This window comes from Hemiscyllium ocellatum, chromosome 1 (genome assembly GCF_020745735.1).
Source record: "Hemiscyllium ocellatum isolate sHemOce1 chromosome 1, sHemOce1.pat.X.cur, whole genome shotgun sequence".
Lineage (NCBI taxonomy): Eukaryota > Metazoa > Chordata > Chondrichthyes > Orectolobiformes > Hemiscylliidae > Hemiscyllium > Hemiscyllium ocellatum.
In genome coordinates this window covers 166,735,844-167,024,201 of record NC_083401.1, presented here as the reverse complement: position 1 = coordinate 167,024,201, position 288,358 = coordinate 166,735,844, and the positions used below count along the sequence as shown (strand labels likewise).

The following is a 288,358-nucleotide window of genomic DNA, read 5'->3' as shown; positions in this document are numbered from 1 at the left end:
GTAATACTGTCACCTCTGATTCTATCTTCTCCCTCTCAAATTGCAGAGTAAATTCAATCATAATATGATCACTGCCTCCTATGGGTACCTTCACCTTAAGCTCCTTTATCAAGTCTGCCTCATTGCACAACACTAAATCCAGGATTACCTGTCCCTGGTAGGCTCCATCACAAGCTGCTCCAAAAAGCCATGTTGTAGACATTCCACAAATTCCTTTTCTGTAATCCACCACCAACCTAATTTTCCCAGTCCACCTTCTTATTGAAATCCCCATTTACCTTTCCTACACATCTTTTCTATCTCCTGGTGTATCTTGCGCCCAATTCCTGACTATTATATGGGAGCCTGCACATAACTCCAACTTTGTTTTTTTAACCTTTGTGGTTCCTCAATTCTACCCACACAGAGACTACACCATCTGATCCTATTTTGTTTCCTACTATTGATTTAATTTAATTTCTTTCTAATAAGGCATCCCACCCCCTCTGCCCACATGTCTATGTTTTCAATTGAATGTATATAGAGTCATAGAGATGTACAGCACGGAAACAGACCCTTTGGTCCAACTCGTCCATGCCAACCAGATATCCCAACCCAATCTAGTCCCACCTGCCAACACCCGGCCTATATCCCTCCAAATCTTTCCTATTATTCTTGAATATTTAGCTCCTAAACAATCCTGATCCCCTTGCAGCCATATCTCCGTGAGACCCACTACGTTATACCTAGCAATTTTGATCTGTGCCGCAAGTTCATTTATCTTATTCCTTATACTGCACGCATTCAGATATAACACCTTCTGTCCTGTACTAACCATCTCTCTTCTCATTGTCATTTGTTTGTTCAGTGTGTTTGAAGTTTGATTTCTAACCCTTTCCAAACACTCTGTCCTATTTGTGTATATGCTGGAGATTTTAATAATCTCCCTTCACCTCCTTTAATTTGGATTTTCTAATTTCCCATATAACTGAGTCTTTTCTGTTAGTGTTAGTTTCTGTTCCTGTTAGTGTGCACAGCAAGGCTGATAGAAGTCGAGACACTGGATGACTAGAGACACATAGGGTCTGATCAAGGAAAAGGAGGCATATATCAGATAGGTCAAGTACATCCCTAGAGGACTAAATGAGATGTGAGAGTACACTAAACAGGGAATTCAGGTGTACAAAAGGAGGACATGAGATTGCTTTGGCAAATAAAGTTAAGGAGAATCTAAAGACAATCTCCAAATGCACTAAGGGCTGGAGATCTAAAAATGCAAAAATTAATATATATCCCTGAGACCTGATCAGGTGTATCCCCAGGATACTGTGGGAAGCTAGGTATGAAAAATTATTGGGGCCCTAATTGTGGTATTTGTATCATCAGCATCCACGGTTGAGGTGCTCAAAGGCTAGATGGTGGCTCATGTTCTGCCATTATTTTAGAAAGGCTGCAAGGAAAAGCCAGGGAAATACAGACAAGTGAGCCTGACATTATTTGATAGGTAAGTTGTTGGTGGGGATTTTGAGAGGTGGGATCTATATGAACTTGAAGAGGCAAGGCCTGATTAGGGATAATCAGCATGACTTTGTGCATGGAGAATCGTGTCTTACAAAATCCACTAATTTTTTGAAGAGTTGTGTGAAGGCAGAGCAGTACACGTTTTACTAGATTACTTACAGTGTGGAAACAGGCCCTTCGGCCCAACAAGTCCACACCGACCCGCCGAAGCGCAACCCACCCATACCCCTACATTTACCCCTTACCTAACACTACGGACAATTTAGCATGGTCAATTCACCTTACCCGCACATCTTTGGACTGTGGGAGGAAACCGGAGCACCTGGAGGAAACCCACGCAGACACAGGAAGAATGTGCAAACTCCACACAGTCAGTCGCCTGAGGCGGGAATTGAACCCGGGTCTCTGGCGCTGTGAGGCAGCAGTGCTAACCACTGTTTTCTAAATGGACTTTAGGAATGTCTTTGACAAGGTATCTCATGGTAGATTGATTGGTAAGGTCAGGTCATACAGGTTTCAAAATTGGCTTGACAGCAGGAGACAGAGTGTGGTGGTTTGCTGTTTTAATTGGTGACCTGTAACAAGCAGTGCTTTGCATGGGTAAGTGTTGGGTCCACTGTTATTCATCATTTAACATAAATTTCATTTATATAACTATTTAAGAATTTAGGAAGCATGGTTAGTGAGTTTGCAGATGACACCAAAATTGACGAGGTAAGTGAAGAAGGGTAACTGATAGTACAATGAAATCTTGATCAACTGGGCCAGTAGGCCAAGTAATGGCAGCTCGAGTTTGAGTTGGATAAATGCGAGATGTTGCATTTTGGTAAGAAAAACTAGGCCAGGACTTGTATAGTTAATGGTAAGGCCAGGCAGAAGGTTGTCAAGCAGCAAGACCTAGGAGTGCAGGTAGATAGTTTCTTGAAAATACCATCACAAGGAGACAGGGTGATGAAGAAGACATTTGGCACCTTTGCCTTCACTGGTCAGAGCATTAATGATGGGTATTGGGATGGCATGTTACAACTGTACAAGACATTGGCAAGGCTACATTTGGAGTACAGCATACAATTCTGGTTGCCCTGCCAAATGAAGAATGTTATTAAACTGGAAAGGCTGTAAATATTCATACCAATTTAATTTTCCAGTCCGTGACCTTCCCCGTGTTCAAGGATGCTGCTAAAATATCTATTAAGGCCCCAGCTGTTTCCTCTCTTGCTTCCCTCAGTAACCTGCGATAGATCCCATCCAGACCTGGGGACTTGTCCACCTTAATGCCTTTTAGAATACCAAACACTTCGTCTCTCCTTATGCTGATTTGACCTAGGGTAATTAAAGATCTATCCTTAACCTCAACATCCGCCATGTCCCTCTCCTCGGTGAATGCCAATGCAAAGTACTCATTAAGAATCTCATCCATTTTATCCGAATCCATGCATAGCTGCCCTCCTTTGTCCTTGAGTGGGCCAAACCTTTCTCCTGTTACCTTCTTGCTCTTTATAAAAAAATGAAAGGCTTTGGGATTTTCCTTAACCCTGTTTGCTAAAGGTATTTCATGACCCCTTTTAGCACTCTTAATTCCTCGATTGGTCCTACTTTCCCAATATCCTTCCAAAGCTTCATCTGTTTTCAGTCACCTAGACCTTATGTATGCTTTATTTTTTTCCTCTTAGCTAGGCTCACAATTTCACCTGTCATCCATGGTTCCCTAATCCTGTCATTTCTATCCCTCCCTTTCACAGGGACATGTCAGTCCTGCACTGTAATCAATCTCTCTGTAAAAGTCTACCACATATCAGATGTGGATTACCCCTCAAACTGCTGCTCCCAATCTACATTCCCCATCTCCTGCTGAATTTTGCTACAGTTGGCCTTCCCCTAATTTAGTGCACTCCCTTTAGGACCATTCTCATCTTTGTCTATGAGTATTCTAAAATTTACAGAGATGTGATCACTATTCCCAAACAAATTCCCTATTGAAAGTCCAACCACTTGCCCGGGCTCATTCCCCAACACCAGGTCCAGTATGGCCCCTTCCCAAGTTGGACTATTTCTATACTGCCCTAGAAAACACTCCTGGATGCTTCTTACAACTTCTGCCCCATCTAAACCTCTAACACTAAGTGAATCCCAGTCAATGTTGGGAAAATTAAAATCTCCTATCACCACCAATCTGTTGCTCCTACATCTTTGTATAATCTCTCTACATATTTGTACCTCTATCCCACGCTCACTATTGGGAGACCTGTAATACAGACCCAACATTGTTACCACACTCTTCCTATTTCTGAGCTCTGCCCATATTGCCTCACTGCTCGAGTCCTCCATAGTGCTCTCCTTCAGTGCAGTTGTGATATATTCTCTGACCAGTAATGCAACTCCAAAACTAGGACAGGAAAATATATAACTCTTGTGTCGCCTGCATTTTGAGCAGAAACAACTTTGTTCAATTATTGCTGAATGTCTTGTTTTCATTTCTTCAAGCTACCTTCTATATCTTATTTCTCAGTGTGTCAATGTTAATGACTATCCATTCAGTATCAAAGTAAAGTGCTTTCAAAATGTTGAATCAAATTATCTGTCAGGATTCCAGCATCAATTATTAATAAATTAGCATTACAGTAATTACACAATACTTTTACTTATTCTTTGTAACAAATGAATTTTTTTTTCACTTCATCCATTATTTCTTGGAGCCAATGCTACAATATAAATATCCAGTTTTTTCAGGCCAGCACACACACAAAAGGACCAAAAAACTCCCTTCCAAACCTCATTGTAAATATGTGATTTTTACTCATTTGAAAGATCATAGTAATCTCAGCCTTATAAATTCTGAGAAAATTACTCTTCATTTCTACACATTGATTAGTCCAACAGATATCTCATTATTCTTAATTTCACCAAACTATTTTAAAACTCTATTTTTTGCTAATATCTAATAACTGTTCAATCCAGTAAGATATATAAAGTATCCAATAACAGTAAGGGATATAAAATGCAATAACTGATGCAAAAACATTGTTGTTCAATTTATCAATCATTGTGAAAATTGATATTTATTTTAACTGTGGAAACATTATTGAATTGATTTGATATTTTACTTCAAAGCTAAATTTTATTGTATTTTTAATCACAATAAGATATAAAGTTATTTCATCTGACAAATTATTTAAATGCAAGACATTTTTTAAAAAATATGCCAATAAAGAATTTATATCTCCGTTGTTTCATTAAAGCAAGATGATAAATTTTGAATTCTTGGAAATCGTATGTTTTCAGAAAGACTCAAAGTTATCTTCAGTTGAATAGTCACATTGAATGACTACTTCATTATCTTTATCCAGTTCACGTGTTGCAAAAGCTTTTTAATTTTCATTTCATCAAACAGAAACTGCTTTGAACATATGGAATTATTTCATTGCTTATTATTTATCAGTACACAATATTAATATATATATATATCAAATTGTCTTTCCATAAATTATCACAAATTTCATATGTAATTAAGACATTTATTGATCCATTCCACAATTATGGTAAATTACTGATTCATTTTTCAGTCCATTCCACACAGAAGTTATCTAATTAATTCCCAATACAATTACCACAACAAACATCTGATTAGTTTTCACTTCAGTAACCACTGTAGGCATTTGCTTGTTGTCCTGTCCTTCCCGGGTGGGTAAAGTACAGAGGAATCTTGTGGGGCTGTGATAGTGTCTCTACTACTAGATCAAGCAGTGTGTTTTCAATTCCCATCTTTAGCAGAGGTGTATCAGAGCAAGTCTGAATGTTGACTAGAAAATATGTAAGAATCGATTGAATTGGTTTTCAATTCAATATGTGATATCCTTCTATCTGTTGTTCATTCCAATAATCACAATATGCACTACATATTTTCTTCATGTCTCAAACATATTTATCTAATTCTGCTCATTCTAAATTGCTTGGAAAGTATTTGAGAATGTTGCTGAGTTAAAGATGAAAGAGTCGAAGTAATAATTTTTTTTGTTCTAAAGAGCTTAGATCAAACAATTCAAAACCTTATTCTACAATGCTATAAATCTGAAAAAAAATCAATTTCTTCTTCAGTAAAATAAACAAATGCCACTTCCTATTATTCATCAAATAGCTGATATCCTACATTTGTAACTAAATTTTGTAATTTGTCTAATATGTTAAACCCTTTGATCAAAGTGAATATTTAATTATTGTTCAGTTTATGAATTGCCTGAAATTTGTTTTGACTTTTCCACTCACCTATTGACATTGAATATAAGATTGAAATGCTTTCAAAATATCGGAGTGTGCTCATTTGAAAACTGTCTTTGGATATCTCTCACTTATTGCATGATGGTTTCAGTGCATTTCACACAGAAATCCAGGTAAATATCAAAAATTGTTTGATTTTAAATAAGATCTTTCACAACCATTTGTAAATATGCTCCTAATTCACATAAAAAAAATGTTATTGAAATCAATGCTCACAAAATACTGAACATAAAGCGACACAAAGGTCTTCATGACCATCTAATTACTGTTCAGTAGAAAAATCTGAGTCACTATTTTGTTGTTCCTGAGAGCAATCACTACAGTAAGCACCTGGATATCATTCCCTCCAATAAATATAACGGCTTATCTCTTATATTTCAGTTCAGTAATTACACATGAAACTGGTTGCTCAAAGCAATATTTATTCTTTATTATGAAAGGCCAATGTTTTCATTTCAAATATGCAAAAAAGTGTCAAGTTCTGAAGTCACTATGTGGCTTCCCTTTGTCTGTAACTTTGTCCAGTCTCTTCAATCTTCTGTATCTCTGTGATATTCTCTGGTCACTACAATGCTCACTATTTCTAACCTCCTGAAGTCATTCCTAGCCTTCCTAACTCTGTAACCTCCTGAAGCCACTAAAACCATCCATCTATCTGTACCATCCTTTTGATTGTTGTAACCACTTTGAATTCCTAAAACTGTCTTTGTCTATAACCTCTGCCAATCCGAAGAACCCATGCTAACTCTGTAACTTTTGTATTACTCTCAGTATTACCAACATCATGCAGTCTCAACAAACATCCCTACCTCTGCCATTGCCTTGACAGCCAAAACGTGTGTCTGACAGTAAACTAGGAACGTGCTGGAAGGTATTATAAAGAGTATGACAATAAACAATAATTGGACCCTTTGAACCAATGGAAGATACAAGGTTTTATAAAAAGATAAATATTTTTGATGAACATGTTTTTTTTCTGTGGAGATAAATGGCAGAATAGATAGGGGTTGAGGAAGAGAGTGGTGGTATGGAGATATGATTCATTTGAATTTTCAGAGACCTTTGGACAACATTCAACAAAGGCTAAAGAGTAATTTGGAAGTGAATAGAACCCCTTAAAGATCAATGAGACTGTTTATGTGTAGAGGAGAAAGTGAGGACTGCAGATGCTGGAGATCAGAGCTGAAAATGTGTTGCTGGAAAAGCACAGCAGGTCAGGCAGCATCCAAGGAACAGGAGAATCGACATTTCGGGCATAAGCCCTTCGAACCAAAGGAAATTGATGCAATCCCAATCAAATATTTCACGTCAGAATTTGTTGTGGAGAAAGACATGGGAGCTCGGGAATTTGAGGAAATGAATAGTGATGCCTTGAAAAGAGTCCACAATGGAGAGCAGGAGGTGCTGAATGTTTTGAAATGCATAAAGGTAGATAAATACTCAGACTCTGATCAGTTGTATCCCAGGACACTATGGGAAATTAGGGAAGAAATTGCAGACTCCCTAGCAATCATTGATAGTCATAGTGAAGTTCCAGATGACTGGAGGGTATCCAGTGTTGTTCCACCACTTAAAGCCTGCAAGAAAACACCAGGAAACAACAGACCAGTGAGCCTGACATAAGTCGTGGGCATGTTCTTGGAGCAAATTCTGACAGACAGGATTTTCATGCATTTGGAAAGATAAGGGCTGATTAGGGATAGTCTGCATGGTTTTGTGCATGGGAAATCATGTCTCACAAACCTGATTTAGCTTCTGATGAGATGGCTAAGAGATAGATGAAGGTAGAATGATAGACGTTGTCTACGTGTGCTTTGGAAAGACCTTCCAAATGGTTCCATATGGTTAAATGATTAATGATGTCAGATCACATGGCATCCAGGGAGAGTGAGCCAACTGGATATAAAATTGGCTTCACAGTAGGAAACTGAGGGTGGTGGTAGAGGTTAGGTCCAGTTTTGTTAGTCGTTTATATAAATGATTTGTATGAGAAAACAGTAATGTGTGTGTGAGATGCTAAAATTTGTGGCATAATAGATGGTGAAGAAGATTATTTAAAAGTACAACAGGATCTTGATCAATTTGGCCAGTAGGTTGATGAATATCAGATGGAGTTCAGAATGTGGTGCTGGAAAAGCACAGCAGGTCAGGCAGCATCCGAGGAGCAGGAAAATTGACATTTTGGGCCAGACCCCTTCATGATGAAGGGCCCAAAATGTCAATTTTCCTGCTCCTTGGATGCTGCCTGACCTGCTGTGCTTTTCCAGCAACGGACTCTCAACTCTGATCCCCAGCATCTGCAGACCTCACTGTCTCCTGGTTGAATATCAGATGGAGTTTATTTGAGATAAATGCAAGGTGTTTCATTTTGGTAAGACAAACCAGGGCAGAATTTATACAGTTAAAGAGCGAGCCCTGGATAGTGTTGTAAGACACATAGACCTTGGGGTGCAGTACATAGATTGTTGACAGTGGTGTCCCAGGTAGACAGGGTGGTGATAAAAGCATTTGACATGTTTGTGTTCATTGCTCAGAGCATTGACAATAGGAGTTAGGATGTCATGTGGCTGTACAGGATTTCAGGAAGTATGTCTGACATTCTTATCTGGTCTGGCCTACATGTGACTCCCAACCCACAGCAGTATGGCTGTCTCTGAGCTCCCTCCAGCAATTAGCAGTGGGCAATGTATAGTGGTCTGTCTTTTGGTACTCTCATCCTAAGAATGAATAAATGAAAGTATTCCCTCTCTATCTCTACAAGCACTTCCAGCTGCTGAGGTGGATTTGTAACATTGTTCAGGCCCTTGCCACTCTAACCACCTCCAGAATCTTGAACTCTCCCTGTTCATATCATCTCATTAAACCTCGATTACATTTCCTCTTTCTTCGGCACATCTCCTGCCAGGTGTCCCTTTTCATACCTACTTCCATATTCCGGTAGCCCTCTGTTCATAAAACAGACTCTTTCTTCAGAATTGTTCCATGTTTTTGGTGGTCTAAGCCTCTTCAAATACAATCAAATCCTTTCCATCCTGAGTGAGACACCAATGGAGTTTTGACTGTTTCAGTGGCATGTCCTTTTATTGAATGTTGTACACAGTTCCTGCAAATAATTCCCACAGGTCATTTCCAGCTGATATTTCAGTCTGTTTACCCTGTTAACCTTGGTCAGTTATCCTCTCAAACGCATCTAATTGCCTATTTTTATTTCCAATTGCAGCTTGTCCTTTCTGTGGTCACTTTAAAATTTGATAATTCCTTCAAATTTCACTTTAACACAATTTCCCAGTGGATCTTTTGATGTGGCATTACTTATTCATTCAGCTTCATCACACAATGTTCGAACTGAGATAGTTAAACCCTATTCAGTTACAGAAAGGAATAATTTGATTAGGGATAGTCAACACGGTTTTGTGAAGGGTAGATAGTGCCTCACAAACCATATTGAGTTAGTTGAGAAGGTGACCAAACCGGTTGATGAGGGTAAAGTGGTTGATGTGTATATGGATTTCAGTTAGGCATTTGATAAGGTTCCCCAATGGTAGGCTATTGCACAAAATACAGAGGCATGGGATTGAGGGTGATATAGCAGGTTGGCTCAGAAATTGGCTAGCTGAAAGAAGAGAGAGAGTGGTGGTTGATGGGAAATGTTCATTTTGGGGTTCAATTACTAGTGGTGTACCGTAAGTATCTGTTTGAGCCACTGCTGTTTGTCGTTTTATAAATAAGGGCATAGAAGGATGGGTCAGTAAATTTGTGGATGACACTAAGGTTAGTAGAGTTGTGGATAGTGCGGAAGGATGTTGCAAGTCACAGAGAGACATGGATAAGCTGCAGAGCTGGGCTGAGAGGTAGCAAATGGAGTCTAACGTGGAAAAGTGTGAGGTGATTCACTTTGAAAGGAGTACAGGAATGCAGAGTACTGGGCTAATGGTAAGATTCTTGGCAGTATAGATGAACAGAGAGATCTCAGTGTCCAAGTACATGGATCCCTGAAAGTTGCCACCCAGGTTAATAGGGTTGTTAAGAAGACATAGGGTGTGTTAGCTTTTATTTGTAGAGAGATTGAGTTTCGGAGCCATGAGGTCATGCTGCAGCTGTACAAAACTCTGATGCGACTGCACTTGGAATATTGTTGACAGTTCAGGTCATCGCATTATAGGAAGGATGTGGAAGCTTTGGAAAAAGGATTCAGAGGGCATTTACTAGGATGTTGCCTGGCACGGAGGGAAGGTTTTATGAGGAAAGGCTGAGGGACTTGAGGCTATTTTCATGAGAGAAAAGAAGGTTGAGAAACGACTTAACTGAGATATATAAGATAATCAGCAGATTAAATAGGTTGGACAGTGAGAGCCTTTTTTCTCGGATGGCAATGGCTAGCACGAGGGGACATAACTTTAAATTGAGGGGTGATAGATATAGGACAAATGTCAGAAGTAGTTTCTTTACTCAGAGAGTAGTAGGGGTGTGGAATGCACTGCCTGCAACAAAGAGTAGACTCGCCAACTTTAAGGGCATTTAAATGATCATTGGATAGATATATGGATGAGAATGGAATCGTGCAGGTTAGAAGGGCTTCAGATTGGTTTCACAAATCAGCGCAACATCGAGGGCCGAAGGGCCTGTACTGCGCTGTAATGTCGCTGTTTTATGTAAGACCAAACAGTTTGTTGCAGGACATAAAATAATTATGGCCATTACACCTTGTCAAACACTTTGCTTCTGGGGAAACTACCAAGTCCGGAATCAACTTCTGTTGGCACACCTGGACCAGGTTCAGCACTCTTCTCATATTGGCCCTGAATAAAACCTGTCTGGTCCTCCTTTACAATAGAGGGCAATACCTTGCCCAACTTTAGGGCTAATTTTTTCGACTGAATTTAAAAACTCACGTTTAGCAGCGAGGTGGGCCTGAATGAAGCTCAGTCCCCTGGGGCTGTCCCTCTCTTGAGAATAATGGAGGTATTAGCTTTTCTCAGAGAGCACGGGAGGCAATCCTGACTGTGTGAATAATTGTACATATCCAACAATGGTCCGGCCTACATATGGATAAACTCCTTATAAAACTCCACTCAGAAATCCATCTGGGCTGGGTGTATTACCGCTCTGGAGCTCTCACTGCCTTCTGTATTTCTTGGATTGTCAGAGGGGTATTCAAAAGGGACACCTGCTCTGAAGTTACATCCTAAAGGTTCAAGCTCTTTAAAAAGGACTCTATCTTTGCCAAACAGTTCTCCAAATCGATACAAGTAAAATTTCCTAAACACTGCATTCATCTTTTTGGAAAGACAAGGGAGAGTAGCAGTATCCTCTCTAATGGATGTGATAGATTGGGAGGTGCTCTTCTTCCTGGCCAGATATGCCAGGTAGTAGTAGTGCTGAAAATGTGTTGCTGGTTAAAGCACAGCAGGTCAGGCAGCATCCAAGGAACAGGAAATTCGACATTTCGGGTCAGAGCCCTTCATCAGGAATGAATCTGAGGGAGTCACGAAGGGAGTGGTCTTTGCGGAACGCTGATAGGGGAGGGGAGGGAAATATATCCCTGGTGGTGGGGTCCGTTTGGAGGTTGCGGAAATGACAGCGGATGATATGTTGTATACGGAGGTTGGTGGGGTGGTAGGTGAGAACCAGTGGGGTTCTGTCCTGGTGGCGATTGGAGGGGCGGGGCTCAAGGGTGGAGGAGCGGGAAGTGGAGGAGATGCAGTGGAGGGCATCGTCATCACGTCTGGGGGGAATCTGCGGTCCTTGAAGAAGGAGGCCATCTGGGCTGTATGGTATTGGAACTGGTCCTCCTGGGAGCAGATGCGGCGGAGACGAAGGAATTGGGAATATGGGATGGCGTTTTTACAGGGGGCAGGGTGGGAGGAGGTGTAGTCCAGGTAGCTGTGGGAGTCAGTCGGTTTATAGTAGATGTCTGTGTTGATTCGGTCGCCCGAGATAGAAATGGAAAGGTCTAAGAAGGGGAGGGAGGAGTCTGAGATGGTCCAGATGAATTTGAGGTCGGGATGGAAGGTGTTGGTAAAGTTGATGAACTGTTCAACCACCCCGTGGGAGCACGAGGCAGCGCCGATACAGTCATCAATGTAGCGGAGGAAAAGGTGGGGGGTGGTGCCAGTGTAGTTGCGGAAGATGGACTATTCCACATATGCTACGAAGAGACAGGCATAGCTTGGGCCCATGCGGGTGCCCATGGCAACTCCTTTAGTTTGGAGGAGGTGGGAGGATTGGAAAGAGAAGTTATTCAGGGTGAGGACCAGTTCAGTCAGTCGAAGGAGGGTGTCAGTGGAAGGGTACTGGTTGGTGCGGCGGGAAAGGAAGAAGCGGAGGGCTTTGAGTCCTTTGTGATGGGGGATGGAGGTGTACAGGGACTGGATGTCCATTGTGAAGATAAGGCGTTGGGGACCGGGGAAGCGAAAATCATGGAGGAGGTGGAGGGCGTAGGTGGTGTCCCGAACGTAGGTGGGGAGTTCTTGGACTAAAAGGGGACAGAACCGTGTCGAGGTACGCGGAATTGAGTTCGGTGGGGCAGGAGCAGGCTGAGACAATGGGTTGGCCGGGGCAGTCAGGTTTGTGAATTTTGGGCAGGAGGTAGAAACGGGCAGTGCAGGGTTGTGGGACTATGAGGTTGGAGGCGGTGGATGGGAGATCCCCTGAGGTGATGAGGTTATGGATGGTATCTACCTGGCTTATCACCATACTTGAATACCCTTTGTTTCGTGAGGAGATCTTTCTCTTTACTGTCTGGGTGAGCATGGAGTTCAGAGCAGCCCAGACAGCTGTAATCCACTGCAACTTGGTCACAGATAGTCAGTCAAAAAAGTGCAGTCTTGGCTGACTTCAACTGAGCCTCAAGCATCCACTGTCGCTCTCCCCTCTGTCACTTCCAGGTCACTGAGTAGGCCTTAGCAGTCTTTCAGAGCACCGATGGGTTACTGGCCGTACCTGAATTAATACCCCACAAAATTTTTAAACTCCTGTGAAAAGTACCCAATAAACTTGCTGTCTTTCAGGAGAAAAAGGATCCATGCACCAATGCCTCAAGCCTGTCCCATTACCCCTGGCCTTAACCTCCAAATATACTGCCACATGATCAAAAATGGCTCTGTACCCAATTCTACAGGACAGTACCAAATCCAAAGAGGCCGGAGGAGCAAAAAACATATCAATCCTTGTGTGGCACTGTGGTGGGTTAGACAAAAAGGTAGACTCCCAATCCTCAGGTTGAAGACATCTCCACACATCCACCAACCCCCACTCCCCACATCAGTCCAGCTGTTGTTTGAATTGAAGGGAGGTGCCTGGGAGACCTCTGGGCCCATAAGGCGATTGAAGTCTCCCCCTATAATCATGTGGCGCACTCCAAGGGCCATCAACCTGGGAAGTGCATCCGTTAAAACTTTAAGGGGGTGTGCCTGGGGGCAATATTCAAAATCCCATACTCCTCCTCATCTATTCGAGCTTTGAGGATCACAAACTGCCCATATTTGTCCTTAATTTGGTCTAACCAATGGGAGAATCTTCTGAATCACGATAGCTATTCCCGCGCTTTTAGAATTAAAAGATGAGAAGAAACCCGGCTGAACCCTCCATGCTGGGACTTTAAATGCTCCTTATAGTCTAGATGTGTTTCTTGCAACAGAGCAACGCCGATTCTCTCTTTTCTAAGACTCAAAAGTATTTTTTTCCTCTTAAATCGGTGAATGACTCCCGTTAATATTCCAGGTGCATGATTTAAACAAGCAACTATCCATCGCTGTCTGAAACAGCCCGTGACTCCTGCCGAGAGAAAACAAAAAGCCCTAGTCATAATGCTCTGAGTGGAAACAGTGACAGGTTCATAAAGTCTAGGAAATACAACTTTTAGAACTCCTCTTGCGGTGAACCAACACACACAAAAAAACAGATAATGGGAGACTCCCCGCCCCTTGTCCACAGGGGGCACTCAGAATACCCACTGACACCTCCATGGCTCCTTCGAGCTGAAGCACTCCCCAAACCCAGGCATTACGAAAGTAAAGAATACATGTACCTTACAACAAGAAAATTAGCAGTGGGCATTCAACCCATCCCACCCATACATTGACCCCAGTTATTACTGATAAAAAACTCACCCCAACCCAAGAAAAAGCAAACAAAAGGAAATGATTAAAAAATGAAAGGGAGAAAGAGAAAATGGATGAGCCCACCCACACCGCCCCCCCCCACCTCAAATTAAAGGAGCAGAACCAAGCAGACAATGTAAACAACAGAGAAAACACAGGAAACACTATTTTCCCTATTACTTGAACCAGCCATTCTATTTTAAAGTGTCCAGGAAGTCCTTTGCATTTTCTGATGAATTGAAAATATGCACAGACCCTCCATGGCTGAGATGCAACATTGCCAGTTACCTTACAGAGTAACATTCCAGTCTCTCAGCCTCTTCTTTATTTCATTAAAGATCTCTCTCTTGTGGATCACAGCTGCAGAAAGGTTCCTGGCAGCCCAATAAGGCAGATTTCTTCCTCAGACCTCAATTTTCGAGGTCGCTGACCTGCTCCACTAAGGCCCATACCTGTTTTTCCAGGGCCTGGATCCCACCCACTGAAGATTCGGCCACAGTCTCCGATGCTGCGGTCTGCTACTCGACCTCCTCCACACGCTGCCTGAGACGTTGGATCTCCTGTTCATGCTTTTGCAGCATGGCTGTGATTGGTTCCAGCCTAGTCTGGGTCTCCTCCATCACTGATTCAATCTTCTGTTGGAGCTCAGCAAACTTCGAAACCAGGCTCTGCTGTGCAGGTCAGTTCAAATGAGCTTCGGTGGAGGTCGGCGCTGTTGCTGTGGGCACATCCATTACTGTAGGGGAATGCCCTGCTTGTTGTGATCCACGCGACCCTTTTCCTTTAGTCATCTTTCCTGATCATTATATATTATGTACAAAGAGTCTGGGGACTTTCCAAAACTGACTAGGAAAGGGAGAGTAAAAGCATCACCTTGCCAAGGTTGTGATGCAGAGCTCAGCAAGGCAGACCTATTGGATCACCGCCATATTGAATCCCCACAAAATATTCATTTAATATCTCTCCCATCTGCTGTGTTTCAGTACAATGATGACCTCCTTGATCTTTAAGGTGCCCAACTCACTCTCTAGTTGCTCTCTTGCTCGATATGTATTTGTAGAATCTCTTTGGATTCTCCTTAGCCTGGGCAGGTAAGGTTATCTCATATCCCCTCTTTGTCTTCCTGCTCTCTCCCTCTGAAGAAAGCTCCTACACTCTTTTTACTGTTAAGGAAATTCACTTCAAACCAACTGTCTATATATAATGTACAATTCTTTTTCAGTCTTCACTAGTGCCTCAACATCTTTATTCATCCATTGTTCTCTGATCATACCAACCTTACCTTTCACTCTAACAGGAACATAATGATTCTGAATTCTTGTTATCACACTTTTGAAAACCTCCCACTTATCAGACATCTCTTGACTTGTGAACAGTCTATTCCAATTTAAAAGTATTTGTCCCATACCATTAAAATCTGCCTGTCTTCAAATAAAAACTTTAACTTTTAAAAAGGGCTTATCCTTTTCTGCAACTGTTTTGAAGTTGATAGAGTTATGATAACCAGACCCAAGGTGTTCCCACGTTATCACTTCAGTCACTTCCTCTGCCTTATGACCCAAGAGGTCAAATGTTGCTCCTTCTCCAGTAGGACCATTTACATGGAGTCATACAGCATACAAACACATCCTTCAGTCTAACCAGTCCATGCAAAACCTAATCCCAAACTAAACTAGTCCCACCTGCCTGCTCCTAATCCATATCCCTCCAAACCTTTCCTGTACACATACTTCTCCAAATTACTTTTAAATGTTGTAATTGTGCTTCCATTCACTACTTCCTCGGGAACTTAATTCCACATGCCAACCACCCTTTGTGTAAACAATTCAACCCTTGTGTTTTTTCAAATCTTTCTCCTCTGGCCTTAAAAATGTGCCCCCCTACTCTTGAAATTCTCCACCCTGGGGAAAGGACAGTTAACATTAAGTCTATCTATACCTCTCATTTTTTTAATAAGGTCACCTCTCCAACTGTTATATTTGAGTGAAAACAGTGCCAGCTGATCTAGCTTTTGGTTATAACTCAAACTTTTCATATTTGGCAACATCCTAGTAAATCTTTTCTGACCCCTGCCCAACTTAATAATACCCTTCCTATACCTGGGAGACCAGAACTCCAGAAGAGGCCTCACCAATGTCCTGTACAACCTGATCATGACTTCCCAACTCCTATACTTGAAGGACTGAGCAATGAAGGCAAGCATGTCAAATGCCTTTTTAACCACCTTATCAATATGTGACGCAAACGTCAAAGAATTATGTACTTGCGACTCTAGGTCCATCTATTCTACAAAACTATCTAAAGCTCTCCCATTAATTGGATTAGTGATATCTTCGTTTGTTTGTTTTACCCAAAATGAAGTACCTCGCATTTATCCCGATTAAGCTCAACCCACCATTTTTCAGCCCATTGACCAATTTCATCAAGATCCTTTTGTAATGGTAGATAACCCTCTTCACTGGGGTGGTTTGTGTGTGGAATTAACTTCCTGAGGAAATGGTGGATGGAGGAACAATCACCACCTTCTTCACAGTCTGTGCCACCAATTTTGGTGTTTTCCACAAATGTACTAACCATGCCTTCTATATTCTCACCCAGATCTTTTATATAAACAACAAATGAAAGCGGACTCAGAATCGATTACGATGGAACACCCAGGCCTCCAGTCTTAAAAAAATATGCTTGAACATCTTTAACGAATTATTTACCACCCAAACCTTTACCATGATGGTAGCCCCAGGCAATGTTTAAAATGTTAAAGTCGCCCACTATTACAGCCTTATTATTCTCATACATATTTCGGAGATCTCTCTACATATTTGTTCCTCAGTTTCCCTCTGACTATTGGGTGGCCTACAGGGCAATCCCATCAAAGTGATTATTCCTTTCTTATTTCACATTTCAACTCATATGTTTTGAATGGATAATTTTTAAAAAATATTTCCTACAGTTACAGCAGTAAGGTTTTCATCACAAGCATGACTCCTCCTCCTTTTGCTTCACTTTCTATCCTTCCTCTATCCCCCTCATACTTTTAAATTCCATCGAATACAGAACCAGAGTCCTCAACTGCTATTTTTATGCCAAATGTTTTTTCCTGGGATCATTCTTATAAACCTAAACTCTCCAATGCCAGCACATCCTTCCTTAGACACAGGGCTCAAAACTGCTCTCAGTATTCCAAATGTGGTCTGACCTGAGCTGATACAGCCTCAGCAGTACATCTCTGATCTTGTATTCTAGACCCCTTTAAAATAAATATTAAAATGGCATTTGTTTTCCCATCTGCCAACCGAACCTGCATGTTAACCTTCACAGAATTCCTGAACTAGGACTCTCAAAGTTCCTGTGCCCTTTAGATTTCTGAAGCCTTTCTCCATTTAGATTATGGTCTACACCTTTATTCTTCTGAACAAAATGCATAGTCTCACACTTTTCCACAGTGTGTTCCATCTGCCACTTCTCTGCCCACTCTCCCAGCCTGTCCAAATCCTTCTGCAACTTCCCCACTTCCTCAGCACTACCTGCCACTACACCTACCTTTGCAATATCTGCAAACATGGCAATAGTTTTTTTTGTCCAGATTGTTAATGCATAACGTGAATCCTGTAAGAGACCATTCTGTCAAAGACCCCTTTAGCCTGACTCTTTGCCTTCTGCCAGGCTGCCAAACCTTCACCTTGCCACTAACACTATGGTCACATCTTATCGAGCAGCCTGCTGTGTGGTTACTTCTGGAGATCCAAATTAATCATATCCGCTGGCTATCCTTTGTCTAACTTGCTTTTTACTTCCTCAAAAGAAATCTAACAGATTTGTCAAGCATGACCTTCCCTTGATGAAACCATGCTGACTCTGCCCTATTTTACTATGTGCTTCCAAGTACTCTGTTGTCTCATTCTTAATAAGGGACTCAAAGCTTCCCAACAACTGAGGTCAGAATACCCTGCCTGTAGTTTCCTGCTTCTGCCTCCCTCCTCCTCAAACAGGGGTGTTGCATCTGGGACCTTTCCTGACTCCAGTGATTTCTGAAAATTCACCACCAATGACTGTATAATCTCCTCAGCTATCTCCTTCAGAACTCTGGGGTATAGAACCTCCAGTCTGGGTGGTTTATCCATCTTCAGACCTTTCAGCTTCCTCAGCAGCTTCTGCTTAGTGATGGCTACTCCTTTTACCCCTGCCTGACGTCTCTCCTGACGTTCTGGTGTGCTACTGATGTCTTCCAATGTGAAAACTGACGCAAAGTACATATTCAGATCCTCCGCCATTTCTTTGTTCCTCATTACTACTTCTGCAGCCGCATTTTCCAGCAGTCCAATCTCCACACCTGCTTCTCTGTAACCTAGTAGAGATCTAAAAAGGTTCTTGCATTGTTCTATTCTAATACTAGCTAGCATACTCTAACATTTCATCTTATCCCCTCTTATTGTTTTCTTCATTTTTTAAAGGCTTCCCAGTCCTCTGGCTTCCATTAATCTTCACCACCCTGTAAGCTTTTTGTTTTGCTTTTATATTCTCCCAGACTTCTCCTGGAAGCCATTGTTGCCTCAAACTCCCCTTGTATGTTTCTTCTTTCTTGCGATGAATTTCTGCAGTATCTCCTGAATTACTCCAGAAACTTACCCCGCCATTGTTTCTTCACTGTCCTCCGTGCTCAGCTCCCCCTTCAGATCAACTCTGGCCAGCTCCTCCCTCATGTCTTTGTTGTTAACATTTACTCAACTGTAATACTGTCCAATCTGATTCAATCTTCTCCCTCTCAAACTGCAATGTGAACACTTATATGGTGATCGCTGTCCCCTGGAGGTTCCTTCACCTTAAGCTCCCAAATCAAAACTACCTCCTTACATACCACTTAGGAATTGACTGAGATTTAGACAGTACATTTGGATTGGCTCAGGCTTGTAAGGCCGAAGGGCCTGTTCCTGGGCTGTAAATTTTCTTTGTTTATTTTTGTTCTAGATCCAGAATTGCCTGGTTCGGAGTGAGTTATATCCCAGTCTGCTCCAAACAAATCTCGGAGACATTCCGTAATTTCCTTTTCTTTCCTGGTAGATGGATTCTATAGATGGGAGGTTGACCTTGATTGTCAGGCAGAGTTCACCACTCTCTGATCTTAAATGGTACAGTTACCACACCAGGTAACGATACATCTAGACAGAATGCTTTCAATGGTGCACCTCTAAAAGTTGACAAGGGTATTTGCCATCATGCCAAATTTCCTCAGCTGCCTGAGGAAGAAGAGATGTTGTTGGGCCTTTGTAACCAGTGCGTCCACAAGAAGAGTCCAAGAAAGCTTGTTATGGATGACCTTTCCCAGGAGCTTGACACTCTCCACTCGTTCCACCTCGGTGCTGTTAATGTGTAGGGGAGCATAAGTAACATCCCACCGAAAGTCAATAATGAGTTCCTTGGTTTTGCTAACATTGAAAGTTAGGTTGTTCTCAGTGCACCATTTTTCCAGGTCATCCACCTCCCGTCTGTAGCCTGTTTGTAATAGGGACTGAAGCCAGTAGCTCTCACTGAATAAAGGATCACAAGTAGCCATTCAGCTCCATGAGCCTGTTCCACCCGTGAATTAAATCATGGCTGGTCTGTGACCTAACTCCATATAGCTATCTTTGCCCCTTATCCCTGAAAATCTTTGCTGAATAAAAGTTTGTCTATTTCAGATTTAAAGCTAACAAAGGATTAATTGAGCAACAAATGCTGTTTTTGGAAGAAGTTTCTAAATCTCTACCACACTTTGTGTGTAACATTGTTTCCTGATATCTATCCTGAACAGTCTAGCCCTAATTCACAGACTATGCTCCTGAGTTCTAGATTAAATTGGAGGAAATTTCTGTGCATTGTTACGACACAGGGTAAACCCTTCAGCTACTTAAACCAAAAAAAATGCTCACTTCACCTCATAATCTGTTTAAGTATGAATGACAAAGGGTGACCCAAATTCCACTGTTTACAGAAAAAGAACATTTTTTTCTTTAATTCCAAAAGGGAACATTAAACAACAATTATCTACAATTGTATACCCCCTTTCTCTTAAATTGGTTATCTACTTCCCACTCATTAACAATATACTGGTCCAATAAAGCTCCTATTAAGTTTACAGCAATTCGAGTTTCAAAACCAGTCAGCAGTGTCAATCCTCCTCTATGAGCATACAGGGTGGCAGATTCCCTCACTAAAGGACCAGTTGGGTTTCACAACCAACTCTGATATTGGAAGATGTTAGAATATTATTAAAAAGTTGGACTGACAAAGCATTTAGAAATAAATAATATAATCAAGCAGAGTCCGCATATTTTTGTGAAGGGGAAATCATAGCTGACAAGTTTATTGAAATGTTTTGAGGTAACAAGCAATATAGATAAGTGGGAAAACCAGCAGAATTAGTACATTTGTATTTCCAGAAAACATTCAATACTGTATTGTGTATCTGATTACGTCCTAAGATAAGATCCCATGAACCTAGTCTGAATTGATTGACACTTGTCTAATGAACTTGAGGCAGTGAGTTGAGCTAAAGAGGGCATTTTCATCATTGGAAATAGTTACTTATAGAGTCCCACAGGGCCACAAGTAGTTACAATATATACAAATAACTTTGATGACAGAAGTGAGTGTACTGTCGCCAAGTCTGCAGATGGTACAGAACAGATGGGGAGGCAAGTAGTGAGGATGGCATCATGACACTACAGTGATAGAAACAGCTTAAACAAGTGGAGAAAACCCCAGCAGTTGGAATACCATGTGGGAAAAATTGAGGTGTATGCATTCTGGCAAGAAGACTGAGAGAGTTGAATATTATTAACCTGGGGAAAATGCTGCAGAAAGCTACTGCGGAGAGAGAGAATTGTGGGTCGTTGTGCTTGAAAAATGAAAAGCCATCATCAACGTTCAGCTGGTAATCAGGAAGGGAAATGGTCTGTTGACATTTATTTAAAGGGAATGGCATATAAAAATAGGGATGTCTTGCTAAGACTGTAGATCACAGCTGAATACTGTGAACCGTTTTGTTGATTGATTGATATGATTTTTTTGTCACGTGTACCTAAGTACAGTGAAAAGCTTTGTTTGCAAGCAGTAAGGCAGATCATGGGTTGAGAAAAAAAACATAGGCAGTGTAAAGCATTCAGAGTGTACCACACAGGACGTGTACTAGGTAGGATCAACAGGAACAAGATCAGCATTACTTGAAATCAGAGAGTCCATTCATCAGTCTAATAATTGCAGGGAAGAAGCTATTCCTGAACCTGCTGATGCACGTGTTCATGTTTCTGTATCTTCTGCCTGAGAGAAGAGGTTGTAGGAGAGCATTAGCGGGATGGGAGGGATCTCTGTTGGCAGCCTTTATGCGGCAGCGAGCTGTGTAAATGGAGTCCGTGGATGGAAGTTTGGCTTCTGTGATTGAATGTGCTGTACACATCACCTTCTGTAGTTTCTTACGAGCCTGAGCAGAGCAGTTGCTGTACTGGGCCATTATGCACTGGGACAGTACGCTGTCAGTGATGCGTCTATAGACGTTGGTGAGAATCCTTATGGACATGCTGAACTTCCTGAGCCGTGCTATTGTACATTGTTGACCATCGCATCTACTTATTTTAGGAAAGGCAGTCCAGAGAATGTTCAGGAGATTGATCTCCAGCATGGGAGGATTTTCTCAGGAGATGAAAGAGACAAGATTCTCAGAGGCTTGACAGGATTGATTCAGAGGGATTGCTTTTCCGTATTTGCAAGTCTAGGACCAGAGGACATAATCCCAGAGTGAGGAGTCACCTTGGTCAGACTGATGTAAGGAGGCATTCCTTCTCTCAGTTGGTGTTAAATCTGGGGAATTCTTTACTGCAGAGGGCTGTAGAGGCGGCTGTTCAGTGTATCCAGGGCTGAGATAAACAGATTTTTAATGAGTAAGGAAATCAAGGGTTAGGGGTTAAGCCTGGAAAAGGAAACTAAGGATTTTCATAACAGACTTGATGGATTGAATTGCCTACTCCTGCTCCTGTGCCTTATGATCTTTTCCTTTTGTCGTTTCTGGTTTGTGTCTCAGTTCCTTTTTTTTCTGTTTTCAACTAATTTCACAGGGTATTAGGAGAGGAAGATTTGCAATGAGGAGACTTGAAACCAAGCATCACTTCAAGATCTGACAGAGTTGCTCAGTTTATTATTGCCTGAATATCATTGGATTTTGATCATGGAAGGATAAAGCACCATTCACAGTGGGGAGAAACCGTACACATGTTGTACATGTGGACAAGGCTTCAGGAGACCCGTCACAACATAAAAACAGTCACACAGGGGAGAGACCATTCAGCTGTTCTGAGTGTGGGAAAAGATTCACTCCATCATTCACCCTGCAGAAACACCAGCAATTTGGCACAGAGGATTGTTTACATGTCCACATTGTGGGAAGTGATATGAAATGTGACAAACTTGAAAGAGTGTCTGGTCACTTTAAAACAGAAAGTGTTTTGTTTTAAATTTAAAGTACAGCAACAGCTGTCAGTGTACAGAACAGCGAAGAGACAAGCTGTTAGATACATGTGACAATTGGGAGTTAAATGGATACCTGAGTGTTGATTGCTGATAATCAATTAATTTAAACTACGCCCATGATACCAAAACCAAATTGTTTAAATTTGTTTTGGACTAATGAGAGGGTACACTCTTGGGGGTCCAAAGGACGAGGGCATTTTGAAAATTGGGCTAACTGCCCATTGAACTGGAGAGCAAATGCTGTCCAGAGAAATAGACATCTTGCTCACAAAGAAATCTCCTAAGGCACTATCTATCAAAAGGTACCTTTTCCTGTAAAAGCAGTAAAAATTAAGAAGATGACCCAGGGAGAAGACAGCAGAATAGAAAGGACAGCACAAGAGTCTGTGTGGACTTTGAGAGAATAAGCAGATTTAATGTTTAATAAGTGTGTTATTGGAATAGCATTTGAATAGAGTTGGGGTTGGACAATAATTAGTTCAGAAAAAGGGGGCTCGGATTTGTTAATAGCGTTTGTTTAGAATTCATTGTTACAGATAAACAAATACATTGTTATTTTCTTCCTTAAACAATGGGAATCAGGGGTTTCCTTCACACACTCAAACTTTGAACACATTAGAAGATAAGCGAGCATTACTGCATGTTTTGGTTTTAATGAGCAGAGAGGTTCAAACTCTATGATGTAACAGAAAGATCTGGGAGCCTGTTGTCCCATGAATGTGTTCAGTGATGAGGGACAGTTCAGGTCCTCTCACTCTAGGTCTGGTTCAAGTGCTCATTCTAACTCACTGTAAGCCATCGATCTCACACTGGGGAGAAACTGTACACTTGCACTGATTCTGAGGAGGGACTCACTGTGAAATCCAGCCTGGTGAAACACTAGTGAACTCACATTGGGCAGAGACTGTACACCTGCACTGAATGTGGGGAGGGATTCACTGTGAAATCCAGCCTGCTGAAACACCAGTGAGTTCAGAGCAATAACAGTGACTTTTTTTTTATTGTGAACATATCCCTGCTTCAGTGTCTCTCCCTCTCTGCCAGATGGTCTGGACCACAATGAGATAAATCCACTTTGTGTTAAACATGCTGCAATAAGTCTTCTTAAAATCTTTAACCTATAGTAGTGCTCCTTGAAATTATCTATTTCTGCCTGCTGGAGTAAGATTGGAGAAAGGGCACAACTGTGTTTATTGGGATCTTCTTGTGGCGATCTTAATAAATTCCAGATGTTAGGAAAAAATGCATTTAGATCAAGTTTTGTGGTAATCACAGCTTGCTGAGGCTCTGGATCTCCCAGGAGGACAGGGTCGGTCACTGGGTGTAGTGAACCAGGCAGGAGGCCTCAGCAGCCAGTCACTCAGAGATATCACACACAAACACATGGTGATACTCATGGCCTTGGGGGAGATGCCTGTTTACAGATAATGTTAACAGTTCTTGCTTTCATTAACTCCAATTTCCCACTGTTACTAATTTATCAGACTCTGTCTTCCACATTTCTGTATGTGTTGAAATTTCTTCCTTAAGTATTGTACCCATCCCTCTGCAGGACAGTTGGGGTGAAGCACACTATTCACAAACTGGTCTCGTGTTTGACCACACACTGAGCTCCTGACCACATGGACACATCATCCCAAATCCCGGATTATTCAAACTCTAGCAGAGTGTCTTCGCTTTGATGTCCATTGGCTCCATTTCTTGCAAGAGTTCCGTGATGTTTTAGCCAGTTCCAAGCTGCCATGATGTCAAGAGCAGTCAGTCTCAGTGTCTCTTGAGTTCAGTGTTTTGTTTGTGTCAGACTAATGTTGTTATGAGGTTAAGAGCTGAGTAGCCCTGGTGGAACACAAAGTGTCAGTGAACTAGTTATTGCTGAGCGAATATGGCCTGATAGCTTCCATCACTTTGCTGATAATTGATTGATGGGATGATAATTGGTATGGATAGATTTGTCCTGTGTTTTTCTGGGCAGACAGGGCTAGGCAATTATTTATTTAATTAGCTGCATGAATGTAAGTTTTGTATTTGCACTGGAACAAAAGCAGGAACAGGAGACTGAAGAGGACGATCACTCCTCGGTATACTGAATAGCAGATCAGACTGGAAGGGCCAAATGGCCTTTTTCTGTTCCTATGCAAGGGATCTCAGGAAGCAACTAATGCAGAGTCACTGAGACCTACAGCACAGAAAAAGAACCTTTGATCTAAGGTGTCTGCAGCTGGCTCATCCCGGTCAGTAATTCTGGCTGAAGATTCTAAGAAACATTCTGAGATGAGTTCCTCCTTTCCAATCTGTTTGGTTCTGAATCATTCAAAAAAACTGCAGGTGCTGAAATCCAAGGTAGACAGGCAGGAGACTGGAAGAACACAGCAAGCCAGGCAGTATCAGGAGGTGGAGAAGTCAGCATTTCGGGTGTAACCCTTCTTCAGGACTGGGGGTGGGTGTGGGGGGAGCTGCAGATAAAGGGCATGGCGAGGGCAGGGTGGTGAAGACGCAGAGGGTATGACCTGGTTGGTCAATGGGAGGAATGAATCCGGTTGGTGGCAGGGAGCAGTGGAAGGGAGGGGGAGGAGCTGGGAAGGGAGTTCGGGATGGGGAGGGAGGTTATTTGAAACTGGAGAACTCAATGTTATGTCGTCCGGGCTGTAGGCTGCCCAGACGGAAGATGAGGTGTTGTTCCTCCAATTTGCACTGTAGTTCGTTGTGGCAATGCAGTAGGCCAAGGATGGTCATGTCAGAAAGGAAGTGGGAAGGGGAATTGAAATGGTCAGTGACTGGGAGGTCCAGTTGGCCCCTGTGGGCCCCCATGTGATGCTCAGTGAATCATTCCCTAAGTTTACATTTGGTCTTCCTAATGTAGAGAAGACCACATCGGGAGCACGTGATGCAGGTTGGAGGAGAGGCAGGTGAATGTCTGTCTCACCTGGAAGGACTGTTTGGGGCCCTGGATGGAGGTGAGGGGGGTTGGTGTACCATCAGGTTTTCCGTCTTTTCTGGTTGCAGAGAAAGGTACCTGGGGTTCAATGGCGGTGGTGGCGTGAACCAAATACTGTCAGAGAGAACAGTCCTTGCAGAAAGCAGAGAGCGGTGGGGAGGGGAAGATGTTCTTGGTGGTGGGGTGTAGTTGGAGTTGGCGAAGTGTTTAAGGATGATATGTTGGATGTGGAGACTGGTGGGGTGGAGGTGAGGACAAGGGGGACTCTGACTTTATTGCATTGGGAGGGGTGTTTAGAGTGGTGGAGTGGGGAATGGAGGTGGTGTGGGGAAGAATTGTCTGGATGACAGAGTGTAGAAAAGTATGTTGGTTGAAATAGGTTTTCATCTGGGATACTCGTGAGTGGAAAGTTTCCTTGTCCGAGCAGATGCGGCAGAGGCAGAGGAATTGGGAGAATGGGATGCAGTTCTTGCAGAATACAGAGTGGGAGAAGGTGCAGTCCAGGTAGTTATGGGAGTCTGTAGGTTTGTAGTAAACATCCATCTGGAGACTGTCGCCAGAGATGGAAATGGTGAGGTCAAGTTGAAGATCTCAACACCCCAAGAGGAGTCTCTCAGTTCTGCGATCAGTCAAATAATCAACAGGAATGCGGTCTGTTTCAGCAAGTTTAGCAGTTTATTCTCAACACCAGGTAAAGGTTTGTCCAGCAACACAGAGGTTAACAGCTCCTGTGTTCCTTGGAGAAACTGCACAAATTCACTTATAAAAAATTGCCTTGTTCTATATTTCTTAAGAAATAATAGTCTTAATTACAGAATAAATCCAATAAAATTAAATAAATGACATAATGGACAGCAGAGTCTAGATTAGAGTGGTGCTGAAAAAGCACAGCAGGTCAGGCAGCATCCTTGCTTACTTTTACAATCAGGACTTCTGCCCACCTTTTGAGGACCCCTTCACCCGCCTCCAACACACTCCATCCACCTGGACACCCCGTGCTGGCCTATTACCCGCCCTCGATCTCTTCATTTCAAACTGCCGCCGAGACATTAACTACCTCAACCTGTCTAACCCCTCCCCACTCCAACCTCTCACCGTCACAACGTGCAGCCCTCCATTCCCTCTGCTCCAATCCTAATCTCACCATCAAGCCAGCAGATAAAGGGGGTACAGTGGTAGTTTGGCGCATTGACCTTTACACCACTGAAGCTAGACGCCAACTCGAAGACACCACCTCCTACTGCCCCCTCGACCATGACCCCACCCCCCCATCACCAAACCATCATCTCTCAGACCATACAGAACCTCATCACGTCAGGAGATCTCTCACCCACAGCTTCCAACCTCATAGTCCGGGAACCCCACACCGCCCGGTTCCACTTCCTTCCCAAGATCTACAAGTCTGACCACCCTGACCGACCCATTGTCTCAGCATGCTCCTGCCCCACCGAACTCATCTCCACCTACCTCAACACTATCCTATCCCCCCTAGTCCAGGAACTCCCCACATACATTCGAGACACTACCCATGCCCTCCACCTCCTCCAAGACTTGTGTTTCCCCAGCCACCAATGCCTCATCTTCACCATGGATATCCAATCCCTCTACACCTCCATTCACCATTATCAGGGCCTCCAAGCCCTCCGTTTCTTCCTCTCCCGACGTCCCCAACAGTACCCTTCCACCAACACTCTCATTCGTTTGGCTGAACTGGTCCTCACCCTTAACAATTTCTCCTTCAAATCCTCCCATTTCCTCCAGACAAAGGGGTAGGCCATGGGCACCCATATGGACCTCAGCTATGCCTGTCTCTTCGTTGGCTATGTAGAACAGTCCATCTTCTATAGTTACACCAGCACCACTCCAACCCTCTTCCTCTGCTACATTGGTGCCACCTTGTGCTCCCGCGAGGAGGTTGAGCAATTCATCAACTTCAACAACGCATTCCACCCTGACCTTAAATTCACCTGGTCCATCTCTGACATCTCCCTCGCCTTCCTGGACCTCTCCATCTCCATTAATGACAACCGACTTGACACTGACATTTTTTACAAACCCACCGACTCCCACAGCTACCTGGATTACACCTCTTCCCACCCTATCTCCTGAAAACATGCCATCCCGTATTCCCAATTCCTCCGCCTCTGCTGTATCTGTTCCCAGGAGGACTAGTTCCACCACAGAACACACCAGATGGCCTCCTTCTTTAGAGACCGCAATTTCCCTTCCCACGTGGTCAAAGATGCCCTCCATCGCATCTCATCCACATCCCACCCCTCCAACCGTAACAAAGACAGAACCCCCCTGGTGCTCACCTTCCACCCTACCAACCTTCGCATAAACCGCTTCATCCGCTGACATTTCCGCCACCTCCAAATGGACCCCACCACCAGGGATATATTTCCCTCCCCACCTATTTCCGCCTTCCGCAAAGACCATTCCCTCCGTGACTACCTGGTCAGGTCCATGCCCCCCCCCAACAACCCACCCTCCCCTCCTGGCAGCCTCCCCTGCCACCGCAGGAATTGCAAAACCTGTGCCCACACCTCCTCCCTCACCTCCATCCAAGGCCCTAAAGGAGCCTTCCACATCCATCAAAGTTTTACCTACACATCCACCAATGTCATTTATTGTATCCGTTGCTCCCGATGCAGTCTCCTGTACACTGGGGAGACTGGACGCCTCCTAGCAGAGCGCTTTAGGGAACATCTCCGGGACACCCGCACCAATCAACCACACCGCCCGTGGTCCAACGTTTCAACTCCCCCTCCCACTCTGCCGAGGACATGCAGGTCGTGGGCCTCCTTCACCACTGCTCCCTCACCACCCAATGCCTGGAGGAAGAACACCTCATCTTCCGCCTCGGAACACTTCAACCCCATGACATCAATGTGGATTTCACCAATTTCCTCATTTCCCCACCTCACCCCAGCTCCAACCTTCCAGCTCAGCACCGCCTCATGACCTGTCCTACCTGCCTATCTTCCTTTCCACATATCCACTCCACTCTCCTCTCTGACTTATCGCCTTCATCCCCACCCCCATTCACCCATTGTATTCTTTGCTACCTTCCCCTACCGTCCTCTCTGACCTGTCACCTCCATCCCCACCCCCATTCACCTATTGTACTCTATGCTACTTTCTCCCCACTCCCATCCCCCTCTCATTTATCTCTCCACTCTGCAGGCCCCCTGCCTCTATTCCTGATGAAGGGCTTTTGCCCGAAACATCGATTTTCCTGCTCCTCGGATGCTGCCTGACCTGCTGTGCTTTTCCAGCACCACTCTGATCTGGACTCTGGCTTCCAGCATCTGCAGTCTTTGTTTTTACCTACATAATGGACTGCAGGTTAACGCAATGATATTTTCTGGAAAACAAAGTTGTTTACTGCACATTTATCTCTTCCCACCTACATTTCAAGGTTAACTAAAATAGTTAGCAACGTCTTATCTAGCTAGCTTAGTTAATTCCATGCTTGAAGGGTCCATTGTTCTGACTTATCTTTAATTCAGTTAGCTTAGCAATGCAGGAATGCAGCCTGAAGCCATTTTAAACACACTGTTAATTTGCAAGCTGAAGCTATTTTGTTATGTTACTTTGTATTAAGAAGCCATTTTGTGGTTAATAAAAGCATGCATAAAAAATGATTACTCCTGACAACAGTCTAATTCCAGATTTTAGATCCTGACTGTATTACAGAGTATTACAGAAAAGAGCAGTCCATTTCTTTGTTACAGGGACCAGTTTCCCAATCATTCTTAAAGTGAACAGGCATCTCTGTGTTCTTCAAAGAAAACAGAATTCACTGTACATATTGTAGGGAACAGTTTTCAGTGTCCTTATTATCAAAACAGCAGTCTCTGAATTTATTGTAGAGAACAGCAGTCCCTGCCATTGCTGTCGACAACAGCAATGCTTGGTTATATTGTAGAGAATAGCTGTCTCTGGCTTTATTGCACAGAACAATTGTCCATGTGTTTATTACAGTGACCAGCAGTCCCTGTTGTTATGATAGAAAACAGCTATCCCTGCCTTTATTATGGAGAACAGCATTATCTGTATATATTAACAAGGATACCTCAGAATAAAATGGGATTTTGATCAGATAGCCCAATGGGCCAAGGACTGGCAGATGGAGTTTAATGGAGATAAATATGAGGTGCTGCATTTTGAAAAGGCAAATCAGGGCAGGCTTATACATGTAATGATATTTGATATATTTTCCTTTATTGGTCAGAACATTGGGTATAGGACCATTCGGAGGTCATGTTGCGGCTGTACAGGACATTGGTTAGGGCACTTTTGGAATATTGTGTGCAATTCTGGTCTCCTTCCTATCAGAAGGATGTTGTGAAACTTGAAAGGGTTCAGAAGAGGTTGGCCAGGAATTGAGGGTTTGAGCTATAGGGAGAGGCTGAATAGGCTGGGCCTGTTTTCCCTGGAGCATCAGAGGCTGAGGGGTGATCTTATAGAGGTTTATAAAATCATGAGGGGCATGGGTAGGATAAATAGAGAAAGTCTTTTCTCTGGGGTGAGGGTGTCCAGAGCTGGAGGACATAGGTTTAGGGTGAGAGGGGAAAAATTTTAAAGGTACCTAAAGGGCAACTTTTTCTCACAGAGGGTAGTGTGTGTATGGAATGAGCTGCCAGAGGAAGTGGGGGAGGCTAGTACAATTACAACATTTCAAAAGCATCTGAATAGGAATATAAATAGAGGAATATGAACTAAGTGCTGGAAAATAGAATTAGATTAGTTTAGGATTTCTGGTAAACATGGACAAGTTGGACCGAAAGGTCTGTTTCTGTGCTGTACATCTTCATAACTGTATGACTCTATAGCAGTCCCTGCATATATTACAGTAAACAGCAGCCTCTGCCTTTATTTTAGAGAACACCAGTTCTTGTCTTTATTATACAGAATAGCAGTAACCGTCTTTATTATAGAAAACAGCAGTCCCTACGTATAATAGAGTGAACAACAGTCCCTGTGTATGTTAGAGTGAATAGCAGTCTCTGTCTTTATTACAGAGAACAGCAGTACCTGTGGTTCTTGTATGTAACAGCAATCCTTAATTTTTCTATAGAAAATAGCAGTCCCTGTCGTTGCTTTCGAGAACAGCAAATCCTATCCCTGTCATAGAGAGCTACAGTCCCTGACTTTATTATAGAGAACTGCAGTGTCTGTGTATATCACAGTTCCTGAATTTATTACAGAGAAAACAGTACCAGTGTTTCCTGTAGAGAACGGCAGTCTGAGTACATTACAGTGAACAGCAGGCCCTGCTGTTATTACAAACAGCAATCCTTATTTTCATTTTTGACAACAGCAGTCCTTGGCTTTATTATAGACAACAACCGCTGTGTTTATTGCAGGGAGCAGCAATCTATTGTTATGTGTTTATTACAGTGACCACAGTCCCTGTCATTATTATCGAGAGTGGCAGTTACTGCCTTTGCTACAGAGAACAGGGTGGCATAGTGGCTCAGTGGCTAGCGCTGCTACCTCACAGTACCAGGGACCCCTGCTCAATTCCACCCTCAAATTACTGTCTGTGTGCAGATTCCGCATTCTTCCAGTGTCTGCTTGAGTTTCTGCCTGGCAGACTTCTTCCCTCCCATATCCAATATCTTTGTCTTCATTGTAGAGAACAGCAATTTCTGACTTCCTTGAAGAGACCAGCTGTCCCTGTGTTTATTAGTGTGGCCAGACGTAAGACCTTGCTGTTGTGATAGAAAACTGCTATCCGTGTCTTTATTATAGTGAACAGCAGTTTTTGTCTTTCTTACAGAGAGTAGAAATCCCTTTCATTATTATAGAGAACAGCGGTCCGTGTCGTAAAGTCATAGTCATAGTCATGTACAGCACAGAAAAAGACCCTTCGGTCCAACTCGTCCATGCCGACCAGATATCCTAACCTAATCTAATTCTATTTGCCAGCACTTGGCCCATATCTCTTTAAACTCCTCCCATTCATATACCCATCTGGATGCCTTTTAAATGCTGCAATTATACCAGTCTCTACACTTCCTCTGTCAGCTCATTCCATACATGCACAATCCTCTGCGTGAAAATGTTGCCCCTCAAATCCCTTTAAAGGATTCTGGGTAATCCAAGATGTAACAGCTGCTCCTTTTTTAGGTACTGGAGGTGATTTCCTCAAATTCCATGAGCAGCAATTACTGTTTTATATACTGTTGCATTGTTTTGGAACTTTGAAAAAAAAAGTCAAAACAACAGCAGTTTTAAAAGGGAGAAGAACAGACAAAGGAAGCACATGGTGAGGTCAGTGCAGGGGAGAGAGAGAGAGAAAACCTGCACAGTTACTGCCTTTGCCATTTTAATTCATGTATTGTTGGACATCGAGTGCGTCTGGGAAAATTAACAACAGTGAAATTCACAACTGATCTTGGAGCAACTGTTGGGTGAAGTTCACAGCACAGAATCAGATAAGTTAATCGTTGTTTTAAATGTGGCCTACAGGAAATCTGCAGTAGTGAGTAGAGTGGGTTCTTTCTTGATTATATGTTTTTGGAGATATGTCTCTTGATTAAACTTAAAATATAAGCCATAACTATTAAGTTAACCGGGAGCAGTGTTTGTAGAGCAATAAGATGGTGTTAATTTCTGGGCCTGTAGATTGTGAAGGAGCAAAAATGGCCTTTAGTACAGTGATATGTACTGCTTGTCAGATGTGGGAGTTTAAACAGAGTTTAAGGGTTACTGCGGATTATCACTGTCATAAATGCTGTTGGCTGCGAACTTTATCAGATCAAATGGATCGGTTGGAAAGACAGTTCGAAACAATGAGGAATTTGCAACAGCAACAGTATGTGATGGATAGCAGTTATAGGAAGGGGGGAAAGTCTCAGATACAGTCACATAGATGGGTTAACTCCAGGAAATGTAAGAGAGGTAGGTAGCTGGTGCAGGAGTCGTTTGTGGATCTACCCATTTCAAACAGGTATGCTGTTTTGGAAAATGTAGGGGTGATGGATTCTCAGGGGAACATAGCACAAACAGCCAAGTTTCTGGAATTGAGACTGGCTCTAATGCAATGAGGGGTACCTCGGGTTCCAAGAGATCAATTGTGTTAGGGGATTCTCTAGTTCGAGGTACAGACGGACGTTGCTGTGGCCAGCAGCAAAAAAGCAGAGTGGTGTGTTGCTTCCCTGGTGCCAGGATCAAGGATGTCTCAGAGAGGGTGCAGAATGTTCTCACGGGGGAGGGGGCCAGCAAGAGATCATTGTCCACTTTGGAACCAATGACATAGGAAGGGAAAAGGCTGAGATTCTGAAGGGAGATTACAAAGAGTTAGGCAGGAATTTAAAAAGGAGGTCCTCGAGAGTAATAATATCTAGATTACTCTCGGTGCTATGAACTAGTGAGGACAGGAATAGGAGGATAGAGCAGATGAATGCATGGCTGAGGACTGGTGTATGGGAGAAGGATTCACATTTTTGGTTCATTGGAATCTCTTTTGGGATAGAAGTGACCTGTACATGAAGGATGGATTGCACCTAAATTGGAAGGGGACTAATATACTGGCAGGGAAATTTGCTAGAGCTGCTTGGGAGGATTTAAACTAGTAAGGTGGGGGTGGGACCCAGGGAGATAGTGAGGAAAGAGATCAATCTGAGACTGGTACAGCTGAGAACAGAAGTGAGTCAAACAGTCAGGGCAGGCAGGGACAAGGTAGGACTAATAAATTAAACTGCATTTATTTCAATGCAAGGGGCCGAACAGGGAAGGCAGATGAACTCAGGGCATGGTTAGGAACACGGGACTGGGATATCATAGCAATTACAGAAACATGGCTCAGGGATGGGCAGGACTGGTAGCTAAATGTTCCAGGATTCAAATGCTACAGGAAGGATAGAAAGGGAGGCAAGAGAGGGGGTGAGGGGGAGGTAGCATTTTTGATAAAGGGTAGCATTACAGCTGTGCTGAGGGAGGATATTCCCAGAAAAACATCCAGGGAAGTTATTTGGGTGGAATTGAGAAATAAGAAAGGAATGATAACCTTACTGGGATTGTATTATAGACCCCCTAATAGTCAGAGGGAAACTGAGAAACAAACTTGTAAGAAGATCTCAGCTATCTGGTTTTGGTAGGGGATTTTAACTTTCCAAACATTGACTGGGACTGCCATACTGTTAAGGGTTTAGATGGAGAGGCATTTGTTAAGTGTGTTCAACAAACATTTCTGATTCAGTATGTGGATGTACCTACTAGAGAATGTGCAAATCTTGACCTACTCTTGGGAAATAAGGCAGGGCAAGTGACTGAGGTGTCAGTGGGGAACACTTTGGGGCCAGTGACCATAATTCTATTCGTTTTAAAATAATGATGGAAAATGATAGACCAGATTAAAAGTTGAAGTTCTAAATTGGAGAAAGGTCAATTTTGACGGTATTAGGCAAGAACTTTCGAAAGCTGGTTGAGGATAGATGTTCACAGATAAAGAGACTGCTGGAAAATGGGAAGCCTTCAGAAATGAGATAACGAGAATCCAGAGAAAGTATATTCCTGTCAGGGTGAAAGGAAAGGCTGGTAAGTATAGGGAATGCTGGATGACTAAAGAAATTGAGGGTTTGGTTCAGAAAAAGAAGGGAGCATATGTAAGGTATAGACAGAATAGATTGAGTGAATCCTTAGAAGAGTATAAGGGCAGTAGGAGTATACTTAAGAGTGAAATCAGGAGGGCAAAAAGGGGACATGAGATAGCTTTGGCAAATAGAATTAAGGAGAATCCAAAGAGTTTTTACAAATACATTAATGACAAAAGGGTAACTAGGGAGAGAATAGGGCCCCTCAAAGATCAGCCTTTGTGTGGAGCCGCAGAAAATGGGGGGGGGGAAATACTAAATGAGAATTTTGCATCAGCATTTACTGTGGAAAATGATATGGAAGATATAGACTGTAGGGAAATAGATGGTGACATCTTGCAAAGTGTCCAGATTACAGAGGAGGAAGTGCTGGATGTCTTGAAATGCATAAAGGTAGATAAATCACCAGGACCTGATCAAGTGTACCCTAGAACTCTGTGGGAAGCTAGAGAGGTGATTGCTGGGCCTCTTGCTGAAATATTTGTATCATCGATAGTCACAGGTGAGGTGCTGGAAGACTGGAGGTTGGCTAATGTGGTGCCATTGTTTAAGAAGGGAGGTAAGGTCAAGCCAGAGAACTACAAACCAGTGAGCTTGACTTCGGTGGTAGGCAAGTTGTAGGAGGGAAGTCTGAGGAACAGGGTATACATGTATTTGGAATGGCAAGGACTGATTAGGGATATTCAACGTGGCTTTGTGCATGGGAAATCATGTCTCACAAACTTGATTGAGTTTTTTGTGGAAGTAACAAAGAGGATTGATGAGGGCAGAGCTGTAGATGTGATCTATATGGATTTCAATAAGGCATTCGACAAGGTTCCCCATGGGAGACTGATTAGCAAGGTTAGGTCACGCCGAATACTGGGAGAACTAGCCATTTGGATACCGAACTGGCTCAAAGGTAGAAGACAGAAGGTGGTGGTGGAGGGTTGTTTTTCAGACTGGAGACCTGTGACCAGTGGAGTTTGCATTCTCCTAGAGGGCTGGGTGATCATGTCTCTGAAACTCTACCAATAAAAGCTAACATACCATATGCCTTCTTAGCAACCCTATCAACCTAGGTGGCAACTTTCAGCGATCTGTGTACAAGGGCACCAAGATCTCTCTGCTCATCGACACTACCAAGAATCTTACCATTCACCCAGTATTCTGAATTCCTGTTATTTCTTCCAAAGTGAATCACCTCCCACTTTTCTGCAATAAACTCCATTTACCACCTCTCAGCCTAGCTCTACAGCTTATTTATGTCTCTCTGTAACCTGCAACATCCTTTGACACTGTCCATAACTCCATCAACCTTAGTGTCACCTGCAAATTTACTAATCCATACTCTACGCCCTCATGCAGGTCATTCATAAAAATGACAAACAGCAGTGGCCCCAAAAAAAGATGCTTGCAGTATACCACTGGTAACAACTCCAGGATGAACATTTCCCATCAATCACCACCTTTGTCTTCTTTCAGCTAGCCAATTCCTGATCGAATCTGCTAAATCACCCTCAATTCCATACCTGCATATTTTCTGCAATAGCCTATTGTGGGGAACCTTATCAAATGCCTTACTGAAATTCATATACTCAATATGAACTGTTTTACCCTCATCCACTTGTTTGGTCACCTTCTCAAAGAACTCAAAAAGGTTTGTGAGGCAAAACCTACCCTTCACAAAACCGTGTTGAATATCCCTAATCAAATTATTGCCTTCTAGATGATTATAAATCCTATCTCTTATAATCTTTTCCACAACCAAAGTAAGGTTCACTAGTCTATAATTACAAGGGTTGTCTCTACTCCCCTTCTTGAACAAGGGAACAACATTTGCTATCCTTCAGATTTCTGGTACTATTCCTGTGGACAACTATGACATAAAGATCAAAGCCAAACATTCTGCAATCTCCTCCCTGGCTTCCCAGAGAATCCGAGAATAAACCCCATCCAGCCCAGGGGACTGAACTATTTTCACACTTTCCAGAATTGCTAACACCTCCTACTTATGAACCTCAATCCTATCTAGATTAATAGCCTGTATCTCAGCATTTTCCTCGACAATATTGTCTTTTTCCAGTGTGAATACTGACAAAAAATATTCATTTAGTGTCTCTCCTATTTCCTTTGACTCCACGCACAATTTCCCACTACTGTCCTTAATCTTACTCTAGTCATTCTTTTATTCCTGAGATACCTGTAGAAAACTTTTTGGCTTTCCTTGATCCTACCTGCCAATGACTTTTCATGTCCCCTCTGGCCCTTAACTCTCTCTTTAGGTCTTTCCTTGCTAACTTGTAAGTCTTAAGCACCCTAACTGAGCTTTCAAATCTCAACTTTATATAAGCCTGCTTCTTTCTCTTGACAAGAGATTCAACTTTTTTAGTAAACCATGCTCCCTTACTCGACCACTTCCACATGCCTGACAGGGACATACTTATCAAGGACACGAATAGCTGTTCCTTGAACAAGCTCCACATTTCAATTGTGCCCATCCCCTGCAATTTCCTTCTCTATCCTATACATTCTGAATCATGTCTAATTGCTTCATAATTGCGTTTCCCCCAGTTATAACTCTTGCTTTTCGGTCTCTACCTATATCTTCTTATTGCTAAAGTAAACGTAACCGCATTGTGATCACTATCATCAAAGTGCTCACCTACGTCCAAAACTAACAGGTTCATTACCCAGTATCAAATCCAATGTGGCCTCACCTCTTGTTGGGCCCATCGACATACCGTGTCAGAAAACCCTCTTGCACAGGTTGGACAAAAACTGACCCATCTAAAGCACTCTAACTACAATGTTTCCAGTCAATATTTGGAAAGTTAAAGTCCCCCATAATAACTACCTTGTCACTTTCACTCCTATCCAGAAACATCTTTGCAATTCTTTCCTCCACATCTCTGGAACTTTTTGAAGGCCTATAGAAAACTCCCAACAGGGTGACCTCTCCTTTCCTGTTTCTAACCTCAGCCCATACTAACTCAGTAGATGAGTCCTCATCAAGCGTCCTTTCTGCCACCATAATACTGGTCTTTGACTAACAATGCCACCCCCCCCCCCCTTTACCACCTTTTCTGTTCTTATAGGAACATCTAAATCCCAGAACCTACAACAACCATTTCTTACCCTTCTCTCTCCATGTCTCCAAAATGACCAAACATCGGAGTCCCAGGTACCAACCTACACTGTAAGTTCACCCACCTTATTCTGGGTGCACCTGGCATTGAAGTAGACACACTTTGACCACCTTCCTGCCTGCCAGTACACTCTTGCAACTTTGAAACCTTATTTATGACCTTACTACTCCCAACCTCCTGTTACCTGGAGCGACAATTCAGTTTCCCATCCCCCTGCTGACTCTCTTCATGCTGATAAATTAACTACAATTAAATACAGAGATGAATTAAGCCATTATTTCCAGTCCTTGCTCCAACCTTCATTCCTGACCTACTGCCTCCATCCCTCTCCCTTTTTACTCTTCTAGATTTGGTCAGGCTGTTCACAATTTTGTTGTTGCTTTTGATTCTGAGGGGAGCTGCTGATGTCATATCTGTGTCATAACTAAGACTGGCAGTATCCACCTCTGTCATCTCATTCTCTGTCCCTATCTCAGTGTAGTTGCTGCTGAAACCTACATCATCCTTACCTCCCAGGCTCAAACACTTCACTGCTGTGCTCAGTGATCTTTCTCATTCTACCCTTTGTAAACTTGAAGCCATCTAATACTTTGCTGTTGGTACTTTGCAATAAGTTTCATTCCTCTGTTAATTCTATGCTCACTGACCTACACTGGTGCCCATTCAAGCAGCATCCAGACTTTAATATTCTCATCCTTGTCATCAGATTACTCCCATGGTTTCCCCCATCTTTATCTCTGTAATTTCCCTATCCTAGATATGTAGGCTGTTTCAATTCCAGTTTACTACACATTCCCAATGCTCTATCATTGGTGGCTGCACCTTCAGCTGCCTCAGCCCCAAGATCTGGAATTCCCTTCCTGTATCTCCATTTGCTTCTTTAAACTTACTTCATTTCCAAACTGAGTTGAAAAATGTGGTGCTGGAAAAACACTGCAGGCCAGGCAGCATCCCTGCTGTGTTTTTCCAGCACCACATTTTTCAACTCTGGTACTCCAGCATCTGCAGTCCTCACCTTCTCCTCCTTCATTTCCAAACTGTTTGGATATCTGTCCCTCGACCACCTCATGTGGGCTCCGTACAAGACCTTGGTTTCCTGTGAAGTGCATTGGGATTTGTTTTCCATAGCAGTTGTTGCTGACTGCCTCCTGCTGGGTTTGCCCACACTCTGCCCAGTATTCATTGTTCCTGTGGGTTTTGGGAATGGCCGCGCATGCGCTTTACAGCGCTGTGCCCTCACCAACATGGCGGGCCCGGGCCCGAGCCCGAACAGCCATTAACTCGGGGCCTGTTTTCTGAATAAAACCTGGAACTGATCCCGCTCGGGGTAACAGCCGAACCGCAACAATCAGATCTGGAGCCTGAAGTCCACACTGAGTGTTTCTAAAGCGTCCCGTTGAAGCAGGCCACCTGCTCCAGCCAGCCGAGCCGGCAGTTGGTTTCTCCGCCACTTCTCGCTTCAAGACCGCACTGCGCATGCTCAGATCGCGTGTCGGTCAATACAGTCTGTGGCCGCACAGAGACAGTGGCGCTGTCGCGGGCGGGTAGACAATCCCGCAAGCGGGCCTCTCTTCCAATTCCGTCCGTCCCCCGGCTGGGTGGCCAAGCGAGCGCCGCTGTGTGTGATCGGGGAGGAAGGCCGCTCACGCGGGGAGGCGGCGGTTTCTGCTGGAATCCGGAGGCCCGCTTTTGAAAAGCGGCTCGTGCTGCGGCCATGGTGGAGGTGCGGCTGCTCGGGTTGTGTTCCGGACCAGGGAGAAGGGAGTTCGGTGCCGGTCTCCGAGCTGCTCCTGGCAGGGAAGGACTGAGCCTTCCCGCCTGGGGGTTACCCTGCCCAGTGATGGGGAGGCGGGAAGACCCTCAGTGGTCAGCACTGCTGCCTCACAGCACCAGGGTCCCAGGTTCGATTCCAGCCTCGGGTGACTGTCTGTGAGGAGTTTGCACATACTCCCCGTGTCTGTGTGAGTTTACTCCCACACTCCCACAGACATGTGCCGGTCAAGTGAATGGGCCAAAGAGAGAGCACCCTGCACAGTGAAGTGGGGGGATGGTGGGGGGTCCCTCTCAATCAAGTTGCTGAGGAAAATGCACAAGGGTAATTTTAGGGAAGCTGTACAAAAAAGAGGGAGGTTGAAATGCTCTACAGAGTCCCAATATTAAAAAGGGGAAATGTATGATGATCAAATGCAGTATAATATCGTCCCTCCATATCTGGCAATTATCCATTCAAATACCTTTAAAAATGCGCTTCAATGAAGTGATCTCTTACCCAGCATAGCTACTTGAATAATTCATATTTTGGTTTTGATCAGCTGTGTAATTACAGATTTTGTTTTAGATTACTCACAGTGTGGAAACAGGCCCTTCAGCCCAATAAGTCCACACCGACCCGCCAAAGTGCAACACACTCACACCTCTTCCCCTACATTTACCCCTTCACCTAACACTATGGGCAATTTAGCATGGTCAATTCACCTAACCTGCACATTTTTGAATTGTGGGAGGAAACCGGAGCGTCCGGAGGAAACCCATGCAGACACGGGGAGAATGTGCAAACTCCACACAGTCGCCTGAGGCGGGAATTGAACCCGGGCCTCTGCCTCTGTGAGACAGCAGTGTCCTGCCTGCTGCTACCGTGCTGCCCACAGAATATTGTTGCATTCCCCACTCGCCCTTCTGTCTTTCATTGTAAATTAAGTTCTGTTCGAATGAGTCTTGTTTCAGGTGTCCATGTATATGTGAAAGAACTTGACCATTCGTACTTGCTTTTGTTAAAATAGAGGAAACCATAGGCTGTTATTGAGTTGTTTAAAGCTTAAAAGGATGAAACAGAGCTGATGGAAACTTTGCATATTTGAGGTGTATAGAATGATGGAGAGTAGATGAAGTGACTTATGGGAGGCTTATACGATTATGCAATGCAATATTCAATAAAGGACACCGCATGAATGTTAATTAAGAATGGGCACTTGTGAGAGTGAGAAAGTAATGCAGGAAAATACATTGTGTGGTGCTGGAAAAGCACAAGTGGTCAGGCAGCATCCAAGGAACAGGAGAGTCGATGTTTCGAGCATTCCTGATGAAGAGCTTACGTTCGAAATGTCGATTCTCCTGCTCCTCTGATGCTGCTTGATTGGCTATGCTTTTCCACCCCCACAATTTTTGACTCTGATCTCCAGTATCTGCAGTCTTCACTTTCTTTTAGGAAAATACATCGGAATAGTAGCAGGGGTGCAGGATCAGAACTGCTCATTTTGTGGAAGATCATTTATATCAGACAAATTTCCTGCTCCTGTGTTATTTATAATTTCCTAATTCTATGACTCTTCAAATGTATGATCTTGAGAATATGCTGTCAGAATTCTGGAGTATATATGCTACTAGGCAAATTTCTCAATATGAGGGAGACATTCCATTGTACCATAACTTCTCTGATCTTGCTGCAGAACTTTGAATTTTAGCTTGTGAGTTCTGTTAATTAGTTAATTGGTGTTTTATTATTGAACAACTCTAGTGTATCCCATGCTTTAATTAGAGACACCTTAACCTTTGCATGAAGGGGTCACAGAAGACTTGTAACCATAAACTATGTGCTTAATAAGAAATGAGTAGACATGAGCACAAAGCATGAGGTGGTAACATGAAGTGAGCATTTAATTTTAGTTTCCTTCACAAAAGATACATATGTTAAAGTTTAAGGCTTGGAAGTTTTTTAAGCAAAATTACAATTTTTTTGGCAAAATATGTATTAGACTATAGTATTAGGTTCTCAGTTAACCAGCACTGTACACTATTACTCATTTGCAGTGTACTGTCATGAGAGAACTTGAAAGTGCTGAATGTTTAAAATAAAATAACACTTATATAAAATTGAGATGAGGTTACTTCTGTAGGGATTTAGATTAGATTAGATTACTTACAGTGTGGAAACAGGCCCTTCGGCCCAACAAGTCCACACTGACCCACTGAAGCGCAACCCACCCATACCCCTACTTTTATCCCTTATCTAACACTACAGGCAATTTAGCATGGCCAATTCACCTGACCCACACATCTTTGTGACTGTGGGAGGAAACCAGAGCACCCAGAGGAAACTCCACACAGTCAGTCGCCTGAGGCGGGAATTGAACCCAGGTCTCTGGCGCTGTGAGGCAGCAGTGCTAATCACTGTGCCACCGTGCCGCCCACACGGCTTTGTGAATCTTTTAAATAATCTTCCTGCGAACACTCTGGATTCAATGTCGTTGACTGTATTTAAGGTGGGGATGGAGTCTGGAACTAATATGGTGGGAATTGCAGGGTCAAGAATTGTTGGAATGAGATGAGACCAAGATGGGAGTAGCCATGATCTTATTGAATAGTGTAGCAGGCTCGAGGAGCCATATGGCCTACTCTTCCTAGTTCTTGTATTCTTACAAGCTGGAGAGTGTTTTGTTTCCATGCTTTAATTATATATGGTGCTTGTTAAAATTTGGAAAGTAAGTGTTGAGGAATGAATTCCAATTGCACAGAACTCTACACTGGTAGTATTGAGCATTTTCAGTTAGCAAAATGATGATCAGAGGAAGAATAAAGCTATTTCTGACTACCCCAGCAATGCTTTAACTGTACACAGAATCCGAGAAAGTGAGAATGTAATGGTTTGGAGGTGTTTGGTATCCAGAATTACTGCTACTTTCACCTTTTTCCAAACATTTTTCAATGACTTGGGAGTGTTTTGTGATTTGGACCTACTGTCGCTAGAAACTGCCCAGCGCATGTCATGTAGCAGTTCATGAGATGTGAAATAACTTCTCAGGCGGTGTTTCATTCTGTTCCAAAAGTAAATACCACTGTGCTGATAAATATTTCATGTGAACCTTTGATAATATTTCTTGAAGTGTCAGCAGGATATTTTTTAAGGTTACATGGCATGTTGAAATATGTTAAGTATACAGAATATTTTGTTCAGTGGTTCCACCTGCTTTCTTATTGTTTAGTTCAATTTGATTATTTGTTTGATTAGTTGTTTCAGAATGAGAATTTCATACATATTTTAAAATTGTTTTTTTCTTTTCGATAGGAGGTGCAGAAACACTCTGTGCATACACTGGTGTTCAGATCCTTGAAAAGAACCCATGACATGTTTGTTAGTGATCATGCTAAACCTATTGCAGCAGATGAGAAAAGGTGAGTGCTTCTGGTGATCTTGAATTATGATATTTGGTAACAGAATGAGTATCTCATTAGATACAATGAGAGGCGCCCAACTTCATTTCAACCGATGTCAAATCTCAAAGTGTTTTATGTCCAGCACATAAGATGGGTCGATCTATATTTTACCAAATACTTTAACCTGTGTTATTTCCCATTACTATGCTTTCATTTTGTCTGCTTCGACCACTTATTTGTAATAAAACGCTTGTTCATATTATAACCCTACGCAGTCTTCACTCTGTCCAAATCCACAAAACTGTCCCTGGTCAGCCATATCATCTGGAGGCGTGGCATCCATATGTTATGGCACGTCTCTGTATTCCACAGCCAGTTTTTGTATTGTCAATTTCAGTCAATGGATTAGTTTGTAAGTGTTTCCACCTTTGAGTCAATAGCTAGTGTGTTTATGACCAACTCCTGAGAACTGAGTGCAAAGAAGATAGCTAGCTGTTCAGTGAAGAAGCTTTTCAGATGCAAGCCTTTAATTTCAACATTGCTCCAAGGTCCATTCATTCTTCAAGAAGAACATAAAAATTTCCAAATCTGTATTTCAAGCAGGTGTAGGAGAGTTAATTCTTTAATTATTCTTGTTAGTATTTATTCTTCATTTAGCATCAGTAAAACAAATTATGTTCAATAGCAGAGAGTTATCTGTGAGTATTTGCTGTATACAAATTGGCTGCTGTGTTTTACATTACAACAGTGACACTTCTAAGTTAAATGACTACAAATTGTTTTTGAAAATTGTGGTGGGCCATCAGTGCAGGTGTTGTTAAGACTTCTGGAGCAAGGGTCCAGCCCAACAGAGAAAATGTATGGCACAGAAGGGGCCAGTCAGCCTATTGAATTGCACACAAAACCCTAGCTTTCACTTCAAAAGTGCTTATTGTAGTTGGACCACAACCTACTGCTCACTAGAGAAATTAAGGTTTGATCAAGAAAAAGAAGGAAACATATGTCAGATATAGACAGCAGAGATTGAGCGAATCCTTAGAAGAGTATAAAGGCAATAGGAGTATACTTAAGAGGGAAATCTAGAGGGCAAAAAGGGGACATGAGATGGCTTTGGCAAGTAGGGTTAAGGAGAATCCAAAGGGATTATATAAATACATTAAAAACAAGAAGGTAATCAGGGAGAGAACAGGGCCTCTCACAGATCAGCAGGCAGGCTATGTATTGAGCGGTAGGAGATGGAGGGATACTAAACGAATATTTTGCATCAGTGTTTACTGTGAGAAGGACATGGACAACGGAGAATGTGGGAAAATAAATGGTGACATGTTGAGAAATGTCCATATTACAAAGGTGGATAAATCCCCAGGACCTGATCAGGTGTACCCTCAAATTCTGTGGGAAGCTAGGGAAGTGATTGCTGGGCCCCTTGCTGAAATATTTGTATCATTAATAGCTGCAGTGAGATGCAGGAAGACTAGGAGTTGGCTAATGTGGTGCTACTATTTAAGAAAGGTGGTAAGGAAAAGCCAGGTAACTACAGAGTTGTTGGAGGGAATCCCGAGGGATAGGATTTACATGTATTTGGAAAGGCAAGCACTGAATAGGGATAGTCAGCATGGTTTTGTGTCTCCTGTCAGCTGTCATATAATTCTCATTTCTATTTGCGCTATCAATTCATTCATCTTGTGCAAGTTGTACATATGTTCAGATAAACAACATTTAATTTAATCTTTTCACACTTTTCTATGAGTTCTATACTATTCGTCTTATGTGTTGGTTTGCTCTTATCTTTCGAAGTTCTGTCCTTTCCTCTCAAACTCTTATCACTACCCATGTCATATTACTTTGTTCTTACCTTTTAATTTGACATGCCTCTTCTCTTGTGAATACTGTAGCTTAAAGTTTCCCCTATAGTTCTCATTATGAGATTTGTCAAGACAGTGATTCCATTGAGATTCAGGTGAAGACCATCCCAACACTACATCTTCCTTCTCCATTGTTAGTTCCAATGAATTGGAACCCATTACTCTCACATAAATCTTTGAAAAGTAAAAGTCACCATTGTCACAAAGGGTCATGTCTCATTATAGGGAGAAATAGCTGGTGGTGAGTTTAACCTGAGGGTCACCATTCCTCAGGTGAGGGGTTATTGTTGAGGTGGTAAGACTTTCAGAGTGACCTTGGTTAATGGTGAACTTGTGCTGTGTAATGTCACTCTACAACCATCAAGCCTACTGAACTAACAGATTCCCAGAATATCAGTCTTTGAGGTATACATTCAAATTTTTGACCTTTCCTCCCTGTACCAATTTGCTTGTGGTTCAGGTTGTAATCCAAAGATCAATACTTTTACAGTTCTGCTTTAGCTCTCAGCTACTCATTCCCTTAGCCCCTTAGCAACACCTCTTCCAGAGTCTGATCTATGTTACTGGTACTGTTCTGAACCTTGTGAACTAGATTCATCTGTCCCACTCCAAGTTTCTCTCCATTCAGAATAAGGTGCCTTGAAGCCATATACAGCTTAGCCTTTGGGATTTGAGCCCTCAATTGCAAAAACTGAAGTGCATGCTAAATATACTAGTCCCCTATTACAGCACTCCTGCGTTGTTTGTTATTCTCCTCACTTCAGCAGCCATGGTGTTGTGGTCAATTTGTTCATTCTCCTTACTTAAGGAGGGAGAGCTATATGGACATTATGATCCAGGAGATAATCATTCCATACCTTAAAACTTTCCTCTACACAAGTTGCAAGCTCAAAAAGCAAATGCAAGATTTGAGTTTGTTTTCAGTACTGCCTCCTGGATACTTGCATCATTTGCAATCACATCCCCCTATCTCTGAATAAGCATCAAATCTGAAGTATCTACTTTAAGAGTTGTGATAGCGTCCTGATAGCGTCCAGTAACTTTCCCCTCACAGATGCATTATACTGCCCAAAACTTAGACTTCTGCTTATAAACCTGTGCCAAAATTCTTCAAATCACAGCTACTTACTTCAGAAGTCCTTGCCACGAACCAAACAAATAAACACCAACTCTGTTGTGCCATAGCTTTCGGACAAACTCTGGATCTGTTATTTTTGTTGTACTTTATTTGGTTTCAAGTTTAGAAGTGGTTTACCATGATTATTTGTGGTTATAATAGAATTTAACAAATTCAGTACTTGTGTGCTCCCATTACAAGTTTAAATTATTGCCGCCATTTACAGAGAGAAATATCTGACTGTCAAGAATCAGTTACATACACGCTTACCTAACAATGTTTTTGGGCTTATCTTTTGGCCTCATTGACTGTAGATTCATCTCTCTAATCACTCCCTGTTGTTTGAAAGACCAGATCCATGTACAGTGCTTTGTCTGAGGCCCACTGAAGATGTTACCTAGTAGGGTGACAAAACGTCTGGAAATGAACCTTCCAGCTCAGCAAGCAAACTTACATCCAGAGACCAGATACACACCAACTCCCTAACTATGAATTATCTTAGAAAATACCCCAGCTGAAGCACTCTGTTTTGCATTACTCAATCATACTGGAATTTGTACTACTTCACTTTGACTGTACTGTCCATCATTGCCTTCATCGATATTCAGAAATGAAAAATGGTTAGGAGTTAATGGGAGTTCTGTTTGTTCTGCTTTCAATCCCTAACAATCACTCATTTTGTTTTTCTATTTGCACAGTTTTAAGGTATGGAATGATTATCTCCTGGATCATAATGTCCATGTAGCTCTCCCTCCTCCATGCTGTATTGCTGTGATGCCAGATGTTATTCAGATTCTCACACTGGAAATAGAGTTCCAGCAGATAACACTCCTGGTACAGGTAGTTGTTTAGTACATGAGAAGTGTCTGCAAGGCATAAATTTATTTGATGCAACTAAATTACCCTGCCCTACTCTACTCAAGCTAAATACCCTAGTGCCACTACTGTGATGTAAAGAGAAAGAAATAGTAATACACAGGAAACAATCACTGTCCTATGATACCATTCCTTGCTTTTGTTTATTTTGGAAGTACTTTGAACTGTAATGTGAAAAAATATTTATGCTGTAGAACGGTTTCAGATAGTTTTCTATTGATTCATTGACCTTGTGTTTTTCTTGTTTGATCAGTTACAAACTCAAGATGAATGTGAAGCTACAGACAGAGTATAGTCCTGTGCTCCATATGCCTATACTTAAGGAAATCAGAGAGAAGAGTTCACAGTCTGATTCCTACAGTCATGGACCTTATGACGTAAATCGTGGTATGCAGTCAACTCACAATAGAGGAAATATTTTCAGTTTTATGGAAGTGAATTTAGTTATGTTTATTTTATTCTGTCATTTATGACCTATGTACACTACTGCAGGTGTACATATTTTGTTATCTTGAGTATAGAGTACTTATTTGTATGAGAGCATGTTGCCAGTTTCAAAACTGATCTCTGTGACTGTGAAAATAAAAGAAAACTCTTGAATTTAAATATTTTTCATTTAGGAACTGAGTTTTCACTGAGGCCTGTAGCTTTTTTGGGAAAAAAACTTTAAAAGCATCAAATGAATTTCTAAAATAAAACAATTTTGTTTTTGTAAGTTTAAAAAAATGAAGAATTTATTGCTCTGGTAACTGTAGTGATCAGCCCCAGAAATTAGTAAAACAAATTCTTCTGTGTTGAAATTTAGAGATTTGGAGGTTATATGGATTTCCTCTGCTTTCACTGTTAGTTACAATCTGTCTTGAAATGATTATCTCTCACTATCAGCAATATAGATCATGTATCACAACAATTAAACTAATGTGCATTTCTATTTATTGTTTTTTGCCACTTGAATGTAAATCACTTTAGCTTAAAGAAATCTTAGCTTATGGAATCCTTAACTTAATTAGTGAACTAATTTTGAAGAAATTCCGGTCAGTATCATAGACCAGAAAGACAATTTGCTTGATGAAGATGAGTAGACAGGTTTCTTAACAAGCATAACTTGTATTTCAAACAAAAATTACTCCAGCAAAGATTATTAACAGAAGGATTAGACTTTGAAAAGATGTGAAATTACTTTTCTCAGAAACTAACACACATACAGCCTGTTGTTCTGAGATAGATACAAAATTCCGCAAAGCGTTATCTGAAATGTCCTTTGGCCAAATGGCAGGTAAACTCCAGAGAAAAAGAGTGTTCACAAATTGACCCAAATGTTGATCTGCAACCAGAATCACATTGGAAACACAAGCTGTTCATGCTGGGGTGTCTTCCTGGATCAGTTGTGGCTGGCTGATATTTCTTTTTTGGAGACTGTAATATAGATTCTAAAACCATCTTTAGAAACCCTCCATGGGTTCAGCTCTTGTGCTATAAAACTGATCTTCCAGTTATCCTTGAACTAACCTATTGCAAAGTTCATAAGACCTGACCCTATTACAAGGCAGAACCAAATGTAGAGACCAGCAGTGGCACACACTATTTCCGAAGTGTTTCAGTATTCTCAAATAAATACATAAAAGAACAATGGATTTATTCACATGTTATGGTGGTAGGTGTCCATAGTTATGATTTGAAGAATGTACTTGGTACATGTGTAATTTTGCATCATCAGTGCTGATTTTTACATGTGCCACCATTTTAAATTCTTATTTGGATGATTGCAATCTTGCTTTAAACTGTTCTGAAAGAATATGGAAGTCCAAATGTATCACTTATGTCTATTATGTTTTAGGTGAGGAATCCGAATACATTATAACTGGCACACATCCATACCCGTCAGGTCCAGGTCAGTAGCATTTTTGTTAAAATTTCTTTTTGAAGTTTATAATCTGTCATGAGTTATAACACTGATTGTTTGACTGTCAGACTGCCAGACTCACTTATTGAGTTGATCAATGGGACAAAATAAAGCAACTCCAAAGAATAAATAAGTATGCTATGCTTAATCTTTTAATAAGGACTTACTTGAACTTTATAAATGGTAACCTTAGTGATATTCGGGTAGTATTATAGATTTCCACCGAGCTAAATTTGAGACTTTAAGCATAGTTTTTACAAACAGAAATTTGTTATAAATAAGGGCATATTAATCAGAAACATTGTAGCATATTTGAAGTAACATGCAACTCTGGTATCTTAGGTTCTGAAATCAAGACATTTATTTGCAAAACTTAATTTTGAAAGTAAGTCTATAGTTGCCATTCTTAAATATCCAGCATTTATTCAATCTCTGTGAATTGTAGGAGTTGCTCTGACAGCTGATACACAAGTGCAGAAAATGCCCAGTGAGGCAAGTGCTCAAGCCTTGGCTTTGGCGCTTCCTTCTTCACAAGCCAGGTAAGCTTTATGCTTTTAAAAGTTATTGGAACATAATAATGGCTATATTTTCTTGAAAACAAGGAAGGAATTTATTTGATTATAACACTGTGTTCATACGTTGGTATTTGAGAGGAACACATAGTTGCAAATGGTTTTGACAGCTTTATACTGTATTCATATTAGAAGTTTGGTAAAGTTATGGTGGACACTTATTCATTGTTAGTCAACTCCTCAAATTTTGCTGAACAGGCAACCTTTTGTTGTTTCTATTGAGATGGTCTCCGAAATCTCAATCACTCAATTTGAGTGACAATTCCTGATGGATTGAATGGCCTCCTCCTGAGCAGTAATGACTTCATTATCAGCTTGTGGAAAGAATTTTTAATTTCTTTATTATTTCCATAAAGTCAAATGAATATTAAGAAATAGCAGAATATTGCAAAATGTTATTGTTTAAATCAGTATAAAAATATAGCTTCCATACTGAGTCAGCGATTATATTACTGGAGGAAGGATTCACATATCCAGAATTTTAATGAAGTTTATTAAAGATTGTCCAAGAATTATTGACCTAAGCCAATAGAAGATGGAAGGTGAGCTAAGAATATGTAGCTCACAAGTACATGTACTCAAGTCTAGAGATAGCAAGGACACAGTTGCAAGTGTCAGCGAGGGCAATGTTGAACAATATTACAGAGATGGAAATAAACGTCAAAGGCGTGAAGGAACAAGGCAATTAACTATATCTATTCTTAGTCAATCTGTTAGAAGAATTTTATAATAAACAAAGGAACAACTGAAAAGCAAGTCCAAATTGGGGTAAATTCAATGTAACATCAGGTAGAAATAAAATATTGAAAAAAGAAACAAAGGAAAGGAAGGCATTAAACAGAATTAGAGATGCATGCAATAACAGTACAATTTGGTATTGTCTAATGAGAAAAGATGAGCAACCTTGTGTGGATCCACTACAGAAGAGTGACCATAAAATTATACAATTGCTCATTAAGATAGGCCTTTGATAAGGTCGCACGGAAAAGGCTAGTGGTAAAATGTAAGACGTGAGGTTGTGGATAATACAATAGCATGGATTGAAAATTGCTTGACAGACTGGAAACATAATGTGGGAATAAATGGGTCTTATTCCAGGTGGCAAGCAGTGACTAGTGGTGTACCACTGGGATCGGTGCTTGGGTCCTAGTTATTCATGACATGTATAAATGACTTGTATGAGGAAACCGAATGCAGTATTTCCAAGTTTGCTGACACCACAAAACCAGATGGGATTGAGAGTTCTGAGGTGTCAGAGTGACCTAGACAAGTTGATTAAGAAGTATAATACATGGCAGGTTCAGCATAACTTGGATAAATATGAATTTGTACTCCTTCAGAGTGAAAAATAAAGACAATATTTTTAAAATAGTGATATGGGGGAAATGTGCATGAGCAAAGGGATCTGGGCATCCTTGTACACCAATCAAAGCAAATATACAAGCAAGTCTAGCTAGCAGTTAGAAAGGCAAATTGTTGATTGGTCTTCATTGCAAGAGGATTTGAGTTCAGAAGTAGAGATGTCTTGTTGCAGTTAAACAGAGCCTTGATAAGACTCACCTGGAATATCGTGTGCAATTTGGTCTGCTTACCTAAGAGAGGATATACCTGCCCTGAAGGAAGTGAAGAAAAGGTTCAGGGATGACGACTGGTGTGAGAGGAGAGATTGGTTCAACACTTGGCTTGTGTTCACTAGGGTTTAGAAGAATGAGAGTGGATCTGATTGAAACATATAAAGTTCGAACAGGGCCAAACAGGTTAGATGCAGGGAGGAAATTTTTCCTGGTTGGGGAATTACAGTCTCAGTAGGGGTGACAGTGTCAGGATAGGCCTTTTAGGACTGAGATGAGGCAAAATTTCTTCACTCGAGGGTCGTCTACAGGCTACAAAAAAAACAGAGGATAACAAAGAGAGTAATAAGAAAGGAGAGGATCAAATATGAAGGTAGGCTAGCCAGTAATATTAGAAATGATAGTAAAAGTTTCTTTCAATACATAAGAAACAAACGACAGGCAAAAGTAGACATTGGGCCACTACAAACTGATGCAGGAAGCCTAGTGATGGGAGATAAGGAAATAGCAGGAGAACTTAACAAGTACTTTGCGTCAGTTTTCACAGTGGAAGACATGAGTAATATCCCAACAATTAAAGGGAGTCAGGGGGCTGAGTTGAGTATGGTTGCCATTGCAAAAGAGATAGTGCTAGAAAAGCTAAAAAGTCTTAAAATTGATAAATCTCCTGGCCCCGATGGGATACATCCTAGAGTTCTGAGAGAGGTGGCTGAGGAAATAGCGGAGGCATTGGTTGAGATCTTTCAAGAGTCACTGGAGTCAGGGAAAGTCCCGGATGATTGGAAGATCGCTGTAGTAGCCCCCTTGTTCAAGAAAGGATCAAGACAAAAGATGGAAAATTATAGGCCAATTAGCCTAACCTCGGTTGTTGGTAAAATTCTAGAATCCATCATTAAGGATGAGGTTTCTAAATTCTTAGAAGAGCAGAGTCTGATTAGAACAAGTCAACATGGATTTAGTAAGGGGAGGTCATGCCTGACAAACCTGTTGGAATTCTTTGAAGAGGTGACAAGTAGGTTAGACCAGGGAAACCCAGTGGATGTGGTCTATCTAGACTTCCAAAAGGCCTTTGATAAGGTGCCACACGGGAGGCTGCTGAGCAAGGTGAGGGCCCATGGTGTTCGAGGTGAGCTACTGGTATGGATTGAGGATTGGCTGTCTGACAGAAGGCAGAGAGTTGGGATAAAAGGTTCTTTTTCAGAATGGCAGCCGGTGACGAGCAGTGTCCAGCAGGGATCAGTGTTGGGGCCATAGCTGCTCGCATTATATATTAATGATCTGGGTGAAGGGACTGGGGGCATTCTAGCAAAGTTTGCAGATGATATGAAGTTAGGTGGACAGCCAGGTAGTACTGAGGAAGTGGGGAGGCTACAGAAGGATCTAGACAGTTTGGGAGAGTGGTCCAGGAAATGGCTGATGGAATTCAATGTGAGCAAACACGAGGTCTTGCACTTTGGTAAAAAAAAGAAAAGCATGGACTACTTTCTAAACGGTGAGAAAATTCGTAAAGCCAAAGTACAAAGGGATCTCGGAGTGCTAGTCGAGGATTCTCTAAAGGTAAAGATGCAGGTTGAGTCCGTGATTAAGAAAGCGAATGCAATGTTGTCACTTATCTCAAGAGGGTTGGAATATAAAAGCAGAGATGTGCTACTGAGACTTTATAAAGCTCTGGTTAGGCCCCATTTGGAGTACTGTGTCCAGTTTTGGTCCCCACACCCCAGGAAGGACATACTGGCACTGGAACGTGTCCAGCGGAGATTCATGTGGATAATCCCTGGAATGGTTGGTCTAACATACGAGGAACGGCTGAGGATCCTGGGATTGTATTCATTGGAGTTTAGAAAATTGAGGGGAGACTTAATAGAGACATACAAGATAATACATGGTTTGGAAAGGGTGGTCACTAGGAAATTGTTTCCGTTAGGCGAGGAGACTAGGATCTGTGTACTCGATGGGCCGAATGGCCTTACTTCCACTCCTATGTCTTACGGTCTACTTGTGGACATCATTACCACAGAAGACTGTGGCACCCGGGTGACTGAATATATTCAACAAATAGATTGGTAAGTTTTTATATATTAAAGGCATCAGAGGTTAAGAGAAAGAGGGAAATGGCATTAAGATAGAGGATTATCTAAGATTGGTTGGAATGGCAAAGCAGGCTCGAAGAACCAAAAGGCCTACTTGTTTCTATTTTCTATAAAAAGTATGGTGCTACAAACAAACTAGTGGGTTTTGTGAAGATTTGTAGCTTAGGTTGATGTTTTGGATATAGGTTGGCTTGCTGAGCTGGAAGGTTCATTTTCAGAAGTTTCGTCACCATACTGGGTAACATTTTCAGTGAGCCTCCGGGTGAAGCACTGTTGATGATCCCTGCTTTCTATTTATATGTTTGGATTTCTTTGGGTTGGTGATGTCATTTCCTGTGGTGATGTGATTTCCTGTTTTTTTTGTCGGGGTGGTAAATGGGGTCCAAGTCAATGTGATTATTGATAGAGTTCTGGAACTCTATCAACAAACACATTGACTTGGACCCCATTTACCACCCCCTCAGAAAAGGAACAGGAAATTACATCACCATAGGAAATGACATCACCACAGAAAATATCACCAACCAAAGAAAACTAAGCATATAAATAGAAAGCAGGAATCATCAGCAGTGCTTCTATCAACCATGGTGGTAGAGATTCCTCACTAGAGGAAGGAGGTCTGCTTATCGAAGCTTGCATTATCAGAAGAGATGTGATAGAGATGGAGGCACTGGAAGCATGAAATAGAGTCTTTACAGGAAGTAGGGTGTAAGGATTTAAAATTAAAATAAATGGGAGTCAGTTGGTTTGTAGTGGATATCAGTGGGTAAAAAACGAGGTCTGCAGATGCTGGCGATCACAGTTGAAAATGTGTTGCTGGTTAAAGCACAGCAGGTCAGGCAGCATCCAAGGAACAGGAATTTCTTGTTCCTTGGATGCTGCCTGACCTGCTGTGCTTTAACCAGCAACACATTTTCAACAGTGGATATCAGTGGTCAGCCTATCCCCAGAAATGAAAACAAAGATGTTGAGGAAGGGAAGGGGGGAGTCAGAGATGGACCAGGTGAAGGTGAGAGGAGGATGGAAATTGGAAGTGAAATAGATAAACATTTCCAAATGTGAGCAAGAGAGGTAAGCAGCATGGATGTCCTGGATAAAAGGTTTTGGGTTATGAGACTATGCACCCCAAAAGGGATTTGCATAAATGGGGCCCATGCAAGCCCATGGCCACCCTATTGACCTGAAGAGTGTGAGGTGTTAAAGGAGAAATTGTTCAAAGTGGAAGGTACACTCAGCCAGAGTGGGAGGGTGATGGATGTGGACAATTTGGCCTTTTTTTCCAGGAAGAAGCAGAGAGCCTTGACCATCCTGATGGGGAATGGGCATGTAAAGGTTTTGTATTTCCATGTGAAGAGGTGGTGGCTGGAGACCATGAACCGGAAATTCTGAAACTAACGTAAAACATCAGGGGCATTGTAGACGTAAGTGGGAAGGTACTGGACAAGGGGGCACAAAGTCAAGTCGAGGATAGAAATAGATGAGATCTGTGAGACAGGAGCAGACAGGAACAATGGGTTCACCTGGGCAGTCCTGTTTGTAGATTTTGTGAAGGAGGTAGAAGTGGTCAATGTTGAGGGGCTATGGGTTTGGAGGCAGCGATGGGGAGATCACCAGATGAAATGAGATTAGTGACCAATGTGGACAATGGTGGGGTCATGGTCCTGGGAGATAGGGGGAGGTGTCCAAGAGCTGGTGCTGTGCCTCTGCAATGTAGATGTCAGCATGTTTAGACCACAACAGCACCACCCCCACCTTGTCGACAGGCTTCATTACAAAGCCAGGGTTGAATCTGAAAGCACAGACTACAGTTTGAATTAGTACGTGGGGACAGAGGAATCAACATCAATGGTGACAATTCTCAATGAACAAGTCGAGTACAGGTTAAAAAGCCAGAGGGAGGGCTTAGGTGGAGGGAGAGTACTAGAGGCAGGTGATAGGGAAGAGGACTCTTGTCCATAGAAATGGGCACGATGGCAAAGAAAGAAGAGGCATGTTGTGCCTGAAATTCACTGATGTGGTGGATGCAGGGGTACAAAATTAAGCCCTTTGCTGAGTACAGAATGTTCAGCATCAGAGTGTGGAAGAGCAGATGGGATAGTAAGTACACAACAGGAGGTAGGGTTAGAAGAAGGGATGGAGTCAGAGAGAAAGGGAGGGGAGAAACATTCTGGAGGGGCATGGGTGTCACTACGTTGTTGCATCTTGCGTTTTTTAATGCCTGAAAGGAAAAGAAAAGTTTTTGTTGGCATGTCAAATAAGCCAGAGTATAAAGTGGAATTGTAGGGGGGCAGGATAGCTCTGCAGTGGTGCTGATTTGAGAGAGAGAGAAAGAGACCGACCGAGTGTGTGCATATGGCGACACATGGCACTGAGTGTGGATCTCCGAATGCTGTGAGAACAGCTGTCTGAGGAGCATTGTACATCGGTTAAAAATGCCTTTTTTTTTTGCAACTGCACAGTAGCTCTGTGGTCAAATTCCAGTATAATCTGTTCTGGTATAATGTGATAGTTCCATTCCTGTGCGGTCCCACGTTATAAGAAAATTGCATAATAGCAACACCATTTAAACCAATGGGACTGGAATCACGTTATATCCAATACAGGTAAGGAGAGTTCGGGTTCTACCAATAATGGCTTAAATTCTTCAATCACATTTTAGCCAATTCACAGTGAAGTAACAGGAGTTATAGCAGAACTAACTGTACCACATTTGTCTCTTTTTTTATCTCTCTGTAAAGATTGTACAGAACAAATGTGAGAACTCTAATGTACCGTACTTATAGGCACACTTCTTTGAATAAAGTATATTTTTGCAATCAAGAAATGATCATTTAATCTTGTTATTTTATCAGCAATATTCAGCCTACTAATTTCAAAGTAACCCCTAGACTTGTGCAATATGTACCTTTTTGAATTCTGATGTTGATGCACCATCAGTTTGTGATTTTTCTTCCATTACACTCTAAAAGTTGTAGGGAATCAGCTCCAAGCATACATGTTAATTGGTTACACACCTCTGGAGTAGGTGGGACTTGAACCCAGGCCTCCCTGTCCCGGAGTAGAGGCCCTACTGTGTCACAGGAGGGCTCTAATGAACAGGTTTTAGGTAGTGAGCTTATTTGAGTGTATGATCTTCTCGTAAAAGTGAATTGTCCAACTCTGAACCCCTGCTTCATGATAATGAGCAATTGGATGAGAAAACTGCTTTCTACAGAATGTTGTGAAAGCTAATGCAAATGTAATTCAAATGTTGTTTAACTTCAAATTAACTCCTGAATCGGATGATTTAAAAACTCGATCATCATAAATTGAGTTTAACCTGGAAATAAGTAATTTCTACATAATGTAGTAAGAGTTTTTAGTTCACTATTTTGAATAATTTGCCTACTGCTGATTTGAAGTATTTTTATTAAAAGCAGCAATGTAAGGTAACTGGCCCATGCATTTGAAGTTTGAGAACACCTTGGGCTGATGAATAATGTATTTTTATATTTGCTATTAAGCATAATTGATTAAGTGCATCAGTAATAGCTGTGTAGCTTTTCCAATTTTCTGTTTTAAATTGGATAGTGGTATGGATTTTTATTTTCAATATTTTAGTTAATAAATGAAATATGTTTTATTTCACTTTCAGACATGATGCAAATCGTACTGCAGCCAGTGTTGCTGATATCCACAGACATGCGGGCATTGCTGAACGTTCACAGCCTCCAGGATCTTCCATGGTAAGATCTTTCAGAAATTATAAATACACATTACTTCTGGTGATGGGACAGACTAAAATACACAAATCGTGATCTTTATATTTGTGCTTGAATATGTTACAGGCTGTAATGGATGCTGGAGGTTCAAAGAATTCTTCACTAATGTCAAGAAAACTTCCTACAATGCCAAAACCACAATGGCACCCACCTTGGAAGCTGTACAGAGTAAGCAAATTATTATGTGAACCTCTTGCATAAATAACCTATTCATAGATATTCATCACAGCTAAAAAGTTTCATTCTGCAGCAAGAAAATGTAAGTTAAAATGCTTTCTTTTTGCCTAACTACATAAAAAAATGCTTCCAAGTCAAACATGACTATACAAAAAGCATAATTTGGACTCAGGGCAGGAGAATAACCAGAACCTGATTGAGGTGTATGATCACACTTTCAGAACATATCTTTCCAAACAGTAATAATATACTATGAACCTTCAATACTCCTCCCTGTGGAAAAGAATTAGATCTTGATCTTTATTTTGAAATACAATGAAGCAAAGTCAGTATAGTTACAGCAAACTACACAGTCATTTTCTGTGCTGTTATCTTTCAAAGTTTGTGTGTGATAGTGCAACATTATGCCTGAGTGCTATGAATTGAAATATCATATTCACCATCTTCAGATGCGCTCTAAACCAATGAGATTCCTTTCTAATGTCTTACTAAAAGGAAACCTCGATTATCCAAACGAGATGGGTGTGCACTATTTCGTTTGGATAATCGAGTATTTGGTTAATCGATTAAATACCTTTCCTCTGGGGCTCAGAGTTTTTTAAGTCCACTCCTTGTCCAGGAGACGAGGCAGCAGCACACAGCGCACAAGCACCCCCCGCCCCCCCCCAACCCCGTGCAATACCACCCCGTGCCCCCATCCAACACCCCCTGCCCGCACATCCAACACCGCCCTATGCCCCCATCCAGCACTACCCACCCCACATCACCCCACATCCCTGTCCAACAGTGCCCCCTCTGGGAAGGCTAATCTGGACATCAGCAACAAGACTGCTGCTGTCTTTTGGAGGGTGAGTCTCCAAATAGTGCACAGCCGTGTGCACACAGACAACTTTTTACTGTAACTTTTTGACTGGTTTCACCTTTGCCCTGTACAGGACAATGTTGACCAGATTATCTGATAAAGGGGGCTTTAGGGTACACTCCTCTGCAGCACTCTAGTGAAAGTATGGGGGGAGAGAGAGAGGGCGAGCAGTCAGTCGTTTGGAGATGGTGCCTGTTTAATCACTGTAAACAAAAGACTCGATCAGTGTTGAAAACACGTCTTTGTTGTAATGTTACCATCGGGACCTCGAGACCTCCTTCAAATCATCCAATATTCAGATAATCAATATTCAGATATACGGATTATGATGCGCAATATAATGTGTCTGGAACTCTGTCCTTTTGGCATATGAAAATAATGTGCTTGATTGGGAAGGCAGTGTTACTCCTTGTTAATTGTGTGTAAAGTAACTTTAGATAAAAAGTTGCTGTGAGCTTAACTGCCAATATCCAAACTTGTCCATCTAAGTCATGCTGCATCATTCTGCCATTAGATTTAGCAAAAGATAATTCTGTTGTATTTCTCAAGATTGGCGTGTAGAGACGTAATGTCTTTGAATTAAACTCACTCGTATTTGCCGCAGCAAATAAAATTTAACTACCATTCTATAATGCGATAATTGTTCACTGTTGCCAGTCACCCTCTGGCACTGCAATCATGTGTGGAAATTCATTCATGCAGTCCTCATAGTTAGAGAATTTAAAAATGTGAAATTAACTGGGGAGTTTAAATGTAAAATTTAATTTGGGAGGCAGTGGCCCAATGGTATTATCGTTGTGCTCTTAATCCAGAGACCCAAATAATGTTCTGGAGACTTGGGTTCAAATCCTGCCATGGCTGATAGTGGAATATGAATTCAGTTTTAAAAAATGGAATTATAGGTCTGAATAAAGAATCTAATTTGATCTAATCTAATTCATCTTGAATCCATTGATGATTGCTGGAAATATCCATCTGGTTCACTAATGTAATTTAGGGAAAGAAACTGTCAGCCTTACCTACACATAACTCCACACAAACAGCAATGTAGTTGACTCTTAACTACCCTCTGGGCAGTTAGTGATGGGCAATACATGCTGGTCTAACCAGTGCCACCCACATCCTGTGAATGAACTGAAAAAGTAACTAAATTAACTTTTGACTTTGTCTTTCTGTCACTTAATTTTTCCTACTCCCTTTCTTTCTCTACCTGACTTAACAATATATACAATGACATTAATTTACATTTTTACTCTTTATTGCAACAGTCTGGTTAAGGATCTTTGGAATTGCTTATCCTGTTCGTTCTGGTTACAAGTACCCTGAATCTCTTGCCACGCTGTTATCAGCACTTTCAGAAACTTGTAATATAAAAAGTGTTATAGAGTCGTAGAGATGTACAGCACGGAAACAAACCTTTCGGTCCAATTTATCCATGCTGACCAGAAATCTCAACCCGATCTAGTCCCACCTGCCAGCACCTGGCCCATATCCCTCTTAAACCTTCCTATTCATATATCCATCCAGATGCCTCTTAAATGTTGCAATTATACCAGTCTCCACCACTTTCTCTGGCAGCTCATTCCATACACACACCACCCACTGCGTGAAAATGTTGTCCCATAGGTCTCTTTTATGTCTTTCCCTCCTCACCCAAAACCTATGACGTCTAGCAGTGGCTAACTGTGGGATCATTAGGAGACAATGAGGACTGCAGATGTGGGAGATCGGAGTTGAGTGTGTGTTACTGGAATGGCACAGCAGGCCAAAAAGCATCCAAGGAGCAGTCTGATGATGCATGCCATTTAGAATCATAGAATTTTACAGTACAGAAGGAGGCCATTTGGCCTATCATGTCTATATCAGTCCTCAACTAGTCCCATTCTCCAACCCCATCTCTGTAGCCCTTTAAAATACCGCTTTTAGATGCCCTGCCACACCAAAATATTGACTATTTCTCATTTCTTGGAAGTCGGATATGACTAACATTTTTTCAACAAGAAATTATTTTTGCAAAGTGATAGGTGACTCAAAAAATCAATACCATTCAGTTAAAACTCACAGAGCTTTGTTTTCCGTAGTAGGAAAGGATTAGCAAAAGTTTTTGTAATTTTATCTTTTGCTCATCCTTTGTACAGTTACATGGTCAAAAAGATATGCTCCTATGTTGCTAATATTGACTAACACATTTGCCTTTAGGTAATCAGTGGCCATTTGGGTTGGGTTAGATGCCTTGCAGTTGAACCTGGAAATCAGTGGTTTGTTACTGGCTCAGCTGATAGAACTATTAAGGTAAGAATGATTGTTGGAAGTCTGACTTTTAAAAATAACTCTTTTGGATTGTTCAGGTGGTACTTTATTTTTGGCTTATATTTGAGCAATTCCCAGTGTCCGTCAGTCTAGTACCACAGTGTCAGCTATTACGAAGGGGCATAGCTTTAAATTAAGGGGAGGTAGATATAGGACAGATGTTAGGGGTAGATTCTTTACTCAGCGGGTCGTGAGTTCATCGAATGCCCTGCCAGTAGCAGTGGTGGACTCTCCCTCTTTATGGGCATTTAAACGGGCATTGAATAGGCATATGAAGGATAGTGGGCTAGTGTAGGTTAGGTGGGCTTGGGTCGGCGCAATATCGAGGGCCAAAGGGCCTGTACTGCGCTGTATTTTTCTATGTTCTATGTTCTAACTCTCTACGAGACATTACAGACATTTAGCTTCGCATTAGTTCTCCTATTACACCAAAAGTAGGAATACAGTGCCTATTTAATCATACTAGCAAATTAATTTGTAATCGGTAAGTGTCATTTTTCTGTTTGAGAAACATTTAAAAGGAGACTGTAGAGAGTATTGGGAAGTAGGCGAACCAGAATTGTTCAAGTCCAGGAAATAAAACTATAGATAGAACTAATTCAACACCAGAATGTTACAACTGGAAATTCAGACCACTTGAAATTTGTTCAATATGATTTAGTAAATACTATTCTTATAATTTGTTGTTTTTATTGTATCATTTTAAGAATGTAGTTTACTAAGTAAAAATGAACAACTCCATAAGATTGAAGTGAAAACTAAATGCTTAATCTTGGAAATTTGGAGCAAAAATTGAAGATGCTAGAAAAATTACAGTGCAGTCATTATCTAATGGGTTTGATATTTTTCATTCAAACCTGAATCTGAAGGATGTTTCTCTGAAATATCAATTTTGTTGCCCTTTTCAACCAGCTTGTATGTTGCTTGCATTTTGTAGGGAAAATTAAATGCTGTTTTGCAATTCAATTTTCACAGTTGACTGTATTTTCATAGTTGTATTAAAAAAGTTTAGTTATTATTGTATAGAAAGTTAATTGGTAATTATAGAACAACTGAGCTACTGTTTAAAAAAAAACTTGAAATTATTGCTTTTAAAATGTGTTTGTAATGTAAGAGCCCATGTAGATTAATTTTATGCCATTGATGCATCACTTTAAAGCTGACTTGTTTTGGAGTGAGACACAGGTTCTTTAAAAAAATATTTTGTTGCATAGATCTGGGATCTGGCCAGTGGTAAGTTGAAGCTCTCTCTGACTGGGCATATCAGTACTGTACGAGGAGTGGCAGTCAGTTCGCGCAGTCCATACCTTTTCTCCTGTGGTGAGGATAAGCAAGTGAAATGCTGGGATCTGGAATACAATAAGGTATACATTTTCACAACTTGGGCGTTACTAAAATGAAGTTAATTGTTTACAATTGAGGTCAGTTTGCTCAATTGTCTGGATGGCTGATTTTCAATGCATAGTATCAATGTGGGTTCAGTGCCTACAGCTGAGGTCATTGTGAAGATCCTATCTTCTCCACCTTGTCCCTTATCTGAGGCGTGTTGATTCTCAGGTTAAATGACCACCATATATCCCTCTGTGCCTCTCTCTGTCTCACTATCTCGCTCTCTGTCTCACCTTCTCTCTGTGTCTGTCTCTCTCTCTCTCTCTCTGACTAGGTAAAAACAATGACTGCAGATGCTGGAAACCAGATTCTGGATTAGTGGTGCTGGAAAAGCACAGCAGTTCAGGCAGCATCCAAGGAGCAGTCAAATTGACGTTTCGGGCAAAAGCCCTTTATCAGGAATACAGGCAGAGTGCCTGAAGGGTGGAGAGATAAATGAGAGGAGGGTGGGGAGAAAGTAGCATAGGGTAAAATAGGTGAGTTGGGGAGGTGTTGAAGGTGTCTGTCTCCCTCTCTCCCTTCCCCAGCCACCCCACCCCGAGAAAGCAGGACTATGATGACTTCACTGGAAAAGCTCAGCAGGTCTGCCAGCGTTTGTGGAGAGAAATCAGTCTTAACATTTTGTCTCTCCACAGATGCTGCCAGACCTGCTGTGTTTTTCAGTATTTACAGTATCTGCACTTTTCTCAGTCCTTATTTTCTGCAGTGACTTCTGCCTTATTTTTGATGTTTTGCAGTACTTTACCTTGGCTTTTCAATGGTGGCACTGATTTTGCATAATGTGTAAATTTATGAGCTACAGTTTATTTCTATGCTTCCTGTTTAAATAGGTTATCCGACATTACCATGGTCATTTAAGTGCAGTGTATGGACTTGATTTACACCCAACCATTGATGTCTTGATAACATGTGGCAGAGATTCAACTGCAAGGGTAAACAGTTCTTTTAAAATTATTGTCTCTATAAGTGTAATACATCGTTACATCGGCCATTATGTAATCATACCCTAACATCTTTTGGGTTTTGATAAAGTGATGCATAAAACCTATTTCTCAGTTTTATCAGATTTACTTAAGTTTGGTTTAATATTGCATTTACAGGAACTCTTGAAAAAATGTCATTTTTTTTGACATAGGTTTGGGACATACGAACAAAAGCAAATGTACACACTTTAATAGGACATACAAATACAGTGGCGACTGTAAAATGCCAAGCTGGTGAACCACAGATTATTACAGGTAAATAATTATATGTTTATTTTAAACAGCTGATTAAATATAGAGATTAGCATCTTTCGCATCCCTTAATACTTAAAGATTATGTGTGTTTGAGGAATCAGGGTATTTTCACCTCCGTCTACATTGTAGTTTTCTTGATAACATATTGATAATCGAAAACCTTCCTGAAGGGAAAGCAGGGAGTAGAAGTGGGATAAGTAAACAAACACAACACTTCTCTGGAGGGGATATGAATGATAAAATAATGAAGAGTTGCTATCTGAAATATACTGCATTGACAGAAATACATATAAATCAGTCTTTCACTTGGCAGTAAGGTTTGCCGGTTTGAATGATGATGAGTGTGGAGGTAAAATGGAAAGTGTTGCAACTCCAGTATTTAATGATGATTGGAGGTGATTGAGCAGGCCAAGATGTTATGGGAGTAGGGATCCCTTCTGAATGCTGGAAGGGGAGAACAGGGAAAGATGTGTTTAGTGGTGGCATCGTGCTGGAAGTGATGGAAATAGTGAAGGATAGTCAACTGAATTTGGACAATGGTGTTGGAGGGTAAAGCGAAGTTTGTTATTGGTCTGTGAGGAATAAAAGGTGTACCTGGGTTTTAGGAGCCTTGTAGGTGGTTCAGAGAATCCCTACAGTACAGAGAGTGGCCATTTAGCCCATTGAGTCTACACTTACCCTCTGAAGCATATCCCACCCAGACCCAATCCTCTACCGCAACCCTGTAAAATGGGGTTTTTACCATGACTGACCCACATAATCTTGGCATCCCTGGACACCATGGGGCAATGCACATCTTTGGACTGTGGGAGGAAACAGGAACACCTGGAAGAAACCTGCTCAGACAATGAGAGAACATGGCAACTCCATCTAGATAGTTGTCCAAGGTTGGAATGGAACCCAGATCCCTGACACTGTGAGGCACCAGTGCTAACTGCTGTGCCATTATGCTGCTCCTTGTGAGGGAGCCCTCAGTTGAGCAAGAAGGCAACTCTGATGTGAAAGGTCGCAACATAATAACGATAGAGAAACTGAGGCGCAAATTTATACATAAAGGAATCCAGGCTTTTAAATTCATTTACAGGATGAAGGTGGTGCAGTCTAAGCCAGAATTTATTGCCCATCCCTAACTGCCCAGAGGGTCACCCACATTACTGTGGGTCTGGAACCACACGTGGACCAAACTAGATAAGGATAGCAGTTTCCTTGTGTTAAGGATATTAGTGAACCAGATGGGGTTTTCTGACAGTTGACATTAGTTTCATAGTCATCATTTGACTCATAATTCCATATTTTTTATTGGATTCAAACTCCCCGATCTGCCATGGTGGAATTTGAATACAAGTCCCCAGAATACTACCTGGCTTTCAGAATTAACAGTCCAGCAATAATACCACTAAGCTGTCACTTTTCCATAAAGTAGTTGAACTAGTTGGGGGAATGAGTGGATTAATAGTGATTATTCATTGATGGAAATGGAGACAGAAAAAGTCAAGGAAGAGAAGAGTTTAAGGTAGACCATGTGAAAGTGACAGGAGGTTATAGATCGGACACAGAAGTTTCTTCAAATTTCCTCTTCAGAATGAGAGCAGGAAATGAATCCAAAGCAATTAATAACATTTTTAAAAAAAGAGTTGAGGAGGCAGGCCTGGGTAGAACTGGAGAAAGGTATTTCCACATATTTTGCGAAAAGATCGGCAGAGCTAGGGCCCTTACAGATGCTCATAGCAACACCTTGTATTGGTGGAAATGAGTGCACTTGAGGAAGTTGTTCAAAGTGGAGGAGGATTTGGTGGATGTAGATTGTTTGAACCTCTTCCATTCAAGCAGAAATAGAAAATCCTGAGACTATCCAAGTGGGGCATGAAATTTTTGTTGACTTGAACATCCATGCTAAAAAGGCATCTGGCAGGACCAGGAAATTTAAAGCTGTAACAGCGACAAGGACTCCAAGAAAATGGCCAAAATAAAAATCGGTACAGTGGGGCAGGAATGGACCATCACAAAAAGGCGATCCTGTTGTTCATTTTGGGATAAGTAGAAGTCAGCTGCTGCGTGACTAAAGCTGAGGGCCATGAAGAGAAGATCACTGGAAGAGCTGAGGCCAGTGACAGACCTGATGTCTGTCGGTGGTGGTTTGGTTCAGCACAAGGTAGGAGGAAATATGGGAGAATTAGCATTCTGCGTCTGTAGAGAGGAAGTTGATTTGCTGGACAACAGCACCGGCAGGCTTGATGACTGCATTTGAGTTGAACTTGAGAGAACAAAGTTCAGCAAGCTCACAGGGAGACAATAGTATGACTGAGGAAGAGCAGATAAATTGAGATGGCTAGTATCACACTGACAGCTCTCAATGAAAAGGTTGTGTGTGTGAGGGATCCAGGTAGATGGAGAAAACTGGACAGGGATAAAAGGACTTTCTGTCTGCCAGGATGACAGAAGTAGAAATGGAAGCGCAAACAATGGAAGAAATAGTCAGCATCATGCAGTGTACCATTGATTTAGGTTGGAATATAAGTGGATGAATCTGAGGCGTTTGCTAAGGATACATCTTTCATCGTTAGAATCTGGAAAGTTGGAGCAGAATGTGCATATATGGCAAGGGGAAAAATCAAAGAAAAAGGGCAGAGAGAAGTGAAGGTTAAGAGATTTGGTGGGGTGTAGCTACTGTTGAAGTAAATTTAGACTGAGTTAAATAGAGATTTCTATAGTAAAAGGAAAGAGCAGCCTTCAGTTCACGAACCTTATGCCCTCGGAACCTTATGTATCCTAGAGGTTAATATCAGTACAAATCTGTAAGCAAACGTGTACAAAGAGAGACGGGGGGATGACCGGCATTGGTGGGGAATAGGAAAACAGTGGAGGTTACTCCAATTATGAGTTGCTCAAACTTCTCCACTCCTGAAATGCTGAGATACTATTTGATCTTCTTAGTTTTGCCAGCATTTCTGTTTTTATTTCATAATTTCTAGCAACCACAATATTTTTGTTTTGTATTATCTTGCCTTGCTCCCAGCTACCATTAATTAATTCTCTTGTGATTTAATTTTGCATGTGCAGTAGTCAGTTATGTTAGTAACGTTTTGAGAGGGAAATAGCTAATCTGATTATTGAACCTACTGATGAATCCTTGAAGAAGGAAGCACCTGGGGAAATAACTCTGCTCACTTCACAAGGAAACGGCTAAGAGGATTGAAGGACATTGATGTTCATTCAGTTGAATTTGGGAATAGAGCTTAGCTTAGTTGGAATGACTTTGCTTAACTTGAGGTCGTTGACAGGGTGTGACTAGTGGTGTCCTACAGAATCTGTGTTAGGGCCTCAATTATTCACATTATTATGAACGACATTGATAATGACCTTGTCTATCATATGTCCAAATTTCTGATGAGACAAAGTTAGGTGACATTGTTGAGGGTTCAGATGATGGCATGAAGTTATCAAAGGATATTGATAGATTCAATAAATGGGCAAAATTGTGGCAGGTGGAGTTCAGCGTAAACAAGTGTGAAGTTATCATTTCAGACCAACAAAGGATCGATCAGGGTACTTTCTAGATCGTATGAAATTAAATGCAATGAATTTCCAAAGAGACTAGGGGGTTCTGGTGCATCAGTTTTTAAAATGACATAAACAGGTGCAGAAAATAGTCAAGAAGGCTAATGGTTTCTGGCCTTGATATCTAGAAGATTGGAATATAAGGGTGCAGATGTTATGCGGCAGTCATATAAAACCGTGGTTGAACCCCACTTGAAGTACTGAGAGCACATCTTGGGAAGGATATATTGCCTTGGAAGAAGTATAGCCTAGGTTTACAAGATTGATGCCTGGACTTCAGGAGTCAAGTTATGAATAAAGATTATACAACCAAATTCTGTAGAATTTAGAAGGTTAAGGCTGATCTGATATTAGGATACAGATATTACCAGGAAAAGGCATAGTAGATTATGATTAACTATTTCCACATGTTAGAGGTTCTAGATCTAGGGGACTCAGTGTGAGATTTAGGGCCAGACCATTCAGGAGAGATGTTGCAAAGCTCATAAAGGGTAATAAAGGTTTGGAACAGAAACAGCAATTGATGCTAGTTCAATTTTAGATTTAAATCTGAGATTGATAAGTTTTTTTGTTAAGCAAAGCTATTGAAGGAAATGGGCCAAAGGATCAGCCATGATTTCATTAAATGGTGGAACAGGCTTGATAAGCTAAACAGCCCACTCCCGTTCCTATTTAACTAAGCTCTGACCTGGCTAGGAGTAGTTGAGGAAAATTCAGATTACTACTAAAAAAAAGTATGCAATATGGTGTATTTTGATTATATTATATTACTTACAGTGTAGAAACAGGCCCTTTGGCCCAACAAGTTCACACCGACCTGCAACCCACGCAGACTCATTCCCCTACACCTAACACTACGGGCAATTTCGCACGGCGAATTCACCTAACCTGCACATTTTTGGACTGTGGGAGGAAACCGGAGCACCCGAAGGAAACCCACGCAGACACTGTGTGCAAACTCCACACACACATTCGCCTGAGGAGGGAATTGAACCCAGGTCTCTGGCGCTGTGAGGCAGCAGTGCTAACCACTGTGCCACTGTGTCGCTCTCCTAAGGAGAGGGTTAAAGCTGAACAAATTTTGATATTATCCGCTATGCACATTAATTTGTGTGTACAATCAACTTATTAGTTTCTTACATTAAAACAAAATGTTAGAGAAACTCAGCAGGTCTGGCAGCATCTGTAAAGAATGAAATATAGTAAAAGTGCTGAGTTCAGTATGATACTTTGAGCTGCAGTATTTTGAGTTTACTGATTGGACAACTGACACCAATTAGCAAAGTGTATTTAGTCCACATTTTGGAAAATTTGGAGAAGTGTAGGTGGGGACATATATGTTGGGCAGAATGTCCAGTATAGATGTTGAAGGGTGCTACGGTTGCATTCCAGATTATGCTGTTGGACAATATGAGCCCAGCATCCTCTTGACCACTGAGAGAATAAATACCACTGGAATTTAATGGAGTATCTGAGACTGACCCGATTAATATCATTGACTCCTGTTAAGCAAAAGTATAGGATAACAGCTGTATGTTAATTTATGTGTCGTGCGTTGATTGTGTACTTTCTGTCCACAAACTAATTCACTGTCAATTTGAAAGTACTGCTTTTACATGCATGTCTGGTATGGGCAGTGTCTGGAAATGCCAACATGCTGCTATTGTTTTTTATTATTAAACCAATAAAATTTCAAAATGACCTCTAAAACAAACTTAAGCTAGTGCATTTTTGGCATACTTTAAATTTTTAATTCCCAATCATGGCATAAGTTACAATTTTGATAATGTGATTTAATTTATCTATAGATTTAGTAAAATAAATCAGTTTACTTTTAAAAATTTATATTTGACTGGGCTTTTAAAAATTTTATGTACTTAACCATTGGAAATATTATATTTATTGTGCACTTTGCTGAATTTCCTAATCTGTCTTTAGTGTATTATAGTCATTCTAGAAAATTGTTCTCCTTACCCTCTAAAGGTTGGAGAGTATCTTTGCTTTTTCCAAAGGATTTTGAAACTAAATTGAATTCTCCAAGGTCTATTTTATGAAAGTTTGTTTCAGTTAACAAACGGTTTATAATAAACCAGACAGACAAGTGTCCCTTATGACATACACCACCAACCCATCTTGTTCTTTTTGATTATGGAAAGCTATATTTATTAAAAACTATACAAGTCAGATATTCAATGAGCATATCTAATGAGCAAACTTTTATGCTGCGGTAAGATAAATTACATCTTAGTTTATTTTGACTATTTTAAGCTCCTTGAATACCCTTGTATTTTTGTAACTGTTCGAATGCTACAATAAGTTCTTTTTTATTTCTTTTAGGAAGTCATGACACAACCATACGACTCTGGGACTTGGTAGCAGGGAAAACTAGAGTTACATTAACCAATCACAAGAAGTCTGTTCGTTCTCTCATTCTGCATCCAAGACAGTATGTCTAAAGATAATGCGTTCCTTCAATATACTGTTAGAAGTCATAGAGTCAGAGAGGTACAGCACGGAAACAGACCCTTCATTCCAACTCATTCATGCCAACTGGATATCCTAACCTAATCTAGTCCCATTTGCCAGCACATGGCCCATATCCCTCTAAACGCTTCCTATTCATGTACCTATCCATGCTGAAATTGTACCAGCCTCCACCACTTGGCAGCTTATTCCATACACGTACCACCCTTTGCATGAAAAGGTTGCCCCTTAGATCCCATTTAAAATTTTCCCCCTCACCCTAACCCTTTAGTTCTGGACTCTCCCATCCAAGGGAAAAGACCTTGCCTATTTACCCTAACTATGCCCCTCATGATTTTATAAACCTCTATAAGGTCACCCCTCAGTCTCCAACATGCTAGGGAAAATGGTCCCAGCCTATTCAGCCTCTCCCTATAGCTCAAACCCTCCAATCCGGGCAACATCCTTGTAAATCTTTCCTGAACCCTTTCAAGTTTCACAACATTCTTCCGATAGTAGGAAGGCTAGAATTACACACACTATTCCAAAAGTGGCCTAACCAATGTCCTGTACAGCTACAACATGACCTCCCAACTCGATACTCTGATCAATAAAGGAAAGCACACCAAATGTTGTCTTCACTATCCTATCAACCCGAGACTCCACTTTTAAGGAACTCTGAACCTGAACTCCCAAGGACCTTACCATTTAGTGCATAAGTCCTGCCCTGATATGCCTTTCCAAAACGCAGCACGTCACAATTATCTATATTAAACTCCATCTGCCCATGGCACTTCTCAGCTCATTGGCCCATCTGATCAAGATCCCATTATTGTCTGAGCTAACCTCCTTCGCTGTCCACTACACCTCCAATTTTGGGATCATTTGCAAATTTACTAACTATACCTCCTGTGTTCACATCCAAATCATTTATATAAATGATGAAAAGCAGTGGACCCAGCACTGATTCTTGTGGCACTCCACTGGTCAGAGGCCTCCAGTCTGAAAAGGAACCCTCTTCCACCACCCTCTGTCTTCTATGTTTGAGCCAGTTCTGTATCTAAGTAATTAGTTCTCCCTGTATTTCATGTGACCTAACCTTGCTACCCAGTCTACCATGAGGAACCTTGTCGAACACCTTGCTGAAGTCCATGCAGATCACGTCCACCACTCTGCCCTCATCAATGCTTTTTGTAACTTCTTAAAAAAACTTGATCAAGTTTGTGAGACATGATTTCCCACATACAAACCATGTTGACTTTCCCTAATCAGTCCTTGCCTTTCCAAATACATGTAACTCCTGTCCCTCAAGACTTCCTCCAACAACTGATGTAGGGCTCACCAATCTATAGTTCCCTGGCTTTTCGTTACCACCTTTTTAAATAGTGGCACTACGTTAGCCAACTTTCAGTCTTCTGGCAGCTAACCTGTGACTATTAATGATACAAGTATCTCAGCAAGGGGCCCAGCAATCATTTCCCTAGCTTTCCAGGGTTTCCTAGAGTTCTAGAGTGCATCTTATCAGGTCCTGGAGATTTATCCACCTTTATGCATTTTAAGACATCCAGCACACGCCTCTGTAATCTGGTCATTATTCAAGATGTCGCCATCTATTTACCCACATTCTGTGACTTCTATGTCCTTCTCCACAGTAAACACTGATCAAATACTAGTTTAGCATCTCCCCCATTTCCACACACAGGCTGCCATGCTGATCTTTGAGGGGCCCTATTCTCTCCCTGGTTACCCTTTTGTCCTTAATGCATTTATAGAATCCCTTTGGATTCTTCTTAACTCTATTTGCCAAAGCTATCTCATGTCCCCTTTTTACCCTCCTTTAGTATACTCCTACTGCCTTATAATCTTCTAAGGATTCACTTGATCTCTGCTGTCTGTACCTGCTGTGTGCTTCCATCTTTTTCTTTACCAAAACCTCAATTTCTCTCATCATCCAGCATTCCTTACACCTACCAGCCTTGCCTTTCACCCTAACAGGAATATATTATCGCTGGAATCCCATTATCTCATTTCTGAAGGTTTTCCATTTTCTAGCCATCCCTTTTGCCTGTGAGCATCCGCCCCCAAACAGCGTTTGAACGTTCTTGCCTAATACCTTCAAATTTGGCCTTCCTCCAGTTTGGAACTTCAACTTTTAGAACTGGTTTATCCTTTTCCACTACTATTTTAAAACTAATAGAATTAGTTGCTGTTAGTTTTAAAATAGTGATCTCTTTAAAATATGGACGATTTTTAAAAACATAATTGGAAGATGTGCATACATTGAAGTTCTTTGTCTTCATTCTTATTATTTTAATTATTTGTTGCATGCCAAATATTAAAGTACTCTTTTATGTCATAGATATACTTTTGCTTCTGGTTCTCCGGATAATATAAAACAGTGGAAATGTCCAGATGGTGTTTTTATTCAGAACCTTCCAGGACATAATGCAATCATCAATACGCTTGCTGTCAACTCGGATGGTGTGCTCATATCAGGAGGTAAACAATCAGGAAATAATACAGTGATAAATTGAGCTGAGCAGGATAAATATTTCATTTCTAGGTAATTTTTGTTATTTTAGATACAAGTGAGAAGTCATTTGGCTTTATATTTTTCCTTACATAATCTACCTTGTTAGCAATGTAAATGCAACTAAAATTTCAGTTTTACTTAAAATTGCAGCCTAATAAATTGCAGTACTTTATGAAATGTGTAGTTAGATGAATTGTAGAAAAGTTATTGAACTTCATTAGTTTTAATTGCAGTGAACAAAAGTAGATCTGTCCCATTGTACTGTGAATTTGCTATGTTTCTTTGAAACAATGCTCAATTGCTCGACAAGCAATTTAAAGGGATAGCTTTTGATTTGTCAAAGAAGAATATTGTCCTTCCAAAATTTATTATAAAACACCTGTATAAAAACATATCACACTTCAGGCAAAAGATATAATATCAGAACCTTGGATTTTTTTGCATTTAGCTGTTTTATGTCAGGTCAATTTTTATGTGAAATTTATATTAACAGCTGATAATGGTACCATGCACCTGTGGGACTGGAGAACTGGGTACAACTTCCAACGAATACATGCTGCTGTGCAGCCAGGCTCCTTGGACAGTGAATCTGGAATTTTTGCATGTACCTTTGACCAGTCAGAAAGCAGATTACTTACAGCAGAGGCTGATAAAACAATCAAAGTCTACAAAGAAGATGACACTGCGGTATGTATTGATCTTAATAATTTATTTATTCAACAAAGAGGATTTTACAAAAAAAGATAATAAACCATAGTTCTGTGTTTGTTTCTCTGGTTTATTATAACTGGGAACTGTTGGGAATACAGGTTACAATTTTGTCTACAATTTTTTGTCTCAAAAAAAAACTTTACCTAGTAGTGAAATTTGTAATGGCGTCTTATTCAATTTGCTTTGAAAATTGCCATGGCACTAATTTATATCTAGCTTGGTATTATATCTGTAATACTACATCTGTAAATTGTTTTTGGGAAAGACATAAAAAGCTTGGCTTTGTACATTTTTGTGTAAGAGTGTTTTCCACTCAAACGAGAGTAAAATAGAAAGGTAATGTTGCGAATGTTGATATATACAAAATTCATTCCATGTAATTCCAGAACTACAATCTGGATTATATTTTAATATGTCAAATTTCTACAATTTACTTTGAAAATCAAAAGATGAATTCTGAGGTGGAGTCTTTTCTTTGACACAATTTTTACTTCTTCCTTCTTGTAAGGCTGTCTTGTGCCAATTTCCTCTTTTCCAAATGAACTTGTTTCTGAGCTGTGCCTGATACTCTTGAATTAACATTGCACACACAACAATGATTCCATGTAAGTGGTGAATTGGGTAGTTAGATTGTTGTAGGATTCTCTTCTATTGGTGTGGAAGAGCAGTCGTTTCAAGAGATTCCCTGGCTATAGCTCTGCAGTCTTAACACTAAGTGACGACTCCTTCTCATTAATGAATCAGAAAATAACTGAAGATAAGAGGAAATTGTGATCAAAAATGTGATGAGCCTTAAGTTAAAATGTTAATAAATTTGAGGAACCCAGTTATGAAAAAAAAATTGCCTAACTAATTCAGTAATATGGAATAATGTGCACTTGAAAGAAATTATAATTATTGAGATGTATTTTTAATAGTTCTGCCAGTTTTATCCTATTGCATGGTAAACCAATCCAGTCAAATTCATCACAGAACTAGAACCTTAGCTGAGAGAGATGTCAAATCAATAAAAGAATGTAGGCTGCACTAATGTTTGACTAGGTCCTGCAAAGTAATGTTTATCAGAGTAACTGAAGGTAATTATAGCAAGATGAGGTTAATTTTTAAAATTAAATGCAATTTTTAAATACACCTTAAGAAACAATTCAATATTCAAACAAATACATAGGACAAAATTATATTCTTAATCTGGTATAATTTCTAAATAATATGGAGTGCCTTTATCTTAACCTTTAAAGGGGATATGTGATTTTGAACTTGAGCATTTTTTATTCCCCATGAAGTGACTGAAATATCGCTTGTGTATTCATATGTTTTTTTTAAATACTTTGGGTTTCTGCAGCTGGAAGAAAACAGGCTGCTATTGTGCTTTGTTAAAATCTGGTAGGCACAAAGAGTGTTTGAGGATCATAATAACCTCTTCTTGCTGGAAGTCTCATTTAAAGTAAACAAACTCACAGGTGCCAGATTAGGAAGGGTACTAGGGCCATCTTACACATCCCCATTAGCAGCACTATCTGAGAACCTAGCAATGGAAGATGTTTTAAATTCTCATACTGCTTAAATACACTTAACACTTTAATTGCTTGATTTACTTTCTGATTTTCTTTGCAGTATCATTATTTACATTGACGTGGCAGATTTTGTGCTGCTTACTCTGTCAGTAATGGGTTGGACAAATCTTGACATGCTGTATTTTAGTCTTAGCGTCTAGAAGATCATCTCAAAATACTTCATAGGTTGTGAATAACCTCATTCAGTCTCAGATAGTTGCCAAGGATCAGGATTCAGTAATTATGAAAAGGCACTTACACTGGCAGGTGAAGAAATTGGCTTTGTCCTTTCCAATACTTAGTTGATGGAAATTTCTGCTGATATACTCATGTTGTGCAAGTAGTCAGATAATTTAGAGACAATGGAGGGCTCGAGAGACGGGCAATGTGATTGAGATAGGTGTCTTGAGCAATGTTTAGCATTGTATTTTCACAACACTGACAAGTAATGGCAGCCAGATGAGAAAAACGAGAGACCAAGAATTGATTCTTGGTGGAATGCAAAGATAGTCTACAAAATTTTAACTAAAGATTATTTATCTGCAGTAAAGTTAGCAAAGAAATAATGTTTTCTCTTTTTTTTTAAACCTAGACGGAAGAAACTCATCCAGTCAACTGGAAACCAGAGATCATCAAGCGGAAGAGATTCTAAGTGACTTTCATTTAAAATTCTTATTGGACTTAGTGCTGAATTTTAAAATTCTTAAGTAATCTTCCCTCATCCTTAGATTGTCACCTGCACTCTGTTCCAAATTCGAAATCATTCACTGGCTGAAAAGCAGACTTCTCTTGGGACCACTGATCAACGTTGCTTTATCAACTTTGCCAGGAGAATAATTGGTAGATGTTTTTTGATGAGAAAAAAATTACACAGGTGTTTGCCTTTTTGCAGCATTTCACCAATATGAAGCAAAGATTGTGACAGGTACAAACTAGTTTGTTGTCAGTCCATAATACAATGAGTATATTATTGCAGTGTCCTTCTGCAAACTTATATTACAAGATGTAATTTATTGGAATTTTGCTTCTGACTGAAAGATGGCTAACATTCTGGAGAATGTTTCAAACTTGTAATTCAGTTGTACAGTGTTTCATTATGATAAACTGTACAAACCTTTGTCAGTGATGAAAGGTTAAACTATCCTGTTCCAAGATTGGTTGATATTCCAAGAACTGCTTGAATCTGCAGTGTCAGAAAGTTTTTAAAAATACTGTTAAAGCAGGCACAGTTTCTACAATGGAAACAAATTCTGCAAAGATATTTACAAAATAACCTTTAAACTTTTCTTTTGAGGAGACATGGGCTGTCAAGAAATATGTACAAATATGACTTTTTTCAACCTCACTATTAAATTTGCTTTTACATTCTTAAAGCTTAAAAGAATTTTGATGTGTTTTATCACTTTCTGAACTTGGAAGAGGTTTCGTGAAGACTGGATCATTCCAGCAACAATTAAAAAGGTGTTCGTGTTGCGCTGAACGGGACATTGGTTAGGCCAGTTTTGGAATATTGCATGCAATTCTGGTCTCCTTCCTATCGGAAAGATGTTGTGAAACTTGACAGGATTCAGAAAAGATTTACAAGGGTGTTGCCAGGGTTGGAGGGTTTGAGCTACAGGGAGAGGCTGAATAAGCTGGAGCTGTTTTCCCTGTAGCATTGAAGGCTGAGGATTGACCTTATAGAGATTTATAGAATCATGAGGGCTATGGATAGGATAAATAGACAAGGTCTTTTCCCTAGGGTGAGAGAGCCCAGAACTGGAGGACATAGGTTTAGGGTGAGAGATCAAAGATATAAAAGGATCTAAGGGGCAACATTTTCACACACAGGGTGACGAGTGTGTGGAATCAGCTGCCAGAGGAATTGGAGGAGGCTGGTACAAGTACAGCATTTAAAAAGCATCTGAATGGTTATATGTATAGGAAGGGTTTAGAGTGATATGGACCAAATGCTGGCAAATGGGACTAGATTAGGTTAGGATATCTGATTGGCATGCACGAGTTGGACTGAAGGGTCTGTTCCCTTGCTGTACATCTCTCTGACTCTGATTATTCCAAGCATATTATTGAAACAGACTTTAATACCAGCACTCAGAAGGCCACTCATTTAGGATTTGTTAGATTGGTTATGACACTGTATACACAACACAGAATTTGATAAAAGGGGTAATTGTGGTCCAGACAGGTAGAAACTATTTATGAGGGAGATGGTAAGCAGGGATTATTGAGGGACACTATAGTTAAATTATCACATTTAGAGCTGCTGAAAGATTAACCTGTTGTTAATCAATTCCAAAAGATTTATAGGCAATATTTGCGTGAGGGTAAATTTTTTCCCTTCTGGCTACCTAGTTAAGTTTATGGGGTTATGTAATGAAGACACTAGCAAAGAATAGTTTTCAATAAATGTTTCTGCGAGATTCTTTACAAAGTAAGAGTCTTCCGTTCGGAGGTCATTTTCCTTGGTTCATTACAATTGAATATATATGGAATTGTTCATAGAAATCCGTTGTAAATTGACTGGCACACTTTTACTTGTAGGCCTTAGCTTTGAATCTAGCACACATCTTTTGAGTAATGGTTGCATTTTTCTGGGTAGCAAGTATATGAACTGAAATGAGTTGTTCTATCATTGTTAATTGAATATTTTATAGTAGGGATTTGCTGACTATTTTCTGCAGTCCCGGATGCAGTTAGTGTGATGGGGTGTGTGCCATTTACACACTTGAAGAAATTGTAATTTTTAATTATTCAATTTCAGCTGGTGTGATCATTTTTCAGATCTGGGTGACTTTATTTTGAGCCCTGTGTTGGTGCAGTGTAACGTACACTAAATTAAAATCCCTTTCAGTAATAATAAAAGTTTAAGAATTATTCTTGTTAGAAAGGCAACATCAATTTATTTAATTACATTTAAGTGAGTTTCAGAACGGTTATTAACATATTCCCTTTGTCTTAACATATTCTGATTGCCTTGAAAAGGTGAAAAGAATCAATTTCTTTGATTCTCTTAAAATATTTTGGTACAGAATGTTGAATATTTGTACTCTACCCCACGTTCCCATTTTACCTGTCACTACCTCCTTTCCTACTCTTTCTCTCATACTACTTCTCTACCACTGTATCTCATTCTCTCAATTCTTTCCCATTCTGTTGTTCCTCCCTTCCCAAACTCTCACTGCTTAATCCTCAATCTTGCCTCATTCTGATCCTCTCGCGTAAACATTCTCTCGCCACTTTTTCCAGCCTCTATCTCTCTTAATTTCTCTCTTACTAACTTATCTCTCTGTCTTTCTAACCCCTTTCTCATATCTCTGACATCTGCATCACCTTTTCCTCTTCCTTCTCTTAACATTTTCCTCTCACCACCCCGTCTTATCGTATTCCTCTGTTGTCCCTTGCCCCTGATCTCTCTTAAGATTGATTGGTTACTGAGATGCACATACGGGACCTTGTTTCTGGGTGGTCACTGTGCTGAGAAAATTCATGCACATAATTTTCTGTGTCTCATCTTTTCTTGCTGCACTGGTAATGTCCTTATGGGCTGTAGCTTTATACTCCTTTCCTTGTCCCTTGATATAGACAGTAATATTTCAAATTCAGTTATCTAATGTGTGGTTGTGGTGTCTTTTTTAATTGTACTAGCACTGTGCAAGTTCAACTTGATGTGTTCATTTCCTGCTCTTGGTGACTGTGTCCAGGATGTTATGAAGTCAGGCTGATATTTAATTTGTCATTGAAGGCTTCAGTTTGATGTATTGTATGGAAGATTGATATGTTTTGAGTTTTTTGAGAATCTGGACTGATTTGGGGGCCAGTGATTGGGAAATAGGTGACTGAAACTCCTTAGGACATTAAAACATTTTTAGAGAAAGTTTCTTGGAAATCATGACCTTTGTGATTGCTTTTTGCATTAGAGTCCTTTGTTGGGGCAGGTTGAATAATGCTTTGAACTTGGAAGGTCTGATTATTTGAAATTAGTTTGAACAAAGCCAGCTATCTGAAATGGATTGGCAGAGTGAGCCAGGTGAAACTTAATTGCTCTTCTGGAAGAGTGACTGAAAGCACCTCTCAATATTTTGTTTCCAAGCTGAGTCTGCCAAGACCCCCAGAGACAACCGTACATGGTTAGTGAATTGACTGCATGTGAAAGAACTCCAGAATGACGGTCTTTGGAACATTCTACACCAATTGCATTTTCCTTCTGGAACAGCCATCTTTTGCCAGAGTGATTTTATTTATAAGTGAAATTCTGTTGGGGATAAAAAAAATTTCCTTTTATCGACTGTGTGTGTGTGTGTGTGTGTGTGTGTGTATTGGATTATAGAGAGTGATCAATGTTTATATTTTAATATTACAAACTATTAACTGACTCTGAATCTTCATTGGCTGGTTTATTTATAATTAATTGATAAAACCATTTATTAAAGATACCTGGTTACTGGATCTTGTCAAAGTCTAATTTAAAGAAAGCATGTGATTGAACGTATTGGGAGTTGGTAAAATATTGTATGCTCTGACCTATGGAATAATAGTACTAGAATAACAGTGCACTCCTCATTCTGGTCATAACATGGTGCACCCATTTCAATGTGTCCTAGCTGTATCTTGGTAAAACAGGAAGAAAGCCCATTCTCATATAGACTATTGTTCAGACGAGTATTTTGAACAGCATACTTTGGGTGCGCCACTGTCCTGATATGTGTTCCTGTTCGATTATAAATGTCTTTATCTTTCAAATATGAGCCTCAGCCTTAATGTCTGTGATTAGAATTCTTCTCCCTTCAGCCATACGTTCTCCACATCGCACTTTCCTATCACCTGGAATTGAGCTGTACATGCTGGTCTAGACCATTAGTGGTTACATCTGATTTATAAACAGTTATGTGAGAAATATCATAATGCCTTGCAGCATTCGCTCACCTTATTCCATCTGTCAGTAACGTTTTCACCACAGTTCTGCTCTTCCACAGTTCTGTGGACAACATCAGTCATACAACAGATATGCAACAATAAGCTCGACCTTAATCTAAATTGCTAGCTCACTTTTATTGGTGCTGCTTTCATACACTTATGATTGGTCTTATTAAATTTGAAAATAGCAGACTTGGACCAACATTTCTTTCCCACAAATTGTATGTAAAATTGAATTATTTTGCTCCTACCCAGGGGTGCTTTCACAGTTAGGTTTAATTACTAACCTGTCTAATTGGTCAAAACCAGGTCTAGTCTTGCTTTTTCTCTGGTCGGTGCTATAGCATGCTGAACTAAGAAATAGTGTCCCAAAAAACATTAAACTCCTCATTTAGATTTCTTTTAAGTTAGCTCAGTTTGCTGGACAGCTAGTTTGTAACAGAGTGCTGCCAACAGGGTGAGTTCAATTCCCATTCTGGCTGAAGTCACCACAAAGGACTCTTCTCAACTTCTCCCCTCACATGAAGGGTTGTGACCCTCGGGTAAAACTCTCCACCAGTTGTCTCGTCTAATAAGAGAGCAATCTTCTGCGACGATGGAAATTTTGAAGGCTGTTTTTATAAGATGTAGACTGCCATATTTCTCATTGGGATGGATTTTCCTTTCTTTTGGGTATTTTTTAAAAGAGAGAGCTTCTGCCCTCACCAGGGAGAGTCTATCAGATTATGTGCTCAATAGCAGGCTGCTTAAACTATAGAGTCGAGAATTAGTGCTGGAAAAGCACAGCAGGCAGCAGCCGAGGAGCAGAAGAATCGATGTTTCAGGCGTAAGCCCTTCCTCAGGAATGAGGCTTGTGGGTCGGAGCTGAGAGATAGATGGGAGGGGGTGGGGTTGGGAGGAGGTAGCTGGGAAAGTGATAGATGGATGAAGGTGAGGGAAAAGGTGATAGGTCTGAAGGAGCAGTGATGGATGGGTCCGGAGGGCGGTGCCAAGTTGGAGGCTTGGGACTGGGATAATGTGTGGGGAGGGGAGATGAAGAAGCTGTTGAAATCCATATATGTCCCGTGTGGTTGCAGGGTACCAAAGCGGAATATGAGGCATTCCTCCTCCAGGTGTCGGGTGGCAACGGTTTGGAGGTGGGATTGATGGCTTGGGTTCCTAGTGATGTTCTCTGAAACGATGTGCAAGAATGCATCCTGTCTCCCTGTTGTAGAGCAGACCACACTGGGTGCAATAGATGCATTAGATGACATTGGTAAAGGTACAGGTAAATTTTTGACTGATGTGGAAGGATCTCTTGGGACCTTAGCCAGAGGGGAGGGAAATGGTGTGGGTGCAGGTTTTGCACATCCTGCGGTGGCAGGGAAAGGTGCCAGGAGTGGGGCGTGGATCTGATGAGGGAGTCATGGAGGGAATAGTCTCTCTGGAATGCTGATAGGGATAGGGAGGGAAATATATCTCTGGTGATGGGTCCATTTGGAGGTGGGGGAGGATGATGCATTGTATGCAGAGGTTGGTGTGGAAGGAGAGGACTCTGGGGGTGGGGGGGGGGCATTCTGTTCTTGTTGCATTGGGAGGGGTGGGGTTCAAGGGTGGTTGTGCGTGAAGTGGAGGAGATGCACTGGAGGCATTGTCAACCACATAGGAAGGGAAGTTGTGATCACAGCCATATCTCCTTCCTCAGGACCTGCCTATAGAACCACCTGATACCACGTGGACTCTGGACCACATTTAAACCAACCCAGTTTGGACCTGAACAGGATACCCAGTACACATTACAAATCCAAAATCTACAACAACGATTCTCTTTCCGGATCCTCCAGTCCACGCTAGCAGCCATGCACTGCCATCTACTCTTATCTGCAGTCAGTCCTACCCCAGCTCGGAGCCTCACTTTCCCCAGACCTGCAGCAGACCCCTGCATTTCTACATCCTCTGAATGATCCATGCACTCAACAAACTACTGCATCGGACATAAAAGACTAACGACAGGCGGAGTGATCGATGATGTCATTGCTGCCCCCGACACCCACAGCCACTGCCAAACACACCCCCTCCGAGATCGCTGTCCACCCAACCACCTCTGTGACTGCCGAGGCTACCGCTGCAGGATCCACAGGCGCCACAAGCTTCATCAGCAGAGACGTGATACCTACCTTAAATGTCACGTCCGTCCCAGTAGTTGCGACCACGGCAATCACTTCTGCCCCGCTGGAAGGCTCTATCATCGATGTCACTTGTGCTGCCAGTGACATCACCAGCCGAGTACCTAACCGAAACATTGCCCTCGCCACTCGTGACGCCACGTCCTCCCCATTAACACAGCCTTAAGCACCACTTCAGCCCCTTTTGTGAGCATCACTTCCGTTGTTGATGTCACTACTGACCCTATAATGACACCCACTCAAGCAACTGCCTCAGCCCCACCCCTAACTCCAGCCCCACTCCAGGTCCTAGCTCCCAGCCCTGCTGTGTGTTCACCATTCCCCCAGACCTCCCCCTCAGAGGGCGAATGTTTAGTCCTCAGTAAAGGCCTCACCTTTATCCCTCTATGGTCCCAGATTAATGAGTTTGACACACTTGACCTTGAACATTTCTACATTGCCATTGCCTCCATGCCCATTTTTTTAACCACAATACCTAGCCACCCACCGAGGACCCCTTCTCCTGCCTCTAACACACCCATTCACCTGGATACCCTGTGTTGACCTGTTACCCACCATTGACCTCTGCATTTCTAACCTCTGCCATGACATTGACTGCCTCACCCACTCCAAACTCTTGCCCTTACAATGCGTAGCCCTCCGATCTAACTCCAACTTCACCATCAAACCTGCAGACAAGGGGGAATACAGCAGTAATATGGCACACTGAACTCTACACCACTGAAGCCAGGCACCAACTTGCAGACACCTTCTCCTACTACCCCTTGATCACGACCTCACCTCCCATCACCAGACCATCAACAAACTCATCACCTCTGGGGATTTCCCACCTACGGCCTCCAACCTCATTGTGAACCCAATTCTATCTCCTATCGAAGATTCACAAACCTGACTTCCCTGGCCGACCCATTGTCTCAACCTGTGTCTGTCCCACTGAACTCATTTCTTCCTACCTCACCACTGTCCTATCCCCCTTAGTCCAGGAACTGCCCACTTATGTTCATACCAAAGCCTTTCACCTCCTTCAAGATTTTCATTTCGCTGGCCCCCAACGCCTCCGCTTCACCATGGACATCCAGTCCCTGTATGCATCGATCCACCATGACGAAGGTCTCCACGTCCTCTGTTTCTTCCTCTTGTGCCCTCCCAACCAGTACCCTTCCATTGACACTCATCTGCCTGGCTAAACTGGTTCTCACCCTCAACAACCTCTCCTTCCAATCCTCCCACTTCTCCAAACCAAAGGGTAGCTGTGGGCACTCCCATGGGATCCAGCTATGTCTGCCTGTTTGTTAAATATGTGGAACAGTCCAACTTCCGCAGTTACATTGCCCTCCTAGAACTTGTCCTCCTAGCCACTGTCCCTGCACTATTTGTTTTTGGATTCGGCAGGGTGTGAAATCCACCCAATTGAATCAAATCGCAAGAATTTCAGTTTCATTATAAACGTACAAATAGCAACACTAGTAAAATGTAGTGTTTAATTTTGTTGCACATTCCTGGAAAGGAAGTGTGATGATGTAATTTTCTGTACACAGTAATACAATGTAAACTGGCTGAAGACTGGAATGTTTGATTTGCCATCTCTGACTGAAGAAGATTTCAAATGTTTCAGACTAGTCTTTTGGACTGACATACTATTGAAAGTGGGCATGTTTATGTAGCTTCTTCCTCTGTTTAAACGACAATCACCATTTACAACTGGATTGGCAAAATAGAACTTAGATCTGATCCATTAGTTGTGGGATTGCTTTATATCCCTATATATCCCTATATATCTATATATCCCTTGCTTCTTTTCACTGCTTAGCTTAAGTCTTACATTGCAACTTCACTAGATTTTAATAGAGCAAAAGATTACATTTGTTGTTTATTCACTGTTCCCCACTTCCCTCCATAACTATTAACAAATCCCTTTTAAACAATAGCTGAAAGTATGTTGTCCCAAACCCTGTTTGTGAAGTCCAATTGTAAATGATCCACAACAAATTCTTCAGGATTAAAAGGTATTAAAGTTTATTAATACATTCAAAACCTAGGGGGATAGATCAGAACACATATACGTCAAAGAAGGGAAATGAGAAAGGTTACAAAGTACTTAAAAATTAAAGATTTTACCTCTGTAATGGCTCTACAAGATGTTCAGGTAGCAGGAATATGTCACATTTAAATGGACATATTATCTGTCTTTTCATACTATCCTTTAAAGTTGTTTTTCCATGAGCAACTATATTACTAACAATAACATAATAGTAATAGCTGCACATCCATTCTAAGACATCCCATTGGAAATAGATCAGACCAGATCTGTACATCAGTGCTCCTGATATATGGTTGTGACATATTATTCCACCTTTGTGTGTAAACAACTGGGAAGCTTGTTCTTGATGAGATGAAGGTAGGAGTCATCATCTGAAGTGTCCCCTATGGAAGCATCACCCATGATAGCCATTCAGACCTGTATTTGCGAGCAGCTTAATTGCATACTTATACATGAGTCCAGTCTCCTGATGAAGAGCTTTAGCCCAAAGCTTCAATATTCCTGCTCCTCGGATGCTGCCTGACCTGCTACGCTTTCCACCGCCACTAATCTTGACTCTGATCTCCAGCATCTGCAGTCCTCACTTTTGACAAGTCTAGGTTTGTCCACTGTGAAGTAATGTCCCCTGGCAGAGTGATTCTAGCATACTTTCAGATTGTACCTGATCTTCCAGCTGGAAAAGCACAGCTGGTCAGGCAGCATCCAAGGAACAGAAAAATCAATATTTTGGGCAAACGCCCTTCATCAGGACTCAAGTTCATATTGCTGATTGTGAGATCTAGGAAATGCAACATTTGTCACAATCCAGCAGTAAGTTGTGTAACCCTGTGCCTCTGGAAGGTTGGGCTCTGTGACCCTATGCCTCTGGAAGGTTGGGCACCAATCTACTGCATGCACTGGTGATCTCACCTGGCACCTTCTGCCCAGTTCAAGATGTCAATAACCCAGAGCATTTTTTGTGAAGCTATGGTTAATGTTTTCCATGAAACGTAAAAACTAGAGGTTATGTGTAATGTGCCTTTGGTCTTCTCACCCCAATAGCTTAAAGCAGCTTGAATTGCCCATGCTATGAAGTGACTGTTACCATGAAGTCACTCTACCATCTGCATTTGCTCCCATTCAGAGAATGCTTCCTGAACCAAGGTCCTCGAAATCGACAATACAGTGAGCTCCCTTATAGGGAATAGCTTCCACTTAATGAAATTGCCCTTAATATGTGGTAGATGCAGGAGTGGGGAATGAAATCAATCTGAAATTGCTGCAAGGGTTCCTTTTTGTGCCTAGTGTGATCTAATTTGTGAACACAACAATGGTGAAAGTCAGGACTGTTGGCTACACACACTGTACAGGCTTTACAGCTGGATGCCAGATGAGCAAACTACAATATGTCTGTCTGCATATTCCCCTCTCACAGAATTGGATTTTGAATAAGCCTTAAAGTTGTGGATGTAATTCTCCTCGCCACCCCTTTCCCAACCATTTGGAGAATAGTCTGTTGCAAAGATGCACTGGCTAGAGCCAAACAAGCCCACAGTTCCAAAATGCCTAACATTCAGTCACAGCATTCCGAGCAAACCTTGAGTCAAAGGGGTAGAAAATTCCTACCAGTCATCAACCTCACAAGTTACAACAGCCAGTTCAGCCTGCTGGGCTCAGAGTGGGAATAAGTAATTTTACAGTCATCTAGATGCTTTGGCGTGTATCATAGATCTGACAAACCATCTTTCATTCTGTAGACCTTGTCCTGATAAACAACTCGGCCTTGATGAATTCCTTCACAGAAACTCACTCACATTCAGTAACCCAGAATGTGCAGTACTGGGAATCCCATGAATAGCTGAGATTAGACAGGTTCCATTAGTATCTTGATCTTTAGGGTACTGCTTTGAAACAAAAAGGGCCACTCAGCCAATAGAGCCAGCCACTGGAGTAATGATCGGTTCGTGGTATGATGAGTATTTCATGAGTGCCTGTACACACATATATATTTCACCGCTCAGAAGGTAGTCAGCAGATCGTGGTCACACCCTGAATATTGTTTTTTCAGTGAGAACCCTACACGTGTGCTACTGGAAGACCTTGTGCTTTCACCACATGTCTGCAACGTGGGGAACTGCCTCCTTGAATCCTGTAGTGTTTGGGGTGTAAAACACCCACAACGCTGTTTGGAAGGGGATTCCAGCATCAATGAAGGAATAGCAATATACATCCACATCAAAATGGTGTGAGGCTTGGAGGAGACCTTGTGTGTAATGGTATTCCTCATGCATTTGCTGTCCTGTTCTTCTAGATGGTAGCAATAATAATTTTGAGGTACTGTGGGAGGAGCCTCTGTGAGTGGCTGTAGTTCATGTTATAGATGGTAGACACTGCTATGTGTTTGCTTCAGTGATCAAAGGTGTGAATATTGGATGTGAGACATGGGGTGCCACAAATGAGACTCCAGAATGATATGGTGCATCTTTGGTACCAGGGACAAAAATATTTCAGAGCAGCTGCAGGACAAGCATACAAAGTCAATGTTGTGTATATGTATCAGTGACATAGATTTTTTTTAAAAAGTGTCCTGCAAGCAGAGTAAAGAAAGTTCACACATAAAAGTAAAAAGTAGAACCTCAAAGATAGTAATCACAGGATAAGTACAAGTTCTATTTTATGTACATACAAGAAATAACAGGATATAGTTATATTCATGCTTGAAGAAATGGTGTAGGAAAAAGGGAGTACGAGCAGGACAGATAGGCTGCATCCAGGCAGGGCTAGAACCAATGTCTGGGTTAGGGGTGTATGTGCTACCTGAGTTGGGAGATGGAGGATGAAGGATAGAAGCAAAGAGACGGAACAAATGCAAAAGCGGAAGGCAGAAAAAAAGAACAACAAATGGGGCCCTGGTGCAACATAAAGCTAAGACAACTGTAAAGGCTGAGTATTAGCAATACAGTGGATGAATTAGCAGTACAGACACACAGTTATGATATAGTTGTAATTATAGAATCATGACTGCAGGGTGACCAAGGATGGGATCTTACTATCCAAGGCTATTCATTATTTAGGAAGGACAGACAGAAAGGGAAAGCAATAAAAACAGCTGATGCTGAAACCAAAACAGAAATTGTTGGAGATGTCTAGCAACATCTGTAGGAAGATACAGAGTTGGTGTTGAGTCTAATGACCATTTTCTTAGAATTGGCTGAGGAGGTATCACTAGATTCGAAATGTTAACTGCTTTCTCTCCATATAAAGGGAAAGGAAGTGGTATATGGTTGCTAGTAAAAGTTAGTAATTAATGCAATAGTGAGGAAAGCTATTGGCTTGGAAAATCATGATGTGAAATCTGTATGGGTGGAGAATGAGAATACAAAAAGGCAGAAAATATTGGGATGTAGATAGAACCCCAAAAGTTGAGGAGATTTAAGGGAAAGTATTAATACATGCAATAAGGATACAACTGTAATCATTGGTGATTTTAATGTACGTAGGTTGGACAAGCCAAACTAGCAATGATATTGCAGAAGAAAATACGATGGTTTTACAACCAATACATCAAGGAATTTTGGAGATAAGTCTTTTGATTAAACTTAAAATATAAGCCATAGCTATTAATTTAACCTGGGGCAGTGTTTGTAGAGGAATAAGACGGTGTTATTTTCTGGGTCTGTAGATTGTGAAGGAGCAAAAATGGCCTTTGCAATGATATGTATTTCTTCTCAGATGTGAGAGTTTAAAGAGAGTTTAAGGGTTACTGCGGATTATATCTGCCATAAATGCTGTTGGATGCTAACCTTATCAGATCGAGTGTATCGGTTAGAGAGACAGATAGGAGCGATGAGGAATTTGCAACAGTATGTGATGGATGGCAGTTATAGGAAGGGGGGGAAAGTCTCAGATACAGTCATATAGATGGGTTAACTCCAGGAAGGGTGAGAGAGGTCAGCACCTAGGGCAGGAGTCTTTTGTGGATATACCCAATTCAAACAGATATGCTGTTTTGGAAAATGTAGGGGGTGATGGATTCTCAGGGGAACGTAGCACGAAAAGCCAAGTTTCTGGTATTGAGACTGGCTCTAATGCAACAAAGGGTATGTCAGCTTCCAAGAGATCAATTGTGTTAGGGGATTCTGTAGTCAGAGGTACAGACAGACGTTTCTGTGGCCAGCAGAGAAAAAGCACAATGGTGTGTTGTTTCCCTAGTGCCAGGATCAAGGATGTCTCAGAGAGGGTGCTGAATGTTCTCATGGGGGTTGTATTCATTGGAGTTTAGAAGATGGGATTGTATTCATTGGAGTTTAGAAGATTAAGGGGAGGTTTAATAGAAACTTACAAGATAATATATAGGTTAGAAAGGGTGGACGCTAGGAAATTGTTTCCGTTAGGTGAGGAGACTGGGACCCGTGGACACAGCCTTAGAATTAGAGGGGATCAATTCAGAACAGAAATGCGGAGACATTTCTTCAGCCAGAGAGTGGTGGGCTGTGGAATTCATTGCTGCAGAGTGCAGTGGAGGCCGGCACGCTAAATGTCTTCAAGGCAGAGATTGATAAATTCTTGATGTCACAAGGAATTAAGGACTACGGGGAGAATGCTGCTAAGTGGAGTTGAAATGCCCTTCAGCCATGATTGAATGGCGGAGTGGACTCAATGGGCTGAATGGCCTTACTTCCACTCCTATGTCTTATGTCTTATGGGGGTGAGGGGCCAGCAGGTCATTGTCCATATTGGAACCAACAATATAGGAAGGGAAAATGTTGAGATTCTGAAGGGAGATTACAGAGAGTTAGGCAGAAATTTAAAAAGGAGGTCCTCAAGGGTAGTAATATCTGGATTACTCCCAGTGCTATGAGCTAGTGAGGGCAGGAATAGGAGGATGGAGCAGATTAATGCATGGCTGAGGAGCTGGTGTATGGGAGAAGGATTCACATTTTTGGATCATTGGAATCTCTTTTGGAGTAGAAGTGACCTGTACATGAAGGATGGATTGCACCTAAATTGGAAGGGGACTAATATACTGGCAGGGAAATTTGCTAGAAACTGCTCGGGAAGATTTAAACTATAAGGCGGGGAGGGGTGCAACTCAGGAAGATAGTGAGGAAAGAGATTGATCTGAAGCGGGAACAGCCGAGAACAGAAGTAAGTCAAACAGTCAGGGCAGGCAGGGACAAGGTAGGACTAATAAATTAAACTGCATTTATTTCAATGCAAGGGGCCTAACAGGGAAGGCAGATGAACTCAGGGCATGGTTAGGAACATGGGATTGGGATATCATAGCAATGACCGAAACATGGCACAGGGATGGGCAGGACTGGTAGCTTAATGTTCCAGGATATAAATGCTACAGGAAGGATAGAAAGGGAGGCAAGAGAGGAGGGGGAGTGGCATTTTTGATAAGGGATGGTATTACAGTTGTGCTGAGAGAGGATATTCCTGGAAATACATGCAAGAAAGTTATTTGGGTGGAACTGAGAAATAAGAAAGGGATGATCACCGTTTTGGGATTGTATTATAGACCTCCCAATAGTCAGAGGGAAATTGAGAAACAAACTTGTAAGGAGATCTCAGCTACCTGTAAGAATAATAGGGTAGTTATGGTAGGGGATTTTAACTTTCCAAACATCGATTGGGACTGCCATAGTGTTAAGGGTTTAGATGGAGAGGAATTTCTTAAGTGTGTACAAGACAATTTTCTGATTCAGTATGTGGATGTACCTACTAGAGAGGGTGCAAAACTTGACCTACTCTTGGGAAATAAGGCAGGGCAGGTGACTGAGGTGTCAGTGGGGGAGCACTCTGGGGCCAGCGACCATAATTCTATTCGTTCTAAAATAGAGATGGAAAGGGATAGACCAGATCCAAAAGTTGAAGTCCTAAATTGGAGAAAGGCCAATTTTGTTGGTATTAGGTAAGAACTTATGAAAGCTGATTGGAGGCAGATATTCGCAGGTAAAGGGACGGCTGGAAAATGGGAAGCCTTCAGAAATGAGATAACAAGAATCCAGAGAAAGTATATTCCTGTCAGGGTGAAAGGCTGGTAGGTGTAGGGAATGCTGGATGACTAAAGAAATTGAGGGTTTGGTTAAGAAGAAGAAGAAAAAGAAGGAAGCATATGTCAGGTATAGACAGGATAGATCGAGTGAATCCTTAAAAGAATATAAAGAAAGTAGGAGTATACTTAAGAGGGAAATCAGGAGGGCAAAACAGGGACATGAGATAGCTTTGACAAATAGAATTAAGGAGAATCCAAAGGGTTTTTATAAATATATTAAGGACAAAAGGGGAACTAGCGAGAAAATAGGGCCCCTCAAAGATCAGCAAGACGGCCTTTGTGTGGAGCCACAGAAAATGGGGGAGATACTAAATGAATATTTTGCATCAGTATTTACTGTGGAAAAGGATATGGAAGCTATAGACTGTAGGGAAATAGATGGTGACATCTTGGAAAATGTCCAGTTTACAGAGGAGGAAGTGCTGGATGTCTTGAAACAATTAAAAGTGGCTAAATCCCCAGGACCTGATCAGGTGTACCCAAGAACTCTGTGGGAAGCTAGAGAAGTGATTGCTGGGCCTCTTGTTGAGATATTTGTATCATCAATAGTCACAGGTGAGGTGCTGGAAGATTGGAGGTTTGCAAACGTGGTGCCACTGTTTAAGAAGGGCGGTAAAGACAAGCCAGAGAACTATAGACCGGTGGGCCTGACCTCAGTGGTGGGCAAGTTGTTGGAGGGAATCCTGAGGGACAGGATGTACATGTATTTGGAAAGGCAAGGACTGATTAGGGATGGTCAACATGGCTTTGTGCGTGGGAAATCATGTCTCACAAACTTGATTGAATTTTTTGAAGAAGTAACAAAGAAGATTGATGAGGGCACAGCAGTAGATGTGATCTATATGGACTTCAGTAAGGCGTTCAACAAGATTTCCCATGGGAGACTGATTAGCAAGGTTAGATCGCATGGAATACAGGGAGGACTGGCCATTTGGATACAGAATTGGCTCAAAGGTAGAAGACAGAGGGTGGTGATGGAGGATTGTTTTTCAGACTGGAGGCCTGTGACCAATGGAATACCACAAGGATCAGTGCCTGGCCCTCTACTTTTTGTTATTTACATAAATGATTTGGATGCATGCATAAGAGATACAGTTAGTAAGTTTGCAGATGACACCAAAATTGGAGCTGTATTGTTCTAACATTAAATGTGTCAAATAAACAATAATATTGTGTATCATTATTAAGAATCAACTTTCAGTTCTTTTGCTGAATATAATGGCACCTCAGATGGGACCTCAATTAGAAGTGACTTAGTTGTACCGAGATAGAATCCCTATGAATCTGATATTCCTTGAGATTTCGCCTGAGGCAGTCCCGTGCAAAGGCCAGAAGTTCAATTACATCGATTGGAATAGAAAAGGTTAAAACCGAATTGTTCTTTAAATAATAAAGCTAAAAGGTGTTTACTCCTAACCCAGCAAACGACTGTTTCCCTTTTGTATTTGGAATAGGTCAGATAAATACTGAAAATCAGTGGAGACCAAGTGGGATTAGCACTGGAAAATACCGAAAACCATGCCCTCAGTCTAATCCACCCCCCGCCCCCCCTCTCCCCGCCCAATATCCTGTAGGGTATTTTTGGTAATGGCAGAGAAAAGTACTAGGGTAGAGAATTGGACCGTATGGGAAAAAAAAACTCAGACAATATATCAATGAGAAAAAATGGTCCATATGGACGGAATTTTGTTGCAATGATAAAACGGGATCAGGATCCCGAGAGCAGAAGTATTGGGATGATCTTAGGAAAACTGAAGGGAAGCGGGCTTCCACACTTAAGAAGGTTACAGTGATAATGTAATATTTAGGGAAGTTATTAGGGGAAGAGCAGGAGTTAAAAACCGTCGAGAACGAACTATTGGACGTGAAAAGGGAGATCACAGAATTAAAGCTGAAAAATGCCGCTCAGGACCAGAGGAATCAGCCAAAGCTGTTCCACATGGGGCAAATCCAGTCCCAATGTGAACGAACATATCAGGATACTCAGCGCGCAGTGTTAGAGAGAGGCCGCTGAGAAAGAAATAAAATAATTGAGAAATAAATGTGCAGATTTGCAAGCAGACCAGACAGAAAAAAAGACAGGCAGCCGTAGATCACACCACGTGCCTGCAGAAGATCAATAAATTAAAAGCGTGTGGAATACTATGGAAATAGAATAATATTCGCATGCGGAGAGGTTAGGGAGAAGATGAACAAGGGATAGACTGGGATGAGCTCAGGGAAGACGCGCAGAAATCCGCCAGCAGTACAGAGGATTGGGGACCCACCTGTACATTTCCCAAAGGAGTCAACTCCTTCTGCGCCCCTGCGAACATCCTGCCCCCCCACCCCCGGTCACAATGAACCTGATTATAAGTGAAAGGTGGTTTGGGAACGCAAAGCCCTGGCAATCACATACACCACCCCATTTATGGTGGTACAGTTAGCAGAGATCGCAAAAACAATTCCTGAATTTGACCATCAGCTGTTTGTGTTCTTTAAGACGGTCAGGTAGCAGAATGTTTTATGTGGGCTGGACAAGAGAGGAGGTGTAACTCACTGTAATGTGTTCAAAACAGTCAGTGCACTCTACAATCCCAGCACCACAAAATGTGGGAGATGGAACCCTCACTGGCATGAAAACAGTGACCCTAACTGCAATGGGCTATTAAAAGGGAGATCCCGTAGACTAGTTAAACAAGTGTGGGCTAAATAGGGGGAATTCCCAACAGCCTTTGCCAGTTGCTTATGGGTGCACTTTACAGGAGTCTGCGGTGACTTAGACAGCAGTCAGTTATCCAAGGCTGACTTAGCTAAATGGGACTCTAGTTTTCCATGTCACCAAGGAGAGCAGGAAGGCCTGTGTGAATTTTGACCCCACAGAGCCAGGCCACAATAAGGCATAGTTGCTGAGGAGAATGTTCCAGGTTTGGGAGGAAGAAGCCCATGAATTGAATAAAAACAAGATGGATAAAGGAGGAAAAATGCTTCCTTTCCAAACCTCCAACCAGGGTCCGGGGTGGAGGAGTGAAGGAAAAGGGGGGGGGGGGGGGGGGAGGTTGGGGGTAGTTGGAGGTGAGGGGGACTCTTACCCAAGGAACCCAATTCCACCATAAACAGCCCCAGGGAGAGATAGGTGGAACACTTGGCAGCCAGCACAGTACTGCCACAGCTGACACACAAGGGACTATGCGTGAGAAAGTCGAGCCCATGCTTGACTGCACCCACAGCCACAGGGACCACGGACCGTAACAGGACTAAGAGATGATAGATGGATTTACCAACTCATGTTGAAGGTCCAATTTGGCAGGCCTGTGGACACTAATCAACCCATGTACCCCCCACTACCAGCCTATGAGGTATCCGCATGACAGTGTCACTCCTCTGCTTCCCCAGTGTGGGTATGCAACATGATGTGCGATAGTGTAGGTAGACCACTAGTCAATCGTGAGCTAAGAGGCCACCCTACAGAATTTCTTCACGATACCAGAAGTTCCCACACAACCCTGAATACCTTGAGATTTAATGATCAACACAGCCACTCTCACCGCTTTAATATGTTTGGTGGGTGACACTGTTCTAGACCAAATTACAAGACCAAGGGCACCCATGATATATCCTGCTGAACACCTCGTCATAGCCCTTCTTCATCGTCACTTGTCTTAAATCATTGGTTGTCATGACCACCTCATTTCAGTCTTCCCTGACCACTTCATGGTTGGGTCATTTCAACCACCCTAACCCCTACCACTAGAAACCGAGGTTGCAACCCACCAGACCTCTAAATTCGACTCAACATTCCACATAGGATTCCCTTCCTATGCTTTTGTTTGTCATTTGTTTCTGAAAAAAAAAGTGGGCGAGGGTTAGGGCATATACATCATAGACATTACATTAGTTCAAAACTATTCAGATATTGGACCAAGATAACAACGGAAACAATGTTGATCTCTGTTCAGGACAACCATGACTGCACAAGACACAATCAAGATATACCTCATCGGGATCATAATCATTATTGGGAAATACATGCGTGAACTATCAAACAAACTAAATCTGGAGGCTTCACTCAACTTAGTCTCCCCGAACTTATTGGAACTTGTAAATGTTTGACCAGACTTAGTGAATCTTAATTGCCATTGTGCATAAAATGTTCAGTAATAAGTTTTCTCTTTTTGCAATTTTATAACATTGACTTTTCCATTTTATTCTTTATTATGATTTTTTTTTATTCAGTCACTTCGCCAATATATACAGAGGATATTCACTGGATTTACAATGTTTGAGTCTTCGTTATGAAAATCTTTTTCCAAGTTTTTCTCATGGTTTGACAACGTTTCTTTCGATATAAATTTTTAGTATTTATTAATATTTTATTTTTGTGTGGTTTTATTATGATTTTGATCTGTATTTGCCCATTTCTCCTTTTTTTAGTTTACTATGTTTGCTCGATTCTTATATGTCATCTGTAACAGTGTCATGGTTTGAGTATATATTATGCTTTGCTTGAGCTTGGATGATTGTGTACTTGCCACACAAGAGTTTGGTCTTTTATTATATGATCCATCATGCTTCGCGTTCAGGATCAAGAGGAGGGACTCTGGCTCAACAGATCTCTCAAAATGATAAATTTATGACAAATTTGATAAAGTGGACAAGGACTAAAATATGCTGGGAAATGAAGCCAGCCTTGGTTAAAGTTACTGTGTCAATCCACACGCTGCAGCTACCTCCAGACAGTTTGCAAACAAACCTGGTAGCTGCAGACCCTACAATAAATACCTGAAAATGGATTTGAATGGGATGTTGCCCTCAACACAATCGGAAACATTGAGGTGTGTACCAGACACAGAGGTGCCTCCGCACCCTTATTTGGAGGAGGCTACGTGTACTCAGCACCTCCAGTAATGCTATCAGCATGCTAACACCCGGTTGGATCCAAATGATCATGATGATTAAATCTAATTGATCCATTGGAGAATACTCAAGACCCTCCCAAAAGGGCACAAAGACTTTGGAATATAAGAGTCATTGCCACAGGAGTGGTAACTCGAGTGCTAACTGGAGAGTGGTAATTCAAGAATAACCACTGAAAGAGAAGACATCTCTGACACCTTTGGGAGCAGACCACATGCCATCATCACATAGAGCCCAGCCAAGTTCTAGTGTGGTGGTATACAATTATGCAAAGTTAAGGTAAAGAATATGATGGTTTGTAGTGTTTATCGTTTGCTTATAGTATACTTTATTGTTCTAATATTAATTGTGTCAAATAAACAAGTATTATTGTGCATCAATATTATGAGTCGACTAAATAAAAGAATTTAAACACACTGTATGGCAGGTGCAACTCAGAACAATCTAGACTGTGTACACCACAATGAAAAAGGATTTATTAACAAATAATGAGATTACTGAACAAGGAAGTGATAACGCTAATCAAACACAGTTCTATCAAGCTTTAGATGATACCTCGGATGAAACAGTTCTTTCTTACAGATAGGCATTATTTTCCAGATTGAGTAATGAACTGCAGTCTTGTGGTATTTGCAAATGGTTTTGTAAGGTGAAAAAACTTCTACTGGTGGGGGTTCTTAATTCAATGATTAAAGATCATCGTCAACAGGATAAATTGGGATTTTTAGAATATAGAACTGTATAACACAGTACAGGCCCTTTGGTCCTCGATGCTGCTCCGACCTTTTATCCTACTCAAAGATCAAACTAACCAACATACCCTACATTTTACTATAAACTGTGCCTGTCCAAGAGTTGCTTAAATGTCCCTCATTGTATCTGACTCTACTGCCACTGCTGGCAGTCCATTCCACACACACACACCACTCACTGTGTAAAGAACCTACCTCTGACATCTCCCCTAATCCTTCCTCCAATCACCTCAAAATTATGCCCCCTCATGATAGATATTTCCACCCTGGAAAAAAGTCTCTGCTAGCCACTCTATCTATGCCTCTCAAAATTCTTTACACCTCTATCAAGTCACCTCTCGCCCTTCTTCCCTTTAATGAGAAAAGCCCGAGCTTCCTCAACCTTTCTTCATGACATGCACTCCAGTCCAGGCAGCATCCTGGTAAATTTCCTCTGTACCCTCTCTAAAGCTTTCATATCCTTTCTATAATGAGGCAACCAGAAGAGAACACAATATTACAATATTCCAAGTGTGGTCTAACTGGGGCTTTGTAGAGCTGCAACATAACCTCGCGATTCTTAAACTCAATCCCCCTGCTAATGAAAGTCAAACACCTTACGCCTTATTACACAACCCTGTCAACTTGAGTGGCAACTTTGAGGAATAACCTGCCCCTCTCAAAGCTGTGCTGACTATCTCTAATCAAGCTATGCTTTTCCAAATAATCATACACCCTATCAGTCAGAATCCTCTCCTCTGATGTAAGACTGACTGAAAGGAAAATATTGTAGAAGAGAAGACTGAGATACAGACTATTAGACTTGAAAGGATTGAGGCTAGTAAGGAGGAGGTGTTATCAATTCTAGAAGGTGTGAGAGTAGGTAAGTCCCTTGGGCCAGGTGAGATTTATCCGAAGATTCTCTGGGAAGCAAGGGCAGAGATGGCGGAGACTTTGGCCATGATCTTTGAGTCCTCATTGTCTACAGGTTTAGTACCAGCGGACTGGAGGATTGTAAGTGTTGTGCCCTTGTTCAAGAAGGGCAGTAGAGATGACCCAAGTAATTACAGACCAGTGAGCCTTATGTTTGTTGTAGGGAGAGTTTTGGGAAGGATTATATGAGAAAAGATTTATAATCATCTAGCAAGCAACAATTTGATTGTAGATGGTCAGCATGATTTTGTCAAGGGCAGGTCATGTCTCACAAAACTGAGTTTTTTGAGAAGGTGACCAAGCATGTAGATGACGGTAGGGCAATTGACATGGTGTACATGGACTTCAGTTCCACATGGTAGGATTTTGGAGAAAATGTGGAAACATGTGATTCAGGATGATTTAGCTGTTTGGATTGGAAACTGGCTTTCTGTAAGAAGGCAGCAAGTGGTGGTTGATGGAAAATATTCAGCCTGATGTCCAGTTATTAGTGGTGGGCCGCAAGGATCTGTTTTGGGACTACTGCTTTTTGTTATTTTTATAAATGACTTGGACGCAGGCATAGGTTGGTGGGTAAGTTTGCAGATGACACTAAAGTCAGTGGAGTGGTGGACAGTGTGGAAAAATGTTGCAGGTTGCGAGGGCATTGTATAAATTGCAGAATTGGACTGAGAGGTGGCAAATGGGAGTTCAATGCAGATAAATGTGAGGTGATTCACTTTGGGAAGAATAACAGGAAGGCAGAATACTGGGTCAATGGAAAGATTCTTGGTAGTCTGGATGTGCAGAGGGATCTTGTGTCTGTGCACATAGATCCCTGAAGTTGCCACCCAGGTTGATAATGCTGTTAAGAAGGCATACTTAGGTTTTATTGGTAAAGGGATTGAGTTCCGGAGCTGTGATGTCGTAAACTGTACAAAACGCTAGTGCAGTCTCACTTAGAATATTGTGTACAATTCTGGTTGCCCCATTACAGGAAGCATATGGAAGCATTGGAAAAGGTGCAGAAGAAATTTACCAGGATGTTGCCTGGTCTGGAGTAAAAGTCATATGAGGAAAGGCTGAGGGACTTGGGTTTGTTCTCACTGAAGAGAAGGCGGCTAAGAGGGGATTTAATAGAGACATTCAAGACAGGGCGGACAGTGAGAGTCTTTTTCCTAAGGTGATGATGTCAGCTTGTACAATTTAAGACTGTTGTCAGAGACAGGTTCTTTATTCAGAGAGTGGCAAGGGTGTGGAATGTCCTGCCTACCAGCATAGTTAACTCAGCCACATTAGGGGCATTTAAATAGTCCTTGGACAAGCATATGGATGATGATGTGATAATATAGGGATATGGGCTTAATTAGTTCACAGGTCAGCACTACATTGAGGCCTGAAGGTCCTACTCTGCGTGGTATTGTTCTATATCTGCATTCCTAGGATTATCCCCATTCCCTTTCTTGAACAAAGGAATAACTTTTGCCACTCTTCAATCAGCTGGTACTACTCCAGTAGACAGTGAGCACGCAAAGATCATTGCCAAAGGCACAGCAATCTCTTCCCTCGCTTCCATTATAACTTTAGGTATATCCCATTTGGGCCAGGGACTTATCTATCTTCATGTTTTTTTCCAAATTTTCAGCATATCCTCCTTCTTAACATCAACCTGTTTGAGCGTATCAGCCTGTTTCATGCTGTCCTCAGAATTGACAAGGTTCCTCTCACTAGTGAATACTGAAGCTAATTATTCATTAAGGACCTCCCTATCTCCTCCAATTGCAGACACACTATCCCTGATCAGCTCTACCCTCACTCTGGCCATCCTCTTGCTCCTCTCGTAAGTGCAGAATGCTTTGGGGTTTTCCTTAATCCTACCTGACAAGATCCCTCATGCCTCCTTCTAGCTCTCCTAAGTCCATTCCTCAGTTCCTTCTTTGCTACCTTATAACCGTATACAGCCCTGTCTGTGATCCTTACTTCCTCAAGTAAGCTTCCTTCATCCTCTTGACTAGATGTTCCACATCTCTTGTCATCCAAGGTTCCTTCACCCTACCATCCCCTTCCTTGCCTCAGTGGGACAAATCTATCCAGTGCTCGCAGCAAACTCCATATTTCTGTTGTGATTGCCCTGAGAATATCTGTTCCCAATTTATGCTCTATAGTTCCTGCCTAATAGTATTGTAATTCCCCCTCCCCCAAATAAATACTTTCCCATACCATCTGCACCTATCCCTCTCCATGACTATAGTAAAGGTCAGGGAGTTGAGATCACTATCACCAAAATGCTCTCTCTCACCCAGGGATCTGATACCTGACTTGGTTCATTGCACCAAATACAATATGGCCTCCCCTTTAGACAACCTATCTACAAATTGAGTCAGGAATCCTTCCTGGACACACCTGACAAAAATCTGCTCTACCAAACTGTTTACACTAAGGAGGTTCCAATCAATATCAGGGAACTTTAAGTCACCCATAACAATAACCTTGATACTTCTGCACCTTTACAAAACCTGCCTCCCAATCCGCTTTGTTGCTACTGGGGGGATCTGTAGAAAACTCCCAATAAAGTTACTGCTCCTTTCCTGTTTCTGACTTCCACCCATACTGACTAAGTGGACAAACCCACCTCGAGGACTTCTCTTTCTGCAGCTATGATACTATCCATGATTAGCAATACCAGGACCTCTTTTAGCTCCCTCCCTATTCCTTTTGAAACATCTAAACCCTGGAACATCCAACAACCATTCGTGCCCCTGTGATATCCAAGCCTCTGCAATGACCACAACATTGTACCTCCAAGTAGTGATTAATGCTCTCAGATCATCACCCTTATTCCTGTTAAAATAGACACACTTCAATTCCATCACACTAACTGCAACTTTACCCTGTCAACTGTCTATCCTTCTTCACACACTGTCTGTCTGTTCACCAGCTACCCCTTCTGATTTTAGCTCCCACCCTCCTGCCAAACTAGTCTAAACCCTCCCAAAGAGTTCCAGGAAACCTCCTGCCCAGAATTTTGGAACCCCTCCAGTTCAGGTGCAACCCGTGGAAGGATTGTGGAAATATTTTTATTCGAACTTTTCAAAAAGGAATGGGAAGCATATTTATAAAAGGAAATATTTGCAAGGCTGTGGGGAAAGAGGCGGACGTAGGACTACACACAGAGAAGATGAGGGGAACGGTCATTTTTCTCTGATTAATCTTATGTATTGGATCGGAATGAAGTGTTGAATTCATCGGAGTAATACAAAGCGGACATTGTATATTGTTTTTATTTGACCAGCTGGAGTTCATCACGTTACACACGCCAGTTGTTGCAATTAGAGGCAAGACAACCAGCGAAAGAGAGCAGCCAAAGCGATCGCAAGATGACGCGGAGCTAGTTCAATACTCAATATCCACCAGTCAGTCTTGAAGTGTAGCAACTGAGCAAACCTGGATTTTACTGAATAACAATTGTGATCGTGACATATTGGACTCAGCGAGAGCAGAGAAGGGGAAATACAACCAGAAAAATATACGATAACATTTATTCTTAAACGAGAATTCAGCACCACGGCTGTACAGAAAAAGGTCATCTTTGATGCAAAGTGTCATCGGAAATACATGACTACCAGGTAGATGGTTATTATGCGAAGCGTCGATTCTTCCCTGTGAACGTTGGTTTATAATTATATTACACAACAACGGCAGTTAAGGGGGAAAATGCCAAAATGGGATCATCCTCAGGAAAACTGCTTAGTTGCATGCCTCATTCAAACTGTGTTACTTTTGGGGGTTTGTCAGGTTACCTTGTCAAACAGATTGCGTTTGTCTGTAGAGGAGGGACAACCCCCGGAGACTATTGTGGGGGACATCAGCGTTGCCTTGCCCAGTGAGGCATCAACTGGTGGCTACTTCATCTCGGAAGGCGAAGAGTCGGTTGTTCTCCGCGACCTGAAAGTGGACGGGGCCAGCGGGGTGATAAAGACGGCCAGAGTGCTGGACCGAGAGACCAGGGACCGCTACCAGTTCGTGGCGGTGACCGTGAGCGGGCACATGGTGACGGTGGAGATCACGGTGACGGACATCAATGACCATAGCCCGGTCTTCCCGAGGGACACGGTGCAGCTCAACATCTCGGAGCTGACCCCGAACGGGACACGGTTTCGGCTGGAGCCAGCCTGGGACCCGGACGCGGGCACCTTCAGCGTGCAGAGCTACGCGATCACGGCGGGGAACCCGGGGCTCTTTCAGCTCCGGCCCGGTAACGGACTCACCCGGGTCGAGCTGGTGCTGGGCGGCCTCCTGGACCGGGAGAACACGGAGTATTACTCGCTGACTGTGCAGGCTTCCGACGGGGGCAGTCCGCCGAGGACGGGCACCGTGCAGTTGGTTGTCCGAGTGCTGGACGAGAACGACAACCCGCCCCGCTTCGAGCGGACCGAGTATGAAGCGTGGGTCCGGGAGGATGCGGTACCGGGGACCCGGGTTATCCGGCTGCAGGCCAGCGACCCGGACCAGGGCACCAACGGCTTCGTCACCTACGAGATCGACCGCAGGCGCAGCGGGCCGAGCGGCCGGTTCGCCATCGAGAGCCGCAGCGGCGAGGTGCGGCTCCGCGGGCCACTCGACCGGGAGCGGCGGCCCCGCTACCAGCTGGTGATCCGGGCCTGCGACCACGGCTCCCCGGCCGGCCTGGGCAGCGCCTTTCTGTCGGTGCGGCTGCTCGACGTCAACGACAACCGGCCGTCCATCAGCATCGTGTACCTGAGCCCGAGCGGCCGGGCCGAGGTGTCGGAGGGAGCGGCCCCGGGGCAGCCGGTGGCCAGGGTTTCGGTGGGTGACCCGGACCTGGGAGAAGGCGGCGAGCTGCGGGTCTGGCTCCACGACGACGACATCGAGGGACCGAGCGGCGGTGGCAGCTTCCAGCTGCGACACACCCCGCTCGCCTCCATCTTCCTGCTGAGCGTCAACCGCCGCCTGGACCGCGAGCGCCGCCGCGCGCACCACCTCACCGTGCACGCCTCCGACTCCGCGCGCCCGCCGCTAACCTCGCGGCGCTCGCTGCAGCTGCACGTGGCCGACGTCAACGACAACGCCCCCGCCTTCGAGCGCGAGGTGTACGAGGCGCACGTGGCCGAGGGCCCACTTCCCGCCGGCATCCGGGCACCGCTGCTGCAGGTGAGTGCGCGGGACCCGGATGCCGGCGCCAACGGCACGGTCAGGTACGCCATCTTGGCGGAGGGAGCGCCGCCTGTCAGGGTCGACCCGCTGACGGGCTGGATCAGTGCCGCCGCGTGTCTGGATCGCGAGAGCCACGAGCTGATCCGCCTCTCGGTGGTCGCCCGGGATCTCGGTGAGCCGCCCCTCTCCTCCACCGCCAGCGTCCTGCTGCACGTCGACGATGTGAACGACAACGAGCCGGCCTTCGAGCGGCAGCTCTACACCGCGACTGTGCGGGAGCACACGGAGCCCGGCACCTGCTTCCTTCAGGTGAGACCCATCTCCCCAATGTAAAGGAGGCCGCATCGGGAGGAATGGATGCAAAAAATGACAGAATTATAGAATAGTTTCTATGATGGGCTTGCAGGGGCAGAGTCAGGGAACACACGCTTAGCAAAGAAAGAACCCTCCAAGATTCTAGGCACTGAGGGCGATATTAGTACAAATCCAGGATAGGCCAAGTGCTGGACTGGCTAGGTTGGTGTTTAAATTGCATGCAGAGCAGTGAGTCTGCTATCTCTGATAGGGTGGGCCAGCATCTGAGGCAATCTGGCTAGCAATTGCCCACTGTATTGAGCTTGTATTGTGAAGCCATCCTCAAGGCCAAGCATGTCTGAAACGTACATCAAAGAGGTGCTAGAATTGCAACATGTTTGCGTGATTTAAACAAGACTGTCCTTGGTATCAGCAGACATACAAAGCATAAACCCCACCAAGCGAACCGCATCCTCCCTCATGGTTCCTCAGGTAACTATAGGCCAGTTAGCTTAACACCTGGAGTCGGGAAAATGCCGCAGGCTATCCTTAAATAAGTAACAGTGGGACATTGGATGGAAAAGGTTCTATCAGGCAGACCCATTATGGATTCAGAATGGGAAGGTCGTGTTTGACAAACATACTGGAGTTTTTTGAGGATGTAACAAGCATGGTAGATGAAGGGGAATAGGTGGATGTTGTATACTTGGATTTCCGGAATGCATTCAATAAGGTGCTGTTAAAAGACTCATCGTTAAGATAAGAATGCATAGAGTTGCAGGGAGTGTGCTAGCATGGGTAAAGGATTGGTTAATGAATAGAAAGTAGAACATTGGGATAAATGGGTGTTACTCTGGTTAGGGATCAGTGGTGCACGGAGTGCCGCAGGAGTCTGTTTTGGGCCTGTAACTGTTCATGATATATAAATAAATGATTTAGAAGAGGAGACTGAGTGTAACAAATCCATGTTTGCTGATGACATTAAATTGAGTGGAAAGGCAGACTCTGCAGAGTTTATGGAGGATCTGCAGAGAGATTTAGATAGGTTAAATGACTTAAACAAGGGTCTGACAGTTGGAGTACAATGTTGGTAAAAATGAGGTTATCCACTTTGAAAGTAAAAATAGTAGGTCAGTATTATTTAAATGGTGGAAGATTGCAGCATGCTGTTGTGCAGAGGGACTTCAGAGTGCTTGTACATGAATCGTCATCAGTTGATATGCAGGTGCAACAGATAGTCAGGAAGACAAGCAGAATATTGGCATTCATTGCTAAAAGGATTGAATTTGAGAGCAGAGAGGTTCTGTTGCAATTATACAAGGTGTTGATGAAGCAGTACCTGGAGTATTGTGCGCAGCTCTGGATATACTGAGGAAGGATATACAGAGGAACTTCGATTATCTGAAGGACTTGGGTGAGGAACAGTTCCTTCGATAATTGAATGCCGGATAACCAAATGCCGGATAACTTAGTTTATCAAGGCATCAGGACCGTGTAATCTTGCCCGATAATCTGAAATTCGGATAATCGAGGTGCTTCTGTACTTGTTTTGGAGGCGGTGCAGAGGAGGTTCACCAGGTTGATTCTGAAGATGAGGGGTCATCTTATGAGGAAAAATTGAGCCGCCTGGGACTGTACTCGCTAGAATTTAGAAGAATGAGAGGGAATCTTAGAGAAACATACAAAATTATGAAATGGATAGATAAGGTAGAGACAGGCAAGTTGCTTCCAGTGATGGCTGAGACAAGGACGAGGGTACATGGCCTCAAGATTAGGGGAAGTGGATTTTGGACAGAGATGAAGAGGAACTGCTTTTCCTAGAGAGTAGTGAATCTATGGAATTCTTTGCCCAAGCAAGCAGTAGAAGCAGCTTCATTAAATATATTCAAGACAGTTGGATGAGTTTTTGCATGGTAAGGGAGTTAAGGGTTATGGGGATAATGCAGGTAAGGAGGGGCTGAGACGATGGATAGATCAACCATGATCTTAATTAATGGTAGAGTAGGCTTGATGGGCCAAATGCTTCTATTACTATGAAACATGAAGAAAGACAGGATCAACTGGGCTTGTATTCATTGGCATTTAGAATAATGAGGAGGGATCTCATAGAAACATATAAAATCCTGATTGGACTGGACGGGCTTGATGCGGGAAGAATGTTCCTGCTGTTGGGAAGTGCAGAACTAGGGGGCCATAGTCTAAGAATAAGGGGTAAGCCATTTCAGGACTGAGAGGAGGAAAAATTTCTTCACTCAGAGAGTTGTGAACCTGTGGAATTCCCTCTCACAGGAAGCTTTTGGGGCCAGTTCATTAAATATATTCAAGAGGGAGCTGGACATGGCCTTTATGGTTAAAGGCATCAAGGCATATGGAGATGGGATGGGTTTGGGATACTGTGGTTGCATGATCACCCATGATTGTATTAAATGGTGGTGCAGGCTCAAAGGGCTGAATGGCCTACTCCTGCACCTGTTTTCTATGTCTAGAATAGACTGAAATCTGGGAATGGATTCGTTGCAGAGTAATGAGAGTGCTTTTGAATGAGCCAAATGAAAATATCACCTGGGAAGCTTTAATTTGTTGGAGAAGACTTCAGTTGAGATCAGTTCCACAGCAGACTAAATGTCTTACCTATCTGACGCTGACTTTATAAAGGAATCTAGAGCTGAAAATGTGTTGCTGGAAAAGCGCAGCAGATCAGGCAGCATCCAAGGAGTAAGAGAATCGACGTTTCGGGCATGAGCCCTTCTTCAGGAATCTATCACTCACCTGCACAACGACCACGCCGCATGTGTCTCCGCCCCCACGCCAATTTCCGTTATGCCTTCCTTATAAAGGAATCTAGACAGGCATGTAAACTGTTCATGAGTGGGAAGAGGTTGAGGTGGCATTCTCAATTAATTAGTTCATGACGAAAAGAGAAAGGTGAAATAATTCATTCTTCCTGACACAGAGAGTTTGGAATTGTTTTCTTTCATTTTGATATAGTTGTTTCAGATTTAAGAATTAGAACAGTGCATTGAATTTAAAAACAAAATTACGGTAATTTGGAAAAACAATTGTTCCAAGTATAGGGGAGAAAAATGTCAGAAATATAATTGTGATTTTGTCTTATGATTGAAGTTTTAGACCTTAAAATCACTGTACTGGTTTGTGTTATTGAAGTTTCTATAAATGTGCATTGTTTTTCAGAAGTATTAGGAGAATATGTCCAGAGGATTATTGACTGAAATTTGCTGAACTTATTTGAGAGGGAGAAGATGTTGATGTTGGCCCAGTGGAAATGCTAAGCTACATCATACATTGAATAATTGTTGAATTCTATTATTTTTAGCTTGTACTGAACTGTGATTTTAGATTGAGAACAGTTGCCCTGTTAGCATTCTTCTGTGAAGCTCAGACGTTCCTATAATTTCAACTTTATAAGATTGTTTATTACAGTTATCCTAAATAAGTTTACAAGGTTCTGTTTGCATACTGTTTGAAACAAACTTATTGCATTATATCTAAAATGTGAATGTCTTGCAATAGAGTCATAGAGGTGTACAGCATGGAAACAGACCCTTCGGTCCAACCTGTCCATGCAGACCAGATATCCCAACCCAATCTAGTCCCACCTGCCAGCACCTGGCCCATATCCCTCAAAACCCTTCCTATTCATATACCCATCCAAATGCCTCTTAAATGTTGCAATTGTACCAGCCTCCACCACATCCTCTGGCAGCTCATTCCATACAAGTACCACCCTTTGCGTGAAAAAGTTGCCCCTTTGATCTCTTTTATATCTTTCCCCTCTAGCCCTAAACCTATGCCCTCTAGTTCTGGACTCCCCGACCCCATGGAAAAGACTTTGTCTATTTATCCTATCCATGCCCCTCATAATTTTGTAAACCTCTATAAGCTCACCCCTCAGCCTCCGACACTCCAGGGAAAACAGCCCCAGCCTGTTCAGCCTCTCCCTATAGCTCAAATCCTCCAACCCTGGCAACATCCTTGTAAATCTTTTCTGAACCATTTCAAGTTTCACAACATTTTTCTGATAGGAAGGAGACCAGAATTGCAAGCAATATTCCAACAGTGGCCTAACCAATGTCCTGTACAGCCGCAACATGACCTCCCAACTCCTGTACTCAATACTCTGACCAATAAGGGAAAGCATACCAAATGCCTTCTTCACTATCCTATCTACCTGCGACTCCACTTTCAAGGAGCTGTGAACCTGCACTCCAAGGTCTCTTTGTTCAGCAACACTCCCTAGGACCTTACCATTAAGTGTATAAGTCCTGCTAAGATTTACTTCCCAAAATGCAGCACCTTGCATTTATCTGAATTAAACTCCATCTGCCACTTCTCAGCCCATCTGGTCCAGATCCTATTGTAATCTGAGGTAACCCTCTTCGCTGCCCTCTGCACCTCCAGTTTTGGTGTCATCTGCAGACTAAACAAATTATTAGTATGGCCATATCCAGCAGGAAAATTTTGCCACTAAGCTCATCTCTATGGAATTATTATCCCACAGCTGCGATCCAAGGGCATATTGCCTGATCAGTACCAGGATTAAAGATATCTTGCAGCTGGGAAAGAATTTGGATTAAATTGGGGAGGACCAGTTGCTGAGGCACACATAGGAACAAACAATGTTGGTAGAACTGAAAATTGTGTTGGCTTGAGAGAGTTTGAGGAGATAAGGTCCAAATTACAAAAGAAAACACCAAACTACACTTAAAATTCTGAACCATTGTCAAATCATGGAGATCATATGTACATTATAGAGATACCTGTGATGCTGAGTGGATTTAAAATGTGAAAGATAAAATTTCAATTGGAATTCACAAGCAGTAAGTCTGAGCTGGAGGCAGTCACAGGAATGACATAGGTCTGTGGAAGTGAGTTTTGGGCAAATTCTTATCAAACATGAGGAACAACAACAAAAGTAATGATGATAAACAAGAAGAAAGATTAGGATAGAAATTCTGTTGGAGAGAGGAGCAGAACTTCTTTAATGTGAGGGCATACCTGGCAGGTTGTGGCAGTGAGTTAAACACTAAAATAAAACAAAGAACTGCAGATGCTGAAGATCTGAACCAAAAATAGAAATTGCTGGAGAAATGCAACAGGTCTGGCAGCATTTGTGAAGAGAAAGCAGTCTTAGCATTTCGAGTCCAATGGACCTTCGTCAAAACTCTGCTTTCTCTCAACAGATGCTACCAGACCTGTTGAATACTTCAAGAATTGCTGTTTTGCTTCAGATCTTCAGCGTCTGCAGGTTTTTTTTGTTTTATTGATGAAGGTTAAATATGCTGTGTTAGTCTGTTTATTATTTCCAATGTAAAATAGATCATTATTTTCTTGGGCCTACAAGAAGACCACGTTTCTAAAGAATTAAGAACATTAGCAAAGCAACTGAACCTTAATATTTCCGGAGTTTCTGGATTTCTCAAAGTATAAAGCTGTATAAAGTGAACCTTTATCAACTCCATCCAATAGTCAACATGGCTTTGTGCATGGGAAATCTTGTCTCTCAAACTTTATTGAATTTTTTTGAAGAAGTAACAAAGAGGATTGATGAGGGCAGAACGGTGGATGTGATCTATATGGACGTCAGTAAGGTGTTCGACAAGGTTCCCCATGGGAAACTGGTTAGCAAGGTTAGATCTCATGGAATACAGGGAGAACTAGCCATTTGGATACAGAACTGGCTCAAAGGTAGAAGACAGAGTGGTGGTGGAGGATTGTTTTTCAGACAGGAGGCCTGTGACCAGTGAAGTGCCACAAGGATCAGTGCTGGGTCCAGTACATTTCGTCATTATATAAATGATTTGGATGTGAGCATAAGAGGTATAAATGGTAAGTTTACAGATGACACTAAAATTAGAGGTGTAATGGACAGCGAAGAAGGTTACCTCAGATTACAACAGGATCTTGATCAGATAGGCCAGTGGACTGAGAAGTAGCAGATAAAGTTTAATTTAGATACATGTGAGGTGCTGCATTTTGGGAAAGCAAATCTTAGCAGGACTTGTACCCTTAATGGTCAGGTTCAAAGGAGTGATGCTGAACAAAGAGGCCTTGGAGTGCAGGTTCATAGTTCCTTGAAAGCGGAATCGCAGGTAAATAGGATAGTGAAGAAAGCATTTGGTATGCTCTCCTTTATTGGTCAGAGTATTGAGTACAGGGGTTGAGAAGTCATGTTGCAGCTGTACAGGACATTAGTTAGGCCACTTTTGGAATGTTGCCAAGATTGGAGGATTTGAGCTATGGGGGAGGTTGAATAGGCTGGGACTGTTTTCCCTGGAGCGTCGGTGGCTGAGGGGTGACCTTATAGAGGTTTATAAAATCATGAGAGGCATGGATAAGGTAACTAGACAAAGTCTTTTCCTGGAGTGGGGGAGTCCAGAACGAGAGGGCATAGGTTAGGATGAGAGGGGGAAAGATATAAAAGAGACCTAAGGGGCAACATTTTCACACAGGGTGGTACGTGTATGGAATGAGCTGCCAGAGGAAGCGGTAGAGGCTAGTACAATTGCAACTTTTAAAAGGCATTTGGATGGGTATATGAATGGAAGGATTTGGAGGGATATGGGCCAGGTGCTGGCAGTTGGGTCTAGATTGGGTTGGGATATCTAGTTGGCATGGATGAGTTGGACCGAAGGGTCTGTTTCTGTGCTGTACACCTCTATGACTCTGTGAATATGAGCAAATATGAACAGAAGGAAATAATATTCTGTTTAGCTGAAACTGTGCACTTGCAAGACTGGAAGCTATCCTGCTTACCTGATTTGGTGTGGTCCCAATTAATGGACTATTATTAGGAGTGATGTGGAGGCACTGGTGTTGGACTGAGTTGGACAAGGTCAAAAATCACATGACACCAAGTTATAGTCCAGTGGGTTTATTTGAAAGCACTAGTATTTGGAGCACTGTTCCTTCATCAGGTATTAGTGAGAGAAGAAGACATTAGAACACAGAATTTGTAAGGATAAATTAAAGCATCATACAAGTCATGCACACCTAAGATGGCTCTTAAGTCTTTAATCAGTTAGAATGAAGGTGCAAGTTTTGGTTGATTAATACACAAATCCCAGAATTTCTTTTAAGTCATTGCCCTGAGATAACTTAAGATGTTATCAATATGAAGGAGATGACACCTCTGGTCAGACAGTGTATTTTAGGTGTGAGGTCTTGTTTGGAATTTGTCAGTGTCTTTTCTTTCCAAAGTAGGAGTTTATAAACTGCCACATTTACTGACTGTCTACAAATTGTGTGCTTTTGAACAAAATAGAATGAATCTGCAAATGCAGACTCACCCCACAGATTTATTTACAATCACTCCTCGACATACGAATGACCCCGTTCATGAACAAATCGACTTATGAACAGGATTGTACGTAAAATTTTGATTCAACATATGTACAAAATTCAAGGTACGAACACACAAAGTCCATGTGCGACCACGTGGTTTCATTGTTCTGCTTTGCTATGCACTTGTTGAACGCAAAAGCTCTTGGGCCCCGCATGATCTCATTTAGTTCATCTTTGGCGCGTGCGCTGTGAACAGCGTTCGTTGCTACGCCCAAGCATTCTTAATGCTATCCGAACAATGGGAAAAATTGATTCAGTTCGCGAACTGGGTCCCGGAACAGATTAAGTTCGGAACTCGAGGCGCTAGTGTGTGTGTGTGTGTGTGTGTGTGTGTGTGTGTGTGTGTGTGTGTGTGTGTGTTATATATACTGAGACTGTGTGTTTGAGAGATGCTGTGTGTGTGTTTGAGAGAATGTTTGCGAGTGTGAGGGTGTACTGCGTATGCATCTGAGAGAGTGTGAGTAGATGTGTATGAGAGAGAGTCTGTGTGACTGTGTTTGTGAGAGAGAGAGTGCCTGTGTGAGTGTAGAGTATGGTGGAGTCACCTGTAGTGCTACATGAACCCAAGAGCCCAATTCATGTCACACTACAGCTGACTCTGCCATACTATGCACTCTCTCTCAGACATACACACTGACCCTCTCGCATGCACACTCACTCTCACGCACATACTCTCACACACACTCTCTCAGATGCATACACTCCCTCACTTGTATACAGTCTCAAATACATGTGCGCGTGCATTTGCAGATTCGTCCTACTTTGTATTTTGTTCAAAAAGCACACAATTTGTAGACAGTCAATGTGGCATTTTATAAACTCCTACTTTGGAAAGAAAAGACACAGACAGATTCCAAACAAGACCTCACACCTAAAACACATTGTCTGACTGGAGGTGTCACCTCCTTCATAACACCTTAAGTTATCTCAGGGCATAGACTTGAAAGAAATTCTGGGATTTGCATATTAATCAATCGAAACCTGGACCTTCATTCTAACTGATTAAATATTTAAGAGCCATCTTAGGTGTGTTCAATTCATTCACATGAGTTGCATGACCTTTCAATCTTTTTCTTATCTGCGCCTAAAGTCTTCCTCTCTCACTTACACCTGATGAAGGAGCAGTGCTCCGAAAGCTAGTATTTTCAAATAAACCCGTTGGACTATAACCTGGTGGCATGTGATTTTTGACCTTGTTATTAGGAGAGCAGGGCTACCTCTTAGACTCCTGACCACAGTGGAGAATCTTAACCTGACAATGAATGAAATCAGATGAGCTATAAGCTTTTCAATGCAGCTAACTAGCCTACACAGAACTTTCAAACTTTGTTTACATTGCTTAGATTGGTACAGATGATGCTGCTTTTACACCTCTGAAGAGTTATTTTGAGATTATTTTTCTGTCAGGTGTCAGTTATAGTCATACAGCATGGAAACAGACCCTTCAATCCAATCTATCCATGCCAACCAGGTATCCTAAACTGAACAAATCCCATTTTTCTGCATTTGGCCCATATCCCTCTAGACTCTTCTTGTTCATGTACCTGTCCAAATGTTTTTTAACAATTGTAATTGTACCCACCTCTACTACCTCCTCAGATAACTCATTCTATACATGCATCACCCTCTGTTAAAAAGGTAACCCTCAGACCATTTTTAAATCTTGCCTTGCTCACCTTAAACCTATGCCTTCTAGTTTTGAACTCCCATCCCTTTGGAAAAAGAACTTGGCTGTTCACCCAATCTGTGCCTCTCCTGATTTTACAAATCTCTAAGTTCACCCCCTCAACCTCCTACACTCCAGGGAAAAATGTTCCAGCCTATCCAACCTCTCCTTACAGCTCCAATCCTCCAGTCCCAGCAATGTCCTTGTAAATTTTTTCTGTACTTTTTCCAATTTAACAACATCCTTTCTTTAGTAGGACAAGCACGGTGGCTCAGTGGTTAGCACTGCAGCCTCACAGCACCAGGGACTCTGGTTCGATTCCAGTCTGTGTGGAATTTACACGTCCTCCACGCATCTGTGTGGGTTTCTTCCGGGTGTTCTGGTTTCCTCCTACAGTCCAAAGATGTGCAGGTCAGGTGAATTGGCCATGCTAAATTGCCCGTCATGTTAGGCGTATTAGTCTGAGGGAAATGGGTCTGGATGGGTTACTCTCTGGAGGGTCGGTGTGGACTGGTTGAGTCAAATGGCCTTTTCCACAATAGGCAATCTAACCTAAACCAGAACTGTTTGTAGTACTCGAAAAGAGGCCTCACCGATGTCTTCTATATCTGCAACATGACGTCTCAACTCTGATACTCAATGCTCTGAACAATGAAGGGAGTCATGCCAAATGCCTCCTTCACCACCCTGTGACGTCAATTTTAAGGAACTATGAACCTGCACTCGTAGGTCTCTGTTCACCCAGGGCCCTACCATTAACTGTAAGTTCTGTCCTGGTTTGAACAAACTCCTTGAGGGCAGAGAAAAGTGAAGACTAAGTTCAGCTTTACAGCTTTGTTCATTGGTACAAGTCCTTTCCAATAGGAATCACAAAGTGACAACCCTCTATGAGAGAGTTGTCCAGATGTACTAAGAGCTCTGATTTGGTTTGGTGGATGAATGGAAGTTTCTCAATTTGCTCTTTCTCCTGGCTCCATAAGCAACGTAAGAAGCTTGTCTTAAAAGGTCCCTTCTGGTTTCATCCTGTCTTTACCTAAAACAACTCCCACTCAAGCCACATCTGAAATTCCAATTCAGAGCCAAGTTATGTCATTGGATTTCAGTTTATGTAGTAAAGGGTTCTACCAGTTTAAGATGTGTGCTGTTGTTAAAGAACAGAGAAAATCAAAATCAACACAAACACTTAGGAAATTGCAGCTAATTCATCTGGGAGCATCTACCTGGTTTCTCCTGGATGGGAAGGCTCGAAATTTGTCAACTTTGTGTCAGTAAACTTTAAGAATGCATATTTAAATTGTACTGGTTAAGATTTAATAATTATATATGACGTATGAGTGTCTGACCGTAATTAAGCCTTTACCTGTGCAAAAGTATAATTAGCTAATCCTAGATGTTTTTGGGAAGATTTATTACAGCTTTGATTCTTTGTTATAACATATCAGTTGAATTATAGTGAAGGCATTCAGAGATGTGAATTGTTTTCCAATCGTATTTTTCTCTTGAAACAATTAATTTTCCCCTCCAATTGGTAGGTTAATGCAAGAGATGCAGATGATGGTCTTTTTGGTACTATCCATTATTTTCTTTATGATGATGTTAACAACTATGAGAAGTCACATCTCTTTACCATTGACGCCTCTTCTGGTCAAATCTGTACAACCCAGAATATGGATAGAGATAGTGGACCTCCAAGTTATGATCTGTTAGTGATTGCTGAGGATGGGGTAAGATAAATCCTATATTTGTAAACCTTGGTTACTCTTAGTTGAGCAAATTATGTATATCATTTAAAAGTTTAGGGGTATTTAGAGATGACACTAGAAACTAGAATTTGTATTATTTGTATAAAATCACAAGAAACGTACAAGATATGAAGTCTTCAACTTTATTGAGCTAATTTTGCAAGTGTACTAACTGATTGCTTGTAACTCCTATTGACGTGATTGGTCAGGGAGCAGAATGCACAATTTGGCTGAAAGCTGCAAAGTGAGAAAGTCTTATCCTTGTGTCTTTGTATCCTTTCCCCATAACCTTTGGTTCCCTCACTGATAAGAATCTATCTACCTCAGCCTTAAACATACACAAGGATCCTATCTTCACAACTCTCTGTGGAATGGAGTTTCAACCCTTTGAGAAGAGAAATTCCTCCTCATCTCAGTCTTAATTTGGCAACCCTTTGCTCTGAGACTATGCTCTCTGGCCCTCAATTCTGCTGTGAGGGGGATCATCCTCTCAGCATTTGCCCCGTCAAGCCTCTTAAGAATCCTGGATGTTTTCAATGAGATCACCTCTGATTCTTCTCAACTCCAGTGAGAGAGTCACAATTGGTTTAATCTTTGCTCAGAAGACAATCTCTGCATACTAGTGATCATCCGAGTGAACCTTCTCTGAGCTGCCTCCAATGAAGTTATATATTTCTTTTAAATAAGTGTACCAAAATTAGTGAGCTCAGGTTGAGGTTCTGGATGTAGGTTTGATCGGTGAGCTGGAAGGGTCATTTCCAGACGTTTCGTCACCCTTTCTTGGTAACATCTTCAGTGGGCCTCCGGGCGAAGCACTGCTGATGATTCCTGGTTTCTATTTATGTGTTTGGGTTTCTTTGGGTGGTTGATGTCATTTCCTATGGTGATGTCATTTCCTGTTCTTTTTCTCAGGGATAGTAGATAGAGTCTAATTCAATGTGTTTGTTGATAGAGTTCCGTTTGGAATGCCATGCTTCTAGGAATCCTCATACATGTCTTTGTTTGGCTTGTCCAAGGATGGATGTGGTGTCCTTCCTTAACTGTATGTAAGGACACTAATGAGAGAGGGTCATGTCGTTTTGTAGCTAGTTGATGTTCATGTATCCTGGTGGCTAATTTTCTGCCTATTTGTCCAATGTAGTGTTGGTTACAGTTATTGCACGGTATTTTGTAAATGACATCAGTTTTGCTTGTTGTCTGAAAATAGTCTTTCAAATTCATTAGCTGCTGTTTTAGTGTTTTGGTGGGTTTGTGGGCTACCGTGATGCCAAGGGGTCTGAGTAGTCTGGCAGTCATTTCTGAGATGTCTTTAATGTAGGGGAGAGTGGCTAGGGTTTCTGGTTTCTGCTTCGCCCGGAGGCCCACTGAAGATGTTACCTAGTAGGGTGACGAAACATCTGGAAATGAACCTCCCAGCTCAGCGAGCAAACCTACATCCAGTACCAAAAATGTCCACAGTAACTCCAAACGTGATCTCAGCAACATCTTGTCACTTACAGTAAGCCTTCCCTACTCTTGTACTCACCCATTTGAAATAAGGGCCAACATTCCATTTGCCTTCCTGATATTTTGCTACACTGTGTGCTAGCTTTCTGCATTTCGTGTGCACATACCCCAAAGATCTTTTGTTGCATCCTTTTGCTGTTTCTGTCTATTTAAATAATATTTTGTTCTTCCAAAATCAACAGCTTTGCATTTTCCTATGTCGTACTCCATTTGCTGCTTTTGCCCACTTACTTAATCTATCGATGGGCGCCTCTCTGTTTGAATCCCTCTCACAATCTCCCTTTCCACCTATTTTAGTGTTTTGCAAATTTAGCTACAGTACATTGACTTCCTTCTTCCAAGTCATTAATGTATAAACAGTTGCAGTCCCAGCACTAATCCTTGTGGAACCCCTTTGGTCTCAGGTTGCCAGTCTGAAAAATAACCCTTCATCCCCACTCACTGTTCGTTGTATGTGAGCCAATTCTCTATCCATGACATTATACTACCTCTAACATTATGGGCTCTTATGTGGTGCCCTGTTGAATGCCTTCTGGAAGTCCAGACACTATACACAAACGCAAACACAACTGATTCTCATCTATCCATTCAGGTTGAGACTTTTTTTAAAAAAAAACTCTAATAAATTAGTCAGGCATGATCTCCATATCATGAAGCCCTGCTGACTCTGCTTGATTAGATAATGATTTTCCAAACATTCTGCTATTACTTATTAATTAATTTGAATGATCTTACAAAAATAGATGTTAGGATAATCAGCCACAAGTTATTCATTTTTTACTTCCTCCCTTTTTGTGTAGGAGTGCCACTTTAGCAGTTTTCCAATCCTCTGATATTCGTCCAGAATTCAATGATTTTGGCATCCACTTTCTCTGTAGCTATCTCTTTTAGGATCCTAGGTTGCAACTCACCATTGCCAGAGAACTTATCTGCCTTTAACCACATTATTTGTTGACTTGTAACCTTTCCCACAGAGTGCTACTGTTTGGGGTCTGAACACTACGCCTACTAATTTCTTCTTTCCTTTGCTATTTTTCCCCACCCAAATGGAATATTCGTCATCCAAGCCTAGATCATCACATACAACTCTCCTCACTTCATTTCTTGTTAACAATGCTACCCCGACAAATTTTCCAACCCTCCTATCAGTCCAAAAGGTCAAAAATCCCTGAATTTTACATTCCGAATTTTGAACTCCTTGTAACCATGATTCTGTAATGGTGATGAGATTATATTCCTTTACCTTGATTTGCGCCATTAGTTCGTCTACCTTGTTTGGAATGCTTTCTACATTAAGATACTAAGCCTTCAAGCTCATGTTGTTATCGAGCTTTCCTACACTTACGTGGTTCCATGGTTACAATATGACAGTCACACATCTGTCCCTTCCTTTTATTTCTATTGGTGTTCAGTCACATCACTAACCCCGACCACCTCAAACTTTAAAACCCCATCTACAACACTAGTTATGCGATTCACCAGGACTGTTGTCCCAGGATGATTCAGGTGAAGACTGTCCAATTAGAACAATTCTCTCTTTCCCCTACATTGGTAGCAATGTCCCTGAATTCTCCCACACCAATCTTTGAGGCACGCATTTAACTCTTCAATATTGTTGACCCTGTACCAGTTAACTTGGGCTAGTAATCTGGAGAATATATACACAGTCCCACTCAATTATATGTTAGATTAATATGATTTTTTTTTTCTATAGGGTGGTTTGAGTGCTCAATCATTTATCCACTTAGATCTACAAGACATTAACGATAACCAACCATTATTCAACCCATTGACTTATGTAACCAGTATCAGCAGCCATACACAGCCAGGAACAGAGATTACAAATGTGATGGCCTCTGACAGAGATTCTGGAGTCAATGGAAAGGTGACATATGAACTTCTAACTGGAAACTTCTCTTCTTTGTTCTCTGTAGACTCCTCGACAGGTATAATGAAATTATTTCTTCTGATTTCAACATTACATTGTTCATATTGAACTTTGCTCTAGTAATCACATTCATTCTGCTAAATTTATCTTTTAGTAAGACTGATAATGACTGCGCAAGATCTGCCCCTGAATTTTAAATCCTTCCAGTTCATGAGATGTCCCAGATCCTGACTAAAAAAAATCAGTCTTTGCCAATGCTATAATACAACCAAAGGCTAGAAATTGAATCTTGTCAAATTTCTTTTCTTGAGGAAACTACCTCACCTCTGCTCGTTGGTATTTTCTCAGCTTAACCTTATTTGAGAAGTTAATGTGTACCTCAAGATGTTTATCATTAAGATTTCTGATTTTTGGTTAGATCAGAGACACAACTTTGATATCTTTGCCATTTTAGTGTGCAATCAATAGCGGTATTTAACACAAATAGTTCCAGCATTCATCATTCCATCACTGACTCAAACAACACGATTTTCAACTGCATCTGAAATTAGTCACGATTAAAATACCTTTCTTTAAAGATAGCTTTATCTTAAATCCATAATGATCATTTTATTCAGTGAAATATAAAAGCCTCATTATCTAGCAAGATAAGTAAGATCAGAAGTGCTTCTTTATTGAAAAATAAAGTCTTTTGCTTAAGTGGTATGAGCTTCCTTATTGTTAGCCTTTCTTTCTTCCATCACCCTAAAAAAATCTTGCCTGTCAAAAAAGTGTGGTTTAATCTCAAATGCTAAAAGTTTTGTGTTATCTTGTGAATATTTATCTAAATTTGATTCCTTTACAAGGGCATTTAAGTATGACTAATAAATGATAACCTTGCCGTCAATGCTGTCATCCTACAAAAAATTAACAAACGTCAATTATGTGCACACAGTAGATACTGTCCATATCAAGGTGTGTGAACAGTTGCTTGCAAATTGAGTTAATCTGATGCTGTTTAATATTGTAGTTTTGTATTTACATTGTCTAGCACTGTCTACTTGTTACTTTAATTCCATTAGAAGATAAATTGCAATGTAACTTTAAATGCACTTGGTCTTATTCTAAAACAAAGATGTACCAAGCTAACTGTTTGAATTTATGATCATTTGTGAGTCAAAAACAGAAAATGTCAGCTAAGAAAAAACATTCCAGGAGCATATTGTTTTCATGGTTTCAGGAGCAGATATTGGGAAACCATGCAACACCAGGTTGTAGTCCAACAGGTTTATTTGGAAGCACTAGCTTTCGGAGCGCTGCTCCTTTATCAGGTGGTTGTGGAGTATAAGATCATTAGACACAGAATTTATAGCAAAAGTTTACAGTGTGATGTAACTGGAATTATATATTGAAAAAGACTTGGATTGTTTGTTAAGTCTCTCATCTTTTAGAATGGGCATGTTGGTTTCAGTTCTTTCAAATGTAAATCACAGGACGTTTTTAAAGTTCCATTCCCAAGTGAACTTTAACAATTGGTGTCATATCGGCCAGATATTGCATTTAAGGTGTGAGGTGCCTTGTGTGAGACTGTCTGTGTTACAATGTTCAGACTGATTCTAACTTGAAAAAAACAGGCTTACAGAATTTTACATGGATTCATGCAGTTTTTGAGCAAAATATAATGTAATTCTCACACCTTAAATGTATTATCTGAGCTGACATGACACCAATTGTTAAAGTTCACTTGAGAATGTAACTTGAAAAAAAGTTCTGCGATTTACATATGAAAGAACTGAAACCAGCATGTTCATTGTAAGAGATGAGAGACTTAACAAACAATCCAAGTCTTTTTCAATATATAATTTCAGTTGCATCACACTGTAAATTTTTGCTGTAAATTCTGTGTCTTACGATCTTATACTCTACAACCACCTGATAAGGAGCAGCGCTCCGAAAGCTAGTGCTTCCAATTAAACCTGTTGGACTATAACCTGGTGTTGTGTGATTTTTAACTTTGTACACCCCAGTCCAGTACCGGCATCTCCAAATTATATTGGGAACCAACACACTCTGGTTTCTTTCCATTAATTGAAATGGGCAAAAGCCAGGATAACAGGGAGACATTGTAATATTAAATCCTTTAAGTATGTCAGTTTAAGTTTGATGTCATAGAGACTAATATTACTTCTTTTTTGTTTTCTAGGTGCAGTGTATTTAACTTCTACCTTCAGTCACCTACAGGTTTCTGATGTGCAGTTGAAAATTTCTGCACGTGATGGTGGCAATTTAACTTCGTCTTTGAATGCAACTGTAACTGTCCACATTCTTCAAAGTTCTGTAGCTCCAACAGTGTTTGAGCAACCTTCTTATTCTTTTACCATATTAGAAAGTGTCCCTATAGGAAGTGCTGTTGGAAGAGTACAGATTGCAAATATCCAAGGTGTGTTTCAGATGTTCTGCAAAAATAAATTAAGCTGCCTTTCACCCATATGATTAATTGTTTTACATCTTGTAGATAAACATTTAGATCTTCACTGATTATCAGTTAGCTTGGGCTGATTAAATCGTTCCTGCTGTTATGAAGGTGTAAGGGGTACTGTACCTTTACGAGAGTTGAAGGACTTAGCAAGCACATAGGGTGCTGGACAATTTATAGTGTAACATTTGGTCCAGCAGCTAGCAGCTGGGTTGCTATGAGATGAAAAACAAATTCAAATTCAGCCAATCAGTTTAAATTATGCCCCAAGATACTAAGCTCCACTAAGGTTTGAATTTAGTATTTTGACAATATTAAAACAATGAAATGATCTGATGTTTTGGGGTATAGAACCAGAAAAAAATTAAACAGTTGGGGGAGAACTGCCAAGCTACCATCATATGCAGACTGCCCGCAGAACAGCTCTCTTAAAGGTACCTTTATCTATTAATGACCTATGAAACAGAAATCCCTAAGAAGAAGAAAAGAAGACAGAGGAAGATACAAAGAGAAGATTCAACAGCTGGCTGGTTTTGAAATTTGAATTTTTAGGTAAATCTTAATCGGGAGTTTTTTTGGACTGTATTGTAGAAGGAAAAGTGAAAGATAGGTTAGAGAAAGGAGTTGTAAATAGTTGTTAGTTAATGTTATATGTTAGACTTAATAAAGTTCTTAACATTTTTGTACTTTAAATAGTGACTTTTGGGATAGTTCTTGGCCTCTTTAATTTTAACAGGTTACAGCATGGGTTTAATCATTTCTAAATTGCTGGTTTAAATTAGCGGGGGAGGGAGGGTTTAACCCTGTGTCATAACACTTCTCCTAAATGAAGGGTCAGCTCACAACATTATAGAAGTTCTCTACTTACTGGAATTGGACAGGGAATTTCAAGCAGGGCTGACTCACCATTGAGCACTTGCAACATTCTCTGCATTATAACCATCCCTGGATTAGTGGTGCTTGGATGCTGCCTGAACAACTGTGCTCTTCCAGCACCACTAATCCGGAATCTGATTTCCAGCATCTGCAGTCATTGTTTTTACCCCATTATAACCATCCCGTCTATTGTTTAGCAATGTTATTTAAATGGTCCACCAGTAACACTTTGAGGGGAAGAAGAGGATGGTTTTAAAGTTCAAATACAGTGCAAACATTGAAGAGCATTTGGGTGGCAGACAGTTTTAAGTAGGAGGCAGTTGCATTCCTTATATTAGGTAGTGGACTTTATCAGATTGGGGCCAGAGTTGGGAGCATTTGATTAAGAGTGATGCAATTAAGCAGATCACAGGTAAAACTAGAGTAGCCAGTACAAGGTTCTTGCTGACTCTGTGGATGAAGGCAAAGGAGTAAATGAGGCTCCGAGACATGGTACAGGGCACCATTTAAATGGTGGAAGTGAAACGAATGTGGCACTAACAGTATGATTTGTTCTTTTCACCTGCAATTGGAAGTTCTGTGTTGTCTGCTTAGAGCCAGAATTAAGGATATCTCCTGGTAATTGGAAATGATCATTAATTGTCTGTTCTTCATAGGAATAACATAAGTAGAACTAAGAATAATTTTTTTTGTGAAAAAGTCTTAGAAGTTAGAGTTGAAATTAACAATCAAACATTCATATGTAATAACTTCTAGATTCTTACCTGAGCTTAATAAAATTAATGTAAGGCAAAACATGGTGGACAAAGCAGGAGTTTTGGCCCATGAGGTACTGACTCTGGTCCTAAAGAAAGAGAGAGTTGCTTAATTGGGTTGGGCTCAATTTTAAATTTGGTAGTATTAGCATTCTTGTTAGTTGAATAACTAGGGCAATAACTTAAAACTAATGAAAGGAGGGATGGAGTGATTTGGGAAAAGGTAATTTCAAAAGGAATTGCTGTTAAACAGAGTACTGATTTGTAGCATGGGCCATGGTGAGGTTGGAGAATTTGACAATGGTATTAGAATGTTAGCAATTAGGGTGACATCAGGGAATAATAACAAAAGTATCTAAAGGCCCAACATTTTAGTGTGAAGAATTCCTAAGTTAATAGATGAATTAAAGAATAGATAAATACAGTAGCGCCTCGACTTACGAACTTAATCCGTTCCGGGACCCGGTTCGCGAACCAAAAAGTTCGCAAATTGAATCCATTGTTCCCATTGTTCGGATAACGTAAGGACGGCTGTTCAGAGCGCACGCACCAAAGACTAACTGAATTAGACCACGCGGGGCCTGAGAGCTTTTGCGTTCAACAAGCGGGTAGCAGAGCAGAACAATGAAACCACGTGGTCGCACACAGGCTTTTTGCGTTCGTACCTTTGTTCGTACCTTGAATTTCGTACGTACGTTGAAGCAAAATTTTACGTACAATCCTGTTTGTAAACCGATTTGTACGTGAACGGGGTCGTTCGTATGTTGAGGCGCTACTTTATTAAGGAATTTGTTTTAGTACTTGTCATGGCAGTGTGATTATAGATTAACCAAGGCTCAGAATTCAATATTCCAAGATTCTTAATTATCAGGGAGGAGACACAAAATGGACAAGTGGGCGATAGTTACCTTAGTAATAAAGAATGGGAAAAGGAAAGTAGAGAGGAAGGATCTTGTTATGGAGAATCTGTTTGGATGGAGCAAAAAAAACAAGAATGGGCAAAAAGCAGTGATGTTTATAGTTTACTGGCTGCTTAACAGTAGTCATGCTGTTGAACAGAGTTTAAATCAAGAAAGTAAAAGTGCATTTAACTTGAATAATACTGTAATCGTGTGGAATTTTATATAAAATGGGCAGTTCAAATCTGTTAATAGTAGTGTTGAGGAGGAGGAATTAACATAATTTGTTCAAGATCGTTTTCTAGTTCAGTATATCAATGAACCAATGAGGACGCAGGTTATTTTATTTTTAGACCATCAACTTTAATAAGGTAATGGAAAAGGTTGATTATAATGATTTTATATTGAGTTAGGGAATAATTTAGTTAAGTCCAAAACTAGGGTATTAAGTCTGGAGAGCAGCCTATGTTGAATAAGTGTAATGTTGATTGGGATACTGGGTTAAAAGTATGGTAAATAGGCAATAGAAACCATTTAAATAATTCAGTAATAATTTGCAACAATTAAACATTTGGTAAGGAATAAAACTGCTACAGAAAATAGTCTCAAACTGTGGCTAACTGCAGACGTTAGCTTGTACTCTATTAAAGGAAGAGGCTTGCCATTTTCCATATTAACATACAAATTAAGAGTAAAATGTTGAATAAATATCCTGTTGAGCCTGCTTCTAGTGGTTGCAGGCATCTGGCAGGCAATTTCTTGTGGAACAGGACGTCTCAGCTGCAGTACTTAATAGTTTGAGAATCTCTTTTAGTCAAGAATCAAGTGTTGGATTGCTGCTTAACCTGGTAGGTTTTCTCGCTGGTGGGAGCCAGGGATTACCGCCCTTAAGGATGCCAAACCACACACTTCTTGGGAAAAGAACTAATTGTGGCCAATGTCTGTGTGTATTCTGTAAAGTCTCTTCGAAATCGTGTTGTTTTAATTAAATCATCTCTCATTCTTCTAAATTCCAGAGAATATAGACCATACTTATTCAGCCTGTCATCACAGGACAGCTTTCTCATCCAGCCTTGTGACTCATTGCAGTACTTCCTGCAATGCAAGTGTAGTGTTCTTTAAATTTGGAAGCCAGAGCTGCACACATTATACCAGATGTGATCTTCCCAAAGCTCTGTCCTGTTGTAGCAACCTTGCTTACTTTTCTACCTCAGTCCCCTTCGATTACAGACCCAGACACCATTTGCCTTCCTCATTAGTGTCCCTACTTAAGACTAGGTGGTGGTAATATTTTTGTCCCTATTTATTCATCTATTAACTGTTTCAGTGCTATAACTTGCGTGTTCCATTGTGGTTCCAAAACAAATAATAAGCTCCAAGGTTCGAAAGAATTGTAAATTTCAATGTTAGTCTCGAAACTACATTTCTAAAAACCGATGGAGGATTTCACTGAAAGTTGGTACGCAACCCAAGAAAGAACTGATTTAGTTTTTAAAGATCCTGGAATTTCTTAGAAGATCCATCCACTAACATTGGCTACAAATTGGCTATCTTTTAGAAAGTCGTGTGTTGTTTGATTTAGAGTGTTGTGGTTTGTCTTGCTACTGTGATACACTTTGTCATAGCTGTCAAAATGTGATCAGAGCTCTTAGAGTAGATTGTTGGATGCAAACTAGTCTGAAGCCTCCTCAGTGAGATAGAAATTCTTAGTAATAAGGATCTCTTTTTTACAGTTTTGTAGTTACAAACCATCAACAGGTAGGAAAGAGCAATAAAATTGCAACAGCATTGAGTTAACATAGTATGGTGGAGATATGCACTCTACTGAATTCCCCCTACACTTGCTATTTTCTGTGCCTGCTTGATAACTTGTGTTCCACAAATTTCTCTGGACATTAGTGTTTAAAGATTTCACGCCTTTCAAAAAAAACTTATGCTTTTCCATTCTTTGAGCTAAAATAAATAGTCATGCACTTTCTTAAGTGGCACTCCAGCAGCCATCATTTTGGCCACTCGCCTAACCCGTCTACATCTCTTTGCAGCGTTTTTATGTCCTCCTGACAGCTTCCATTCCCGCCTGCCTTTGTATCATTAACAAACATAGATATATTAATTTATATTTCTTTGTCTGTGTCATTAGTACAGATTTTAAATGCCAGATCGCAACACTGGTACTTGTGACACACCATAAGTTACAGGTTGCCAGCTTGAAAATGTCCAGTTATTTCCTATTTTTCAAGTTTTGTCCATTAACCAGTCCTCTTGCTATGTATAACCTTAACTTCAAAAGCCCTGAACCTCTTGATTATGTTAATGCATAGCACCTTAATGCCTTTTGGAATTCCAAGTATACCACATCTGCTGGTTCTGTTTCATTTACCTCCCTACTTACATCCTCAAAAATCCCTAATAAATTCTTCAAACACCGTTTCTCTTTTAATAAACAGTGTTAACAATGCCTGATCATATTACGTTTTTCAAGTGCATTGTTAGGACTTCCTTAATGACACCTTAATAATGACTGATGTCAGGTTAACTGTCTTGTAATTCCCTGATTTCTGTCTCTTCCTCTCCCTCTGGACAGCATATCCCATTTATTGACTTATAATTTGTTGTGGCCATTATGGAGGTCTGGAAATTTATAACCACTGTACCAAATATCTCTGCAGTTAATCTTTTAGAGACCACAGATGCAGATTATCAGAAACTGGGGATTTGTTAGATTTGGCCCTTTTAAGTTTCTCCAGTACTTTTTCTCTGGTGATATTATTCATCATAATTTACTCACTCTTACCAGGCACTGGATTCCCCTCTGTTTTTATGTTGTAATTTAAATGACTGAAAAACTGATAGAGAAAATCGGACATCAGAATAAGCTGCCAAGGGACATAAACTTTGACATGCATGTAAAAATAAAGCAATCACCAAGAGTGGATGGGTCCCTTAGAAGTAGAGACAGAAGAAATGGAAATAAGAAATTCATTGAGTCATACAGCACAAAAACAGACCATTTGGTCCACCATTTCTATGATGACCAACATGCACCAAACTATACTCATCCCATTTATCTCCACTTGGTCCATAGTCTACCATGCCCCAACATTTTAAATGCTCATCCAAATGCTTCTTAAATATTTTGAGAATACCTACCTCCACTACCCTCTCAAGCAGCATGTTCCACATTTCAATTATGCTGTGGATGAAAAAAAGTTTCTTCAGATCCCCTCTAAATTACTTCTCACTTTAAATTTATGCGCTGTGGTCTTGGACACATCTGCCATGGGGGAAAAGATTCTCACAATCTACCCCAACTATACCTCTCATAATTTTGAGTACCTCAATCAGATCCCCTCCCCCTCAGCTTCCTGTGCTCCAAGGAAAACAAACCCAAACCTATTGAGTTTGTCCTCATAACTGAGACCTCCTGATGACAATACTCTGCATCCTCCAATGCAATCATGTCCTTTTGATAGTGAGGCAAATAGAACTGCACACATTATTCCATATGTGGCCCAACCAATGTTTTTAGAGTCATTACAAGACTTCTGAGCTCCTATGTTCTGTGCCTCAGCACATGAAGGCAAATGTCCCATATGCCTTCTTCACCACACTGTCTACCTGTGCTGACACCTTCAGGGGTCTATGGACTTCCAAAACCAGGACAAAGTAGCTGCTTGATTGACACACTACCCACAAACATGCATCCCTCCATTTGCCAAATTCAGCAGCAACAGTGTGTACTATCTACTAGATGCACACAGAAATTCACCAAAGATCCTTAGACAGCACCTTCCAAACCCACAACCACTTCTATCTAGAAAGACAAGGGCAACAGCTACAAGGGAACACCACCATCTGCAAGTCCCGATCAAGCCATTTACCATCCTGACTCAGAGATATATTGCTGTCCATTTTATTTTACTGGGTCAAAATCCCAGAAGCCTCTCCCTAATTGCAGTGTGAGTTAACTCAACCACAACGGTCGCAAAGATTCAAGAAGGCAGCTCACCTTCTCAAGGGACAGGCAATATATGCTGGCCTGACCAACAATGACCACATGATGAATGAATGAAAGAAAACTCCATCTATTAACTTATCATTGTCTATTATAATCCCAGCATTTTGTGTACCCTGTTATTACTTTCAAATATTCTCTCTGTTCCCCATACCCCTAAAGAGTTCGCTTAAACCTACCTGACAACACTGGCCGAACACCCCACAAGGAACACTGCTCTAGCTCTATTCCATAAGACATAAGAGTGGACGTAAGGCCATTCGGCCCATCGAGTCCACTCCGCTATTCAATCATGGCTGATGGGCATTTCAACTCCACTTACCCGCAATCTCCCCGTAGCCCTTAATTCATCGAGACATCAAGAATCTATCAATCTCTGCCTTGAAGACATTTAGCGTCCCGGCCTCCACTGCACTCTGCGGCAAGGAATTCCACAGGCCCACCACTCTGTGGCTGAAGAAATGTCTCCGCATTTCTGTTCTGAATTGACTTCCTCTAATTTTAAGGCTGTGTCCATGGGTCCTAGTCTCCTCGCCTAACGGAAAAACTTTCCTAGCGTCCACCCTTTCCAAGCCATGTATTATCTTGTAAGTTTCTATTACGTCTCCCCTTAATCTTCTAAACTCCAATGAATACAATCCCAGGATCCTCAGCCGTTCCTCATTTGTTAGACCAACCATTTCAGGGATCATCCATGTGAATCTCTGCTGGACATGTTCCAGTGCCAGAATGTCCTTCCTGAGGTATGGGGACCAAAACTGGACACAGTACTCCAAATGGGGCCTAACCAGAGCTTTATAAAGTCTCAGTAGCACATCTCTGCTTTTATATTCCAACCCTCTTGAGATAAGTGACAACATTGCATTCACTTTCTTAATCACGGACTCAACCTGCATGTTTACCTTTAGAGAATCCTCGACTAGCACTCCCAGCTCCTTTTATACTTTGGGTTTATGAATTTTCTCACCGTTTAGAAAGTAGTTTATGCTTTTATTCTTTTTTCCAAAGTGCAAGACCTCGCATTTGCTCACGTTGAATTCCATCAGCCATTTCCTGGACCACTCTCCCAAACTGTCTAGATCCTTCTGCAGCCTCCCCACTTCCTGAGTACTACCTGCCTGTCCACCTAACTTCGTATCATCGGCAAACTTCGCTAGAATGCCCCCAGTCCCTTCATCCAGATCATTAATATATAATGTGAACAGCTGCGGCCCCAACAGCCCTGCGGGACACTGCTCGTCACCGGCTGCCATTCTGAAAAAGAACCTTTTATCCCAACTCTCTGCCTTCTATCAGACAGCCAATCCTCAATCCATATCAGTAACTCACCTCGAACACCATGGGCCTTCACGTTGCTCAGCAGCCTCCCGTGTGGCACCTTATCAAAGGCCTTTTGGAAGTCTAGATAGACCACATCCACTGGGTTTCCCTGGTCTAACCTACTTGTCACCTCTTCAAAGAATTCCAACAGTTTTGTCAGACACAACCTCCCCTTACTAAATCCATGTTGACTTGTTCTAATATGACTCTACTCTTCCAAGAATTTAGAAACCTCATCCTTAATGATGGATTCTAGAATTTTACCAACAACCGAGGTTAGGCTAATTGGCCTATAATTTTCCATCTTTTGTCTTGATCCTTTCATGAACAAGGGGGTTACAACAGCGATCTTCCAATCATCCAGGACTTTCCCTGACTCCAGTGACTCTTGAAAGATCTCAACCAATGCCTCCGCTATTTCCTCAGCCACCTCTCTCAGTACTCTAGGATGTATCCCATCGGGGCCAGGAGATTTATCAATTTTAAGACCTTTTAGTTTTACTAACACTTTCTCTTTTGTAACGGCAACCATACTCAACTCAGCCCTCTGACTCCCTTTCATTGTTGGGATATTGTTCATGTCTTCCACTGTGAAGACTGACGCAAAATACTTGTTAAGTTCTCCTGCTTTTCATTATCTCCCATTACGAGGCTTCCAGCATCAGTTTGATGTGGCCCAATGTCTACTTTTGCCTGTCGTTTGTTTCTTATGTATTGAAAGAAACTTTTACTATCATTTCTAATATTACTGGCTAGCCTACCTTCATATTTAATCTATTCAGATGCAACCTGTTTGCTTATATTGTCGTCTTCATAGGGTCAGTCTTCATGTCCCAGGAATCTAAAGTCGTCCGTATGCACCATCTTTTGAGCCACACATTTGGCTGTCTTAACGTCCAATTTCTGTACTCACTTGCTCGTGCTACTGGGAGTAAGCCAGAGATTACTGTTTTAGAGCTTTCTAAATTTTGATTGCAGGACCACATCTCCCTTCCTACCAATGCTGTTAGTGTCAATGTAAACTGTTCACCTTCCCGAGGAAGAATATCCTGCAGTTATTCTGACACTCCTGATCCCAACACCAAGGGAGACAACAAACCATCCTGGAGTCAAGTTGCAGCCAAAGAAACACCTCTCTGTTTCTGCTACTAAAGAATTCCCTTGTACATCACCTGTGCTGCACTCCAAGCATCCATTTGCTTCACTGATACCCAGAATGGAAAACTGGTTGGTGAGTGGAATCTCTGGGAACTGCTGCATTTCCCTCCTGTTTAGCTGGGACTGCCTGACAGTCACCCATTCCCTGTCTGTCTGTTTGTCTCTGTCTTGTGGTATGACCACTTCACTAAATATGCTATCCACATAGTTCTGTCTCTCACAGATGCATCTCAGAGCTGCTACTCGAACTCTGACACCAAAGTTCCAGTTCATGCGGCTGGTGACTGTACTGCGCATGGACTCAGCTGGGTCATGAGAAAAGTCCAGAATCCCCTCTTTGTGAGAGGGGCATTATGCTTACCCAAGCTGTCTGTATCTTTCTAATCCCTCTTTGCCTTAAACCTTTAAATCACTTTACTTACTTTAATGAAGAATAATGAAGCTACTGTAGGAAGTTGTGGCTGTAGTGGAAGATCACTACTATCTTACTAAACGCAGAGAACGTATGAGGTAGTGAATGGCTTATTACTGCTCCTATTCCCAATGTTATAACTTCCTTAGACCAGGAATTATGGGAGTTCCCTGGGCCTCCTCAGAAGTCTGGACTTCTGCCTCAGCTGTAAGTTACCACGAGGAGTCACTGAGCAGTGTCACAGTTTACAATGTTGGAAAGAGTGCAGGTATAACTCAGGAAGTAGAGATCAGACAGAACTATGCTTGCTATTCTACTTAAAGTCTTAAATCAATGGAAAGTGATTGAGGAGCCCCTGATGTTTTGAGGTCCTGAGTTAAAGTAGGAAGTTGGAGGCCTGTGGGGAGAGGATGAGGGGTGTCACTGTATGAGTGCTAAAAGCACTAATCAAGTTGTACATTTGTTTGCTGAGCTGGTAGATTTGTTCTCTGATGTTTTGTCACCATGCTAGGTAACATCATCAGTGAGCCTCCGGAGAGCACTGCTGTTATGTCCCCCTTGCTATTTATGTCTTTTGGTAAGTTGTGGTGGGTGATATTGGTTCTTTTTCTGATAGGTTGGTAAATGGGGTCCAAATCTATATATTTGTTAATGGAGTTGCGGTTTGAATGCCAGGCCTCTAGGAATTCCCATGTGTATCTTTGTTTAGCCTGTCCCATGATGGATGTATTGTCCCAGTCAAACTTGTGTCGCTCTTTGTCTGTGTGTATGGATAGTAGTAATAGTTGGTTGTGTCTTTTGGTGACTAGTTGGTGCTCGTGTACATGAGCACAGGAAATCTTAGAGGCCTGGTATTCAAACTGGAACGCCATTAACAATCATTATAGATTTGGAACCCGTTTACCAACCTCTCAGAAAAAGAACTGGAAGTGATATCACCCACCACCACAGACCAAGACACACAACAGCAAGCAGGACTCAAAAACATGCTTCGTCGGAGGCTCACTGATGATGTTACCTAGCATGGTGACGAAACGATAGAAAAATCTATCAGCTCAATAGAGCAAATGTACAACCTGAGCTACAAATCTTCTCTAAAGGGACTAATGTTTAAGCAAACGGTCAGAACAGTGCGCCCTCTAACCAGTCTGCCTTAGTGCATGGCAACCCTGTGTCCACCTCCATCCCCTCCACTAGAATGAAGATCCTTTCATTTGAGGTACTTGTTCCCATTGTAGGTACAGCAAGTGGGAAACTTCCTGAAATCTGTTAACCAATCCAGAAGCAAAAATTCAGATCCATGTTTCAGGCCATAGCTGAATATAGTGATTATTGATGAGGAATGCAGAGTATTCTTTATGTCACAGATTTTCTTAGCATAACTCAGCATCTAAAAATCTGCGAAGGTAGCATTTGGAATACGTATTTAAAGACAGTGCGGAAAGTTTGAAGATATCAAATGGTCTGAACACGTTCTAGATTGAAGAGGGTTTACTGTATGCTTTTATCAAAGAATGAAGTCAATTAGTTAATGTGTGCCTGACAACCACTGCTAATTACTGAAAAATACAGTGACTTTGGAGAAGTTAACATATGTGCTTGTATGGATTATATTTAATTTTTTAAAACTTTTTTTCCTCCTGTTTTCAGATTCTCTAGAACTGAAGTACAGAATTTCCTCTGGTGATCCAAATCGCTATTTTTCAATTGAATCTAAATCTGGTCTCATCAGAAGTAATAAGCAGTTAGATCATGAAACTCAACCTTTTGTGATGCTTACTATTGAGTCTCAAACTAGCAGCTCTCCTGTCTCCACCTCTGTACATGTCAACATAACAATTATTGATGTCAATGATAATGCACCAGCTTTCTATCAAGCATCTGAAATTATTACTATTTCAAAAAATACCTTGCCAGGAACAGTCCTCTACATTGCTCATGCTAAAGATAAAGACAGTGGATTAAATGGAATAATCATGTACAGTCTACAGAATGACTATGAACAAACTTTTAGCATTGATTACATACATGGAACACTTTATCTGAACAGGACTGTTTTCTCAAAGAAAAAACAATACAGTATACATATTCTAGCAAGTGACCATGGAGCTCAACCTCTGAGTGCTGTGTTCATGTTATTAGTAAATGTTGACCATTTGGATGGTAATTTGACATTTGAAACGTTAATTTATGAAGTTGAAGTCAGTGAGGCTGCACCATTAAATATGAGAATTTTACAAGTTCATGCTCACATGCAGGATTCTAAGGTGGCCTCAGGCTTGGTTTACTCACTTCAGCAAAACTTGGATTCATTAACATTTGGCATCCATGCTGCTAGTGGCTGGATTTACATTCATAAAGCTCTGGACTATGAAAAGAAGCATAGCTATAGCTTTAAAGTGTTTGCCACAAATCCAAAGGACCACTTAAAACAAAGTGCTATTGCATCTGTAATCGTTAATGTTATGGATGAAAATGATAATCCTCCTCTTTTCACACAAAATTTGTACTTTTTCACAATTGAAGAAAGCCCCATTCCTCAGGGCCTGGTTGGAAAAGTGCAAGCAACAGATCGGGATTCAGGAAAAAATTCTCATTTATCATTTATACTATTATCTGATGGAAAATTCTTCAGACTGAATTCAAAAACAGGTAAAAAGAGTGATCAATTATGGAATTGTAACAAAGGGAATGCGATGAAAACAAGGGGAAATGCCTGCATGCCAGTGGAAAATATATTGAATAAAATCTAAGAAAAACAACAAAAAAGGGAACAGCTAAGTATTTTTCAGGTTAAATTATATTAAAATGAAACTGTTTAGTTGCCTAGAAAGAAGAAAAAGAGAATTTGAAAATTAAACAGAAAGGTGGGGTTAGACTTGCTTGCATGGATTTGATGAGCCAAATGGCTTGGCTTAATGTGGTAACAATGTATTCTGTGGGAACAAAAACTATTGACAACATTTAAAAAGATAAGGGAAGTACAGTGGCTCAGTGGTTAGCACTGCTGCCTCTCAGCACCAAGGACTGAGGTTCAACTTCACCCTCGGGTGACTGTGTGGAGTTTGCACATTCTTCCCCTGTCTGTGTGGGTTTTGTCCAAGTGCTCCAGTTTCCTCCCACAATCCAAAGATGTACAGGTCAAGTAGATTGGTCATGTTAAATTGCCCATAGTGCCCAGGGATGTGCAGGTTAGGTGAATTAGCCATGGGAAATATGGAGCTACAGGGATAGGATAGGGAGGTGGGTTTGAGTGGGATACTCTGTGGAGGGTTAATGGGGATGTGATGGGCCAAATGGCTTGCTTCCACACTCTGGAAGTGAAGAGCTAAACCTTGATGGTAATTTGAGATGGACAGCAAGAGCTTCTTTATGTATATAAAAAGGAAGGGGGTGGGGGGGGTCAAAGTTAACATATGCCTTTTTGTGAATGAGGCTGGGCAAATAATAGAACAAAGAAAATTTACAGCCCAGGAACATGGCCTTTGGCCCTCCAAGCCTGAGCAGATCCAAATGTACTGTCTAAACCTATTGGTCAATTCCTAAGCATCTATATCCCTCTGCTCCCCACCTACTCATGCATCTGTCCAGATACATCTTAAATGAATCTACCGTGCCTGCTTCCATCATCTTTGCTGGCAATGCGTTCCAGACTGCCACCAACCTCTGTGTGAAGTACTTGCCGCATGTATCCCCCTTAAATCTTCCACCTCCTAACCTTGAAAGCATGACCTCTCATTATTGAATCCTTCACCCTGGGAAAGAGCTTCTCTGTATCCACCCTGTTTATACCTTTCATGATTTTGTAAACCTAACCTACTCAACCTCTCTTCATAGCTAGCACCTTCCATACCAGGCAACATCCTCGTAAACCTTCTCTGCACCGTCTCCAAAGCTTAGGGTGTAGCTTTGCTCGCTGAGCTGTAGGTTTGATATGCAGACGTTTCATTACCTGGCTAGGTAACATCATCAGTGGCGACCTCCAAGTGAAGTGAAGCTGTTGTTACCAGCTTTCTATTTATATGTTGTCCTGGATGGGGTTCCTGGGGTTTGTGGTGATGTCATTTCCTGAACAGGAACCCCATCCAGGACAAACATATAATTAGAAAGCAGGAGACAACAGCTTCGCTTCACTTGGAGGTCGCCACTGATGATGTTACCTAGCCAGGTAATGAAATGTCTGCATACCAAACCTACAGCTCAGCGAGCAAAGCTACACCTAAACCTCAACTGAGCTACAAACCTTCACAAACCTTGCCCTCTCCAAAGTGTCCACATCCTTTTGGTAATATGGCAGCCAGAACTATACACAGTATTCTAAATGTGGCTGAACCAATGTCTTGTATAATTTTAACATGATTTGCTAGCTCTTATACCCAATACCCTGTCCAATGAAGGCAAGCATACTATATGCCTTTTTGACCACTCTATCCACCTGTGCAGCAACCTTCAGGGTACAATGGACCTGTACTCCCAGATCTCTCTGCCCATCAGTTTTTCTCAAGGCTCTTCTGTTCATTGTATAATTTGCACTAGAATTAGTCTTGTCTAAATGCATCACCTCACATTTGTCTGGATTGAAATCCATCTGCCACTTTTCCGCCCAACTCTCCAGTCTATCTATATCCTCCTGTAGTCTTTGACAGTCCCTTATGCTTTCTGCTACTCCACCAATCTTCGTGTCATCTGCAAACTTGCTGATCATACCAACAGTGCCCTCTTCCAGATCATTTATGTATATTACAAACAACAGTGGCCCCAACACTGATCCCTATGGAACACCACTGGTCACCTTTCTCCATTTTGAGAAACTCCCTCAACTACTATTCTCTGTCTCCTGTTGCTCAACTAGTTCTTTATCTACCTAGCTAGCACACCCTGCACACCATGTGACTTCATCTTCTCCATTAGTCTACTATGGGGAACCTTATCAAACGCCTTACTAAAGTCCATGTATATGACATCAACAGTCCTTCCTTCATCTACCAACTTGGTCACTTCCTCAAAGAACTCTATTAAGTTGGTAAGGCACGATCTCCCCTGGGCAAAACCACATTGCCTACCAATGATAAGCCCATTCTTTTCTAAATATAAGTAGATCCTATCCCTCAGTACCCTCTCCAGCAACTTTCCCACTACCGACGTCAGGCTCACTGGTCTGTAATTACCCAGGCTATCCCTACTACCCTTCTTGTACAGGGGGACAACATGAGCAACCTTCCTGTTCTCTGGCACCTCACTTGCATTTAAGGATGCCACAAAGATATCTGTCAGGGCCCCAGCTATTTCATTTCTCGCCTCCCAGTAATCTTGGGAAGAATTGGCAGAGGAGTTGAATAAATTGTTTGCATCAGTGAAATACTAATACAAAATTAATAAATAATTAAAGAGCAAAGGAGGAGAAGGAAATAAATACAATACCTATCACGAGAGAAAAGTAATGCAAGAGAAACTAATGGCGCTAAAGATCAAAATGTCACCTGAACCTAATGGTTTGCATCCTAGAATATGAAAATCAGTACCTGTAGACATAATGGATGCACTAGTGGTAATCTTCCAAGAGTCATTAGATTATGCAAGAGCTCCAGAGGATTGGAAAACTCCCAAATTAACATCTTCATTTAAACAAGGAAAGGAAAGGAAAATTCCGGTAACTATTGTTAGTTAGCTTAACATGTTATTGCAAAAATGTTAGTATCTGTAATTCAGCTATAATGAATGTAATAGCAGGTTATTTAGAACAACATAATATGATCAAGCAGAATCTATATGGTTTCTCAAAGAGAAATCATACTTGACAAACATATTTGAATTATTTGAGGAGGTAACCAGTAGGATAGATAAAGGAGAAGCAGTGGATGTAATATATTTGGATTTTCAGGCTTAATAAAGCACCACACATTAGATTACTTAGTGAAAACCTGTGGTGTTTAGGGTGGTAAATTTGCACAGATAGAGGATCAACTAAATAATAGAAAATAAAGTGATGGGATAAAGGGGACCTTTTCAAGATGGCAACCTGTAAGGAGTGAAATCGTGTTCAGTGCTAGGGCCCCAATTCTCTCCAGTTCTGATGAAGAGTCACTAAACCCGAAACATTAACTCTGCTTTCACCCCATGAATGCTACCAGACCTGCTGAGTTTTGCTGGCAATTTCTGTCTTTGTTTGAGATCTCCAGCATCCGCAGTTCTTTGTTTTATTAACAATTGCAGAAAGCTACAGTACAGTTGGATTTCTGAGTGCTCGTGCAAAATTCACATAAAGCTAACATACAAATTTAACACAAAATAAGGAAGGCAAATGGCATGCTGGCTTTTATTTAAAAGCAGTTGGAGTATAAACACAGACATGTGAGATATTTGTCTTCATTAACTGAGGCAGCGTATACAAGAGCAAACAGGTTATGCTGGAATTATATAAAATGCTGCATAGCTAAATTAGAAGGAGACTCCCCCAAAAAAACACAAACATATTGGAATTTGATATTCCTCAGAAATTTCTCCACTAAGCCTTGACAGCAGCTGCCCCAGGCTTTAGTGTGTCCCTGAGCATGTAGTTCTGGACCTTAGACTGTGACAGTCTGCAACACTCAGTTGAAGTTAACGCTTTGCATTGGAAGACTAACAAACTTAGGGCAGACCACAAAATATCTTTCACCAAATTGATGGTCTTCCAGACACAGTCAAAGTTGTCTTGGTTTGCGTCCTAGTGAATAGACCATAAAATACAGAGTCTTGTGTCACAGAGCTGTTTGGGACGAATCCCGACACTGCTTCATCTGTCTCCAAACCTTTATAAAGACACACTTCAAAGGAGATGTATATATTTTTCTTCCCCGCAGTTGCTTCGGGGGCAATGACAATAGCTAAGCAAGTCCAAGCATGCATAAGCGATCTGATGAGTACTGCCTTTCTCACCACCAGTCAAGTCTTGGCTGTTTGTAGAAAAGTTATGTGTTGAGACATTTTGTCAAATAACTTTGACGATCTGCTCAGGTAATCATCTGACAGGATCAACCCTCTCCTTTTCCTGCAAGGTCTTGAGGACATTACGTGCTGCCCACTGCCTGACAGACTTGCAGCTAACGGTGTTTTCCTTTGCATATTTTTCCATGAGAGACAGGTATATGGAATACTGCAACTACTTGGAGCGTTCCATGGCAATGAGACCAGACTCATCCTTTGTAAAACCGAGGACAGATACGACTTCATTATTTAGTGACACTTGGTGTTTGCATACTGAGGGTCTACGTGTCGTCCCATTTCTCTCTCCCCTTATCATTCAATCAAACACGCAGAGACACAGTATGGTTCTACCTTCTCCACCTTTATTTCAGGCCCAGGAGGGAGAGACAACAATCACCTATGTGCACAGAAACGTGTGTTCTTGGTCTTCTCTCGAACTGCAGATTCTTAAGGAATTATGCAGTCAGTTACAAGGAGCAGCATCCAAATAAGGCAACATCTATATTGATTAGGTGACCATTACAATCAGTGAGCATCAACAGTAAAGATTAAGCCATCTGGCATTAAACAATGGATGCTTTTCACCTCGTTAACCCATAACCCTAGCCTTCAGCACCTCATTGTTTACTGCAAGTTCTTGTCTGGACAAAGTCATGCTAGCTGAGTCTTTGTCAAGCAACCCTAAACTTAACTCTTTCCAAACCTGCTCATACTTAATACACTTTCTCATATGCATAGCTTGATACAGCCAATCACAAATATAGCTGTCAGAATAAGGACCTCGTATCCAGAGCTTTCTACATGGTGTGCTACCTTGGCATAGGCACAGGGAATAGACCAATCTGTACCACATATGATAGTGCCAATAGTACCTCCCATCTGATGACCAGGTGTTTAACCCACAACAGAGTAGGAGCAGTGCTCCCTCAGTTTCTGCCTCACCTTGGCAATAGACTCCCAGGTTTTGATCAACAAGGTAAAAACAATGACTGCAGATGCTGGAAACCAGATTCTGGATCAGTGGTGCTGGAAGACCACAGCAGTTCAGGCAGCATCCAATGAGCAGCGAAATCGACGTTTTGGACAAAAGCCCTTCATCAGGAATAAAGGAAGAGAGACTGAAGCGTGGAGAGATAAGTTTGGGGAGTTGAGGGTGGGGAGAGATTAACATAGAGTACAATGGGTGAGTGGGGGAGGAGATGAAGGTGATAGGTCAGGGAGGAAAGTGTGGAGTGGATAGGTGGAAAAGGAGCTAGGCAGGTCGGACAAGTCATGGTGACAGTGCTGAGCTGGAAGTTTGAAACTAGGATGAGGTGAGGGAAGGGGAAATGAGGAAACTGTTGAAGTCCACATTGATGCCCTGGGGTTGAAGTGTTCCGAGGCGGAAGATGAAGCGTTCTTCCTCCAGGCTTCTGGTGGTGAGGGAGTGGCGGTGAAGGAGACCCAGGACCTCCATGTCCTCAGCAGAGTGGGAGGGAGAGTTGAAATGTTGGGCCACGGGGCGGTGTGGTTGATTGGTGAGGGTGTCTCGGAGATGTTCCCTAAAGCGCTCTACTAGGAGGCGTCCCGTCTCCCCAATGTAGAGGAGACCGCATTGGGAGCAACGGATACAATAAATGATATTAGTGGATGTGCAGGGTAAAACATTGATGGATGTGGAAGGCTCCTTTAGGGCCTTGGATAGAGGTGAGGGAGGAGGTGTGGGCACAGGTTTTACAGTTCCTGCGGTGGCAGGGGAAAGTGCCAGGATGGGAGGGTGGGACATAGGGGAGCGTGGACCTGACCAGGTAGTCACGGAGGGAACGGCCTTTGCGGAAGTTGGAAAGGGGTGGGGAGGGAAATATATCCCTGGTGGTGGGGTCTTTTTAGAGGTGGCGGAAATGTCGGCGGATGATTTGGTTTAGATTACTTACAGTGTGGAAACAGGCCCTTCGGCCCAACAAGTCCACACCGACCCGCCGAAGCGCAACCCACCCATACCCCTACATTTACCCCTTACCTAACACTACGGGCAATTTAGCATGGCCAATTCACCTGACCCGCACATCTTTGGACTGTGGGAGGAAACCGGAGCACCCGGAGGAAACCCACGCAGACACGGGGAGAACGTGCAAACTCCACAGTCAGTCGCCTGAGTCGGGAATTGAACCCGGGTCTCAAGCGCTGTGAGGCAGCAGTGCTAACCACTGTGCCACCGTGCTGCCCACACGAAGGTTTATGCGAAGGTTTGTAGGGTAGAACATGAGCACCAGGGGTGTTCTGTCCTTGTTATGGTTGGAGGGGTGGGGTCTGAGGGCGGAGGTGCGGGATGTGGACGAGATACATTGGAGGGCAGCTTTAACCACATGGGAAGGGAAATTGCGGTCTGTAAAGAAGGAGTCCGTTAGGTGTGTTCTATGGTGGAACTGGTCCTCCTGGCAGCAGATACGACGGAGGCGGAGGAATTGGGAATACGGGATGGCATTTTTGCAAGAGATAGGATGGGAAGAGGTGTAATCCAGTTAGCTGTGTGAGTCAGTGGGTTTGTAAAAAATGTCAGTGTTAAGTCGGTCGTCATTAATGGAGATGGAGAGGTCCAGGAAGGGGAGGGAGGTGTCAGAGATGGTCCACGTAAATTTAAGGTGAGGGTGGAATGTGTTGGTGAAGTTGATGAATTGCTCAACCTCCTCGCGGGAGCACGAGGTGGCGCCAATGCAGTCATCAATGTAGCGGAGGAAGAGGTAGGGAGTGGTGCCGGTGTAATTACGGAAGATCAACTGTTCTACTTAGCCAACAAAGAGAAAGGCACAGCTGGGGCCCATACATGTGCCCATGGCTTCCCCTTTGGTCTGGAGGAAGTGGGAGAATTCAAAGAAGAAATTGTTAAGGGTGAGGACCAGGGCATGGGTGGTGTCGCGAACGTATGTGGGGAGTTCCTGGACTATGGGGGATAGGACAGTGTCGAGGTAGGTAGAGATAAATTCAGTGGGGCAGGAGCATGCTGAGACAATGGGTCGGCCGGGGTGGTCAGGCTTGTTTGACGCATGCCTCCTGAAACCATATTCCTTCCACCTTCCGAAAATCTGATCCTGTGGTGAAGGGCATAAATAATTAGTCAGCCTCATTCTTAAATAGCATGATCTTGCCTTGATTTACTTTGACTTATGAGGCCAGATAAATTGATTGCAGATGCTTGTGAGTCTGCACACTGACAGCGGATCTGAGCAGAAAAAGGGCAGTGCTGTCCATGAACAGCAAGTCTTTGACCTGTGGGCCTCTACTGCCTGGAAGAATCACCCTTCTGATGCTCACATTCTTTCTCATGGACTCACCAAAAGATTCTATTTAACATACAAACAAGGCTGGAGAGAGGCCATCCCTACCTGACTCCAGATCTGATCAGGAAATTTTCTGATTACCAACTATTGATTGAGACTGCATTACTGATGTTGGTGTAGAGCAGTCAGAATCAATTGCAGATTCCCTCCCCAAACACCGTTTTCGAGAGTATGTCCCTCATGTAGGTGTGCACTGTACTGTCAAAAGCCTTCTCCTGGTCCAGACCAATGAAGCAGGTGTCTGCCCCTGCCTGTCATGCACATAGGCGATCATATCTCAGAGAATAAGAACCTCTCAGAGATCTTCTTGCTTGGTACAGTGCAGGTTTGGCTGTGGTTAATTATTGATCCCAGAGCAGACCTGACCTGGTTGACAATGACCTTAGGCAAGATTTTATAATCAACATTCAACGATGAGAAAGGTCACCAATTTCTAATCTCCTCACTCTGCCTGCTTGTAGTTGAGGATGATAATACCCTTCCTCATGGATTTGCATATGCCTTCTGCCAGAAGCATACTGTCATATATCTCCAGCAGGTCCTCGCTAATCAACAATGACTCTGACTGTAAGTCCCACAAAGCTGAATACAGCTCAGCAATAAGCCATCACTTCCAGGAGTTTATTCTTCTCAAAGGACTAGAGGGCCTTGGTCAGCACATGGTTGCTCCAATTTCTCCTATGTTCTGTTGTCGTAAGATCTTCTTGATAGAGGACAGGCACAACTGGGAGGGCGTGTTATCTGTGAATTTCATGTCATATGGTCTATTCTAAAAGGATTTGCTGATCCTCAAAATTTCAAACTGAGATGATGTTGGAGGTTTCCCAAGAAGATGTCAAAAGTGCACCCAGAATTGTGTATACTAGGAGATCACTACAAGTTTATATTCAGGAATCCTATCTAAGACTATGATCTTGATCTCCTAATGCAATTCATTTTCCTGTTTGGGTAGGACCAAGAGCTATCTTATTCATTTTGGCTGCTGATCACCAAAGTTTCATAGAGTCATATAGACCCTTTGGTCCCATTCGTCCATGTTAACTAAGCATCCTAAATTGAGTTAGTCCATTTGCCCTCATTTGACCCATATCCCTCTAAACCTTTCTATTCATGTGCCTGTACAAATGTCTTTTAAATGTTGGCCATGACTTGGTGTTGAACTGGGTTGGACAAAGTTAAAAATCACACAACACCAGGTTATAGTCCAGCAAATTTGTTTGGAAGTACAAGCTTTCAGAGCGCTGCTCCTTCATTAGGTGGTTGTCGTGGCACTTTGAAAACTAGTGCTTCCAAGTAAACTTGTTGGACTATAACCTGATGTTGTGTGATTTTTAACTTTTAAATGTTGTGATTGTACCCAATTCTGCCATTATTTCTGGCAGCTCATTCCATACAGGCACCACCCTCTGTGTGAAAAGGTTGCCCCTCAGGTCCTATTTAAATCTTTCTCCTCTCAGCTTAAACATATGCCCTCTAGTTTTGGACACCCCAACCCTTGGAAAAAGGTGTTTACTATTTACCTCATGATTTTGTAAACCTCTGTAAGATCATCCCTCATCCTCCAATGTTCCAGGGAACAAAGTTCCACCCTATCTAGATTCTCCTAACTCAAACACTCCAATCCTGCTAAATTTTCCATTTACACCTTCTGGAAGAAAGAAAAACAAGAGCACATCTGATCCTGCTCACGGAGCAGACCAAGGGCTGGAAGATTATCTTGAAGGCCTTTGAGGCAAACAGTGAGACTTGCTGGCTGTTAATTTCCTGGATATCCTCCTTGAAAACAATCCCTATTATCTGAGTGGGAGTAGGTTCTGCGTGCTTTACTGGCATTTGGACAATTTTGCCCATCTCTCTCTTGCTATCTCTACACCTTTGAAGTTAAATAAGCTCATGTTGCTCCCATTGACTGGTTCCCAACAGTCCACTGGAGACTCAAAGAGGTGTTTCATGGGTCCAACCTGTGTAATCTTTTTCAAGTTCCTTAATGTATTATGAGATCAGCAGTTTCACATCCAGCTTCCACATTCCCTTTCCAGCCTGCCGGCCATTCAATGGGTGAATTCAACAGCAGACAGTGGTCAGAAAAGAACATCAGCTCAATGTTGGTGGATCTGACTGAGAATGCTTGAGACATAAACAGGAAATCCTTGTGCAGATAGACCAATGTGACCATGATCAGGCGTATCTAGATATTGCCAACTACCTGTCTTGGTTTTCCTCTTTGATATGCTCTGTGCTGCTGACTGCTTGTCTCTATGTTTCATCTTGCCTACTGTTCTTGTGCTGCTGACTGTCCGGGCATCATTTTCTCACCCACCTCTCTAGGAGTCACTGCCTGCCTGTCCCATGATCCCCTTCTTGCCCACTCTTCTTGTTCTGAGGCCTACCTTTTCAGATTCCTTCCTTTGCCCAGCCCCAATTTTGCTTCCTGTAATTTGAGGCTTGCTGGTGGTTTGGATAGGATCTTCTCCAGGGCCATGTTCTGGCCGGAGGGCACCTGTTGAACAACCCTGTGGTATAAATGGAAAGCTTTGAAAAATTCAGTGAGCAGAGTAACCTTGGTGAACATGTACTCAAATCCTTAAAGGTAGTGGAGAAAATTGTTAAAATAGTTTTAAAAACCAGCTATGGACCACGTAGGACTATAACTACAGGCATAAAATTTAAAAGCAAAGAGATCATTCAAAGACTTTCACTGCATTTTAGATAAAATTTTAATATTTTATAAAGAGAAAGGAGGAAATTTATCAGTTTTTTTCTGAGGACCAGGGAATTCAGTTGTTCAGAAGTTGGACACATTAAGGCTGCTTTTTATTTGTTCAAGAGATATGAGTCTTGCTGGCTAGGCCAGCATTTATTGCCCATTTTCAGTTGTCCTGAGAAATGTGGTGGTGAACTGCCAACTTAAATTGTTGCAATTCTTTGCAGTATAGGTGCACCCACAGTGTTGTAAGGAAATGAATTCCAAGATTTTACTTCAGCCACAGTGAATGATGGAGTGTGGCTGGTAAGCAACATATAGGTGGTGACGCTCCCATGCATCTTTTGCCCTTTAACCTTCTAGGAGGTAGATGTTGTGGATTTGAATGGTACTATTAAAGGAGCCTTGGTGAGTTATTACAGCCTTCTTGTAGTTGGTACATACTGCTGTCAGTGTGCATTGGTGGTGAAGGGAGTGAATGTTAAAGCTAGTGGGTGGGTTGCCAATCAAACAACATGCTTTGTCCTGGATGGTGTCAAGCCTTTTGAGTAATATTAGAGATGCATTCATCCAAGTAAGTAGGAAATATCCCATCACACTCCTGACCAGATGGAATATCCCCTCTTCTGACCTTATGTTGGAGAAAGTCCATTGGTGAAGCAGCTGAAGATGGCTGTGTCTAGGACATGACCTTGAGGAGCTCCTGGAGTGATGCACTGGGGTGAAGATTATTGATGTCCAAGAAACACAGTCATTTTCTTGAATAAAAAAAGTTAAGAGTCATAGAGCTGTTTGGCATGGAAAGAGATTCTTCAGTCCAAGTCATCCATGCTGACCAGATATTTAAAATTAATGTGGTTCCATTTGCCAACATTTAGCCCATGTCCTTCTAAACTCTTCCTATTCATGGTTTGTGCGAAGATTTGTAGCTCGGGTGCTCGTTGTTGTGGTTCTGTTCGCCAAGCTGGAAGTTTTTGTTGCAAATGTTTCGTCCCCTGGCTAGGGGCACTGATCATGTCGCCTAGCCAGGGGACGAAACGTTTGCAACAAAAACTTCCAGCTCGGCGAACAGAATCTTCCTATTCATATACCCATCCAGATGCCTTTTAAATGTTGTATTTACACCAGCCTTCACCACTTTCTCTGGCAGCTCATTCCATACATGCACCACCCTCTGCTTGAAAAAGTTGCCTCTTAGATCCCTTTTAAATCTTTCCCCTCTCACCTTATATCTATGCCCACTAGCTTTGAACTCTGCTACCTTGAGGAAAAGACATTGGCTTTTCACCCTACACATGCCCCTCATGTTTTTATTCTATAAGGTCACTCCTCAGCCCTCCAACGCTCCAGGGAAGTAACCCCAGTCTATTCAGCCTCTCTCTGTAGCTTCAACCCTAGCAAAATCCTTGTAAGTCTTTTCTGAACCCTTTCAAGTTTCACAACATCCTTCATATGGCAGGGTGACCAGAATTATATGTGGAAGTGGCCTAACTAATGTCCCATGCAGCTCCCAACTCCTTTTCTCAATGCACTGATCAATAAAAGCAAGCAAACCAAATTCCTTCTTCACTATCCTGTCTACCTGCGACTCTGCTTTCAAGGAACAATAAACCTGCACTCCAAGGCCTCTTTGTTCAACAACACTCCCCAGAGCTTTACCATTAAATGTGTAATTCCTGCCCTGATTTGCTGTTCCAAATTCAGCACCTCAAATTTATCTAAATGAAATTCAATCTGCCACTCCTCAGCCCACCAGCCTATCTGATCAAGATCCCATTGTACTCTAAGGTGGATGACGTGAAATGTTTTCAAATGATGAGTGATTTTGATAGAATGGATAGAAAAAAAACTATTCCTTCTAGGAAGTGTAGAAATAATCAGAAATAGAATTAAAACAATTTATAAAAGATATTGATGCAAGATAAGGGATGAGAAGAATCTGCCATTTCTAGAGATTGGAAGACCATTCAAAGACCAGAGAAAAGAAGCCCTTAAAAAGTGAGGCTGGAGGGGTCTGGACAATGAGACTTTGGGAAATGAGAGAGAAGAAGCAACCAGCTATACTGTTAACACATTTCAGAGAGAAGCAAAGAATGAAGATTAAACAATTATTCTTTATCAATAATTTTTGGTGCACAAGGCTGATAAAGAGACAGTAAAAGGAAGACAGTCCATCAGCCTCCTCAGGTTTATAAACATGACTGAGTGTGATTTCTCAGGGAATTATTAATTTAACAGTCTGTTAGTTATGGAGATTATGAGGAGACTGTGTGTGGAGAAGATTCTCTTTTACTCAGTCTCAGTCCTGCTAGTTGCAGTGTTGTCCAGGCTTGATGGGACTTTCCACTGCCTATACTGCCTCTCCCCATTTCCCTGTCATTTGACAATCATCCCTGTTGACACCCAAGCAATCTGTAATGAGAGGACTAGCACATATGGTGGCTCTTTCTGGCCTTGTCCTTGGTCATCTTCTTTGGTAGGTTGCTGCAATCTGTGCAGGACCATCCGTAAACTGTAGGCTGTCTTTTGCCACTTCAGCCTCAAGACCAAGGTAAAGTTTCAACGCAATGATTCCTCAATAACTTCTTTAAAATTGTGCATTTCATTTACTGGATTTTTAATGTTGCTGGGCAATTTCCTATGTGTCAATTTCGTAATTTATTCATGCAATGTGAACTATTGCTGGCAAGGCCTACATTTATTGTCTATCTCTAATTACTCAGAGGCCATTAAGTGTCAGCCACATTGCTGTGGTTCTGCAATTAATGTAGGCCTGAACAGGTAAACACAGCAGTTTTCCTTCCATTAAAGACAAGTTTTTATGACAATTGGTGATGGTTACCTATTCACCATTTAGGCTACCTTTTTACTGAATTCAAATTTCATCATCTGCCACGATGGGATTCAAAGATATTGTCAGAAGATTAATTTGGGGTTGTGGATTTCTAATCCAATTACAGTGCCAGCAAACCATGCCTCCTCATCTGTTTCATTGCCCTATTATTTCCCCTGTCACTTCCTGTCCTTTAACCGCCATCTCCTTCCCCCTCCCTTTCCCCCTCACTATGGGCCATACCCTTCTCACCACACTCTTATTTCCCCAGTCTTTTCACTCTCTTCTTTCTCCTCATCCTCTGTTCATCACCACCATTTCCAACCCCTTTCCTGTCCACTTCCCTGTCTGGTATCATTGATACTTAGGGCAAGATTTGTGTTCTGTTTCTTTATAATAAGGTGTACAGAAAGTCAGCATTCTGGCCAGGTAAAAGTGGCTTTTAGATTTAGAATTAAAAAATAAGTCTAACTACTTTCACGTCAGTACTTTTGTAATTTCACCCATTTGAAGTGGCCCAGAATATTTTGATATAACCACAGATCATGAGGAGGACTATGATTTTCTGATGTCTCATGCTTCAGTATTGTTGTCACTTTGCATTGTAATATATGTTTAATTCCCTGTCACAAGTTTTCATTCTTTTTCTCTTTGGTCATTTTCAACTGCTAGACATGAGCTTAGAGTATCTTAGCTAAAAAGGTGTTGATGGCTTACTCTTGAATTAATTTTATGGGAATACAGAGGCACTTGAGTTGAAGAGCTTACGGGGTTATGGGAAAAAAAAACACACGTGCACTTTCAAAGAGGGCATACAGACATGACAGGTCAAGTAGCTTTATTCTGTTCTTTGATTCCATGTTATCCCTAGACTGATCTTAGCACCAGATGCCTGCCTTCAGAATATGAATGGTATACTGTATAATGCCTCGGTGGTAGAATAGTCCAAAGTAGTAAAGTAGTACTTACTGGGAGACTGCATAGGAAGATAGCCTTGATTACTTGGAATCCATCCATCCTTACTGCCTGCTTAAATTGAAAGCATTATGACAGCTAACAGAAAAACAAACATTTATTTTTATGATTTAGTGCTTCTGGTCACTAACTAGGGGAAAGAAATCTTTTCTGTTAGTAGAATATATGCAATTTATCAAGGGACCATGCACTGCAATGTAAGTGGAACCTTTTGATTCCTTGTGCTTTGGAAAAATCCTACAATCAGTAACTTAAGCTACTGTTAATTTCTTAAAAACAAAATTGCAAAGCTTGCTTGTTGTAGCAGACAGTATATCTCTGAATTGCTTGTCTAATGTTCCCGAGGTCACTTGGCGAGCATGCTGGAAGTTGTAAGAGCCATTTATGGTATCAAGAGTATACCAACTTAAGCTTGAGGTCAGGAGTTAATTGTTTCAATTTAATCTGTGGTCCCAGTCAAACATATAAACAAACTTTAGAAGGGGGCCAGTTTTTAAATATGCCAACTTGTCTAATTCATTCATTTACCGTGTGGAGGTAGCATCTTATCAGGAACAACACTTTCTGAATAACTCTCATTACACCCAACTATATTTGGGCAAATGCCAGAAAGAAATGTCACTGGGGACAGGGTCCTGGGAGAATGATATTTGTTCAATCGCTTTCCTACATTACACAGGTTTAGTCAGGCAAAACCTCTTAGGAAATATTTAGGAAACTACTACCTAAATGGAGTCAAGTTAGGTAAAGGGGCAGTACAGCGAGATCTAGGTGTTCTTGTACATCAGTCAATGAAAGCAAGCATGCAGGTACAGCAGGCAGTGAAGAAAGCTAATTGCATGCTGGCCTTCATAACAAGAGGAATTGAGTATAGAAGCAAAGAGGTCCTTCTGCAGCTGTACAGGGCCTTGGTGAGACTGCACCTGGAATATTGTGCACAGTTTTGGTCTCCAAATTTGAGGAAAGACACTCTGGCTATTGAGGCAATGCAGCGTAGGTTCACGAGGTCAATTCCCAGAATGGTGGGACTATCTTATGCTGAAAGATTGAAGCGACTGGGCTTGTATACGCTTGAGTTTAGAAGGCTGAGAGGGGATCTGATTGAGACGTATAAGATTATTAAAGGATTGGACACTCTAGAGGCAGGAAGCATGTTTCCACTGATGGGTGAGTCCCGAACCAGAGGACACCGTTTAAATGGTTCTGCTCGCCGAGCTGGAAGTTTTTGCTGCAAACGTTTCGTTCCCTGGCTAGGGAACATCATCAGTGCTGTTGGAGCCTCGTGTGAAGCGCTGCTTTGATGTTTCTTCCGGTATTTATATTGGTTTGTTCTTGCTGCTTCCGGGTGTCAGTTTCAGCTGCAGTGATTTGTATGTGGGGTCCAGGTCGATGTGTCTGTTGATGGAGTTTGGGCATTCATCCCCAAACTCCATCAACAGACACATTGACCTGGACACCATATACAAACCACTACAGCTGAAACTGACACCCGGAAACGGCAAGAACATCCATCAACAGACACATCGACCTGGACCCCACATACAAATCACTGCAGCTGAAACTGACACCCGGAAGCGGCAAGAACAAACCAATATAAATACCGGAAGAAACATCAAAGCAGCGCTTCACACAAGGCTCCAACAGCACTGATGATGTTCCCTAGCCAGGGAACAAAACGTTTGCAGCAAAAACTTCCAGCTCGGCGAGCAGAACCACAACAACGGATACCCGAGCTACAAATCTTCAATCAGATTTTAAACACCGTTTAAAAATAAGGGGTAGGCCACTTAGAACAGAGTTGAGGAGAAACTTCTTTACCAGAGAGTGTGGGTATATGGAATGCTCTGCCCCAAAAGGCATGGAGGCCAGTCTCTTGATACTTTCAAGAAAGTGTTGGATAGAGCTCTTAAGGATAGTGGAATCAAGGGTTATGGGGATAAGGCAGGAACAGGATACTGATTGAGGATATGATCAGCCATGATCATAATGAATGGTGGTGCTGGCTCGAAGGGCAGAATGGCCTACTCCTGCACCTATTGTCTATTGTAATCCAAGATGGAGGACAGGAAAAATTTCTGGCTGTAACAGCTGCTCCTTTTTTGAGGTATTTTAGGTATTGCAGGTGATTTCCATGAATTCCAGGTGTAGTGATGACTGTTTTATATGCTATTGCATTGTTTTGGAACTTTGGAGAAAAAAAATCAAAACAACAGCACTTTTAAAAGGGAGAGGAACAGACAAAGAAAGCACATGGTGAGGTCAATGCAGGCGAGAGAGAGAGAAAGAAACCCACATTGCTAACTGACAGAGCAGTGAACCTGCACAGTTACTGCCTTTGCTGTTTGAATTCATGTATCGCTGGAAATCGGAATGCATCTGGGAAAATTAACACACAGTGAAATTCACAACTGATCTTAGAGGAACCTGTTTGGGAGAGGTCACAGCCCAGAAACAGATAAGTGGATATTTTAAGCATGGTCTTAGAGTAAGTCTGCAGTAATGAGTAGAGTGGGTTCTTTCTTGGTTATATGTTTTATTGAAATATGTCTCTTGATTAAACTTAAAATATAAGACATAAATATTAATTTAACCTGGAGCAGTGTTTTGTAGAGGAATAAGACAGTGCTATTTTCTGGGTCTGTAGACTGAATGAAGCAAAAATGGCCTTTAGTAGAGTGATATGCTCCTCTTGTCAGATGTGGGAATTTAGGGAGAGTTTACGGGTTACTGCGTATTATATCTGCAGTAAATGCCATTGGTTGTGAATCTTATCAGATTGAATGGATTGATCAGAGAGACAGTTAGAGACAATGAGGAATTCACAAGAGCCAGGGGATGTGATGGATGGCAGTTATAGGCACGGGGGAAAGTCACAGATACAGTCACATGGATGGGTAACTCCAGGAAAGGTAAGAGAGGTAGGCAGGTAGTCAGGAGTCTTCTGTGGCTATCCCCATTTCAAACTAGTATGCTGTTTTGGAAAATGTAGAGGATGATGGACTCTCAGGGGAACGTAGCAGGAACAGCCAGGTTTCTGCTATTGAGACTGGCTCTAATGCAAAGAGAGGTACGTTGGGTTCCAAGAAATCAAATGTGTCAGGGATCTCTCCAGTCCGAGGTACACATAGATGTTTCTGTGGCCAGCAGCAAAATACCAGAATGGTGTGGTGCTTCCCTACTGCCACCAAGGATGTCTCAGAGAGGGTGCAGAATGTTCTCAAGGCTGAGAGGGGCTAGCAGGAGGTCATTATCAACATTGGAACCAATGACATAGGAAGGGAAAAGGTAGAGATGCTGAATGGAGATTCCAGTGAGTTAGGCAAAAAAGAGGTCCTTTCGTAGTAATATCTGGATTACTCCGCGTGCTATGAGCTAGTGAGGGCAGGAATAGGAGGATAGAGCAGATTAATGCATGGCTGAGGAATTGGTGCATGGGAGAAGGATTCACACTTTTGGATCATTGGAATCTCTTTTGGGGTAGAAGTGACCTGTACAAGAAGGACGGATTGCACCTAAATTGGAAGGGAACTAATATACTGGCAGGGAAATTTGCTAGAACTGCTTGGGATGATTTAAACTAGCAAGGTGGGGAGGGATGGGACCCAGGGAAATGGTGAGGAAAGAGATCGATCTGAGATGCGTACAGCTGAGAACAGAAGTAAGTCAAACAGTCAGGGCAGGCAGGGACAAGGTAGGACTAATAAACTAAACTGCATTTATTTCAATGCAAGGGGACTAACAGGGAAGGCAGATGAACTCAGGGCATGGTTAGGAACATGGGACTGGGATATCATAGCAATTATGGAAACATGGCTCAGGGATGGGCAGGACTGGCAGCTTAATGTTCCAGGATACAAATGCTACAGGAAGAATAGAAAGGAAAGCAAGAGAGGAGGGGGAGTGGCATTTTTGATAAAGTATAGCTGTGCCGAGGGAGGATATTCCCGGAAATACATGCAGGGAAGTTATTTGGGTGGAACTGAGAAATAATAAAGGGATGATCAACTTATTGGGAGTGTATTATAGATCCCCAATAGCCAGAGGGAAATTGAGAAACAAACTTGTAAGGAGATCTCAGCTACCTGTAAGAATAATAGGGTACTTATGGTTGGGGATTTTAACTTTCCAAACATCGACTGGGACTGCCATAGTGTTAAAGGTTTAGATGGAGAGGAATTTCTTAAGTGTGTACTAAACAATTTTCTGATTCAGTATGTGGATATACCTACTAGAGAAGGTGCAAACTTTGACCTACTCTTGGGAAATAAGGCAGGGCAGGTGACTGAGGTGTCACTGGGGGAGCATTTTGGGGCCAGCGACCATAATTCTATTCGTTCTAAAATAGTGATGGAAAAGGATATACCAGATCTAAAAGTTGAAGTTCTAAATTGGAGAAAGGCCAATTTTGACGGCATTAGGCAAGAACTTTTGAAAGCTGATTGGATCGCAGGTAAAGGGACGACTGGAAAATGGGAATCCTTCAGAAATGAAGTAACAAGAATCCAGAGAGAGTATATTCCTGTCAGGGTGAAAGGGAAGGCTGGTAGGTATAGGGAATGCTGGATGACTAAAGAAATTGAGGAAGTGAGGACTGCAGATGCTGGAGATCGGAGCTGAAAATGTGTTGCTGGAAAAGCGTAGCAGATCAGGCAGCATCCAAGGAGCAGGAGAATTGACGTTTCTGAAGAAGGGCTCATGACCTGCTGCGCTTTTCCAGCAACACATTTTCAGCTAAAGAAATTGAGGGTTTGGTTCAGAAAAAGAAGGAAGCATACGTCAGGTATAGACAGGATAGATTGAGGGAATCCTTAGAAGAATATAAAGAAAGTAGGAGTATAATTAAGAGGGAAATCAGGAGGGCAAAACGGAAACATGAGATAGCATTGGCAAATAGAATTAAGGAGAATCCAAAGGGTTTTTACAAATACAGTAAGGACAAAAGGGGAACTAGGAAGAGAATAGGGCCCCTCAAAGATCAGCAAGGCAGCCTTTTGTGTGGAGCCACAGAAAATGCGGGGGGGGACTAAATGAAGATTTTGCATCAGGATTTACTGTGGAAAGGATATGGAAGATATAGACTGTAGGGAAATAGATGGTGACATCTTGCAAAATGTCCAGATTACAGAGGAGGAAGTGCTGGATGTCTTGAAATGGTTAAAAGTGGATAAATCCCCAGGACCTGACCAGCTTTCCCCAAGAACTCTGTGGGAAGCTAGAGAAGTGATTGCTGGGCCTTTTGCTGAGATATTTGTATCATCGATAGTCACAGGTGACGTGCCAGAAGACTGTAGGATGGCAAACGTGTGCCACTGTTTAAGAAGGGTGGTAAGGACAAGCCAGGACATTGATTAGGCCACTGTTGGAATATTGCGTGCAATTCTGGTCTCCTTCCTATCAGAAAGATGTTGTGAAACTTGAAAGTCTTCAGAAAAGATCTACAAGGATGTTGCCAGGGTTCGAGGATCTAAGCTATAGGGAGAGGCTGAACAGGCTGGGGCTGTTTTCCCTGGAGCGTCAGAGGCTGAGGGGTGAGCTTATAGAGGTTTACAAAATTATGAGGTCCATGGAAAGGATAAATAGACAAAATCTTTTCCCTGGGGTCGGGGAGTCCAAAACTAGAGGGCATAGGTTTAGGGCGAGAGGGGAAAGATATAAAAGAGACCCAAGGGGCAACATTCTTCACGCAGAGGATGGTACTTGTTAGGAATGAGCTGCCAGAGGATGTGGTGGAGGCTGGTACAATTACAACATTTAAGAGGCATCTGGATGGGTATATGAAAAGGAAGGGTTTGGAAGGATATGGGACTGGTGCTGGCAGGTGGGACTAGATTGGGTTGGGATATTTGGTCGGCATGGACGGGTTGGACCGAAGGGTCTGTTTCCGTGCTGTACATCTCTATGACTCTGTGACTGGCAGCTTAATGTTCCAGGATACAAATGCTACAGGAAGGACAGAAAGGGAAGCAAGAGAGGAGGGGGAGTGGCATTTTTGATAGGGTTAGCAGTACAGCTGTACTGAGGAAGGATATTCCCGGAAATACATCTGGGGAAGTTATTTGGGTGGAACCGAGAATAAGAAAGGGATGATCAACTTATTGGGATTGTATTATTGACCCTCTGATAGTCACAGGGAAATTGAGAAATAAATCTTAAAGAGAACTCAGTTACCTGTAAGAATAATAGGGTGGTTATGGTAGAGGATTTTAACTTTTCAAACATAGACTGGGACTGCCACAGTGTTCAGGGCTTAGATGGATAGGAATTTGTTAAGTGTGTACAAGAAATGTTTCTGATTCAGTCTGTGGATGTACCTACTAGAGCAGGTTCAAAATGTGACCTACTCTTGGGAAATAAGGCAGGGTAGGTGACTGAGGTGTCAGTGGGGGAGCACTTTGGGGCCAGCAACCATAATCTATTAGTTTTAAAGCAGTGATGGAAAAGGATAGACTGGATCTAAAAGTTGAAGTTTTAAATTGGAGGAAGGCCAATTTTGATGGTATTAGGCAAGAACTTTCAACAGCTGATTGGGGGCAGATGTTTGCAGATAAAGAGACGCTGGAAAATGGGAAGCCTTCAGAAATGAGGTAACAAGAGTCCAGAGAAAGTATATTCCTGTTAAGGTGAAAGGAAAGGCTGGTAGGTATAGCGAATGCTGGATGACAAAGAAATTAAGGGTTTGGTTAAGAAAAAGAAGGAAGCATAGATTGAGTGAATCCTGAGAAGAGTATAAAGGAGTATACTTAAGAGAGAAATCAGGAGGGCGAAACAGGGACATGAGACAGCTTTGGCAAATAGAGTTAAGGAGAATCCAAATACATTAAGGACAAAAGGATAACAAGGGAGAGAATAGGGTCCCTCAAAGATCAGCAAGGCGACCTTTGTTTGGAGCTGCAGGAGATAGGGCAGATGCCAAATGAGTATTTACTGTGGAAAAGGACATGGAAGATGTAGAATGTAGGGAAATAGATGGTGACATCTTGAAAAATGCCCATATGACAGAGAAGCAAGTGCTGGATGTCTTGAAACGCATGAAAGTGGATAAATCCCCAGGAACTGATCAGGTGTACCCTAGAGCTCTGTGGGAAGCTAGGGAAGTGAATGCTGGGCCTCTTGCTGAGATATTTGCATCATAGATACTCACAGGTGAGGTGCCGGAAGACTGGAGGTTGGCTAACATGGTGCCACTGTTGAAGAAAAGTGGTAAGGACAAGCCAAGGAGTATAGACCAATGAGCCTGATGCCAGTGGTGGACAAGTTGTTGGAGGCAATCCTGAGGGACAGGATGTATATGAATTTGGAAAGGTAAGGACTGATTCGGGGTAGTCAATATGGCTTTGTAGGTGGGAAATCATGTCTCACAAACTTGATTGAGTTTTTTTAATAAGTAACAAAGAGGACTGACGAAGGCAGAGTAGTAGATATGATCTATATGGACTTCAGTAAAGCGTTTGAAAAGGATCCCCATGGGTGACTGGTTAGCAAGGTTAGATCTCATGGAATACAGGGAGAACTAGCCATTTGGATACAGAACTGGCTCAAAGGTAGAAGACGGGGTTGTGGTGGGGGGTTGTTTTTCAGACTGGAGGACTGAAACTGGGTGCTGGGTCCATTACTTATTATCATTTATTTAAATGATTTGGATGTAGGCATAAGAGGTATAATTAATAAGTTTGCAGATGACACCAAACTTGGAGGTGTAGTGGACAGCGAAGAAGGTTACCTTAGATTACAACGGGATCTTGATCAGATGGGCCAATGGGCTGATAAGTGGCAGATGGCGATAAATGTGAGGTGCTGCATTTTGGGAAAGCAAATCTTAGCAGGACTTATGCACTTAATGGTAAGGTTTGAAGGAGTGTTGCTGAACAAAGAGACCCTGGAGGCAGGTTCATAGCTCCTTGAAAGTGGAGTTGCAGGTAGATAGGACAGTGAAGACGGCATTTGGTAGGTTTTCCTTTATTGGTCAGAGTATTGAGCACAGGAGGTGGGAGGTCATGTTGTGGCTATACAGGACATTGTTTAGGCCACTGTTGCATGCAGTTCTGGTCTCCTTCCTAACGGAAAGATGTTATGAAATTTGAAAGGGTTCAGAAAAGATTTACAAGGATGTTGCCAGAGTTGGAGGATTGAGCTATAGGGGGTGGTTGAATAGGCTGGGGCTGTTTTCTCTGGAGCATCAGAGGCTGAAGGGTGACCTTAGAGAGGTTTATAAAATCATGAGGGCATGGATAAGGTAAACAGACAAAGTCTTTTCCCTGGAGTGGAGCAGTCCAGAACTAGAGGGCATAGATTTAGCGTGAGAGGGAAAGATATAAAAGAGACCTAAGGGGCAATGTTTTCATGCAGAGGATGGTACGTGGATGGAATGAGCTGCCAGAGGAAGTGGTGGAGGCTGGTACAATTGCAACATTTAAAAAGCATCTGGATGGGTATATGAATAGGAAAGGTTTGAAGGAATATGGGCTGGATGCTGGCAGGTAGGACAAGATTAGGTTGGGATATCTAGTCGGCATGAAGGAGTTGGATCAAAGGGTCTGCTTCTGTGCTGTACATCTCTATGACTCTAGTTAGAGTCCTACTGGACTCTAACACTGGTTAAGGCTGCTCTTCCTTAATGAAGTGCTTCTGACAATTAAATATAATGACAAAACCATACAGACTCACATATGGTTTGGAGTAGGCACCCGATGACTGTTAATGTACATGTCTGTACACTAGCAATCGTCACTGGATCAAGAGATAAAGGACGAAAGCTAGAAGCTAAAGCAAAATTGCATGTTTGTTCATTGATATTTATGCATGTTGATGAATTTGATACTGATGTAGAAATATATATTAATCATTTTTCTTGTCTACACTTATTTTCCAGGTGAAATTATTAACTGGGTTGCATTAGATCGGGAGCAGCATATACACCACCAGTTATCTGTACTCGTTATTGATCATGGTGTGCCTCGACAAAATGCCTCCACTACTATTTATATCACAGTCTCTGACATTAATGATAATAGACCACTATTTTCTTACCCTGGACCTAGCCGTGAATTCTTTATCAAGGTATGTACACAGATTTATACACTGTATTAGATTTTAGCAGCTAAATTAATGCACTGTGTCAATACCATTACTGGGAAATAACAAAGATCTGTCAAAATATACTGGTTTTTGGTTTTATTCAAAGAATTTAATTAAACATATGGGCTATATTTTCATTATTTGTTTTGCCTAAACTTGCCTACTGTGCTGCACAGAATTCTGCAACAGAAACTAAGAATCAAGCATTTACTTTGTGCTTGCATGCAGTCTATTTTTGTATATTCCTAATCATATTGTAGCTTTTTTAACATCATTCTTCTATGAATACCGGATTTGCCTGAAAATTATGTAGTAACTAATACTCACAGTACTTTAGTCTTGACATGATTTTGACATTGTGTTGAGAAGGTGGTTTTAATATACAGACATTTAACTCAAATTCTGATCTCTGCTGTTTTCATATTGATGTTGCTGGAGGGTGTGGCATGGTGGTGGGGTGGTGAGGGGCATCGGGGGCATTAGTAGAATGGTTTCTAGCAGTCTCCGATTGAAGTGAACGCCAGTGATTTCTAATGCCTGTTTTTACTTCGGGACACCTGATAAAAACAATGCTATAGTTTGAAATTGTGGCAACTGAAATGATATTCCCTAATGTTACAGTGTCATAGAGACATATGTTGCTACCATATAGGAGATTGTTATTGTAAATATATGAGAAGATGCTGGAATCTAAAATTATCTTATTCACTTATTCTTATTCATTTCTTATTCACTTGCACCATAATATGTAAAAGGAACACAAATTTGACCAACAGATATACATGCCAGATCCTACCCAAGCAGGAATATGGATTATATTAGGAGATCAAGATCACTGTCTCAGTGAGGACTCTTGTGGAGTGATCCTCAAGCAGGAACAACTGTGGGTGTACTTCTGAAATTTTCTTTGGAGACCAGTATTTATACACTAGACAGCCACCTTTCTGAATCTGTAGTCCTTTGTAAGTTGTAGAAAAATATTTCTTTCCTTTGTGACTGTACCTTGAGTATTGAGTGCAGTTGTGGTCACCTTTAAGGAAGACTATACTTGTCATACAGTGGTGCAATGGAGGTTCACCAGCCTGGGATGGTAGGACAATCCTATAAATAGAGGATACAGGGATTGTATTCTTTGGAGTTTAGAGGAATGAGTTGTGATCTCCTAGAAATATACAAAAATTTTAAAGGGATAAACAGAGTAGATGCAGAAAGAATATTTTCCTTGACTTTGGGGCCTCAAACTAGAGAACATTGTCTCAGAATAAAAGGCCAGCCACTAAGTAATGAAATGAGGAGGAATCTCTTCACTTATATGGTGATGAATTTTTGGAATAGCATGGGAATATGACATTGAAGTAACTGATCAACCATGATCTAGAATGGTGAAGCAAGCTTGATGATCTGAATGGCCTAATGAAGTTCCTGTGTTTACTTATTTTTTTCTGGCTAAGATTTCCTACATAACTGTGTCATATGATTGTTCTAACTGTGTCTACATAATATGAACATAAGTGCAACATTTAAAAAAAACTAAGCTAATCAATAGATTTCCAATAATGTTGCAGTTAGAGTAACACCCTGAATTTACATTGAGGTGGTCCCACCCTCCTGCCATGATGGGAGCTATTAAAGGCATGCCTGAGCTTTTAATCACAAACAAATGAGAAGAGGGTAGAGAAAGGCAGTTACTGGAGGTGGAAGTAAGCATTCTTTGTGATAGAGATGAAGTGAGTTTAAAGTTTAGTGCAGTCAGGTAACCAATATCATTAGAGACAAAAAAAAAACTGCGGATGCTGGAATCCAAGGCAGTCAAGCAGGAGGCTGGAAGAATACAGCAAGCCAGGCAGCATCAGGAGGTGGAGAAGTCAACATTTCGGGTATAACTCTTCTTCAGGATTGGAGGTTGGGGGAGCTGCAGATAAAGGGGGGTAGGGAAGGGTTTTGAGTGGGAAGAGGGGTGGAGTGGTGAAGTAGGGACAGGTGAACACAGGTTGAGGCTACGACCTGGTTGGTCGATGGGAGGAATGACTCAGGTTGGTAGCTGGAAGAAAGGGTCGGTCAGAGGAATGGAAGGGAGGGGGAGGGGCTGGGAAGAGTATTGATGGGAAGGGAGGTTATTTGAAATTGGAGAACTCAATGTTGAGTCCTCTGGTGGTAGGCTGCCCAGGCAGAAGATGAGGTGGTGTTCCATCAGTTTGCAGTCTGATTCGCTGTGGCAATGGAGGAGCCCGAGGGTGGTCATGTCGGAAAGGGAGGGGGAGGGAAAATTAAAATGGGTGGTGACTTGGAGGTCAGAGCAGCTCCTGTGTGCCTGGCTGAGATACTCAGTGAAATGTGTCCTGAGTTTTTGTTTGGTCTCACCGATGTAGAGAAGACTACATTGGGAGCACTGGGAGGAGAGGCAGGTGAACCTGTGTCTGACCTGGAAGGACAGTTTGGGCCCCTGGACGGAGGTGAGTGGAGTGGTGTGCCGGCAAGTTTTGCATCTTTAACAGATGTCGGCTGTCAACAATCTGAACCCATCTGAGATAGTTGCACGGTATGGAGTATATAACATGGACTAAGGACAGGACCTTACAATGAAAATGTATAGCAGGAAATAATTGCAGTTCATCCAAAATAAATCTCACAGAAGTAATCTAACAGTACATAAGTAGTCAAGAAGTTAAGATAGATCATTGGAGATGTTAAAACAGATACCATGCTTGTGGATGCCAAGAAAAAGCAAGTAGATGAAGATGTGGGTAACAAGAAATATCCTTGGGGATCCCCAGATGAGCAGTGGGGATATGAAAATTTTGCCATGCCTGGGATTCTGACACATGCATGCACCTGACAGGCTGCTCAGACACCATGTAACAGTGGCCTAAACAATGTCCTGTATAGCCACAACATGACCTCCCACCTCCTGTACTCAATACTCTGACCAATAAAGGAAAACCTACCAAATGCCGTCTTCACTGTCCTATCTACCTGCAACTCCACTTTCAAGGAGCTATGAACCTGCCTCCAGGGTCTCTTTGTTCAGCAACACTCCTTCAAACCTTACCATTAAGTGCATAAGTCCTGCTAAGATTTGCTTTCCCAAAATGCAGCACCTCACATTTATCGCCATCTGCCACTTATCAGCCCATTGGCCCATCTGATCAAGATCCCGTTGTAATCTAAGGTAACCTTCTTCGCTGTCCACTACACCTCCAAGTTTGGTGTCATCTGCAAACTTATTAACTATACCTCTTATGCCTACATCCAATGGGGTTTTACTTTTTTGACCAGTTCGCCATGTGGGATTTTGTTAATTGCCTGATTAAAATCTGCATAGACAATATCCACTATACCACTGTCACCAATCCTCTTGTCACTTACTCAAAGAATTCAAACAAATTTCTAATACATGACCTTCTAGATTCCCAACCAAGGAAAACATCCTCCCTAAATATGGTCTGTGCAGCCCTATGACAATTTTGTTTCAATCAGATTCCCTCCCATTCTTCTAATCTCTAGCAAATACATGCTCAGTTGAATTAATCTCTCCTCATAAGACAGTTTTTCCATCCTCGATATTAGCCTAGTGAACCTTTGCTGCACCTTCTTGGAGCAAATGTATCCTCTCTTCATAGGGAGTCCAAAACTACAGCAATACTCTAGGTATAGTATGGTCCTGTATAATTGCAGTAGAATATCCCTATTTCTCAACTCAAATCCTCTCGTAATGATGGACAATGTACCATTTGCTTTTCTAATTGTTAGCTACAGCTGCCTGTTTACTTTCATAAGAATATAAGAAATAGGAAATAGGGGGAGCATGGTGGCACAGTGGTTCGCACTGCTGCCTCGCTGTGCCAGGGAGCTGGGTTCAATTCCAGCATTGGGTGATTGTGTGGAGTTTGCACATTCTCGTTGTGTCTGTGTGGGTTTCCACCTGGTGCTCTGGTTTCCTGCTACAGTCCAAAGATGTGCAGGTTAACCATGTTAAATTACTCCATAGTTCTGATGAGATGGGGTAACTATAGTAAAGTATGGGTTACAGTGACAGAGCAGGATGCTCTTCGAAGGGTCGGTATAGCTGGCAATTCAGCCTCTGAAGTCTGGTCCACTATTCAATACGATCATGATCTCATTTTGGCCTCAACTCCACTTTCCTGCCTGCTCTCCATAACCTTTCAACAGATTACTAATTAAAAATCTGTCTATCTCCTCCTTAAATTTACTCAGTGCTCCAACCTCCACTGTGCTCTGGGACAATGAATACCACAGATTCAGAATCCTTTGAGAGAAGTGGATTCTTCCACATCTCTATTTTAAATCGGTTACTTCTTATCTTAAAACTATGACCTCTCATTCTGGATTGCTCCACCAAAAGGAACATGCGTCCCCTTTGTCAATCCCCTGTAATATCTCAAATACCTCAATTAATTCTCCTCCCATTCTTCTAAAATTTAGAAAGTATAAGCCGAAATCACTTAATCTGTCTTTGAATGACAAACCCTTCATCTCAAAAATCAATCTAATTATCCTCCTCTGAATTACCTCCAATGCAACTGCACTCCTGCTCAAGTAAGGGGGCCAAAACTATATACTATACTCCAGGTACCATTTTACTGATGCCTTGTACAGTTGGAGAAACACATCCCTATATTAATACCCTATCCATTTATCAATAAATGCCAAAATAACATTTGCTCTCTATTATTTGCTGTATTTGCACACTGATTTTCTATGATTTATGCACAAAGACACCCAGATCCTTCTGCACTGAAGAATTTTGAAGTTTCTCTGCTCTTAGGTATATGTTACCTTTCTATTCTTTTGACCAAAAAGGATAACCTTATACTTATCCACAATTAACTCCATCTGCCAAGTTTTGAAAATTAACCATATCCACTCATAGGTTTTTTTATTCCTTTGCTGCAATTTATTTTGCCACCTATTTTAGTGTCATCCGAAAATTTAGCTATTGTACCTTCTATCCCTGCATCCAAGTCATTACTATAGATTGTAAAAGGTTGGGGCCCAAGGACCGAACCTTGTAGCACCCCACTATCTGCACCTTGCCAATCAGAAAAAGATACAGAATTTTATCTTTGCTTTCTGATACTTAGCTAAAATTCTATCCAAGGGAATATATGACTCCAAGTCCACGTGATGTTAAGGATCTTTCATTAATATGTGTATAAGGGCACCCAGATCGCTTTGTATATCTACATTTCCCAGTACTTAAGTAATACTTTAGCTTTCTGTTTTCACATTGAAGTGGATAACATCTTATTTGTCTATATTACACCACATCTGTCATGTGTTTGCCCGGACACTCAACTTGTCTTGATCACCCTGAAGCCTCTTTGCATCCTGCTAACAACTCACAATCCCATTTAGTTTTGTGTCATCAGCAAGCATGGAAATATTATATTTTGCTCCCTTATCGAAATAATTAATATATGTCATGAATAGCTGGGGCCCAAGTACTGATCCCTGTAGTACACCATTAGTCACCGCTTACCATCTGGAAAAAGATTTGTTTATTCCCACTCTGTTTCTGGTCTGTCAACCAATTCTTAGTGCCTGCTTGTACATTAACTATAATTCCGTTATGTTTTAATTTTACCCGCTAGTCTTTTCTGTGGGACCTTATCCAAAGCCTTCTTGAATTCCAAATCCATGACATTTGCTGATTCTTCCTTATTTATTCTATTTACATCGTCAAAGAAATCTTCGCGAGATTAGTTAGGTATGATATCCACTTCAGAAACCCATGCTGACTTTTTTTAGTTCATTACTGCTCCTTATGTTTGTTTTAGTTAAGGATTGAAGGCTTTGTATTTTAATGCATGAAGCTTTCAGAATAAGCTAGCTGAACTGAAGCACAAATTGACATAAATGAATATGATCTCATAGCCATTACAGAAACATGGTTAAAAAGAGATCAACACTCGGAGTATTTGATTCAATGCCTTTCCTCTGGGGCTTGGAGTTTTCTATTAAGTCTGTTCCCCATTCAGGAGAGTAGGCAGCCGAACACCGCGTGCGAGCCCCCACCACCCCTAGTCTGCCCGCGCCCCCCACCCGTGTCCAACACTGCCTCACATCTGCCCCAACCCCCTCCCCGTGCGACTCATCCAACACCACTCCCCCGCCCACCCCCAACCCCATCCAACACCGCTCCCACCCCCGTCTGCCCTTCAACCCTGTTCAACACTACCCCACATCCACACTAACTGTGACCCCCTGTCGCCCTCTCCCCCCGTCGCTCCCCGTTGCCTCCCGTCCAACACCACTCCCTGTCCGCCAGCATGGCTGACACCCCTTCATATATGTGAATGCATTCACTCACCTTAGTCTCTGTTTAATAACCAGGCACACAGTCTACCTCTTCTCGGGCTATATCCCATCTAAATACCTTCCAAATTAGAACTGCCCTCAGAGTCCACTACATCTTGTCATTGTTCAGTACTGTTAAAACACTGCTTAATTTAAAGCAGCAACAAAGAAAAGATTTATCTCATGCAGTAATCTGTGAAAATTTGAGAGGCCATAAACTATTTAAAGTAAAAAGGAACAACTTTATTTCTTAAAGTATAACCAAGAATAATTAACTAGCAAGTATTTACAACTCCTCTGACCTATCTTTTACTTTTCCTGCTACAGTACTGGTCTGATAAAAATCCTGATTAAGATTTACAAAACAAAACCTCTTATCTCAAACCAGACAACTTTCAGTTCTTCTCTGTATTCCTGTCTTCTTTTCTTCTTGGGGATTCTGCTTCACAGGTCAATAAAGATACCTTTAAGAGAGCTATTTTTAGGCAGTCTTAACATGCTGGTGCTTTGGCAGTTCTCCTCTCAACTGTTCAATTTTCCCCGGTCTTATCCTCTTAAAGCATTGAATTGTGTCATTGGCTTTTAAGATTGTCAATATACTAATTCAAACTGGATTGGAGTTGTCTTTTTGAGGGGTATAATTTAAACTGATTGGCCTAATTTGAATCTGTTTTTGACTATAGGCTACCAGCTACCCTAACTGCTCGTCCAAAAGATTACATTATATCTTTTTTCCAGCACACTTTGTGCTGTCAGGTAGTTCTGTTGCTTTTAACTCTCTTAATGGTATAGTACACCCACATCTTCATAACAGTAGGGAACCTAAATAATGAGATGGCTGGTCCATTCTGTCAATTAGGTACCCATCTATGTATCCAAAATGCCTCTATTTTGGCTTTCTCAGTGCTCGTTACAGTGCACCGTGCAATGCATATCTGTGGCTCGAGAGTGCTAACTTACATACTTAACTTCAACCTGAGCTATAAATCTTCTCAAAAATTGCCAGTGCTAGTATATTTGAGAAATGCCATGATGGTTGAGATGGTTTGGCAGATGGTGGATGCCACTATATACAGATGATATTTGTGTGCAACTGTTGCCATGGATTGTTCCCACTGCAGTTGCGCCTACTGTTCAAGCTGGAAGTGGATGGAGCAAATGGCATGTTGAATCCACCAGTGTAAGTTAGCTTGTTGTCAAGCTTGTTTGGTGATTTTGATAGAATAGAAATATGAATATCAATGAGTTGATTTGTAGTGTTAACAAGGCATTTAACAAGTGTTAATCCCCATCAATTGGCATCTCACTGCTGCCTAGTGAGAATCTGAAAACACAGCCCGTGAAAAGCATAAAAGATAGAGTAAGATGATCTGAACGTCGAGATAGTATTGCCTCGCTTGGCACTAGATTCAGCAATTCACCTAGCCAACGCCACATTCTCTCACCCCTGTTTTCAATCTCTCAAGACACCAGTCTGGCCTGGGCAGTGCCTTTATTGAAACTGGCTGCAAGATAACCCTGTCAGTCCCTCCTTGGTCGAAGGCACATGTCTCTAGCAAGCAAAGAGGCACGTTGGTCCAGATTGCATTTCTGTTCCAAAAGCATAATAAAACCAGTGCACCATATATGATTTCGAAGGTTCTCAATTCCATACCTGAACATGCTTTGAGTTATCCAGGTCTCTAAACTTGTGAAAGCACTCTCCAGAGCAAAGGGAGACTGAACTCTACTAAACTGTTGTTAACACTTGTTGTAAGGTAAGCACAGAAATTTAATATTGGTGGCAATATAGTTGAGTTAGAACATCCCTGAAAGAAACACAGCTAAATTTAAAGCAATTGGAGCAGTACCTGACAAAGTAATTGGAAATGTCAAGTGTACTGTCAAGATGGTCCTTCAACAAGTAAGCGTTATTCCAACTTTTTACCAACACACTGTATTTCATTTAAGTTTTTAGTTCGTGCAAACTGTCCATTGAATGTCTGTTTTATCTTTAGTATGGAGAAAGTGAGGACTGCAGATGCTGGAGATCAGAGCTGAAAAATGTGTTGCTGGAAAAGCGCAGCAGGTCAGGCAGCATCCAAGGAGCAGGAGAATCGACATTTCGGGCATAAGCCCTTCTTCAGGAATAAGGAAGGTGTGCCAAGCAGGCTAAGACAAAAGGTAGGGAGGAGGGACTTGGGGGAGGGACGTTGGGAACGCGATAGATGGAAGGAGGTCAAGGTGAGGGTGATAGGCAGGAGAGGGGGTGGGGGCGGAGAAGTCGGGAAGAAGATTGCAGGTCAAGAAGGCAGTGCTGAGTCTGAGAGTTGGGACTGAGATAAGGTGGGGGGAGGGGAAATGAGGAAGCTGGAGAAATCTGCATTCATCCCTTGTGGTTGGAGGGTTCCTAGGCAGAAGATGAGGCGCTCTTCCTTCAGGCATCATGTTGCCATGGTCTGGCGATGGAGGAGTCCAAGGACCTGCATGTCCTTGGTGGAGTGGGAGGGAGAGTTAAAGTGTTTCGCCAGGGAGCGGTTGGGTTGATTGGTGCAGGTGTCCCAGAGGTGTTCTCTGAAACATTCCGCAAGTAGGCGGCCTGTCTCCCCAATGTAGAGGAGGCCACATCGGGTGCAGCGGATGCAGTAAATGATGTATGTGGAGGTGCAGGTGAATTGGTGACGGATATGGAAAGATTCCTTGGGGCCTTGGGGGGAAGTGAAGGGGGAGGTGTGGGCGCAAGTTTTGCATTTCTTGCGGTTGCAGGGGAAGGTGCCGAGAGTGGAGGTTGGGTTGGTGGGGGGTGTGGACCTGACAAGGGAGTCGCGGAGGTAGTGGTTTTTCCGGAATGCTGATAGGGGAGGGGAGGGGAGGGAAATATATCCTTGGTGGTAGGGTCTGTTTGGAGGTGGCGGAAATGACGAAGGATGATACGATGTATCTGGAGGTTGGTGGGGTGGTAGGTGAGGACCAGTGGGGTTCTGTCCTGGTGGAGATTGGAGGGGCGGAGTTCAAGGGAGGAGGAGCGGGAAGTGGTGGAGATGTGGTGGAGAGCATTGTCAACCACGTCTGAGGGGAAATTGCGGTCTTTGAAGAAGGAGGCCATCTGGGTTATTCGGAGGACCAATTCCAATACCAAACAACCCAGATGGCCTCATTTACCCGCTCCTCCGCCCTTGAACCTCGCCACTCCAATCGCCACCAGGACAGAAGCCCACTGGTCCTCACCTACAACCCCACCAACTTCCAGATACATCGTATCATCCTTCATCATCTCTGCCACCTCCAAACAGACCCCACCACCAAGGATATATTTCCCTCCCCTCCCTTATCAGCATTACGGACAGACCACTCCCTTCGCGACTCCCTTGTCAGATCCACAGCCCCCCACCAACCTAACCTCCACTCCTTGCACCTTCCCCTGCAACCGTAAGAAATTCAAAACTTGCGCCCACACCTCCCCCCTCACTTCCCTCCAAGGCCCCAAGGGATCCTTCCGTATCCATCACAAATTCACCTGCACCTCCACACACATCATTTACTGCATCCGCTGCATCCGATGTGGCCTCCTCTACATTGGGGAGACAGGCCGCCTACTTGCGGAACGTTTCAGAGAACCCCTCTGGGACACCCAGACCAACCAACCCAACCGCCCCATGCTGAAACACTTTAACTCCCCCTCCCACTCCGCCAAGGACATGCAGGTCCTTGGCCTCCTCCATCTCCAGACCATGGCAACATGACGCCTGGAGGAAGAGCGCCTCATCTTCTGCCTAGGAACCCTCCAACCACAAGGGATGAACGTAGGTTTCTCGAGTTTCCTCATTTCCCTTCCCCCCACCTTATCTCAGTCCTAACCCTCGGACTCAGCACCGCCTTCCTAATCTGCAATCTTCTTCCCGACCTCTCCGCCCCCACCCCCTCTCCTGCCTATCACCCTCACCTTAACCTCCTTCCACCTATCGCATTCCCAACGCCCCTCCTCCAAGTCCCTCCTCCCTACCTTTTATCCTTGCCTGCTTGGCACACCTTCCTCATTCCTGAAGAAGGGCTTATGCCTGAAACGTCGATTCTCCTTTCTCTTTAGTATCTCCAGTTTAGTGTCTTTCGTCTCTAGTTTAATGCACTGATGAAGTATCCAATTCAATTTCCTTCATTTACTATCAGACGTCAACAAAATATGCTCTAACTTTAACTGTGGTTTGACATATGAGATAACTATTTAACTTGAAATTGCTACATAAATCCAGGATAGACATTTTTAAATGACAGGTTGGAAGAGGAGTAATTGATAGTTCAGGATGACATTTGGACAATGAAAGTAAGAATCTTGGCTCAGAAGTACAGGAAATAGAATCGCTACATGTGATAAATAGAGATAGCAAGGTTCAGAAAACACTGACAGGAATCATTAATGGACACTAACTGTTATACAGAAAAGTAGAAGCTTGTAACAAAGGCAATGGAATAATTATTGAGGACTTCAGTCTTCATATAGATTTGATGAAACAAATGGACAAATGCTTTCTTGACAGTTTCTTAGAATAACATAATGTGGAACCAACAAAGGATAAAGTTTTCGTAGATTCAGTATTGTGAAATGAGGCAGTTTAATTAACTCTCATAGTGAAAGGTACTCTGGGAAAATGTTATTATAATACAACTAAATGTGAGGTTAAAAGTGAGAATTGTATGCTTGGATAGAATCTTACAGGGGTCTAAGCGACATGAGCTGTGACAGGATTTATGGAAGAATCAGTTGAGAAGCCTGGTGAGACCTATCTTGATGTCAGGAGCATTTCTCTCCATCTTTTTGTATTTGGACCAGCAAGGCAGTGAGTTTCTCACTAGGCAATGTTTCTCGCCAGGTTGCCAGTTAAGGGGAATTATAACTTGTTAAAAACCTTATTTATGACCCAACTCAGTAATATTCAGCTTCCTATCTTAACCAATGAAGCTAGACATCAAGAAAGTGCAACCTGGAAATCATAGTATGTACCTTGTGATTTCAGCTCACTAATTTCTTTCAAGTTGGGTACCAGACACCAGCATCTCAGAGTATATTCCATTAATATCAACCATGTCCAGGGACACTGGTATCCGAGATGTGCCAGTCTTTAAAATGTCACATGGTACATCTCTGACCCACTTACAGGACATTCTACATCTGAATTGTTACATCTGAATTGAATTGAATTAAATCTGTTGTCATATGTACAAAGGCACAGTGAAAAGTTTTGTCTTAGACTGCAGCAGCAGCCAGGGCACTGTGCGAGGGAGATGCACAGCTCATTCCAGCTCATGGACTGGACCAGGCTGCATCTCTAGTGTGTAAGCTTTGCTGTTGAGGTATTTGCTGAGTCTGAGCCAACCTGGATCCCTGCTTTGCCTTTTTGTGCTTGATCTCTCAGTCTGAAATACTAGATTAATATTAATTCTGGCTTACCTTGCTGTTTAGTGCAGACACAAAGATAAGAAACTTGTCATGGTGATCATAAATTTCAATTAAGCCAAGGGAGATAGCTTTCAGTCAGTGGTTCTAGGCATAGTAAGTCAAGAGCAGCAACTGATAATGGTTCTGAGGTTCAGACATGGTCATTTCAGCGCTCAGGAAATTCAGAGCCAGGATACTCTCTGCGTAAGGGTTGAAGAACTGAATATGACTCTTTCTGCTTTGCTGGAATGTTCTTTCCTCCTGGAATGAAAGTGAAGCAGGTATTAATGGAGATGAAAGCTGTTACTATTGATACAGTTGTGACAGCATGCATGGTTAGTGGTGTTGGGGATTTGTGCGGGGGCACGTGGGGAGTAGCAGTAATTCAGTGTTGAGAATGACAGAGCATGAGCCTTGTTAGAAGGCGGGTAGAGTAGCAGAATCATGTGTGTATTGGAGATAAGATGATGGCATCTATGCTGAGAGGGTGGAGAAAATCAGTGATCTTTCTACACTGCTCAACATTCACTCAGATGGCTGCTTTAAACTGGACAGCAACCTCAGACTAGGCTGTGTGGTCTGGTGTCATGGCTTCCTCTGCTGGGGGAAGAGGAGGTTCTATGTTTGCACTACAGTGTCCAGTAGGTACACCGGTTTCCCCAAATATCAAAGACCATGCAGCACAGCAAAAGACTGACAATGCTTATATAGGCTTTGAAACATAGTACAGGTGCAAGAGATGTCAGTAAATTCCTGTAAGTTTCCAGACATGGCAAGTTGTTCTGGGAAAAGGTGGAGTTGCAGCCAGACATAAGGGACACCATAGTGGCAAAGTAAATAGTTAGTGGTGTGATTTTGGCAAGATAGGGCAAGAAAACTCAAGAAGCCTCATGGTGATAAACAAATCAAAAAATCCAATGCAACTTGTACTTAGCCAGAAAACAATAATGTTGAGCCCTTGTGATTTTCCTAAATTCTCTAAAATTAAGCTCAAGATTTGTAAGTTGGCAAATGAAATGGCCCAATAAGGATGAAGAAAGAAGACATGCAACTCTGTGCCAGTTAGCCTGACATCTGTTGTTGGGAAAATGCTGGAATCTATTAATGAGGGAGTCTTATTATTGTAATTAGAAAATTACAATAGAATCTAGAAAGCCAACATATTTTCATGAAGGGGGAATTGCATTTGGCAAATTTCTTCGAGTTCTTTGATAATGTATCAAGTAGGGTAGCTTTTCAAGTATGGCTACAGCATTGGCATCTACCCAACAACCTGGAAAATTACCCGGGTATGTCCTGTACACAAAAAACAGGATAAATCCAACCCAGCCAATTCCTGCCCCCTCAGTCTACTCTTGATCATCAGTAAAGTGATGGAAGGTGTCATCAACAGTGCTGTCAGGCAGCACCTGCTCAGCAATAACCTGATCAGTGACGCCCAGTTTGGATTCTGCCAGGGCCACTCAGCTCCTGACCTCATTACGGTCTTGGTTCAAACATGGACAAAAGAGCTGAATTCCAGAGGGGAGGGGAGAGGGACAGCCCTTGATATTAAAACCGCATTTGGCTGCATTGGTGGCAATGAAGTAATGATGATATATTTCCAAGTCAGGATGTTGAGTAATTTAGGGGAGAACTTGGCAGTTGGTGGTGTTCCCATGGATCTGCTGCCCATGTCCTCCTAGATGGTAGTGATTGTGGGTTTACAAGGTACTGTCTGAGAGCCTTGGTGAATTTCTGCAGTGCATCTTGTAGATAGTGCATGCTGCTGAATTGAATTGAATTGAATTTATTGTCACATGTACCAAGGTGCAGTGACAAGCTTTGTTTTGCGAGCAATACAGTCAGATCACCCAGTTAAGTAGCATAGATAGTAAATAATAGGTAAACAGCGGCAGAGAAAAAAACAAAGGTACAGGCGAATGTTAAGACTTTGAGTCCATTCAGTATTCTAACAACAGTAGGGTAGAAATTGTTTCGAAACCAGCTGGTGCGTGTGCATCTTCTCCCCGATGGTAGAGCTTGTAGAAAAACATTGCCAGGTTGGGATGGATTTTACGAATGCTTTCCTTGACAGTGGGCCTGGTAGATGGATTCTGTAGATGGGAGGTTGGCCTTTGTGATTGTCCGGGCCGAGTTCACCTCTCTCTGTAACCGTCTCCGATCTTAAATGGTACAGTTGCCATACCAGGTAGTGACACATCCAAACAGAATGTTCTCGATGGCGCACCTATAAAAGTTGGCAAGGGTATTCGCCATCATGCCAAATTTCCTTAGCTGCCTGAGGAAGAAGAGACGTTGTTGGGCTTTTGTAACCAGTGCGTCCACATGAAGAGTCCAAGAAAGCTGGTTGTTAATGACGACTCCGAGAAGCTTGACATTCTCCACTTGTTCCACCTCAGTGCTGTTAATGTGTAGGGGAGCATGAGTAACATCCCACCAAAAGTCAATAATGAATTCCTTGGTTTTGCTGGCATTGAGAGCTAGGTTGTTCTCAGTGCACCATTTTTCCAGTCTTTCACTTCCCCGGGTGTAGTTTGTTTCATTGCTATCTGAGATTCAAACGACTATGGTGGTGTCATCAGCGAACTTGTAAATGGCATTAGTCTGGTATTTGGTGACGCAGTCATGGGTATACAGTGAGTACAGTAGGGGGCTGAGTACACACCCCGGGGGGCTCCAGTGTTGAGTGATAGTGACAATGAAATATTGTCTCCAATCTTCACTGATTGTGGCCTGTGGGTCAGGAAACTGAAGATCCAGTTGCAGAGAGTGGGGCTGAGAGTCCTTGATCAGTAAGTTTAGTAATCAGTCTCAAGGGGATAATAGTGTTGAAGGCTGAAATGTAGTCAATGAGTAGGATTCTTACGTAGCTGTTCTTGGAGTCAAGATGTTCTAGGGAGGAGTGAAGGGCAAATGATATGGCATCTGACATGGATCTGTTGGTCCGATAGGCAAATTGGAGTGGGTCAAGAGTAGTGGTGAGGCTGGAGTTGATTAATGAACTGAAAATGTGTTGCTGGTTAAAGCACAGCAGGTTAGGCAGCATCCGAGGAACAGGAAATTCGACAGGAAAAACGTCGAATTTCCTGTTCCTTGGATGCTGCCTAACCTGCTGTGCTTTAACCAGCAACACATTTTCAGCTCTGATCTCCAGCATCTGCAGACCTCACTTTTTACTTGGAGTTGATTAATGCCATGACCAGCCTTTCAAAGTACTTCATGACCATCAAAGTTATGGCCACTGGGCGGTAGTAATTGAGACATGCCACATGAGCCTTCTTAGGCACAGGGATAATGTTGGCCCTTTTGAAACAGGCAGGGACAGTGGCCTGCTACAGGGAGAGGTTGAAGGTGTCCAAGAGGACCTCTGCCAGTTGATCTGTGTATGTTCTGAATGCACGGCCCAGTGCTCCGTCTGGTCCCATTGCTTTCCTTGGATTCACACGAAGAAAATCAGATCTGACCTCTGATGCAGTGACTGTTGGGATAGGTTCAACAGGATTTGTCAGAATCGGTATTACCTCTTCACCGAAATTCTGCTTGAAGTGAGTGTAGAAGGCATTGAGATGATCTGGGAGGGATATGAACATTGGTGGTGAAAACGGTGAATATTTGTAGATCTGTTGCTAATTAAGCGGGCTGCTTTATTCTGGGTGATGTTAAGCTTTGAGTGTTCTTGGAGTTGCATGTATTCAGGGAAGTGGAGAGTATTCAATCACACTCTTGACTTGTGCCTTGTGGACAGGCTTTGAGGAGTCAGGAGGTGAGTTAATTGCTGCAGTATTCCTAGTCTCTGACCTGTTCTTGTGGCCACTGTATTTCTATGGTTCATCCAGTTGAGTCTCTGGTGAATGATAGCTGCCAGGATATTGATGGTGAGGGATTCAGTGATGGCAGTGCCATTGAATGTCATGGGGAGGTGGGTAGATTGTCTATTATTAGAGATGATCATTGCCTGGCATTTTAGCAGCATGAATGTTACTTGCCACTTCACAGCCCAACATGTATATTGTCCAGGTGTTAATGTATTTGAATGTGGACTGCTTCAGTATTGAGAATCAATGATGCTAAACAAGTGCAATCATTGGCAAGCATTCCCACTTCTGATCTTATGGTAGAGGGAAAGTCATTGGTGAAGCAGCTGAAGATAGTTGGGTCTAGGATAGTATCCTGAGGAGCTCTTGCAGAACTGTTTTGGAGTTAAGTGACTGACCTCAAACAACCAGAGCTATCTTCCTATATTCCAGATATGACAAGTTGGCATACAGGTGCAGGAAGCAGCTGGAAGACATATTGCATGTCCACCTATGTTGCAATGTATTAAAGTACAAAAATAATAAAGTCTTACAATTGTATAGAGTTTTGATGAGATCACATGTGGAGCATTTAAACTTCAAATCAAAGAGAAACATATTTGTCTTGACTACAGTATAACAATGGAAAATACAAGATTCCAAAAGAGCTTTGTGGTATAGATACTGAAGATTGCTTCCCAAGGCTAGAAATATAGAACATGGACGTAGACTCAGGATAAGGATCAATAATTTTCGACTGAAATAAGAAGAAATTTCTTTATTCAGATAGTTGTAAATCTTTGGATTTTCCTGCCGTAATGAATTGTGAATGCACCATCATTGAGTATATTCAGGACCAAGACAGATAAGTTCTTGATGTCTTAGAGAATCAAGGGTTATGAAAGGGATGCAGGCAAGTGTCATTGAGGCAAAATAATTAGCCGTAATCGTATTGAAAGTCACATCTGGCTCGAAGAGCTGAAATATGTACCCCTTTATCTTATGTTTTATGTTTCAGACATAAATAATTTCTAAGTGATTGCATCTCATTGGTAGCTTCCTACTCCCAGGGAAAATAGCTGCCTTGGGAAGGTTGATAAATATGTTCCTTTGCTTTGCATGAGAGACGTGTATTCTGAAGTCCGGTACTTTGAAAAATGCAGAATCTGTTACCTGTTGAATGAGAGTACTGACAGGTTCTTGGCTGATATAAGAGGTTTGTAGCACCTGACTTAAAAGAATCAGTTTCGAGAAAAAGGTTTTTCAAACAATGAGTCCACAGCTTCACCAGTTAGTCAATATGATCATGAACAGTGAGTGCTTAGTAGATAGAACATTGAAATGTTTTTTGCTTTGTTTTAGGAAACTATTGTTCCCTGAAAATATTTGCCCTTAGATATGGCAAGTGTGTGGAATTGCAAAACTAACAGGAATAAATTCTGAAGTATGAGAGATTTAGGCATGAATACGTTGAGTAATTTCCACAAGCCAGTGATAGGTCTCCATTGCTTCATTGGAGACTTTGTTGGACTCCCAAGTCTGCGAATGCTTATTGGCATTAAATGATGCGATTGCTAATTCATCTTCTACTAGTTCATAAATTATTTTTAATTTATCTGGCTGCCGATAACCTAAATACAGCAAATTGTCATTTGCCACCAACTATAATAGAGACATGTTAATCAAAAATGAGCTAACAGCTTGCCTAGGCTGGTAGTGAAGTGGGGGGGGGGGTGGGGAACAGGAGTGGTTCAGCATTTTCTAGAGGGTGATAACACATAGTATACTTCAGTTATTTCTCAAATTGCTGGAATTTTGTATCGCTTAATAATATTCCTGATAATATATCATTGTTATGCTGCAATTTCTCAGCTTTTTCAGGCTATTTATATTTAGCATTGCTAAATATTTTCTACTACACGAGTAATTACTTGTGTGTAATATCAGTTATGAATCATGTATTTATTGAAATGACAGGTTTTGGTCGCTCAACCTGAAGGCACATTTTTGACTACCTTAATTGCTAAGGATCCAGATGTTGGAAAAAATGGTACTGTTTCTTTTTCTATATTAGGTAAGAAAGCTTGAGAAAAATATCTTGCGTAGTCAATTGAATTGTATTTTGCTTGTTTTTATTGCATTGAACTAATTTTAACAAGTTAATAGCAGATGTTGCATTGGCGTTTAAATATTATTGGTTATCATTTTATTTGTACACTTGGCATTGAAGCTGCTGTATGATTTTTTAAATTTCACACCTTGGTCAGCAAATTTTAGCATTTTTGAAATGTCAACCATGAACACTAGGCATTAATAAGTACTGTATGATCAACTTCTAACAATTTAATTGTATAAATGAGAATACAGACATGTCAATCTATCCATCATCAAGACATCAAGATCACATAACAATGAATTGATTTGTGTTGATGAAAATTCCTAAGAGGTACTCTGATATTTGAGAACCTCACTCAATTTTGTTTGTTAACATCAATAATGAAATATGTAATTGAATAGTCCACACAGCTTTTTTTAAGTTCTCACTTTAGTGCGTTCTAATTATAGAAAATTATTCAAATAGCTTCAAAATTGATGCCAAAACTGGAGAACTGAGAACGGCCAAGGTTTTCATGTACAATTATATATCACATCATAAAATTGTAGTGATGGCAAGTGATGCAGGAAGCCCTCCTCTTCAACAGATTGCAGAAATTAACATACAGGTACAGAAATTCAAAGGCTAGGTATTATATGAAATAAATTTTAATTTATTGTTTGATAGACAAATAATTTTCTGCTTTGGAACTTTGGAAAGTGTGCCTCCGTTCTGTTGCATTTATGGCAAACTAAATGCTCTGCAAAAATGTTTTGAGAATTACATGATATGTATAAATGGTTTTATGATGAAATTTGATGACTAAAAATGTAAAATCTCTAGAGTGACTTAAGCGTTTAAAATTCAAATTATTTTATGAGAAACAGAATAAGTTAATCCATATTGTTGGACCTTTTTTCAGGTTATCCCTAGAGTCATAGAAAAACTGACCATTCACAATAACCAAATATATTTTACCATACCTGAAGGTTTAAGACCTGGAAAAGTTGTGGGTTCCATCAGTTCCTATGATCAACATTTGCTGACCAGCCAGAGAATACATTACTACATCGATGAAGATGATGACCACTTTCCATTTGAAATTGACAGAATGACAGGAGAATTGTATCAAAGCAATGAACTAGACTATGAAGAAATTCCTCATTATTTGCTAAAGGTTATCGAAGAAGATAATAGCCACATCCTTTCAAGGAACATTTCTATTTTTGTCAGTATTAAAATAGAAGACCAAAATGATCACTCACCATGGTTTAAAGATGACGTTGTTGTGATTGGAATTGAAGAAAATCTTCCAGTCGGTTCTCTTGTTCACATATTTAATGCAAAAGATCATGATGGAAGTAGACCAAATAGTGATCTCCGATATTCTGTTATGTCCTGGAGTTCCACAGAAAATCCTTTTTACATAGATCCCTATCAAGGTTGCTTAAATACAACATTGCCAGTTGACCATGAAATAACCAAAACATTTCTTCTAACAATAACAGCAATGGATCAAGCATTAAATGTAAATGAACGCAAGGTAGGCTCTGTGACAGCTCAGATTATTGTCTTGGATGTAAATGATAACAAACCTGTATTTTTATCAGAAAATGTTTCCTATGTAATGGAAGATGAGGAAGTGGGGTATCTTGTCCATCATATTATTGCATATGACGCAGATTCAGGTGAAAATGGAAGAATTTTATATGCTATCATCTCAGGGAATGAAGACAACACTTTCAAACTTGATGAATCATCAGGTACTAAAACTAGTTTGTCATTGAATTTTGCTGAACTGTGATATGTGTCAACAGTGATGAAGAAAACTTCTATTTTATCCTGTGTATTTTAATAGGTTTGCTGACATTGGTCTCTCACTTAGACCATGAAATACAAAAATCCTATATCCTCACAATTTCAGGATGGGACAATGGATTTCCTATTCAGTCCTCAACACAGATTCTGATGGTGGTTGTTGTTGACGTCAATGATGAAGCACCAAAGTTCCAAGATTCTGTCTATGAAGTTGGAGTCCCTGAAAATCTTAATGTGGATGCACATGTTGTCAAGGTTGAAGCTTTCGATGGAGATTCAGGTAGATATCTGGCATTCTAGTTTTAATCCTTTTTTTGTTTAGCTGGAGGGCAAATAATTCAAAATGAAAATAACAAATTGTTTAAGGCAATATGGGAAAGTAATGATAACATCATTGGACCAGTGATCTGGAACCCCGGGCTGATGTTCTAGGAACATGGGTTTGAAGCCCACCAGAAGGAAAATGACATTTTTGAATTCATTAAAAATCTGAAATTAGCGAAGGCCATCAACCACTGTCAATTGTTGTAAAAACCTATCTGGATAAATTATGTTATTTAGGGAAGGAAATCTGTCATTCTTACTGGTCTTCCAGTGATTCCAGACCCACAACACTGGTCGATTTGTTAAATGTACTATGCGCAATAAGGGTTGATCAATAAAAGTTATCATATTCCTGCTGGATCCTAGGGCCACTCACTCAGAAGAGAGAGACAACTGGTAGTGATTTAACCTGAGGGTCACCATGCCTTGGACAGTGGAAGAGATCAAAAAGGAGAGTCTTTCATAGTAACCTCAGCCAGTGTAGGAATTGGACGCATGCTAGTAGTGTCACTCTGCATTGCAACCCAGCTTACCTCAGGGGCTCTTCCATCTACCGCCTACCTCAGGGGATCTCCCATCCACCGCCACCTCAGGGGATCTCCCATCCACCGCCTCCAACCTCATAGTCCCACAACCCCGCACCGCCCGTTTCTACCTCCTGCCCACAATCCACAAACCTGACTGCCCCGGCCAACCCATTGTCTCAGCCTGCTCCTGCCCCACCGAACTCATCTCCGCATACCTCGACACGGTTCTGTCCCCTTTAGTCCAAGAACTCCCCACCTACGTTCGGGACACCACCCACGCCCTCCACCTCCTCCAGGATTTTCGCTTCCCCGGTCCCCAACGCCCTATTTTCACGATGGACATCCAGTCCCTGTACACCTCCATCCCCCATCACGAAGGACTCAAAGCCCTCCGCTTCTTCCTTTCCCACCACACCAACCAGTACCCTTCCACTGACACCCTCCTTCGACTGACTGAACTGGTCCTCAACCTGAATAACTTCTCTTTTCAATCCTCCCACTTCCTCCAAACTAAAGGAGTTGCCATGGGCACCCGCATGGGCCCCAGCTATGCCTGTCTCTTCGTAGGATATGTGGAACAGTCCATCTTCCGCAACTACACTGGCACCACCCCCCCACCTTTTCCTCCGCTACATCGATGACTGTATCGGCGCTGCCTCGTGCTCCCACGAGGAGGTTGAACAGTTCATCAACTTTACTAACACCTTCCATCCCGACCTCAAATTCACCTGGACTGTCTCAGACTCCTCCCTCCCCTTCCTAGACCTTTCCATTTCTATCTCGGGTGACCGACTCAACACAGACATCTACTATAAACCGACTGACTCCCACAGCTACCTGGACTACACCTCCTCCCACCCTGTCCCCTGTAAAAACTCCATCCCATATTCCCAATTCCTTCGTCTCCGCCACATCTGCTCCCAGGAGGACCAGTTCCAACACCGCACAGCCCAGATGGCCTCCTTCTTCAAGGACCGCAGATTCCCCCCAGACGTGATCGACGATGCCCTCCACCGCATCTCCTCCACTTCCCGCTCCTCTGCCCTTGAGCCCCGCTCCTCCAACCGCCACCAAGATAGAACCCCACTGGTTCTCACCTACCACCCCACCAACCTCCGTATACAACGTATCATCCGCCGTCATTTCCGCCACCTCCAAACGGACCCCACCACCAGGGATATATTTCCCTCCCCTCCCCTATCAGTGTTCCGCAAAGACCACTCCCTTCGTGACTCCCTCGTCAGGTCCACACCCCCCACCAACCCAATCTCCACTCCCGGCACCTTCCTCTGCAACCGCAGGAAATGTAAAACTTGCGCCCACACCTCCTCCCTCACTTCCCTCCAAGGCCCCAAGGGATCCTTCCATATCCGCCACAAGTTCACCTGTACCTCCACACACATCATCTATTGCATCCGCTGCACCCGATGTGGCCTCCTCTATATTGGGGAGACGGGCCGCTTACTTGCGGAACGCTTCAGAGAACACCTCAGGGACGCCCGGACCAACCAACCCAACCACCCCGTGGCTCAACACTTTAACTCTCCCTCCCACTCCACCGAGGACATGCAGGTCCTTGGACTCCTCCACCGGCAGAACATAACAACACGACGGCTGGAGGAGGAGCGCCTCAACTTCCGCCTGGGAACCCTCCAACCACAAGGATTGAACTCAGATTTCTCCAGTTTCCTCATATTCCCTCCCCCCCACCTTGTCTCAGTCGGTACCCTCAACTCAGCACCGCCTTCCTAACCTGCAATCTTCTTCCTGACCTCTCCGCCCCCACCCCACTCCGGCCTATCACCCTCACCTTGACCTCCTTCCACCTATCACATCTCCATCGCCCCTCCCCCAAGTCCCTCCTCCCTACCTTTTATCTTAGCCTGCTTGGCACACTCTCCTCATTCCTGATGAAGGGCCTATGCCCGAAACGTCGAATTTCCTATTCCTTGGATGCTGCCTAACCTGCTGTGCTTTAACCAGCAACACATTTTCAACTGTGATCTCCAGCATCTGCAGACCTAATTTTTTAACCCAGCTTTCCGGCCAACTGAGCTAACCAATCCCCAAAGTAAAGTCACCACAGTTGTACTGGACTACGGAGCTGCTCTCTTGTTAGAGCGTGATGACTGGTGATCATTTATCCTGAGGGTCATATGATCTTAGGTGAGAGGAAAGGTTGAGAAGGAGGGTCCTTCATGGTAACCTCAGCCATTGCAGGAATTGAACCCATGACTGTCCTCCAAGGCAAATTTTGGGATATGCAACAATGCAGAGCCACCAAGCAGATGCTGATAGCCAAGTTTGGTACCAAGAGGAGGACCTCAACTGGGATCTTGGATTCATGTCACCCTACAGGTGACCCCAATACAAATACACTCATATACACACTCTCACACAAGCACACATACACAGACCCTTTCTCATACACACACGTACACCCTGTCACAGGTATAAGCTCCGTCACACTCGCGCACACAGTCTATCAAGCATGCACGCACACACACACTCTCTCCCTCTCTCTGTCTCACACACACACATACACTCTCTCCCTCACACACACACACACACACACACATGCCTATAAATCTGTGGGGCAAATTTACATTTGCAGATTTGTATTTGCATATACATTCTATTTTGTACAAAAAGCACACAATCTGTATAAAGTCCATGTGACATTTTTAAATTGCTACTTTGGAAATAGAACCAGTCTGACTCAAGGTTAGGATACAGACAGACTCTAACCTAATCTTTAATCACCTTTCTCATTTTTTATACTGATAAAACTTTAAGTTGTCTTGGGACTGTGACTTGAAAGAAATTCTGGGATTTACAAATTAATCAATCAAATCCTGCCTTCCCATTCTAAGTGATTAAAGATTTAACAGCAGTCTAGGTTTGTTCAATACACCACATCAGTTGTATGATACTTTGATCTTTTACTATAAATCCTGTGTCTTATGATCCTTCCCAACTAACTACATGACGAAGGAGCAGCTCTCCGAAAGCTTGTACTTTCACATAAATCAGTTAGACTATAACATGGTGTTGTATGAGTTTTAACCTTTGAATGCAAAGCATTTTCAACCAAAACAAATGGGAGAGACATGTTTGCTTTGCAAATTGGGTTCTGATACAAGCTGGAGATAAAAAATTCTGACAGTCTCAAACCCAACCCCAATCAGTTTTTCTCAGGAAGCATACTGGTCACAAACAGTATCATGACTTGATTTTAAAGAATTCTACTTGTAACCCTTAAAGGCTGGGTTTCCAGTGACTTAGGAATCAGAAGGCAACACAAGGTGCATCCGTGAGGTAAATGTATTATGAACCAGAAGGAACAGGAATTTTCTCTTTGCTCCCAAATTTAACTTCAATATTTATATCTAAGAATGGCTAGACAGGGAGACAGTACAGCTAAGATTCACCATATTGGTTCCTGGCTTGAAATGGTTGTTCAGTGATGTTATGCTAAGTAAACACTGGCCACTCATAGAGATGTACAGCATGGAAACAGACCCTTCGGTTCAACCCGTCCATGCCAACCAGATATCCCAACCCAATCTAGTCCCACCTGCCAGCACCTGGCCCATATCCCTCCAAACCCTTCCTATTCATATACCCATCCAAATGCTTCTTAAATGTTGGAATCATACCTGATGAAGGGCTTTTGCCTGAAACGTCGAATTTCTTGCTCCTCGGATGCTGCCTGACCTGCTGTGCTTTTCCAGCACCACTCTAATCTAGACTTTCTATTCTTCTGATCAACGTGAGTGACCTTGCACTCTCGCATATTCTGTCTATATCTCTTTGCAGACTCTTTATATCCTCCCCACAGGTTACATTCCCCTAGTTTTGTATCGTCTGAAAACATGAATATATTATACTTGGTTTCTTCATCGAAATCATTAAAAATGGTTGGAAAAAGCATAGGCCGCCTCTGATCCTGATGACCCTATTCCTGACTACTAGCTAACTTGAAAATGTTCCGTTCTCAGACATAGAAATGTGTAGAAGAGGTGACAACCCCGGGGCAGGTAACATTGTGATGCTTAGAGATGATGGGAGAGTTGGAATGAGGTGATTATTGGGAATAGAGCAGCTTGTAGGAATGGGGTTTATTGCCAGGAATTAGTAAGATTCCTGGGGCCAAAGATCAAGACTTCACTGGTTATTTCTGTGCTTGGTGATCATGGATGTGGTCTGATATTGGGAAGGAGAAAGGTTAGTTTGGGATTCAGGAGTGAAAGGTTCCTGCTGCTGCTGACTCACAAGCAATTTTGTCAAGGCACTTAGCTCCTGCACATTACAGTCGTTCTCTCTCTGAGCTATGCTTTAATATTTGGAAACACCATCAGCTGGATCAAGTTCAAAATGAAGACACATTCTGAAGCAATACGTCTCATTAAAATATTTAAATGATGAACTCGTCTCCAGAGAAGAGGTAAGCTTCCCACCTCATTTTAAACCAGAAATGGGGAAATTGGATTCAAATTTGAGCTTTTACATTTTTTTTAACACACCTACCCAAATTCACTTGGCTTAGCAAGTTAAAATTCCTCTCATGATGCCAATGCTGCATGTTAAGAGTGGTATTTTGGAAATGTAGTAAATCAACAATGAGTTGGAAATATATAAACCAAAGATAGGTGTCCTGCTGTTGTAAGGGGAGCTTAAATTTCTTTTATTTAGTTGATCTGATCTATTTAAACTTATCAATTCATAAAGTGTTAACAAACATTCTAAAACTGCTATTTTTAAAAAAATTTCCAGATCTAAATTCTGCACTCATTTATGAGATTTTACCAGGATCTGGATATGATACATTCAAAATAAACCCTCAGACTGGCATCATCACCACAACACAAATACTGGATAGAGAAATACAAGAATATTTTGTGATTAAAGGTAGGAAGTTCTGCAATTAGTGTTTGCCAATTAGACCATTTCCTCTTATATCTAATATAAAATGGAATTTACAAATATGTATAAAATATTCTCTGCTTAAATTAGTTGTGAAAGTAAATTTAGGAGAAGCACGAGAAGTTGCTCATAACTTTTCAAAACAGAAATTAACTTGTTTGAAAGTCACATGAAAATTTATTTCACATATTTAATCTTTTTGTAATATTGTATTAAATCTTACTATGTTACTATGAATATTTTTAATCAACCAAAGAAACATGGATATTTAGGTAGCTGGTGCAGTTTCTTGAAAACCTTTGCTATCTATTTTACATGTAGTTTTGGTCCGAGACAGTGGGACCCCATCTCTGTCTGACACAAGTGCAGTCATGGTGACTGTGCTGGATGAAAATGACCACCAGCCTGAATTCATGCCTCATTTACATGAGCTGCATATTTCAGAGAATATGGATCCAGGAATAATTTATGCACTCACAGCTTTGGACAAGGATGCTGGGAAAAATGGACTTGTTAGATATGAAATCATTGGTAAGCTGAGATGGCTATTTTTATAAATGTACACGTGAATTCTACAATGATTAGGTTATTGAAGAATGGAAAGAAAACACAGCATGCATTGTCCTGATTATTGACCATTCTTTTGATAAAGGAACCTCAGAATCCTCAGATAATATTGAAAATGATGTTCACACTATCCTTACAATATTGCTGTGGTTCTTCCACCAAGTTCCTTAAATATTTTAAGGTCCTCTTTGCTGTTCATCTGAGTTGTTTGTAACTAGTTTTCAGTGAGGAGAAAGTGAGGACTGTAGATGCTGGAGATCAGAGCTGAAAATGTGTTGCTGGCAAAGCGCAGCAGGTCAGACAGCATCCAAGGAACAGGAGAATCGACGTTTCGGGCATAAACCCTTATTCTCCTGTTCCTTGGATGCTGCCTGACCTGCTGCGCTTTTCCAGCAACACATTTTCAGCACTAGTTTTCAGTGAGACAACTTAGGCCTTTTGAAAATGCCTGCACTCGTGATTTTCTGAATTCCTGTTATCAACCAACTACAATAAGTTCAACAAAATTTTTCAAATACAACAGGTCCAATGACTTCATGGTTCTTGGCCTTCATCAACACGTTCATTTATTTATATATTCTAAGAATGGATTTTAGAGATCAATTTTGGTGGTAGACTGACACTTGCCACTTGCCCATGCCTGTGCAGATAGGCCCTCACACCATTGATACTAAGGTTTTAGTTTGAATAAGACAGTGAAATGTGGATGCTAAATTGGTGTCCCATAACTTTAGGTGTGTGGACTGGAATTTATGTAGAGAGGGATGCCAAGTCTGAGGGTTAATCCTGGGGTGCTACTCTGAAGCTCTTAAAATTACTTTCAAACTTACCTTCTCAGAGCCGCTTTGGTACTGTGTTCCATGTAACTGAAAGTGCACTCGACATTTTCTGACCAGTTTCAATCTAAAATAGCAGTCTAATTTGCATATTGAAAGATCCTTTATGTCAGAAACAAATGGACTTTTGAGGATACAGTGGTATATCATGCCGCCCACTTCTGGGGCCACAATTTCTTTTACCCAGTTAGCACTGACTATTGGTAGTTAAAAGGACACCATGGATTTTAAAGGTTTGCAATAGACAGACTGATATATGGTCATCCGATTTATGAAACTGTGCCTTTTTTCGCAGGTGGTAATTTTACCAATACATTCAAAATTGATTCTGATTCTGGAACACTTGCTACAATTAAAGGTTTGGACAGAGAAGAATTTAATAATTGTTTCCTTACCATAGAAGCTCATGACCTTGGTAATCCACAAAGAACCTCTCGGGCAGAAATTTGGATTATTATCTTGGATGAAAATGATAATAGTCCAGTGTTTGAAAAAATGTATTACCATATTTTTGTGAACGAAGATGTTCCTGTTGGGTCAAGTGTTTATCAGCTGATTGCTAGTGACAAGGATGATGGCTTCAATGGAGAAATTGCATACTCTCTAATTGATGATACATTTGGAGTATTTACTATTAACAGTAATACTGGCATCATCGTGACAACAAATCAATTGGATAGAGAGACTAAGTCACAATATGCCTTCCGCGCAGTGGCAAATGATAACAGCATTCAAAATCCAAGAAGTACTACAGTTAACGTAATGATACATATTGAAGATGCAAATGACAATTTCCCTATTTTTAAACAAAATCCAGTCATTGCATACATTACTGTGAACACTCAGATCAACCAAGTTATTGCCACTGTGAAAGCTGACGATAAGGATTTGGGACAAAACGGCACTGTCACTTTCCAGATTTTGGAACATGATTCATTATTTGCAGTGAATAATACTACGGGTGACATTTACCTGAAAACATCACCATCCGAAGGTCACTTTGGCAGAAATAATTTGTCCGTGGTTGCAGTAGACCAGGGTAACCCAGTTAGATTGTCAACTGCGCTTGTGCTTATACATTGGCAAGTAGAAAAAGGAAGAACTTGGTTTAGTCGTAATATGTATGAGATTACAGTTGCTGAAAACATCAAACCCGGTGAGTAGCTACCTTATCATTTTGTGACTCAATTGCATCAGTAAGGGTAGTCTATCTTATAGTTATACAATTCCCATTCCCATGTTTATAATTCTATTAGATTTAAAATAGTCATGGTAACGGATAGACCAGATCTAAAAGTTGAAGTTCTAAATTGGAGAAAGGCCAATTTTGATGGTATTAGGCAAGAACTTTCAAAAGCTGATTGGGGGAAGATGTTCGCAGGTAAAGGGACAGCTGGAAAATGGGAAGCCTTCAGAAATCATAGAGTCATAGAGATGTACAGCATGGAAACAGACCCTTCGGTCCAACCCGTCCATGCCAACCAGATATCCCAACTGCCAGTCCCACCTGCCAGCAACCGGCCCATATCCCTCTAAACCGTTCCTATTCATAAACCCATCCAAATGCCTCTTGAATGTTGCAATTGTACTAGCCTCCACCACATCCTCTGGCAGCTCATTCCATACACGTACCACCCTCTGTGTGAAAAAGTTGCCCCTTAGGTCTCTTTTATATGTTTCCCCTCTCACCCTAACCTATGCCCTCTAGTTCTGGACTCCCCTACCCCAGGGAAAAGACTTTGCCTATTTATCCTATCCATGCCCCTCATAATTTTGTAAACCTCTATAAGCTCACCCCTCAGCCTCTGACGCTCCAGGGAAAACAGCCCCAGCCTGTTCAGCCACTCCTTTAGCTCAGATCCTCCAACCCTAGCAACATCCTTGTAAATCTTTTCTGAACCCTTTCAAGTTTCACAACATCTTTCCGATAGGAAGGAGACCAGAATTGCACGCAATGTTCCAACAGTGACCTAACCAATGTCCTGTACAGCCGCAACATGACTTCCCAACTCCTGTACTCAATGCTCTGACCAATAAAGGAAAGCATACCAAACACCTTCTTCACTATCCTATCTACCTGCGACTCCACTTTCAAGGAGCTATGAACCTGCACTCCCAGGTCTCTTTGTTCAGCAACACTCCCTAGGACCTTATCATTAAGTGTATAAGTCCAGCTAAGATTTGCTTTCCCAAAATGCAGCACCTCGCATTTATCTGAATTAAACTCCACCTGCCACTTCTCAGCCCATTTGCCCATCTGGTCCAGATCCTGTTGTAATCTGAGGTAACCCTCTTCACTGTCCACTACACCTCCAATTTTGGTGTCATCTGCAAACTTACTAACTACCTCTTATGCTCGCATCCAAATCATTTATGTAAATGACAAAAAGTAGAGGGCCCAGCACCGATCCTTGTGGCATTCCACTGGTCACAAGCCTCCAGTCTGAAAAACAACCTTCCACCACCACCCTCTGTCTTTTACCTTTGAGCCAGTTCTGTATCCAAATGGCTAGTTCTCCCTGTATTCCATGCGATCTAACCTTGCTAATCAGTCTCCCATGGGGAACCTTGTCGAACGCCTTACTAAAGTCCATATAGATCACATCTACTACTCTGCCCTCATCAATCCTCTTTGTTACTTCATCAAAAAATTCAATCAGGTTTGTGAGACATGATTTCTCATGCACAAAGCCATGTTGATTATCCTGAATCAGTCCTTGCCTTTCCAAATACATGTACATCCTGTCCCTCAGGATTCCCTCCAACAACTTGCCCACCACCGATGTCAGGCTCACTGGTCTATACTTCCCTGGCTTGTCCTTACCGCCTTTCTTAAATAGTGGCACCACGTAATCCAACCTCCAGTCTTCCGGCACCTCACCTGTGACTATCTATGATACAAATATCTCAGCAAGAGGCCCAGCAATCACTTCTCTAGCTTCCCACTGAGTTCTAGAGTACACCTGATCAGGTCCTGGGGATTTATCCACTTTTATGCGTTTCAAAACATCCAATACTTCCTCCTCTGTAATATGGACATTTTGCAAAATGTCACCATCTATTTCCCTACAGTCTTTATCTTCCATATCCTTTGATTGGATTGTGGGTAATCCAAGATGGAGGACAGGTAAAATTTCTGGCTGTAAGAGCTGCTCCTTCTTTTGAGGTATTTTAGGTGTTGGAAGTGATTTCCTCGAATTCCAGGAGCAGCAATTACTGTCTTATATGCTGTTGCATTGTTTTGGAACTTTGGGGGAAAAAAAATTAGGTAACGAGAATCCAGAGAAAGTATATTCTGTTCGGGTAAAAGGAAAGGCTGGTAGATGTAGGGAATGCTGGATACTAAAGAAATTGAGGGTTAAGAAAAAGAAGGAAGTATATGTAAGGTATAGACAGGATAGACGGAGTGAATCCTTAGAAAAGTATAAAAGCAGTAGGAGTATACTTAAGAGGAAAATCAGGAGGGCAAAAATGGGACATGAAATAACTTTGGCAAATAGAGTTAAGGAGAATCCAAAGAGCTTTTACAAATACATTAAGGACAAAAGAATAAGTAAGGAGAGAATAGGGTCCCTCAAAGATCAGCAAGGCAGCCTTTGTGTGGAGCCGCAAAGAATGGGGGAGATATTAAACGAGTATTTTGCATCAGTATTTACTGTGGAAAAGGTTATGGAAGATATAGAAAGTAGCGAATTAGATGGCGACACCTTGCAAAATGTCCATATTACAGAGGAGGAAGTGTTGGATGTTTTGAAACGCATAAAGGTGGATAAATCCCCAGGACCTGATCAGGTGTTCTCTAGAACTCTGTGGGAAGCTAGAGAAATGGTTGCTGGGCCACTTGCTGAGATATTTGTATCATAGATAGTCACAGGTGATGTGCCGGAAGACTGGAGGTTAGCTAATGTGGTGCCACTGTATAAGAAGGATGGTAAAGACAAGCCAGGGAAGTATAGTCCAGTGAGCCTGACGTTGATGGTGGACAGGTTGTTGGAGGGAATCCTGAGGGACAGGATATACATGTACTTGGAAAGGCAAGGACTGATTAGGGCTAGTCTATACGGTTTTGTGCATGGGAAATCATGTCTCGCAAAATTGATTGAGTTTTTTGAAGAAGTAACAAAGAGGATTGATGAGGACAGAGCAGTAGATGTAGTCTATATGGACTTCAGTAAGGCATTCGACAAGGTTCCCCCGGGAGACTGGTTGGCAAGGTTAGATCTCAAAGAATAAAGGGAGAACTAGCCATTTGGATACAGAAATGGCTCAAAGGTAGAAGACAGAGGGTGGTGGTGGAGAGTTGTTTTTCAGACTGGAGGCCTGTGACCAGTGGAGTGCCACAAAGATCGGTGCTGGGTCCTCTACTTTTTGTCATTTACATAAATGATTTGGATGCGAGCATAAGAGGTACAGTTAGTTTGCAGATGACACCAAAATTGGAGATGTAGTGGACAGTGAAGAAGATTACCTCGGACTACAATGGGATCTTGATCAGATGGGCCAATGGGCTGAGAGGTGGCAGATGGAGTTTAATTCAGGTAAATGCGAGGTGCTGCGTTTTGGGAAAGCAAATCTTAGCTTAATGGTAAGGTCCCTGGGAGTGTTGCGGAACAAAGATACCTTGGAATGCAGGTTCATATCTCCTTGAAAGTAGTCTCGCAGGTAGATAGGATAGTGAAGAATGTGTTTGGTATGCTTTCCTTTATTGGTCAGAGTATTGAGTACACGTGTTGGGAGGTCATGTCGCAGCTGTACAGGATGTTGTTAGGCTGTTTTTGGAATATTGCTTGCAATTCTGATCTCTTTCCTATTGGAAGGATGTTGTGAAACCTGAAAGGGTTCAGGAAAGATTTACAAGGATGTTGCCAGGGTTGGAGGATTTGAGCTCGAGAGAGAGGCTGAATAGGCTGGGGCTGTTTTCTCTGGAGCGTCGAGGACTAAGGAGTGACCTCATAGAGGTTTATAAAATCATGAGGAACATCGATAAGATAAATAGATACAGTCTTTTCTCTGGAATGGGCAAGTCCAGAACCAGAGGGCATAGGTTTAGAGTGAGAGGGAAAAAGATATAAAAGGGACCTAAGGGACAACTTTTTCACAAAGAGGGTGGTACATGTATGGAATGAGCTGCCAGAGGAAGTGGTGAAGGCTGGTACAATTGCAACATTTAAAAGGCATTTGGATGGGTATATGAATAGGAAGGGTTTGGAGGGATATGGGCTGGGTGCTGGCAGATGGGACTAGATTGGGCTGGGATATCTGGTCGGCATGGCGGGTTGGACCGAAGGGTCTGTTTCCGTGCTGTACATCTCTATGACTCTATAACCCTAAATGTGCTGTTGTCATGACGGCCTCAATGTTTTTTACATGATTCTCTTCAGAATAGCTGAGGTTGTGATACCTGGCTGCATAAGATAGCTCACAAAGTGTCACTTCCAATTTGTGCCAGAAATAATGATAATTGTCAGACATGTACCAAAAAGAATGTTTGCCTTCTGTCCAAATGTTGTTTGGTATCATGAGCCAAAGACTCATCACGTTTGCATGTGGCCTTAGCTGAAATACAGTGATAATGAAGAAAATGTTTATATTGTCTGTTAAATCATCTATTTAGATTGTTGAAAAAAGTTTCTCTTGTGACTGTTGATATGTTGGTGATTGCCTTCATAAATTCTATAGATTCTGGTATTGTTCCTGAATTCTGCAAGGTTTTAAATGTAAACCAACTATTTAAAAAAAAATGATTTAAGGAAGTGAAGAGACGTGTTAGTCTGTTCTCTAAACAAGAAAGTGCTAGAATCTTCTGTAAATAATTTTATAATTTAACGCTTGGAAAATTATGGCAGTCAATATGGATTTATGAAAAGGAATTCACTTTTGACAAACCTGCTAAAGTTTTTGAGAATGTGATTAATGAAATAGATAAAGGAAAAAAGATGATAAGTTTGGAGTTCAGAAGGATTTTGGTAAGGTGATACGTAGAAGAACGGTAAGCAGAATTTGAACAAATGAGATATGGTTAATAAATTTATATGGATTGAGAATTGGTTAATGGACAGAAAATAATGAATTGCAATAAATGGGTCATTCTTCGCTTGCCACACTCTGTCCAGTGGGTTTGCGAGGATCATTGCTTGGGTCCCATGTGTTCATAGTCTATATCAATGATTGGAATGAGGGATCAAATATAATATTTCCAGTTTGCTGCTGACACAAAATAATTTGGGAATGTGAGTTGTGAGGAGAATGCAGGGATGCTTCAAGATGATTTTAACAGGCTCAACGAGTGGGCTAGTCTGTGGCAAATGGAATATAATGTGGAAAAATGTGAAGCTATCCACCTTGGAAAGAAAAGCACAAATGCAGAATATTTCTTAAATGGTGAGAGATTGGGAAGTGTTGATGTCCAATGGAAGCTGGTGTTGTTCATTAGTTAACATTCAGATGCAACAACCAATTAAAAAAGCAAATGCTAAGTTTATCTTTAGTGCAAACAGATTTGAATACAAGCATACTGTAATTATATAGAACCTTGGTGAAACCACATCTGGAGTATAGATTTGATATCCTTCCCTATGGAAGGGTATACTTGCTGTAGAAATTATGCAAAGTTTACCTGTCTGATCCCGAACATAGTGGGATTATCGTATGAGGAAAGATAGTGGAGACTGAGCCTATATTCTCAAGGATTTAGAAGACTGAAAGGTCATCGCATTGAAGTGTAATCATTTTTTGACAGGTTAGATACAGGAAGGAAGGGTGAGATTTTCAAGTTCTTAACGTAATGACAAGAATGACAAGCAGACCAACTTAATCGGGCAGGAGGTGAAAAATAAAATTGTTGACATCAAGATACTTTAGCGATTAAGGTCTTCCCCTTTAGGTGACAGAGTGACATCTTGACAGCAGGTGGCAAGAGGACTAATTGCATGTATTTGCATCTCATTAATATCACAATTTGTTTGAATTGACTTGTCCTTCCCAAATAATTTGTACCCAGTTGAGAATTCTGATGCTTCAGAAACACAACAGCAAAAGCAATATGGGATATAGTTTGCAGGTTACATTTTTTCATCCACTGGGGTAATCCTTCTAGTAATACAACTTTAAGTGATGATTACAGTCAGTTACACTGTCATTTCTCCAAGTACAGAACCTGTCCCACAGGCCATCTTTAAACTGAACTAGCATATAGCAAACAGGGCAGCTTATAGATGAGCAGTATAGAAACACAAAAGGGGAAATCAATGAGTGGCAGTATCTGAATAACATGGAACTGGGAAGTTGGCAAATAGGAATGGCATTGTTTGCATGTATGCAACCACGAACTTAGTAAACAGAGAGTAGTGTTTTCACACGGACAAAGAACCAAATCAAACCATCCTTCCTATCTCTGTATTCTCAAGACGGTAAAATTAAGGCTTTCAAACACCCTTAAAATTGACCCCAATGGTTCCTCACTAGACATTTGAATCACTAATCCCAGACTTGGCAAATGATCAATCCCAAACACTATTTGCCTCTTAGTCGAAAGACTTAGCGATTTATTAACAATGTAGTAACTTCAGCAGAGTAAAATTAAACAGTAAAGTGATCTAATTTGGTCCATGTTTTAATCCCAAGCACCTTTGTTTTAAGCCCCATCCACAAAGAGGGCAGACAGACAAAACAAATCAGCTAAGGGATAAACAAAATAACAAACTGGCCAGAATTACTTAAGTGGTTTTCACAATGGAATGTTCCACATGGTTTCTATTTGATTTTTTTAATGTTTATAGTTCGCTCAGATAAAAACAGTAGTACTCATAACTTAGTCTTCTATTGGTGAGTTTCCAAGACCGTAATAATGGAGATTAGACAAGGAGCTTTCAAATCTTCATGCTGTAGCATCAACAGACATTCACAGAAACCACAGTCCAAAACCCACAAACACTGACCACTTCCAGACAGATGAACTGACCCCTATATGAGGTCCCAGTTACTATTCAACATCTATCTCTTGAGCATAAGTTCTCTTCCAGACTTGCTGGAACCAGCTCCCAGGTACCCAGCCAACTTTAGCTATCTGTTTAAACATAATACTCTTCCCCAGTGATGAAGTGACTGCAGAACCCTTTGATAAAGAATCAACCTGTAGTTAACTTCCAGGCCTGGCCTCACAAAAAAAAGCAAAAGTTTGTTTGATCTGTTCTCTTTTTCGCACAAGTTGTTACCCACACTTCAAAAGTTATCTTTAGCTCACCAATCTCATTTACAGCTCCAAACCGAAACTGACAAAGGAATCAAATAAAAATAATGAAAAATCAATAAAGGTTCTAACAGTGAAACACAGAAAAACTGCAGGTGCTGTAATCCAAAGTAGACAGGCAGGAGGCTGGAAGAACACAGCAAACCATGGAGAAGTCAATGTTTCAGGTGTAAACCTTCTTCAGGAATGGAGATAGGGGTAGGGGGAGTTGCAGATAAAGAGAAAGGGGGGAAGGGTTATGGTAGGGAGAGGGGTGGAGTGGTGAGGTACTGATAGGTGAATCCAGGTGGTAGGTATGATCTGGTAGGTCGATAGGAGGAATGAGTGCGGTCAGTAGCTTGAAGGAGGGGTCAGTCAGAGAGATGGGAAGGGGAGCCGTGACTAGAAAGGGAATTGGGGGAAGGGTGGGAAAGTTATTTGAAATTGGAGAACTCAATGTTGAGTCTTCTAGGCTATAGACTGCCCAGGTGAAAGGTGAAGTGTTGTTTCTCCAATTTACAGTCTGATTCACTGTGACAATGGAGGAGATCGAGGATTGTCATGTCAGAGAGGGAGTGGGAGGAAGAGTTGAAATGACTGCGGCAATGTAGGAAGACTCCAAATAATCTTTCCAGGTGAGACAGAGGTTCACCTGCCTCTCCTCCAAACTCATTTACTGTATCTGGTTCTCCTGATGTGGTCTTCTTTTATCGTGTGACCAAACGTAAACTAATGGCCCCACCAAACTAATTTTTTTCCTTGACTCTATTCTCTTCCCCTTGGTCCAGGCACTTCCCACCAACTACCGGTACACCAACTATGCCTCCACACTTCAGAAACTGCCAGTTCCCTGACCCCCAGCGCTTCATCACTATGGATGTGCAGTCCTTATATATGTCCATTCCCCATAAGGATGGCCTGCAAGCCCTCAGTTTCTCCCTCTCTAACAGGCCCATCCAGTCCTCCTCCACCAGTACCCTCCTCCACATCATCAAATTAGTCCTCACTCTCAATAACTTTTCCTTCAAGTCTTCCCATTTCCTCCAAATCCTGAGGGTGGCCTTGAGCACTCGCATGGGTCCTAGCTATGCCTACCTCTTTGTCGGCCATGTCGAGCAGTGCCTCTTCAGTACACGCGCAGGTATTGTTCCTAACTCTTCAGCCGATATGTCGATGACTGCATCAGTGCACCCAGGCTGAACTGGAGCAGTTCACTGACTTGGCCAGCAATTTTCACCCTGATTTTAAATTCATTCCAACTATCTCAGACACCTCCCTCCCCTCCCTTGACCTCTCCGTTTTCATCGCCAGCAACAGTTTATGGACTGACATTCACTACAAACCCACAGACTCCCATAACTTCCTGGACTACAACTCCTTCCACCCTATATCCTGCAAAGATTCCATGCCGTTTTCCTAATTCCTCCGTCTCCATCACATATGCTCTGACGAGGAGTCATTTCACTCCCAAGCATTCCAGATATCCACCTATTTTAAGCAACATGCTTTCCCCACTGTTATCATCCAGACAGCCCTTCACCGCACCTTCTCCATTCCCCACTCTACTGCTCTAAACCCCACCTCGTTCAAACTTAATAACGATACAGTCCCCCTTGTCCTCACTTTCCACCCCACCAATCTACGCCTCCAACATATCATCCTCAAACACTTCCACCAACTCCAACTAGACCCCACCACCAAGAACATTGTCCCCTCCCTACCCCTATCTGCCTTCTGCCTTTGTCACTCCCTAGTTCATGCTACCCTCCCCCAACTCCCCCCCCCCCCCCCCAATCCCAGCCCTTCCTAGTACCTTTCCCTGCAACCGTAAAAGATGCAAAACCTGCCGCATGCCTCCCCCTTCACCTGCATCCAGGGCCCCAAACAGTCCTTCCCCGTGAGACAATGATTCACCTGTCTCTCCTCCAATCTAGTTTACTGTATCCAGTGCGCCCAATGTGGTCTTCTCTACATTGGTGAGAGAAAATGTAAACTAAGGGCACGTTTCACTGAGCATCTCAGCCAAGCCCATAAGTACAAACCTGACTTCCCACTCATTTCCCTTCCCACTCCACCTCCAGCATCTCTATTCTAAGTCTCTTCCATTGCCACAGTGAATCAGACAGTAAATTGGGAGAACAACACCTCATCCTCTGCCTGGGCAGCCTATAGCCTGGAAGACTCAACAATGAGTTTTCCAATTTCAAATAACCTTCCCGTCCATCCTCCCACTCTCTTTCCAACCCTGCATCCTCTCTTCCATCTTTCCAACTGACCCCTCCTTCCAGCTACCAACCATATTCCTTCCTCCAATCGACCTACCACCTGTATTCACCTATCAATCCCTCACCACTCTGTCTCTCTCCCCACCCATAACCCTTGCACCCCGTTCTGTTTATCTGCAGCTCCCCCTACCTCCACCTCCATTCCTGAAGAAGGGTTATACGTGAAACATTGACTTCTCCACCTCCTGATGCTGCCTGACTTGCTGTGCGTTTCCAGCCTCCTGTTTGTCTACTATGGCTCTAACAGTGGCAGTGTCAATGGCATGAAGTCATGAAAGTGATGTCCTCAGCCCAACCATCTTCAGCTGCTTCATCAATGACCTTCTCTAGCTCGTAAGGTCAGATGTGGGGATGTGCATAATTTTCAGCACCATTCACGACTCCTCGGATACTGAAGCAGCTCATGCAAAGTGCTTCAAGGACAGGACAGTATCCAGCTTTGAGCTGACAAACAGCAAATAACATTTATGCCATACAAGTATCTGTCCATGAATGTATCTAATAGAAGGGAATCTATTCATTACTCCTTAGCAACAGATTAGAAGCTAGGAATTCTATAGCGAGTAACTCATTTCCTGACTCCGCCCTCTACCATGCTCAAGTTCAATGTGTGAGAGAGAATAGCCCAGTTGTTTGGATGAGTACTGCTCCAACAACACTCAAGCAACTCGATATCATCCAGGACAAATTAGATCACATGATTGGCACCACACTCACAAATATTCACTCCCTCCACCATTGATATTTAGTAGCAGCAGTCTGCACCATCTAATATAGAAATTTGCCAAACATTATTAGGCAGCACCCTTTAGATCCATGGCCACTGTTATGTAGAAGGGCAGTGACAGCAGATACATGAGAATACCACCACTTGGTGTCCAAGCCACATACCATCCTTAGAAATACATTGCTATTCCTTAAATGTCGCTTGATCAAAATCCTGGAATCCTCTTCATGACAGCATTGTCGGTCTACCTACACCAAATGGACTACAAGGAGCCAGCTCACCACCTCTGAAAGACTTGTGAAAGACAAGAGAGATTATTAGTTTGTGAATGTGGTGGCATGTGAGGTAGGGGCTGCACTTCTGAGAAGAGCACGCAACAGTGATCTTCACTGGGTTCTGTCATGTGAATCTCTCCAATAACGCAGATTTGGTCTTGGTTCTCACTTGCCATCTGGATTACATTTTCTTCAAAAGAAGTGAGGGTGTGAAAATCATCAATCTCTCTGCCAGTCTGGGCCCTCTTCATTGGCTAGTAGGCCTGCAGCAAGGGAAGTGATGTTTGGGTTAATTTTAAATATAGCACCAGAATCTTCAAGCCCATCGGAGCAAGAATCTCTATTCACCAGCTTTGTGTGATTTGCCATTTAAGTCACCATAAAAATTCCTGTATATACAAAATAAACTGAGAAATGATCAATTGCTCCAAAAAACTTGTCACACGTTAGGACAAAAGTTTGGCTTTCCCTGCGAGGTCTGGAGTTTTGACTTGTGTTTCTTTGATAGCTTTACATTTTATTGTCAAGTGTATTCAAGTACAGGCATACGGTGAAAGTGTACAAAGTTGCCATTCTCTGGTGCCATCTTAGTAGATAAAAGACAGGATTAAAAACAGAAGCAGAAATAAAAGAAACAGCCAAAACAAAAGGAAATGTCTAGATTACTCTCCACCTCTGCCATCAGCCCTAGCCACCAGAAAACCAAGGCCACAAAGTCCATCCCTCAGTCTGCAAACACTCAGGTGCCCTGAGACCCTGCACGATGCCACAGCAGAATGCCGTCACCTCCGGCCCCAGCCATGGCTTGGAGCAGTGCTGATGGCTGGGGCCGGATGACACACTGGAAATGTGTCACCATTCCTAGGCGCCATTTTGTCTCCAGTGATGTCATCGCTGCCATGATTCCGCACTGAGCAAATCTTGGCAATTGCAGCTATCGCTGAATCTGCTGGGTCCCAAACTGGGCTCAAACTTGGCATTGGGTCCACCATGCCAGAGCAGCCAGGGCCTCTGCTGGCTTATATCATGTCTGCCTCCTGGGACCACTATTTCAGCAAAGAAGCTCACTAGTGCCAACGCCCCCAGGAAGGAACCACTCCCACCACTGCCAACACTCTGAGGGACTGCAATAGTCACTGCTGACACCCACAGGAATGGAACTGGCCCCAACACTGCTGACCCTTCCAAGAATAGGACTACTCCCACCACTGCTAACGCTCCAGGAAGGAGACCACTCCCACTGGGGATGGGAAAGAAAGAGCAAAAATAAAAGAAAGGGGGAAAACAAAGGCAAATGGAAGTGTTAGAACCCTGAGCTCAGGAGCTGGGCCCGAATGTTGTTCCCCCACTGCCACCATCTTGGAATGATCTTGATTAGGGTCACAACTGAATAGTCAACCTGATTGACAAACCCGGATTCTAGTTTTGCAGGAGACAATCTTCGGGGAGTACGTGCTTTGTTGCTCCTGGTGGAAACATTGCAAGTTGGGGTTCCAGACCCTAAACCTAGCTATGGGTCATTTTAAGCAGGGAATTATATGAATTTAATGTAGCTCCTTGTGTCTCCTCAGCTGTTGATTTCACTCACTCTTGAAAACCTAGTCAACCAGGGATAAAAACCTGAAAAGATAAGTTAAAGCAGAAATCATTGGTCTCATCAATTTACAATTGACCACCTTGCCTTCTGGAAGAGATTGGCTGCCAGCCCCTTTCCCATTTTATTTAAAGCCAGAAGTGGTGAATTCAGTTGGATTTGAGATTTTTATCTCCACCTATTTTTGTGAGTTAAGGTTCAGGCTATTATTCCTGTATACATATAAAGATATAGTTATGGTAAACAATTGTACTACTTTTGAGACTTTTGTTCCTTATTTTCGCTCATATTAGAACGCAGTATTAACAGGTAAAAATGCTGCCTGAACTGCTATGCTTTTCCAGCACTCCCCTAATCTAGAACGTGGTATTAATGCCTAGTAATTTTTGGTCACAAGAGGGAGCTTTAGCACAATATCAAAATGCAACTATTTGTAACAAACACTTGGTCAATACAGTATTAAGTTTCCTGTATTTTGCACAAGCACAATTTATTTAATGATAAAGTAATTCTCATGCAACTTTTCGTAAAGAAAGCAACTCAGTACAAGATAGATTGCAACAAAAGATATAAGGAGGCTGCTAAGCCGTTATAGGATAGGCAAATCAACAAATAGAGCATGATAAGATAAACTATGAAATTGTCCACTTTGGCAGGAAAAATAAAAAGAAGCATGTAAGGCATTTCAAAGTTATGAAATGCAGAGAGATCTGGTGACCTAGGCATGAGTCACAAAAGGTTGGGATAGAATGTTAGTTTTTGCGAGGGAAGTTGAATACAAAAGTAAGAAGATTATGTTTCTCTTATACACAGCGTTGGTGAGGCTACCTCTGGGATATTGTGTACAGTATTGGTCTCTTTATTTAAGGAAGGAAGCAGAGAAGGTATATTAGCTTAATACCTGGGGTGAAAATGCTGTAATTTGAAGAAATGTTAGATGGACTGACTTGTATTTGTCGGAGTTTAGAAGTTGATCCTGAGGGATCTAGTGGAAGGATGCTTCCAGTTGTCGGAGAATCTAGAACTAGACGTCACTGTTTGAAAAAAGCTGCGGAAAGACTTCCAACATCATCAAAGACACTTTTCACCCTGGAAATGATCTCCTACAACCACTTCCATCAGGCGAAAGATACACTTGCACCACTTCAGGGACAGCTTCTTCTCAGCTGTTATTAGACTATTGAACGGACTCTCTAGCCTCAGATACGGCTGGTGTTGCCAGTGTTGATCTCTCTTTGATGTCCTGTGCAATGTAACCTGTATACCTCTGTCTAAATCTTTTGTTCTATACGTCTTTGCTTACTATGATCTGCCTATACTGTTTATAAACAGTTTTTCGCTGTACTTCAGCACATGTGACAATAAATAAATAATCAATTAAGACCACAATGGGGAGTTTTTCTTGTCAAAGTTTTGTGGGTTTCCTGAAAAGGTGATGAAAGCTGAGTACTTGAATATTTTTAAAGCATAGGTGAGTAGATTCTTGGTAAGTAAAAGAGTAAAAGGTTTCAGGAGTAGGTAGGCCTGTAATCAGATCAATATGAACTTATTGAATGATGGATTAGATTTGAGGTGTCAAGTAGCCAACTCTTGCTCCTTGTGCATATGTTCATAACATTTCAGGTTTGCTGGTTTCATACATAATTCTGGATTCAATATTATATTATGTGAAAACCTTAGTGCTATACTTCTTGGTCCACTCAAAAAAGGCTGCTTTGAGCCCTTTGACAGGTAGGGGATTTGTTAACATTGGTATATTTGCAAGGCACTGTTTAACACTCTTTGATATAATTACACATTGCTAAGGATTCATACTGGTGAACCACTTTCAATGATCCATCATTTTATTGCAGCAGTGAATATTCTTCCTTTGTATAGGCACACTGGTGTTGACTGTCACAAATCAAGACTACCACACAAATGGAGTCACTTACAGCATTTTTAGTGGGAATGAAAATGAAGCATTCCACATAGATTCAAACACTGGTAAGAGAAATTACTTGTTCTAGCCTACAATTTTATATGTAATATGTATGAATATTCTGGACTTAACCTGACAGAAATGTGAGAATTTTAACTTGACCAGACCATCAGGAAATTGTGAGTCAGGTGCACGGGCTAGTTTTATAGACTGACTTATTTTGCTCTTCATCAAAGTAAATGCAGATTAACACTGGGTAGGGTGTAAAACCAGCATTTCAACTGATTTTGTGGGCTTTCCACCTGCAATAGGGTTAAGGTTAGGGATCCTGGGTATTATGGGCCAGACTAGATCCCCTCAAAATATTTTAAGAAGCCGAGACCATAACGTTTTCTTATTTGAAAGGTACATGTGAAGTGTTGTGTTCCAGATGCAATGTGACAGGTCAATCTACTCAAATTAAGCAAAACACAATTTTTAAAACAAAAGTAAAATGAATTTAGAATAACTTACTATTGGAAAACTAAACTGAATAATAGATACAGTGACGATTGCAAATTAATTGTTCCAATATAGTAACATCCCACAAACACACCCCTTGGCAAAAAGGCAAATTCAGACACAGATTCCCACATGCAGTTCTCCAATCCACGAGGAACAAAACGTCAAGAGGAAATTCAGTGAAAGTAGCTGCTAGGTGGCATGCCCTGAAAGCTTCCAACTTTTCTGAGACCCCAAAGGCTTCTGCTTAAAACTAAACAAGAAAACTGAAAAAGAACTAGAAAGCCTGCTGCCTGAGAACTGACCACAACCAGGCTGTTTCCATTGTTCCAACTTTAAAAAAAACCCAAGGCTTTGCAAATTGTTTACTTTCTTAGAGACAACTTGGCACGTCTGCCTTACAACCCCTCTTCAAAAAAAAGAACAAGATAACCTCTTAAAGTGACAACATTATCACATGGGGAACTCCTCATCACCCTTTCTCCTATCCAAGAAACCTCCCTTAATCTGTTTCCTATCATTCAGCCAATTTTGTATCCATGTTAAAATAAAAGAAATTAGTAAAGTGCAGCTAGCCTGACAGTTATCAGATGAGGAAACAAGCAGATCACACGTGGATTCAGAAGCTTATGAGCATTTAATAAAATCTGAAAATGCTGGAAATATACGGCTGATCATACAGTAGCTGCAGACCAAGGAAACAAATTAATACTCTGTGTTTTATAACCTTTCAACAAAATCTGTTTAATTTCTGTTTTCTAGGAAGAAACTTAGTACAGACAAGTCAAAGTTGAGTAGCTAAATTTGTGTGCCTGAACAGCATTGGATACACATCAAAAACCTTATTACTTTGGATACTACAGAGTTGTCCCCGGTGGCATTAGCCTTTTAAATAAATAATTGAATGATCTAATGTCTATGTTTGCGCCTGTTGTGACTGGCATTGGATGAAGCAGAAACTGTTTCACTGGTGAATCATTAGGTTGTGCAGCCTTTCTTTTATCATGAGACTTGATCCTATGTTATGAGTTTGGATTCTTTACTGACTCTTTTCAGACTTAGATTTCAAAGCAACACTATTTATTATGCATTAATACTAAATACTGCTGTATAGAGTAATTATAGATATACGTGCTGTAACTCATGATTATGTTAGGTAAGGACTAAGCTATTTTCTTTGTGTATTCATGCCCACATGTCAGGCTGATCTGATGTAGACGTTTTCCAGAACGTTCTAACTCCGCCGCACTAGTATTTATGATTAATAATATGCAGCTTCATGACATCACCACAAGGTTGCTTCAGGCTCCTGAAAGCTTTGTGCAACAGCCGTCACCAAACTTTTTTCCCCTATTGCAAGCATTAGGATGATTAGGGACCAAAATAGGAGATTTACATATCGGGAATGCAGCATTGCTAAGAAGTTAAATGAGTACTTTGAATCTGTTTTAACCTATAAGACTATCCAGATTATGGTGAATAATGAAGAAAATTAGCCACTAGGATGATTTAAAACTGATATGGAGGAATTGGATAAACTGTCAGTACTTGAGGTTGGTGTGGCATCACAATCATATGGAATGCCTAAGCATTGAAGCATTCGATCCCACGAGCCTCCTCCATCATTCATTATGATCTTAGAATCCCTACAGTGTGAAAGTCCACACTGACCCTCCAAAGATCAGCCACAGCCCCTGTGACCCTGCATTCCTCATGGCTAATCCACATAGCCAGAACATCCCAGGAAACTATGGGGCAATTTAGCATGGCCAGTCCATCCAACCTGAAAATCTTTGGACTGTAGGAGGAAACCAGAGCACTCAGAGGAAACCCATACGGACATGGGGAGAATATGCAAACCAGGCTGGAATCAAAGCCTGGTGCTGTGAGGTAGCAGTGCTAACTACTGAGCCACCGAGCCTCCCATCATGGCTGATTATCAAGCTCCATAAACTAACCTCACCTTCACCTATATCCCTTGACCCCCTTTTGCTATAAAACCAATATTTGCCTCCTTGAAAACACATAATGTTTAGGCTTCAACCACTTTTCTGTGATAGTGAATTCTACAGCTCACCACTCTCTGGGTGAAGAAACTTTTCCTTGTCTCAGTCCTAATAAGTTTACCTCTTATCCTTAAGTTACAACCCCTGGTTCTGGACTCGTCCACCATCTGTTACGTCTTTCCTGCATCTAACCTGCCTCACCCTGTTAGAATCTTATAGGTTTCTATGAGATTTCCCTCATGCTTCTAAACTGCAGTGAATATAATCCTAATCAATTCAGTTTCATCTCATATGTCAATCTTGCCACCCAGGAATCAATTTGGTAAAACTTCACGCCACCTCCTCTAAAGCAAGAACATCCTCAGATAAGGAGATCAAAACTGTGCACAATATTCCAGGTGTCGTCCCACTAATTTCAATAATTGCAACAAGATACCTTGTTCCTGCACTTGAATCCTTTTGCTATGGAGGCCAGCATATAGTTTGCCTTCTTTACCGCACCTGCATGTTTGCTTTCTGTGACTGGTGCACAAAGACAAGCAGGTTTCAGTGAATGTTCTTCTCTCAATTTACAGCCACTCAAATAATAATTTGTCTTCCTATTTTTTTCCACAAAAGTAGATAACCTCACATTTATCCCTGTTATATTTTACCTGCTATGCATTTGCTCCCTCAGTCAGCCTGCCCAAATTGCATTTTCATCTCAGCTTATCTCGGCAGAGCTGGTCGGGAAGGTAAGTGATTGTTATTTAAGAACTTACTTCGACGCCAACGGTCTTTTTGCAGCAGAGAGTGGCGGGAGTTGGGCGGAAGAGAACTCGGAGCGCAGAGCTGGTTGGGAAGGTAAGTGATTGTTATTTGAGTGGAGAAGGAACCCAAGACACTAAACGTGCAGTGTCTCCCACCCTCCCTCCTCCTCTATCCTGAAAAAAAGGACTCAGTCCGCTGAACAGGTAAGCTACTTAGTGTTCTTGTTTTGGAGACTAAGTGTAGAGTTATGGCAGCACAGGCAGTGGAATGTTCCTCCTGCAGGATGTTTGAAGTAGGGGTGACCACCGATGCTCCTGCTGACTTCACCTGCAGGAAGTGCAGCCAGCTCCAGCTCCTCACAGACCGCGTTAGGGAACTAGAGCTGGAGTTGGATGAACTGAGAATTATTCGAGAGGCTGAGGGTGATAGATAGAAGCTACAGGGACATAGTTATGCCAGAGAACAGAGGTAGCTGGATAACAGTTAAAGGTGGGAAGGGGAGGAAGCAGGCAGTGCAGGGATCCTCTGTGGTCGTTTCTCTCAACAATAAGTATACTGCTTTGGATACTTTTGGGGGGGACGGCCTAGCAGGGGTAAGCTGCAGTGATCGGGTCTCTGGCACGAGGTCTGGCTCTGAGGCTCAGAAGGGAAAGGGGGAGAGGAGGAGAGCGCTAGTTATAGGAGACTCTATAGTTAGAGGGACAGACAGGCGGCTCTGTGGACATGGGCGAGACTCTCAGATGGTTTGTTGCCTCCCGGTTGCCAGGGTCCGAGACGTCTCGGACCTTGTGTTCAGAATCCTTAAGGGAGATGGTGTGCAGCCAGAAGTCGTGGTGCACATTGGCACCAACGACATAGGTAGGAAGAGGGGTGGAGAGGTCATTCAGGAGCTCAGGAAGTTAGGTGAAGGCTAAAAGCTAGGATGGACAGAGTCGTCATATCTGGGTTGTTGCCGGTGCCACGTGACAGTGAGGCAAGGAATAGGGAGAGAGTGCAGTTGAACACGTGGCTGCAAGGATGGTATAGGAGGGAGGGCTTCGGGTATTTGGACAATTGGACTGCATTCTGGGGAATGTGGGACCTGTACAAGCAGGATGGGTTGCACCTGAACCAGAAGGGCACCAATATCCTGGGAGGTAGGTTTGCTAGCACTCTTTGGGGGGTTTAAACTAATTTGGCAGGGGGATGGGATTCGGACTTGTAGTCCAGCAAGTAGGTTAGCTGTTTTTCAGGATGTCCAAGAATGTAGGGAGGCTGTGGAGAAGGTAGCACTGACAGGGAATACTTGCGGACACAGAGCTGAGTTCAAGTGTGTATACTTCAACGCAAGGAGTATCAGAAATAAGGTGGGTGACCTTAAGGTGTGGATCGGTACTTGGGACTATGATGTTGTGGCCATCACGGAAACGTGGATAGAAGAGGGACAGGAATGGTTGTTGGAGATTCCTGGTTACAGATGTTTCAGTAAGATTAGGGAGGGTGGTAAAAAAGGAGGGGGTGTGGTGTTGCTAATTAGAAATAGTATAATGGCTGCAAAAATGCAGTTCGAGGGGGATCTGCCTTTGGAGGTAGTATGGACTGAAGTCAGAAATAGGAAAGGAGCAGTCACCTTGTTGGGCGATTTCGACTTCCCAAATATTGATTGGAAGCTCTTTAGATCAAGTAGATTGGACGGGGCGGTGTTTGTGCAGTGTGTCCAGGAAGCTTTTCTAACTCAGTATGTCGATTGTCCGACCAGAGGGGAGGCCATATTGGATTTGGTACTTGGTAACGAACTGGGACAAGTGATGGGCTTGTTAGTGGGTGAGCATTTTGGTGATGGTGACCACAATTCTGTGACTTTTACCTTGGGTATGGAGAGAGATAGGTGCGTGCAACAGGGTAGGTTCTCAATTGGGTGAAGGGTAAATACGATGCTGCAAGACAGGATCTGAGGAGTGTAAGTTGGGAGCATAGGCTGTCAGGGAAGAATGTTGTTGAAATGTGGAACTTTTTCAAGGAACAGATACGACGTGTCCTTGATATGTATGTACCTGTCAGGCAGGCAAGAGATGGTCGTGTGAGGGAACCTTGGTTGACAAGGGAGGTTGAATGTCTAGTAAAGAGGAAGAAGGAGGTTTACATGAGGTTGAGGAAACAAGGTTCAGACAGAGCATTGGAGGGATACAGGATAGCCAGGAGGGAGCTGCAGAAAGGGATTAGGAGAGCTAAGAGCTGGCATGAAAAATCGTTGGCGGGTAGGATCAAGGATAATCCCAAGGCCTTTTATGCATATGTGAGAAACATGAGAATGACGAGAATGAGAGTAGGTCCGATCAAGGACAGTAGTGGGAGACTGTGTATTGAGTGGTAAGAGATAGGAGAGGTCTTGAATGAGTATTTTTCTTCAGTATTTACAAATGAGAGGGACCGTATTGTTGAAGAGGAGAGTATGAAATGGACTGGTAAGCTAGAGGAGATACTTGTTAGGAAGGAAGATGTGTTGGCATTTTGAAAAACTTGAGGATAGACAAGTCCTCCGGGCCTGACGGGATATATCCTAGGATTACGTGGGAAGCAAGAGGGGAAATTGCAGAACCGTTGGCAATGATCCTTTCGTCTTCGCTGTCAACGGGGGTGGTACCAGGGGACTGGAGAGTGGCGAATGTTGTGCCCCTGTTCAAAAAAGGGAATAGGGATAACCCCGGGAATTACAGGCCAGTTAGTCTTACTTCGATGGTAGGCAAAGTGATGGAAAGGGTACTGTGGGATAGAATTTATGAGTATCTGAAATGACACTGCTTGATTAGGGACGGCCAGCACGGATTTGTGAGGGATAGGTCTTGCCTTAGAAGTCTTATTGAATTCTTTGAGGAGGTGACCAAGCATATGGAAGAGGGTAGAGCAGTGGATGTAGTGTACATGGATTTTAGTAAGGCATTTGATAAGGTTCCCCATGGTAGGCTTATGCGGAAAGTCGGTTGGATAGAGAACTGGCTAACTGGTCGAAGTCAGAGAGTGGTGGTAGATGGTAAATATTCAGCCTGGAGCCCAGTTACAAGTGGAGTTCCGCAGGGATCAGTTCTGGGTCCTCTGTTGTTTGTAACTTTCATTAATGACTTGGAAGAGGGAGTCGAAGGGCGGGTCAGTAAATTTGCAGATGATACGAAGATTGGTGGAGTTGTGGATAGTGAGGAGGGCTGTTGTCGGCTGCAAAGGGACTTAGATATGATGCAGAGCTGGGCTGAGGATTGGCAGATGGAGTTCAACCCTGTCAAGTGTGAGGTTGTCCGTTTTGGAAGGACAAATAAGAATGCGGAATACAGGGTTAACGATGGGGTTCTTAGTAAGGTGGAGGAGCAGAGGGATCTTGAAAGTTGCCACTCAGGTGGATAGAGCTTGTAAGAAAGCCTATGGTCTATTAGCGTTCATTAGCAGAGGGATTGAATTCAAGACTCATGAGGTGATGTTGCAGCTGTATAGGACCTTGGTAAGGCCACATTTGGAGTACTGTGTACAGTTCTGGTCGCCTCACTTTAGGAAAGGCCTGGAAGCTTTGGAGAGGGTGCAGAGGAGATTGACCAGGATGTTGCCTGGAATGGAGAATAGGTCGTACGAGGATAAGTTGAGAGTGCTAGGCCTTTTTCTCATTGGAACAGCGAAGGATGAGGGGTAACTTGATAGAGGTTTATAAGATGATCAGGGGAATAGATAGAGTAGACAGTCAGAGACTTTTTCCCCGGGTACAACAGAGTGTTACAAGGGGACATAAATTTAAGGTGAAGAGTGGAAGGTATGGGGGGATGTCAGGGGTGGGTTCTTTACCCAGAGAGTGGTGGGGGCATGGAATGTGCTGCCTGTGAGAGTGACAGAGTCAGAATCTTTGGTGACCTTTAAGCGGCTAAAGATTAGAGTATAGGATAGGTACATGGATAGGTGCTTAAGCTAGGACAAATGGTCAGCACAACATCGTGAGCCGAAGGGCCTGTTCTGTGCTGTCTTGTTCTCTGTTCTATGTACCCTTCCACCCATCCTTGTGTCATTTTCAAATTTTGAAATGTTACCTCAAATCATTAACATATGTTGCCAATAGCTGGAATCTTAGTACTGGTCCCCCTGCCACCTTACTAGTCATTGCTTGTCCCTCAGAAAAAAAAAACTTTCTTATTGCTACTCATTTTTTGTCTGCTTACAGTTGATCTGTCCATCTCAGTACACTATCCCCAATCCTATGCACTTTAATTTGGCACATTAGTCTCTTATATGGAACTTTGGCAAAGCCTTCAGAAAGTCCAAATAAGCCACATCACTGGCTTGCACTACTAGTTCGATTTTGAAGAATTCCAGTTGATTTATCAAGCATGATTCCCTTTTGTAAACCCATGCTGGCATTGTTTAATTCTGTGTCTGTTTTCTCAGTGCCCTGCTATATAATCCTTGGTTATGGATTCTAGCATCCTCTCCACTACCAGGTTAAGATCACTGGTCTATAATTCTAATTTTAAAAAGATAATAAAGCATGAGCTACACTCTAATCTTTAGAAACTGTTGCAGATGACCACCAATGCATCCACTTTTCTAGGACCACTTTCTTAAGTATTCTGGCATGTAAATGATTAAATGTTGGGGGTTTATCAGTTTCAATCCTACTTTCCAACACCATTTCTCTACTAATATCGATTTGTTTCAGTTCCTCTGTCTTACTAACCTATGTATTCCCCATCCTTTACAGTATAGGTAATTCTGCAAAAGCGCATGTTTCATTGATGTGCATTTGTTATAACACAATTGATGATTTAGGGACACTGTGTCTAAAGCGCAAACTTTAAAAGTGTTTATTGATAATAATGCGATTCTGGCCCCATTAGTTTAAATGGTGCTGTTATTATGAAATATGACACGGAATTGCACGAGAATGGAACTACTGCATTATAGCAGAACTCACTGTGCATTGTCATCCTTTGTGAAGACAGAGCGAAATATGAGTTTAGTTCATCAACCATTTCTTTGTTCCTCATTGTAAGTTCCCCCTTTTCTGACTGTAAGGAGTCTACATTAGTTCTCACCAATTTATTTCTCTATACATGACTGTAAAAACTAATATAGTCAGTTTTTCTGTTCCCCACAAGCTAATCTTACTGTATTTTCTCCTTTATAATCAATTTCTTGGCCCTCTTTTTGCTGACTGTTAAACTATTCCCAGTCCTGAGATTTTTTTTTAAATGCCAATTTGTTTGCCTTTTTTTTACATCTAATACTATCTCTAATGTTCCTTGTAAGCCATAGCCATTGGTCTGTTTGCACTCTTGTTCTAGACAGGAGTGAGCAATTTTTGTAGTTACCCATTCACTCCTTAATGTTTGCCATTGTATATCCACTGTCATTCCTTTCAATAATATTTCCCAATCCATCATAGCCAACTCACACCTCAGACCATGGTAGTTTCTCTTATTAAGATTCAGAACCCTTGTCTCAGAATCAACTGCATGACTCTCCATCTTGTGAAGAATATCTATCTAGCAGAAATTAATGAAGGATCCTTATATACTACCTTACAAACCCATTGCCACTTCCATCTAGAAAGACAAGGACAGCAGGTACTACAAGATCCCCTCTGAGCCACTGACAATTCCAAATTGGAAATATATCACTGTTCCTTCACTGTCACTGGGCCAAAATCCTGGCATTTCCTCCCTAAGGCCATTGTGGCTCAACCTACAGACCATGGACTGCAGCCCTGGAAGAGGGCAGCACCCCACTAACTCTTCGAGAACAACTGGGATGAGCATTATAAATACTGGCTGGCTAGTAAAGCCCACATCCTATAGTGAATAGAGAAAAAGCTGTTAACGTCTGGAATGTACTGCCAGTGTGGTAGGAGCAGGTTCAGTTGAGGCAATCAAGAAGGCATTGGATTCATATCAAAACAGAAACAATGTGCAGGTTATGTGAAAGAGGAGTTTGGCATCAAGTCAAAATACTCAGAGTCAGTGCAGACACAGGGGGCTGAATGACTTCTTTCTGTTATCAGACCTTTGAATGGACCTCTTTAATGTTAATGTTGAATTCCCTTTGCATCCCCTCGGCAGCTGTAACATTGCATTCTGCAATCTATTCTGTTATCCTGATGTAACATTGCATCCTGCACTCTATTCTGTTACCCTGATGTAACATTGCATTCTGCACTGTTATGTTATCATGTTGTAACATTGCATCCTGCACTCTGTTCTGTTACCCTGATGCACTTGTATCGTATAATCTGTCTTGCAAAACACGTAAGACAACATTTTCCATTGTACCTCGGTACACATGACTGTAATAAATCAAATCAAATTATACAATTCTAAGAATGACATTGATGTACATATCAAATGAGTTACCTAGATTACTTCTTTTTCGAATATTTGCTATACTTTTGTCCTGTTCTCTCCCACCCCACCAAAAATCTTTCATTTGATTCATCTGTTTTCAAGGTGGTTATACACTATCAGCTCCATTGTTAATGTTGAATATCATTGTCAGTTCTAGTGGGAAGTGTTGTTTTCTTCATGTGAATCTTGTTCTCTTGCAGCTTTGATGTTTTCTTCAAATTTCAGTTCCATTGTATGAATATGCATATATTTGAGAATATTTGTTACTTGGTCTGTTCTTCAGATTGTTGCACATTGTCGAGCAGTCACTCTTTTGCCACAATATGTTGTTTGTCTTCACTGCTGAGAGGGTTTGGAACCACAACTGTTGTCAAGATAATATAGTATTAAATTGCTCAGGATTTAAGCATTTGCTTTGGGTAGTGTTGTCATTTGTGGTTTACTGCTAAGTCAAGAGATTTGCTTCTTTGGTCAGCTGGTTTATTGTGTTTTAAATAGTCAACACACTTCAGAAAAAGCTGCTTTAATTTGATCTTTTGCTGCACATTTAGAGTCATGAAGTCAGAGAGATGTACAGCACGGAAACAGACCCTTAGGTCCAATTCATCCATGCCGCCCAGATATCCTAATCTAATCTAGTTCCATTTGCCAGCAACTGGACCATTTCCCTCTAAAGGAGAAAGTGAGGACTGCAAATGCTGGAGATCAGAGCTGAAAATGTGTTGCTGGAAAAGCGCAGCAGGTCAGGCAGCATCCAAAGAGCAGGAGAATCGATGTTTCAGGCATGAGCCCTACTTCAGGAATCATTCCTGAAGAAGGGCTCATGCCCGAAACGTCGATTCTCCTGCTCTTTGGATGCTGCCTGACCTGCTGCGCTTTTCCAGCAACACATTTTCAGCTCATACCCCTCTAAACCCTTCATATACCCGTCCAGATGCCTTTTAAATGTTGCAATTGTACCAGCCTCTACCACTTTCTCTGGCAGCTCATTCCATGTACTTGCCACCCTCTGTGTGAAAAAGTTGCCCCTGAGGTCCTTTTTATATCTTTCCCCTGCCCCCCCCCCAAACCTATGCCATTTAGTTCTGGACTCCCCAATCCTGGGAAAAGACTGTGTCTATTTATTCTATCCATGTCCCTCATGATTTTATAAATATCTATGAGGTTACCCCTCAGCCCTCGACGGTCCAGGGAAAACAGCCCCAACCTATTCAGCCTCTCCCTCGAGCTCAAATCCCCCAACACTGGCAACATCCTTGTAAATCTTTCCTGAACCCTTTCAAGTTTCACAACATCCTTCCAATAGGAAAGAGACCAGAATGGCACGTAATATTCCAAAAGTAGCCTAAACAACATCCTGTATGACTGCAATATAACCTCCCAACTTCTATACTCAATACTCTGACCAATAAAGGAAAGCATACCAAACACATTCTTCACTATCCTATCTACCTTCAAGTCTACTTTCAAGGATTCCAAGGTATCTTTGTTCTGCAACAGTCCCGGGTACCTTACCATTAATTGTATAAGTCCTGTTAAGATTTGCTTTCTCAAAATGCAGCACCTCACATTTATCTGAATTAAACACCATCTATCACTCCTCAGTCTATTGGCCCATCTGGTCCAAATCCCATTGTAATTTGAGGTAATCTTCTTCGCTGTCCACTACATCTCCAATTTTGGTGTCATCTGCAAACTTAATAACTATGTGTCCTACATTCACATCCGAATAATTTATATAAATGATGAAAAGTCGTGGAGCCAGCACCGATTCTTGTGGCACTCCACTGGTCACAGGCCTCCAGTCTGAAAAACAATCCTCCACCATCACCCTCTGTCTTCTACTTTTGAGCCAGTTCTGTATCCAAATAGCTGGCTCTCCCTGTATTCCATGAGATCTAACCTTGCTAACCAGTCTCCCATGGAGAACCTTATCAAATGCCTTACTGAAGTTCATATAGATGACGTCCACCGCTCTGCCCTCATCAATCCTCTTTGTTGCTTCTTCAAAAAACTCAATCAAGTTTGTAAGGCACGATTTTCCATGCACAATGCCATGTTGACGACCCCTAATCAGTCCCTGTTTTTCCAAATATATGTAAAACCTGACCCTCAGGATTCCCTCCAACAACTTGCCCATCGCCAATGTCAGGCTCACTGGTCTCTTATTCCCTGGCTTGTCCTTACCACCTTTCTTAAGTAATGGTACCACATTCGCCAGCCTCCAGTCTTCCGGCACCTCACCTGTGACTATCAATGATACAAATATCTCTGTAAGAAGCCCAGCAATCACTTCCCTCACTTCCCACAAAGTTCTAGGGTACACCTGATCAGGTCCTGGGGATTTATCCACGTTTATGCATCTCAAGACATCCAGCACTTCCTCCTCTGTAATATGGACACTTTTCAAGATGTCACCATCTATTTCCCCATATTCTATATCTTTCATGTCCTTCACAGTAAACACTGATGCAAAATACTCATTTAGTATCTCCCCCACACAAAGGCCGCCTTGCTGATCTTTGAGGGGCCCTATTCTCTCCTTTCTTATCCTTCTGTCCTTAATGTGTTTGTAAAACAAAACCTTTAGATTCTCCTTAACCCTATTTGCCAAAGCTATCTCATGTCCCCTTTTTGCACTCCTGATTTCCCTCTTAAGTATACTTCTACTGCCTTTATACTCCTCTAAGGATTCATTCAATCTTTCCTGTCCTTACCTAACTTATGCTTCCTTCTTTTTCTTAACCAAACCCTCAGTTTCTTCTTGAACAGTTTTCTAGATTCTGTATCCATTGCTATTTGGGCTATTCATTCTAAAATTACATTCTCTTTCTGCTGAAAAAGTCTAGTAACTGATTTACCTAAAAAGCTAATGACAGTTCTATTATGAATGAGCTCTTCTTGTCAGGTTCCATAGTTGCATTGTTCAGATGGCATATGTTGGTTATAAAGAAAACTATCTGCAGCCTCTCTGGGATGTTGATATCCACTCTTGAAGCCTGATTTCATTAGTGTCCCATTTATTCTTGAAGTGAAGTATTGATCAAAATCTGTTAAAGGTTGTCACATGTAATTGTTTTTTATTGATGTTGTCTATGTAATGTGTGATCTGAGCTTCCCATTGTAGTACAGAAACGTGCTAACCTGTTCTGTATTTGCTTTGGTGTCATTCCTGAAGCTGTTTGAATTTTTAATATTCTAAGGCTGCCAATTTGTCAATTTACCAAATGGATCTGAAAGTTTAAAGTTTTTCTGATGGAAAGATTGGTATTGGTCACTTTAGTAATGTTGTTCAGTTGTTGATAGGAACTTGAAGATATTAATTATTTCCTTGATTTGGGAGCACATTACTGGAGTTTTGATCTCCATGTTCTATACTCGTTTTGTGGTGTTGTGGTAGTCTTAGTTGTTTACAGTTGTTAAATCTGTGTTGTTCTAAACATGATTGTGCTGTACCATCTTTTTTTCTGTGGTTTGATGCCACAGCAAGAGTTTGGATTCTTTGCAGACTTCTTGAGTAGAAGACAAAGTCAAGAATTGCCTGCAAGTTTAAACTTCAAAACTTCATTTCTTACTTATGTTCCAGGCCCTGACTCCTAGTTTAGTCTTTATCAAACTTAATTATCTTGTATGTGTGTGTTCGTGTCCAGATTGGAGTCTCATTTGGTGGAATTTTTCCATAGTGTTATATCTCAACTCATTCTGCAGTTTTATACTGAGTAATATGTCACTCTGTGACATTGCTACAGAGTTTCTCTAAGGCAGGGGTGGGCAATTAATTCTTCCAAGGGGCCACATGAGAAACCTGAGTTGTGTTGGAGGGCCGAACGAACAATACGTTGAATATAATTCGGCTCAGTATTAATTCTCTCCCATTGTAAAAAGTACTAAATTATATAGTTTTGCACTGAAACTTATAATCAAAAGAATAAGGATATTCTGTTACAATAAAGATATGCAATTGTGGAGTAGGTCAAATATAGAAGAAATAAAACAATAATTTCTGTATTTTGTTTTATTTTTAACATGTTAATCTCACAAACCAATAATGAAAAGTTGTTTCATTATTTTCAGTATTACAAACAACAAACAACTCTATACAAAAAGCCATAAGTGCTTTTGATGTTTTTCAGTTCATTTTACTTGTTTAGTGAGAAAAATCCAGTCTGTTTTGGGCTTGACAAGTGCACTGAAATCTGGTTGAATGTCTGAGGTGGATATGCGAAGGACAGCTGAGAGGTGATCATCAGTGATAGAGGATCTGTATTTGGATTTGTTGAACTTCTTCACTGAGAATGTCTGTTCGCATATATAGGTAGATCCAAAGAGGACTTGGATCTTCTGAGCATGCTTCCTCTTGTGTGGAAAGTTCTCCTCTTTGAGGGAAGAGTAAAAATCAAGCAGTAAGACTGACCTAAAGTACACTGTCAGAAATGTGTCAGACGGCAAGTTAGTGAGTTCAAGCTGAACATCACCAGGTGCATTCTCCACATTGCATGTAAATGGGGAAAAAAATCATGTGCATTTCATTCTCAACCGTTTTAAAGTCTTGAAATTGTCTTGAAAATTCACCATGCAGTGCTTCTAACATCGATGAGTACTTGTGGAGGTGATCAGCTGAAGGTGCGGCTTCCTTCAGTATTGGTAAGTGGGTGAGAATGTTGTCCTCCATTTGGCTTGAGAGAAGCTGCAACTTTCTCATAAAAGCCTTCACCAAGTTGTACATTTCATGCACAAAAAGGCCCTTGCACTGCAGTTTCACATTTAGTTCATTCATAAGTGCATTCACAACAACAGCAAAACCAAGGTCTGCAATCCAGTCTGCATCTGAAAGCTGTGGAATGCTATTCCCTTTCTTCACACAGAAATCTTGAATCTCTTCTCTCAGGTCCCATCCACTTTTCAGCATTTTGCCCAGGCTGAGCCACCTGACAGCTGTGTGGTAGTCTTTGTCACGATGTTCAGTTTCATTTTCCTCCAAAAGTGAAACAAACTGCCTGTGATTCAAAGCTCTTGCCCTGATGAAGTTAACTATTTTAGTTACAACATCAACCACATGGTTAATTTTTAACACTGGCTTACACAACACTTCCTGATGTATAATGCAATGCAAAAATACCAATTTTAGTTCAGAGTCAATTTCTGTCACTTTATCCTGCATTCTCTTTAAGAGTCCAACATTTTTTCCCGTTAGATTTGGACAACCATCCATTGTCACACCCGCCAGCTTGTTCCATTTTAGTCTCAACGTGTCCAAACATGCATTTACCTCCATGAACAAATCATTAGCAGTTGTTGTTCCTTTCATTGACTGCATGGCTGCCAGCTCCTCTGTGATTTTAAAGTCCGTAGTTATCCCACGTACGAAGATGAGTAGCTGGGCTGTGTCATGTACATCACAGCTCTCATCCAAAGCCAAGGGAAAAAAGTCAAAGTTGACCGCTCTGTGCTGCAGCTGAAGCTCCAGATTTCTCACGATGTTCCCAATCCTTCTCGTTACAGTGCGTCGGGAGAGGGGCACATTCTCAAATGCCTCCTTTTTCTCCAGGCATATTAGTTCTGCAGAGTCTGACAAGCAGTCCTTAATAAACTCTGCATCAAAACACGGTTTACTGTTTCTGGCGATTTTGTGGAATATGAATAACTTGTCTTGGCGTGACCTGACATTTTGAGGGCTAGCCAACAAGCATCACTTTTCGCTGTTCACGCATGCACGCACATACATGCGCATGTGCATCCATATCTAAATAAAAAAGCATCCTTTCCAAAACAAAAGCAACACAGTTGTATTGCATGCATGGCGTAAATATTTTTTCATTTATGTTCTCATTTAAGATTGACCTCATGCAGGCCGGACAGGAACAACCAAAGGGCCGGATATGGCCGGTGGGCCATAAAATGCCCAGGTCTGCGCTAAGGTCTTGAAACCCTTACACAACAACCACAACAAAAAAGTGCAGTTTATTTCAAAATTTTCTTTGGAGTGAGTATTCTTCAGCTTTTTAGCATTTTCTGGGATTGCTAACCATCTGTTATTGGAGTCTTTCCCAATATTCTTTCTCCCCTCCCAATCTGAGACTAACATAAGGATGCTAATAAGCAGTGGAAGTGGTCTAAAATGGATTATTTTGAGATGGGCAAGCTCTTTCTCACAGGTAATGGAAGTGAGCGCTAAAGCTCTGTTTTGAATGCAGCAATGCTTCTTTTTTAGATTGCACACTGTGGGTTGCTGTTGGTTGTGTAAAATGGATAAATTGCTAACCCAGATTTTCAACACCAGTTGTTAACTTGACTTCAATTTCACTGTCATATCTATCCAAAATCACAATCCCTATTAGTTGTAAAAGAAAAATTGGGAGATGTTGTTAATATCCAGTGTTCACAGTAAAATAGTGTTCACATCACAGGATTTCATAGGAGCTAACAATTAAGATAAAGTAATTAGATTAGACTTAGATTAGACTTACAGTGTGGAAACAGACCCTTCGGCCCAACAAGTCCACACCGACCCGCCGAAGCGCAACCCACCCATACCCTTACATTTACCCCTTACCTAACACTACGGGCAATTTAGCATGGCCAATTCACCTGACCCGCACATCTTTGTGACTGTGGGAGGAAACCGGAGCACCCGGAGGAAACCCACGCAGACACGGGGAGAACGTGCAAACTCCACACAGTCAGTCGCCTGAGTCGGGAATTGAACCCAGGTCTCTGGTGCTGTGAGGCAGCAGTGCTAACCACTGTGCCACCGTGCCTAAAGGAGAGTACCTACCCACGGTAATTGGTCATGAATAAAAAATATTTCATATACTTCAATATGTTATGAAGCTTTATTTCTGTTTTCAGGTGAGATTGTGGTAAATGATTCCAAATTTCTGGATTATGAAGTCAGAACAAAGATGCATTTGGTATTGTTGGCAAAGAATAATCATCAGACAGCATATAGCCAGTTAACCATTTTAATCGAAGATGTAAATGATAACCAACCACATTTTCAACAAAATTATTATAAGACATCAATATGGGAGGGCCAAACACGTAACACATATGTCATGCAGGTAAGGGTCGTCTCAAATTTGTATATGATCAGACATACATTATGAAACAGAAGTATGTTACTTATAGCAAATTTTTAATTAAGTTGACAATTGAAATACTGCACAGCAGGTCAATTTGAACAATCCTCCAAGTTATTTTCAAATCTTCCAAAGATGACTGAATTAGATACCGTAGAAGTTAACCAAATGTACAATTAAATTACAAGCAGAAGTGAAAAAGAGTGGAAAATTTGCATGAGATGGAGAAATGCTTTGAGGACAAAACAGGGTTTAGATATACTCAATTGATGCTACACCAGAGGTCTGGGCCCTGCATTCTTATAATGATTTTCACAATCGCCTACGTAAGGAAATCAGTGTGATCCAGAAACCAGTCTCCATTGTCACCATGGAGACTTTTTTTTCCTATCCTAAAAACAGTGAATCAGTGCATTGCTATTTACACCAATTTTCTGAAGGTTTTGCTAACCTCTTGCTGTAGTTCCTGCAGGAACTTGAAAGAAGCTCAAGGGAAAATCAGAACCCTGATTTTTTTTTAGATTACTTACAATGTGGAAACAGGCCCTTTTGCCCAACAACCCAACGACCCGCAACCCACCCAGACCTATTCCCCTACACCTAACACTGTGGACAATTTAGCATGGCCAATTCACCTAACCTGCACATTTTTGGATTGTGGGAGGAAACCAGAGCACCCCCCGCCGACACAGGGAGAATGTGCAAATTCCACACAGAGAGTCGCCTGAGGCGGAAATTGAACCCGGGTCTCTGGTACTGTGAGGCAGCAGTGCTAACCACTGTGCCACTGTGCCACCACATTGTTAGTGATGAAACAGGAAATTAGAATTCAGAGACCTTAAGATATTACAATTCAGAGACATCAGATATAAGTTATATTATTGATCACTCCCAAAGAGTATATTCCAATTCATGCTGCCAACAGGGAGCTTTATAAGATGGTGGGATTTGGATGTGTTTTGTAAAATTTGGCCAATGTGCATTATCTGGCCATTCTACATATCTCCCAATTTTCATTAATTTCACTGAAAATCAGTCAAGCGCATAATGTATATCAATCCAAACTATTCTTCTAAATTTAAAAATTATAGATTGCAGTTAGTGAAGGATAATTTTAGGACAGATATCAAGTAGTTCATGCAAAAGGTGATCAGTACAGGGAGTAAACTTCTAGAAAAATGAGGGCAGGTAAAACACTTCTAAAATCACTTAAAAAACCCTGCGATTTGGGGAGTCTCCAGCTTCCTGCTCCAGATTGTTTAAATGTATTAGATTAAATTAGATTCCCTACAGTGTGGAAACAGGCCCTTCGGACCAACAAGTCCACACCAACCCTCCAAAGACCAACCCACCCAGTCCCATTCCCCCACTCTATATTTACCCTTGACTAATGCACCTAACACTATGGGCAATTTAGCATGGCTAATTCATCTTTATTGGCTCTCAACTTCTTGCCCATCTTTGATACGAATATATGAAATAAGAGCAGTAGGAGGTCATTCAGTCTTTGAACTTTCTCTGCTGTTAAGTAAAATCATGGCTGATCTAATTGGAACCTCATATTCAAATTCTGACATACCCTGATATCCTTCAATCCCTACCTTAACACAGAACTAGCGCTTCCTTAAAAATATATCCACAATTTTCAGGAAACGCTTGATAGACTGATGAGAATCAGAGAAAGAAAAAAGCCTAATCTTGGTTTTAATGGACTATCCGTGGCCCCAAGCTCCAGATGTTTCCAAGGGAGAAAACATTCTCTCCATATCTACCATTTCAAGTCTCAGCAAGACCTTATAAATTTCAATGCTTGATTCCAACTAAGAGATTTTCCAGTATCCCTGCCGCAATATTCTTATCAAAATCATGTTACAGCCTGTTTGATCTTGTCAAAGGCCAGTTATTTTCCCTTGCCCTTCTTTAACTGTCTTTTGCCCTTGAAACAGTTGATTACACCATGCTCCTCTACTGCATCATCTCCATTATCTAACTGAGTAGGACTGCAACTGCTTGATTCCATTCTTTATCTATTTAATTGTATCCGCAGAATTGTCATCAATGAACATCTCTTCCCATTCTGTGTGTTCCCCAAAGATCAATCCTCGGCACTCTCTCAATTCCCACCTACATGCTGCTCTTTGGCAATACAATCTGAAAACATCTCAGTTTCTTATCTGCATGTTGACAACACCCAGCTTTCCCTCATTGCCACCTCTTTCGACCCTTCACTGCCCCTAAGTTGTCCAAGTGCTTGTCGAACATCAAGACAGGGCAACTAACATTTTCCTTTGATTAGATATTGCCTTTGATCCCTGCCATTAACACCATCATTTTCCTTTGTCACTGTTTGAGGTTGAATCATACTGTTCGCAGCCTTGGTGTCATTACTTTATTCCGGAATCAATTTTCAATAACAACCATGTGATTAGGATTGCCTATATTAACCTCTGCACTATCACCGGACTTGATCCTTGCCTCAGCGTTCCTACTACTGAAACACTTGTCCATGCATTTGTTACCTCCAGATTTGACTACACTAATGAGCTCCTAACCAACTTCACAGTATATCCCTTCCAGACTTGAGATCATCCAAACTCTGCTGGCTAATAGTGTTCCTTCTAAGCTGCGCATCTGAGGTTCTGCATGTCAGTTGACATGATCAGCATGACAGTGCATTGACTTCCTGTTCTGGAAGTCACTGCCATGCACGCATGACAGAGTTCTGCACACCGCATGAAGGACTAGAACGGATATTGTTGACCATATCCTAACTTGCACATATCCCATTCACCTATTAGCGCTGTGCTCATTGGTCTATATTAGCTTCCGATTAAGCAACATTTCAGTCTTAAAATTTCTCAACCTTGTTTTCAAATCCTCTATGGCTTTGCCATTCCCAATCTTCGTAATGTCTTTCAGCCTTACAACCTCTGAAATATTTTAATTCTTTTAAATCCAGCCTTTTGAGCATCCCTGATTTTAATCACTCCATCATTGGTGCCCACATCTTCAGCTGCCTGGGTTCTAAGCTGTGGAATTCCATCCGTAGATCTTGCCTTCTGCCTCACTTTCTTCCTGAGACATTCCTTCAAAACACTCCTTTGGCTAAATTTATCCATCTTAGTATCTCCTAAAGTGTGGGGCAATATTTGGTTTATAATTTCTCTATGAAATGTTGGGATGCCTTTATTACTATTTAAATACAAGTAGTTGTTGTTATCATGAACTTGTAATATGTACTGGCACAGGAAATGCAAAACTTGTAATGAATATATTTTCATTAACAAATGCAGAATGGGAAATACTTTGTCTGCAATGTTTAACCGTTTTACCAATAAATTCATAAGAGGTTGAGTCCAATAAACTAATAAAATATTTGAATAAATCCTGAATGGCTGTGTACCATTGACAGGTTTTTGCATCTGATTCTGACCATGGGCTTAATGGCCAAATTGAATATTCCATAATATCTGGAAATGAAAACAAGGCTTTTGTTATTGATTCAGCTCGAGGAATTATTACAACGAATGCTGTTTTAGATCGAGAAGTAATTTCCTCCTACAGGTTTGTGTTGGTTCCTTGTGCAATATCAAATTGTAGTTAAATTTGTTTTATCTAGCATGCTTGAAACCATAAATTTGTGCATCCCGCGTAATGACAATAATCTTCCTTGCTTGAATGGTAAATAGAAATGAAAATTAAATGGTTCTATACTGAATTGGTGATCGACTTCACTAGCTTACCACACGATCAGTGAACTTCAAAATTAGCCCTTGAATGTAAATATCATCCACGCACACATGCTGCCAATAATCATCCATCATCACTTTAATTTTTAGTTGAAGCTTGTCCTAGTTCAACTATGTTGATTTTCACAAATGTTCATACAGGTGAGGAGAAGCATAATTATCAATTACATATAAATTCCAGTTAAAAAAAACAGGACATTCAGCCCTCAAGTCACCTGCCATCCTATTTCATCTACTCTATCAACATATCCTTGTATTCTTTTCTCCCTCATTTGGGTATCTAATTTCCTCTAGTATGCACCTGTGCTAATTGTTTCAGCTCTTCCATGTTTTCATCACCCTTTAATTGCATATGTTTCTGCTTAATTATCTGCTGAATTTATTATTGCTTATCTTTTATTTATGACCCTTTGCTTTGGTCCACCCTATAATATCTTTCTCAGAACCTTAAAGACTCCTATCAGGTCTTACCCCAATTTTTTCTTCTTAAAAGAAATAAGTCCCAATTTGCTCAATCTTTCCAGATGAGTATAACTGCTCAGTTCTGGTATCATTTATTTTCCTGCTTCTCTCTCGTTTTTGTAATATGTAGCAACCTTTCTGTTGAAAACTATTGCCAAATGTGGTCTAACCAAGATTCCAAACAATTTTAATGTAGCTTCTCTGCCTTTCCATTTACTTTGGAAATGCATTTTTCCCCTTTCACTATGGCCTTATTAAATTGTCATTTTTAGAAATCTATCTTAATGTACCCAACCTCCTTATGGGAAGAAATGGCCTAGTGGTATTATCATTAGACTACTAATGCAGAGACCGGGGATCAGGGTTTGGATCTCACTGTGGCAGATAATGGAATTTAAACTCAATAAAAAGCTAGAATTAAGAACATATTGATCACCGCAAAATTGTTGTCGATTGTCAGAAAAACTCATCTGGTTTACTACTGCCATTCAGGGAAGGAAATCTAATTTGGTTTGGTGTACTTGTTATTCTATATCCTTAGCAATGTGGTTGACTCTTCCTTAACTGTCCTCTGTAGAATTAGGCATGGGCAACAAATGCAAACCACTCAGCAAACCTTCTACAAAACATAGACCCATAGGATTTTCAAGCTTCTATCTGTGTCAGAATGGAGGTGGGGGCGTTTGAAATTAGTAGATGGGATCCAATTGCAGGATTCCCATTCCTGTTATGTGGCTTTTTATTGTCTCCTGTTCTAGTGATTAATTTCTGCCTCGTTCCCAACCCTGTCTCAAGTGCCTGGACTGGAGCCTATGTGTTATTTTCTTTTCTCTCCAGGATTAGTGCATAGAGAGATCCTACATGCAGCAGTCCTGTACTTCCCTTATTACGGTGTTTGGGCATTTTAGATCCCTTTTGTTGTGTCAGGAACTCTTCAGCAGGTAACTTTGAAAGATCTTGCCAACATCAACTATTGGAAAGAAATCCACATTAAGTCAGTACCTGTTTGCCAGTCTGGAGAAACCATAGTGCTTATGTTCTGAGACTTTCCGCCGCTTGAATTTCAGGGAAAAATTAGGGAGAAGGGGTGTCCCTAAATATATATGTGGCTGATGACAGCCATCACCTGATGACAAGTGCGCATTTAGCAAGGGTCACGAAGCTAACATGAACAGAGGGGCTGAGGCGTGTACAAAACCTTGGGAGGAGGGCATTGCCAAGGTGAAGCAGAAACTGGTCTTTTGGGAGCACTGCTCCCTCTCCATTGCGGGTAAAAACCTGGTCATCAGGTGTGAGGCACGCTCTCTGTGTTGAAAGTGGCACAGGGTCTGACTCATCCCCGGAGCTATGCTGTTGCAGTCACCCGAACCAACTTGCACTTTGTCTGGAGGTCTAAGATGGACAGTGTCTGCAGGGAAATCAAATATAAACTGTTGGTGAGAGAAGGAAGAATGTACCCAGTGTTGCCCTCATCCTAATGGCTAACTTTTGTGCAGCTGCATCAATCTGTGCATAAACGCTGGTATGCAAACATCAAGTGTCACTAAATACTGAGGTTCTACCTGTCCCCAGTATTGTAAAGGATGGGACTGGCCTCGTTGCCGTGGAAAATTCTAAATAGTTGGACCCTTCTGTATCACCCGTCTTTCATGGAGAAAATTGCAAAGAAAAACACGTTTGAGCACTTCAGGAAGTGGTCAGTGCAAGCATCCTTGAGACTGTGAGGGAAAAGGAGAAGGTAAATCCTGTCACATGGTTCCCTGAGCAGACTGTCAAAGTCATTTGGCAGAACACCTCATCAGCAGGACTTTCCAATAAGCACCAAGACATCGCTTGGCTAGTGGTGAGATCCTTCGTATACCCATGGTTAGTCTCTGCCACTGCAGATGCTCTCGAAGCAGCTGTGGAAGCATTGAGACTGTCACACATGTCCTGCTAGAATATACCTTTGCAAAAGAAAGATGAGTGGTTTCGTCAAGGTTCGTCCCGAGCAAGTCCACGACGCAGGACACTGTTCCCCGGGACACCCACCGAGACAAACATTGACTGCACCTGGAGAACCATCAACTTGTGAAAGACACTCTTTGATTTGCCCAAAATTTCCAGAACAAAGAGTTGATCTCGAACCAGTGTTGCAGACTGTCAGGACAACGTCCAGGACAATGTGCTGAGGACAATCTAAAGCTTGGGGCAGCTAGTTGGACTGGAGGCCTGTGCCTAAATGGAGTGCCTCAGGGGTCAGTGCTGGGCCCATTGCTGTTTGTTTTCTACATTAATTTGGATGAGAATGTACAATGCTTAGTAAGTTTGCAGATAACACTCAAATAGACAGTATCATAGACAGTGAGAAATTGCAGCAGGACCTTGATCAGCTGAGGAAAAGTGCCGAGAAATGGCACATGTAGTTTAATATAGATAAGTATGAGGTCTTGCATCTTAGAAAGTCAAATCAAGGTAGGAGTTTCACAATGAATGGTAGGGCCTTAAGGAGTGTAGTGGAACAGAGGGAGCTTGGGGTTCAGGTGCATGACTCCTCTGAAGAGTGGAGTCACAGATAGACAGGACAGTGAAGAAGGCTTTTGGCACACTGGTCTTCATCAGTCTGTGCATTAAGTATAGAAGTTAGAAAGTTAAATTGCAGTTACACAGGACATTGGTGAGGCCACACTTGGAGTGTTGTGTTCAGTTTGATCACTATATTATAGTCGAAGGTGTAGTGCTGGAAAAGCACAGCAGGTCAGGCAGCATCCGAGAAGCAGGAGAATTGATGTTCGGGCGTAAGACCTTCATTAGGAATGTGATACTCACCTTATTATAGGAAGGATGTTATTAAACTGGAAAGGCTGCAGAAGAAATTTACAGGGATGTTGCCAGGACTAAAGAGTCTAAGTCATAGAGGGAGTTTGGATAAGCTAGGACTTTTGCCTTTAGAGTCTAGGAGACTGAGGGGCGATCTTATAGAAGTGCATATGATCATGAGAGGCATGGGTAGGGTGAATGCACTTAGTCTATTTCCCAGGTTGGGAAATCGAGGATTAGAGGACATCAGTTTAAGGTTAGCGGGAAAAGAATGAAAGAGAACCTGAGGGCCAACTTTTTTTACACAAGGGTGGTACACATATGGAATGAGTTACTAGCGGAAGTGATTGAGGCAGGTACACTAATAACATTTAAAAGGCATTTGGACAAATACATGGATAGGAAAGGTTGAGAAGGATATGGGCCAAGTGCAGGGAAATGGAGTTAGTATAGATGGACACTTTGGTTGGCATGGACCAGTTTGGGCCAAAGGTCCTGTCAAGGGGCTGTAGGACTCTGTGACTCTAGCTGCCACCAAGGCACAGAGGGGAAAGACCACTGTCTGAGGTCTTCCTATTGAAGTTAATTGCGGGTCAGTTCAGACCCTCCTAGTGCCTCACATGCATGTAAATATAGTCTTTTATATGCAAGAGATGTCTTTGGTTTGTTTGGATCGAGTCAAACTACAATCTTTGTTTGTTGCCTTGTTACAGTACTGTGCAGAACCAAACTCTATTTGTGACTGTGTATATGTATAGAAGCACTTTTTATGAATAAAGTAAATTTTTGAAATTAAAAAAGTCTAAATCGTCATCCAAACCCTTATCTGTAAGCTCAGCTTTTGGAGAGCCGGTGTCCAAGCTTTGCTTTGTCTGCCCTGGCTATAGATCATGCATGCCTGGTGACTCACCTCATTTTATTAGCCTCAAATTCAGAAAGTTTCCATATGTTAGTTGATAATGGCCAGTGTCCGAGTGAGAGTGCTTCTTTGTCATTGCTAAAGTATTGCTCACTCTCTTCCTTTGGATTGCTGTGGCAGTACTCAAGAATCTAAAGCACAAAACCAGAAGGGGAAGACTGGATTGAGAGGATATTAGTGTATAAAGCAAGAGGTCCATGGTCACACCATCTGCAATTTGTATATCATGGCAGAAAGCAGGATGAGGTGGGAAATGAAAATTGGCCTATTGCAATGTCGTTGGCCTCAAGTATCTTGGAGTTCTGAGAGATTGACTGAAAACTTGCGAGACACAAACAGGAAATCTACCCTTGAGCGGTTAGACCTATCTGGCTGTGACCAGGTGCATCTACACTGCGCTGCATCTGCACAGGTGTTGAAGATGTGCAGCTTGGTGACTTTCACTATTTCTATCAAGATTCTGGATGTGGAGTCCGGTTTGCTGTCAGGCCTTACAGATTGTCCATCCACATCAATGCTGCAGTTGGAGTCTCTGGCCAGAACGATACCACCAAGATTCCTTAGTCTCAGGGGAATGTTTCTGTATGTAATGTGTGCTACAAAGAGACACCCACCTACCCACCATCTTCTTAACTTCGGAGATGGTGAAATTGCCTCTTTTCACCTGAAAACCCAGACCGGAGGAACTGCTGTGTTTCCCCACAACCAAAATGAAAGCCTGTGTGTCCATAGGCTTTTCAGACTATCGAGTTCACACCAACCTGGAGAGCCACCTGCCTACCCTATTTCTATCTAGCATCTCCCATGGCTAATCCACCTATAATGCATATCCCTGAACACTATGGGCAATTTAGTATGGCCAATTCACCTAAACTGCACATCTTTAGACTGTGGGAGGATACCCATGCAGACACAGAGAGAATATGCAAACGCCACACAGACAGTTACCAAAGGATGGAATCTAACCCAAGTTACTAGCATTGTGAGGCAGCAGTGCTAACCACTGAGCCATCATGCCACCCTGATTTTCACAGTTGATGTTTCAAGCAATTGGAAAAATGAATACATTCTTTTAATTCCCAATTAAACCAACTCATTTGTGCTGAAGTCAGACTGTTCAATTTATACTGTAATTGTGCAAAGTGACCAGAAGTTAGTGCAGAACAGATTTTCTGCTCATTTAATAGTTATCCATTACATTGCATGCCATTATGATCTACTCATGTGAATTGTGGTTCAGTAGGTGAAATTACAATCCTGCCACAGCATCCTGAAGTGTGAATATCTAAGTTGTTGCATGGTTAGGATGGCCCTATAACGGGGCATAGAGAAAGTGTGGACTGCAGATGCTGGAGAATCGGAGTCGAAAAATGTGGTGCTGGAAAAGCACAGCAGGTCAGGCAGCATCCAAGGAGCAGGAGACATTTTGGGCTTAACCCCTTCATGCATTCCTGATGACGGACTTATGCCTGAAGTGTCTCCTGCTCCTCAGATGCTGCCTGACTTCTGTACTTTTCCAGTGCCACACGTTTTCTACTTCGCCTATGACAGGGCACTCTCAGAAGGACTTGGATCCTCGGAATTCATTATCTGTTCTTGCACCTGGGGAGATGATAGCTTTGTAGTATTATGACCAGACTGTCAGATCCTGCTGTGGAAGACGGTAGAGAATATATTCAGTAAAAATGTGAAATGGAGTTTAATGATAATCATGAAACCCTTGTTGATTGTCGGAAAAAAACCTATCTGGTTCAATAATGTCCTTACTGCTCTTACGTGGGCTAGCCTTCGTACAACTCACAACCCACAGCTGCTTGGTTTACTGTTAACTGCCCTCAGGGTGATGAGGACTAATAAATGCTGGCCTAGTGACTTAGGGCATTTCTTCCTCAGCCAACTGTAGTGGGGTCATGGCAGTGATGTGCTCACAAGCATGTGATCTTGACTCTAACCAAAAAAAAAATGAGACTGTATCTGAGCTGTTGATGGGTTTCAGAGGCTGCTTTCCTCCTCTTGGGGTATCTATGGCTAATTCCTCAGAGGTCAAGGAGAAATTGTGTCACAAGGCGAGCCTCTTGGCTGCTACCATAAGGCAACTGCCACTGAAACCTGCAGGAGATGAAAGAGAGATTGCATTGTGAATAAAGGGTAAAAGACAGGGAATGTTAAGAGTACATTCATGGTGTTAGTAATGGGAAAGTGGCATGGCAATGGACAATGATTCTAACTTGGTTGCTGGGTATTTGCAGATAAATGTTCACTGGCCCGGACCAGGAGTCTCTCCTTTTAAAGAGCAAAGTAATGAATTTTGGGTACTCCGCTACTTGACCTGACTCTACTGTAGGCTATTTTCTCCTTCATTGATACGAGGGGAGGGATTAAATGAGATGAAACTGCCTGGCACAACTATCATTACTGGTGGAAGTGGGGGAGATGGGGTGAGGTGTGGGGGGTGATAAGGTGCCCAACTGAGTGAGTAAGCAACATAAAATGCCTGAGGCTTTAAAGTGTGGGAGGTGGGGGATGGGTGAGAGAGAATAAGGGGAGATGTTGGTTACAATGACAAGAGTGGTAGACTACGAGCCTTAGTGGGAGATGTGTGCAGTAACAGAGATAGAGTAAATGTGATGTAACAGAGAGAAGATGGTGATACTTACCCTGGCATTGTGGAGAACGTCATTGACCCTTTTTGTAGCATTGCTGGGCATTCCTCCAGTGACCTGGATGGTAACCTCCGGCTGGGCTGACCGTGTCTGGTTGTAATCTCCTATGTCGTCCTACTAGAAGAGGATTGTCTTCCTCAGCACCTTCCCGTCCACCAGAATCTCTAGGTGCCTGTCTACAAACAGGGGCCCCAATTTTCTTTTGTCTTAATTGTCTAGGCCAATGACATAAGCAGTGCAGGGAAGTTCAGGACTGCCAATGCTGGATGAAGTACACGCTGTACTTCAAATATGTGCCAACGCCAGTAGTCCAGGATGGTGCAGTATTGACATATGTTCTGCCTATAACAAATAGGAGAATACAACAAGTGGGGTGCCATATGAGTATGGTGCAAAGCTAATGAGCTAAGTTTGGGAAGAAAGTGTGAGAAGTCTCTCTAGACCTCACAGAGAGATATCCTCCATGAAACTCACAACTAACACTTAGAGTCATAGTCATAGAGTTATGCAGCATTGGAAACAGACCCTTCGGTCCCACCAGCCCTTGCTAAACATAATCCCAAACTAAACTAGTCCCACCTGCTTACTTCTGGCTCATATCCCTCCAAACCTTTCCTATTCATGTATCTATCCATATGTCTTTTAGACATTGTAATTGTAACCTCATCCACCACAATAGACAATAGGTGCAGGAGTAGGCCATTCTGCCCTTCGAGCCTGCACCACCATTCAATATGATCATGGCTGATCGTCCTTAATCAGTATCCTGTTCCTGCCTTATCTCCATAACCCTTGATTCCACAATCCTTGAGAGCTCTATCCAACTCTTTCTTTAATGAATCCAGGGATTGGGCCTCCACTGCCTTCTGGGACAGAGCATTCCACACAGCCACCACTCTCTGAGTGAAGAAGGTTCTCCTCATCTCTGTCCTAAATGGTCTACATCGTATTTTTAAGTTGTGTCCTCTGGTTCAGCACTCACCCATCAGCGGAAACATGTTTCCTGCCTTCAGAGTGTCCAATCCTTTAATAACCTTATATGTCTCAATCAGACCCCCTCTCAGTCTTCTATACAAGCCCAGTCGCTCCAATCTTTTAGCGTAAGGTAGTCCCGCCATTCCAGGAATTGACCACTTCCTCAGGAAGTTCATTCCACACACCTCTGAGTAAAATATTTGCCCTTTATGTCTTTTTAAACTCTCTCTCCTCTCACCTTAACAATGTGGCCCCTCGAGTTGAAATCTCCCATCCGAGGGAAAACTACTATTAACTCTATCTATACACCAACATTGGTCAAATGCAACTCCCAGTTACATCTCATTCAACAAGATGTCACTTTACTTTAAGGGTAAAGTTTAAATATTTCATAGAATTCTATTAATTACATTCCAGGGATATATATATTTCAACAGCCGAATTCTGTCCAAGTGTAAAACCATTGAAAGCAATTTTGATTTCCATGTTATTTATGTATTATAGTCTCATGAGATTAAGTCCATTTAATGGTAACAGGACAATAAATGCTGACTTTTTTCGCTGTCATTGCCACCCTAATTGAGGCATGCAGGTCACCGAATTCATGGCGATAAGGCCTGAAAACTAATTTTGGTCACACTGTGCACCATTTACAAAATACAGTTTAGTAGTTCTGTGATATATTTGTATTACCATTTTTGATAAGTGTCTATGCAGTTATCAGATCAACATTTTTAACTTTCCTACGTTTGTTTGAACTAGATTAGTTCTCCAAGCAGCTGATCGAGGAAGCCCCAGGCTTTCAATAACTGCCATTGTTGGAATTCAGGTTCTAGATATTAATGATAATGCTCCAAGTATTCCTCCACTGAAAGCTGTGCAGATTTTTGAAAGTAAGTTGGGCTTTAATCATAATGGCTCTTTATGGTACAATTAGTTGCCTTTAGTTTTTGATAAGGTGTATTTTAATGTGAAACCATAGTCTAACAATTATGATTTGAGTTATTAATGGAAATACTTCACAGTTTCTAGCAATATTACACTATTCTTATGGAAGTATAGTTTATTATTGTTAGGTAAGTAGCATTTATAGTAGACATGTACTCCATGTAATACACAAGTTTGTGAATAACAATTGCTAAACTGATTTATTTCATTAAGTATTCTACAGTCTTATTATGTAGATATCCTGTCTGAAAATGACCATTTTGTAAGTGTGTGTTTTCACTTTATTTCAAAGTGATATTAAATAATGTTGTTTTTGTTGTTTGAAGTAAGAATCTCTTTCCCAGTTCATCATTGGCAATGAATCAAATAATAAACACAATACACTCATAATTTTTTGATGTTCATGAACTATAATGAACTTTTATAATTGCAGGAAGGTTGCTATTAAGATTGTGAGATATATAAATATATACACACACACAATATACATAACATATGAAAACTGCTGCCATAGAAGGAATAGAAATATGCCCATATAAGTAAGTATCTGTTTGAGTCATTTTAAAGTGCTATCTCAAAACTACTGCATAGGGTTAGTCATAAATGTATTGCTATTGCATTTTAGCACAAGAATTGTAGTGTGACACCACCTACATAGAACACAGAACAGTACAGCACAGTGCACGCTCATCGGCCCTCAATGTTGTGCTGACCTTTTATCCTACTCTAAGATCAAACTAACCTACATACCCTTCATTTTACTATCATCCATGTGCCAATCCAACAGTCACTTAACTGTCCCTAATGTATATGACTCTACTACCACCGCTGACAGTGCATTCCATGCACGCACCACTCTCTGTGTAAAGAACCTACCTCTGACATAAGACCATAAGGCAAAGGAGTGGAAGTAAGGCCATTCGGCCCATTGAGTCCACTCCGCCATTCAATCATGGCTGATGGGCATTTCAACTCCACTTACCCGCATTCTCCCCGTAGCCCTTAATTTCTTGTGACATCAAGAATTTATCACTCTCTGCCTTGAAGACATTTAGCGTCCAGGCCTCCACTGCACTCTGCGGCAATGAATTCCACAGGCCCACCATTCTCTGGCTGAAGAAATGTCTCCGCATTTCTGTTCTGAATTTACCCCCTCTAATTCTAAGGCTGTGTCCACGGGTCCTAGTCTCCTCGCTTAAAAGAAACAATTTCCTAGCGTCCACCCTTTCCAAGTCATGTGTTATCTTGTAAGTTTCAATTAGATCTCCCCTTAATCTTGTAAACTCCAATGAATACAATCCCAGGATCCTCAGCCAATCCTCATATGTTAGACCTACCATTCCAGGGATCATCCGTGTAAATCTCCGCTAGACACGCTCCAGTGCCAGTATGTCTTTCCTGAGGTGTAGGGACCAAAACTGGACACAGTACTCCAAATGGGGCCTAACCAGAGCTTTATAAAGTCTCAGTAGCACAACGGTGCTTTTATATTCCAACCCTCTTGAGATAAATGACAACATTGCATTCACTTTCTTAATCACGGACTCAACCTGCATGTTTACCTTTAGAGAATCTTTTTAGAAAGTAGTCCATGCTTGTATTCTTTTTTCCAAAGTGCAAGACCTCGCATTTGCTCACGTTGAATTCCATCAGCCATTTCCTGGACCACTCTCCCAAACTGTCTAGATCCTTCTGCAGCCTCCCCACTTCTTGAGTACTACCTGCCTGTCCACCTAACTTCGTATCATCGGCAAACTTCGCTAGAATGCCCCCAGTCCCTTCATCCAGATCATTAATATATAATGCGAACAGCTGTGGCCCCAACACTGATCCCTGTGGGACACTGCTCGTCACCGGCTGCCATTCTGAAAAGGAACCTTTTATCCCAACTCTCTGCCTTCTGTCAGACAGCCAATCCTCAATCCATACCAGTAGCTCACCTCGAATACCATGGCCCCTCACCTTGCTCAGCAGCCTCCCGTGTGGCACCTTATCAAAGGCCTTTTGGAAGTCTAGATGGACCACATCCACTGGGTTTCCCTGGTCTAACCTACTTGTCACCGCTTCAAAGAATTCCAACAGGTTTGTCAGGCATGACCTCCCCTTACTAAATCCATGTTGACTTGTTCTAATATGACTCTGCTCTTCCAAGAATTTAGAAACCTCATCCTTAATGATGGATTCTAGAATTTTACCAACAACCGAGGTTAGGCTAATTGGCCTATAATTTTCCATCTTTCTTGAACAAGGGGTTACAACAGCGATCTTCCAATCATCCGGGACTTTCTCTGACTCCAGTGACTTTTGAAAGATCTCAACAAATGCCTCCACTATTTCCTCAGCCACCTCCCTCAGAACTCTACAATGTATCCCATCGGGGCCAGGCGATTTATCAATTTTAAGACCTTTTAGCTTTTCTAGCACTTTCTCTTTTGTAATGGCAACCATACTCAACTCAGCCCCCTGACTCCCTTTAATTGTTGGGATATTACTCATGTCTTCCACTGTGACGTACTTGTTAAGTTCTCCTGCTATTTCCTTATCTCCCATCACTAGGCTTCCTGCATTAGTTTGAAGTGGCCCAATGTCTACTTTTGCCTGTCGTTTGTTTCTTATGTATTGAAAGAAACTTTTACTATCATTTCTAATATTACTGGCTGGCCTACCTTCATATTTGATCCTCTCCTTCCTTATTTCTCTCTTTGTTATCCTCTGTTTGTTTTTGTAGCCTTCCCAATCTTCTGATTTCCCACTGCTCTTGGCCACTTTATAGGATATCTCTTTCTCTTTAATACATTTCCTGACTTCCTTTGTCAGCCATGGCTGTCTAATCCCTCCCCAGATAACCTTTCTTTTCTTGGGGATGAACCTCTGTACAATGTCCTCAATTATACCCACAAATTCCTGCCATTTTTACTCTACTGTCTTCCCCGCTAGGCTCTGCTTCCAGTCTATTTTCATCAGTTCCTCTCTGACATGCCCTCATAATTACCTTTATTTAACTGTAACACCATTACATCCAATTTTGCCTTCTCTCTTTCAAACTGCAGACTGAACTCTACCATATTATGATCGCTGCTTCCTAAGTGTTCCCTTACTTTAAGATCTTTTATAAAGTCTGGTTTGAGCAAAAGCCCTTCATCAGGAATGAATTCCTGATGAAGGGCTTTTGCCTGAAACTTCGATTTTCCTGCTCCTCGGATGCTGCCTTATCTGCTGTGCTTTTCCAGCACCACCCTAATCTAGACTGTGATTTCCAGCATCTGCAGTCCTCACTTTTGCTTAATGTCCCAACGTAGCCTACAACAGCCTTCCACACTATTCACAACTCCACCAATCTTCGTGTCATCAGCAAACTTACAAACCCACCCTTCTATTTCCTAATCCAAATCAATTATAAAAATCACAAAGAGCAGACATCCCAGAACGGCAAACCCTGCTGAATACCACTGTCACCGAATTCCAGGCTGAATACATTCCATCTACCACCACTTTCTGTCTTTTGGGGGCCAGCCAATTCTGTATACAGATAGCCAGATTTCCCTGTATCCCATGCCTCCTTACTTTCTGAGTGAGCCTATGATGGGGAACCTTATCAAACGTGTTACTAAAATCCACATACATCATATCCACTGTTCTACCTTCATCAATGTGTTCTGTCACATCCTCAAAGAATTCAACAAGGCTTGTGAGGCATGACCGGCCCCTCACAAAGCCATGCTGACTATCTCTAATCAAATTATGTTTTTCCAAATCGTCATAAATCCTGTCTGTCAGAATCTTCTCCAATAGTGTGCCCACCACCAACGTAAGACTGACCAGTCTGTAATTCCCAGGATTATCCCTATTCCCTTTCTTGAGTAAGGGAATAACATTTACCACCCTGCAATCAACCGGTACTACCCCAGTGAGGAGGCAAAGATTATTGCCAAAGGCACAGCAATTTCTGCCCTCGCTTCCCATAATAACCTTGGATATATCCCATTTGGCTCAGGAGACTGATCCAACCTCATGTTTTTCAAACTTTCCAGTACATCCTCCTTCTTAACATCAACCTGTTTGAACATATCAGCCTGTTACATGCTGTCCTCACAAATGCCAAGTTCCCTTTTACTAGTGAATACTGAAGCCAAGTAATCATTAAGGACCTCCCCTACCTCCTCCAGGCACAAGTTCCCTCCATTATCCTTGCTCAACCCTACCCTCACTCTGACCATCTTCTTGTTCCTCACATAAGTGTAAAACACTTTGGCGTTTTCCTTAATCCTACCTGCCAAGGCTTTTTCATGCCCCTTTCTAGTACTCCTTAGTCCATTCTTCAGTTCATATCTGGCTACCTTGTAACTCTCTAAAGCCCTGTCTGATCCAGGCTTTCTCAACCTTAAGTAAGCTTCCTTCTTCCTTTTGACTAGATGTTCCATATCTCTTGTCATCCAAGATATCCCTTCCTTGCCTCATGGGACAAACCTATCCAGCACGTGCTGCCTAAACAACCTCCACGTTTCTGTCGTGCATTTCCCTAAGAATATCTGTTCCCGATTTATGCTCTGCAATTCCTGCCTAATAGCCTTGTAACTCCACCTCCCTCAATTAAACACTTTCCCATACTGTCTGCTCCTATCCTTCTATATGACTAATAGTAAAGGTCAAAGAGTTGTGGTCACTGTCACCAAAATGCTCTCCCACCAAGAGATCTGACACTTGACCTGGTTCATTGCCAAGTACCAAATCCAATATGGCCTTCCCTCTAGTCAGCCTATCTACATATTGAGTCAGGAATCCTTGTCAAAATCTGCTCCATCCGACCTATTTGCACGATGGAGATTTCAATCAATATTAGGGAAGTTGAAGTCATCCATGACAACAACCCTGTTATTTCTGCACCTTTCCAAAATCTACCTCCCAATCTGCTCCTCTGTGTCCTTGTTGCTATTACCATTTCTAAAACAAAAATTTCCAGGACAAATACAAAAATATTAAAATAATTTTGGTATAAAGGAATTATATTTATTTGACTGTAAAACTAATCGTTACCCAGCAATGATCTATGGCCCAATGCAGTGATAATAAAGGTGACACTTCAAAATAGCAGAAATACAGGCACAGCATTTTCTGTGAAATAAATGCAATATGGTAATGGATTTTTTTTATCAACTTGTGAGCAGAAATTTATATAAAACTTTGTAGTTATCATGGGTAGAAATGTGGGGTTTTTTTGCCCCAAAGCCTATCCAAATAGATACAAGTAAGGGAACATGCGTTCAGAATGAACGCTGTTTATTATCGGCCAGGCCGGGTCTTCCTGCTTTATTAACTGTAAGCATTTTAGGCCATTACACTTGATTCTTCCACATTAGTGGAGACAATGATTTCTTTATTTTAAATGTGTTAATGGCTTGATTGCAGTAGTAGATAAATAACTCTTACTGTACCATAAGCCATTAATAAAATAATATTGTATATTGTAACTTCTGAAATAACAATTCTATTAATAACCCTACAATTCCAATAAGAATATTCAAATCCTAAGGTCTATTTCTGGGCATGATTGAAAGAAGGTTCCAACAGCAAAATGAAATACTGCCTATTCAATGGGATGATTTTGCTTAGGTTTAGTTCTGTTAATAGAATTGCAAATAAAACTTCTATAATATCTACATTCATTGTGCAAGTTTGCATTTTCTCATTGAAATCAACAAAATAATGGATATGTGTGCTTTTATCAACTGATATTATGATAACAGCTATTTATCACAAAAAAATGGTGTCATGGTTAACTCATGATTTTGGAAAATAATGAATTTGTACTTTCAGATCTCCAAGCTGGTTATGTTGTCACACAGATTTTGGCAAGTGATCTGGATCTAAATCCCGTTCTTTCCTATAATTTTACTAAGAATGGTAATCCAGAAGGTAAATTTGCTATTGACTGCAACACTGGAGCCATTATTTTGACTGAGCCTTTGGACTATGAGAAACAGTCTGAATACTTGGTGAAAATCAAGATTTCTGATTCAGTGCATGAAACTGAAGCAGCTCTTGGAGTTTATGTAATGGATTTAAATGATAATTCACCTGTCTTCTCTCAAGAATCATATCAGGTAGAAATGATTCATTACTGTCTTACAAATCACATTTATGTCACCCCAGGTACAAATTCAGTATGCTCACAGTTTACTGCCCATCCGTAGCTGCCTTGAGAAACGAGTACGGGCCCATTTCCTTGAAACACTGCTAGACTTTATCTTTGTGGTTATTTCCACATTACTGTCAGTAGGAAGTTTCAGAACTTTGACCCAACAATGTTGAAAGAATAGTGGTGCATGTTTAATCCTATTAAAAGATAGATATTATAGGATAGAGATACCACTAAAGTTTCTCAATCTTTCATGTTACTTCAGCAACCCTCATGAAAGGACACAAGTTGCTCACGTCTTTGTTATTCTTCCATCAAATGATATAATGCTCTGTGGCAGATTTATTCATCAAATATCAGTGCCATACAGGTACGCACTACACTAATGTTCTGTTGATAATTGGCTCACTCACAGAACCTGTCACTTGACATTGGTACTATCTGATCAAACCATTAAAAGTTTATGAGTGCGTTCACACTTCTGGGGTCACCTCGATTTTGATTCTGTAAAATTTCTTTTGCACCATCTAAGGTTTTGTAGATTTGCTTATGTCACTGGAACTTATAAATTCATAAATGAAAATCAAAGAATTGCAATCCATCTAGTTTGCTTTCTGTGTCACTTTGTGGGAGGTAATGTAAGCTGTATATAATCAGATAGATTCTATGTGGATTTATTAGTTTGGAAATTGAATAGTGATGAATTTCTGTGCATGTCAGATAAACTGCTGATCTTGTTATTTTAGTGGCCTTGCACTCATGGAGCATGAGTTTTGTAGCACACAGCATAGCCACTTTATAAGGTGACTCACTATGTTGGAATATTTCATCCCGTGGTAGGAGTAAACTAGAACAATTGGCTTACATAAGTTTGAATAATTCCACTGGTTACAGAGTTGGCTGAGCTTGGGTCTCTCCTTTTTGAAGGAGGCTGATAGCAAGCTGAAAATGGATGTCAAGAGATGTGGGTACTTAGAGTTTTAATTGAAATTCATAAGTTCATGAAACAAAGCTCCCAAAAAAGTATTATTGTACATGTAATTCACCTGATTAAATTAAATAGGTATCCCCTCCACTAATCAGTTTTGACAGAAAAAGTATTTTGATTTTAAAATAAATGAAGGCACTATTCTAATGAATACGCGAAGTAACAGAATCTAATTGAACAAATAATCATGCAAAAATGTCTTGGTGATAGGTGATAGCTGGAGAAAGTACTTCATACCTAGCAAATGATAATACACTTATTTAAAATGGTTTCTGTTCACTGTAACTAAGAAAACTTAGTATAAAAATTATTGAAATAAAAATCTGATTTTATTTAATATAAAAAATCTAAATGAAAATTTAATAGAAAATATAAACTCATAAACAAATTAAAATAAAAAAGCAATAATTTCCCTTTTGAGTAAAACAGAGATGGATGTTGAATAATAATGGTATGGCTTGTAATGAAACCATAGTCCATAAATTGAAACTCAAAGAATCTGTACTTGTATAAGCAACTATGCTCATTTTTAAATATACTTTCACCCAGATTTATATCAGTTGATCTGTGGTACAAGAATCAGATTTTACAGACTGACCTGTTGTTTCAGATTGTATTCCCTGAACTCTCGCCAGTCAATACTTACGTTCTGACTGTATCGGCCACAGATAAAGACACAGGAGTGAATGGAAAAGTTTCCTATAGAATCCTTCCAGGAACTTCTACAGAGTTTTATATTAATGCTGAAAGTGGTAAGATAACAAACTAAGATTGGATTGGACATTTTGTTACCTTAAATCATGTTATGGCTAGAAATTATAAGAATAATTTTGATATCACTAAAATGATTAACAATTGTGTTTATATGTTCCATTTAATAAATCTCACTTCAGAATTTGCCTATATGCACCTAAGGTCAGCACACAAAATCTACCCTGGCCTGCTATTTGTAATTTGTGTAATACAATGCTTTGTTGTCAATTAAGGATGAGATTTTGGTTGTTTTTTGTTTCAGAAATGTAATTGACTGTACATACTGTAGAAGTAATGGGTGATGGTAATAACATTCACTGTTTTTAGAGTGTAAATCAGACAGTAAGTTCCACTGGCCACAAAGATGCAGTTAGGTGCAGAAATCAAGAAGTTGCTGTTGAAGTTGTTCTGTTATCACAGGATCATTGCTTTACCAGCATCTTGTCAAAAACTTCAGCATTTAGGTACACAGAAGAGAATGAAGTTGGCTTCTTAGTATGACATAAATCCCTTAGGTTACCAGGTGTTAGGCTTATCTGTTTCATTGTCAGTAAATGTTGGATGGCATTATAAGAACATAAAAGGAAAAAAAGTAGACCATACAGCCTTCTGACATGCTCCCACCATTCATTAAGATCATGGCTAATTTTCAACCGCAACTGCACTTTCCTGCATGTTCCCTACATCCCGTGATGCCTTAAAAATCCAGCAATGTCAATCTTGAATGTTCACACACTACAGAATCCACAAAAATTGGAGTAAATAAAATTGAAGAACTTACAGCTCTGAGGAAATTTCTGCTTATCGTCCTCCTTAATGTCCAACCCTTTAGACAAAACTATGTCTCATAATTTTAGACTTTCAAGCTAGTTAAAATAACCACTTAGCATCTTGTCAAGCCTTCTCAAGGACTTATGTTTCAGAACAGATCACCTGTCATTCATCTAAGCTCCAGAGAATACAAACCCATTTATTCAATCTCTCCGTGTAAGGAGGATTCCCTAACACAGAAATCAATCCACTGAACTGTCATCCTAAGATATCCTTCCTTAACATATAGAAACCAAAACTGTTGACAGTATTCCAGGTGTGGTCTCATCAAAGCACAGTATAATTGCAGCAAAATTTCCTCACTTCTGAATCCAATCCTCTTGCAATAAGTGTTAGCACATCATTGGCCTTCCTAATTACCTGTACATGCACCTTAACTTGTTGTGTTTCAAATGCAAAGGCATTTAAACCTTCCTGAACAGCAATGTTAATAATTTTCATCATTTAAGAATGGTCTATTTTTATTTTGTTCCTTCAAAAGAGAACAACACCACATTTTACACCATCTGACAGTTTCTTTCTCATTCACTCATTCACTTAACAACTATTTGTACGGGGATTTTTAATCCAAGGTGTGAATCCAACAAACAGGTCACTTCTCAGATCTGTTCTCAGATTTTTAAATCCAGACAGCCTAGTTTCCCTGGAGACAAGTTCAGCACCCAGCTAACAACATTGAGAATGGCTTGGAGGTAGGATCTACATATGAGGATGGCTAAAAGAGGCAGTGACATGATGGCTTGCTGTTACTGGGAGGAATGGAGCAGCAGGGATCAGAATGCCAGTAGGCAGGAGACCCCATGCGGTCCTGCATTTTTATCATGCCACCTTGAGGCTTTACGGATGTTGGTTCTGCACAGAAGGATGTGCTCTTCCTTCCAAATGGCAGAAGAAATCTGTCACACCAAAAAGGCATGGAGGTTAGCAGCAGTGAAATCATTCAGGGGAACTTGGGGTGCAGTACAGAAAACAATTTAATGATCTACCATGGCCTGGAAAGGTGAGTGGCAAACAACATTAGGATGACAGTCCTCTACCTCAATACAGACCAGCATGCATATGACCAGAAATGTCTCCTAAAAAGTGTCAAATCTGGCAGGCAGTTTCATCACAACACAGAGCCACAACTGAGAATGTTACTAGTGGGTGCAAAATCTTAAATGAAAACTAAGCTGGGAATGGCCTATGTGAAAGAAAATCCAGTTCTCTGCTGAAACTTTCTTCAGCCTCTAAGGGAAGAGAGCACAAAATCCAAGAGAAATACATTAGATTGTTGATCATGTGCCATAGCTTCACACATACAGCCTCATGTAGGACGCATCCTGGAGATGACGAGGCTACTATTGTGGCAAGCCATGGGCAAGGACAAGATGGCAGGTTGTCCAGAGTGGATCATTTGATAGCTGCATTTATATATATTGTTAATGGACATAATTTCCTGTTTTCTGTCTTCCCCCTTTCATGAATAGAGAGGTTATATTTGTTATTTTACAGAATGCTGGAACCTTTCCTGAATCTAGGCAATTTTGGAAAATTAACTCCAAAGCATCTATTACCTCATTAGCCATGTACTTTAAGACCATAGGATGAAGTCCATCTGGGAGAGTTGTCAGTTTCATCACATTATTTTGTACCACTTCCAGCCAAGCTTCCCACCTTTTTTTATTGCAGCTGTGCAGACCTTTGAGGTCCATGCATTGCAGCAGCTTCTGGAAGCAGAAGACACTCGTTGGCCCACCAATCAACATGCACAGAGTTTCCCAATGGCTGTGCAGTTGAGTAACTTAGAGTGAACCCTTCTTCCCTCATGATTGTAATTTCACTAAGTTCTTCATTCACTTCCACCTGATTTACAACTATGACTGGAATGTTTTTGCGTCAACCGTAGTAAAGGAAGAAGCAAAATATTTATCAATTTCATTTGCCATTTCCTTATAATTAACGTGCATTCTCACTCTGTAGAGAAAGAAAACGCACTTTACTAACTCTTGTCCTTGTTAAACTGTTCTATCTGTAATTATATTCCAAACTAATGTCCACTCATATTCAAAATCTTACCCAATTAACCTTTTAGTTACTTTCTGCCATTTCTGTATATTCCATTTAATCATATGATACTCATCTTTGCGCAGTTATAAAGCTTTTCCTTAAGTTTGATGCTTTCCATAATTAATTTAATTAACCATAGTTGGTGGGTCCTTCCTTCAGAACTTTTCTTTGTAGAAGGATTATACATATTCTGAACATTCTGTAATAATACATGCAAGGCAATGACCATTTCCAATAAGAGAAAATTTAACTATCATTCTTGACATTACCATCGCTGAATCGAATTAGCTTTATAGTCACATTCCCCATTATCAACATCCTGCAGGTTACCATTGGCCAGAAACTGAGTTGGACTATCCATATATATAGATATATAAAATGGGATGTATGTTTTTAAATATTAGCCACTGTTTATCTATTGTCAATCCACGTAGTAAGGTTTCCCAATCCATTTTTGCCAACTCCCATCTCATACTCTTAAAATTTCCTTTAGTTAGATTCAGGATCCTAGTTTCAGATTCAACTTTTTCACTCTCCATCTTAATGAGCAATTCTATCAGTTTGTGGCATCTCTTACCCAAGGGACCCTACACAACAAGACTGTTAATCCTTTCTCATTGCGCAATATCCAGGCCACAAAAACCCACTCTCTTGGTCTTAATGCCCAAGAGACATACATTTCAGGAAATCTTCCTCCGCAGTATTATTGTTAGTTTGGTTTGTCCAGTCTAAATGTTGATTAAAGTCACCCATGGTTACAGTTGGATTATCACATCTGTGTATAATTCCTTGTTTAACACTTGCCCTTGCATTTCTACTGCAGTTTGGAAAAGAAAACTGAATATGATACAAAAATAAGTGGGGTGGCAAGTTGTGAAGATGGCACAAATGAGTATGCAAAACTCAGCAGATGATATATAATGTGAAAAAATGTGAGGATATGCATTTTGGCAGGAAGAATAGAGGTGCTGAATATTACTTAGCTAGAGAAAGACTACAGAGAACTACAGAACAGCTGGATTTGGAAGTCATTGTTTATGAATCACAAAAAGCTACAGTCCGAGTTCGTTGGGTAATCAATATGACAATGGAATGTTGACTCATTTTTCAAAGGGAATAGTATGTAAAAATCGGGAGGTTTCGCTCAAATCATGCTAGACATTATTCAGATCATAGCTGTAATTCTGTGAACAGTTTTGGCCTCTTATTTAAGAAATGATATACTGGCATTGGATGCAGTTCAGCGAAGGTTCACTGGGCTTACACCAGATGTGGAGGGGCTTGTCTTATGAGGAGAGGTTGAGTAGACTGAGCCTGTACTTGTCGGAATATAGAAGTGTATTGAAACATACAAGATTCTGTGAAAACCTGACAGGGTAGATGAAGGAAGGTTCTTTGCCCTTGTGGGAGAGCCTCGGAACAGAGGATGTAATCTCAGAAGAAAGGCCTTGAAGATGAGGAGGAATTTCTTCTGTCAGAGGATTGTGAATCTAGGGAATTCTGCTTCACATAGGGCTGTTGAGGCTAGGGGATCATTAATTACATGCATGACTGAGATTGGCGGATTTTTAATCTGTAAATGAATCAATGGTTATGGGGGAAAAGCAGAGAAGTGGAGTTGAGGATTATCAGATGAGCCATGATCTCATTAAACCATGCAGTGAACTCGATGGGCTGAATGCCCTTCTCCTGCTCCTATGCCTATGGTCTTAATACCTTTTATATTTTATTTTTAATTCTAATGTTAATGTATAGGATGCAGAGAAGGACTTTGTTTTGTAGCAGTAGTTCCTCAGTTTTCTGATGTATGCTTGAGTCATGTAGCCTGATTTTGTAGGGTATGAGATGACATCAAACATGTGATTTTCAAAAACACTTGGATGATGTTAGCAGCCAAGCACAATCCTTTAATATCCTGGAGTCCTTCAGAAGTCCAGTACCTGGCTGGAGGGTAGGCCAACTATCCTGAGTGACTAACTATCTCACAGTTTCCAGAACTGATTGAGAATTTGACTTTCCATCTTATGCCTGGAGTCTGACTTTCCCATGGACATCATTTTTCTGGTAATTCTTTTCTTTTGATCTTTGTATAAACACTTGGCAGTACTGTACATGTGCAAACATCATCCAGTACAGGAATAACAAAGCAGAAACAGTAATGACTGGCATTCTTCTCTGGGAGTTGTTGGGAGTCTGATGGCAAAGGTGTACAACAGATGTTCATTAGTGATGGGGCAGTCAGGGAAAGGAGGGGAACAGGTCATTTGTTCCCCGGCCCAACCTAGTGTAGGGCTAATGGAAGGATTGAAGTCAGTTGGTGACAGCTACAGTTTCAAGCCATTGTCCAAACGTTGTTATGAAGAAGAGAAAGATTCGAGACATTCCTTCCCAACTCCATTCCCAGCTTCAAAAACCAGGAGGCTGCCACAACAAGCATGTTGCCAGAGTTGGAGGATTTGAGATGTCGGGAGAGGCTGAACTGGCTGGGCTGTTTTCCTTGGAGCGTCGGAGGCTGAGGGGTGACCTTATAGAGGTTAACAAAATTGAGGGGCATGTATAGGATAAATAGACAAAGTCTTTTCCCTGGGGTTGGGAAGTCCAGAACTACAGAGCATAGGTTTAGGGTGAGAGGGGAAAGATATAAAAGAGACCTAAGGGGCAACCTTTTCACACAGAGGGTGGTACGTGTATGGAATGAGCTGCCAGAGGAAGTGGTGGAGGCTGGTACAATTGCAACATTTAAAAGGCATCCGGATGGGTATATGAATAGGAAGAGTTTGGAGGGATATGGGCCGGGTGCTAGCAGGTGGGACTAGATTGGGTTGGGATATCTGGTCAGCATGGATTGGTTGGACCAAAGGGTCTGTTTCCATGCTGTTCATCTCTATGATTCTATGACTCTAATTGAGTTTGTAGGGGACTCTGAAGCCATATCAGCGACAAACAACAGTCAGTGTAACCCTGTGAAATGTAAAGATGGAAACCTCTTGCTCTTCCTGGCTCTCTTGAAAAGATATTGTGTGAAGAAAACACCTACCTGAGCCTTTGCTGGCCACACCCCAGTAGATATGGCAGGACAGAATCTAACACTGTTGTTTTGCTCATTTCTCTAAACTAAAATTGCAGACCAGGTTCTCATGACAGTATTGAGTCTGATCATGCCATAAAAATCACTATTTTCTACTGAGTAAAAATTTTGTTTTTCTTGTTTTTAGGTGCACTATTTACCAGGAGGACTGTACACTACACAAGTTATAACTCTGTCGTGCAACTTCTTGTTGAAGCTAAAGATGATGGAAACCCTGCATTGAAAAGCATTACATCAGTGGAAATACGAATTCAGGATATCAATAACCATATTCCCCAGTTTACCCAAGCAGTTTATAATATTAGTGTTAATGAAGAGGCAGCAACAGGAATTATTCTGTTATTGTTTTCAACACTAGATCAAGATTGGACACGTAAGAATGCTTATGTTGACTATATTATTATTGGAGGCAATGAACAAAACAAATTCCACATTGAGAACACTGTAATTAAAAGAGAGAATCAGTATAGTGTGGTAGGTAAGCTGTTATTAAAGAATGTATTAGACAGAGAACTTACTGACAGCTATCGTTTGGTTGTGTGTGCATCTGATCGAGGAAACCCATCACTTAGTTCAACTACAATTGTATCAATAACTGTGCTTGATTTCAATGATAATCCTCCAGTTTTTAACAGCTTGGACTACCATATTGAAGTTCTAGAAAGTACCCCTGTGAAAAATCAACTTATTCAAGTCTCAGCCTATGATCAAGACCAGGGAGCAAATGCAGATATTAAGTACAATATAATATCTGGAAATGAAAAAGAATATTTTAGATTAGATCATAAAATGGGTTTTATAGAATTAAAATTACCTCTTGACTATGAACAAGTGTCAAAATTCATGTTAACTATCCAAGCAATTGATGGTAGTGTTACTAATCAAAAAATGGCTATTTCAGTCCTTTATATTAATGTATTGGATGACAATGATAATGTTCCTTATTTTGTATTTCCTACACTGAACTGCGCAGTCAATGAAAATGAGCCTATCTACACATCAGTGTGTGCAGTTCATGCTTTTGATAATGATAATGGTGCCTTCGGTTATTTGACATATTCTATCCTGACATTGCCTTTAACTGACTATTCGATGTATACTAGTTGGAATAATTTTATTATTGATCCAGTTACTGGTGATATATACACCAAACAGCTGATTGATTATGAGCAACAAAAAAAATGTATATTTGTAGTCCAGGCTAAGGATAAAGGTAATGCATCAGCAACTGCAACAATTCAAGTGCATATTCAAAGTGTTGATGAATATGAACCCACATTTACCCAAGATCGGTACTATTTCACTCTCCCTGACCCTGTGGAGGTAGGACAAAAAGCTGGCCAAGTTACTGCTGTCGATAAAGATGCTGGACTTGATGGAATTGTGCAGTTCTCATTTCTAAAGCCCTCCCCTTACTTTTCGCTGAACCAAACAAGTGGAGTTATTTATGTTTCTGGTTCTGTTCACAATATTAGAGGCAGTTACAAGAGAGAAGAGGTAATTGATTTGGTGATTAAAGCTAGTAGTCCTTTAATGGGCTCCAAATCAGCCATTAGTACTGTTGCTATTAACATCTCTCAATCATTGGATGCCTTGATAGGTAAGTCAACTGACAACCTCACATTAAGTCTCTCTGTTTCTTTTGTCATTTTCTTGCTCCTTTCTGTGTGCTTTGGTGGTCTAGTGTATAGATATAAAGCAAAAGATAAAAATAATTCAAGTTTTGGAAAACAGAATATAAAGCTTCCAATAATATCCACAATTATCAATCATCTAAATCATCCAGTAGTATCTTCAGGTCATCAGAAAGTGAATGATAAACAGCGAGGAAAAACACCTGTTAATTCACCAGAACAGCTGAGCTTAGTGGACATTCCTGTAAAGACAAAGTCATTTAGTTCTTCCAGGCAATGTGTTGCAGATGGGCAAACTGCTGAAGACAGAGAAATTATGATGATCAGTGCAAATCAGCATGGTAGAAATCAAGTTTCAGAATCAAGTAAACCTGGCTGGACATACAGTATTCCAGATTTAGAGCACTCCAAGGAATCATACTGCTTATCTTGTCAGTTGTGTCAAAACAATACCACTGATGCAGTCATCAATAGAGAGAGTGTAGGTAGCATTTATAATTTTAAGGACCTAAGGGGAGAGGAAGGGTTCAATGTGGATTTTATTGATGATGATGTTTCAAGAAATATTCAGAATCCAAGTATTAAGAAAAATAGTGTCATGATGGACAATGCTAAGAATCATATTTTTATCATGGATGGGCGGACTTCATTGATAGAATCCTTTAATTCACTTGTTCCCATACAGGACCAAATACAAAACAGCTACAATTATGATTATGTACTTACCTGGAAACCTGGGTTCCAACCTTTGGCCTCAGCCTTTACTGAGATTGCAAAACTGAAAGATGAAAATGTACTAAAACCTGTTATTAAAAATGAATCCAAATCTACTCTCCCACCCCCACTGATAACATCAATTGCTCAGCAAGGCATTAGGGTTGTCCCTCCGCAATTGCCAATAGTAAAATTCAATCCATCAACTCTGAAATATTCAAGCTTACCTGTTGTTACTAATACATACAGTTCTACTTCAGCAATTACATCAAATTTCTCTCCATCTGTTTCTGTGCAAACTCGTTCAGCTTCTACTGGTTTAAGTGCAGAGATACCTGAACTTACCCTAAGGCAATCCTCACACAAGCAAAAACTAGAAGAGAATACTGATGTGATTACACTGTCAAATTGAGTATAGATATGTGAAATAACATTTAATTTCTGTACATGAAGCATTATCATACCTACATCAGAAAGAGAAGATTTAAATTGGTAGGAATTGCAGAGGTAAATTGCTAAATAATTATTTTATAAAGTAATTTCATTCACTGAGCATTGCATCTGTTTTAACTGTTGTATCAAAGTTTGCCAAGAAGCGAACAAAATAATGCAAATTGTATTGCAATTTCATTACTATAAAATGGTCACACAGTTGTTGCAATTAACTGAAAGTGTATTTATATAATTTGCTTTTTTACAATATATGCATACAATACATTACCATGCAGAGCAATAAAACTTTCAACTAAGTCTGTGATACCAAATTGGTAGTACTTTATGCCAGGAATCTTGCACCTTATTCATGTTGCCATTATTTTCACCTAACCAACATGAGAGAGAATCTTCTTTGGAGGTGATATTTTTACTATTCCTGGAAACTGAGGTTTACATTGTTAGGCTCTGCCATTGACTGGAAGGAGGCAGGTGGGTCTTGAATTTATTGTTGCCAGCCAGTGTATGGTTTTGAGACAATGCACTGTGGACTGTTAACCAATCCCATTTGCTTCCCAATTGGTGCAAATTACAGTTAGACATTAGGTGCAGGAGTAGGCTCTTCCGCCCTTCGAGCCTGTACCACCATTCAATATGATCATGGCTGATCATCCTTAATCAGCATCTTGTTCCTGCCTTATCTCTATAACCCTTGATTCCACTATCCTTAAAAGCTCTATCCAACTCTTTCTTAAATGAATCCAGAGACTGGGCCTCCACTGCCCTCTGGGGCAGAGCATTCCACACAGCCACCATTCTGTGGGTGAAGAAGTTTCTCCTCATCTCTGTCCTAAATAGTCTACCCTGTATTTTTAAGCTGTGTCCTCTGGTTTGGCACTCATCCATCAGCGGAAGCATGTTTCCTGCCTCTAGAGTGTCCAATCCTTTAATAATCTTATATGTCTCCATCAGATCCCCTCTCAGTCTTCTAAACTCAAGGGTATACAAGCCCAGTCACTCCAGTCTTTCAGCGTAAGGTAGCCCTGCCATTCCAGAAATTGACCTCGTGAACCTACGCTGCACTCCCTCAGAATGTCATTCCTCAAATTTGGAGACCAGAACTGCACACAATACTCCAGATGTGGTCTCACCAGGGCCCTGTACAGCTGCAGAAGAACCACTTTGCTTCTATACTCAATCCCTCTTGTTATGAAGACCAGCATGCTATTAGCCTTCTTCACTACCTGCTGTACCTGCATACTTACCTTCATTGACTGGTGTACAAGAACACCCAGATCTCTTTGTACTGCTCCTTTACCTAAATTGATTCCATTTAGGTAGTACTCTGCCTTCCTGTTCTTGCCACCAAAGTGGATGACCATACATTTATCCACATTAAACTGCATCTGTCATGCATCTGACTGCTCACCTAACCTGTCCAGGTCACCCTGTAATCTCCTAACATCCTCCTCACGTTTCACCCTGCCACCCAGCTTAGTATCATCAGCAAATTTGCTAATGTTATTATTAATACCATCTTCTATATCATTAATATATATTGTAAAAAGCTGCGGTCCCAGCTTTGATCCCTGCGGTACCACACTGGTCACTGCCTGCCATTCTGAAATGGAGCCGTTTATTACTACTCTTTATTTCCTGTCAGCCAACTAACTTTCAATCCAAGTTAGTACTTTGCCACCAATACCATGCGCCCTAATTTTGCTCACTAACCTCCTATGTGGGACTTTATCAAAAGCTTTTTGTAAGTCCAGGTGCACTACATCTACTGGCTCTCCCTCCTCCATCTTCAGAGTTACATCCTCAAAACATTCCAGAAGATAGTCAAGCATGATTTCCCCTTCAAAACTCCATGCTGACTCTGTCCTATCCTGTTACTACTATCCAGATGTGCCGTAATTTCATCCTTTATAATAGACTCCAGCATCTTTCCCACCACTGAGGTCAGACTAACTGGTCTATAATTTCCTGCTTTCTCTCTCTCACCTTTCTTAAAAAGTGGTACAACATTAGCCACCATCCAATCCACAGGAACTGATCCCGAATCTATCGAACGCTGGAAAATAATCACCAATGCATCCACGATTTCTTGAGCTACCTCCCTCAGTACCCTGGGATGTAGACCATCAGGCCCCAGGGACTTATCAACCTTCAGACCTAACAGTCTCTACAAAACCAATTCCAGGCAAATATAAATTCCCTTAAGTTCAGGTCCTTCAGCCACTGTTACCTCTGAGAGATTGCTCGTGTCTTCCCCAGTGAACACAGATCTGAAGTACCAATTCAATTTTTCTGCCATTTCTTTGTTCCCCGTAATATATTCCCCAGTTTCTGTCTTCAATGGCCCATTTTTTAACCATTTAACCATTTTTTTACCTTTCACATACCTAAAAAAGCTTTTACTATCCTCCTTTATATTTTTGGCCAGTTTACCTTCGTACCTCATTTTTTCTCTGCATATTTCCTTCTTAGTAATCCTCTGTTGTTCTTTAAAAGCTTCCCAGTCCTCAGTTTTCCCACTTATCTTTACTGTGTTATACTTTTTCTCTTTTAACTTTATATGTTTCTTAACTTCCCTCATCAGCCACGGCCACCCATGCCTCCTCCTATGGTCTTTCTTCCTTTTTGGAATGAACTGATCCTGCATCTTCTGCATTATACACAGAAATATCTGCCATTGTTCCTCCACTGTCATCCCTGCTAAGGTATTGCACCATTGAACTTTGGCCAGCTCCTCCCTCATAGCTTCATAGTTCCCTTTATTCAACAGAAATATTGTCACTTCCGATTGTTAAAGAGAAGTTGAAATGTTGTTAGGAGCAATCAGATTAGATGAATTCTAATGCTGACCAGCTGAAGAGTCTTCTTAAGAAGGTCAGTGTGGCAGAAATGATCTGTGTCTTGGAACTGAAGTATATGGAACTGTGCAGGTGGGGAGAGAGTTGGCTTTTAGCATTTGGGTATTGAAAGAGGTCATCAGTGCCTGCTATTATAGGGGAAGAAATCAGAGAATAAAGCTACCACTCACAATAGGATGTGAGTGTACAAAAGGAAAGCTGGAGTTGACAATAGGAGACTGTTAGATTTCAGCTTCACTGCAACGAGAGACAAAACCCTCAACAGGAAAGTGAGTCCCAAAGTATTAAAGGAGTATGATTTGAGGAAAGGGGCGGCAAGGCACAGGTCATGTTCTCAGACTGATCCATCATTGAAGATTCAGCCTATGCCTTTCCAAGCAATTGGACACACACAACTGCACTAATCACAACCTTATTGTGGCCTTGAACGTGTATGCTTTTGGCTTCTTCCAATAATCTTTTGCAGACCTCAATGGTATATCACAAATGGCAACATCCAGAGCAGGGTAGTATGTTCTTTTTGTGACAGATGAAGCCTTGCAGGAACAAGCACCATGGTTTTCAGCACCAGCAACTGAACTTGCTCCACTTTCCCCAGCTGTAAGGGATCATCAATTGGATCCTCATGGCAATCAAGTCACCCTTTCAAATTCATCAACAGGAGTGGTTCCATTCCTTCAATGTTCATTTGCTTTGCAATCACAACAGCTTCTGCCATGTGTGCATTCACTGTCTAATAGCTCCATAACTTTTTTTTGTTAGACTCTCTACAGAATGGAAACAAGACCTTCGGCCCAACAAGTCCACAACGACCCTCCGAAGGGTAACCCACCCAGACTGATTCCCATACCATATATTTACCACTAACTAATGCACCTAACACTATGGGCAGCTTAGCATGGCCAATTCACCTAACCTGCACATCTTCCTCTGCCCAACCACCAAACTCCCCAAATGAGCTCTATCTCCAAATTAAAACCTTTTATTCCTGAGTTATTCAACAATCTCTACTTTTACCATAAGAATATTCAGTGATCCTGTCTTCGTTGCTATCTGGGTAAGAGGGTTCCAAAGACTCATGTTCTTATGAGAAAAAGAAATTTCCATCTTCAAGGGAGATTCTTATTTTTAAATGGTGCCACTTAGTTCTAGAATCATTGAAATGGGAAACATCTTTCAGCATTCATTCTGCAAAGTACTGCCAGAATCAATAAGGTTATTGCTTGTTCTTCTCTCCAAGGATCCAGGACCAGGCTGTCCAAATGTTCCTGATAACATAGCCTCTCCTTCCCAGTTATCAGCTACTAACACATACAAACGGACATACAAATAAGGAACAGGCAGTTCAGATTGCTCTGCCAATCAATAAGATCATGGCCAATATGATTGTAGCCTCAAATCCACATTCCCACCCACCCCTGATGAATGAGCATGTATCGTTGCCTTAAAAAAAATTCAAGGACTCTGCTTCTACCGCCTTTTCAGGAAGGGTTTTCCAGAGATGTGTGACCCTCGCAGTTTTAAATGAGGATGTCTTGATTTTTGAACAGTGACCCACAGTTCTAGATTCTCCCATAAGAGAAAGGAACCTCCCCACATCCAGCCTGGAAACATCCTTCAGGATTTTACGTTTCAATCAGGTTGTTGCTCACTCTTCGGAACTCCAATGGATACAAGCCTCGGCTATCAAACCTTTCCTCATAAGACAACATATCCAACCCAGGTATAATTTATTACATCTTTTCTGAAATGCCTTTAACACATTTACATTCTTCCTTAAATGAGGTAAGCAAAGCTGTACAGTATCAAGATGTGGTCTCACAATGCCTCTCAAATTGAAGCAAATCCTCAATATTTTTGTATTCAATGCCCTTTGTAATAAGTAAGTGAATAAAATGTTACCTAATTACTTTTTGAACCTGCATACTAATGTTTTGTGATTCTTGCACAAGAACACCCAAATCAACCTTGGCACTAGAAAAGACAACAGCAGAAACAGCCTTGTGGACACTGCAAAGTCCTCCTTACTAACATCTAGGGGCTAGTGCCAAAATTGGGGGAGCTGTCTCTCAGACTAGTCAAGTGACAGCCTGACAGTCATATTCACAGAATCATACCTTACAGACAATGTCTCAGACACCACCATCACCATCCATAGATATATTCTGTCCCACTGACAGCAGAAGTGGTGGCACAAGGATGTACAGTTGGGAGGAGTTGCCCCGTAAGTCCTCAGCATTGATTCTGGATCCCATGAAGTATCATATCCACAAACATCCTTTCACTCCATCACCACAGCTCATCAGCAGTAGATTATCTGCAAAAATTCACCAAAGAAGGCAGTTTTGAAACTCACAGCCACTTCTACCTAGAAGGATAAAGGCAGCAGCTGTTTGGGAAAACCAACACCTGCAAGTTTCCCTCCAAACCGCTCACTATCCTTACTTGGAAATCCCTGGTGTTGTGTGATTTTTAACTTTGGAAATATATCACCATTCATTCACTGTCGCTAGGTCAAGATCTTGGAATTCCCTGCCTAAAGGCAATGTAAGTAAACCTACAGCAGCGGTTCAATAAAGCAGCTCACCACCACCTTCTCAAGGGCAACCATAGACAGGCAATGAATGCTGGCCAGGCAGGCACACCCACACTCCACGAATGAATAAAATAAACTCTCTGCATCTCAGAGCTCTGTGATCTCTCATCATTTAGATAAAATGATAAATAGGAAAAGCGTAACAATTGATAGCTTCCCTTAGAAATTAAAAGCCATTTCAATGGGTGTTCTGCAGGACTTGGTATTGGGACCCCTGCTGTTTGTTTTATACATTTGTGATTTAGACTTGAATGTGGGAGTGCAGTTGGAAAATTTGCAGATGATGCAAACATTGGCCAGGTCGAGGATGGCTGTAAGCTCCAAAATGCTTTAAATGGGTTGGTGGAGTGAACAGATGGAGTTTAATTTTGATAATTATGCAAGAATGAATTTAGTAAAAGAGAATGTGTAATAATCAGGAGTATACTGAGAGGGGTAGAAAAAGTCAGAAACTCGTCTGAAAGTGCGCAGGTCCATTAAGGTGGCAGTACTGGTAGACAAGGTTGTAAAGGAGGCATCTGAAATGCTCTCCTGATGGCAGAGGTACAGAAGTGGGGATATAATGATGAAACTGTTTAAAACAAAAGTATTGTGTGCAGTTCTGGTCACCACATCACAGGAAGAACGTAATTGCTCTGGAGAAAATACAGGAAAGATTACTAGAATATTACTGATCTAAATAATTGTAGCTACGAGATTGGTGAGAGTGGGGTTGTGTTATGAAGATGTGGGCACACAGTACCTTTTAAGAGAGTTAAAAGCAACAGAACTACCTGACAACATCAAGTGTTCCAAAAAACAATATAATGTAACTTTTGGTCCAGCAGTTAGGGTAGCTGGTTGCCTGGAGACAGAAACAGATTTGAATTAGGCCAATCAGTTTAAATTATACCACAAAAAGTGGCAAACTCCAATCCAGTTTGAATTGAATATATTGACAATCTTAAAAGCCAATGACATAATTTGATGTTTTGGGGGGATAAGAACAGGTAAAATCTGCATCTTAAGTGCTACAGCCTGCCGGGCTATGGGCCATGTGCAGGAATTAGAAAGGGTATCTGGGTGTCTTTGTATCCAAACAGGCAAGATGGGTCAAATGGCCCTCTTCAAGAGAGCTGAGGGATGACCTTATACAGGTTTGCAAAATTATGAGGGACATGGATAGGATAAATAGGCGAAGTCTTTTCCCTGGGGTCGGGGAGTCCAGAACTAGAAGGCATAGGTTTAGGGTGAGAGGGGGAAGATATAAAAGAGACCTAAGGGGCAACGTTTTCACGCAGAAGGTGGTACGTGTATGGAATGAGCTGCCAGAGGATGTGGTGGAGGCTGGTACAATTGCAACAATTAAGAAGCATTTGGATGGGTATATGAATAGGAAGGATTTGGAGGGATATGGGCCGGGTGCTGGCAGGTGGGACTAGATTGGTTGGGATATCTGGTCAGCATGGACTGGTTGAGCCAAAGGGTTTGTTTCCATTCTGTACATCTCTATGACTCTATGACATATCAAATAGACATTAGTGATATAATCTTTAGGCCACTAATTGTAATTATATTGTAAGGCAGAGAATAAACCAGGAGATAATGAGGGCATGTTAAAGAAGGCAGCATATTATTCATGGATGACTTAATGTATTATGTAGATTAGGAAAGTAAAATTAACAGGGGGAGGCTTAAGAAAGAAATTACAGAATGCAATTGGAATGGTTTCAAGGGCAACTTGTGGATTGATTGAGGGATCTGGAAATATGCAATAAGGCTGGTTAGTAAATGATCATGGAGTGAAAGGTCTCTTAAGAAACAGTGACTATGACACAGTAGAATTTAGCATTCAGTTTGAGAGTGAGAAACGTAGGTTGGAAACAACTGTGCTTAACTTAAATAAGGACGATTACCAACGAATGAGCTCATAGTTTTCTGGAGAGGATTGGAAAAGATGTTTAGCAGAAGTAGCAATGGCAGACATTTAGAATTTAAGATTTAAGTTTATGATTCATAGCAAGCTTCTATCCCTGTGAGGAGGAAGAATTTTAGGAAGGGAATAAATCAACAATGATTAACAAAGTAAGTTAAAGACAGTATCAAATTGACAGCAAAAAAAAAATACAAAGTGGCAGAAGTTACAGATGAATCAGAGGATAAGGAAAGCTTTAAAAGCTAACAAATGATGACCTTAAAAATAATGAAGAAGGAGAAAATAAACAGTAATTAGCTGTGGTTAGCTAAATTGGATAGTGGCTGGTTTGCACTGCAGGGTGATGTCAACAGCATGGGTCATTTTCCACGCTGATTGAAGTTACCATGAAGGATTTTCCTTCACAGCCTCTCTCCCCTCGCCTGGGGCGTGCTGACCCTCAGGTTATACCACCACCAATCGTCTCTCAATAATGAGAAAGTAGCCTTACAGTCTGGTAAGGTGACGGCAACTTTACCTTTATAATATCAGAGTTGGACAAAGATAAGGAGGGATTCCTTCTCTCAGTGCGTAATTAATCAGTGGAATGTTTTACCACAGAGTCTCATTGAGTAGGCTTGAGGCTGAGATAGTAAGATTTTTAATTAAAGAGTGAATCAAGGATTATAAGGAAAAGGCAGCAAGGTGGAGTTGAGGATTGAATGAATGAATGTTCAATGAATCCACATTGAATGGATGAACAGACTCGATGAGTTGAATAGTCTATTTCTGCACCAACACCTTTTGGACTATGATCTTTTGGAGGGATAAGGTATAATTTATTTGATCTGCCCATGAGAACTTAGATGGAGATGAAGCACCTAATGGGATTATGACAAGGCACGTTTGTGGATGTGAAGAGGATAAACTCATTGATACATGTAAACTGATGAAGAAATTGTCTAAATTTTTAAAATGAAACATTGTTAACTTTTTCAGAGTTCCGGTCCACATAAACCCACCGTAGGATGCGTGCTATTTGAGGTGTCAAGCTGACAAGGCAGAGTGCCACCCAGTGACATGGATGTTATGGGGTTGTGTAAATAGGCATTGGGTGGCATTAGGGGTGGGAGAGGCATGTGCAATGAGCTGTTAGTATACATCTAGAATACTGTGAGCAGTTTTTGGTCCCCGTGTCTAAGAAAAGATATATAACTATTAGAGAATCAAGGTTTTATAAGGAAAAGGCAAGAAAGTGGAGTTGAGGATGATCAGATCAGACTCAGACTTAGGCAGAATAGACTTCATGGGCCAAATGGCCTATTTCAGCTCCTCCAGTTTATAGCCTGATGGTCTTATAGAGGGTAGGATAAAGTGAGGACTGTAGTTGCTGGAGTTGAAAAATGTGGTGCTGGTCAAGCGCAGCAGGTCAGGCAGCATCCGAGGATCAGGAGAGTCGACGTTTCGGGCATAAGCCTTTCATCAGGTCTCATAGAGGGTAGGAGGAGTAGTAACATTGGACAATTAGCCATAAGGTGGTGTAAGGAGTATGAGGGGTGATGAAAACAGGACAGGGCTAGATACTGAATCCCAAAACATAAGAGGCCACATCACATTACAAAAAAACATGGATTATTCTAACAGAAAGAGTGTAAAAATACAAGCATCAAAGTTTTAAATTTGTATATGCCATAGACAATGGTACAATGACAATATCATGATCAAACTAAAACGTAAATCTTACAATAAGCTGATTTTCATTATGAAAAGCTTTTAAATGAAAATATTTAATGGTTTATTAATTTACACACATGAAAAGTTTAAATCTAGACCAACAAAACATATAGCATAAACAATTGTGTAAAACTTGAAATTGAGTCACTTATTTTCATGATTAGATGCCCCTCATAGTCTGAAATCCTAAACTGTGATTTATTTATTTTATGTTTAAACTCAGGGGCTTAGACTGACACAGAAAAGGGAAATGGGCTGATCAGGGCAGAAGGGGTGTTTTCTAGTGTTAATTTTTCTTATTGGTAATGTTGGAGCCCCGAGACAAACTTTCCACCCAGCCCATCTCATGAACTGGACAGTCTCTTACGGTCTTCCCAGGGTATCTGGCCCAACTCTCAACCCAGCCCTTCACCCCTGTACCGAATATGGGAATTCTTCCTTTAAAAGGTCACAATTATGGAGCTGGGATTGCACGCAACGCTGTGCAGCCCTCCAAAAAGTGGGAACAGAAGTCAGGGCCTGTCTTTACCCTGGCTGAACTTTGACTCCAACCCAAATTTGGTCACGGTCCCATTGGCTATGATAGGCAGTATGTTCATTTTATAATTTTCTTTTCTTGTTATTTATTCATTTGTGGGATATGGGTGTTATATGCTGGCCAACTCATTTTTTAATTGCTCATCTTTAGTGCCCGTAAGAAGGTGGTGGTGAGCTGCCTTCTCGAATCGCTGCAGTTTACCTGCTGTGGGTTGACCCACAATGGCATTAGGGCAGGAAAACCAGGATTTTTGACTCAGTGACAGTGAAGGAATGGCGAAATATTTCCAAGTCAGGACGTTGAGTGGCTTGGAAGGAAACTTGAAGGTGGTGGTGTTCCCATGTATCTATTGTCCTTGTCCTTCTAGACGGAAGTGGTCGTGGGTTTGGAAGGTGCTGTCTGAGAATCTTTGGTGAATTTCTGCAGTGCATCTTGTGGATATTCCACACTGCTGCTACTGAGTGTTGGTAGTGGAGGGAGTGGATGCTTGTGGAGATAAATTCTATTGTCAAATGCCTTTATTCTCTGAAGATAACCATCATTACACCTTTTACTGCAGTGACATCTGCTTTTGAGATAGAAAGAATGAAACAAAACAAATCTTCATTTCGCTAAAATTGGTAATCCCCTCACCCTGTCTCCAACCCCTCCTGTCTATTTTATGCCTTTGTGTTTATTGTGCTGATATTGTTTATATCCCTGTGAAACTACTTATCTGAATTTTACATATATTTTTCAGTATTTATAGTTTGTTGTTGCAGTTGTTATGACCATTTTGGTCCCTCCCTCTGTTCAAAGTGTTTATTTTTACTGGTCCCTGACATTTGGTAATTGTATTTATTTCAGTGACTGAATCGTTGTTTGAGATTTGGAGTCTAAGATGAACATAATTTTACTGTGTAACAAGGCTGCTTTTCTTTCTGCATCTGCTGCTAAGTAAAAACCAATGAGGATGGCTAGATTAATGAATAAAGAAACAGTAAATTTGGGGGAACAATTCCCACAGGTAATTGAAAATTCAGTTTACAGAGCTCATTCACCAGATGTTGTAGTGATGCTATTACCAGTATCAAACACATGATGGCACCATTCTACATCTTTGAATTATTTATTCAAGACTTGAAAGTATGAAATCCGCAAATTCTAGGTTTCAAGACTTTTACATTATTATTCTTTATGGTAGCTGAGTGGAATTTCGACCAAAGAACAATGTTAATATCAAGAGTCTCCTGCTAAGATTGAAATGTTGGCAGATATACGAATTTTTTTGAGCATGGGCTCAAAGGATTGGACACACAGGTTGGTTAAATGTTCTTTGGCACAGAACTAAAACACATAATGAGAACAGTACTCCACAATAACCATGGAAAATACGTCTAACTACTGTGTTTAAAGTTAATCAAATTGGATATAAAACTTAAATTGCAAGGCAATAACTAAAAAGCTTTTTGTAGGCAATTAAATACAAATGTTACACTAAAAGAACACTGGGCTTGATAACTATCCTGCTGATGATTTAAATGCCCAGCTAACACCATGCAGATGATGTGTGAGTTTGTGCATAAACTTTGCTGAGCGGTTCATATTTTTCCACACAGCTTTAACAGGGTGGTAATTTTCTTTAACACCTGCAGCTAAATATCAACAATTAAGCAATTTTAGCAGGTCAGCAATTACAACATCATGGCCCAATGCGATTAACTGCAAAAGTTCATCACACTCATACCAGGCCTTAATTTAGCTTGAGTTGTTGTAATAAAGATCAATTTGTACTATCGTACATGACCACAGTAATAAAAACAATCCTACTAATCCACTGAGGGAAGGAACCGTGCATGAAGGAGACCATCAAATTTTATAACATCTCTATATCCTGTACATTTACTGTATTAATTTTCAGAAATGCATTACTCTCCATATATGCTTATTGATCACATGCACATGCAATATCTACAAAGTAGGTGCAATTGCATTTTACATTTATCAAAGTCAAAGTTCCATGGTCATGAGGAAAGATTCGAGAAAGAAAAGGACTTGCATTTGTGTAGCACCTTTCAAAGCCACAGAATGTCCCAAAACATTTTACAGCCAATCAAGTAGTTTTAAAAAATTGACACTGTTGTATTACATGGAAACATGGTAAAAAGTGAGGTCTGCAGATGCTGGAGATCAGAGCTGAAAATGTGTTGCTGGTTAAAGCGCAGCAGGTCAGGCAGCATCCAAGGAACAGGAAATTCGACATTTCGGGCATAAGCCCTTCATGGATGAGTATTTAATCCTGACTGACAGCTTAGCACAGTACAGTTCCACACGTTCTGCTTTGGAATGAGATTTTGAAACCGTCTGCTTTGTTCGGTGATAAAAACAAGTGCATTATTTGAAGTAGAGTCGGGCATCCTGGTCAACATTTATCTTGCAACCAAAGTTAACTAAAACACATTATGTACCAATTTATCTCATTGCTATTTGGGGGACCTTACTGTTGGTAAATTGGTTCTATGCTAAATGCAAACTGACACAGATTATTCTGAGGTTGTAAAAGTACTGTACATAGGCAAGTTCCTTATTTATGTCAGGTACCCATCACATCTGGCTCAGTAGTTAGCACTGCTGCCTCAAAGCGCCAGGGAACCGAGTGACTCTCTGTGTGGAGTTTGCACATTCTCCCCGTGTCTGCGTGGGTTTCCTCCGGGTGCTCCGGTTTCCTCCCACAGTCCAAAGATATGCAGGTTAGATTAATTGACCATTGTTGGACTTAGGCTCAATCTACCAACTTACTTTCTTCTGTGTGTGAGCCCAGTCCTGCGTGTTCTTTAAATAAAGCAATAGGAGAAGATATTCAATCTTACATTCTTAGTTTTATTCTAGCAGTAAGTGGATAAAGTATACAGAGTTCTGGGTCTAAACCTTTCTGTCACTGACAAACTACAAAGTGAGTCAGTTCACAAAGAAAAAGACCTATTCCTGCCCCTGACCCAGTCTTTCATACAATAAAAAAACATGCAATTACTGAGGTAGAATTGTCTTCTGATTGGCTGTTGATCTGACGCCATTCTCCGCCTCCTTGCATCCCCGGATGTCCGACCCCACGTGGCCTTCCTTTGTCCGTGAAACGGAGCACCACGTGACCTCCTTCGGGGCGCGAAACGGCCGACCACGTGACCCCCGACCGTGCCAAGAAGCATCACGTGATCCTCTTCTGCACGCACATCTGAGCATCACGTGACCTCTGAATGCCGAGGACACCCCCACGCGCAGTCTGCAATCTATTCTGCGTAAAAGCCATATATTTACAAGTCCCCTGTTTGGTCTCATGAAAATGAGACCAACAAACCAGTTTTATGCATCACATTCGCTCTCCGATGCATAACCTTCCCCTCTTGCCAGAGCCATGGTTTCCGCCTCCATCTGTGACATCTGGTAGGGCGGGGGAGCCTTCCCTTCAATTGCTGTAATGATTACCCTGTTCAACAAAGATCTAATACAGGGGATACAACAACATCCACACAACACGAACACAATCGTCATACCAACGAGGGACATAACTTTTAACTTTTATGGAAATAATTGATTGTGTCTGTGTTTAAGACCCTTCTACTCTTTTTCTGTTCTTATTTGTTCTAGAGTTCTCATTGGCGGTTTTGTATCTGCACACTGGCTCCAATGGTACCAGCTGTCTCCTTTCCCCTGTAGTCTGACCGCATGAGATGTCCTTTCCACCACCTTGTAAGGTCCTGCCCACCGTGGCTCCGACCACTTCCGTTTGATCACCTTCAGCAGGACCCAGTCTGTGGTGGATGGCGCCTGGCTCTGTAGGTCCCCCTTTTCTGATCCAACCTGTTTAGAAAAAGCTGACACCAAAGCTGTTAGTTGGTCATAATAAGGTTGGTACCTTATAGAGGCTCCTCCCTCTGACATCTGTATTCCAGCTCCTGGTCCCGGGAACTGCTGCCCTGTTGTTAGCTCCTACGGGGTGAACCCTGTGATAGAGTTTACTGAGCTTCTAATGGACATTAAAGCTAAGTGGGATGTCTGTAACAGCAACCATCTGTGAACAGCACTTCTTCTGGGTCTACTAATGAAATTGCCTGTAAATCTGCCCTAACCTTGATGTCTCTCTGTGCCCTTTCCTCACACATATTTGGCTCTCCTTCTCCCATGTTATCAGCCATGTTAATTCCTTCATGTGTAAAAATTATATGTGATGCATTCAGGATTTTCTCTAACCTGATCTGCCGCAGTGACGTCATTATAAAGGCTGTTGAGTTCACATAGGCCACTATACTATGTGTCGTCAGTACTGTTAGTGAATGGCCCCATATGTGCTACCTTTTGGAGAATTTTTGCTACCCCTGCTGCATGTCTTGTACATGGCGGGTGTCTGTCCACCACTGGGTCAAGGGTAACACTTACATACATCAGCACCTGCCTGCCTCCCCCTTTTTTCCTGAAAAAGAACACCATTTATTGTGTGCACTTTTTCACCATGCTAAATTGCCCATAATGCATTAGTCAGAGGGAAATGGGTCTGGGTGGGTTACTGTTCGGCAGGTCGGTGTGGACTTGTTGGGCCGAAGGGCCTGTTTCTACGCTGTAGGGAATCTAACCTAAATGTGCGACTTTATCGATCCTTCACAAAAACTACTTTTGACTTTCTAACTATTTATGAATCACTTAATGAACACTTGCAACAACAAAATTAATGGATTTGGTTACATAACGTTTAATTGAAATGTAAAATCTCTCAAACTTTTCTATGACAGTGTTTGCACAAATAATAATGGCAATCAAGCAATTCGTTTCACTAAGAGATGCTAATGAATAGCTATTTAACCTTTATCTGCCCTCCAGGGTGAATTGTAAAGCTCACCCGAAGTGTAATTCTCACTTTCATCTCTGACAATGGGACATTATAAAAGGTTGTTGTTGCAGCTGCAGCTGAAGTCGCCTTCCCTGCCTAATTTCGCAAACTTGTTGCGAGTCTATTTATTTCTAGTGTTCACTTTACCTACATATTTGTTTTCTTTAGACGTTTGACAGATTCTTGAATTATTTCCATTTTTAGCTCTTTATTTTATTTTCTTGCACTTGGGAATATTGCAGATCTGCCAGATAGCTCTCATGAAACCTGGGACACGGAACAATTAAATGTTAAGACACTTTTCAGGTTGTTCAGGCCACCATCTGTCTCTGATTTTATTACTTGGCAGCATGCAAATCAGCACTGCAAATGCAAACCAAATGACCCTTGCAATCTATAACTTCGATCCTCTCTGCCTGCACATGACAAGGGAGTATGAACCGAGGTGACTCAGGAGGATAAGAAGAGGGACGAGAAGGAAAAGGGTTCTCTGTGGATATATACACTGCCTCTTTAGAGAGAATTTCTGCTGTCTGAATCTCTGTGTGTAATTCCCCTGTTTTATTAAGAGGATTCTGACTGAACGTTGCTACCGACTGCAGTCACGGCTGCAACCTGATGTTAGGCAATGATGGCATTGCCAATTGCAATAGAGGTGACTGTGACTGTGAGCTTGTTTTGTTCCTGGCTCCCTCAGGGCTAGAGGAAGGTGATACCTCTGGCATTTCCTAGTTCACTGTCTGTTGGTTCACGTGAGGGTTTGCCTAGTGTATACTTTCCAGAATCTCTCTCGGACGGAAACAAAGTGGCTTCGCCAAGACTTTGCTTTTTTTTTTCCCCCAGGGATGTGGGCGTCACTGACAAGGCCAGTATTTAATGCCCAGGAATTGAGCAGCTTGCTGGGCTATTTCTGAAGGCAGTTTAGAGTCAACCATGTTGCCGTGGGTCTGGATCACAATTAGGTCAGACCAGCTATGAATGGCAGATTTCCTTCCTGAGATTTTAGTAAATCAGTTAGGTTTTGCATCAGTCAGTGATTAATGGTCACCATTACTAAGACTAGCTTTATGTTTAGGTTTATTAATTGAATTTGAAAATCTATGTTTCACAGAGCATTCAGGTAGGTCTGTAGATTATTAGTGACATTATTACTGGGCCACATGGACGCCACATACACATTAAGAGATGCATTGCAATTGGAAGGGATTTACCCCTTGATCCAACACATGTATGACCACACACAATGCCTTATGCAGGTCTGCTGTCACTAACCCTGTCACAGTTATGATTGCTTTATTCTGTGACCTTTTGCTGTATCATCAAAATTGGAACCACCAGGATAAATTGAGGGTGTAGCTATTAGCCAATCCTCAAGCTTCCCTCTAGTGAAAGCCATTTGACCACGTGACCACGTGTCATTGAGCAAACCATTGAGGTTTTTCAATCACCCCCCCCCCCTTCCACTTTCAGATGGATCCCAAGGTGACCCAATACTCAGCAGTGTATGGCACAAGCCAAACCACTCGGCTCATGACAAACAGCTGAGGACAAGAGGAGGAAGGACTGGCAGTGAAAGGACAGGAGAAGGAGGAAGGAAGGAAACACCAACACATCCCCTTTCTGGACGGGATGACCATGATTGGCCCATCTGACAGTTTCATAGGTGAACACAAACCTGGTTCTTGATTCCCAGGTGGTCCCTCTACTGCAATGAGGAGACATTTCTTCATCCAGAGAGTGGGTGAGCCGGTGGAATTCTCTGCCACAGAAAGCAGTTAAGGCCAAAACGTTGAATGTTTCCAAGAAAGACCCTGATATAGCTCAGTGCTAAAGGAATCAAAGGGTATGAGAAGAAAGCAGGGGCACTGAGGCAGATAGTCAGCCATGAACATATTGAACAGTGGAGGAGCTGCAAAGGGCTGTATGATCTATGTTTGGTCTTATTTCTTTGTTTTAATGTTTATATTTTACTGCCCACTACTGCAGCCTGTTGGCCACGTACTGAAATAAAGCTGCCACAAAACAAGCATTCAAAAGCAACTTTATGCATCAAACCATCCAATATTCCTTACAAAAGTCAAAGAATCAATTTGAACCATACTCTTTCGTATCTGTTTTCACTGTGTCTTTGCCTGTCCCAGTGCTCCGACATGTATGATCCCAATGGCTAGCGTATGGCTGATGGAGAACCGATGACTTTAACTGTGAGAGTTATAAGATCGGAATGTGCTTTCTATTGTAACAGTGATGTTGGCAGCCACTTGCAAGAATCTGAGAAGATGGTACATCTGTATAAGAGAGAAATGTGATTACCAAGAACCAGAGAATGTACCATAGGGTAACAAAAGGAGTAGTGAATAAACTTACTGGAGTCAGACCCCACAACACTCATCGGGTGAGGGAATCAAATCTGATTCAAAGGGAAACCGATGGCCTTACAGAAGATCTCAAGTAGCTCTGGTCTTTACCGTCTCAACATGGATAACTGCTGCGTGGCTTGTTTGGCTGACATGCGCTAGCAAAGGAAATGCCAGGCTGACAGTGTTGGCGACAGTATGCTGTTGTCTTGAGAAAAGGCAACGGGATAGTTTACCACATAATCACGACCAATCCCCTGGCTGGCACCGCAGTAGTTGTACTGAGGAGAGCAGTTTGCTGGAAATTCTAATTAGCACTAAGGCTTGTAACCATCAGCTTGCGCTCTCACTGTGACAACCTGGAATTCTGTAACTTCAATCTGAGCTTCCCGTGTTATGCTTGGCTGAAGTTCTAAAGAGCTAGTGCAGGACATGGACAACCCGCTCCTGGTCTCAGGCTCACTATTGGATTAGCTGTTGGAGATATTGAAGGAGACACGGTTTAAGGTGAACCCTAAGGCAGCCCAGATGAGACAGGGCAAGGTGCGGTTCTTAGCACTGACAATTCAGGCACCACTGCCGGTCATCATGAGTTTACAGTTGTATGGATGGAGCTGGATGATACATAATATGTGTGGCACAACAAGGGGGCAGCCATATGGCAGTCACATATCTGCACGGGTTGATTGGTTGGTTTCAAATTGCACATAATATCCTACCGCACTTGTACAATCTTGGTCAAGTATTGGTGTTCTGTCCAAATTTACATGTCACAGCCCACAAGGTATAAATGGAAGATGGAAGTCAAATTTGTCTGGAATGTCAAGAGTACATCTCGAGAGGCTGGTGGCAGTAATGAGCTTCTCTGGGCTTTTGGTTTTAAATAATAGAGGGGTTCGATCTCTGTGTTGTAACACATTGTAGGAACAAAGCAGGGATTGAAATTGTGTTGGGGCAAGTGTTGAGGAGAGAAGTGAGGAGTTTATGTATGTGTGTTGGTGTCTCAGGATGTAACTATAAAAGGGGACTTTCAAATAGCAATGGCAGACTTTACACCTGAAATGGACCAGCTGTGAGCCAGATTCTCCAAACTCCATAAATTCTACCGAACTAGTCCTGTACAGAGGGAGGGGACCCTTTCCGACAATCCCAAGGTCCTGAACTGAAGATGTTAAGTGTCTCATAATGGCAGCCAGATCTCTGATTGGGTTAGTGCTGATTCCAATCTGGTGTATGCATGAAGAGGTAGCATGTGAGGGCTATGAGCACCCATAAGTATCCCATGAAGCTGTGCAGGCTGTTGTTGGCTTCCATGCCCAGTACCAAATGCTTGTACCCAAAATAATCAGGCTGTCGTGGGTGTGGGTCTCAGGATGCCAGTGATGAGCTAGTGACATTGGCTGGTGCCTCATCACCAGCTGGACCATGTTGGAGGCATTTGAAATGGGTACCAGTGTGACACCAGAATGCCCCTCCTATGTAGTCAAGTTGGGGAGATCCATAAAAACCGAAAAAAATGAGGATGCTGTAAATCAGAAACAAAAACAGAAGATGCTGGAAAATCTCAGCAGGTCTGGCAGCATCTGTGCAGAGAAGTCAGAGTTACTGTTTCGGGTCCAGTGGCCCTTCCTCAGAATAGTCCTGAAGAAAGGTCACTAGACACAAAATGTTAACTTTGATTTCAATGCACAGACACTTCTGTACCTGCTGAGTTTTTCCAGCAATTTTGGCTTTTGGTCGAGGGGTCCATGTCTCCAATGGCTTTAAAAGGGTATCAGGAAAGTGGATGCAGGTGGGGTTGGATCATTTGGTTGAGACTGTTCAATCAATTTATGGGTTTGCATTGGGTGGTCCATGATTCACATTTGCCCTTAGGGCACAATGGCCCAGAGCCAATCTCAGGTGGTATATGAGGGCAATGGGACGTATTGTGTTAGCAGCAATGTGATGCCCCATCCAGGATTCAACCTAGTTCACCCAATAAACTACACAGTTGGCAATGTCTGCCCCAATCTCCAAGAAGATGATATCTTTGATATGATACTTTACCTTTACTTGGACAGTTTGCAAAGCTGCTCAAGGAAGTGGAGTTGTCACAAAAACACTATTATGTTCAGGAAGGGAGACACGGGAGGTCAGGGAAATAACTCCCCATCTTGGTGAGATATTGGTTTCAATGTTGCAATCCCCTTACAGAGTTGAGTTGCTTCACACATGCTAGGGATGGCACAAATGTTTATGACATTATATTCCTTAAGATGGATCATTCAAACTGAAATGGAAAGCCACCTGGCAAAACAGGCTATAGAAGGGCTCCAGTAATACGCTCTAATGTTTGGGCAGTGATATGGTTGAGACTTGCCAGTAGCAACATTCTGTGGAAGATATACATGAGAGGTAGAAGGTGGTGGGGGATGTGGGATTCAAATTCCCTCGAACTGGAATTTATCCAGACTTGATGAAATACAATAGGAAAACCACCAATCCTCACAGGCACAAGTGTTGTAAATGAAAGCCAGGTCTCAACACAGACACACAGAGGCATAGGAGAGTTAATCTCAGACATCCCAACATCACAATCACACCAACAGGAGAACGTAAAACATAGAACAGAGCACATTCCAGTGCATTACAGGCCCTTCAGCCCTCGATGTTGTGCCGACCTGTGAAACCAATCTGAAGTCCATCTAACCTACATTATTCCATTCTCATCCATACGCCTATGCAAAGACCATATAAATACTCATAAAGTTGGCGAGTCTACTACAGTTGCAGGCAGTGTGTTCCACACCCCTACTACTCTGGCATCTGTCCTATATCTATGGTCCCTCAATTTGAAGCTATGTCCCCTCGTGCTGGCCATCACCATTCGAGAAAAAAGACTCTCCCTGTCCACCCTATCTAATGCTCTGATTATCTTGTATGTCTCAGTTAAGTCATCTTTCAACTGTCATCTCTCTAATGAAAACAGCCTCAAGTACCTCAACCTTTTCTTGTAAGACCTTCCCTCCATACCAGGCAACATCCGAGTAAATCTCTGAATACTTTCCAAAGCTTCCACATCCTTCCTATTGTGCAGTGACCAGTATTAAAAGGACTAGACATGGAGGAGACCATTGCCACACAGAGAGCATCCACCCATCCCTGTCATACAGTAAGAGAAACTTTGGACATAAAGATCAGCTTTGGAGCCAGCGCTACATTACCATAGTGTCATACTGCAGATTGTTTTCAGTTCTGGAACCAACATCAGCACCGAGAAGGTCTATTCAGAACTTAACTTGAAAGATCAGAAGAGGATTCCAAGCATTGATCATCCAGCAGCACGGCCTCAGGAAATGTCTTTGTGATATTTCGATAAGGATCGTCATGAAAAGGACAAGAGTAAAGGCTTGGCACTGGAGCAATGAAAGTGATTCCGGAACAATCGACACGGTTTGTCGGTCGACAGTTCTGACTGGAAGACCCCCCCCCATGTAACAGACTGTAAATTTTCAGCTAAATCTGAGGGGCATTGGGACTGTGAGTTTAAAGTAACCGAGAGGTAATAACCAAATCCAGGGGGTTTGGTTATGAATTTACTAAAATTTAGGGAAGGAGCATGAGATTTTCTTTTGCCTATGGTTTTTCAGTGAACTTTGTTTTAACCTGCAAGTGACTATGTGTGTTACTTTAAGAGGACTAAGGTTAAATTGTGCAGGAATTTAAACAGACAAACCAATTGAGATGTCGTGACATTTAAACCTGCGTAGAGAATGTGTTTCTGTGTATATCAGGGTGTTAGGATTGGTTTATTCCAGTAAACCTCAAGTTTGTGATGCAAACCTTGCATCAGTGCAATTTATTCTCCATAAGATTGTGAAGTTCAAGATTCATTGTGACAGGAGAGACAGAAACGGAAACCACTTACTAAAAGCAGTTTCCACTATGGGCCAGCCTGAAACCGGGGAGCAATCTTAGTTCACCCTTCCAGGGCAGAAATAAGAGGAAATACCTTTTCTCTCTGAGGAGTGTGTCATTTCCCTTGGAAATCAATGGAGGCAGCGTCAATAAATAAATTTAAGATCATGGTGGATTGAGTCTTGTTAGGAAGGGAATCGAGCATTGAGGGGGTAGGTGGGGATGTGGAAATTGAAACATATATAGATCAGCCATGGTTCCACTTTGGGGGCTGAATGGTCTATTACTGCTCCTATTTTGTCCAAGCGTATGACACAATTGAGCATTTATTGGTGGTGAAGGCATGTCATTACAGGTAGGTTCATTCTCAGTAGCTCTTCCCACTCATGGCAGCAATGTTGCCTGAACAATGTTCTCCAGGGTGAATAACATTTTCCACTACGTGTCCACTACTTGAACCAAACACTATCCAACACTATCCAAAAATCCCTGTTTCCCTCTGGATTTTCTACAGTCCTTTTAACTCTTCTGATGGTTCCCTTCAATCGTATATCTTCCTGTTAAGAGGCATTGACAACCTTGGCATGGTTTTGGTAAAGATCGATTTCCCACCGTCTGCAACAGGTATCCAGCCAACAAGAGGATGGACTATACCCTCAATTCATTACAATGGATTTCATCTGATCTTTGTTTCTACTTGAATGGTTTTTTGTGATATACATGCTGCACGCCCATTTTTGAGCTTGAAGAAATGTCTAGGCCACAATTAGTTAAGATTGCATGATTTGTTTGCATTAAAAGTGAGTACAAATAAGCTCAGCTGGCTTTCTCATTGATAACTGTCAATGCATTACTTGTGCACACCCACCCGTTGTCTTTCCAGGGGATGTTGTGCTGGGATCTAGAGTACATCAGACACGCAGACAGCACAGAAGATGAGCAATGTGGCTTTTCGACTTGCACTCATCAGGACACACATAAGAATACCGAATTTCAAAAGAGGGAGCAACAACTTATATCACATAAGAAAAAGTCGCAGTGTGGTTGGCAAGTGAACTCGGACTGATTTTATTCTAACCTGTCCAAACACAGTCAGAGATTCATCTGGTGTTTCAAGGTTTGCTCCCACCAATATCCCACTTACACACTACCCCTCAAGTGACCTCATGAAAGGTCATGTGCGTATAACCTAGGAGCAGAGTAGACTACTTGCCACCATGCAAGTTGATCATATTGACTGAACAACTCAATGCCATTTTCCTGCACTGTCCATATTCTTTGAGCTGATTAACAGCGAGGAATCTATTGATTTCTGCCTTGAATATAATCAGTAACAGTCACCTGGGACAGCCCTCCAGATAAAGAATGTCAAAGCTTCAACACTGTCAGAGGAAAGAAGTTCCTTCATCTCAAACCATGATGACCAGCCTCTCATTCTGAAACTAGACCAGGGTCCTTAGCCAAGGAACCATTCTTCCCAAAACTAACCCGTGGAAGCCCAGTAAGAATCCTACTTCAACTCTTTAACACTGTCAGCTAATGTATGGAGTAAAAGAAGGGAATTTGGGCACTATCAGTCCTCAGTTAGGAAAGGTGTACCCATAATTGAGCCGCAGTACTCCAAGTGCTTAATTACTCAATTAAGCAACCAATATAACCAATTTGATCAGGATAGGTTTAATTCACACCAGGTTTCATCATTATCAGAAAAATTGCTTCATTTATTATAAACAAATGTATATTTCAACAAATAGAGTCATAGAATCACAGAGATGTTAGGCTTGGAAACAAACCCTTCAGCCCAACCCGTCCATGCCGACCAGACATCCCAACCCAATTTAGTCCCACCTGCCAGCACAGGTTCCTATTCATATACTCATCCAAATGCCTCTTAAATGTTGCAATTATACCAGCCTCCACCACTTCCCCTGGCAGCTCATTCTATATGCGTACCATCCTCTGTGTGAAAAAGTTGCCCCTTAGGTCTCTTTTATATCTTTCCCCTCTCACCCTAAACCTACGCTGTCTAGTTCTGGACTCCCTGACCCCAGGGAAAAGACTTTGTCTATTTACCCTATCCATGCCCCTCATAATTTTGTAAATATCTATAAGGTCACCCCTCAGCCTCCGACACTCCATGGAAAACAGCCCCAGCCTGTTCAGCCTCTCCCTATAGCTCAAATCCTCCAACCCTGGCAACATCCTTGAAAATCTTTTCTGAAGCCTTCCAAGTTTCACAACATCTTTCCAATAGGAAGGAAACCAGAATTGCATGCAATATTCCAACAGTGGCCTAACCAATGTCCTGTACAGCCACAACATGACCTCCTAACCTCAGTACTCAATACTCTGACTAATAAAGGAAAGCATACCAAATGCCGTCTTCACTGTCCTATCTACCTATGACTCTACTTTCAAGGAGCTATGGACCTGCACTTCAAAGTCTCTTTGTTTAGCTACACTCCCTAGGACCTTGTCATTAAGCTTTTGAGTCCTGCTAAGATTTGCTTTCCCAAAATGCAGCACCTCACATTTATCTAAATTAGACTCCATCTGCTACTTCTCAGCCCATTGGCCCATCTGATCAAGATCCCTTTGTAATCCAAGGTAACCCTCTTCGCTGTCCACTACACCTCCAATTTTGGTGTCATCTGTAAACTTACTAACAATGCCCCTTATGCTCACATTCACATAATTTATGTAAATGACAAAAATTAGTGGACTCAGCACCAATTCTTGTGGCACTCCACTGGTCACAACCCTCCAGTCTGAAAAGCAACCCTCCACCACCACCCTCTGTCTTCTACCTTTGAGCCAGTTCTGTATCCAACTGGCTCTCTGTATTCCATGAGATCTAACCTTGCTAACCAGTCTCCCATGGGTTGTCTCCAATAACTTGCCCATCACTGATGTCAGGCTCACTGGTCTATAGTTCCCTGGCTTGTCTTTACCGCCCTTCTTAAACAGTGGCACCACATTTGCCTACCTCAAGTCTTCCGGCACCTCACCTGTGACTATCGATGATACAAATATCTCAGCAAGAGGCCCAGCAATCACTTTCCTAGTTTCCCACAGATTTCTAGGGTACATCTGATCACGTCCTGGGGATTTATCCACTTTTACGTGTTTCAAGACATCCAGCATTTCCTCCTCCATAATATGGACATTTTAAGATGTCACCAACTACTTCCGTACATTCTATATCTTTCATGTCCTTTTCCACAGTAAATACTAATGCAAAATACATGGTCTGACACAAATATTCTGGGTGGAAAAACATAGATGGGGAAAAACAATTTGTACAGTTTAAGCATCCAGACCACAAGTCTGGGGGTGAGCTATTCCTTACAGTTCTTTACGTATGTTTTAGTGATGGTGACACAATGTTATTGCAGTGAGACTGTTAATCTTCAATTTAATAGCTGATCGAGAGGACTTGGTGTTTTTTTGTATTACGACTATTCCTTTACAAAGTCTTCAAATGCTATCTTTTTCACTCACAGAGATAAAGTGAGATGCATTGTGATTTGCTGGCTCTCTGGATGTCTCCTAGTGCACTGAAGATCTGTGACAAACTGCAGCTGAGTAAATCCCAAAGCTGTCCTTAGGAAGCTTTTCCTTAACTCAGAGACCCTTCATCTCACTTTGCCTCATAAGGTATCCACTGCACTGCATCAAAATGTAATATACACTCGTGTAGCTAAAGTGTAGACACACTATCCCACTTGATCTTCAAGTTGCAAAACCTCTCTTAGTTTATAAAGCAATCCAACTTCCATTTTCCTGTTTATAGTCCAAATAAAATGTGGTCTTCTACAATATTTATTAGTTTATTGGGAATAAGGATGAGAGAGCAAGAAGTAGTTTCATGGACAAGGTAACCCCAGGAAAGAAATTAGGAAAAAATAAGAATTCAGGGCTAGGGAAACCTTGGGGGAAGCTAGACCGAGTTAGCTGAGAGCAGGGAAGCCAGCTGAAGGCAGCTGCAGTTCTACATAATGCCCATTTTAAAGCATTGTCTATGGACAAGATTTCACCCCATTGGAACCTCCTACAAAAGTTGAGCAAGATATTATTTTGACACCCCTTCCAAATTTAAACGTGGTTTAAAAGATTATTTCAGGTGGAAGTATTCAGTCTACATTGGGAATGTCCTGGGAAATCCAGTCAAGGGCATTAGCACACTATACATTTCTGGTCCTACTCCATCCACATAGTGCCCCAGGAACTGGCACTCACATCGCACTGACAGAGAGAAGTTGGCTGCTAAAATGTGCTATTCTGTGGGTTATTTATTAGACGTAATGAAAAACCAAGGGAGAGGAAAGAACAGTTTAAATTGGAGATTTTCCAAAGATAAACCACCCAGTCATATTCAGATGCTTCTTAGGAACAGGACCGTCACATTAGAGAGGTATTTTTTAACAAAATGCATCTCACTCTCTCTTTTTAATTAAGTAGCACACGGGAAGTTTGCTTCATTAGGGCAGACTTTACACTGATAAAAGCTTGACATTTGGCATTCTAAATTAATTGCATTCACCTAGCAATCTGGAATAAGTGCTGAAGTTCAATATACATTTAAACTAAATCTACTGGGGGAACAGTTAATGAAATAAACTAAGTTAAAAAACAGAAGTTGGCAGCAATATCCTTCAGTATTGGGTTACCTCCAGTGTTTTCCTTTTCAAATGCCAATTTTGTTTAGTCCCAAATTTCAAACTGAGAAACATTTATTTGAATTATTGATTCTGTGGGGGTTGATTTTTTTTCCCCATTATTTCTTGTACTAATATAAGCTCTATATATCCGATTGTTAGACATGGATATCTGTGCCAGGTAACAGCTTTCTTGACATATAAGAACATAGAACATAGAACAGTACAGCACAGAACAGGCCCTTCAGCCCACGATGTTGTGCCGACAATTGATCCTCATGTAAGGTAAACCTAATGTACAAACCCTCAAATTTCTGTGACCATATGCATGTCCAGCAGTCTCTTAAATATTCCCAATGACCTTGCTTCCACAGCTGTTGCTGGCAACGCATTCCATGCTCTCACAACTCTCTGTGTAAAGAACCTGCCTCTGACATCCCCTCTATACTTTCCTCTATACACTTTATGTGGCTGTTATTTGTTATTTGTTAATGGTTGTCCCTAAACACAATGTAAGCGGCAGCCCAGGAACAACTACCTGCTCAGGGGTCACAGCCAAAACATTGGTCTTGTGTACAGTGAAGGGATTGCCAGACTGCTAGGGTAGCCTTGCACAGTAAATTTCTGATTCTTAAATGTATCGATCCTTCAGCGTCCTATTTGTTGCTGCTTATACATTCCATTTGTTATTGATGTTCTGCGATTTCTTGGTAATGCCAGAGAGATATAAAATAAAGCCTGGCATAATTCATATCCCTCCTCGATAATTTATCAGCTTCCTTCACATTTCGCTTTCATATCTTATATTTCTCCTTTTGACCCTTTCAGCCAATGTCCAGCTAGTGATTGTTTTTTTTAATTTGGGAGCAGAATTTCCACCTCCCTACGATGATGAGAAAAGTGGGAAAATACGGAACAAATAGAACAATCAGAATCTGGATACTGAGAAACATTTTTTTGTAATTTTCCCCTTGATTGCCTTAAGTGGGAACTTCAGAACTCCCTGTTCAACATGCCATACCATGTAGTTGCTTCTGTCACAACCCCAACTTGCATTATTCGTGATTCCTAACACTTTGCATCAGTTCCAGATTTTCCTGTTTTCTGAATCTAGTTGGCTCCTCTTCACCTTCCATGGATAGATATTCCCTCCATTCATCCATCCCTCATCACGATGGTCTGAAGGCGCTCCATTTCTTCCTTCAAAGGAGACCTGAACAGTTCCCATCAGCCACCACCCCCCTTCACCTGGCTGAGCCTTTCCTCACCTTGAATAACTTTAACCGGTCTCGTTTTCTCCAAGTCAGAAGTGAGTCAATGGGCAGCCACGTGGTGTCAATGGGCACCCCGTACCTGTCACATTGTGAGGTGTGTGCAACATTCTTACTCAGGATGCCACCACAATTCCCTCACCAATACTTTGATGGTTTCTTAGTGCTGTTTCCTGCTCTAATCCGGAATTGGAAATATCCGTCAGTTTTACTGCCAATGTCTATCCTTATCTCACTTTCATCATTATTTTTGACTCATTCCTTCCTGCCCCCGATATTTCTGTTTCTATTTCTGGGTTAGGCTGATTACCAATATCCACGACAAACCCACCAACTCCCATAGTTACCTGGACTATACATCCTCACACCCTGCTTCTTGTAAAGATTATAGTTCCATGTCCCCAGTTCCTCCGTCTCCGTCATATCTGTTCTGATGACGTTAACTTGCATTGCAGGGGCCTCTGACATGACTTCTGTTTTTCATCAGCTGAGGAATGCCCCTCTCAGTGGTTGACAGGATCCTCAGATATGTTGTCCCGTGTCTTGCACTTCAGCCCTAACCCTTTCCTCTCCTTCCCAGAACAACAGCAGTGTTGCCCTTGCCCTTACTTTCACTTAGTCCCTGCATTAAAAGGATTATTCTCTTCCATTTCCATCACCTCCTGCAGGCCACCACAACCCATCACTTCATCTCCTGTTCTCCACTGTCAGCTTTCTGCAGGAGTTGTTTCCTCTGTGACACCTTGGTCCACTCCTCCATCACTCCGAATGCTTAGTCATAGACTCATAGAGACCTACAGCACAGAAAAGGGCCTTTTGCCTGGTTGCATCCGTGCAAGTTAAAACAACACCTAACTATTCTGATCCCATTTTCCAGTACTTGGTCCATAGCCTTGTGTGCTTTAGCATCACAAGTACACATCTAAATGCTTCTTCAATGGGTTTCTGCCTCTCCGACCCCTACAGGCAGTGAGTTCCAAGAGTCCCACCACCCCCGGATGAAAATATGTTTTCTTACATCTTCTCTAAACCTTTTGCTCTTTACCTTAAAGCTATGCCATTGACTGTCCAACTTGGGGATATAAGTTCCTTCCTGTCTCCCTTGTTCTACATATTTTATACGTCTCAATTATGTCCTCCCTCAATCTACTCTGTTCTAAGGAAAACAAACCCAATGTGTCTAATCTCTCTTCATAACTGAAACTCTCCAGCTGTAGCAACATTCTGGCAACTCCAGTGCTATCATATCCATCTTATGATGCAGATGCCACAATTGCGCATGATACTTCAGCTGTGGCCTCGCCAATGTTTTATATAGTTCTAGCATAATGCCTTAAAGCCAAGTAATCACCACCTCACTTCCCCACTTTCCCACAGCACCTTCCCATGCACTACAGAAGGTGGAATATTTGCCCATGCACCTCCTCTCTCCTCAGTGTCCGAAGCCTCAACCATGCCTTCCAGCTGAAGCAGCATTTTACTGGTACTTCTTTCAATTTAGCTTACTGCATTTGCTGCTCACAATGTGGCCATTCTGTCCGTTGGAATGATCCTGACCTCTCAATTGTTAGCTATTTCAATAAAGCACCTTGCTCTCATGCTGATAGTTCTATAATGTTTTAATGAAGCACAAAGCAAGCTCAGGGAACAACACCTTATTTTCCACTTTGGTACTTTACAGCCTTAAGGTCTCGATATTGAATTCAACAACTTCAGAAACGGACAGCCTTAAGTCTAAAAATCACACAACACCAGGGTATAGTCCAGCACTAGCTTTCAGAGCCCTGCTCCTTCATCAGGCAGTTGGAGCAGTGTTCTGAAAACTAGCGCTTCCAAATAAACCTGTTGGATTATAACCTGGTGTTGTGGGATTTTTAACTTTATACACCTCAGTCCAACACTGGCACCTCCATATCAGCATTAAGTCTGTTCTCTATTTTACTTACATTCTCTCCCCCCTCTCCCACAGCTATATCATAGACCATAGAAAATAGACAGATACAGCACAGTGCAGGTCCTTCAGTCCTCAATGTTGTGCTGACTTTTTATCCAACTCTAAGATCAAACTAACCTACATACCCTTCATGTACTTGGATGTGCCTATCCAAGAGTTGCTTAAATGTCCCTAATGTATCTGACTTTATTACCACCACTGGCAGTGCATTCCACACACCCACCACTCTCTGCGTAAAGAACCTACCTCTGACATCTCCCCCAAACCTTCCTCCAAATGATGCCTCCTTGTGATTGCCATTTCTGCCCTGGGATGTCTGTGTCTTGTTTACTGTGCACTTGGTAGATGTACCTCACCTTAAGGTACATCTATTTTACACCTTTCTTTTGCTCCATCATGAACAATACCTTTAGTTTTGTTACAGTATTACAGTCTGCACTCTCTGTCTTTTCTTGCTTCTCCTCTAACACTATCAAAAGAAGAAGAAAGAACTTGTTTCCCAGCATCTTTCACTCCTGCAGTAGAGTCATATTCTGATCGAAACATTAACTCTACTTCTGCCACACCTATGGAGTTTCTCCAGCATTTTCTGTGTTTGCTTGCCTTATTTGGTTACTGCCATTCAATTTCCTTTCCTCCACTTTCCAACATGTAACTCACAATGGCAATGGCATCACCCTACACACTGTCACTGGAGGGGACCCTGAATACTGGGAACTGCCTGCTTAGCTGCAACATGCAACAACAATTTCCATACACATTGGAGGACACCTGATCATGCAAATATCCCCATGATAAATTGCCCATAGTGTCCAGGGATGTGATAGGTTAGGTGAATTGGCCATGTTAAATTGCCTATAGTGTTCAAGGGTGGATTGGCCATGATAAATTGTCCATTGTGTCCAGGGATATGCAGGGTAGGATGGATTGGCCATGCTAAATTACCGATTGTGTCCAGGAATATGCAGGTTAGGGTGGATTGGCCATGCTAAACTGCCCAAAGTGTCCAAAGGTATGTAGGTTAGGTGTGTTGGCCATGCTAAATTGCCCATAATGACCAGGTAGGTGCAGGTTAGGTGGACCCACCATGCTGAATTGCCTATAGTGTACAGGGATATGCAGGTTAGAGTTGATTGGCCATGCTAAATAGCCCATAGTGTCTAGGGATATGCAGGTTAGGGTGGATTGGCCATGTTAAACTGCCCAGAGTGTCCAGGGATATGCAGGTTAGGTGGATTGGAAAGGGTGGACGCTAGGAAATTGTTTCTGTTAGGCAAGGAGACTAGGACCCGTGGACACAGCCTTAGAATTAGAGGGGGTCAATTCAGAACAGAAATGCAGAGACATTTCTTCAGCCAGAGAGTGGTGGGCCTATGGAATTCATTGCCACGGAGTGCAGTGGAGGCCGGGACGCTAAATGTCTTCAAGGCCGAGATTGATAGATTCTTGTTGTCTCGAGGAATTAAGGGCTACGGGGAGAACACTGGTAAGTGGAGTTGAAATGCCCATCAGCCATGATTGAATGGCGGAGTGGACTCGATGGGTCGAATGGCCTTACTTCCACTCCTATGTCCTATGGTCTTATGGTCTTATGGATTAGCCATGGGAAATGCAGGTTTACAGGGATAGGGTAGGCGAATGGGTATGGGTGGGATACACCTCCGCAGATCTGTGCAGACTTGAAGGATCAAATGTATTGAAAGAATTGTATGATTCTCTGAATTTCACCCCCACCATTTCTCCACACTGACTCAGAAGCTGCTGTTGACAACGTTAGCAACATTCAAACCTGTGACTTTACCAACTGTCATCTCCTGCGACACATTTAAATCTTGTCCTGTGAACAACCTAGGACGATGTACAAAAAAGGAAGGACACAGAAAGAGACGTTAATTTATCCAGCCTGACCTGAACTACAATTTCTTCGCATCCTGACCTCAAGCCAATACGCCCCACATCTCACTCCTATCCCAACGACCAACTAATGCAAATGTTTGTGGTTACAATCCTGTTAGGAACTGTAAACATTTAAAGAGAAATTCTAACACCCAATGATTAACTGACAGAGTTACGTCACAAGATTTCACAATTTTAAACAAAACCGAACTTTGTTTTTGCTGCAAGGTCAGGAGTGCAGGCTGCAGCTCAGGGCTCACTCACTCTGTGTCTATTTGGTGCTCATTAGTATTCCTGCCTTGCTACTCAGTCATATTTTAAAGGTTCCCAGTGCTTTTGCCTCACCTTGCAATTTAGCATGAACACAAAGCCACATAGCTTGTCTACAGTCATCAGTGAAGAGGTAGTCAGGTTCCTATACACCACTGTGTTCTGGCAATCTCATACCCACTTAGTTAGACAAAAAAAAACTGCAGCTGCTGAAATCCAAAGTAGATAGGCAGGAGGCTGGAAGAACACAGCAAACCAGACAGCACACCCAAAACGTCAACTTCTCCACCTCCTGATGCTGCCTGGCTTACTGTGTTCTTCCAGCCTCCTGCCAATCTCACCTACACAGCAAGTGCTGGCAGTTTATGTGGTAAACGCACTTCATGTGCATCAACTGGAAAGCCATGTTGGAGTGCTCAGTGGGAGGAGTTCATAATCAAGGAAAAGGGGAGCTACTGTCAATCAGGGGCTCCTGGTACAGTCAATCAATGACTGTTCCTGTGATCAATCCATTGGGCACAATCTGACATTGGCACAGTCAGGGACAGGGGAACAGTCTCTCTGCAGTCTGGATGGTGAGCCACTGTCAGTCCAATAGGTCAGTGCAAACAGGGGATTTGTGAATGGTCAGTATGGGAACTGCAAGAAAATGGTCAGGATCAGCCAGCACTCTCAGTCCAAGGTGATCAGGGTGGGATGTGAAGGGTGGCAATAAAAGTTGGGAAGGGTGTTGGGAGGTACTGGATGAGGGAGGTGAGAGGGGGAAAATGCTGGTCACAGGCAATGTCAACCACATCATTGGTCCTTGCAGAGTGAAGATAGATATCTCTGTGACCAGCCGGCCATGAAAGGGACAGCTACAGACACAAAGCCCAGAGACAATGGGCTGCGTTGTCTGGAGAGGGACACAGAATGACTCCCTCTCGCCTGAACTTGGAGGATAATGTAACACACTCTTCAATACAAGGCTGCCTTTTGTGGGTAATGTGGGACTGGAAGGTGTAGGGTTCAATGCTAATGCAGCACGTACACTCCCCTACTGTCTCTTTGTGGTGTGACTGGTTACATTCATCAGAATGAGGACAAAAGGCAAATTTCTGTGTGGAATCAGTCCACGTCCCTCTGTGTTGGAGTGTTCCATGTCTCATTGTGGGGAGGAGTATGTTCAGTTGTCATTGGACAGTGATGTGAATCCTGATTGTCCACATTAATAAGGGGCCTGTTCTGTTGCCCACTCAGGGGGCAGTGCCAGTGTGACTGATGAGCCCAAGCTCAGCAGCGGGTTTGCTGTGATGCAACAAAGTCTCCGAGAAATGGAAGAGGAACAGATGCTCCAGCAAACCCAGGAGCAACAGTTCCCTCCAGCCACTGCTCAACAGAATTAACATGAAGGCTCACTCACAGCTGAACAGCCCCTCGGGATGTGAAGGAGCGACAGGAACAGCTGAGGAGATTGCCTGTGATGGGAATTGCTCTGAATGAGTGAGGCACAGGCTGTACGATCACTGAACTGTGTCAATTGCTGAGGTAGGACTTGAAGGAACGAGTGGCCATCCTATCCCGGTGACTGTAAGGTGACAGTTACACTAAACTTTTATAAAACTGGCTCTTTCCAAAGAGCGACTGGGTCCTGTGTGGGATCTCTCAGTCATTCACACACAGATGTATCAACGTTGTTGCGGATGCCATTTGTTCCAGCCCACACCATTTCATCTGGTTTCCCCTCGGTGAGGTCAGTGCCACCGTTGCCGATTTCCCTGGGTGCAGGGTGTTATAGAGTGTAAACACATCACACTGAGAGGGCCATATTGTATCACAGCTGAGGTCATCAACAGGAAAGCTGCCAATCCATCAATGTGCCTGAGATCTATGATCAGCAGTAACAATTCTTAATCATTAATGCCCATTCTCCTGGAAGCTGCCATGATGCTTATATTCACGAGAACTCCCTCATTCCTGCTGCATAGACCGTAAGGTAGACAGGCAGAGGCTGGATGAACACAGCGAACCAGGCAACATCAGGAGGTGGAGAAGTCGACATTTCGGGTGTAACCTTTCTTCAGGAATGAGGTGGCTGGACCATAAGATATAGGAGCAGACTTAGGTCCGTTGAGTTTGCCCCACCATTCCATCATGGCTGATATGTTTCTCAACCCCATTTTCCTGCTTTCTCCCTGTAACCCTTGATCCTCATACTAATCAAGAACCCAGGTTTGAGAGTCTACGATGCCTTACAAAGATGGTTTCTGGGTGACAGGGATTACCCTCTGTGACCATGGCTGGTAACTCCAATCCCACAACCAGTGACTGAGATCCAGCATTGATACAGTGCAGGCCATTCTTCAGCCCAGGGTGTGATGGAGCAGCTAATCACCCTCCTGATGAAGAGGGTACCCTGCCAGGTGTGGGGATGGTAGGGAGGACACCCTCACAGTACCCTGTGGACAGAGCGTGCTGTATAATCCCAGCATGCTGCACTCTGTACGATGCAGCAGGCAAAGGGGGGGATTGTGACGGAGGTGGATGAGCTGGGAGAGCGGGATCTGTCTTCTGAAGAGGAGGATGAGGACATTGAACAGGAGGGAGATCACCTTCTGCCTGAAGAGTGTGACAATATTGGGCACTGCCAGCCAGGTAGGAGCTCATTGGCACCCAGTTACAGTCGATCAGAGCTGGGCAAGATGATCACTGTAACATTGACTGCAATATTGTTTAGACTGCACTATGCAGTTTGTTTGTATTGTAAAAGGCAACTGCAGCTTCCATTTCTTTTATTTCTAGTTGCTTTGGTGGATAAAAGTTAATGTTTTGAAGTGATTGAAGGTTTTCCTGGATGTGACCGATCCACATTGAACAAAGGGAGGATGTTGGGCTCCAGTGGACTCTGGGGAATGAGCAGCAGTAACTGAGGGAGATATAAGAAAGGAGGTGGCTAAGACAAGTTGAGTTGTGAGGCCTGGTACTTAAACAGATGATTGGAGTCACCCCGTATAGTTTTACATATAGGCAAGTGTCAGCGGTGTCACCTGTGTGCCATATGAATTGGTGGTTTGTGGCTGCTATCTACCAGAGAAAGGACTGCAGATGCTGGAGATGAGAGTCAAGAGTGTGGTGCTGGAAAAGCACAGCAGGTCAGGCAGCATCTGAGGAGCAGGAGAATCAACATTTCAGACATAGGCCTGATGAAGGGCTTATGCCCGAAATGTTGATTTACCCGATCCTCGGATGCTGCCTGACCTGCTGTGCTTTTCCAGCACCATATTCTCCATGCAGCTATTCACCATCATGGTACCAGCGACATGAATGTCCACTGCTCTAGGGGTGTGTTGACAGAGGAATGGTTCATGCAAAATTTATGTGTAATGCTGCAGGTACCATTCCTGACACCTATCTGTCCAACTCCATCCACCCTCAATTTTGCATATGGCAAGGGAGGGACAAGCAAACTTTAGGATAACTGAGGCCCTTAATTCCCCCCATCCCTTAAAGGCCTCTTCCTTGTCCTATCACAATTTCCGCTGCAGTGGGCAGAAGCCAGGGCCAAGCTTGAAGCCTGTTAGGTGGTACTCCTTGTGCTATTGGCAGGAAGAGTATATACATACCTTACAACTCTACAGGGCCCAATGGAGGGTCCCCCATGGGGGTCCACCCCTCCAGCTCCAACTTGGACTCTGGATCCCTCCTAGCCTGGCCTTAGTGTCAATAATCCAACACAGATCTCCATCCAACTGGGGACTGGATCAAATCCCAACTGTGACCACTGCCCCCTGCGCAACTAGTGGATCCAGAAAACAGCTGATCATTTCATTGACCTACTGATGCAGAAATCTCACCTGGAGCTAATTTTGTTTTTATTCATTTACAGGAAATGGGCTTCACTCGGCAGGCAAGCTATTCATTGCTCAGAGAGCAGTTGAGAGTCAACCACATTGCTCTGGGTCTGGAGTCACATATAGGCCAGACAAGGTAAAGATGGCAGAGTTTCTTCCCGAAGGACAGATGGACAGTGAACCAGATGGGGTTTTCCTGATGATCAACAATGATTTCATGGTCATCAGTGGATTTTAACTCAATATTTTGCTTTTAATGTCTCCCGAAGTGTTAAATAGCTGTAGGAAGCTTCCATGGAGCAGAGACGGTTTGCTACATTTTGGCTGAGGATAAGGTGGGAACCCATTGAATTGTAAGATCCTACCCAGTAACACCTTGACTGCTTTGATAGCAGACTTCATTGTATTTACCTGACATTGATCCCGACGTTTAGTCTCCTGCAATATTTTCTTTAACCAGCAAAGATATTTATGCATGTTTCTATTTGTCATTGAACAAACTCATTGGCACATTTGGCCCTGGATTATCATGTATCATCTGTTAACCCAAGTTCCTTGCATGGGACTCCATCAGAATAGAATGAGTTTATAAAATCATGAGGGGTACAGATAGGGTGAATGGCATGTGCTTCACTGCACCTCATATCATTGTGAACCTTCCCCAGCAAGGCCACTCTGATCTAGCAGGAGGATCTACTCTTGCCATCACTTGGGAAGAGCATCTCCTGCCCTAATATAATATCTTGGAGAAACCTTCAGGGAGGCATCACTGGATTGTGGGAACGCTCGCTGTCTTAGTTATCAAATCTCAAATTATATTCACTGTGAAGTGGGGAGTGGAGAAAACAATTGTCCCTCTCAGGAATGGGGACAGATCTCAGACTGTGTGGTATCATCAGATTGGGCAGAGTTCAAAGTACCAGGAGCATCACCTCCTTCACAACCTGACCCCATACAAAGCATTGCAGACCTGGGTCGACTGAACTGATGGCAACATCTTCCAATGGAGCTCGACATGGTGTATTCACCCATCACTGGCACTTTAAATATTCGCAGGAATTGATGAATGATGATTTAATGTCACTTGTACTCTACAATGAACAACACGTAAAATACAGTGAAAAGTCACAATCCAGCATCATTTGAACGTTTTAAGAATGAAAAGAATAAAAACAGAGCTGGAAAAGAATCCATCTTTGTTCTGCCACCTCCGTCATGAGTCCAGAGCCCAGAGACAGCTCACCGTCAATAACCGTGCTGGCACCATTCTGCTGTCTGCACTGGACCCACCAATGTCAGAGTCGCCACTCTTCAGGTGCCATCTCTTCATTGCTGCAGCAAGGAGCACACTGCCACCTCACCAACAACCTGGACACGATGGCTCTGGGCCTACCACAACCAGGAACCACCAACACTGCCACACTGATAACCAGGAGATCCCACTCTGGGCCTGCCACACTGATAACCGGGAGTCCCCACTCTGGGCCTATCACAATCAGGAACTGCCAACCCTGCCACACCAATAACCGGGAGTCCCCAATCTGGGCCTATCACAACCAGGAACCACCAACACTGCCATGCTGATGACTGGGATTCCCCACTCTGGACCTACCACAACATGGAGCCCTGGCTTCACTACCAGGCCATGGCACAGTCTTGCCATGAGTCACACTCTGGCTGCTCTCCACTGTGATGCCACCTTGTCTGTCACCATCGACAGGAAGGAGATGAAGCAAAAGAGAAAGAAGACAGAAAAGGTCAGGAAAATAGGAAGCAAGTTATTGCCCTGGTGCCCAAACGCTGCCTACCATGCTGATGCTGCCAACTTGGAGCTATTTGCAGCGGCATTCAATCTTAGCCTAACATAAGCCACTGATGAAGTTCTACCTGTCGTGAGGTGTGGAGCAGTTTAAGGGGAGTCAAGGGAAAAAGAAGTTCATAGCTGTTCTAACAAAGTGGGAGGGGGAAATGAGTAAGAGATGAAAAAGAAAGATCAGAGGGAACTGAGCAAGTGAGTTGCTGAGTGAATTTATTTTGATCAGTGGTAAGAATATGTTTTGTGCTGTTTTATATAATGTATGGCTCTGCATGATGAAAGAGTTAAGTCCGAATGATGAGGATAAATGAAAGTTATACACTGGGCAGTGACAGCCAAAGGCTACAGATCAAAAACAATATGAGGACAAATTCAAGCCCCCTGGTACAGCCCAATGTGGACCCACACTGGGTGGGTGTGGCTTCCTGCTCGAAGGATCCTCAAGATATCCAGACGTTAGGAGCAGGTAGAGAATTATGTGGAAGGCTCATCTCACAACTTGTATGAGGGCATCTTGATACAAGCATGCTGATTTTGTTGGCAGTGCTGGTTCAGAGAATAAATTTACTTGTTCAAATTGCCCACCAAGCCTGTGTCTGACAACATTGCTGTAATGAACAAGCAGTCAGGAAAGACAATAGGTTGTCTCTGTGCCTCACCAGTTAACTTGCTGAGTATGCTGCATCTCACAATACTGGCAATATCAACAGAACGTACAGAACTGGGGCCACTTGCATCAGCCTATTCTTAATACCTTCTGTTTTGTCCTCAGGTCATCGGGATATGGGAGGCTGTATTGCTTCCTTATCTGTAAAACTTCATCCAAATAATTGCACCTCCTTTGGCAGGGTGCTGGGCTTACTCATCTCAAACCTCCCTTCCTGCATTTCTAGAGGAAGAACCTTCAAGGCACTGGGTCAAAGTGGGCACTTTCTTGATATTTCTAATTTCTTTCAGAGCATTTATCACTGAAATGATTTTTCAATGCACTTTAATAATTCCCCATGAACCTTGATCCTATCGTTGGTCAGGTTGCTGGTTTGGTTTGTACAGAGACTATTAAAGTTAACAGATTCATTTCATCCGAATCAGTAAACCCAGCCCTGCCCACAGATGACGCTGCCATCTAAGTTGGGTATACTTCCAATCTGACTGCCATTGAAAGATATTCTGCACATTAGTAAACATTTTGGTTAAATATTGTATGGGCATAATGAAATCATCTCAGAGTCAACAATGAGAAAAACATTTGGGAGCACATTTTATCTCGTATACTTCAACAAATTGGGAACACTCCAAAATACAAGCCAATTTTATGACTTTTCTCTCCCTTCAAAATAGCAAATGCCAAAATCTACATGAGAATTTTAGCCCTTAAACATTCCATTGTCTTGTGTAATTTCTGCTGATGCTAAAGCTAGCTTTGACCGTCCAGAGGTTCAAATGATTCACAGAAAACTTGAATGTTTCTTTTGTCTATTTGACTGTATCTTTGCAGAGAGGCAATATTTTTATTTTAGCCCAAGGATTTTTTTTAAGACACACGGGACCAAATGATAACTGTGGTGGGTGAAACAATGTTATTGGCAGAAATGGTTTTGAACCGATATCGGTTTAGTATCTACCTACATACGGTTTTATTCCAGGTTTTGTTTTAATCCTGAGGTCAGCTAACTAAAGTGAATGGCTGCATGAAACAATACTATCCAACTACTAGATGCTGTTAAATGATGTGCTCAGAGTTTTTCAGGACCGAGGGAATTTCTTGGTTGACCACATTATAATACTTTTGAGGTTACTCCCTTAACCAAATATTTTTGTGTTGCTACTGAAATCCTGACTGAGTGTTTGCTATGGCCTCAGCTTAGCTGGGAATGGACAATTGTCACTGATTCACTGAATTACATTTATCTATGACTATATTCACAATTGTTGATTATCAGTTTAAAAATATTAGAATGGCCATTTAGCTAGAGGGTGAGTTCACTTAAAAATGTTAATACACACCATTCAGTAGCTCCACATGCTTGGATCTTTTCTTGTGGGTTAAAATAAATTTCTTTCTAAAGTCATTGGATTATGGGGGGGTGCGTGCTTTTTAAAGTCCCTTCCTTTCACAGGCCATGAGGGATCAGTAGAGCAGATGTTAAGCAAACTATTCAAATTCCTGTTAAAAGAAAACTTCTCTGATGCGTCTCTTTATTGATGTTGGCTCCTCTCCGTCTCTGTAACTTTCTCTTCCCTATACCTTCCAGCCCTGTTTAATGTTCTTCTCATTGCATTCTTTTCTCGACACTCAGTAACCTGCTCCTATGAAAATAGTCAACTATTCTTGACACTTTCACCGAGGAGAAACCATTCCCACTTGTCAAAGTTTTGAGAATGAGAGGGCACAGATTTGAAGTGATTTGCAAAAGAAGCAACTGTGATATGGGAGAAAAGAAACCTTTTCACGCGGCTAATTGGTTTCTGATTGGAATACAGTGGAAATGTGGTGGAGGCAGGTTCAATTGAGGTCATGAGATAATTATTTCAATAAAAACAATGTGCAGGGGTATGGGGAAATGTCAGAAACTTGGCACTAAGTTACAAAGCTCATTCATGGAACTGGTGTGGACATGGCGGACTAATGGCTATCTTTGGTAACCTAACAATTCTGTGATTCTTACATATACGTTGTTCTGATGAAAGGTCATTGACTTTAAATTGTGAATCCTGTTTCTCACTTCACACATCTTGCTGTACCTATTGTTTCCCACATTTTCTGCCCTTGCCAATACTATATTGGTGGCCCTGAGTTTGTGAAACACAAGCTGTTCCATATAGGATTGATGAATTAAATTAAATAAGTGAATTAAATTACTCCACTCTACAATACATTATGGTTATGACCTGGAAAATTATGGCATTCCCATAGAAACTAATGGTCAAATTGTAGTTTAGATTCTGTAGGTTTCATTTCCTCATCAGAAATGAAACAAATCTTAAAGGTGAAGTATTTCATGCTGCTAGATTCCTGCAATAGTAAATGGAATCACGTTGAAAATAAAAATGAGTTTAAAATTACGAAAGAAAATTCGAACTTGTGATGGACAGTGCCATCTTCTCACCACCAGCCTTGTTTCCTGAACTTCCTGCTTCATGATCCTCCAGGTCATTGCACACCCTTCCCATTCTTCAGCTCTCTGCCACAACCTCCAAGTTGCAGCCTCAATCCCTCACTGCTTCCACTTGCTGCTTCCTGCTTCCTGCTTTTGATCTCTTGCTGTAACCAAGGGCTTATGGGAAGAGAAACTCAATGGAGCCACTGCCATTTGCCATTTTTATAAACGACCTGGTTAAGGGCATAGAAGGATGGGTTCGTAAATTTGCAGATGACACGAAAGTCAGTAGAGTTGTGGACAGGACGGAAGGATATTGTAGGATACAGAGGGACAGAGATAAGCTGCAGAGCTGGGCTGAGAGGTGGCAAATGGAGTTTAATGCAGAAAAGTGTGAGCTGATTCACTTTGGAAGGAGGAACAGGAATAAAGAGTATCGGGCTAATAGTAAGATTCTTGGTTAAGCAGATGAGCATGGTGTCCATGTGCATAGATTCCTGAAAGTTGCCACCCAGATTGACAGGGCTGTTAAGAAGACAGACAGTGTGTTAGCTTTCATTGGTAGAGAGATTGAGTTTCAGAGCCATGAGATCATGCTGCAGCTCTACAAAACTTTTGTGCGGCTGCACTTGGAGTATTGCGTACAGTTCTGGTTGCCTCATTATAGGAATGATGTGGAAGCTTTGGAAAGGGTTCAGAGGAGATTTACCAGGATGTTGCCTGGTATGGAGGGGAGGTCTTATGAGGAAAGACTGAGGAACTTGAGGCTGTTTTCATTAGAGAGAAGGTTGAGAGGTGACTTAATAGAGATATGCAAGATGATTAGATAGACTGGGCAATGAGAGCTTTTTTCCTCAGATGTTGATGGCTAGCATGAGGGGACATAGCTTTAAATTGAGGGGTGATAGATATAGGACAGATATCAGAGGTAAGTTCTTTAGTCAGAGAGTGATAAGGGCGTGGAATGCCCTGCCTGCAGCAGTAGTAGATTCACCAACTTTAAGGGCATTTAAATGGATGATAATGGAATAGTGGACATTAGATGGGCTTCAGATTGGTTTCGCAGATCGGTGCAACATCAAGGGCTCAAGGGCCTGTACTGTGCTGTATTGTTCCACGTCCTCTAGATGACAGGACCCATTGACCTGTTGGTGTTAAAGGGAAGCAACAGTAAACAGAGTGACCTGACAGGGCTCTGAAAAGTCTAGCACAGTAATATGAAACCCCATAGTCCCCTGCTGGAGCATAAGGGATGACAATGGCCGAGTGGTATTATCGCGAGACTATTAATCCAGAAACTCAGCTAGTGGTCTGGGGACCAAGGTTCAAATCCCACCATGGCAGACCTGGTGAAAGGTCTGGAATTACGGGTCTATTGAGGACCATGAAACCATTGCTGATTGTCAGAAAAGAACATCACTAATATCCTTCAATGGTTTGGCTTACATGTGTCTCCAGACCCACAGCAATATGGATGGGCAATAAATGCTGGTCTATTCACCGATGCCCTCATCCTGAGAGTGAATAAGAAAAACATACTTCGCATCCCTCAAACAGCCCTATCTTTCGATGGCACGGCTCTTAGTTAACTTCAAACTGACTTGGGCGATGAGGTCCCAGGTTTGAACTGTCCCATGGAAAATTGGGATACACCCAACAACTTGAGGGCAGGCCTGGGAAGATGTGAGCACACAGTCCTTCTGTGGAACATAGAAACAATTTGAATTGTGACTGTGGTCATCCAAATCACACTGTTGTTCACAATACTGACCTTTCACCATGAAAAATGGTATCACAATCTTTCATACGGCAGTAGTTGAAGCTATTGAGTAAATTATTATTCTCAGCTTTGAGGATATGTAACAGCTTCCCCGAGATATAGAAATATAAATCAAGCACAAAGGCTTTGGTACTAACCCCATTCAGGTGATGTTTACTCCATTTGTAGAACTTTCCCAGTCCTAGAAATTGTCCCTGTAACCTAAGAACCTAAAACCTTTCTTTCCTATGTAGCACCAGCTCTGTGTGTCTCACAGAGGTTTCTTGGAGGTTTGTGGGGCTGCAGGAGATTACTGACATCAACAGGTGTGTGGCGATGGAAGGATTTGAAAACAAAATTGAGAATATTCAAATCAAGACAGTCAAGGTATTCGTTTCCATATCACAATGAATGTATGGAATCATCCAATGATAGGCCATCAGCTTAAAACATAACTCTGTTTCACGCTTCAAAATGAAGGTGCTGACTCATTTGCTGAGTATTTCCAGAATTTTCAGTTAATTTGTTAGTGAATACTGTACATTACATAGTTGTTCTGCGTTTGTGAGAGATGCTTTGGAAATGCAAAGGGAATGGAACTTTAACTTGGAAATCTGCCATAAGATTATACTGAGTACATCTCACTGTCCAAAGTGGGCAGCTGATTCCATGATGCCCACTTTGGACGGGTAACTGAGATGAATCTATACTTCAAGGACGTTTTTCCTATAGAAGCAATCAATGTTAAATTTAGCTGCTCTTAATTGGAGCTCTGCCACCCATCACTAACACCTTCCTAATGGGAACAGCCGGTCAGGCCAAAACAGTTCACTTGGAAATGGAAAAGCAAGCTGGCATTAAATGAGGGAGACAAACAGACATTGCTGGGCTCTGACCCAGACCTCAGTCTCATGACGAATGTGTGGTCAGCTATGAGGTGTCAGCTAACGTTTTCAAACGTACTTTCTCACCACAGTTTGTTATTGCTGTCTTCACTTCCAGTGAATGGAGATAAATCACTGAATGGGAGACAGCCAAAGAGAAATAACAAACCTGAAATGGGATTTAGTCAAACAAAACCCAAATTGTTGAGTCTTTGGTAAGTTGGTTTTGGCCATCAATCATTGGATATGAATTTCTATTACAATTAATAATCACATTTTTACTGGGCAATTTATTCTCATTCCTCACCTGTACTTGGCTGGAAAATGTGACTCAATTTGGCCTGGATTAGCTGATTGTTATAGGTCAATACCCAAATAAAACACTGCCAGGATTGTTGACAATCTAATGTTCTATTTCTACAGGAGTAAAGTCAATTTCCAGATTAATGGTGACAGCAATTATGACTTGCATTCAGTCCAATGTACCCACAGTGTAAGATCAGTCAAATTTACACTCAGATTACTTGCACTGGGAAAAAGTATCAGTTCCTGCTTACATCTATAATTTAAATAATCTTTCTTCACCTTTTTCTTTAAAAGAAATCTGTCAGTGATTAATAGAAGTCTCACTATAAGTAAGAGGAAAGTGGTTTCCATTGGGAAAACTCAATAGCTTTTGCAGGCCATTACAGTGCAAAAAAAACACTTTCCACTTCTAGAACAAAGCTGTCCACCAGTCTCTGCAGCTGAAATTTCCACCTTATTAATGGCAGTTTAAATCTGAGACTGAGACAAGGCAATATCGTAGTGTGTAGCAACAGTGATGGCAGCAAGGAGGAGGCAATGAATAAAATTAAAGTATTCACATGTGGCAAAATGGAAAATGTAAAAAATCTTCTTAAAAAAATTTCACAGCATGTGGGTATTGCTGGCATGGACAATGCTAATTGAAGTGGCTTGTTGGACCATCTCAGAGCACAGTTAAGAGTGAGCTACTTCGCTGTGGCTCCAGACAAGGACAGTAGGTATCTTCTCTAGTGGACACTAGTGAAGCAGGTTAATTTTTACAGCAACAAAGATGGTTTCATAGCCACCATTGCTGAGGCTATCTTTTAAAGATTAGATTAGATTAAATTACATACAGTGTGGAAACAGGCCCTTCGGCCCAACAAGTCCACACCGACCCGCCGAAGCGAAACCCACCCATACCCATTTTACCCCTTACCTAACACTATGGGCAATTTAGCATGGCCAATTCACCTGACCCGCACATCTTTGGACTGTGGGAGGAAACCGGAGCACCCGGAGGAAACCCACGCAGACACGGGGAGAACGTGCAAACTCCACACAGTCAGTCGCCTGAGTCGGGAATTGAACCCGGGTCTCAGGCGCTGTGAGGCAGCAGTGCTAACCACTGTGCCACCGTGCCGCCCACTTAATTCCAGACTTAATTCCAGATTAGAACATAGAACATAGAACATAGAACAATACAGCACAGAACAGGCCCTTTGGCCCACGATGTTGTGCCGAACATCTATCCTAGATTAAGCAACCATCCATGTACCTATCCAATTGCCGCTTAAAGGTCGCCAATGATTCTGACTCTACCACTCCCACGGGCAGCGCATTCCATGCCCCCACCACTCTCTGGGTAAAGAACCCACCCCTGACATCTCCCCTACACCTTCCACCCTTCACCTTAAATTTATGTCCCCTTGTAACACTCTGTTGTACCCGGGGAAAAAGTTTCTGACTGTCTACTCTATCTATTCCTCTGATCATCTTATAAACCTCTATCAAGTCACCCTTCATCCTTCGCCGTTCCAATGAGAAAAGGCCGAGAACTCTCAACCTATCCTCGTATGACCTATTCTCCATTCCAGGCAACATCCTGGTAAATCTTCTCTGCACCCTCTCCAAAGCTTCCACATCTTTCCTAAAGTGAGGCGACCAGAACTGCACACAGTACTCCAAATGTGGCCTAACCAAAGTCCTGTACAGCTGCAACATCACTTCACGACTCTTGAATTCAATCCCTCTGCTAATGAATGCTAATACACCATAGACCTTCTTACAAGCTCTATCCACCTGAGTGGCAACTTTCAAAGATCGATGTACATAGACCCCAAGATCCCTCTGTTCCTCCACCTGACTAAGAACCCTACCGTTAACCCTGTATTCCGCATTCTTATTTGTTCTTCCAAAATGGACAACCTCACACTTGGCAGGGTTGAACTCCATCTGCCACTCCTCAGCCCAGCTCTGCATCATATCTAAGTCCCTTTGCAGCCGACAACAGCCCTCCTCACTGTCCACAACTCCACCAATCTTCATATCATCTGCAAATTTACTGACCCACCCTTCGACTCCCTCATCCAAGTCATTAATAAAAATTACAAACAGCAGAGGACCCAGAACTGATCCCTGCGGAACTCCACTTGTAACTGGGCTCCAGGCTGAATATTTACCATCTACACCACTCTCTGACTTCGACCGGTTAGCCAGTTTTCTAACCAATTGGCCAAATTTCCCTCTATCCCATGCCTCCTGACTTTCTGCATAAGCCTACCATGGGGAACCTTATCAAATACCTTACTAAAATCCATGTACACTACATCCACTGCTCTACCCTTATCCACATGCTTGGTCACCTCCTCAAAGAATTCAATAAAACTTGTAAGGCAAGACCTACCCTTCACAAATCCGTGCTGGCTGTCCCTAATCAAGCAGTGTCTTTCCAGATACTCATAAATCCTATCCCTCAGTACCCTTTCCATTACTTTGCCTACCACAGAAGTAAGACTAACTGGCCTGTAATTCCCGGGGTTATCCCTATTCCCTTTTTTGAACAGGGGCACAACATTCGCTACTCTCCAGTCACCTGGTACCACCCCCGTTGACAGTGAAGACGAAACGATCATTGCCAACGGTACTGCAATTTCCTCTCTTGCTTCCCACATAATCCTAGGATATATCCCGTCAGGCCCGGGGGACTTGTCTATCCTCAAGTTGTTCAAAATGTCCAACACATCTTCCTTCCTAACAAGTATCTCTTCTAGCTTACCAGTCCGTTTCACACTCTCCTCTTCAACAATACGGTCCCTCTCGTTCGTAAATACTGAAGAAAAGTACCCATTCAAGACCTCTCCTATCTCTTCCGACTCAATACACAATCTCCCATTACTGTCCTTGATCGGACCTACCCTCGTTCTCGTCATTCTCATGTTTCTCACATACACATAAAATGCCTTGGGGTTATCCTTGATCCTATCCGCCAAGGATTTTTCATGCCCTCTCTTAGCTCTCCTCATCCCTTTCTTCAGGTCCCTTCTGGCTATCCTGTATCCCTCCACTGCTCTGTCTGAACCTTGTTTCCTCAACCTTATGTAAGCCTCCTTCTTCCTCTTTTCTAGACATTCAACCTCCCTCGTCAACCAAGGCTCCCTCACACGACCATTTCTTTCCTGCCTGATAGGTACATACATATCAAGGACACGTCGTATCTGCTCCTTGAAAAAGTTCCACATTTCCACCACATCCTTCCCTGACAGCCTATGCTCCCAACTTATGCTCCTCAAATCCTGTCTTATAGCATCGTAATTTCCCTTCCCCCAATTGTAAAATCTACCCTGTTGTGCGCACCTATCTCTCTCCATAACCAAGGTGAAAGTCACAGAATTGTGGTCACTATCACCAAAATGCTCACCCACTAACAAGCCCATCACTTGTCCCGGTTCATTACCGAGTACCAAATCCAATATGGCCTCCACTCTGGTTGGACAATCTACATACTGAGTTAGAAAAGCTTCCTGGACACACTGCACAAACACCGCCCCATCCAATCTACTTGATCTAAAGAGCTTCCAATCAATATTTGGGAAGTTGCAGTCACCCATGACTACGACCCTGTGGCTTCTGCACCTTTCCAAAATCTGTTTCCCAATCTGTTTCTCCACATCTCTGCTGCTATTGGGGGGCCTATAGAAAACACCCAACAAGGTGACTGCACCTTTCCTATTTCTGACTTCAGCCCATACTACCTCCAAAGGCAGATCCCCCTCAAACTTCCTTTCTGTAGCCGTTATACCATTTCTAATTAGCAATGCCACCCCCCCCCCTCCTTTTTTACCACCCTCCCTAATCTTGTTGTGGTTCTGTTCTGATGTGCCTCCAGAGCACTGATGATGTCGCCTAGCCAGGGGACGAAATGTTTGCAACAAGAACTTCCAGCTCGGCGAACAGAACCACAAGAACGAGCACCCGAGCTACAAATCTTCGCACAAACCTTGAACTCCCTAATCTTACTGAAACATCTGTAACCAGGAACCTCCAACAACCATTCCTGTCCCTCATCTATCCACGTTTCCGTGATGGCCACAACATCGTAGTCCCAGGTACCGATCCACGCCTTAAGTTCACCCACCTTATTTCTGATACTCCTTGCATTGAAGTATACGCACTTGAGCCCATCTCTGTGTCCGCAAGTATTCCCTGTCAGTGCTACCTTCTCCACAGCCTCCCTACATTCTTGGACATCCTGACAAACAGCTAGCTTACTTGCTGGACTACAAGTCCGGATCCCATCCCCCTGCCAAATTAGTTTAAACCCCCCCGAAGAGTGCTAGCAAACCTACCCCCCAGGATATTGGTGCCCTGCTGGTTCAGGTGCAACCCGTCCTGTTTGTACAGGTCCCACCTTCCCCAGAATGCAGTCCAACTGTCCAAATACCTAAAGCCCTCCCTCCTACACCATCCTTGCAGCCACGTGTTCAACTGCACTCTCTCCCTATTCCTTGCCTCACTGTCACGTGGCACCGGCAACAACCCAGAGATGACGACTCTGTCTGTCCTAGCTTTTAGCTTCCAGCCTAACTCCCTGAGCTCTTGAATGACCTCCCCACCTCTCTTCCTACCTATGGCGTTGGTGCCAATGTGTACCACAACTTCTGGCTGCACACCCTCCCCCTTAAGGATTCTGAAGACACAGTCCGAGACGTCTCGGACCCTGGCACCCGGGAGGCAACAAACCATCTGAGAGTCTCGCCCATGTCCACAGAACCGCCTGTCCGTCCCTCTAACTAGAGAGTCTCCTATAACTAGCGCTCTCCTCCTCCCCCCCTTTCCCTTCTGAGTCTCAGAGCCAGACCTCACGCCACAGACCCCGTCACTGCAGCTTACACCTGCAAGGCTTTCCCCCCCAACAGTTTCCAAAGCTGTATACTTATTGTTTAGGGGAACGACCACAGGGGAACCCTGCACTGCCTGCTTCTTCCCCTTCCCACCTCTAACTGTTACCCAGCTACCTCTGTTCTCCAGCGTAACTATGTCCCTGTAGCTTCTATCAATCACCCTCTCAGCCTCTCGAATAATCCTCAGTTCATCCAACTCCAGTTCCAGTTCCCTAACTCGTTCGGTGAGGAGCAGGATCTGACTGCATTTCCTGCAGACGAAGTCGGCAGGAGTATCGGTGGTCACCCCTACCTCAAACATCCTGCAGGAGGAACATTCCACTGCCTGCGCTGCCATGACTGTACACTTTGTCTCCAAAACAAGAACACTGAGTCAATAACACTGAGTCGCTTACCTGTGGACTTTAAAGTTAGGTTAGAGGAAGAGGATGGGAGGGAGGCCCTACGAAGTAGGGCCTGGGGTCTAGAACACACCCACTCAAATACCAATCACTTACCTTCCCGACCAGCTCTGCGCTCCAACCTCACTTCCGCCCAGCTCGCGCCACTCTCTGCGGTGAAAAGACCGTTGGCATCGAGGTAAGTTCTTTAAATACCAAACACTTGGAAGATTGGAAGCAACTCAGAGATGGTTCTGTCAAACCATCAGTTTAAATCCTATCATGGCAAATGGTGGAATTAGGATTCCAATAAAACAAAACTGGTTGGACGGTGACCATATAACCACTGCTAATTATTATGAAATCTCATCTGGTTCTTAGCATTTTTCAGGAAAGGAAATCATTCATCATTAACTGGTCTGGTTTACATGTGACTGCAGACTCACAGCAATGTAGTTGACTCTCAACTGTCCTCAGGGGGAGGGAGGGAGCACAATTGGAGATGGGCAATAAGTACTGGCCCAGCCAGTGACCCCCACATCCCTGATCGAATTTTAAAAATTAAATTCCAATCAGCTGCTGTGAATAGGTTGAACTTACCTCTACAGAGAAATAACACAGGCTGCTCCTGGCCTGGCAATATTCTACTTCGTCACCATTTCTGCATTTGCTGTGTTCAGTGATAGTCTAGTCTTTAAATCGGAAGGTAATGACTTCAAACCCATTCCAGAGACTTTGGCACAGAACGTTAAGCTGACACTACAGTGCAGTACCCAGGGTGTGCTACACTGTTGGAGGAGCTGTCTTTCAATAAAAAGACAGTGCTCTCAGATGAGTGTAAGTGAAGGCAATTCTTCACAATGCTGAGGCCAATGTTTATTCCTGATGGAAACAGATTATCTGATCATTCTCTGTGGTCATTATCTCATAACTGTGCATTTTCTACACTCCAACAATGACATCACAATAAAAGTAATTCTTAAGGAAAAGGTCTTTAACCTAAAACTCTGTTTTCAGTTCCATTAATGCTGCCGTATCTGCTGACTACTTTCGGCATGTGACAGTTGTAATGTTTGTGGATATTTGTTTTTAGTTTTTTGAACTGAGAAAGAGCTGCTTTAAAGACCAATGTTTCAAAGAGAGCTGTAGTTTCGAAAACAAGTAACATGTGCCCCATGGTAAACATCTTGTAAGCAACTGTTTGGACAGACAATAATTGAAGTTCAGGTTGCATCTGATCTGGTACTGAGGATGTGTACAGATATAACTCTTCTTTAGTAG

At 41.9% G+C, this 288,358-nt stretch overlaps 2 protein-coding genes across 2 annotated transcripts; both read left to right on the top strand.

Moving 5' to 3' along the window:
• The first annotated feature begins 38,614 nt into the window (after window positions 1-38,614).
• plrg1 (pleiotropic regulator 1) lies at window positions 38,615-75,598 on the top strand. The gene is made up of 15 exons (XM_060833092.1): window positions 38,615-38,768; window positions 42,108-42,214; window positions 46,308-46,441; window positions 47,892-47,945; window positions 48,403-48,496; window positions 55,825-55,915; window positions 56,018-56,119; window positions 59,190-59,282; window positions 60,515-60,664; window positions 61,520-61,621; window positions 61,825-61,927; window positions 67,823-67,931; window positions 70,308-70,447; window positions 70,975-71,168; window positions 73,338-75,598. Exons 1-15 carry the CDS (start codon window positions 38,760-38,762, stop codon window positions 73,395-73,397), a joined length of 1,542 nt encoding a protein of 513 aa, XP_060689075.1. The 5' UTR covers window positions 38,615-38,759; the 3' UTR covers window positions 73,398-75,598.
• Window positions 75,599-98,158: 22,560 nt separating this feature from the next.
• Window positions 98,159-271,503, top strand: dchs2 (dachsous cadherin-related 2). Its single transcript, XM_060831034.1, is given in 22 exon segments — window positions 98,159-99,928; window positions 110,474-110,665; window positions 113,904-114,135; window positions 116,260-116,496; window positions 127,618-128,619; window positions 151,632-151,819; window positions 169,343-169,470; window positions 169,947-170,088; window positions 170,383-171,223; window positions 171,319-171,558; window positions 176,906-177,040; window positions 177,377-177,586; window positions 178,754-179,614; window positions 193,445-193,552; window positions 209,944-210,155; window positions 213,586-213,737; window positions 222,503-222,633; window positions 228,503-228,789; window positions 230,423-230,564; window positions 236,661-239,068; window positions 261,516-261,570; window positions 271,358-271,503. Coding segments are annotated over 22 exon segments (9,819 nt in total).
• Window positions 271,504-288,358: the final 16,855 nt, after the last annotated feature.

Coding starts and splice junctions, on each gene's coding strand:
- plrg1 (XM_060833092.1), top strand. Junction 42,215..46,307: donor ATTGCAGCAGATGAGAAAAG/GTGAGTGCTTCT, acceptor TTGTTTGATCAG/TTACAAACTCAAGATGAATG. Junction 60,665..61,519: donor GGGATCTGGAATACAATAAG/GTATACATTTTC, acceptor CTGTTTAAATAG/GTTATCCGACATTACCATGG.